This window comes from Strix uralensis, chromosome 5 (genome assembly GCF_047716275.1).
Source record: "Strix uralensis isolate ZFMK-TIS-50842 chromosome 5, bStrUra1, whole genome shotgun sequence".
NCBI lineage: Eukaryota > Metazoa > Chordata > Aves > Strigiformes > Strigidae > Strix > Strix uralensis.
Window position 1 is genome coordinate 2,771,231 of NC_133976.1, and position 270,071 is coordinate 3,041,301.

The window sequence follows — 270,071 nt, forward strand, 5'->3', positions numbered from 1 at the left end:
AACAGCTTCCTGGGGCTGGTGCTGCAAGGTGTGGAATCCAGGCTGCCCTCTGTGGAAAGTGCAGGGATCTCTGGGGTGATATATGCAGCCATAATCCAATGTACAGTGCCTAGTAGCCAAGAAACAAATAAAGAATAATAAAGTATCCCAGCTACTCTAAAACCGATCTCGCGGAAGCGGTGGTGGCCTGTGGACAGCACACGTCACACGGAGCCATCTTGGACACCAACTAGAAACCCAGCCTCCCTCCTGCAATGAATATGATGAGTTGAACTCACCTTTTTCTTTTGCTCAGAAAAAGAAGAATAATTCATCATTATTCATTGATCAGGTTGTTAACCTTGATGACTCAGGAAACAGAATCACAGAATCATCTCAGTTGGAAAAGACCTTGAAGATCCTCCAGTCCAACCATGAACCTCACCCTGACCGTTCCCAACTCCACCAGATCCCTCAGCGCTGGGTCAACCCGACTCTTCAACCCCTCCAGGGATGGGGACTCCCCCCCTGCCCTGGGCAGCCCATTCCAACGCCCAACAACCCCTTCTGCAAAGAAATACTTCCTAAGAGCCAGTCTGACCCTGCCCTGGCGCAGCTTGAGACCATTCCCTCTTGGCCTGCCGCTGGTTCCTTGGCTCAAGAGACTCATCCCCCCTCTCTGCACCCTCCTTTCAGGGAGTTGCAGAGGACCATGAGGTCTCCCCTCAGCCTCCTCTTCTCCACACTAAACCCCCCCAGTTCCCTCAGCCGCTCCCCATCACACCTGTGCTCCACACCCTGCACCAGCTCCGTTGCCCTTCTCTGGACACGCTCGAGTCATTCAATGGCCTTTTTGGAGTCAGGGGCCCAAAACTGAACCCACTCATCGAGGGGCGGCCTCACCAGTGCCAAGCACAGGGGCAAGATCCCTTCCCTGTCCCTGCTGGCCACGCTATTGCTGATACAAGCCAGGATGCCATTGGCCTTCTCGGCCACCTGGGCACACTGCTGGCTCATTATCAATCACCCCCCAGGTCCCTCTCTGACTGGCAGCTCTCCAGCCACTCCTCCCCAAGGCTGGAGCGCTGCTGGGGGTTGTTGCGGCCCAAGTGCAGCACCCGGCATTTGGCCTTGTGGAAACTCCTCCAGTTGGCCTTGGCCAAACCATGCAGATAGGACTCTCCCAGCGATATCAGCTGGTAATGACGGCTGCTAGCTGATGCCTGCAAGTAGTAGTGCCTGCAAGTTGAGGCCTGTAACAATTAGTAATAAGAGAAGCATTTCATTATACCTTATATGGTCATGTTGTACCTAATTGTGTATACCTGGAAGTCTCAAAGGGGGGAAATGTTGAGAAATTTTTTTACCAAACAATGATTAACTTTGTATTTAACAAGGCCAGAGAAGATATCCTAACCTTGAGAATAGATACATCCTGGCAGAAATGCTCAAATGAGGCGGATGAGAAAGAACAGCTTGGCCAGACAACAGATTTGGGAAACATCCAATGAGAAGAAATTGTCCTCAGAAAACTCGTGACCATAAAAAAGTAAAAAGGAGTAGGGGGCTAACTTCCCAAACGACCACTGACGACCACCCGAGACCCTCACGCATGTGTAGTGTAGTTTTGCAACACCAGCATTACGTAAATGTAGCAGGTAGGCGGGAAGGCGGAGACTTCTTGGAAAATGTATGAATATTTCACGTCTTTAAGGTATATAAAGGATGAAGTTTTGTTTTAGTGTCTGCACGTTAGGTGGAGTGGTCCCCCGAGCATCCAGCGCTGCAATAAAGAATGCCTGCTTTCTAAAACTTAGTCTTAGTCTTAGAGGGTTCTTTTGAGGCCGGATTTATGGTAACAATAACCATTGCCAATAGGGTGCTACTATGTGGCAAAATTCAGGCACGCTCTTGTCTTGAACTAATGAGAAAAAAACACTGGCTGTGAAAAGTGAAACAATGATTGAAGCATCGATTCTGAGATGAGCCGTGCTCCTTTTGCTTCTGCAGGAGGTGAGTTGGGACTGAAAGGGCAGGTGTTCTGCCCTTTATAGAACCAGGCCTTCAAATATGTTTGCAAAGCTTATTTAGAGGAATTTGACGGCTTAGCTTAATTTGCCCTCCAGTTACAACAGGTACTGAAGCTTGTGCCAACAGCACCAACAGAAGCAGAATTTGGCACACCAGAACTGTACAAAAGATACATTATTTACTCATGAAATCTCATCTTACAGCAGAATGCACTGTGGACTGTTACATCCAACAGGAAAGAGTAATTTCCAGATTTTGAGAACTTGCAGACTTTGCTATAATGGTCATTGCTGATAAGGAGGAACCCAGGTACTATCAAAGCCCTTCCATGCTGAACATTTCTAAGGAACAGATGACCATCAAGGGATAACCAGGGAAAATCATACGGCACAACACACACACCGTGGCAGTGACCGAGCAAGATGATCCTCTGCAGAATAAAAACTCACAGCAGGTGTGCAATGAGCCTTTATATGTCACCTCACCTATCAAGTGTTTTCACAGCATTTTTTAAGTCTTGAGACGAGAGTCTGAAATTTAATAGTAACTGGTTCCTGAGCTCGTTAGGATTTATTTGTTTGTGAATGTCTATTGATGCTGTCCTTCATTACTCTTTGGCTATACTTTATAGCGAACAATTTGAATATTAAGTGGTAGAAGAAATATTTCTACCACAAAGGAGTATGTCCAGTCAAGGACAAACAAGATTGGACAACAGCACTGCTTTTTAACAATAGATACAGCATTTAGCATTTGGCCATAAAACCATGCAGGGTATGTGGAAAAGCACACAGCACCACGAGAAGGAAATGTTTTTAACCTAAGAAGTTGCTGCCTGTTTTTCAGATACATAATGAAATACCTGAAGTTTACCGGTTTGAGATGGATTTTCTGCTTACACAAGTCAGAAACGGGTTCAGATCAAACAAGAATCATCAGCAGTTAATAGTTTCGCATTGATCGCTACATTTTTATTTGTCATTCTGCTCTTGCGTTATCTTTTTCCTCGGTAGAAATGTAATCTCTAGTAACCACTGAAGAGAACTGATACAGAACACCAGTGTCCTGCTGCTTTGGCACTGAATGACCTTGGGCATGTCACTTCATCATCTGTATCTTTGAAGAGTTTTATGCTGGCTGGAGTGGGATGCCGGTATTCGAGGTAACGCACATTATTACAAGCGCCTGGCTTAGCTGCACAGAACTCCTGTAGACTGATTAAGACCCCTGAGTAGTAACAAATTATTCAATGCTGAGCTCTGTTTTGATGTTTTGATTACTGCCCCTGCCTGCACTAGTTTAAACTAGGGTCTGGTTTTTCTATGCCACATGGCAGTCAGCTCCTTGTACCCCGCTGACAGACACTACTCTTAAAATAAGCATATTGTTTATGTGAACATATAAATTGTTTGAGGTTATACACAGAACAACTGCTTTTTCTATTTGCAAATTGCTTGTGAGAGTTGTGAGTTAGACATGAGTTTATTTGCCAGTCGTTAATGAATTACTTTTGGACTGCAAATTTGTTATAGTCTTTTCTAACATTAATTTCTAATCCTTTTTTCATCTAGCAATGTCCTTGAAAGAGCTCTCAAATAGGTTTGACAGTCCGCAGAGAAAAGCTTCTGACATATAGATAGCTCTGGCCTGCAGCAAACAGTCTTTCATTCCCACCTATTATAGGGGAGCCATAAATTCTGGGGTACCTCAGTCCTGCTCTTTCTACAGTGAGTGAACCTTACAGACACATCAAAACGACCCAAAGCAATTCTGAGATATAATTCTGCCCATTTGTTCTTTTTCCCGCCCCTGAAATCTATGCATATGTTACAGTGTTCTGTAATTTCAAGTCATACAAAACAATCATAAAAACCCCTGGTAGAAAATAGCTGTTGTTAAAACCTTAACTCCTAAATATAAATCTTTCTGAGAGTATTTTCTCAGAACTCTCCCAACAGAGGACAAATATATTAGAAGAGCTGCTTCTGATTTGGAGATGGGCATTTCCACAACAGTTACGTCACTAACTGAATAAATACAATTTGACTCCCTAAAAACATTCCCAGTGCAGAAAAAAAGAAAATTCAATACCCTCAGTTGGTTGGTGCTCACACCGTATCAAGACAGATAGAGGCACAGTCCAGTTATTCCCTTAAAAACATACAGTAACCAGGGTGTCAGATTCATAATAGTGCCCCCTCATAGAAACTTGTTTAACATCTATAAAAACAGGCATAAACATCATGTCACGTACCTCAAGAGAACGGCTCCTATGTCCTTGATATATTTTCAAGCAATTTTTATTTGGTAGTAAAGTGGCTGTCAGCCAATGCTTCAGCAATATCTTAAGCCCCAAGGAAGGCAGATACTGCTGAAATGTTGGCTGATATACACTTTACATCCAAATAAAAATTGCTTGAAAATATATCAAGGACATGTGAGCGGTTCTGTTGATGAAACCAACATGATGTTTGCATCGATTTGGAGAAATGAAACGAGTCAGATGACACAGACTGCAATGATCCGTTGTGATCATTGTGTAAACACTTTGGGACAAATTTCCTGTAAAGGGAGTGGAAGGCATCAGTGTCACTTCGGTACAAATAGGCTCTCCTTCCTTGAGGCAAGCAGATGAACGGGCTTGGAAGGTGGAAAAAGATAAAAGTTTCCCAAATATCATGGTTATTAGTATGTTTCCAGTGTCAAGAAGTCCCAGAAGACTGGGGCTTCATTGGGCAAAACAAGCAAAGAGGCCAGATGGTAGAAGACAAAACAATGTATATTCATATAGTCCAGTTTTGTAAAGATACTTCTCACCTCATACTTATGTTAGAGAAATTCAAAGATGTGTCTGACACCACTGGCATCCAGAACGCAGTATTTTTTCTGGTATTATACACTAGAGAACACCATTTTCTGCTTTCAGATGTCTTCCCAGCACACGCCTCTGCAATTCTGGCCATCAAGCCAGGCGATGGGATCTACAGGGGGGATTTTCCTCACAGAACAGCCGGATCCAGATGCAGTTTATACTGTCGGCTGAAAAGAACATGTATCATGCGTTATTAACGTTATTCATCTCTTGAAAAGAAAATTACATGCCCAAAGGGGCTATGTTAATGGTAATTTTATGCTGCTATGATATGGAAAATGGGATGAGGCAGCCGCTCAGGCCCACAGCTCCAGCAGAAGCCTGGGGCCCTCACCCCATACGGCGCCATTACCGCGGCCTCGCTGAGGGAGGGCAGGAGCCTTAGCCCCAGCGGGACACGCAGGGCTGAAGTTGGGGGGGGATCCCGAAAGTCCCCTCAGAGCGGAGCCGAGTCCCGGGAGAGCCCCAAGGGCCCATGAGGGACGATACTTCCTGTCCTCAGAGCGGCCCCGCAGCCCGCGCACCGCCCGTGGGGAAAGGGGGGAAGAACTAAATTACCCAGCGGGCACCGCGCGGGCGCGCAGCTCCCGCCCCCGCCTCCTGGCGCTAAGCATGCTGGGACTTGGAGTCTCACCCCTCCCGAAGTTTAAACCCCAAAAAGTTTCCGCACCCTTTCCGGGTACTTCGCCGCCCGGTCGCGGGGGTGCGCGGTTTCCATGGCGACGCCCCCGCAGCCAATAAGGAGCTGGGTTCTACGCGCGGGGGGCGGGCTAGGGCGAGCGGCCGGCCAATGAGGGGCGGTGTTGTTGCGGGGCGCGCTGGCAGCGGGGACGGGGAGTCTCCTTGGGGCTGTCCCTGGCCGCGGCCTGGTGGCGCCGGGCGAAGATGGGCGGCGGCGGGAGCAGCAACCGGCGCGTCACCTTCGAGACGGACGAGAATGAGAACATCACGGTGGTGAAGGGCGTGCGGGTGAGAGCGGGGCTCCCCGGGGACTCCCCGGGACCCTCCGGGACGCTCGGGGCCTGGCTGGCCCCGGGCTCGGCCCGCCCCAGTCCCTCTCTCATTTTTCTGTCTCAACGCTGCTGGTTCCTGGCCCTGACCCTGCAGCTCCGTCCCCTCACGGTTGCTCTCCTCCGTTTCCGTCCCCTCTCCCGCAGTGACCGGGTGTTTTAGAGTGGACCGGCGAGCGCCGTGGAGCCCCGGTGCAGCGTGGAGGCGGCTGTCCTGGCAAGAAGCACGCCGTGAATAGGAAGCTGCCTCGGGGAGCCTTGCTCGCGGTCTGGTTCCCAGAGCCGGGTGGCACAAGAGTTGTAGAGGAGATGTGTAACCAGCAGAGCTTGTTTTGTCTTTCGCTGACCTCTACATAGGAGAGCTCCGCCTTTTCCCGTATCCAGCTCTCGGCCATGTGCTATATCCGGCTTCCCCAGTACTTGCAGAAGCATTCCCTTTTTTTTTTCCTATTCGTGGCATGTTATCGCCTATAATATACCAGAAGATAGTTTGTGACACAAGACACTTTGAGAAATCTTGCAGCTTAGAAGCGTTTCAATGGAAGACACTGTAGTTCATATCAGGAAGGATAATAAGTTGTCTTTTATTACTGCTCATAAGGAGGAGTGTTGCGCAGTGAACCATGGTAGTAACTGCTGCCTATTTCAGCATACGAATATTTTTCAGTTCTGGTCGTTTAATGCTCTCAGGCAAATAGGTGCGAGTAATGTAGATGTTTGCAGCGGAGTTCGTCTGCTCTGAACTGTGCTTAAATACTGGGAAGGACTGTTGGAATTTTTCTAAAGTATCCTGGATCTTGAAATACTGGGAGTAAAAACTGAAGGATGTCATGAGTAATAGCAAAATGTAGCTTCATTAAATAATAACTGTGTGAACTTAAATTGAGAGTTTTAAGGATTGGGTTAAGAAATCCTTTGCTGAAGAAATTTTAACTTGTATATTAGATGGAACTAGATGATGTTTAAGGTCTCTTCCAAGCCATTTTAGATTACAGATTTTAGCAAAGCCTTTGTAACACAGGTTTCTGCCAGTGAGACATATCGTGCTGTAGGTTTACTAAAGGATTTGCTAATTAAAATTAATTTTCATGGGCAGTCAAAACAGTAGTTTGATAGAGTTGGTGTTTGAGGAAACCAATAGGAAGTTATAAGTTGGAAAAGAAAAGCTTTCATGTTATTACTTGTTTACCATCTGTTATTTTTTTCTGTGGGCCTCAATAGATCTGAAACTGGATGTTACTCTTATTCTGTTTGATTCTGCAGAATTTGTGACAGTATTTTTAGGGGGGTGTGTGTGTCAACGTTAGAATGAACTTAGTGGTTGACAGCACTTGCTGTGACCACTTGAGTTGCACAAGTATTCTGAAGGCTTTATCAGGATTAAGTTCGTCCTGGGCCAAGTGCTCTGCACCTGCACTGACTGTCATCCAAATAACTGAGAAACGCAAAAAAGCAGATTAATTAACAAGCAATGTGTCAAAGGGTGTCGTTTCCTCTACCCTTTCCTGTATCCTATATTTTGTCATATCTGTTTCTTCTGTTCAATGAGAGTCAAAATAATCTTGTTCAGTCTGATTGTTTGCACCCAGACATGAGTGCTCACCCCACAAATAAGGGGAAATAGAGTTTATTTTGCCTTGTGGATAGAATTTTAGTGGCTGTCATATCTTATTTTGGGGCTCTATGGTCTTTTTTAAAAGTTTTACCTCATTTTTTGGGGAAAGAGATGGGTACTGGGGATAAAGGAGGAGATACAGTCTGACTCTGGATTGGGGGTTATATTTTTCAGCTCTCTGACAGTGTCATTGATCGTATGAAGGAACCTTCCTCGCCCAGTGGAAGACCACAGTCTCAGCACCGACCGGCATCTGGTGCAGGTATGCCTGTGTTTTTCTGTTTTTTGATGTGAGGAAGCAAATCAAATATGCCTTTCAGAGCATTGTACTGAGCTCATTACCATTTCACAGAGATGATTTTTTTGACATTAACTTTTTTTCTCATCTCCTTTTGAAGAAGGAAGTAGTTTGTAGGCTTTTAGAGGAGTTCAATTACTCCTTGTTTTCTTCTGGCTGACGTTAAAGTTTAAAACACAACTGTTTATTAGACTTGGTTTTCTACGGTACTATCCACTGTTAACGATATTTTAAAAAAAACCCCACAAACCAGAAAAAGCAAGTATCTATTCCAAATATGTATTGAGTTCTGAAGTGAAAATCCTTGCATACTTAATCAACAGTGAATTTTAGTATAGTGAGCTTCTATTGAAACATACTTAAGCAAACATTAAAAGAATAATACCCTATTTTCCTATCATGGAATAGTGGAAATAAGTCACAGTTTATACAGATCGATGGCTCATAATGATGGCTTTCTTAAGTTTTTATCTTTCGTTATTGAGGCCTGTTCAGATGCATCAAACAGGCTTTGTGCCAGGCAGCCTGTAGTCTAATTTAAAATATTTCAGCACAGTGAACACAGCGTAGCTACTGAAGGAGTGAAAATGAATGGCAGAGGTTGGAGCATGTGATTTGTGTTTGTCGACTATGTGAAACCTGTCAGGTTCAAGTAAGGCTCCTTATCAATGCTCCAGAAATGTTAATGATATCAGTATTCCCTAAGGGCCTTTTCCTTTCATACTTACAAAAGAACCCCACCAAAACTCAACACATTGATTAAAAACAAGACCTGTAGCAGTAGTGGGCCTTGCAGCAAGACCTGAATGAACAGAATGCAGCATCTTTTATCTGAAGCATAGAAAGTTGGTTTCCTGTTGCTGAATTGAAGGTGTCTGTGCTGTAGGTGTCTATATCCCAGCTGGGCTCCCTCTATAGTCAGCAGAAAGAAAAAGACATTTTGGGTGACAATTCATCTGGTTTATTTGAGAATTCTACTTTAGGAGGAGATGAGTTGCCCTCTAGGAGCAGCAGATGTAAGCGTCTAACCGTATCGAGCAAATCCAACACGGGGTGTTTTACAAATATGGGGGCACTCAAATGGTGCTGTTTTAGAGGTTTGTTTTTCTACGTTATAAATAGGAAGACTGGAGCATAATGAAGGCAAGGAAGATACCAGTGTTAAAAATAACTTAAACTGTCACCTGGCTTGTGAAATGTGGTTTGCCCAGTAAAATTGCTTAGAATTTAAGTAAGGTTTGAATGGAGTAGGGCTGTGGTTTCACGCATAGACTCCCAGATTGTCCATCTTTTTTTTTCCCAAATAGTAGCCTTCTCATTATGTATGTGTATTTTACTGTGGTGAAGAAATTATTCTAGGTAAAGCATTTATATGAAATAATACTTGAGCATCCTACCTCCTTTCACAGTGCTGTTTGTTCCTTAAACCTGATTTAGGGAAGTAGTCTTGTGAATAAGCATCTGTGATTTTTGGGATGTGGTGACCAGACATGAAGTCTGTAATACCTCAGTAATTCTTTGCTAATTCATGGTATGTACATATCTTGATCCTTTATTTTCTTTCTCTTTGTGTGTTGGAAGTAGTGCTTTTTTACTTATTTTTTTTTTTTTTTTAATTTATTGAAAGGCTTAATGAATCGCTTGGCCGTTACAAACTTGGAAAATGTTGTGCGTATTTTTGCTTTAAGAACTAGTGATTTAGGTGAAGTGCTTGTATTTGCCTCAGAAAGTATAATCGTTGTTATACCTCAGTTGCTAAAATGATTTGTATTTAAGAGGATTAAATTATACTTAAGTACATGTTGCTGCACCATCCGTTCCTCTTTCATTGAATGTTTTTTGACGAAGAATTACAAACCATTGAATTTCTTTGATGCTGTAAGAACAGGCAACCTACTTGTTTATTTTGTAGCTACATCTACACTTGTCAGAGTTGGCATTTGTCTGCTAGGGTGTCATTACGGGAAGGGCAGTCGCTTCAGAGCTGGTGCTCTGATCGCTTCATGTTCAACTACTCTGTGTTACTGGCTGTGGGGGCTGGATCCCAAATCTGGGAATCTTCCTTCTGTGGTGCAGCAGTGCTGGGGCTTGGTTTCTAGGGAAAACCTCTTGCATGGATAATAAGAGACCTTTCTCCAGGCAGCTTCTCCTGTCCTGTTTATGAATCTGGTGATAATGACTTGTTTTTCTGACAGAGTGGATCACTTGCTGCTTCTGAAGAGAGGGTGGTGTTTGGAGGCTGGCCCTGGCTTTTGGATTACCAGCTGGGCAACTTTCAAACTTGACAGTTTGTTAGCCTGCTTTTATATCTTTATACATTCTAGACAAATCACACTTTCCTACAAAAATAAAAAAGATGTCTAGAGGGAGAAACATTAGAGCTATTGAAAACAGCCCTTTCTTTAAGTCAAGTCTTTGATAGCTTTTGGTGGAGGAATAATGGATTAGATTACATGAAAGAATGTGTATCATGTTGCTTGCCAATATATGATGAATTTATTGACTTCAGTTTGGGGTTGGAAAATGAAATTACATACACTTACAATGAAATCTGACATCTAAATACTACATCTTAAAGCATTCTAGCTTGCTTGGATCATTTTCTGGCTTCTGAGTAATATTAAATGCACTAAAATATTTAACAAGTGTAAAATCTTTAAAGTATGTCTGTAATTCCTAAAGCAATATTGATGAAAAGTAATTTGGTCAGACGAGTACTTTTTTTTTTCTTCTGTGTATTATACCTAAAGCTTTAGTCATAACAGACAAAGGGAATGGTTTAATTCATTTTAGCTTAGTGGATATTTGAAAAGCTAATAGTCTATTATGGAGAAAACAGAAGAACAAATGCTTAAATTATCAAGGCTCTCTGCATCTCAGACAGCCATTTTTTTTCCCTTTGCAGAAACAGATTACACTGAAGACACAGAGGAAGTTTTTTATTTATTTAACTGTATTGTTACTATGCTGTCATCATGAAAACAAATCAGTAAAGGACCCATGTCATGAAGTACAGTGTATTGTGTAGCTGTGTAATAAAGTGAGCACTGCTAATGCCTCCTCAGAAATTGGGTTAGACCTTGCATGTTTCCAGTGGAGAAAAAAATATTTCTTCTCTTTGTTCATTTGTGTGGAATGATGCCTTTTGACGTGTACTCTGTTGTGTTGGTGTCTGTGTCTTTTGGTGGAGTTTCAGTGGCCCAGGGTATCTTGGCTGAGTTGGAAACATATAAGGAAGTATTGTTGAGATGCACAGGAATGAGTTTTTGAAGAGTTAGGTTCTAGTTAGAGATGCAGCTAGGATTTAACTGAACTTCAGGAGAGCAAACTTCAGCTTGTGAAGAGAGCTAGTTGGTAGGATCCCATAGGAGACAGCTCTGAGGGATAAGCTCAGGAAAGCTGTGAGGTCCTTAAGGACAACCTTTTCCTACTGCAACAACGGTCCATTCAAGTACTCAAGAAAATTAATAGATATATTGGGTGGCTGGTCTGGTTAAACAGGGAGCTCATGATAGAGCTTCAGTGTCAAAATGAGGCCAGCAGGAGGTGGAAGACTACAAAATGAGTGGGTTTGTGGATGAGAGGAGGGCAGTAGGTGTCCTTTACCTCAGCTTCACCAAGGTGTTTAACACTCTCCAAGTATTCTCGTATCCAAGTTAGGTTGTTGCAGTAACCCAACTGAATGACAAGTTGGGTTAAAAAAACTGGTTGGATGGTCAGGGTCAGAGGGTTGTGGTTAATGGGTCATACTCTACCTGGAGGCTGGTATCAAGAGAATACCATCAAGAGAAGTGTGGCCAGCAGGTTGAGGGAGGGGATTATCATGCTCTGCTCTTGGGAGACCCCCCTGCAGTGCTGGGTCCAGCTCTGGGGGCACCAACATCAGAAGGACACGGACCTGCTCGAGCGGGGCCAGAGGAGGCCACGAAGATACTCGGGGGGCTGGAGCACCCCCCTGTGAGGACAGGCTGAGAGAGTTGGGGGGTTCAGCTGGAGAAGAGAAGGCTCCGGGGAGACCTTAGACCGGCCTCCCAGGACTGAAAGGGGCTACAGGAAAGGGGGGAGGGACTCTTGATCGGGGGGGTAGGGATAGGATGAGGAGGAACAGGTTTAAACTAAGAGAGGGGAGATTTAGATTAGATCTAAAGGAGAAATTGTTCCCTGTGAGGGTGGTGAGGCCCTGGCACAGGTTGCCCAGAGAAGCTGTGGCTGCTCCCTCCCTGGAAGGGTTCAAGGCCAGGTTGGACGGGGCTTTGGGCAACCTGGGCTAGTGGAAGGTGTCCCTGCCTGTGGCAGGGGGGTTGGAACTGAATGATCTTTAAGGTCCCTTCCAATCGAAACCATCCTGTGTTTCTATGATCATGAGAGGTTCTGCAGGAGTTTGTCCTGTTTAACACCTTTATCAATGTCCTGGAGGAGGAGGTGGAGTACAGGCTCTTCAGTGCAGATGACCACAAATTGGGGGGATGCTGTCTACATTTTTGAGGTGGGGGCTGCTATCCAGAGGGACCTAGGCTGACTGGAGGAATGACCCAACAGGAACCTCATGAAATTCAACAAGGACAAGTGCAGAGTCCTGCAGCAGGAAAGGAGCAATGTCTTCCCACAGTGCAGGCTGGGGAGTAACTGCTGAAAAGGAGCTGGAACTAGTTCAGCAAAAGCCGGGGGTGGTGTGCCTTCCCTTGAGGAGAGGCTGGGGAAACTTGACTTTTTCAAAGTTGGGCAGAGAAGGTTTTGAGGAAGCCAACCTGAATGATTCTGTTTTCCTGTGATTTGGCGGTAGGGTGTGAAAATAAGTTTGCTAAGTGCAACAGGGCATTTTGAATCCTTATAACGTGAGAAGGGACCATTGTGACCACCTGGCCTGGTCTCTTGCAATGTGCAGCCCGAGAGAACATGAGAACTTCTGTACCAGTCATAGCCCTTGCTCCTTGTCTGGCTTTTAGGAAGATTGTTTTACAAAAAAATTTATTTTATTTGAAGAAACGCAGCATGTGCGGATGGTACTAGTAATTATGGATAGTCAGATGCTGCACGAAAAGAAGTAAAACTGGAATACTTCACAATAAATGTTGTGGGAGGCTTTGCGTTGTAGCTTGTATATTTGAACTGGTTTGTATTTTCAGTGTTTATGAGTATGTGGAGTTTGGCTAAATTTATGCCAGTTAAGCAAGAATCCTCTGCAAATAATTCCTATTAATTCTGTGCCCTGTAGTGTATTAATTGTTTTTGTCTACCTCTGTTGCAACAACACTTTTTCTCTGTGTAAACTGAAAGATGAAGTAAACTGACATTTCCGTGATGTTATTTTGTAGATTTCCTCTTACTTTTAGAAAAGGAAAAAAATCAGAGTTTTAGCAATTCCTGGGTTGATTCCCTGCTTCACTTTGCTGTGAGACACCTACAAATCTCAGGCAGTTTCTTTCAGCTGCTGACATGGATTTGCAACCTTTCTGCCTGTAGCAGCAACCAGGAGGGCTTGGTCTCTCCATTTGGCAGTGTCTGTTTGCCCTCCTCTAGGTACAGCTCTGGGTACTCTTTAGAAGGAGGTTTTAAACTTAAATGGTACTGAAAGCCTCTGTGAAGTAAATGAAGTAGGAATCCCCAGTCAACAAAGTGGTGAGTGGACCACTGGTAGCCTGGAATGCCCTGATTTGTGTCTTATAGAATAATGCTGGGTTTGTTTTTTAATAGTATATTTGTGGTTTTGTTTTGCTTTCTCTCTGACCTCTGGGAGGAAAAAAAAAGTTTTTCAAAGGGAAGCAGAGATATTTGTGAGGAATACTGATGACTTGTGATAGGCTTTTGGTCTGAAAATCTTGGAAGCCTCTAATGTAGCTGTCACGGCAAGAATACATTCCAAAGAATATTTGGCAGTTTTGTTGAGTAGAGTTCATCCTACTGCTCTTGATGAAGGAAGTAGATACATGGTGTAATACATTGACTTGTAGAGGAAGGGCAGCTTCATCAGAAGCTTCTGACACCCAGGCAGTAGCTTGCTCGGGTATGTATTTTTTGATGCGTGATCTAAATTTCAGCAAGCCGTCTTGGGTGTTCTTGCATACGTGATGCTGCAGTGCTCACTCCTGCTTTCATGTGGCTTGCTGTATTGCCACTTAGTTGTCACTGAGTTTCTCGGAGGTAACTTTATTTTCAGTGATGTATATTGATATTCTTTGGGTTAAAGGTTCACTATTGATGGAAGTATTTTATTATCAAAAGGTGAAATGTCTTGTAACTCACTAGACTGCTTAAGATGCCAAACTTTTAATGCTGTCACTGTAACAGCAAATCTTTAGTTGTGCCTGACATTCATGTCACTGGATTGCAGGAGTATAGGGAAGCTAGAATTACGCCTCGAAGATGAAGCAAGTAGTGCATAAATTAAAGTTTTTACTGTCTGTGTGACATGCAAGGTGTTCTGTGAACGCTTTCAGGTGGCTGGGTATGTCCTTGTAAAATGGTACCGAAATTAGAAGGAAAAAGTAGCAAATAATGCAACCTGTACATCTGTTTGTTTTTTTTTTTCTTATAGTTCACAGCAATTTGGAGTTCAGGGCTGTGGAAGGGATTAGTTCACTCCGTGTCCTCAAAGTACAGTATTAACCTCATGAAAAAGATGGTGTGTAATTAATGGAGGGTTGGGTAGACATGATGAGAATATTAGTAAGCAGAAAGCCCTAATTTAATTATTTAAGAGACTTGGATTGTTGAATATGGAAAAGGTACATAATTGTATAAGGGGAACATTTAGAACCTTACGAATGCTCATCTCACTTATGAACAGAAATTTTTTAAGCTGTGAATGAAGAAGCCTGGATGTGCCTGGGGTGCTATCTTGTACTATATTCCCAATGTTTGTCCAATTCAAAAGTAGTATTTTGATTCTTCACTGAAATACTGTCTTTATGTGATCAAGACTGTGCCTTTGGGCTGCCCACTTTAATTATATTTTGCGCTCTGATACATCCTGTGGAACGCAGAGATTTTAAACAGCTGTCCAAAGGTAGAACAAGAAGGAATGGCTAAAGGTGTTGGAAATTCTCATGTACATGTCATGTATTTAAGCTCATAGTCTGATGTTACAACTAACCTCATCTAACGGTCTCACGTCAGATCATCTGTCCCTGTAATAAATTGGTGTCCAGTGATTTGAACCATCTAGAAAAAACCCTACGAGAAGAGTTTTGTACCGGCTTCTCTCCCGTTGTTGAACCTTGTGTATTCAGAGAAGGGAAGCAGGAGCACACACAGGAACAATACTGTCCCTTTTCCTTTTTGATGATGACCATCTTTTGGAACAGCTTTGCAGATTGCATCGAACTTAAGTTTTTCTTTCCGGAATCAGCTGTTTAAGCTGTCAAAGTGCTAGTACTGGTGGAAGGGAGTAAACCCCATCCTGCAGTTAATGGAGCTGGAAGGCACAGGTGTGGCTCAAGCAGTCTGGACTATATCTTCAGGAGGAGAGTGTTGTGAGGTGAAACAATCCTGAAGCTTTTGTAGGCTAGAATTATTTTTTTTCACCTAATACTGAAATAATATTTTACGTTGTTCAAGGTAGGGTTAACCTTTTTTTTTTGTCTCCTAAACAAAAGAGAACTTTTACAGGTGAATTAGTAACAACAATTTAAAACAGCCAGCCTCCTGAAGTACCTTTTTTACATGTCAGCATAGTAGTGGACTGTGTGAAATACATACACTTAAATATGCTCCAAGAAATGACATTTGTGTTAATGTTAACGCAGAGTTTGACATTATATAAATTTGTTTTAAGTTTGATTGTGCAGTTGGAAGGGCAGGCCAAATGTAGAGGAGGTCTCTCCCTCTCTCCTTCTGTTTTTTTCTTTCACTGTAGTGAAATGATCATGTTCAAGTTTGTATGAAAGAAGTGGTCCATGTGTGGGAGGCATTTAAGGCTAGAATTGCAGTAATTGATTCCCATCCCCCCTCTCTCCTTCTGCTCCCGCTATGGCTTTATTTGTAATTATTCAGTGTTGTAAAGGGAACTAAAGAAACAAATTCTGAGGCTTGCAAGGGTTCTGCAAATGGAGGAATTAGGTTTTTGAGAGCTTGTGGGATTGAGTTGTGTGGGTTTTCCTTCTTTTATTTTTCCCCTACATGAGGGTCAGGGAGCAAGCCAATACATCCTATGAATATTGTCAAAAACTAGGGGGACGTTTGGTTGATTGATTTATTTAGGGATTCTTGTTTTACAACTGCCAGAGAACTTTTGATATTCCAAATGAAATTTAAAGAAAAGAGGACTCTGTGTCAGGTCCTGTCCTACTCCTATGGATAAGTAACTAATCTCAGGCCGAGGTAGATTCATTGCGATGACAAGTCAGCTTCTTTTATAGTTTTTTTTTTTTTTTTTCTTTTACAGATGGTTTTCTGTGTGTGTGGCTTTTTGCAGATAGTCGGAATTTATCTTTCAATGGGCATTCATTTAGAAGTGTCATTTTTGTTTCTATATGTTCTTAGAAACAGGTAATTCTTATGTACCACATACTGTGTGCTTTTTGGTCTCTAGTGGATTTGTTGAAATTAAATTTCATGCTATTCTGCTTAAGGCTGCATGTGCTCTATTAGGGTTTACTGAGTGCAGACATTTGCTCTAAAAATCTTTTGGAGTAGTTGTGTGGTACATATATAAAGCAATTTTTGTCATAGCTGGTATAGCCGGCATATCCAAAGTATTTGCTAGTATTTTTTAGAAATGGCTTGTGAGTTAAAAATTAGTCACCTGCTTTTTGATGTGAAAGCACAAGATTGTGCATGCTAAAACATAATCTTCCAGTACTTAGCAGAAAATCATGTTGAAAAACAACTGTTAGTGGCTGACATGTGATTCTTGTATTAATTTCTAGTGCTGCAATAAGCTTAATTAAGAAAGCTAGGGAAACTGTCACTAAAAACACAGAGCAAAAATTTAACCTGGGAAGAAGAGACTGTGCACAGTTCATGGAGCGCTTTGCAAAACACCATGAGTAATGAGTTTTAAGGACTAAATGTTTCTGCGTTTATGCATGGGATTGGTGCCATTGCCTTTTACTAGTTCCCAGTACTTAATTGTTTGTAGTTAAATCTTGGTAAAGTTTTAGACCTTGGGGCATAGACAGTCAGAGCCTAGTCTTAGGCAGAACTTATTCTGAAAATTCAGCCAGAGTTTACCAATTGTTTATGAGGCAGATTCCTGGAAAGACACTGTGGGGTGCTTTGATGGGTTTTTCTGGGTTTTGGTGGGTTTTTTTCATGTTAGAATTAAATAAAAATCTATCTGGTAACATGCTCCCCCCCCCCCCCCCCCCCCCCCCCCCCCCTTTTTTTTTTCCCTTTTAGTTTTTTCTTCAGTTTAGTTACATTATCCATTAGAAATCAGAATGACACAGAAGAAGATTGTTTGGGACAGATTTGTTGTGGTCCGTATTAGAAATCTCCCATGTATGTTCTCACAGAAATCAGAGTTCATATGTGCTCCAGTTCTTGGTTCATATTGAGAGTTAAATGTGCTGAAGATTGCCAGTGGTAGTCATTGAACTATTTAATATTTCCTCTGAAATTTCAGCCTTTGTCTTCTCTAGTCCGTGCTGTGTCTGGGCACCAGAATAAAATCCAGCTATTTTTCTTTTGTCCTTCAGAGGCCTTCCTGGGATTATAGGTCAAAAAGTGCAGATATCTGTCTAAGGTAAAAGAGTATCTAATTTAGAGGATTGCTGGAACAAAAGTCATTTGAAGCAGTTTGAATGATTTTGTTACCTTAAAGAATAAAATCAAAAATATTGATAACTTTAATGAAATAAAACCAATGACTAAATTGAAACTGTTTGCTTTCACCAGTATTAGTCTTGGTAGCACTATGCAAGGAAATTGTCCTTCTGCTATATAGCATCCTCTCTGGTTTTATCGTAAACTATATTCTTATCCAAATTATCCCTCCACTAACTACAACAGTCAATAAAATGAAAAGGGACTGCTGTAAGGGGAAAACGTATTAAAATATTTCTAAACCAAGACTCCAATGAACTGGTAAGAGATAGCTGTGCAGGACAAGGAGACCTCCAAGTACTAAAACCTTGTGGTTTTAATAGTAAATGCTAGTTTTCTTCCCACTGCAATTTATTTACAGGTTAGAGAATCTTCAGTGTGATAGTAAAGAATACTTGAAATGTGTGGTTTATCCCATTAAGATGAAAAGTTTTGTTTTATTCTTTCATCTTCAGGCTGCAGCAAAGTGTTACTAAAACCCTCCCTCACTTGTCAGATCAGGCAGGTTAAGTATGTTGTATATACTTAACAAGGCTGCTGCTGCTTGAAAGCTTTGTACTAGTTTTTTAGTTAAACAGGAGGTAACCTCTTAGAGACTGTTTTTCTTCTACCTCAAGGGAATGCAGTTTCAGCTACTGCTACAATCTTTTTTCCCAGACTGGTCTGTATGTGTACTGAACTCCTTGATTTTCAGTGACCATGTTGAGATAGATTACTCAAGTTTTGGGGAACACCAGACTGAAAATTGCAGTTTTTGGATATTACTACCTGTTTTTTGAAATCTAAATTTAAAAAACGGAGAAAGGACATTCTTTCTTCCCTTTGCTTACAAGGTTTGTTGTGTACCTCTGACAATGCCTCCTGAAGCCAGTTTATCTAATTCTCATTTTTAGCTTCATTAACCATGTTTGATTTCACCTAATGTTAATAGTCTGAAAAATAAGCATCTAATCTAAGCTAGTCATCTGGGCTAGGGGGGAGATACGGTGGTTCTTCCCATCCTGTGAAAGGCTTCTCTTTCTTATTGATCTCTGGTTGAGATGAATGGTTCATCCAAGATGCTAGACTTTCTTTTCCTTTCCCCCCGTTTTTTTTCCCCCTTTTTTTTTTTTTTTTTTTTTTTTTTTGTGAGAAGGAGACAGTTTATCATAAGAGAAAGGACTCGGTTATCCCTGATGTTATTTGGTGACACTTTTCAATGGGGGAGTTGTCAGAGTATTATGAAATTTAAGGAGAAAAAGTAGTATATGCAGAAATTGGTAGAAAGAGTTAATAAAGGCAATGATTATATAGAAGAGTGACTTCAGTGCTAATCAGAAACCTAAGGAAACTGTAACTTTTGGAGAAGGAGCACTGGGTGCATCACTTCATCAACTAAATTTCAACTGTGGACCAATCTTTGTTTCTGTGCCTGTCTATCTGTCAAAGAGATTGCTGAACATACTGACTCCTTTTAGTCTGCTCTGTCGTTTGCAGAGGAGAGAATGTTTTACTCAAAGAAAAAAGTGAGCCTCATATATTTCCGAATTAACTGGAAGCATCTTTGCTGACAGTCAGATTACTCTTTTTCCTTAGGATTTTCATATTTGACCTCCTGCCTGCTGGAACAGCCTTGTTCTTTTTCCCTAAACTTGTTATTAAATTCCTGAATTCACTTTCTAGTATTTGAGATGCTACTAGCTCTTGCATTTGCTCATTCATGCTGGGTTAACATGCTACTTGGGGACTACTCAAGGCAGTTTATTCCTAGAATGGAGTTGCATCTGCTTGGTTTTGGCAATACTGCTACTCACTACATTGTTCTGCAGTATCTTGTTTTTCTTGCTGCTAACAACTTACAAGACTAAAAAGCTATCAGTTGTGGAGATGGTGTAAGTATTATGTCAGTTTAGAGATCAGTCATTTGAAAAAGTTGTTTTTGTTAGCAGATCTCATTACCCGTTATTAAAAATGTCGGTGTTATTGTTGTTGTGAGCATTTTAAACGTTTTGGCAATTGTCCTTTCTTTTTACATAATTTCTGCATAATGAAAGTAGTCATAAACATCATCGTTTCATGTTGTTTACAACCAGTTTTCAGTTATTATTACAAGCAGTAATACAGTGCTAAATACTGGGCTGAAAATACTTCGGTTACCACATGTCAAAGTTGACAACACTGTAGCTGTCTGATGACAATTAAATAGGAAGTTTGGAGGAAGACTTGTTACAGTGCTTTGTAAGTCACCTCCACTTTCCTCAGCAGAAACATATCCTTGCCTCTGTGCAAGGAGTGCAGGTGCCCTCGATACTTCTGTGGTGCGTGTATTTGGAATGTGTACATTAGCTATTTCTAATCTGACTTCTTGTGTCCTACCATTAATATTACATGAAATAAGTGTTCTGTCACGTTGTTACTAAAGCTTCACTTTCAGATTATTCTCTAAGATAAACATGCTGCTATATGGGATGTAAGAAACTAGAAATACTATCCTTAAGACATAAGGAAATACTTACAGATTCTCCTGCACTTCCCTATTCTAAGTCAGTGCTTCTCATTTACAGGACCTTGTTACAAATGCTGTTTAAATTATTTTCCTTGTATCCTTCTCGAGTCAGCAGTGATGAGACTGAATGTGCTGTATTTTGCATCTGAGCTGAATAAACAAATTGTGGAATTACTGTTTTCTCTGCACTGATACAAAACATCCATGTATCAGCCTGTTGTTATAACTTGAATGAATGAACAGGAGATTAGATTTGAGCGCACCACAACAGCTGTTAAAGATCCACTTATTTATCACTGCCGGCTTCTTTGTACTTAATTTTAGGTGAAGTGATTGCTTTCAAACTTTGTGCAGTTTCAGTCCCCGTGTCATTGATAAATAAAATTATGACTTGATATGGAGATGGTTACACTTTTTTTTTTGCTGAATATTCAGCTTCTACTGGAAAATTTTTACTCCCTTTAAAATTTAGTGCTAAGTTGTTAGATTGCTTTAAATGTACAATATAGAAGTTTGGCATCTTGATTTATCTTCTCATGCAACTCGAACTGCTGAGAAACCTGGTTAATGGGATCAGCAGATGTATTGATGAGTGTTACCTTTGGGTGAAACACTTTTTTTCTTTTCTTTCATTAACCTTTACCTGGAAAGACACACTTTCACAGCTTGTTTTTTTTCACAGTATCATTGCATTATGGCCTCTTATATAATTTGTTTTTATCTTCTCTCTTTCCCAGAATAACTTTCAAAGTTATTAACAGGTTTTATCCAAACTAGTCAGAGAGGTAGATTTCTCAAGCATAATTAATTTATTTACATGTTTTCTGAAAACTTGCAAATGGATTGGTGGCAGTGGTACTACTGCAGTGTTTCCTGGTATAATTGTTGACCAGCGTTATACCTCATAGATTATCTTTGTACTGTTGAACTGATTTGCAAAGTGAAAATAACTACTGATGTATCCTGCAATGCAAGTTGCAACTTAATTTGACTATTAAAACTTCTGTTACAGGCCTAGAAATTTCCTCAAAAGGATGTATTCAGGATAGATGGGGGAAGCTTGTTACCGGGTGTGGATCTGCTGCAGAATGGTTTTTACAGAGGTCTCTCTTACCATTCCTCTTCATCATTATTGTCCATGTTTTTTTTTCCATCATTAATGTCTTTTCTTAGTTTAATTGTAGATTTGTCTTGCTGAATCCAGTATTGTTCCTCTTCCACCTTATCAGTGCTTTGAATTTTCTGCACTCATCATTCCATCCTCCTTCTTACTGGATTTCTTCACCAATCCCTTCCCTTTGAAAGGACTGATCTCCTCAGCCAGGAAGGGAATGGTACTTCTTGCTGTGTTGACCTGCACGTAACCCTGTTTGGAAAAAAAAATCAGAGCATTACTGGTGAGAAAGGAAACATGGTTTGATGATAGGGTTGAGCTTGGGGGAGCTAACACTATGTAGAGACCTGCAGCAAGAGCTTCTGTAGCAGTACCTGATCCATATAGAATCATTTAAGTTGGAAAAGACCCTTAAGATCATCGAGTCCAACTAGAAAAGCAGACCCAGGAGAAAGCGGGAGAGTCGCAAGGCTGCAGAAAAGCCTCAACGCTGGTGGGCCTGGGGGATTTGGGAGAGCTTGGGTCAGTATGAAAGGGAGCGATGCTTTGGGGCAATGCATGAAAATAAGCCAGAACAAGGTTTTGGAAGGCCCTGGAGCTGGTGGTTGTGCTGCTGTTCTTGAGATGCTTTCTGATCTTTGGCTGTCATGTGGATTTGAAATTTAGCAGCTGAAGTGGAGGAACTGGGTGCAGAAAGTCTTTGAGAACAGCAGTGGGATAGGACAAACAAGCAGTTGCTTCCCTCTTTAGTAAAATTCAAAAATAACTTCTTAAATTTGATGTGTCTCATGATAGCTTTAAGTATCAGTAGTTGCAAATTGGTGGGGGATACAGGTTTTGGTGTGCGGTGATACAGAATGGTCATTTGGAACCACAGTTTTACAGCATTACCTCCTGTGTGACCCTGCAGGAGGCTGGGAGATGCGGGAATTACGCCCTACGATAGGACGGGGGGCAAAACTCTCCTGCAATATGTTCTGCTACTGATGGGTCAATACAGGTGTGCAGCTGGGCAGTCACCATGCATGTAACTCTGGGCTAGTCATAAAATTCACCTTCCTTGTTTAAATACTACCATGACATGAGAGGAGGTAGGGTTATTGTGTATATAAGAGGGATAGAACCTAAATCCATAAGAAGCCAGGTTATCATTAATTTACTTGCTGATGGGAAGGAAGATACTGTTGGTTTTTAATTTCAGAAAGCAGGGAGAGAATTTTCATTGGCATTTGTGAGTATGCAGCTGGCTTTGGAAATAGTGTAAGCAGTAGTGAAGGGGTTGAATGTCAGAAGGCTGATGAAGCATCATCATCATGAAGCTGTATCCTCCAGCAAATACCAGTCTTTGGTTATCTTGATGTTTATTTGCCTTACTTGCTTTCTCCTGATTGATTGCTCAGATTGGTTTGCTGCGAAAGGATGGGCTCTATCATAGGGCATGATAAGATCATTTCAAGTTACCAAGGCCTGAGTATGAATGGAACACAAAATTTCAGTTTAGGTTGAAAACTTAGGTGAATAGAAATTTATATTTTACAAACATTTATTTGTAAAAAAGAAAAAAAAAAAAAGAACTGAGCTAAAACCTCAGCTACTTTGAGCTTTTCCCAGCAATGGAACAGTATGTGAAAATATCCTCAAGAGAGGGCTTTCTGATTCAGAGCGATGAGTGGCTTTGTGAATCTTCTTATTTCTGTCCAAAACGACTGCAATCCAGAGCTGTAATTGGGTAAAATTGACTTTTCAGTGCCACTGATAGTGTGCAATCACAGCTGGAGAATCCTCTTTAAAGATGATGGCAGTAGATGAACTGAACATCAAAATTTGCTATTTATGTAGCCTTGACAGTGCAGAGAGTCCCATTTGGGAGTGCTGGTCTGTGCAATAAGCAGTTAGTAATTCTTTGCAATTAGTGGAGACTTCTAAATGTAAAACTAAAGAGATGTTTTAGTTTATAAACCTTTTTACATAGCAGTTATGTGTAGAAATACATGATTATTGCACTGTCATCTATGGTGGTAGAAGATGTCCATGGAAATACGTGTGGTGAAAGAATTCAGAAATGATTTTGTCTGAGAAAATAAAAGGGATACCAGTAAATTTCCCCATACTGTCAGATAAAATAACTTTACAATGAACTTATGAACCATAAAGATCAGAAACGGGACAACTTAAATTGTCCTGAAAGAACACTACATGCTTAATCCTGTTGAAAGCAGAATCATAAAATCCTTCCAGTCATCGCTTACAATATGATTATTTTTTAAAATGTTGAATTACAGAATCCTGATGCTTTTATCCTTTGTATTCAGCAAGAACAGCCTTACAGGGTATGTGTAGTAGGAATTACTACACAGACAGCTGAAATAACAAGTCTCTCAACAGTTGTTTTCAGTCTAAGGTGTTCTCACAGTGATAGTCTTGTAAAGGTGTGTGATACTTCTGTTTGATATTTTTTTAATTATTATTTAAAATAAACAGGACCACAAAATGACTGATGGCTAAATAGCTGCTGAAATAAGTTATTTCATATATATGCACTTATATTACGGAGGTGGGTGAGAAGGATGGGTTATTAAGAAGGTTTGTGTGAAATGATTCACAACCTTGTAAGGGCATTGAGAACAACTTTAAAAGTTACAATAAAGCTTCGTGTAGTCGTGTAGCTGGCACAGCAGGAATTCCTAGAGAAAATAAGAGTTAGGCACGTTTTTATGTTAATTGGCTTCTTTAACTCAATCCACTTAGTGATGGTAAATGGCTTATTTTATTAGCTGTCACATGTTTTGAGATATATTGCCCATATTTCATGTTTCTTCTCATGCAGTGCTTCCCTGTATGTGTCACCTGTCATATGTAACTTCAGTCTCTAGGACAGGATGTTTCTTCTGTGCGTATTTTTTATAACGAATTCTAAGTTTCTGGAAGAAAATTCTTGACAGATTTTTGAGGATTCACTATACTGCATTAAAATTCTGTAACTTTTTTTCTGAATAATCAGGAAGTCTGATGGAAGAATCATGCAAATACATGATTTTAAATTTGCGGTGAGAACTTCCATTTTGCCACCGCGATTGTCGTAACTCCAGGACGTCTCTCCCTGCCCCCGTTCAGGGCTGACAGTCTGAGTTTAACATGAACGGGGGAGAGGTTGATGTGTTTCCTGGGCGATATGAAACCCCAGACTGAGTATTGTGTAAGGATTTTGTAGTGGAAGAGCTCACACTTTTATTGTTAAACCGTCGGTCGCCGGAAGGGCTGACTGGTGCAGAAGGATGGCCTTGTCCTGCACAGAGCTCTCCTCACGAGTCCTCCTTCTTGAATTCTACCGTTTTATTCTTCTATACTCCATTTCTCCTTTGTTTATTGGTTAAAAGATCTAAGTTTAGCCTTAGGATTTTGTATTTTTGAGTTTTCTGCCTTTCTGTGGATTGTATACATCCATTTCTGTTTACTTGATTTTTCTGTTAGCTCATTAGAATGTAACCTTGGACATACTAGGGAGTAATGAAAATTCTCTGCTTTTCTCATTTAGGTGCCATCTTAGAAATGAGTGATTCTTGTTAAATATAGCTGTTAAGCACGGGCAGATAGAACCCAATTCAAAGACTCACAGGGGAAAACCTTGTAATCCTGTTCTCCTGTTTTTTTGGTTTTTTTTTCCAGCCCCTCCTCATAAATTCATTGTTGGGATTTACTGCTAAAGTTACAATAATGAGATACTGAAAAGAGGATGTTCCAAATATAATATGAACTAACTTTGCTTTGTTACTTCTAGATCACGTACCAACTTGTTTCTAATTTGAATTAGTATAAATTGATTGATATCCACATTTACATTGTAAAATAGATAGTGTAATATATGCAAGAGCGCCTTTGGAAACTAAAATATTTAATATTTTTAAATTATGCACGCTTAATTGCATTGTTTTTGTATTTAATTATCCTATGAGCTTGTTTAAGTATTGCTGCACATTACCAATATTTAACAGTTAATACAAATTTCTGTCCTTGGAGGCGTGCTTTATGTTTGTACTGAATCCATGATTGTAGGAAGTGCCTGTAATTCTGAATTTAAATAGAAGAGTTGCTGTATGTGTTGGTAGTTAAATTTGTATGAGTCTGAAAGTAGAATATTATTCTTGAAGGATACCATTCTGAAGAATAAAGTTAAATTGAAAAACCCAATGTCCAATTTAAATGCTGACCATCCCCTGATCCATGGCTCATAATAAAGAAATTTGGGAAATGTGCAATAAGGTCACTCATGAAAGCGACTGTTCTGGCACACACAGATAGTTGTTTTGGATAGTTGGTTTGTACATTTACCAGTAAACTTCCTGAGGGTCTCTAAGCGATGCCTTTGTTATTGGGAGAGGCAGGGGGAGAAACAAATACTTGGGTCTTTAAAGTAAATAACTTATTTCTTGAGTTTTTTCTTTAGTGGTGGTGGAATGAAGGGGTGGTTCATTATTTTTTTTCCGTTGAGCACAAGGCTAATTTGGACTAGTTATAGGGTTAAGGACTGGGTACAACAGTGTTTGAAAACCAATAAATTTTTAAAAAATGTTGTATGCCGGGAATACTGATGTGCTAACAGTTACACCACTTCCTTGCTTCCTCCTGTATGCTGCTACTAGCAACTCCAGGCTCTTTCAAAAATAATAATTAAAGAAGGAAGAGTATATTTTTAATGGTGTCATTGACTTACCACCTAATTTAAGCACACTAAACATATTTGCTGCAGCTTTAATCATGCAGTTTGATTTCAGACCTAGAAGTCTTACTATTTTCTTTAGTGTGCAATGAATATTTATACGGTTTTCTTAAAAACTTACGGTTTTAGGAGTCTAGGATAAGAGTTTCTTGACAGTGTTACTGATATCCAAAGCAAACTAAAGTCCATAAATCTACCAGCAAATTTTATGCTCATAAGTTACCTGATTGACAGCTTTGATGAGCTGAAGCTTCTACACATGCCCAGACAGCACACAGCATGGGGAGGTGTAGATGGACTGTCTCGCATTGATTTGCCAGTGCACTTTAACCTGGACCTCACATAACCTATTTCAGGGGTGAGACAAATTTTGTTTCCATGGTTAGCTGCTTGAGACAACTTTGAGAATGTCAGGAAAGGTAACAATATTTTCTTGTTGTTTAATTGAATAAGAAATAAAGTACATACACTTTTTTTTTCCTCTCCCCTCCTGGTCTAGTGGAAATTATTGTATGCTACTTGGGCACTTGTCATTTATATTGTTGGCCTCTTCTTCTAAATTAAGAGTGATAGCTTTGATATTTTGTCTTCACTCTTCCGTTCAACTTAAATGACTACTATCGATATTTATGTTTTTTGTGTGATGTATGGAGTTTAGCCATGGACCAAACTGGAGTGTTTATTAAGCAGAAAGAATAAATTGAGTGTTTGCATATTGTAATATTTGCATATTATGCATCTTAAGTTGGAACGTGAGTGGGAGAAGTGTTCTAATTGTTGAAGATCCATAATGTGTTTATAAGCTCACAGCTTGATGTTGTGAAGGTACCAGGTTGCTGACGTATGCTTTGTGATTCAATATTTATGACTGTTAATGCGCACTTAGGAATTTTCCTTGTGACATCTTCATTAACTTTAATGTCTCCAAAGCTGCGGCTGCCCTGTCAGCTACCGAGAGAGATGATGGGTTTGAAGACAGCCCTTAGGTACGTTGTCCCAAGTGAGCTGGTTAATGTTCGTACTTAATGTGCCCAGGGACATCAGAACTGCCTTGTTGGATCAGATCGATGATGGGTTGAATGCCCTGATGCTTTGTTGTCAATACCAAATGCTGCAGTGGTGAATGCAAGAAATTCTGCAGTGAGTAATTGTGAACTAGTTTTTCCAGCAAAAAAGAAGGTGTCTTGTTTCTGGCAGTGGTTGGCACATACCTTGAAGCTGTGTTCTCCAACTCCACTTTATGTACTACGTAGCCTGTTTGTGTTCTTTAGTCTTCCCCCCCTTCCCGCCTTGATTTTACATGTTTTTCACTTCAGCAAAAAGACTTGACAATATATTACCCACTGTGCATTTCAAATATTGCAAAAATAAAAATTTTTTAAATGCTGCCATATCAGTTTTGTTGTGAGCCTTTTTAACGATGTGTGATGGAAGAATGAATAGGAGCCTAGAGCTGCCTTTTTTACGTTATTATATTCTGTAACATGTCTCTTCTCTGTGTTGAGCCATTGCAGGTTTTCTTTCCATTATTTCTATGTGCTTTCCCAAAGGAAGGGTTGTGTGGCAGTGCCATGCGTTCGTCAGTTGCTTTCTGATAACTTCTGATTTATTAATTGATTTCAGCCAAATCTAACGAAGGCAGGGCTGGAAGACTCAAGGCCCTGATGTTTTACAGGTTTTGATAAATCAAGTGCTGCATAGAAAAGAGACAGTAAGACAAATGCCTTTATGGGTAGAAGGTCTTCAGCTGCCTGGGCTGTTTTGGCAAAGGTTTACCACTCCACGCGTATGCTACAGCTGGCAGATTGGCACATGTTCTTCAAAAGCAACGACAGCCTGTGCTGTGTATTGTCAAGCCAAGCTAGGAGACAGGAGAAAGAGTTGAATCACAGAATCAACTAGGTTGGAAAGGACCTTGAAGATCATCTAGTCCAACCATTAACCTAACACTGCCAGTTCCCATCTACACCATATCTCTCAGCGCTATGTCAACCCTACTCTTAAACACTTCCAGGGATGGGGACTCTACCACCTCCCTGGGCAATCCATTCCAAAAGTTTGAAGTTTGGGACTGGAGAGGTGCTCAAGGAGGACAGTGTGGCAGGGACAAGAGAGATAGGCTTGACTTAACGTGAGGGGGCAGGGAATTGTGCAACATCTGTGAGAAACCAGTGTATGTTAGTGCTTCTGACCCAAAAAAACTCAAACCATCCCTAAACCTCTCACTTATTCTATGCTTTGCTTCAAAGACTAAATTTTCTAATGTTTCCCCTTTGCCTTAAAAGAAAGAAAATGTTAACATAAACTATTGGACAAAATGGTTTGGAGAACTTTTCAAAGTGATTATTGTGTTAAGCCCATAAATTTTGGTGGAACTGAAATAAATTTCAGCAAAGCTTATCATTGGCTTTAACTGTTGTGTGGAAAGACTGATAAAACACTGTGCTTAAGGAAGTGTGGAAGTGCATCATCTTACATCTATTTTTCATATTGTTTCTATATTCTACATTTACGTTGGACCTTTTCTTCCCCTTCTACCTTTTTTACTCTCATGCCCAGCTGGCCATTAAACAGATTTTTTTTTTGTGTGTGTGATACTTGGGACTGACATGTGATTATGATTGATTTAAAAACCAAACAAACTGTAAGATAAAATCGTGTTACGCTTTCCAGTGTGTGTGACTATTCATTTATCAAAACTGAATTTGTATACCATTGTGCTGCTCAGCTTGCTTGGCCTTTTAAAGTCTTCTAGTCTTACAAAGTCTTGATTAAAATGATTTTAGACTATTCATGTGCAGAGTTTAAAATCCCTGTTTAACTTTCTCGTTGCTAGTGCTTTCTGTCCTCTGTTTTGTCTTAGGCTGTTTCTAATCCATGACAGTAATTTACCACTCATTTTATAGTTACACTTTCATAACAGCCTGTACTGAGTGTCGATGTAAAAGATGAACCGAATTGCATATGTAGTTTCTTGTTTGCTGTCTTGTGGATGCATTCAGGCACTAATTTGAAGATTGCGTATTCTGGTTTTGTGTACTTTACCCCTGTGTTAGTCGTCTGGATTGCACCCAAGCCATGTACTTAATTTAAATTTCACTTGTCCTTCCTTGTGACTAGTTTATTTGAAAGCTGAAGTAGCCAGTGTGGCCCCAAATGCATTGCAGAGCTCCTTGGACAGAGGACTGGCAGCCTGAACTTGAGAGGAGAAGTCAAGGGACCTGGACTTGTTAGGCTTTGAAGAACCCTTCCAGCAAGGAAGTTCTTGAGAAGACAGAACCAGTTGAGTGATAAGACAAGAGGGAATGGCCTCAAGTTGCACCAGGGAAGGTTTAGACTGGATATTAGGAAGCATTTCTTTACAGAAGGGGTTGTTGGGCGTTGGAATGGGCTGCCCAGGGAGGTGGTGGAGTCCCCATCCCTGGAGGTGTTTAAGAGTCGGGTCGACATAGCGCTGAGAGATATGGTGTAGTTGGGAACTGTCAGTGTTAGGTTAAAGGTTGGACTAGATGATCTTCAAGGTCCTTTCCAACCAAGTTGATTCTGTGATTCATGGTGGTGCCTGGCAGGAAGACAATAAACACGAGGCATACATGGAAACAAGAGTGCTTTTGACCTTTAAGGAGAAGCTTTTTTGCCATCAGGTCAGTCAGGCATTGAAGCATGTTGCCCAGAAGAACTGTGCTGTTTCCATCCTTGGAGGTATTTTTTGTAAAAGCAAATTTTTATTTCTTTAAGGAAGATGATCACATGGCCTGGAGGACTTCTGTATGATTCTGTTGTGGCCTTTGAGAAGTTACTGTCTGAAGGATGTCCTGTTCACTGGACATTTTTTTTTTTTTTAATAGCAAAGCTGAATGAAAAGGAAAAGTAGAATTGGTTTGGTTTTTTGGGGTTTTTTTTGGTAAATCATTCTCTGAATATTATTTAGCTAAGTATTTTCTAAAAGATGTTTGATTGTATCAAACCTAAGTGTCTCTTCATTAATAACTTAATGCATCTGCCCTTTCAAGAGGATTTAGCTAACGTGCCTGATAATAAATGCTGTTTCCATTAATGATTTTTTTGAAAATGCAGGACTAATGGGCAGATTCCCAGCTCTGCAGGCTAGAGGCTATTTGATTAATTTGTCCATATTGTATTCCTGATTTCTCAGGCTAACCTTTTTGAGGCTGCAGGTGTCTGCTTTACCTAATGTGTGTTGTTTGCAGCTTTGGATGCCACCTTTGTGCTGTAATCTTAGTGTAATGCTGAACGCTTTTTCTGTGAAGCAACTGCTTAAGGGTGAGAGGAAAAAGGTACCGATTTAGATCTTGTGACTAGCAAGGGCAGAGCAGCTGGAGAAAAATATTACGAGTAGCTGAGTTGTACATACCCTGGTGCACCAACCTACAATAGACCTAGGAGATAAAATTGCTGATTCCTTCTCAAGCATTGTTGTCATCGTATGGAGCTCTTGGCTTTGGTCTGGTACTGCTAGTGGGTGGCCTTTGAAGTTCAAGATGAAGTGCATATTATATTTCTGAAACCTCAGTAACTGTTGGTAAGTGCGTAAGCTCTTCAGCACACTTAGCTCTTCTGTCCTCACCAGTTGTCCCTGTAATTATTCAAAGTATTTTAGACCCTGGGAAACATATCAGGTTGTATACTTATTAATTTGTTTTTGAAGCACAAGTGGAGTATTGGTGATAAGGGTTAAACAAATGGCTTTGCACACTCTGTTTGTTTTAATTGTTTGGGGTTTTTTTTAACAGCAGTCAGGTTAGTCTTTACCTGGATTACAGAAAACAGTATTGTATCTCTACAATTGGCTGCCAAAACCATTTTCGTAGGTTTTGTGGCCTTTGAAAAAGGTGGCAGAATAAGCCTCCTTCAGGTTTGCAAAAGAGTATTGGATGGATAGGAATGTCAGAGTGTCTTCCTTGTCTGGAAGAGGCTGAATGGAAAAGTGTTGAAACATGGCAATGAGGAGAATGCTCTTATGCCGCCAGAACTGCCAGCCTGCTCGTCTTTTGAAAACAAAACCCCTGCCTTGGTGAGAGGTACTCTCACAGTCTTTCATACCCTTTCACTCTGCACATCTGTCTGAAGGTATAAAATCAACTGGAATGACTTGGTAGAAAACTGGAGTCAATGTGCTGTAAGTTTTACTCTGCAAGTTGCCTCTCTTATGTTCATTGGGCATGATTGCAGGTTTTGGCCAGTACATCTGTAATGAATATAATTTATAGTGTCTTCAGATCTCATCTTTGGCTGTTTTGTCCTCTTTCTTCCATGCTCTTAGAGCTTTGTTTTAAATGTGAAAGAAGCTGAATTTATTTACTCTTTTTTTTTTTTTTTTTTTGGTGTGTGTGTAGGGGATGTAAACTGAACCAAATGTGTGTATTATTAGCCTGTGCTTGCAGTAAGTGCAAATGGTTTAAATGGTTTAAATAATATTAATTGGTTAACTTATTTGTGCTCTTTTTAAAGTTAGAATCTGTGCATAAAGGGGAAGAAATGTGTCATGCATTTGTGCTGTAGTACTGGACATAAATGACCATATCTTTCAAAATTCTCCAAAAGTTAGTGCACAAAGAAGGAGGTTAGGTTACTGCATACCAGAGGCCATCAAAATGGCAAAATGTCTTTGTCCGTTGACAGTCACTGCTTGGTCTGCTAAGATGCAGGCAAGGGCTCTGTGGTTTTTAGCCTGTAGTGGTATTCTGTGTCTGTCGTGTTGTTAAGTAGAGCAGTCTGGTCACTCTTTGAAGGGTTGTGCAACCTGCTGCTAGATCTGAGCATGGTAATGAGCCCATTGGTAATGCAGCTGGTGGTACTCCATTTCCATTATCCTGAAGAGAATACTGCTTATCAGACACCTATCAGCATCCACCCTTCACATGCTAAGAGGACAGAGAAGAGTTATTTCTGGCTGTAGCACTATGGCTTTTTGAGTACAGTTCCCATTACTGACCATCTATCTAAATTGTCTTGCGATGTGAGCTGTGCATTAGCACATTCAGACTTGGGAAATGGTGGAGCTGCATTCATTTTACGCTCTTGGAGGAGCATAAGAAAGCACTGGGATGCAAGTGTGACCTTTGTAAATGTACTTGCCTGAAAATCTTCCAAATTTGTCTGCTCTGGGATGCACTTACTGTGAAGTTGACACTGATTTCAGTATCCTGAAGAACGGCCGGGTGTGATGGTGGGAATGGCTACATAATTTCTGGCAACTGCTGTATGATGATTGTCTCTGGATCATGCTTATTTTAGCAGTCTTGCACCCAACAGCTTCTCATATTCTTCAGTAGTTTAATGTTTTTAATGCCTACAGTCTGAGCAGAAATTTCCATCAGAGAGAAATATTACTGCTTTTATCTAGAAACAGTTCCTTTTTTTTTTTTTTTTTTTCCTCTGGTCCTCTTTCTAATAAGTTAACTTTTTCTCTTCTTAAAATGCTTCTTCCCCTAAAACAAATCCCTCCTACTTGTAGAACTGCAATTTTTTACTGAAACATCATAAAGTTCCCATTTGGGAACTACCCAATTACATCTTGCAATAATTCTATTGAATGATCTATAGCTCCACTTTTATTCCCTATTAGTATTTGGCTGATCGATGGGTAACCTAATTGATTGTTAAGGTCAAATGTCTTTATTGGCTAATGCCTGAATCTTTTCTCATTACAACTTAAAAAACTGTTCTATGGTCTGTTAGAGTTTTGCACACCAGAACAAGAACTTTATGATGTAGATGCTGGTGAACAATATACTTACGCAATGTTTTGTGTGTTCTCGGGTCCAGCATTTAAAAGGACACGAGACACTGAGGTATCTGGGTTGAGCAGAGCTGCAGTAAGAAACAGTTGATCATGGGTTTTCAGGTTGTTCTGTGAATAAGGTAGCTGTGATGTGAAATAAATTCTTTGCTTTTATGACAGCTTAATCATTTCTAAGTGTACAAATGCAGAACCTTAACTGCTTTCATTCTGGCTTGTGATGCTTGCTGAGGTGTGGGGGAGATTAATGTGTGCTACAGTACAGAAACAGGATTCTTGTGATTGTCTGATACTTTGCTAAACTTTTCTCTCTTCTGGTGATACAGTTTGCTCTGAGTAACTGATCTTTGTTTGGAAATGTACAGGTGTGCTGTAACAATTCAGTATCTTCTCAAACGGAGATATCTTTGGTTGCCTCAGAGGAGAAAATAGCGGAGCAGTGTCGGTAGTCCCAATAAAATGGGGTTTTGCTTTTTCATCCAGAGTTTGTGATAGTAATCCGTTACAAGATTCATATTTACCTCTGAGTATTCAGGTATGTTAATATATTTTTAGGCTGGGGTCTCAATTGCCATTCACAAGTGTCCCCCTGCTTTTCCCCAACGCAATTCTGTTTTTGTCGTCTAAGCATTTGCTGCAGCTGACAGGATGGGTATCGATTCATTCTGCATTACTTAAGATGCTTATAACTGAATTAGTTGGCCAGGACTCCCATATAGTTGATGAAGCTGCTTCATTCATTCATAAAATTCACTATTTTAAAAGTCTACTTTAGGATGAGAAGAATTGCACATTGGACTCTAATAAAGGTAATGAGAACGTGGGCTAATGATGTTGGATAATATTGGCAGATAAAGCCAACTCCTGGAGGTGAGGTCACCGAGATACATGGTTCTTTGTTACTGATTCTTTTTTTGTGTGTGTGTCTATTTTTTAAAATCTGATTGCTGCCTAATGTAAAACAAATGACTGGTTCTACAAAGGGGGTACTGAAATTGGAGGCTGTCTTAGTTTTTTCTTATAATCACTAGGCACCCACTGAGTCACTTTAGCTTTATTTGTCAAAAAAGAGAGGAGGGAAAAAAAAAAGGAGGGTGTATCTGCTGAAATTAGATAGTAGCTTGGTGTTTAAAGCACTTTACTGGAGTGTATATATGATATGTGGACTCAAACTGAACAATTTTAGGAGGATCAAAATTCCACATGTTCCACTTCCTGGACAAATACTGTAACTGCCTACTGCTAGGAAAAAAGAGGCTTTCCCCCCTCTGCCCCAGTATCTCCACAGGTTTCTGACTGCTGCCAGTTGTTGACTGCTGTCTGTGTGCATAAACACTTAATAGAAATGCAACCTCTAAGGAGACTGCTTGTTGCCTCGCAATTGCTTCATGTCTTATGTTGCCTGAAAATGTAGTTCTCTGGTTTTTAGCTCCTTAAGCAACTGGTTTTGTTACTGCTTCTGAGGACAGATGAGGGGGTTGTATCACCTTCTTGCGTTTAACATGTATATTATGCTTAAGTGATAGGCTTTTTGGAGTGAGATTACATGTCTTTTAGCTCTGTGGTTCTGTAGAGTGGAGTTGGAGCCAGATGCTTCATATAAATAAGGGAATTACCTGTATGTGTGGACTGGAACAATAGAGTATTGTGGAGTTACGGAGGTACAGCTCAACTAGTGCAGGTACACCTTCATTCCAGACAAGCAGGTCTAGATTAATATTTATATTGGAATGGCCCTGGATATAATTATCTGATTTTTAATCTCTTTCTACAGCTGTACTTTATAGTTGTCTTTTCCTCCTGTAGGAAAACTTCCTCTTACTGACACAAATCAACATTATGCAAAGTTAACAGCTGGTATAACTTTTGGTTATACAGCTGAATCTGGTATAGCTTTTGGTTACCGAGCTACTACATTTTCCCAAATTGCTACCAAATTTCCCAAAAGCTCCCAAAAGCTACCCATTTCCCAAATGGAAAACATTACTTTGGATTTTTTGTTTAATTCCTGCTATGTATATGTCAAGTTAGATAAAGCTAGAACATACAAAACAGTTTCCAAATTTGGATTGTTTTTCTTGAGTGTTTTTTAGGGTGAAACAACCTTTTTAATATGGTTTCTTCTGGGAGTCTACTGAAACCTGTTTTATTGGCACAACTTCTATTAAAGGAAGTTACGATGAACTACTTACCTCCTTGGGTCAGATTTTTCAGAAGTATGTGGAGATAGTTAATGTTGAATGGTATCAGTGTAGTAACTTGTATGACTGAGCCCTTCAATATCAAAGAGAGTTGGGAATAGACTTGTTTTGTGTTTCAAAACCTTATTAAATGGATATTGGTAGTCTTATAGATGTCTTTCAGGAGAGTTTATTCATACAATTGAAGTTGCTTCCTTGCTTTTTCAACTCTTAACCAGATTTTCTACTACTTCATTGGACATCATATAAGTGAAGAAAATATTCTTTCCATGTCTGCTTCTTCAAACAAAATTGAGAGAATTTGAGGCAAAGTATTTTTCTGACAAAAGAAAGTGGACGTATGGATATCTAGGATGTCGTAAATGCTTTGTTGGGTAAAACATGCATCTGAAAAAACTTGATTCGATACACGGGAAGATGTTTCCCTTGCTTCCGTATGAACAGAAAGCAGCATTTTATGACTTTACTATTTAGGTTTTTACTTTATAAAGGCATATTTCTTAAGAAAAATGTATTTAATTTAACATAAACTGCATGTTTTTTAATTATCAAAAGATTCCACTAATTGGTAAGTTGTTTAATAAGAGTAATTTTTAAGGCTCTGTAGTGTTGTATGCTAAAATTGAAAGGTGGTTAAACCACAAGAAAGCACTCCAACTGCTTTATAGAAAAAATAAAATAAATAAAATAGAGCACTGTGTTATGCAGTTGTTTCTGTAATTAGGAATATATTGTGTTCTGTTAAGGTTTCATTCAATTTTCTTTTAATTGTAGCTAATGATGAAGAACTAAAGAAAAGAATAGCTGAGGAACTGGCATTAGAACGAGCCAGGAGAGACTCTGAAGCTCAGAAGAGAAGGTTGGTTTGTAATAACAATATTGAAAACAAACATACTTAATGCTTTTGTTACTGTTATTTATCTACTTACTATAAGAGCTGAATTTTGTACCCCAAGACAAAATGGTAAGTAAGATCTTTGGGTGATATAGCAAGTTTTGATATTAAATACATGTTAAAACAACAAATTAATTGGAATTTCCTTGTAAGAGCTGATATAAAATGTTGATCTAAATCCCTTTTGACCTCCTGAGCCTGACTCTTTTTTGCAGGCTTTTAAGCTCAGTCTTTGTTGATTTCTCTTGAGTCCAAATACTCACTTTGTGGTGTAGAGATAGAAATAGCTTGAGAGCAATCCAGAGGTGGATTACTTATAACCCCTCTGTTTGATCAAAAGGTAAATTTTAACAGCAGTAGAAATGGTAATTCTTGTTGTTCTGTGAATTCTAGATATTTCTGTGAGCTGCAGTAGTGCTTTGAAGATACAAAATACTGTATTAAAACAGTTTACTAGTAGAAAACCCTTTTGATACCCTTTTTGTATACTGAAAGTACTTTCTTATGCATGTTTTTTTTAGAGATTGTAGTTACTGTGAAGGACTGGGTACAGTCATACAGAATGCAGCGGCAGACTTTGGATGCAGCATTCTAAAAATATACTTTGCAGTGTTTAGCATGGTACTGTGGGATTATTAGCAATTAAAAAAATCCTGTTTGAAGTTGAAATAGAATTTGACTGTATGGTGAACTTGGTGGACTTGTGTGTTGATTCATACTTCCTTTCAGTGATTTTCTTAAATAGATAATATGACACACTGAATATAAATATTAACCTACACATTGTCCTTCTTTCTGAGAATGGGAAGAAAGGCTCATTATGATGGATTAAAAAAATTAGAATGTAATTAGTACTACTTAAACTGTCTGCATATATATCAATTGTTGCCCACACATCATTATATTATTATTTAATTGAGTTAGGTTGATGGAGTATATAATTAGGTAGGACTATATAAATGTCCCAGAAAAAAAAAACAGGCTTTTTTTTGGAATCAGCAATAAAGGAAATCAATATGTTACAGTGAAGTCTCTCCTCTTTTGAGCTGGGCTTTGACAGGAAAACTTGCATTACATTTGAGCTTAATGTTGACTGCTCGAGTTCAGCTAAATGTGATTACAATATGGAAATGTTTGTTTTGTAACTTCAGTATTTTTGTCATTTGACACTTTTCAGTAACTTCCGTTAAGTATTCCATAATTCAGTTTTCATGGGTTGTGCACTGGTCTGTGAAAGGTAGGGAGCAGATTGGTTTGTCATATACCTGATTTCATATTTTGTCAGGAATAATGCTGGCAGTCTTCCCTTTATTTGACTAAGGATTAGTGGGGAAGATGTTACATATTAAAAGGATCCTGTAAAATCTTTTTGTTGTCTTAAAATTAGGTTGAAGAATCTGTGCTTTTGAAATGTAAACTATCAAATAAAAATAAAAAAATAACATTACAAATATCAAGTCTTGTTAGCAGCTTTAATCCTCTTCTAGTTTTGATTTTTGTTTAGCAATAAGGATTTTTTATTATACTTTTTGCAATTATATGTACAATTATAAAATGTATTTTAACTAGAGTGTAGAGGCTCTTTTCATGTTGGATGAAAACTTTAAAAGATGCAGATGCTTACTTAGCTATTACTTAAGGTCTTTATGGGCTGAATTCTGGTTGAGGGCTGTGTTTTAAAAACCTTGAAGAAGTGCTATAGCAGATGTGGAGCTTTTCTCTGGATCACGTTCTTCTGCGAATGAAGTGAACATTGCTCTGTTGATCGCTTCAACAGTAGATTTATGCTGTTCAGGTTCAGCACACCTACCCCCCTTGTTTTATTCTAGTTGAGAAGGCAATCTCTCCACAGTGCAGGGGTACGAGAAATGTTTGCGCAATGTTCTTTTTCAAGTCAGAATCCATACTTTCAGGTGGAAAAAATGCAGTTTTCTGTACAAGCTCCTGCGCCAGTCTTCTGGACACTCCTGCACTTATAGAATTGGTATAATTTTTCATCATTACTGGACTTCAATTTTCAAGCAAGCATGTACTTAAGAGCTAGATGGGTGTTGTTTAGATATTTTTGTCTTGCATATCTGTCTAGTACACAGTGTTCTAGGTAATATAAACATGAAAAGGAAAAGATTACTCTTAGCTGTAGTTATTTGTAATAAACGTTCAAACACATTGATGCAGTGTTGGAAAACAGAACAAACCCCAAATTCCCAGCTATACTATGCTTAAAAGGTCTAACGGAAGGAAACTGTTAACAGAGAACATTTTATAGTATCCATATGTCAATAACTGCACAGGAAAAAATACAGTGTAATGCAGGTTTCATAATGTATATGGAGGGATGCAGTGTACAAATGCACTGGCAGTGTCCAAGGCCAATTGGACTGAAGCGTGATGGTGCCTCACGTCTCTGAATAGCCGCAGGCAGAGCGGTGATCACCGGCTCTCTCAGTGCCACTGTCAGGCTCTTTGAGAGAGAAATGAGTGTAATGAGGCCTGACCCCCTCAACATAACATTTTCAACTTTTATCTAGGAAAAACAAGTCTACGCTCTTTTTTTTTTTTTTTTTTTTTTGGAGAGGTATGGTAGGGGCATAAGCCCGCCATTAGTGAATTTAACTGGTAACCTGGTATTAAAAACTACTTGACCTTGCACTTCTGATCTATTAACCATTTACTTTGATAACCCACTACTTCTCTTTGTTGACAGTCTTTTAAAACACATGCTGATGGTATGCGACACGAAATTAAAGTTCTTCTATTTCTGCATTCACTTTAGGAGATTTTTTTTACCATAGATGGTGTATTTTGCATGTGTACATTTTCATTCCTTTCTCAAAAACATTGTTTTTTTCCAATCTTGAAGTGAAACAACATTTAAACGTATAAATATCTGAAACTTGCAACTGTTGTGTCTGATTCCAACTGTGTAATAGCTAATTTCAGTACTGTTTCTGTGTGCAGTGTATGACCACATTTTGATCAGATTGTGAGAGTATTTTACTCATTTCAGACTGTGAAGGAGATCTTAATTTTAACTTGCTATATAATTATGCACACATACATACACAGTACAGATGGACAACTCTTACTATATAAAGTGAAGATCTGTGCTTATTTCTGGGCTTAAAGCTAAAGGCTGACTCTTCAAATTGTATTTTAATGCTGTCAGTGCACTCACAATACACAGATTACACAGCTCTTGTTTAATGGGACTTTGAATAGTTATAGATAAAGTAGTGATTTAGACTCAGCCTTAGAACATGGGTCCAAAATGGTATGCCCGCTCGTCTCTCATCTTTTCAGTATTCTTCTTCACATATGTTCATCTGTTTTTTCTTTTTTTTTTTTTTTTTGGTGTGTGTGTGATTGAATATTACGAACCTATATGTTTCTTTCCTGAGAATATGAATCTTGCCTAAACTTCTGGCTATATGAGAGTAGGATGAAAACCAGGTGGCTCCTTGGGAACTTAAATTTCCCCACAAATAATGATGAACCTTTACAGGGTTTTCATCCCCCAGAATTTGAAAGTCCGTACAGAGGTTGTGGAAACATGGTAGGTTCATCCAAAGGTTGATAGCTACCATCGTGAGAATATGTGTGGCTTCTAGTCCGTTGATGGAAATCTGAACTTCACCAATGGCTGAATTCCCCCATGTTTGACTGTCCCAGGTCAGGACACTGCCTCATCTCACTTTCTGTTTTTGCTGTCCAGCTAATGGACAAACAGTCCTGGAAGTGTTTTAATAAAGCTGCCTTTTGACTGGTTGTCCACTGGGAATATACCTACTTATTCGGATGGACTGGATGAATGCAGTCACTGTGGATAGAAGTCCTCTTCTTCCTTTCCATCCTCTTAGGAGGAAGCAATGTTTATTCTCTCAGGAATGAGCCGAGCTGTACATGAAGGAAGGATATCTACTTTTCTTGTGTCTTATATTTTCTCATGTATCTGCTGGCTAGTGATGGACACGGGTTATACGAGTACGTTGGACCTTTAATCTGACTGGTGTAGGTATTGTTATACTCTCCAATCAGTTGTGGAAAAGAAGAACGTGTTAACTCCGTCTTGTGTTTTCTTAATAAAATCATGACCACAAACCCCACTGAAGAGCTAAAGGTGATTCTACTTCATTCCTTCTTTTACTCAGCCCAACTGTTGTTTCTCACTTCAGTTTTTGAACATTTGAAATGTTTCATCTTAAAAATATTTTCATTTAGAAAAGTTAAGTTGGTTATTACTTGATTGCAACAGAATTTGCAGTGACTGCATCAGTAGATATGACCAGTTAATGTGTCAGAGCTACAGTCTCATGGTAATACTCAAGGTAATGTACAGGGTGTAAGACTGTCAGTATAATAGCAATTATAGCAATAATACTATTATTGTTACAGTTGGTAATACTAGAGAGCTGCTTTATTTTCTGAACAGAAGTAAGAGGAAAGAGTAATGTGCCCTTTCCTCCTGGAGAAAATACAGCTTTAGTATTCCTGTAGTCTGTTCTCTGTTTCATGTCTGTACCTACCAGTACCTCCCAAAAATATTCTTTATTCTTGTAGTGTTACAGAGAGACTCCACTCATTATAAGGTTTTATATTTACTAAAAATGGAGTGTAAGTTTCTTGAACCATTAAGGTACAAAGCTCACACATATCATTACTTTCAGCATCTTTGAAAGGCTTTCTGGGTGTGATTTTCGTTACTGTCTTTGGTCCCTTCAGACCCACTGAAGAAGCAGACTTTTGCCCCCAGTGAATTACGTGCCAGAACTGCTGTTCCACAACTCTGGAAGAAAAGACTTCTAAAAATGAGACAATAGCACAAAACCTTGAGTTTGATGGTAGTGACAGGTAATAAATTATAATTGTTGACGTAGTTTCTTTTTTCACAAAGTTCTTAACTTATTTTGCAGTGTCATAATAGAAAGACATGCAGAGTTTGTGAAACTGGTTATTTGACGTGACATGAAATGATACAAAATATGGCAATGAAACTTCTGAATCCTTTAGCTGTTTGGATTTCCTCCTGAGGTATAGTCTTACAAATGTAGATCATTATCCTGCGTCTTGTCACAGTGTTGAACTCTTTTATTTTAATAATTTAGTGGATGTTGGTGGTGGGAGAGTCTGAAATAGCTGTTCCTGTTGAAGTAATTGGAAGCATTTCTTCCAGTGGCACAGAGGTGGCCCGCACCGTACCAGATGGTGCCATGGCTCATGAACTTCAGCAACGAGAAGTTGCTTCTGGTCAGCAAGATGTATCTGCTCCATCGAGGTGTGCAGAGAAATCTGCACAACTCAGTGGACCAGGAGGTATGTTCTGGGACAATACGACAGCAGTAAACTAGCGCTGGGGATCACAAAATGCACTTTTGGAATAAAGAGAAGTGGTATGAGGCTAAAGGGGTTTATTGCCAAGAAATAAACTTTTATCATTTATGAGATTTTTCCAGTTTTAACTGTGGTGTCTCGATGTCTGACTTGCTCTAGTTTGCCTCTTACTCCCAGAACATGGTACTGGAACTGTTGTACTGGGTGTCTGAATCTAAATACGTGGTAATAACTTCACTTTTGCCTTTCCTCTGCTTATTCAGCAAATATTTAGCATCTTTCCTAATTTCCCAGGAAGTTAATGAGTAAAAATTTTTTAAGGTGTTATCTCTGGAGAACAGGCATGGGGAAATTAGGTGATTGTCCCTCTCCTCCCATCTTTAATTTCTAAATGGAATTGAGCTTTGTCTAGTACATACACTAACTTTGTTAGAGTCCACAATACTGTACTGATGTTGCTTGATAAATCTTTGTGTTTCTAAAGAATTTGCATTATGAAAGGCATCCACAGAAGAAAAGATATTTTGAAAAAGGAAAAGTGCACAACAACTTCTATCATCAGCATAATGATAAAATTTTAGCTACTGTCAACCTCATCAGACTGCTGGATTCCTCCACTAAAATATATACAAAATAATACTTAAGGAGGAAATGAAGGATGTGATTTCCCATAGAAATTGAACGTTCATGAATGATTACTTACCTTTTTTTTTCCCCTTGAAAATCAGGGAAATTTCAGTCTTATTTATTTTGCTAATCATTTAGCTTAGGCTAATTACATTTGTGAGTTTTCAGTCTCTTTTGCTTGGCAAGTGTTTCCTAGCTTCCACTTTCTTATATAATTTGGCACATGGCAAATAGTAATTATATGTAGAATGAGGTGGCTTTTCAAAATGCTGTGGATGACAGTCCCTTCAATATTGCAGAAAGTTTATTTTGTTCCAGTCTTCAATATACATGTGCATGTAATTTTGTTAGTATGTCACATATACGTCCCTGTGCGGTTTGCTGATGTTTGACTGTCCCAAGAGACCCAGGTGATTTTTTTTTCCCTGTGCTTAGTTGCACTTGGATTCTCCTATATCGTATCTCCTGTGATTCCAGCGTTTGTTTCTTAGAGGAAAAGTACTACTGTAAGTAGGAGTTTTAAGGCAGGGAAAGGCTTAAAAGTAGTCTTTTGTTTGGTTTGGTGGCCCTTCAGTAACTCTGTTGATACGTTTGCTCTAAAATTGTTTAAGTCATGACAGAGGTAAAAAATTATCAGGACTAGTACTGAGCATTGTGCAACTGTTGCTCAAAATCTTACTAAAAAGTGTCTGACGTATGTAGAAGTTACATAGCGTATCTTAAATCTTTTTTTAAATGTCTGTTTAGAAAGACCCAACTCTTCAAGATGACTTCTGTTTTAATTAAGATCATGGACATGGGTTAACCTGATTTGAGGAACACACTTGAACTTCTCCAGGTGACTTCATCTGAAGCTGAATGGGACACATTCCCATTGTGAAGCGAATTGAAAGGGTGGTAAATGTCAGTGGGTGGGAAATGGTGGGTAGCTGGAGATGAATGATTGTAACCAGCAGCTTCAGGAGACAGCTACTGCCTGCAGCTTCAGGAGTGTTTTGGTGTCTCTTAACTATCTTGTACTATAAGTACAAGCCTGCACTTTCTTGTGTAGTTTTATTCAGTCCTTGTCCAGCTTTCTGAGCCTTCTAGTGGTTGCCTATTGGGATGCCCGTTATCACTTCCCTGTATTGGCTTCTGCTTATTTTCTGGTATGGCCACCAAAAAGCCAATTAGCAGAACAAGAAAGACATGGACCTGTTAGAGCAGGTCCAGAGGAGGGCCACAAAAATTGTCGGAGGGCTGGAACACCTCACTTACAAGGACAGGCTGAGAGAGTTGGGGTGGTTCAACCTGGAGAAGAGAAGGCTCCGAGGAGACCTTAGAGCGGCCTTTCAGTATATAACGGGGGCTTATAAGAAACACTGAGACTTTTTACCACAGCCTGTAGAGACAGGGGCAACAGTTTTAAACTGAAAGAGCGTAGGTTTAGATTGGATATAAGGAAGAACTTCTTCCTTAGAATTTCTGTGAAGGTGGTGAGACACTGGGACACGTTGCCCAGAGAAGCTGTGGCTGCCTCCTCCCTGGAAGGGTTCAAGGCCAGGTTGGACGGGGCTTTGGGCAACCTGGGCTAGTAGAAGGTGTCCCTGCCTGTGGCAGGGGGATTGAGGCTAGATGGTCTTTAAGTTCCCTTCCAACCCAAACCATCCTGTGATTCTATGATGGCTTTTGATAACTTTTAGGTTTTGCTGTGTTTTCCCCATCTAGTCTCCTATGACAACTTTGGTAAGTTTTATCTTGAAAGCCATATGAAAAATGCTTTTCTTGAGTAATACAGATGATAAATTTTCAAACATTCCCTGGTAATGAATTGCTGGAGTCTGTTCTACTTGGCTAACTGGGCTCCATATGGTGTGGTATTTTATCTGTCATTAGCTGGATAACTTATTGCAACCTCTGTATTTCTCATCTCATCCTCATCTGTTTGAAGAAAATCTTTCTAAACTCTGAATCTCCTTTTAAAAATATGTACACACTAGTGCACAAAGGTGGCTCGTAGTGGTAGCTCATTAGACCGTAGCCATTAGCTTCTTTATTTATTTTTTTTGTTGTTGTTGTACTTGGGGGAGGGTCCCTATGTAACTGCAGTTCACTTTACGGTTTAATTGATACTCTGATGCATTTGAGTGCTTCCCCCTGACCTTGTTTTGTCAAGTCTTGGCATCACATTGCATATATGACAAGCTCTTAGTAAACTTCTTGGAGTAGACAGCTTTTGCAGAAGAGAACAACAAATTCACCGGTGAAAATGTAAAGTGAAAGAAGAACGAAGAACAATATTAGAGAAGAACCCTTTGGGAAACTACACACCAAAAATGCTATATTAAAATCAATACTGGGGCTTGACCTTTTTGTGCTACTGTATATTTTAAAGCTTACTATTGATTTCTTTTTTAATAACATGTTTATTCTAGTTTACTGGCATAGGTCTAGAGAACATAAGGAAAAAATAAAATGATTTATTTACAAAATTCATTCTGTGTTTTACTGATGTAAATTTATGAAGAGCATGTTAATGTGTTTCCAGTTCATATGGGTAGTGCATTAAATGTGGTGAAAACTTTTTTGAAGTAGATTTATTTTCTTCCTAAATTGTTATGTTTTCTGAGGTAATAAGCTATGTTGAATTGGGAGACTGGCTTTTTCTTGCAGTATTCTTCTCATGGGGGACAAAAAGCTACTTTGTTTGAAAATAGTTGTAATCTAGTCTTCTGCCAACAGGGACCTCTTGATAATGTTTAGATTATGTGTGAAAACAGTGAGGAAAATTGCATCTTCTCTACTGCTGACAGTAGGATAGAAAGCTGGAAATACTTTGAAGCAGAAAAAGTGTTTATACTCGTTCTGAATTCTGATAGGTCAAGAATAAGAGTTTAATATCTTCTGGCATGAGTGACCATATTGTTTTTAAAAATCAGCTAAATATTACCCAGTTGATAACCACATTTAGGAGTGCAAGAATTGGTACAAGAGACTTGCCCCAAAGCTTGCCTCCTCTGGTCGTGCTTTTTCTGACAAGGTTTCCATGAAGTAAGTATTGCAGAGAGCGATTCAGTGAATGTTTAAAAATATAATTTTAAAGGGAAATTTCTTCATTACTGTTGTCATTCCTGGGTGGAAAAAAAAGTTACATGCTCTGGAGTGAGAATGTATACTTTTGAAGTAAAGCTCTGTTGTCAGTACCGCCACATTTATGTAGCTGCCCTGGTTTTGGCTGGGATAGAGTTATTTATCTTCCTAGTAGCTGGTACAGGGCTGTGTTTTGGATTTAGTGTGAGAATAATGTTGATAACACACTGATGTTTTAGTTGCTGCTAAGTAGCACTTAGTGTAAGTTAAGGATTTTTCAGTTTCCCATGCTTTGCTAGCCAGCGAGTGCACAAGAAACTGGGAGGAGCATGGCCAGGACAGCTGACCTGAACTAGCCAAAGGGCTAGTCCATACCTTAGGATGACATACTCAGGGAAAAAAACTGGGGAGAGTTGGGCAGAGGCGGATCGCTGCTCAGGCATCGATCAGCGGGTCCTGAGCATTGTGCTTCGCTTGTCTTCTCTTGGGTTTTATTTCTCTCTTTTTTTTTTTTTTTTGTTATATTCCTTTTCACTACTATTACTATGTTTATATTTTATTATTGTTACTCTTTTTCTCATATTTTGTCTTAGTTATTAAACTGTTCTTATCTCAACCCACGAGCTTTAATTTTCTTTTTTTTTTTCCGATTCTCCTCCCCGTCCCACTGGGAGGGAGAAGGAATGAGCGAGTGGCTGCGTGGTGCTTAGCTGCTGGCTGGGGTTAAACCATGACAGCAGCCTATGGATAATGATTCTACCTTTGTTTGTACACCTTTATACAGTATGACTTGTCTTCCACTAATGCTGAGAAGCTTAACCTTTTTGTAGTATGACATTCAGCGTATCAGAAAAAAAAACCTGGCTATTGATTTGAGAGAGCAAAACTTAGATATTTTATAGTGATAAACAGCACTTTGGAAGATAAGTCATAAATTGCATATAAAGTGGAAAGAAAGGCTAATGTGACATCTGATAAGGGCCTCCCATCTCTGAATGTGACATGTATGTGTGCATGACTCTCGCCTTCCATATCTGAGGATGTATAGTTGGTAGGGAGAGGACTTAAAACAGCAATTGGATAAGATTGCAGAGAAGACTTTTCTGGAGTGTAAAATCAGATAATCCCAGGCAGTGATGAGGGCTGTTATTATATGAAAATATAAAAAAACTCATTTCCTTTGAGTGTCCAGAAGGCCACATCAGCCTCAGGGGTGGGGAGCATGCACAGAGACAGCAGCAAGTTTTGGCATCGCTTCCACAGGTTGAGTTCCTCCTGTTTCCCCTTCCTAGTCATGCCGTCTCAACCATTTTTCTTCCTCTCACAGCTTTGTCTGATCCCACAGCAAAAGATTTAGAAGTGAATTTATTCTTCAACAGCTATAATATTACTGAAGTCTGGAGGATTATGGGATAACACTGCTCTGTCACAGGAAAAGAGGGAATGAGGAGGGTCAGACTGGGTCAAGACTGTCCCTCTGCAGGCAAGGAAAGAAGCCAAGATTAAGTGTGAAGACATTTTGGGTTTAAGCAGAGACTTAGCTATAAAACAAGTACTGTGATCAGGTGAGCTGTTCTAACTGATGCCTCTTTGGACAGCCATTTGTTGAAAACATAATTCTGTGATGGGAGCGTAAGTCACCTTCTGAATGGAGTTGCATGGTACCCTTTTTAAAACCATGAAAGGTTAGCGCACGATCTTACTTGTGAAATGCCAAGGAAGCATAAAAATGTTTGCAGCCACGCTGCTTATGAGGCTGAGGATTTGGATATATCAAGCTATCTTTACTTTCCTTATTGGTTTCTGGGAAGAAAAAACAGTATTTGGCAATGGTAGAGTTACTCTCCAAGACTTCTGTTACTGGTCTGACTCTCCATTAATACCATTATGTCTAGTTCTCAGTATATACGGAGATGAATCTTGGTGACAGGAAGTGGAAATTGGAGAAAGCAGTGCTATAATTCACTCCTACCTTTATAAACCCCAATTTTCAAAGGATTATTTTTCACTTCGATTTTAAAACTTGGCATCTCAACTGACAACTTGTATACCAAGCGTCATCTTGATAAGTTTATTTCTAGGAGAGATGGCAAAATGACTTGAAGCCAGTGAGTTTATTTGGAAAGAGCATCAGCAAAAATAAATACTGCTTCATAGTTTTATATTCAAGTAAGGAGGAGGGAAACTATTGCCCCCTGGCAATTTTAAACCTCTGCTTTCAAACCCCAGAGCTCTTTCATTTTGAAAAGTAGCAAATGAGTAGACATGGCAGAGAAACACTTAAAAATTATAGTAATAATACAAAATTCTGTATCTATCTCTTCATTTTAACAGATAATTAATGTTGTAATTTTATGACTGCCTTTGCAGATCCTAAGAGGAGTGATAGTAAGTTTGAAAGTAATTTCAAGTGGCATTATGTGGATATCAGGAAAAGTCTTAGCTAAATACATATACAGATTCTGTAAAACAGTTTTACTGTTCTGACTTAGGTTCTCTGCATGCCTCTGGCATAAAGATAGAAATTTGTTCATCTATTCTGTCTTGATATAATAGTGATCTATATGCCCATATTTTTAAAAAGTGGCTTTATGAATTATAATTACAAAATCCCCTCAAACAACCTTCCCTTCCTCCTACTCACCCTCCCTCCTCTCAACACCCACCACCACCCCCCTCCAAAAAATAAAAAACCCAAACAAAAACCAAACCCCAGAACCCAAGTATCTTAATAAAATCAACTCCACCATCTTCTGTAGGGTATGAGCAGCCATCAGACTGACAAGAGTCAGTGTCCATACTACAATGTGTATTAACAAGCTGTCTGTGTAAGTACTGTTGATAAATTGAAGCGCTCTATGTAATTACAAGTTTTATATTAGTGTCTTTGATCTTTTGTTGAAGGACTGGCACATAAAATAACATGGCTATTAGCAAAGATTTTTCAATTGACAGATGTTATGCTGAGGCTGGAAGGCAGGTGGAAAAGGGAAATGAATACGTTCAACTCAATGTTATTGGACTCATTGGTGATTTGAGAAATACAGCATTTGAAGTAGGGGGAATTGAGAGAGTGGAAAGAAATGGTTAAGTGGGACAAGGTGGAACATAGTCTTAACCAAAATAATTTGTATTAAGTTCAGTGTTTTCATGGGTTGGATAACAGACTTCAGCCTAAAGAAAGACTAAAAGCAAAGCACTTGATACCTTCCCCTCCTTGTTATTGCTACTGGACATGTCTGAAACTAATCTAAGAATTATAAGACAATTTGGGACTGACCAAAGACAAGCATGTAATGGGATGTATTGGAAGGAGGAGTTAACATTGTAGGAAAAGCGTATTTGCTGCTTAGGGATCAATTTTGGAATCACTATCACTTTTGTGTCTTCAGTAATATTTACAATGAATGAAGTGCTAATTTATATACATGTGTGGCCAGCATTAAGGAGGAACAGGTCACCATGAGGAAGCAGTGGATATGGAATAAGGTAGTGGAGTTCTTGTTAAATTTAATAATAAGAAGTGCAAGCATAGGAAAGTAACAGTATTATAGTATAAGACCGTAGGAAAATCTCACTCACACTACTGTGTAGAGTTTGAAGGCAGATAGGCCAAAAACCCCCACATGAAGCAGATACTGTTGATATTTGTTTTGATTCTATTAATATTCAATTTCCAGAGATGCTGTTAGCTCTCATCAGAAGACAAAAAAACCTTCCCAACCCATATCCTGAGTGTGTAACTTGGCCTCTCTCTTTTCCTCTTCCACCTTCTCATTTATTTTAACTTCACTTGGAGCTGTTGGAGCTTGCCTGGCTTCTATGTTATAGATGTGGTAAACCAGCTGGGGTGATTTCTGCGGTACTGGCAAGTGCCTGGTTGCACTTTGCTTATGCAGTAAGGAGGGGAAGCCAGTCACTAGGCCTGGACTACATCAGCTTAGATTTGGAGAGCTCTTTTGCAGCCTGCTGGTGTGTAGGACAAGTTGGGTTACTCAGAAGCGTTTGATGGGACAGGGATTTGCAAGCGTTATTGGTACCTTTGATGTCTTCTCTCTTCCTGTGTGCACCATAATCAGGAAAGCTCTTGATCATTTGTAGGGAATTTGTCAAAGAATTTTGACTGTGCATGTTGTGGTCTATAAAGTGGATAGCAATTTGGATCCATGTAGTCACATTTGAATGGTTTTGGACTAAGCACTCACAAAGTGATCGCAAATCTGGGTTTGATGACCTGCATGTTCCTTTTCTGACTTTATATTCCCACGGTTTTAAAGCTTTAGGATTTTTGGTTTGCCTTGCTTCTTTTCTGTTAGAATCATAGAATCATTTAAGTTGGAAAAGACCTTTAAGATCGAGTTCAGCTGTAAACCTAACACTGCCAAGTCCACCACTAAACCATGTCCCCAAGTGCCACATCTACCCATCTTTTAAATGGTGACTCCACCACTTCCCTGGGCAGCCTGTTCCAATGCTTGACAACCCTCTCGGGGAAGAAATTTTTCCTAATAATACCCAATCTAAATCTCCCCTGGTGCAACTTGAGGCTGTTTCCTCTCGTCCTATCACCTGTTAATTGGGAGAAGAGACTGACCCCCCCCTCTCTGCACTCTCCTTTCAGGGAGTTGTAGAGGGCCATGAGGTCCCTCAGCCTCCTCTTCTCCACACTAAACCCCCCCAGTTCCCTCAGCCGCTCCCCATCACACCTGTGCTCCAGACCCTTCACCAGCTCCGTTGCCCTTCTCTGGACACGCTCGAGTCATTCAATGGCCTTTTTGGAGTGAGGGGCCCAAAACTGAACACAGTCATAGAGTGCCCAGTACAGGGGGACGATCACTGCCCCAGTCCTGCTGGCCACGCTCTGGCTGATACAAGCCAGGATGCCGTTGGCCTTCTTGGCCACCTGGGTACACTGCCGGCTCCTGTTCAGCTGGCTGTTGACCAATACCCCCAGGTCTTTTTCTGCTGGGCAGCTCTCCAGCCACTCCTCTCCAAGCCCGCAGCGTTGTGTGGGGCTGTTGTGACCCAAGTGCAGGACCTGGCACGGAGCCTTGTTGAACCTCACACAGTTGGCCTCGGCCCCTTGATCTGCCCTGTCCAGATCCCTCCATGGAGCCTTCCTACCCTCAAGCTGATCAACACTCCCGCCCAACTTGGTGTTGTCTTCAGACTTACTGAGGGTGCACTCAATCCCCCTGTCCAGATCACTGATGAAGATACTAAACAGAACTGGCCCCAGTACTGAGCCCTGGGAAACACCACTTGTGACTGGTCAACAACTGGATTTAGCTTCATTCACCACAACTCTTTGGGCCCTGCCATGCAGCCAGTTTTTTACCCAGTGAAGAGTGCGCCCATCCAGGTCACGTGCAGCCGCTTTCTCTGGGAGAATGCTGGGGGAAACGGTCCTTTTGCGAGTCCTAATTCTCTTATATTTAATGGATGACTTGTTTGGTATGTAGATGTCTCTAAAACCACTTAGGTAGAACATAAGTTCAGGAAAGTTATATTCCAGTCTTAAATTTAATTTTCTGCTTTCCCATAGATTATTTTTAGTTTGTTTTGGGTTCTCCCTCCTGCACCCCCGCACAGGGCAGTGCATCATTTAAAATACAGCTCACATACAATTTTGCCAAAAGAGCAAAATTAATTAGAGAATAAAAATTTTCATTTTGCTTATGTGGGACATGTGGGCAATAGGAGTGCAAAAAAGTTGAAGGCAAAATTTGTCCTTTTTATACCATGACTTTACGGTGCAGAAAAATGGTATTTTCTGTTAACATTTGCGTAATCTGAAACAGAGTTTAGAAATTTTAGGACAAGATTTTTAAGGAATGTAGTTGCTACTAACATTAGGAGTAGACCCCTTCGCCTGTAGCATGCTAAGTCTTATCTGAATAGAGAATCATTTTTTTTAATGTGTAAACAGTGCTAGGAAGTCACTTCAATTTAGAAGAACTTTTTTGTGTTGTGATTCTGAGACTTCTGTGAAGAAGACATTGCCTTTCAGAGAATTGTTTCTATATCTCAGTCCATAACTATGTTTTGAAGAGACAGACAAACTTTGGATAATTTGTCTGACTTTGCAATCAGGTGAATAATCAGTTACTAGAAATTGAGTAGGAGAAATATCCATTTCCCACTTCTCAGACCTCAGTTCTGGTTAAAGTTGTTTTCCTGACGTCTCTTGCACCTTTTCAAATCCCTTGTCAGCTACAGTGATTTTCAGGCACAGTTTTCTATGGCACATTCAACATGCACTCATTAAATATTGAAATTTAGTACTCAGAAACGTTATTCATTCATTAATACTGCATCATGGCCTAAACTGCATTGTTCAAAACATTTTTGGATGTTATGCAAGTCTGTCAGAATGCATTACAAACTTGCTGGTGTCAAACTGAGCAAAAAAACTGATGAGTGGTTTCCACTGTAAACACATTTTACTCTTATTTTTAGTCAATGTAAGCTTTTTGAGTCGAGGGGGTATCATATAGAACTGGAACTGTTCAGACATCATGAAAGCTGAAGGAAGCTGGGTAAAATTAAAATTAATAAAAAGAAACCCTGTCATTGTAAGAAAGCATACAGATAATTTTTTTTTTATCCCAAAATGTTTTGGTTTAATGTCTTCTTACATGGAGTTCATATTTAAGGATTATTTCTAACTTTAAAGACTAATACCTCTTTAGATTTTTGTACATTTTATAGAGGAGAGGATGATGTTCCTAATAGTGAACTTGGAAACAGGGAGTATTTTGATTTTTTTTTTGGGTGGTTGGAGGTAATGAAAAATGACCCAGTTCACGCTTTGGACTTGAATGAGTTTATCTTGGATCACCACAGATCCATCAGATTGTGTAGCTTCGAGACTGTAATAAAGATACAACAACTGGCAAGTAATCACTTTCCTGAAAAGTAACAAAAAGAAAATGTTTAATCTTTGATAGTGTAATAAGTTTTCAATATCCAGAAATAAGGGCTGAAAATGATATATCGCTGTATTTGCTTTTAATATAGTATTGTTTACCAATTTTAGATTTTGTGTGGATTCTTGATTAATTTAGAATAAAGTGTGTAGTGGCCATCAAAACACAAAACTTAGGGTTTGTTTTTTTTTTTTACATTTCTCAGTGTGTTGCTGTAATCTGTGAATTAAAAGGTGCTTTTTCCTTAATGATCATCTTGAACATCTGCAGGTGTTTTTAAAGAATGACAGAAATGGATATTTTGAAGTAAACAATAGAGTGAATTCTTCTGGACTGAGAATTAAATTATTCATCTTGTTATTGTGGCTAACACGGTTCATGCTGTGCAAGATTACAGTACCATGTCATGAGTTCACATGGGAAAATTAACAATTTTCTGCTCTTGAACTCATTTAAAAAGTGGATCTGAATAGGATGGAATTGTTTGCAGAGTGCAGCAAAGTTTTACCATACTTTTTTTGGGAATGTATTTTTGTATTTCTTTAAAAGAGATACAGAAACCAGAGCGCTTGTCCCATCAGAGATGCTTTCTTTTTCTTTCTTATTTTGTTGGACCCAATATAGTTTTCAGTTATTACTTTCAAGTCATTACTTAATTGAGGAATTATTTTTGTTGTTATTATTTGGTTTTGTATTATTTTTATGTTATTTAATACTAGTTTCATTTGAATAGCAATAATTACTTTAAACTGATATATACATAGAATACAAGTTTCTGAAAGTCTGAAGAACTTTCTATCTATGTTTTTAAATACAGATGTATTCAATTTATTTATTAATATGCTTTGGTTTAGGAAAATCCACTTTTCCTCTGCTGACAACTGCAGTAAATGGCCAAGATGAACGAAGCAATTGAGATTATTGTTATTATTTGTTTTTTTCATCGTGCTTGTGATGCTCGACCATAATTGAGACTGTTGTGTGCTAGTTTGGTGCTCTCTCCTTTTGCCTGTTTGTTTGGTGACAATGTACGGTACAGCATCACTACCGTGGTATTTAAGCTGTTCTTCATTCAAGTCGGGGCTAAACCGGTACTACTAGCTTGGGGAAATGCCATAATTGAATTAATTTGGGCTCTTCCATAGCTGCAGAGAAAGAGGTTTTCCTCCCAGAGATGTGAGTAAGCGTTTCATGCTCTGTAACATTGGGTGTGTTCACATGTAGATTCTCTTTTACTTAATCTTGTGTGTGGTGTGTTCATAGCTAGTTCAAAAGCTGTATAATAACAAATGCTACATAGAATCTCACATTCGCTGCTTTTATAGAAAAAAGATATGAATAAAAAAGAGGAATGCAGAAGCAAAAAGGTTATTCTGCTGAAATCAGGTGTTTCTCCTTTGGCTTTGGTCTGAAGATCTGCTTCAGGAGATGGTTGGGACAGATGTTGTGTTCACATGTATAACTTGGATTTTTGTCTCTGCCCCTCCTGCCCACCCCTCAAAGAATCTAGATGTAAGAACTAATTGGCTTATATATATGAGAGGATCTTTCAGAATTCTCGTCATCCGTCTGCTGGTGTGAGATTGCTCCTTGACAATAATGTAGTAGGTTTTGGGTTCAGTTTTAACAGAATCTGATTGAGGTGGAGTATACTGCAAACATTATTTCAATTAAAGTGACTTCAGGAATAAAATGGTTCAAAATTTGTCATATAGTGGAACCTAAATATGATAATATGATAACAAAAATATCCAAATCCTTATTATGCCTCTGTTTGTTCTGAGATCCATAAATCTTTGGTGGTTAGTGTATCAGGATTTACGTAGCCTCTTGCAGTTTCCTCCAGGAGTTTTTTTTTCCTCTGTGACAACAATGCTCAGTCATACTTCTGGTTGGTTTGGGGGTTTTTTTAGGAAAATCCAAACTTCATGTATTTAGCTCTCCTTCCTGTGTTCAATGGTTTTAACGTCGCAATAGCGTTCTGCTCTGAGTGGCTCCAAGGGGCTGCTGTCTCCAAGGAGATGGGAATTACTTGAATCTAGGAATTTTATCTAGAGGGGATCTGGATTCAAGTTTTTCATTCAAATAGGTAAGCTTCATAACTGTTACAGTATTCATTTACAAAGGAAATGGAATAATTTTTTTCTCCTCTAGCTAAGCTCTTAAGTCCACTCTTTAAAGGCAATAAAGGCCTCAGGCAGAGCATTTTTATTTTCCATTTTGAGATAAGCAGGATGTTTGCAGTGCTGTGAGGGCTATCGGTACAAAGGTGTGTCCAGTTTTAGCCAGTGCAACTTCTTTTCTGACAAAAGCTTTTTTCCACACTATGTTTTAATGCTCAAATATTGTCTATATTTAGAATATCTATATTCAGGAGATGACCCAGTTTACCACTTGGAAAGCATGCTTTTATTAAAACATATATAACAAATGAATCTTTGCATCTTAGCACAAAAAACCTCAGGAAGTTTTCTAGGTGTTCACTGATAAGGTTTTCAGTATTAATATTCACAAGTTTGGGTTGTACTGAAAAGAGATTTCCAGAACAAGGATGGGAGCTGATAAGACTGTGTTGTTTTGAAGTATCGTAGTTACAAGAAGCGTGTCCAGTAGGTTAATTATGTCAGTCATTGACTGCAAGGATGTTCTCTTGCCTCCAAGGTAAAACTTGGTTGAAGTAGCACTGAACAAGCTAAAAATTGAACTTTGTGTGTACTGAAGTTTTCTAAGGAAAATTTCAGGAATGTATGCACACATCTTCCTGTCTTCATTCTATAAACTTTGTGTTCACATAAATAGCAAAATTAAAGGTATTGTTTGTTGGTTTTGTTATTGCTTTACTTAATGTAAATACTTAATTACCTTTAGTTATCTATCAGCAGGTAGATCTGTGAATAGATGGAGAAGTCTGTCTATTTAGATATGAATACCAGAATATAGTGTTAAAATCAACAGCAAAAGGAAGACTGGAGTAAGTGTGGACCCACTGCTAAATTGAGCGGGGACCCTGGTGACAAAGGAAATAGAGAAGGTGGAGATACTCTAAAGCCACCTTCACCTTTTCTTCCTCTGTCTTTACTGTTAAGGCCAGCTTTCAGGAATCCTGGGACCCACGGACCAGAGGGAGGTCTGGAGCACAGACCCATGGTGAAGGAGGATCAGGTTAGGAACACTTAAACTGAGCACGGAGAAGTTCTGTGGGGACTGACGAGTTGCACCCACAAGTGCTGGGGGAACTGGCTGATGTCATTGTGAGGCTACTCTCAATTATCTTTGAAAGGCCATGGTGATCTTACAAGGTTCCTGAAGACTGCGAGAAAGGAAATCTCACATTTTCAAGAAGGGCAAGCAGGGAGATCTGGGGATTAGGACAGGAGACAACAGACACAAACTGAAACACGTGAAATTCTGTCTAAACACAAGAAAGCACTGTGAAGGTGGTCAGACACTGGGTCAAGTTGCCCTAAGAGGTGGTAAAGTCTGTGTCTGTGGGGTAATTAAAATCCAACTGGACACGGTCCTGGGCAACTTGCTCTAGCTGACCCTGCTTGAGCAGGGAGTTTGAACCAGGTGATTGCACCAGGGCCCTTCCAGCCTAAATGATTACGTGATTCTGTGAGAGCTGTGGACTGCACTTTCCAGTTAATAAAGAGACAATCATCAAGCGTTTATGGGATGGCTGAAAGAAGTTATGATGTAGAATTTGAGTGCTAGAAGCTTTAGGGGTAATAAGCGACTTAATCATTGGCTGTTTGTTTACTAAATTGCAAAAAGTACAAGTGCATCAATTTTCTTCATAGCGTCAACTCAGAGTGTTGAAGTCCTAAAAGACAGTGCTGTAGAAAGGCAGGAGTTGTTGCTTTTTGTGTATGATTGTGTGCTATAAAACAGTTGAGAGCGTGAAATACTGTGAAGTGTTAATCCAAACTTTAGTACATAGAGGTTCTTGTTAATGCTTTATCTGTATTTTCAAATAGCACTATAGAAAAGTGATAGCATTGCATCCTGCATTTCATTAAATCAGCTACTGTAACTAAATAGCTGTACACTTCTTGAAACAGTATTTCATAATTATCTAGAAGTATTCTATTCAAACTATCAACTGTGTAGAAAAATGTATAGCCAGCAGCCTTCTCTGCTGTTTCAGCACCTTTTTTTTAAAACACTTTGTTTCTTTCCTTCTGTATAAATGATCAGTGTAACACATAATGTCTTTTGTCTGTTAACTAGAGTTTTGTGCTTAAACGTGAGAACCATTATATTGAGCCTTTATATTTGTTGTAATTAAAAATGTCATTTTAAGTGGTCTGTTTATGTGGAATTCTTGGAATAGTGGACTGTACTGACAAGTTGCGCTGTTTAACTCCTTATAAATTGCAAATGTGCATCTAGCTATTTTTTTACTTTTGGCTAGATAATAATATAATTTATTACTGTAGATTTAGCTGATGTTTGCCTTTATTCAGCAGCACTACACGCTGAATACCAGTAAAATGAATTTGTAATGTCAAGGAAGAAAACTACTGTAAGTTGATGCAAGCAAGTGCTTGAGATCAGCACGTATCTGCCTTGTGTTTGTTTCATTAAGCTCCTACAAGCCACCCAATTATGCAACTCAAATAAATGAAAATTACTTCAAAATCCTACTTATTTTGTTAAAACTCTGGTGAATTTAAATCAGTTGAGATGGGTATTTAGGACTTTTTTTGTGAATAAAAGTTGCCCTAAATGCAAAAGTTTAGTGGGTGTTTCAGGAAGTTAATTAGTTATATTTTATTCTGTAGGTATGATGAGATACATTCCTGATCCCAGGAAGGAGGATTAGAGTAAATAGGAAAGACTTTAAATTTTTGCTTTAAGGTACTGCTATGGGCAAGGCAGTCTTGGATGAAGAACATAAACCAAGTACCTTTTTGGCCTAAATTGTATAAAATATGATCATGAAAGAGTATAAATTTTTTTCATGGTAGAGTGCCATGCAAGGAAGAAAAAAAAAAAAATATCAGTGAAATGTTTGCTGTACAGCTTTCTTTGACTGAAGTGGCCTGAATGTCTTGATCTAGAAGTTTAATAAAACTACTCCTTAAACACACTGGCAAAGCTGGATACACAATTGCCAAGCCTTTGAGCTTATAGAATCATGTGTTAGTTTGGGTTGGAAGGGGCCTTAAAAACCATCTAGTCCAACCCCCCTGCCCTGGGCAGGGACACCTTCCACTAGCCCACGTTGCCCAAAGCCCTGTCCAGCCTTGAACCCTTCCAGGGAGGGGGCAGCCACAGCTTCTCTGGGCTTATAGACCCAGTAATGCAGGGAACTACTTTGGCTTGAGGCTAGCCTCTAATGAGGGAGCAAGCTTTTGCTTCTGGAGATGAGCACATAAATTGCAGAATTGCTTTGTGACATCAGCAAGTATGTCTTGATGAAAGGAGGCATCTAGTCAAGCCAATTGAAATGAAGAGCTGATAAACTCATCATGTAGAGGAGAGGAGGAGGAATGTAGGGGAGAGTTGGAAATTCAAAGACAAAATCAAAGAACTGAAAAGACAAAGCTGTGAAAACTCCCTAGTATTTCAGAGCCAAACATGAAGAAAAGTCATGTAGGAGAGAGCTCCAGTTGTTGCTGGTTGAATAGCTGTCTTCAGAAAGGATTGCAGCTGATCCAAAGGTCCACAAGATGGATATGCAGACATATGGACCAGCAAAGAAAGCTTTATGCCAAAAGTCGTGGAGCCAAAGGAAGCCAAGAAGCCAATTGCTAAAAGTCAAGTGGAAGTTTTCATTTTCTTTACTCCAGTATGTTTAAAAATAGATGTGTTTTTGTTGGTTTGTTTTTTCACTTACCAAGGAAGGATGTTTTTGGGGGAGTAGAAGGCAATCCAGACAGCTCTGGGACTATTGAAGTAAAGTGAGTGGCAAATCTTGATGAGAAGATCTGTTACTGACATAGAAGGGAATGGAAAACAAGAGACAGAATACACATTTACTAAAGGGAAGTAGCAGCAGCGAATAAATAATTTGATTTCCCCGCATAACAATATAGCTGCTTTAAAACATCAAAACACAGTAGGCCTGATCTTTCAATGGCTGCTAAAATATTTGGCATCTTTAGAAAATTACTGGTTAAACTGGAGAAGGTGGAGATTTATTGTGAATGACAAATGGAGTCTGGAAGGTGGTTAGTAATGGGATTTCTCAGAAAGCAGCCTTAAAACTGATTTTAATATTTTTATTTCTGAAAGATGTATGTGGTACAAGATTTAGTGATACTGTTGCAAAAGAAAGGTTAAGATGTCACATGTGAGGAAATAAATGACTGACTCCTACGAACTGATAGGTGGTATGAAAGTGCAACGTACTTCTGCTAACAAACTAACAAAAATTTTGGGGAATAAAAAAACCTGGGAAGTATTAGTTAATCACCAAAGTGAAATCCTCTGGAAAGGGGGCACGTAGTTCTGCAGCAGCTGCAGGGAAGAGCTGATGAGTTGATCAGGGAAACAGCATCTCTTAGAAAAGCCTGAAAAAGTGGATTTTGTTTGCATGAAAAACTTAAGATGAACCAGCAGACAAGGCTGTTACCTTAAAATGATCTTTGTCCCTGAAGTGAATGTGTTTAATAGGGCAAGTATCATTTGAGTTTGGAGATTACAAGAACCTTCCTAAATCTCCAGCAGGTGAACTTCTGCCATGGCCTTGCAGGTGGAACAGGGACAGTGGTAAGGTTTGGGAGTTTTTTTGAGAGGGGGGTTGTGGTGGTGGCGGTGGTTTAGGGGTGGGGTTATTTTTTTGTATTGGTGGTTGTTTTGGATTAAGTTGATCAATTTATGCAAGGAATTACTGCTTAGCTGCAAAACCGTTAACTACCTGCTGACCCAGTAAATGCTTACAATTTTGTGTTTGTGTATTTATGCTGATTTTTATGCCAGTATAAGTGCATTTTTTAAGACATCAAGAAATCCCACTTTAAAGAAGAGCAGCTGTCTGTAAGTAAGAAAAGTGAATTTGGATGAACTGTTATGAACAACAGAGATAAAGTCTTTCCATTTTTGATGTAAATATTTCACATCATTATTGATGTCAGTGAGCAAGCTCGTATTAACTATTGCTTTTCATCTTCATATATTAGGAAAGAACACATCACTTGTCTGTTTAGTAATATCATTTTACACGTGGAGTGTGGCAAAAGGAGGTGTGCCGATAGTAATTTGTTAAAAATATAGAATGCATTGTTACTAAAGGTGTGGGCTGGAAGTCAGGGACTTTTCCTGCACTCCTATGAGTTACTCCGTTGTAATGGAAGCTCCTTGCAGGATGAGTTTGGCAACAACAGTGAGATGCGATTGCCAACAAAGGATGGCCCAGAATCCTTTTTCAGGGATTTTTATCACATGGTGTACTTGGAAGCCAGTAATTTATAGGATCAGGTGTAGGGTAATACAACTTTGGTGAGGACTGTATAGGTGCCAGTTTTGGGTGTCCTATCCCAATCCTTTGTGCTCTTGCTGTGGTAGGATACAGCTGATCATGTCCAAGAAGATATTCAGAACTGGAATGGCTACAAGATAGTACTGAGATACCTGAACTAATTTTAAATGGGCTGGTTAAAGTCGAAATAGCAAGTCTTGCCCTGACTTTTCTGCTTGTGGGAAACCAGCATTATATAGCCGGCCCTTCTGTCACTGGTGTGGCCGTACCCACAGCTGTGTTATTGTCTGCTAATTCTGTGGGATGTCAGAGCTTCTGATGAGAAGCTTTTTAACGGCTCACCGTAGAGTGAGGAGTCAGATGACTTGGGAATGTAGACGAGATTCTGGGTCATGGTCTCATAGCAAGTTTGCAGCAAAGGACATGTGGAGTTTTGGCAAAAGTAGAAAAGAACATCCTGTCCCTCTGTAGTGTACTTAGCAGGGAAGCTGAATGTAACAGCAGTCAGGTTAAGCCATCAAAGGGTTTATCTTGACATTAGGAGCCCATTATTTTTAAGTGTTAGGAAAACTGTCTTTCTTCTTTTTGCAAGAGAGGTTGAGAGGAGATCTCACGAAGGTTTGTAATTCCAGGGGCAAGAAGAAGAAGACTTGAGAAGACTTAACTGAGTTTGAGTCAAATACGGGAATAATTTGTCAAGAAGTAGATGTAAACATCTAAGTGTTGGGGTTTTTTTTATTTTTGGAGAGTTTGTAATGTGGAAACCTCTGGCAGCTTTTTTCAGATACTGTCTGATTTCATATCCTTTAATTACTCTGCTAGGTCCAGTATGCATAAAGAAGAGACATTTTTAGGGGAAAACCACTTGTGGGAAGTAAAATCCAGAAAGGATGAGGAAGGAGCTTACTTCAGTCTCAGGAAATGCTAAACGCTTTCACTGCTGTCTCTCACAAGAAAAAGCTGCTGAGACTTCTATTTTGACACTTTTTTTTTCTTTTTAGACAAAACATGATTTCTCCACTGGAAAAGACAACCAGAGTGTTTTGACTGAACCATTGATTGTGTGAAGGATTTGTTATATCAATGCTGTTGGAATAATTTGGGGGACCTTGGGAAATCACTTAATGGAATTTGGTCCATGTCTGCATAATCTGACTTTTTTGCTGGAGTAATTGAAGATGCTGCTTAATAAACTTTTTATAAAGATTCCCAGTTGGTTGCTGCGTTTCAGAGGGTTGTGTCTGAGCACAGAAGTAATACATCTTGTAATTGTCTTTTTTCCTCCCCACCTCACTTAAATATTTTCCCTGGGGAAGAATCTAATGTACTGTAATGCTACTACCTTTTACAAAGTGACCCTACTCATTATGATTTGTTCGCTGAAGCTCCCTTGACAACATCTAAATGCACTGAGAATACTTAAGCTTCCTCTCCATCACTCTTTCAAAAATCTATTTGAAAACTGGTGTTTCATACTGCCATTACTATTCTGAGTTCCCTAATGCTGACTCTGTGTTCAGTGTCACAACATGCATGCAACAGATAAGTTTTATTAACTAAACAATTTATATCTGTGTATTTCCATGAAAATTAGATACGGTGTGCTTCTATCAAGTACTGTAGCGAAGATTTCAAATATATTTATGGTTTGTGACACATAAACGTTGAGTATTTTCTGGGACTGGAGTTGCCTTTATTAACACCGTTGCAACAAGTTCAATAGGTTTTTCATCTCGTCCTCTCAGATTGCTGGGAAAGGTTTATTATGGTTGTTTGATGTTTTTGCAGCTTGGAAAATCGATGCAGTATTTGGGTTTATGGTGTGTCCAGAGTTAGGAAAGCACTATTCCATTGCGGAAAAGAGTAGAGCTTTTAGCTGGAAATTGGGTGCCCACCGGCTGGTAGGGAGGAGGATTTTCCTGGAAAAAAGGCTTCTTAAAACCAGAACAAAACTAACCAACCAACAGAGCTGCATGCATATTCTTGTTACTTAAATATATTTTCATAAAGCTCTTGAAATAGTTGTATTTTATATGATTTAATGAATAGTGATAGTAAGGCTTGTAGCTTTTGTGTGTTCTGATTTTGACACTTCAATCTGGAATAAACTTCTGAAATGTTTAGCTAATATTTGTATTTAGGTGTGTCTTAAGAAGCCAATAATAATGCATTGCAGTGGCTGCTTTTAAGGTGGCTGTGCCTATGTCCTTTTAAACTACTTTTGGAAAATATACCCTCAATCTCAATTTCCCTCCACCTTCTGTAGATTGAAACAAGAACAAATGTATGTACGTGATGAGTTTGGCAAAATTCTGGAGCGAGAAAGGATTTCTTCAAATGAACATTTGACTCGAGCCATTCTTCGAGAGAGAGCTGCGACAGAAGAGGAGCGTCAAAAGGCACGGCGTTTTGTAAGTTCAGAAACTTTTGTAGAAGTCTCAGATTTTTTGAGCAACCATGTCTTCAGGCTTGTTTCAAACTATTGGTAGAAGAGGAAAGATTTCTTCTTGTTACTTGTTCTTTCTTTATGACAAGTTAATAGTATGTAATTTTATTTGATTTCTTTTTTTGTCAAATATCCCCATCTTAAATATAGCTGATTAGAAGGAGCCTAACCTTTGTGAAGGCTGCAAATACAATATGTCTTCTTGTGTGTGTAGATAAAATTAGATGTCTCTTTTTCAGGGGGTGGAAGAATAATATGATAGTCTAGGTCTATTTAATAAATTCGGTTATTCTGTGTTAAGAAATTACAGAATACAAGAGAACTTTCTAGAAAAATAATCACTTCATATTTCAAGGAAGTCCGTAATTTTTCTGGGCTAGAAATCTGGCTAACAATAAAAATTGAAAACGTATCGTTTTTGAAGTCTCGTATGTGCTAGAAAACAATAACAAGAAGTCTTAACTTTTGATGATTGTCTCAAACCTTGGAACCAGCTTAGTGAAAAATCCTATATCAAAGAATCATATTTCTTTAGAATGATGTATAAAAACTTCCTGACAAGGAAATTGTAAAATATGGCTGGCTGTTTTCCTCTGAAAACTGACACTATATATTTCAGTCCATTTCAAATGTCTGGCAGATTTATAACTTCTTATATATAGTGGTTGCTTGCTATATTGAGTCTGCATTGACTCTTCTTTGTAACAATAATCATTATTCTCTGAGGTATGAATATGCCTTTTTTTGTTTTAATTAAAATACTTGAATATAAATAGTAAACAAATCGATATTTTCAAGAAAAAGGTTTAAAATACTTACATGAGCATTCCTGTGAAAACAAATGAGATTATGTCAGCAACTATATAAATATTTGTTTGGCCCTTTGTATCTGAAATAAAATCAAAGCTTTCTGAGGTTTATTGGTTGATAGCATAGTAAACCAATCACTTCAATAAGCAATAGCTTTATCTGTGCTGTGTAAGTAAAGATCTATTGCCCATGTTATTTTTCCAAATTGCAATTTAAAACCAAACCAAATTTCACCTAAGTACACCTGAGTATTAATATCTTTTGCAGACATTTCCCAGTACTATTTCACCTCTATGGTAATGTTATTATTGAAGAATAATTACAGTATGGTATACAAATTTTAATATCTAGTCATTTTAAAATATGGGAACAAAGGAAAATGGACAAGAATTGTGACTAAGGTACAGCCTTAAATCCTTGGATTCTTAATATTGTGCAGGAGAGATAAGGGTTTTGTGGCCACAACCTAATGAGGAGCTCAAGATTTATAATGGGGAATATTATTTGCATAATTACCAGGAGTTTTGCATCTTTCACTTTACTACTGTAGTTAGCACTGTGCTTTTGAGAAGCACATGATGCCTTTCTCATCAGTCCAGTGCCTGGGAGATTTCTTACTACGCATATCAAACTGGTTTATTTAGCCTTTATGTCAACTTTATTGTTAATTTTTACTTACTCTAGGATATTTAAGTTAGCACTGCCTATGTGAAGCAATTGAGAATTGCTGTTAACTAATTTTGAAATATATCATCCCCGTGAGCGGTGTTCCGAGGTGTGTGGTGTAGCTGCATGTTGGGTTGGAAGAAGAACATACAAAAAACCTCCATCTCCAACAGGGGAGGTTCAGACTGGACATTAGGAAAAAATTTTTCACAGAAAGAGTGGTCAGACAGTGGAATAGGCTGCCCAGGGAGGACATGGAGTCACCATCCTGGATGTGTTTAAGGGTCGTTTGGATGAGCTGTTGGGGGATGTGGTGTAGGGGAGAACTTTGTAGGGTAGGGCTGATGGTTGGACTCGATGATCCCAAGGGTCTTTTCCAACCTGAATGATTCTATGATTCTATGAAATGGTGCTAATGAAGTGAAGGGAACACCTTAAAATCCTACAAGCAGTCCCCCATGTGGAGGACAGCATGACTTGCTGCTTTTCCGTGGTGACAGCATCGCCGTGTGGCATTTTAGAGCCAACTATCTGTTTTGCTGATTAAGGATACTAATTAAACTCAGACACAAGAGTGAAAAGAGTAGGTGTATTTTACTGGGGATAACTAAATGATGTAACAGAGTAATACAGAAAACATGCAGTAAGAAAAGGCAGAATAGTGCACTTAAACAAATAGGAAAATACAGGGTAATGCATCAAATCATTACTACATGAGAGAGAGAACAGTGATTAAGGAAGATCCATCCCCACTTGCACCCGTTCCCATCACCCAGCCCCGCAGGCGCTGGGCAGCCCCGGTTACAGCGAGGATTTGTTGAGCCTTTCCCGGGGAGTGGGAAGTCCCACGCGGTGTGTCCACGCGTAGCTGAGGCAGCCAGAGTCGCTGCAAGAGGGTCCAGGTTTATATAGTATTGAATAAATATGTCCACCTGACTGTGGTGCGGTGAACATCTGGCTTCACTCTCCAGTTAGATTCCCCCAGAGCTTGGCCAAGGCTCAAGGAGGAAGCCAAGGGAGTTTCCCTGCTTATCCAATTTTGACCACGTTCTTTTCAGAACAAGGCCACACGTCTGGTCCCAAGGCTGGACAGCTGGCTCCATGGCCTTGTTAACTTGCCCTTACACAAAGAAGGATAAAAATATATTCAGGATAAACATGTTTTCATTACATTCATCTTCAGTAATGAGTATATGTTATCTAAGTTACATCTTTCATTAATGAGCACACATATTTTGCTAATGATCACATGCTAAGTTAGCAGCTTCAGCTCGGGGCCTGTTCTTCAGGCCTCAGTACTTCAGCGCTTTAGCACTTTTTACAGCAGCATGGCTGGTTTGTTATAACCCAGCACAATACCTACTAGCACAATGGTTATCAGTTATAAACTATACAGGATTCATCTATAGGTCAACTCCAGCTTGGGCCTGTTGTCAAAACCGTAGCACTTCACTACCAAAAATGTGCTTTTGTGGAAGCGCAGGCATGTCAGGGCATAGATTTTGCACATCAGAAGAGAAGCAAGATATCTGAGCTCTGCTAGCGACTTACGTATCCTGGTAGTCATCTTGGTTTTGATCATCTCACTGTTTTGATCTGTGAAATTTTAAAATATCTTGTGGTCCTTCGGTGAAAATTGCTGTGCATATTTGCTATTACTACTTCAAATTTGTTATTTCCACTCTAGTTAGTTCATTCTTTGAAGTAAGATAACAATTAGCAAGTAAGTTTTGTGAGTTTGTTTCCTTAAAAGGGGTCTAAATTAAAACTTTGACTATTCTCACCTTACTTGCAAGTTTTAAGTTGCCTCCTTTATTTTCCTGTAACGAGTCAGTTTTTATTCCCTTGGCTTCATTGCTTATGCTAGCTGTTTATTTGTTTCCTGTATCCAAGCTGAATTTATAAAATCTGTGACACTGGGACGTATACTGATGTGTAGTTCCATGTTCTAGTAAACTGCTATGGTAGGTTTATATTTTTTGTAGCCCAGATTTGATCTGCCAGGTTGGTTTTGGAGAAGAAAGGGTGTTTCTGAAATGTCAGTAGCATTATCTACAAAATTAAGAACTTGGCTGCTGCAAAATTGTTTACGTAGTGCACAGGAAAAGAAATTATGGTTAGAAAGGAAGAATTTTAATTTGTATTTTTTCTTTATAGAGGCTGCTAGTTCAGTTTAATAAATAGACATAAAATTGTTAGACTGAGGTAATATTTCCCATTCTTAAATAATTTTAACACCAGCTGCTACTTATAGATTCAGAAAGAAAAAATTTTTAAGTGTTCGCACCCCAGAAGTTAGCATTAACTCTTCATATAAATGGAAAAGGTGAATAAAATGAAGCTAAACCGAATAGCTAAATGAGCAAAAGCTTTGCAGGTGAGAACAACTGCAGAAAGATGTCATTTGTCTCTTTAAGTGAAAGCATTCCACTTCTCAAAAAAAGAAACCTAAAAGAAGTCATCAGAGCTTGGACAGCAAGGTAAGGTAAAGAAGGAGGGTATCCTTAAAAATATCTAAAAATATTTTTAAGTGAGCAGAATGAGGATTGTGGCACTTGTTAGGCTAAATCTTAAAAAAACACACCCACCCACCCCACCCCCCCCACCCCTCCCCAAACCTCATAAATTATGACAAAAAGCAATTTAAAGAAGAATTAACAAAAGGTATAAAATGTAACACTCGCACACAGACACACATGCCTGTATGCACACTCACACCCCCTCACCGTGGAATGAGGATCCTCCCAAAGACTGCAGCCTCAGGAGCAGGTCGGGGAGTACGAGCAGCGTGCAGAAGAGGTGAGGCCGTAGCAGCAAAACACCGTGAATTAATTTTTCTCTCTTCAGAGTGGAGGAACTTTTGAAAGTTCCCATGCCAAAACTTTTCTTTGCAGAGGTCTCCTCAAACAAGGTCTCTGATCTGAAGTTTCAGTAGAAAACATTTAAGGGGAATCGACAGTTTTACCAATAACAGCTCTTCAAGCCTGGGTGATATTCATAAAATCTCTGAAAGAAACTCGGAGATGATAGATGAGCTGATGATAGCTGAACTACTTATGTGCTGTGTAAGCTGTTAGGGAAAGCTCCCTCAGTACGAGTGGACTGGAAAGTGGCTGATGGGATGTCAGGTTCTTCAGAAGCAATTTTGGGGGAGATCCAGAGGTTTACACACCAGTAATTCTGATGCTTATACCAACCAAGGTAGAAATAACAATTCAGAGTGGAATTTCCAGACCCTGACCAAGACCCTAGAAATTCCTTGTGGAGTCAATGTGAAGGTTTGATCTGCTGTTGATGCTTAATTCAGCAGAAGTGAATCCAGCTGCTGTTGATTCCCTTAGTAATGCCTTCAGATGTCGCTGACTTGGAGGAATATTTCAGACATAGTCTAACTTTCCTTATCCTGCAGCATTTGGGTCTAGTCTTTAAAAAGCAATTTCAGTGAGACTCAGTGTGCTGAAGAGCTGGTGAGGTCTTGCATCTCCTCTGGGTTCTCGCCCATCTCTGGTTGTGTGATCCTGCTGTCTCCATTGCAGTGGGGCTCATATTTGATGCTGAAACAAACTGACCTGGGAAAAGTTTTTTTTTTTTCTTCTTTTTCTCTCTCCTGTCTGGCAAGTGATCTTAACTAACTTATTTTGAAGGGTCAGATGTACATCAGTGTTAGGTCTAAGGGATGCTTTGCTGATGAAGCATTTCTTTACCTCTTTTCCTACCCGTTTCCAGCTCTGCACTGCAGTTCACCTCCTTTTCTGTTGTGCCAGTGCAAACGATGTGGGCTGAAGCAAATGCATTGCAAATCCATCCTGCAGGCCTTTTTTAAATGCAGACATGCCCACAATCTGCTTTATAGCTTGTGTACAAAAATAGCTCAGTTGAAGGAATTGCAAACTGTCTGTGGAGGGCAAGTTGTTGGGGGAAGAAAATGAAAACTTCTTGAACTGGCCTTGCCACCAAAGAGAGTGGTTTTGTACCTTTAGCTCTACTTAGAGGGTTTTGAGACATGATATTTGCAAAGTATCTCTGAGTGTTTTCACCAAAGGACAAAGTACGCTGTGTGCTTGAAGTCGTACTTGAGAACTGCTGTAGCAGTGCAGCTGATAAATATTTCTTTCTTCTGTGCCCTTAGCATGTATATGACATCTTTTCTGCCCATTCTTCTTGAAGGAGGACTTTGTGATAAATTAAGTCTTTTATTTCAGTTTAGTCATAACGAATTTTGGTATTGGTGTGGTCATCTTTAGCAAAGACTGGTGGAGTTGAAGGCCCCATGCTTGTGAACACTCCAAGAATATTTGTGTTATGTTTTACTCACATAGGCAGCAGACCTCTCCTCCGTTGCAGTATTTGTTATTGGAGATCTTTGCTGCACATCTGAAAATCGTGGATAGTTGAGTTGGGCATAGCCTTGTTGAGTGGCTTTAAATGTGGTAGCTTTGCCATAAATAGCTTATTGATGTTCTATCATTTGAGTCATTATATGAGTCAGGGTGAGACGAAGAGAATATGGAGCAAAAAAAATCAATAGTTATCCAAAGTGCAGAGGACCTGTTGTATTTCCATCTCCTTATAATGACCTGGAGTTTACTGTTAACGTATTTGCTTCACTGTCTGGACTGAAACGAGCTGTCATTAAGACCCTGTGTGTTAGAAAATGGTTTTATTGAGCTGCCAGTGACATTAAAGTCTCATTTCCCTTTGAAGAGGCACAGAAATACTGTTCTGTTCATTTGCTGTAACTATAACATTAAAATTTGATCATTGCTATCATTAGAAATCTGTATCCATACTAATATAATTACATACACTTCCCCATGTATTGTTCCAGGCTTTCACTGAAGTACCTGTTAGAGAATAAAATCTGTTGTTGCTGAGATATTTTTTTGTTTTGTAAATTATTTTCTACACAAGTAGGTCTATTAATAAATTCTGTGTTCAGAAAAAAATCAATTGGGTGGAAGTATCCTTATATTAAAAAGCACTTTTTGCACCTTAGGTGAATGTGGTAGTCAGATTATTGGCTATTTTTTCCTAGCAAAATCTTATTTGAGATGTATAATTCTTCTTTTGCTTTTCTGAGCACTGAAATCAATAGACAAAATACATTCCTCGATACATTAGAGCTGAAGCGTGTTGAGTTATGTTAGGAGTGAATTTGACCTATTGTCATAATTGAATACATAGTGTTAAAATGGAGCATTTCACTCTTTGGTGTCTGAACAGTTTAGATGTTTTCCCTATCATCCTTGGGTGGCTGGTCCGAGGCACTACGTACGTGTGCTATGCAATGACCTTTGCTGTAGTGTTGCATTTATTTTTCCTGTCCTCAATTCATTAGCTTTGTCAAGATGAGGTCTCCTGTTTTCCATAAGCAGATTATATTCTGACCCTTCCTGCTCTTTCCAAACAGTCCCGTGTTAACCATATTTTAAGGATGACTTCACTAGAAAATACCAGGGGGAAGAATTACTAAATGAGTTAAGGCATTAGTTCTCAAGAGAAAAGAAGTCTGTTTACAAACCTGCAGTATTTATTACATACCTCATTTAGCTCATTCATCATTTTAATAGAAAAATGAATCTTTTTAGATGATTCTGAAATAATTTGAGGTAAACTACATAGCCTGAGGCAAAACATGATTGCTTACTGTAGGGAGGACCAAGCTCTTTCTGAAAAGTACAGTTACGATTGGTGACTATAATTCACAATTTATGATAGTAAAAATATTAAAGGCTCATATTTGAAAATTAGACGTAAGGTTTGGAAACCACGTGGTACAAAATTAAATCTAGTGGCAGTTGTTTTGTCTCTTGTTCTTCAGTTTTATAATTTCAAAAGTAGAAATTTTTCTTGAAATCTCTTTGAAAGTCGAGATTTTTGGAGGTTTACTCATAAGATTTTGTTTAGGTTTACGTACATGGTTCTTTTCTGCCATGCGCTGCTGATCTTATGGTTTAGAAATAGCAGGTTTGGGGCAGCAAATAGTCTTTTTGCGTTAGTACTCTTGTGATATGAGCAAAAGTAATCTGATTTTGGTTGTTCCTGTTGTAGAAGACAGGATAAAAACAAGAATGGATGAAGAAGTTATTTTGAATATAGAGGATGTGATCTATCTTTTCTTGTTTGGTTTTGTTTTGGGGGAGAGGAGTTTGGTTGCTCTTTAGAGAAGCAAGCCAGGATGCAATGAGGAAGTCATTTACATTTTGAAAATATTAAACTCCATTGCACTGTACGTGCTCATCTTTGTTTGAATAAACATAGTATCACGGATACGGCTTATGTCTCTCCTGGCAGACATTTCTTCTCTCACTGACTCTTTCTCCCTCTCTTTCTGGCATTTCTACTGCAGCAGTAAGGTGTTTGGGATAGGAATATGGCTTTCTGTCTTTTCTGGGATGTTAAATAGATGATGTGAAACTCTACTGTATGAAAAAAAGCTGTTGCTATGCAAATAGGGATTCATAATGTTTTTTTCCAGCAATGCAAGAAACGGGACTTCCTACCAGATATTTGCAAATCATGGATGGTTTTCTTATCTGGACAAATATCTGTGTCTTAAAGAAATGGTAAAGAACCATTTGCATGTCTAAAATGAATAAGAGTGAACAATTTCCCCCTCCCCTTGATACAGTTAAACACTAAAAATAATTTAAAATAGCCTATGGGTGATACTCTGTGCTGTAGGCTGTAATCCCAGTACAGTCTCTGTCATGTGAACTGTTAAGCAAATGTTTTATTTCATCTCTGAAATTGTATTACTGTGAACTAGTAATAGAAACTGTGCCTGTGAACTGGAATAAGAAGTTGCTTGCCTGTATCTCTTTCCATTGTAAAGAGTTGCTTGCCTGTATCCCTTTACAACATCCATTCTGACATTTAAAATATTTTTCAATGGAACGATACAAATAATTTTCTCCTTCCTTCAGTTTTTCACTTGGCAACATGTTATAGACACTTTTCCAAAAAAATTTTTATATGGAGTTGTTAATTAGGTTTTTTTTTTCCTCTATGTCAACGTTTGACAGATAGGAAAAACACAGTAAAAATAGAAGATTTTGAAGGCAAGTAAGGTACATAGATTGAGCGTTTTTCTCTTGAAAATTTCTTTTTGAATGGTGAGAGGAATGAATTTTGATAGTCAAACAGCATTTAAAAGCATACTCTTTTTTTAATTCTTATATAGCAAACCCCAAGATTTTTGACAGAAGCAGAATTAATCACTGTATTATCTCAGCATCCAGATGAAGATCTAGTGCTTTACAAAGCCTGCTGCTCCATCAATTTGTTCTTTTGGTTGAATTCAAATTGAGTTCATTTTTATAGATTCACTGCATAATACTCTCCTCTCTCCTCCCTCATTCATTAACCAATTTGTTCTTGCTACTCCCTTTTTATTGAATGGCTAACAAAATTGCCATGCTATCTTTTCAAATGAATATCATCATTCCTTGTCATGCATGGGCAAAAAGTAAGCATATTAATCCTTTTTACATATACCTTCCCTTCTTCCAGAGGGAAGTCCTGTTTCTGCCCTCAAGATACCGTGAAAAGAATGTTTTAAATAACGTTCTCTTGAAACTTGGAGCGCAATGCTTGTATATACATATTCCTGTCCAGACTCCTTTTGATTATTTCTAGGCCTTCAGAGCATGTACACCTGCCCCATATAACACAACAAAAGCCAAATCAAGGAGCTGTCAAGACTTGTCCTTCTACACGACGTGGTAGAAATTCATGCAGCGGATTAAAACATGTTCATTTGACAGAAGTCTTGAAACATGATCCAGACAGTCTCCTCCATTTCAACAAAACCATTTGCTGTGTCTTGAGATTCTCTTTCTGACTTTAATGTTTGTTACTCTCAGGTTAGGTTAATTTTGGCAAGGCAAATATTCCCTTGTCTCACCTTTAGAGCACTCTAGTTATCTTCCTTCCTTTGGTTTGAATTAGAAGACTTATAAGAAGAAAGGTTGTCTGAGGGACAGAGGGGATGGAATTTAAGAGCAATTTGTTTTACTAATGACCACCTGAATAATTAATGAAAATCCTTATTTTGTGATATCTGTAGCTTATCTGAGGACTCTTCACTGTGTAACGTGGGTGCTTTGTTTAGGAACACCGGGTGAAAGAAGGGGACCAAGCCATTGAAAGAGGACAGCTTGGCCACCTGTATATAAAATAAAATCACTATACTGATTAGTGGTCTTGGTGTTGCTGTTTTATAATACTTATTCTGTGTACTGTTGTAGTATTTACTATAATCAGGGCTCTGCCTATTCTGTTGCAAGTAAGTTCCGAGTCAAGGGCCCTTTCATTTGAAGTATCGACGTGGAAAAAAAACAATGAGGATTTGTTGTGAGTAGCAGTAAGATGACAAAGTGGTACATGTAATGTTCCTTATGGCTTAATTTGATAGTTTTATTTTATAGACATCCCTTTTATTTTTGTGTAAATCCCCTTAATTTTGTATACCCCCCTGTTTATTGAGAGCAGTTGGGAATCTGGATAATGAGATTTGTTGTCAGAGCTTGTTTGGGAGTGAGTGGGTTATGTGCTTCTTACATCTCAGAAATCCTGGAATAATGGAAAATTTCCTCCCTCTGGGAGATAGGTTGTCTTTCTGTTTTCCAGGCAGTTTTGTGGTGGCAGTATCTCTTGGGAATGGGAGGAGGGGAGGGTTAAGGAGGAGAGGAAGAAATCTCTAATGTCCTTGTAACTAAGCAGATGAATAGACGACGACCCACGACCTTTTATATTTACAACTATGCCCAACATTGCGTTTTCAACTTGATGGTAATTAAGGGTGAGACACTAGTAGGTAAATAGTTAATTACATGCACGTTGCCTCATTTAGGGGGAGCTGACTCTCCTGGCGTTCTTGGGGAACTCCAGGTTTAGTGGTGGATGTTCATTTTCATCTTTGATCTACTACTTGAAGCTGTTTTGCTTTCAGGAGTCCCATTGCCCCCTGATTATACATCGCTTTCCCATTTAGAAAATTCTCTTCTTGGCTATAAGACAAAAGCCTTTTTTTTTTCTTCTTCTTCATTGAGCGCTTATTTTGTAGTACCCTTAATTAGGGAAGGACCCTGTACCAATTTCCTCTACCTTGAGTGCTATAAGGCATGGAAGTGACCTTCTAGTACCACCGAGGCAATGTTAACAAAGTATTTTTCCTTATGCATTTCTGAAAGCTTAAGTCTGGTGCTGTGTTTGTATGAGGGAGAGAGAGAAAATATACTTTAGGAAAGCTCTGTTAAATATCTTCAAACAAACAGAAAAGCACTTTGACTTTAATGTTGGTAAGGCCAAAGTGAGTGAAAGAACTGTCTACATAATCAGCATTTGCAACAATGATGTCATACTCTTCTTAAACCAAAACACAAATGTAAGTGATGCCTGAGACATTTTTTATTGGTTTTGTTTTCTAATCCTTTTTCTGCCCTTAGTGCACTTTGGCATATTCTTCATTTATTAGTATAAAATAGGGTGACTTGTGTTTCTACTGTGAGTTATTGAAGTCATGGAACTTCAGTGTCTCCACAGGAGAACTAAATGATGACTCTGAAATACTGTTGCATGCCTTTTTCCACCCCCACCCCCCACCTCCAGTTGAAGTGTAGTTTGTAAGATTGAAAAGTTCTTTTGCCCTCCTTGTACGTCAGTACTCAGTCTTAGTTACCACGTTTAGTTAGCAAAGAGCCTACAAAGACCTAATGGACAGTGTAACAGTCATCTTCAGGAAGAAATGAGTGGACCTTCACCAAAGATAACAGTTCTTTAGAATTTGTGTATCACAAGTTAGGATGAAATGTGGTCAAAAAGTGCTGTCTTATACAATTAGTATTAGTGTTCTCATAATCATTGCCATAGACTCACTTCCTTAGAGTCACAAGGTATGCTCTGTGGTTTAAGGTCCTTGAAGTAGGCTAATACTTATCCTGTTAGAGTTGATGATAATCTGAATTCTAGAAAAGCCACACCGACAGGGAATGGTATTTTGGGAAAAAAGGAGAGGTGAGAAATTTAAAAAAAATCCGGAATTTTAAATTTCCATGTCTTTTCATATCAGGGTCCCACTAGATGTCTGGAATATTTTGAGATGCTGAAGTGCTGTAGCAATAGGTGCCAATGTATCTAAAGCAGGTGTATACAAATCCAATTAAAAAGGATATTTCAGAGAGAGAGTGAGGAGAGAAAATGAAATGTCATGGCTAAGTGTGTGGGTTTTGGGTTTTTTTTTTTTTTATATAGATGTTAAGTAATTTTTTGGTCCACTCATGTATTTCTTGCATGATATATTTTGTGGTAAGTGTGCCAGTATGTGCATGAAGGAAAAAATAGTCTCCCTCATTTTTTTAAAGGAAGGAAGAGTTTAAAGTGTAAGGGTTAATAGATTGGAAATGTTAATATACCGTTTTATTTCCGTAATAAAAATTATTCTCTTGATAGTACAATCCTCTGAAGGCCGAGGGCTGTTTAATTCTGCTGTTCCCAATGGCACAGTATGTCATCTCTGTCCTGCAAAGTGCACTGGAGTGTGTAGCTGGGAAGAGAAAGGAAGAGCAACAGATGTCATCTACCTGGACTTGTGCAAAGCATTTGACACTGTCCCATACGACATTCTTGTCTCTAAATTGGAGAGACATGGATTTGACGGATGGAGCACTCGGGGGAAAAAGGAATTGGCTGGATGGTCGCACTCAAAGAGTTGTGGTCAACGGCTCCATGTCCAACTGGAGAGCAGTGACGAGTGGCGTCCTCAGGGGTCTATGTTGGGACCAGTGCTGTTGAACATCTTTGTTGGGGACATGGACACTGGGCTTGAGGCACCCTCAGCAAGTTCACCAACGACACCGAGCTGTGTGGTGCAGTGACACGCTGGAGGGAAGGGATCCATCTGGAGGGATCTGGACAGGCTGGAGAGGTGGGACATGCAAACCTCATGGAGTTTAACAAGGCCAAGGGCAAGGTCCTGCCCATGGGTTGGGGCAATCCCAAGTACAAATCCAGGCTGGGCAAGGAGGGGATAGAGAGCAGCCACAAGGAGAAGGACTTGGGGGGGTTGGTGGGTGGAAAACTGAACATGAGCCAGCAACATGCGCTCACAGCCCAGAAAGCCACCTGTGTGCTGGGCTGCACCCAGAGCAGTGTGGGCAGCAGGGTGAGGGGGGGGGATTCTCCCCTTCTGCTCCGCTCTTGGGAGACCCCCCTGCAGTGCTGGGTCCAGCTCTGGGGGCACCAACAGCAGAAGGACACAGACCTGCTCAAGCGGGGCCAGAGGAGGCCACGAAGATGCTCGGGGGGCTGGAGCACCCCCCTGTGAGGACAGGCTGAGAGAGTTGGGGGGTTCAGCTGGAGAAGAGAAGGCTCCAGGGAGACCTTAGTGTGGCCTCCCAGGACTGAAAGGGGCTACAGGAAAGGGGGGAGGGACTCGTCATCAGTGGTAGGGATAGGACGAGGGGGAACGGGTTTAAACTGAAAGAGGGGAGATTTAGACGGGATATGAGGAAGAAATTGTTCCCTGTGAGGGTGGTGAGGCCCTGGCACAGGTTGCCCAGAGAAGCTGTGGCTGCCCCCTCCCTGGAAGGGTTCAAGGCCAGGTTGGACGGGGCTTTGGGCAACCTGGGCTAGTGGAAGGTGTCCCTGCCCATGGCAGGGGGGTTGGACTAGATGGGCTTTAAGGTCCCTTCCAACTATGATTCGACAGAGTTCAGTCTTGTTTCAAGAAATACAGTGATGATGAGAGCCTTTGTATGTGCAATTGTGTGTGTGTGTGTGTGTTTAGTCTCTTTCTCTCAGGTTGTGTATTTGGGGAATCTGACATATGGGTGGATGTGTTGCTCCCAATGAAAAAAATAATCAAACTTTGATTTATACAAATATTGTAGAGAATTGAATACAAGCCATTTTCTTTTCAGGAAGTACCTTCCACTTCAAAATATGCTGGTTTCAACATGTAGCCTGCAAAACTTTTTTTTTCTTTATAATGAATTTTGAAAGCAGAAGCTGGCTTCAGGTGTCAAGTCTGCTGTTTAAAAAATTTCATAGGAAGGATATGGGAAAAGTTTGTCAACATTTATTTTTGGGAAGCCATGGCAAAAGATGATAATACTTGCTTGTCGCATTACTTCTTGATTAATATGGCCGATACTGAAGATGTAGGTGTGAGCTTGGAAGATCTACCAGTCTGTTAGCATGCTAAGATACTGCATTGTCTTTTTTTTAATAGATGGTTGAATTCAAATCACGTTTGTAAATAAATAAATAAATAAAAATTCATTACTTCTCGTTTTCCTAATTATCATGCAGATAAACAGTGGGGATCGTGACATTAGGATAAGTAAGTGGCTTATGATTTTTTGCCTTGGAGAAAGAAACTCTTGCTGTTCTCCCTTTCCCCCCCTTGGGCTATGCAGCAGTAATAGATGAGCAAATCCAGAGTACTTTATGATAGATAGTTAATGGTGCTGTGCCTGAGCCAACAGGCTTGTTTCAGCAGCAGCTGTCACAATTCATAGTCATTAGCATACCTTTAATGGTGGCATTTCAAAATAATTTCTAGTAGGGCATTTAGCATACATAAAGGAGAAAAGCCATGATATTGAAGAAGGAGTTTTAGGTGCAGGTGAATGTTTTTGGCCAAGTGTAATGTTGGAGTGTTTACACATGAAGGGTGTAGGAGTGAACTGAAAAGTATTAAAGTAATTTTGGAGGTAAATACAGGTTGAGTCTCAAAGTCCATCTGTGACCATGTGTCTTGTCTTTAAGCTTGTGAATAACCCAACAAGGAGACTTCTACACCTTTGTACTGGGTGATTTTGGTGTTCAGAGCCAGAAATACTGCTCTGAAATCTTCTCAGCAACAGTGAGAGCAGAGTCATTTCTAGCACGTAGGACAACTGCAGGGCTACCCAATATTCAAGTCATGACAGCAAACTCACAGCGATGGCTTAATGTATGTGCTATTTTGATGCAAGAGAAGAAATACTTCTGTAGAATATCTATCAGATTTTCTTTTAATGATTTTGAAGGTAGGCAAGAGAGATGCTGGAAGGAAGGATAATGAGTGGGTGTTGTTTCTGCCTTAGTAATGGAGAATCTTTTAAGAAGTACTCGGATAAGTAGGTCAGTTGGATCTTTGTTTAACGTTGTAAAAGCTCATGTAATATTTTAATTTTCCTTCTCAATTCTGTCTGCCTGTTTGAAGCATGAGGGGGAAAAAAAAAAACCCTAGTTATTTCTTTTGTAAGTAATGATGTTGGAAGAAGATACTGAGCTTGAGAAAAGCTGCAAGAGAGCTATTGTAGAATAGAGAAATAGTGCCAATTGTTTTCTCTTGCTGTTTGGTATGTCTTAAAAATTCACTTTAAATTTTTATATGAATAGATTTGACCTTAAGTAAAAGAAGAGGGTACTAAGGCAAGCATTCATTTGTTTTAAACAGATTGTCTTGCTAGCTACATTGTTTTCCAGTGCTGCCAGTTTTATTCCCATATTCCTGTTTGTTTTGGAGGCTTATGGAAAAACTAGGCTGTCTTTTCTAAAAGAGTAACTTTATCTTTCTGCAGTAGACCAGTAGAAAACTGGTGTTCAGGATCCATCAAGTATAAATGGAGTTAAGTAATTTGTAGCAAGAAAAGAGGGTGACCACATAATTGCTTTGAGTCAGTATGGCAAGGGTGTGTGTTTGCCTTAAAGTGAGAGTGAGGACACAACCCTTGAAGGATCTTTCAAAATCTGTCAAATGTTCGACATCGTTATTTTACTGGTTTTTGTTGTTCAGGGTTTTTTTTATGGTCAATCCTGGTATTTTAGAGGAGCAGATCTATGTAGCCTTGAAGAGTAAGAAATGTTTCACTGGAAGATGAGTATGAAGTACCCTGGTAAGACTGAAATCTGTGGTGATACAGATTGAGAGTGTGCTAGTGCTGATCAACATTTCCATGAATGTTGTATTGGACAAAGCAGATTCTGAAAAAAACTTCAGTGCCTTTTATGAACAGTGACTAAATAGTTGTTAGAGTGGATATTACGAATTTCTGTCTCGTCATTATTGCCCAGTTTGAAAATGTGCCATATGATAACTTTTGACTACTTGAATTCTGCAGAACTAGTGTACAGTATATTTGTGTGTGCACAACGGCACATCTGGGTGCCCCAACAAGTAAATCTGTCAGTCTGTTAGGAGTATTAGGATTGCAAAATCTCCTAGAGGTGGATAGTGTTATTTTTGGAGAGAGGAAAAAAAAAAAAATATTCATAGGCATCGTGATAAATTAGACTCTAGTGATTTTTAGTTGGGTACCCGGATCCAATGAACTCATTTGATTGTGTTGATTTCTGTACTCTAAACTTGCTTTGTATGGATGTGTTACGAAGCATTATCTTACCTGAAAGCACTATAAATTAGGGGTTTTTTTAATTCAGCATTTCATTTGGGTTGGTATGTTTCATTTTAGAGGTCTGTAGCATCCGTTGGACATGGAATATAACAGAAAACGCTGTGTATAATTACCTATTCAGATGATGCTGACAGTCTGGTGCCCGAGAAAGTGTAAAGGTGATAAATATGTCAGATTTAAAGACTGAATAAACAGAGTTCAGAGCTGAAGTTGAACAGATAAGAAATACCAGGTAAAATAACTTCTGAAATCATGATTTTGCTATGTTACTGTTGTTTTGATGCAGCTTACTTAGCTGTGATTTTCTCTGTTTTAAAAACCAAATCTTTTTCCTTCTCCTCGTCATCCTTCCAAAGTCCCATGAAAGGTAAGATGTTTACGTTCATCTAAGATTTCAGATACTGGGGAGAGTGATATAACTATTGTTCCATGTGGACTACTGGAGAAACCCAGGGTGTTCATCTTGTCATGCCTTCTGTAAGCTTTACAGTTGTTTTGAAGACAAAAAATAGTTTTGACAGTTGGGAATTCTGAGTCAATCCGTATTTTGTATAGGATCATGTTTGAGTTGTAAATATTATTTTTTTTTTTAAAAAAAAGTGGGTATTTCTTTCCCAAATCCTGTTCTTAAGTAGTTTTCTTAGACATCTGTTTCTATCTAAACTCCCAGTACCCCAGTTCTTTCCCCATCTTCTGCTCCTTTCCACCACTATCAACCCCTGTAGCTCCCGCCTGCCTTAAATCACCCCATTCTTCATTTATGCCCTTCTTTTTGTTTTCTTTTTCTCCTACTTTTCAACTCTTTTTCTCTCCCTTTTTTCTCTCTTCTATTGGAGCTAGAAGGAGAAAATGCCCTGAAATGGATGTGATGGTCACCACTCTCCTAGCAGATATCAGATTCCTTGGAAGCTACATGAATGCTCAACCTTTTTAGCAGAACAAAAAGAATTTTTTTTTTTTATTGTTAGTGGAGGGTTTTCTCTCTTATTTTCATGTGGAGGAAATGAGTTTGGCTTAGGCCCTCAGAAAAGTTGGAGGTGAAGTGTGTAGCATCTTTAACTCTTTTCTTTCTCTTGCTTCTGACGCTGTAGCTTGAGGCTCTGTGGAGTGGAAAATGAATGGAAAGTAATTTTGTTTTGTGGAGAGGATGACACAAGGCTTTTGTACAGATGGCAGAACAGTAAGGAGACAACTACTTCTTTTCCTGATAGCTTTCAGTGCAAGTATTGATCATTAAAGTGGAGGAAAAAGACAGGGGTTCATTCACAGTTATTCACAAAATAAGCCTCACTGTCAGTTCAGGTTTACTTTCAAGCGTGTGATGGTTAATTATGCAGAGGATGAACAAATCTAAATAGGGAAATCTCCAGTCTACACTGCCTTAAAAGCTTAGTATTTAGATTTTCTACTTTGTAGTGGTCTTGCTGTAAACTTTTATCCAAAGTATAGCTGCACAGTCATTTGCAAGTAGAGATACATCATCTCTGCCTACATTTTCAGCTAGTTACAGGTATAATTATCTGTGCCAGAAATTTTCATCCTGGGATCTCTTTATAATTGAAGAGATACAGGTGCTTTTAGGATGTGATTCGGACCTGTTTCAGATGTCAACTTCATGATGAAATGGATTATCTTGTAGAAGTGTCCATTTCTCTGGTGCTGTAGCTGAAATGTGGTTGTCTGATTGTGTAGACATCTTACTCAGTTAAGGTGATTTGCACCCAAAACATATACATATTTTAATGGAACCCACATCCATGCCACACCAACTATGCTGATAATAAATGAGAAAATGAGTCATAATGAAAACTATTCCCACGATGCATGTTTTGTTATGAGGGGTCCTCCTTGTCCTTATTTTTTTTTTTTTAGAAAACTTTGCCTAATGCAAAGTTAGAGAGAGTTGGGGTTGTGCAGTCCAAAGAGAAGGCTCTGGGAAGACCTTATTGGGGCCTTTCAATATATTAAAGGGGGCTTATAAGAAAGATGGAGGAAGACTTCTCAGCAGGGCATGTAGTGACAGGACAAGGAGCAATTTTTAAACTGAAAGAGGATAAATTTAGATTGGACAGAAGAAAGAAATTTTATATCAAGAGGGTGGTGGGACACTGGCACAGGTTGCCCAGAGAAGCTGTGGATGCCCCATCACTGGAAGGGTTCAAGGCCAGGTTGGACGGGGCTTTGGGCAACCTGGGCTAGTGGAAGGTGTCCCTGCCCATGGCAGGGAGTTTGGACTAGATGATTTTCAAAGTCCTTTCCAACCCAAACCATTCTGTGACTCAGTATCAGAATGTATTTATTCTTTGTAATCATTCATGAAGAATTGGTGGGAGTTAGTGGTTTTATACTGGCTTCCTTTTTCCTTTGATGTATAGTACATTCTGTGGTTCTGCTTTTTTAAGGTTTTAACCATTTGGTGTTAAAATCCCTTTGGTCCCATGGGTAATCACAGATTTCTACTTATTCACGCATTCCCCGAGATTGGAGCATGTTCCACGAGATTATGGAGTGAATGATTATGGCCACAGGGGGAAATGAAACTCGATCTTAGTTCATCTTCCCACAGTGGTGATTCTGATGTTACAGCATCAGCCTGTATGCAGATTTTGATACAAGGACTTCCCTAAATTTCTGGAGGAACTTACAACAGTCCTGTGATTTACATGAATTTCATGCAGTTCAACAGTGTGTTCTTGGCAGGATACTATGATAGCATTTTAAGAAAATAATAAATAGGTGGTATAAGTAATTCCTTTAAGTTAGAGTTTATATAGAACAATTTTTAAAATTGTTGCATCTGTCATAATTGTAAGTGGGTAGAGTACATGGCTGAGTGTGGAGCTGACAACAAAAAAAAGTCAGAAATGGTGCTACTCGTGAGAAGAAAAAAAGCTATTTTATACTCCATTAAACTGTTACATATCATAAATAATTTATGCTCAACTTGCTCTGTTCTGTAGCAAAGATGATAAACTAGTCATTTTAGGAGCATTTTAATGAATATAATAGTTTTCCTGACTTTCTCTGTAACAGAAACCCAGTTCCTCCACTATTCCCCTGGTCATATGTATGTAACTGGGTTAAATTGTAAGAATACATTTAAAAGTGAGTCATTGAGTCTTGCTCTATGAATTCTACAGGTATGTAGGAATGGGTCAAAAATATTCTTGTTTTGTTCATTTTACTTATTATAGTAAGTTTATATTGGTTATTTCGGTCATGACCAAAAGTGCGTAAGCATGTCATGTAATATTATGAGGATGTCTGTATTCCTAGACTGGAATATTTGTAATTTTTCCAGTTTATACTAAACTTCTAGATAACACATACATTTCCTCAGTATGCATTTTCTTAAACTTCCAGAGAAATTTTTAGACTAATGAGTGTTTTGTGTTCTTAAATATGTCCTTTGCTTTGTCAAGGAGAATTTCTTTTTCATTAATTAAAAAAAAAAAACCCACAACAAAATAGCATTGTAAAAATTGAAATTGCTTTGAGATTTAAAAAAAAATATTTGGACTACAACATTTTTTAAATGTGGAATTTTAAAGTTGAATCAGATTTTCAGAATTGTAGATAACTAGCTCTATATTCAGACTTTTATGTGTATGTCAGTGTTTAGTGCTTCTGAGCACGTTACTTGTGTATTTCACTGAAATAGGAGACACGTTCTGAAAATCTAAATAGCTGAAATTGTACTTCACTTAGAGTTGCCTCATTTGCTTTTGATAATGAAAGTATAAAATGTGATATTCCTAACAGGTAACAGTCTATTCAGATGAGTGATTCAGTAGAAGAGCCTAGGACTCATATTTCACTTTCAGTAACGTGCTGGATTTAAGCATGAATCCAGAGAGTGCTGTTAGTAGAAATTACAGTTTGGGTTCAAGTTTTGATAGTGCGAGTTTGTCCTTAAACTTCTAATTGAAATACCGTAATCTTTTTCTTTATTTTTCTATGATGAACGGAAATATTTTCAGAAAGAGTCTTCTTTCTGACAATGAATTTTTCTTGTTTATACTCCTACACAAAATACAATGCCCGATGCTTCAGTGACGCTGCTGAGAGAACAATTGATGGTTCTGTTTAATACCATTTTAGTGTATTTACTGTTGAATTTAAAATGATGGCATAGATTTGTGTGTGTGTGTGTTCTTCAGAATATTTTCTGAACAGGATTAGTGGCTCTTAGTAATATAAGTACCTCCTTAAACTTGTTTTGCAATAAAAGAACAATAAAATAGTTTTGGTCTCTTTGAGAGAGAATGGGTGTGTAATTATCTCTTAAATTTCTTTTTGTTATTACCTGCTCCTTTACAACATTTTAAACTTTGCAGATTGGATAAAATATTGCAGAAAGTAGTTTATAGAGAATTAAATTCATGGTACTCTGCCAGGAGATTAGTTTGACTAGGAACTGTCCTCTGACAAATTAGTGATCGTTCCCTTTATGTAGTACATTGCAGAAACAGCAACCGCCATATTAAATCTTAATCAATAACAATGTTTCACTAATTACAGGAGCGAGTTTATATATTGGATAAATTGCTGTTTGTAAATGTTGTATTATATTAACTAAAACAGCTAATTACCAGCAGCAGAATAAACATAAGGTTTGCTAAAAGCTTCCATCCGTAGCTTGGAGCAGTCACTGCTGCCTAATATTTCAGTCAATGTGGAAAATAAGGTAATGACATTATAAATACATTTATAATGCAGGACAATTTCTTCTAAAATGCATGTAAGTATTATTGCTTTACTATGAAATATGATTTATTTAATGCATTTCAGCCCTCATAATATTAAGATATAATTGAGATGGGGGAAAAAAAATTGCATGCAGTCAGAGTCTGCATGAAAGTGAATCATGGTCTAGATTGCTTGTAATTTTAAAGGCACTTAGGGGAATTGTGAAATTTATATAATGCAGTCTTTGGTTTAAAAAATGTGAAGAAAAAATCATCCAGTCTTTCAAGTTTTATTTGACTTCAAATATTTTTTTGTATGCTAAAGAAAGTCTTGCTCAGAATGAATAAACAGAAATGCTGAAATTTTACACCCATGTCACGATTAAGAAATGGATCCAGATCTGTTGAGAGATGGACATTTGTAGTGAATATTCAGTAAAACAGCAGACAGTAGTGTGTAATCTGGATAAAGCCACTAATACAGCCATATGAAGGGAATGAATGATAACACAAATGGTGCTGGTGATCCTAGATGGGAATCGATGAAAAGTTGCTGGGAATTGTGACGATTATTGCTTTTAAAAGACCAAAAATCACAGGTCTTGGCTTTATGGTTTAATTACCTGCTAAACAATTGTTAGTGATTTCACCAAATCACAAAGCTCCCAAACAAGTAACACCAGTAACCACAGCTATGCCTGAGCAATTCCAATTTTCTTGATAATGGCCACTGAACTGTGTTTAGCCTAACGTAAACTGTCAGCGTGAAAGAAACTGGTAGTGTACGTGATCTTCAAGCACGTATTTTGGTCAAAAGATGTAATACAGAATTCTTAGTAACTCATACCTTTGTGGCAAGGTTCACTGTATCTCAGCAGATGATAAAACTAGTGCATGTAAAGTGAAGCTTTATTTTTTATGGTATGTAATAATTAAACTTCTCTTGAAGAAATGACATCATGCTTTTAAGACATCTATAATTTCTTGTGTCAAATATATTAATAATCCCATAGAATATAAATCATATACCTCTGCAAATAATTTCAGTTGGCAGCCAGAACATCACAGGGCTGAAGCTGAAACGGAAAGTCAATAGACGTCTCTTCCCTGTCGTTTACTGCCTGGACAGACTCTGGTCTCTTTTGCGAGCATCTTTGTCTAGATCCAGTAATATTAGTGGAGAAAGTTAAAGGCTTCAGCAGCTCCTCGTCATTTCCCCTTGCTAGAGGTGAGCGTCCCTCACCAACTGGCCTAGTAGCAATTCATGCGAACGCTTTCCTAATTTGCTTTGGGCAAAATCTATTTGCTGAAATAGTTTAAATGAATGGTGTGAGCTAAACCGATTCCCTCGCTGCTAGATTCACATGAACAACTCGGTAGGCACGTCAGTGGGATCAGTAACCTTTTCAGTGGGAGCAGCTGCACCTGGAAGATGATGCTGAGTCTCATTTGACCCAAATTAATTTAAATCTCTTTGAATGATTAGTTACTTTGTTAGCAGTACAGGCTGGAAAATTCTATGAGCCTTCTAATATTAACTCCATATTACTGGATGTAATCACTTTTTTAATAAAGGAGAACTTTGAGGCTGGCAAACCACATTGGTATTATTTTGTTTGATTAATTAAAAAGCATGGTAAGGATGAATAATAAATATAAAGAATTGGTAGCTTGACTGAAGCGCCACGACTCCCTTGCCTCTGTGTACTTCCTGTACGCTGTTGCCAAGAGATTTTGTGAGGATTGATTAAAATAGTTTGAAATGAGGCACTGACTATAGAAGTTCAAAGTAATTGGTATAAGTACTTTTATTAATAAAGAGAGCTTCCATAGAATGAATTCTATCTTGGGGGCTCTCAAAGGGCTTTTACAAGTTAAATATATAATTAAGTATATTAGCTCACACTATTCACAGAAATATTGTTTTTTCTGTGGTAGAACACAGTAGCAATTTATGGTGTGAAGATCTGCTATGTGAAATTTTGCTGTTAAATGAGAAAAATCGCAGTACTAGTATTGTTGAAATTCCGTGTACCAAGATGACTTAGTACTAGACAGAACAGAAAGAAGACCAGTGTAAGCTCAGCCTAAAATGAATCGGCAGCATGACTTTAGACAGGCGAGGCAAGTATTGCTTTCAGAATGGAGGACATTGAATTAACATCTATTATGGTCTGCAATTTTGTGTAGAGCTTTAATGACTTCTAGTCAGGGACTTAACTATATCTAGAAGTAGTAATTACAAGCTTATTGCTTTTTAACATAATGCTGCACTGGGCAGCCATATTTTTCTGTTATGTCTGATCCGGTCTAACATTTGATATTTATTTGGGACCAGCTTTGTGTAGAAGCACTATACTGAGCAGAGTCATTGTGTAGCCACAAAATTCTTAACTTTGAGTTAGTGGAAACAGCCAGAGCAGCACATGATGGTGGATGAAGTGGGAACTGGGGCTGCTTCTGCCAGTGAGCTGAGGTTGCATCAGAGGAACTGAAAAGTGAAGTCCCCTCAAATGCTTTGTTCTGGCTTGAAATATTCCAAAAATGTAGGGTTGATATGCAAATAGGTAATATGGTGCAGAAGCCCACAAATATGCATGGGTTTTTTTTTTTTGGTCTGTGGCATAAATAATTTTTTTTAAAAAAAAAAAGGATTATCTTTAGTAATTTTATACAAGCATGTTTTTTTGTTGGGGAAAAAGAAAAAAACAAGGAATAGAATAGAGTGATTTGGTTCTTTTTCTGTAAGTCCCTCTTTGTTCTCATGTGTCAGTGGCTTTTCCCTCTTTTGTCTGTCCTGGGGATGCCAGATTCTTTGGTAAAAACCAGAAGTGGTGGCCCCTGCCCATCTCCCAGCCTTACTAGGACCTGTCAGTCATGCCTTATGAGGCCTTGGACTCAGTGATATGCTTCATGATCTACCTCACGATGCCTGTCTGCCTGCTGGCCAATCAGGCTGCTGTAATAGAAGTGACTTCACAGCTGATGTCACCTTTACCGCTTCCTCTCCTTCCTCCTCCCCACATGCTGCTGTAGCGCTTGACAGGGACAGTTCAGATATGGCAGCAGGAGGTTTCTTTCCCTTTCTTGGTGAGCAGCAAATGCTATAGGAGAAATGCAGTTGGCTGATGTGAAGGCTATTTTTCCTGGAAACCTCCACCTAACGAGTAAAGGTCTATTTAAAAGAAAATTGAAGACACTTTGTATTTCTACACCAAAACAATTTTCTTGGAAATTATTTCTAATCTTAAAGCTTTTTTTCTGTAGCTTAAAGATTTTTGTGCACTTCAAACGTTCAGCTGGTGGTTGTCGTGACTCCATGCATAGTAGGAAATGGGCTTCTTTTCTCACACCACCTACTTGCTCAGTAGGAGTCTTGTTTTGCAATGTATGAATGTGGTTTCACGTGGTGTGCCTTAGTATATGAGTGTCTATATTTGAGCTTCTCACTTTGTCATCATTGATGCAATACCTAAGTACACTGACTGGGGGAAAATACAGATTTCTCTTTACTGAGTGAATTATGTTGCGCTGGATGAAATCAGTTGCTAAAAACAGGAGGTAGTTCTTACGCTGCATACCCAAGTGCTAGGTTGTTACTACAGATAAGTTGTTACTAGAGATAAGCCTGGGGGTGGCACGCCAGTGTTTGAGGGACGGTATGCTAGCGAGGTCCTTCAGTTTGCTGTCTCAGTGGAGGTAGGGGATGGAGAGCCATGTGACAGCAAAGACACAAGGCTTATCGATGTGTTAGAAACCATGGAAGTACCTGAGAATGGTCACGTAAAAAATAGAGCTTCTCCCCCCAAAATGGTGGTGCGATCAACAGCCCGACTGAGGTGCATCTACACCAATGCACGGAGCATGGGCAACAAAGAGGAGGAGCTGGAAGTCATTGTGCAGCAGGAAAACTATGATATAGTTGCCATCACGGAAACGTGGTGGGAGAACTCGAACAACTGGAATGCTGCAATGGATGGCTATAAACTCTTCAGAAGGGACAGGCGAGGAAGGAGAGGTGGTGGGATAGCCCTGTATGTGAGGAGAGTCTTGGTTGTCTAGAGCTTAATGATGGTGAAGATAGGGTTGAGTGTTTATGGGTAAGAATCAGGGAAGGCCAACAGAGCAGATATCGTGGTGGGAGTCTGTTATAGACCACGCAACCCAGATGAAGAGGCAGACAAAATATTCTATAAGCAGCTGGGAGAAGTCTCACAATCCCTAGCCCTTGTTCCAGTCGGGGACTTCAATTTACCATATTTCTGCTGGAAATGCAGTACAACAGAGAGGAAACAGTGTAGGAGGTTCCTGGATTGTGTGGAAGATAACTTCCTGACACAGCTGGTGAGTGAGACAACTAGGGAAGGCGCCCCGCTGGACCTGTTGTTTGTGAACAGAGAAGGACTTGTGGGTGATGTGATGGTCAGAGGTCATCTTGGGCATAACGATCGTGAAATGATAGCATTTGATTCTTGGAGAAGTAAGGAGGGGAGTCAACAGAACTGCCACCTTGGACTTCTGGAGGGCAGACTTTGGCCTGTTTAGGGGCCTGGTTGACAGAGTCCCTTGGGAGGCAGTCCTGAAGGGCAAAAAAAGTCCAGGAAGGCTGGACATTCATCAAGAAGGAAATGGAAGGGTGCAGGAGCAGACTGTCCCCATGTGCCAAAAGACCAGCCAGCAGGGAAGAAGACCGGCCTGGCTGAACAGAGAGCTTTGGCTGGAACTCAGGTGAAAAAGGAGAGTTTATGACCTTTGGAAGAATGGGCAGGCCACTCAGGAAGACTACAGGGATATTGTGAGGTTATGCAGTGGGAAATTAGAAGTGCCAAAGCCCAACTAGAAATTAACCTGGCTACTGCTGCAAAAGACAAGAAAAAATGTTTCTATAAATACATGAGCAACAGAAGGAGGGCTAAAGAGAATCTCCATCTTTTATTGGATGCAGGCGGAAACAGTGACAAAGGATGAGGAAGAGGTTGAGGAACTTAATGCTGTCTTTGCCTCAATCTTTCACAGTAAGACCAGTTGTTCTGTGGGTACCCAGCCCCCTGAGCTGGAAGACAGGAACAGGGAACAGAATGAAGCCCCCATAATCCAAGGGGAAATCATTAGCGACATGCTACACCACTTATACACCCAAGTGTGTGGGGTCGGTTGGGATCCACCTGAGGGTACTGAGGGAGCTGGTGGAAGTGCTCACCAAGCCACCATTTATCAGCAGTCCTGACTAACTGGGGAGGTCCCAGTTGAGGTTAGCAAATGTGACACCTATCTACAGGAAGGGCCAGAAGGAGGATCTGGGAAACTACAGGCCTGTCAGTCTGACCTTGGTGCCCAGGAAGGTTATGGAGCAGATCATCTTGAGTGCCATCATGTAGTGCATAAAGGACAACCAGGTGATCGGGCCCAATCAGCATGGGTTTATGAAAGGCAGGTTCTGCTTGACTAATCTGATCTCCTTCTGTGACAAGGTGACCTCCTTAGTGGGTGAGGAAAAGGCTGTGGATGTTGTCTGCCTAGACTTTAGTAAATCCTTTGACATTGTTTCCCACAGCGTTTTCCTGGGGAAACTGGTTGCTCATGACCTGGATGGGTGGACTCTTCGCTGGGTGAAAAGCTGGCTTGATGGCTGGGCCCAAAGAGTGGTGGTGAACAGAGTTAAATCCAGTTGGTGACCAGTCACAAGTCTTTCCGAGGGCTCAGACTGAGAGGGAGTGTTGATCAGCTTGAGGGTAGGAAGGTTCCATGGAGGGATCTGGACAGGCCAGATCGAGGGGCCAAGACCAACCGTGTGAGGTTCAACAAGGCTCCGTGCCAGGTCCTGCACTTGGGTCACAACAGCCCCACACAACGCTGCAGGCTTGGGGAGGAGTGGCTGGAGAGCTGCCTGGTGGGAAAGGACCTGGGGGTGTTGGTCGTCAGCCGGCTGAACAGGAGCCGGCAGTGTGCCCAGGTGGCCAAGAAGGCCAACGGCATCCTGGCTTATATCAGCCAGAGTGTGGCAGCAGGACTGGGGCAGTGATTGTCCCCCTGTACTGGGCACTGGTGAGGCTGCACCTCGAATATTGGGTTCTGTTTTGGGCCCCTCACTACAAGAAAGACATTGAGATGCTGGAGCGTGTCCAGAGAAGGGCAATGGAGCTGGTGAAGGGCTGAGAGAACAAGTCTTATGAGGGGAGCAGCTGAGGGAACTGGGGGGGTTTAGTCTGGAGAAGAGGAGGCTGAGGGGAGACCTCATGGCCCTCTGCAACTCCCTGAAAGGAGGTTGTAGGGAGGTGGGGGTCGGCCTCTTCTTCCAGGTAACAAGTTACAGGATGAGAGGAAACAGTCTCAAGCTGCACCAGGGCAGGGTTAGATTGGATATTTGGAAAAATTTCTTCCGTAAAAGGGTTGTCAAGCATTGGAACAGGCTGCCCAGGTGAGTCACCATCCCTGGAGGCGTTTAAAAGATGTGTAGATATGGTGTTTAGGGATATGGTTTAGTGGTGGATTTGGCAGTGTGAGGTTTACAGTTGGACTCAATAATCTTAAAGGTCTTTTCCATTGTAAACAATTCTATGATTCTATAATTTACTATATTACGCTGAGTCTTGTATCTGAAATCCTGTTGAAAGTAGCACTTACAGAAGTGCATATTTCATCAAATAATGGCCTTCAGAAAGATCTACTTCCAAATTGGTAATATAGTAAAATAAATGGCCATTGATATAGAAAGATGAAAAAACGGTGGTTTTATCAATGTTTTCTATCACTTAGCTTTTACAATAAATATTTTTGAACATTGCTTTTTCATTTATTAGAAGGTCTTTTTTTCCTGAGATGCTGACACCTGTATGCTGAACACTGCTAAAGTAATGGAAGTAAAAGGAATTGGGAGTACAAAAAGTACAAATTAGTACCCAAATTATTGATTCTAATGGCAGATATGAAAAAAATCCCTGTTTCTCCTTCCCACACCCACAGTCCCTAGCAGTGTAGTGAGCAAAATTTCATTTGCTTAAATAATGACATTTCTCATAGTTTAGTTTAGACCTCAGGCTTAGTGCTAGGTGAGAATAAATGTGAGTTCTTGGGGTAATGCTGAAAGTACTAAGTATGAGATACAGATTTGAAATATGTGCTAATGTGCGTGTGTATATTTGTGTGTGTTGGGGGAGTGTTTTTGCATGTGTATAATTTTTTCCAGTTGATATCTCTGCAAAATAGAAAAGATTCAAATGCTGAAAATAGATAAAATTAGTGATTTTTATCTTGTTATATTGCTAGAAGCAATATCCAAATATCCAGGTCTAGCTTCAAAGAGGGGGAAAAAAGTATAGTTTTCTAGAGAGAAGGTTAGTGAGAAATACATAGGACATCTGTAGAAATGCATAAGTTTGACCTGTCGTTTTGAAAAGTAAAGACTCTGTTTTCTACCTTTCCCTTGTCATAATCTCATGTTTTTCTTTTTTTTTTCCCCTGAGTTCCTATATAATTCCCATCAGTTTGGAATCCCCCATGTGGCAATTCCCTGCAGTGCAGCAACCTCACTGCTTTAATTTTCAGAATTCATCATTAATATATTTTGTCAGAAATGGCAATGAGAAGGGATTGAGGGGTTATAAAGAGACAGGCTTTACTCTGAGAGAAAAAGATTTCAGAAAGCAAATAGAGGATGTTTTGTTTTTTCCCTATTAGTAGTTGGTTTTTATTTATTTTTCTGCTTAGGGAGGGAAATTATTTTAAAGCTGGAGGGTGTGATAATATGCAAAATATAAACACCCTATATTTAGGTATCATAAATATTTACAAATGGAGGTATTTTAGCAATTCTTTGTTGTTTGAAATAGTTTTTTTTCCTTTGGAAATTCAGGTTGAGTGTGAAAAAACAGTGAAAGTGACTTAGACTAATAATATCTTGTATTTCAAAAGAAAAGAGTATTTTTTTAACAATAAAAAGTAATTTTGGCTACCACTATGGACAACTAAGTCACGTACATGACATTCAGCTTAGCAATTTCAGTCCTGCACTACTAGCTCTGTAGAATCACTTGTTTCCCCAGCATAGGTATTTTATTTTTGTTTTTTAACACACCCGTGAAGAACTCTACCTGTCTGCAGGTTTATTTTGTGAGTCTGGAGGGTTTTTTTGGTCACAGTGCTTCTCATACAGTACTTAGAAATGTGCAGAATTACCTGGAACTGACTCTTTTCAGGCTTATTCACTCAGTGGTTGGGGGTGATGTTTTTTACACAGAACTTCTGTAATTTTATTTTTAGTTTTCAGCATTACATGTAATGGCAATTTAATTTTAAAAGGTAGTTTTGATTCAATCAGCTGTTTTCACATCTTGTTTATTAGCTCAGCAAAATGAATATTAAGGGCTGCAGTTAAAAATTTTCTTTGAGGAAACTAGCCTGTAGCCTTAAACTGGTGAGTGCAGATGATAGCTCAGATAGCAAGTAATTTTGGACAATAAGCTTCAGCAAACTGAGCCTGCCTTCCATAATCACGTCTCCTGTATTTAATTTCCGTTTATGTGACCTTCAGTTATCATTTGGGTGTAATCCATATAACAGTTGTCCATGTGGTAGATAATAATTTAACACTAACTTCTGTAATTTGGAATAAAAAGAGATAAAATACCATGTTCTGGATGTATTGGACTTCTCACAGCCTGTCTTAAACCAGGTCTGCAATAGTTTCATGTACAGAAATGGCAAATGGAGGTGAGAGCTAGGAAGATTTCATCAATATTTGTTTTCATTTGGAGAGCACTCAGAAGTGCTCAGAGGGTTTCTTAAGCAAGTGGCAATCTTCTGCTGGATGGAAAGCTAGTCTTGCCCTCCCGAATGTAGGTGTCTTGGCACGGTCAGTAAAAACTCTTCATTAAATTGTATTGGTAAAGCTACTTGTTAGTTCCCTCATGCAGGTGGTGCCCTGAACTTCTCCCGCCGTCACTGAGTTACCATAACGTTGAGCAGATGACAGAGATGCTTCTCCTCTTTAGAAATGGTGTGGGTTTTAACGGGTACCAGATTTATGCCTGCAAAAGGTAATTAAAAAGCCCCTGCAGCAGAGAACCGTTGTGAAATGTCATTTTGTCTGGAAACCACCAAATTACTGTCTCATGCCTGCAACATACACATGAGAATTTTCTGATGTTACAGATGAAGAAAAGCCATGTTATGTGTAAGTAAACTCTGTGCCACAGTTTGGCCTAAAGTCATAATGTATTTTGTTCTCCCTTTGGTTGTTTTGGGCTCTTGGTATACAAAGGTGAATTTTTTTGATAGTGGAGCTAAAGGAAGAACATATATTGGGAACCTACCAAACTAATAATTGGATCAAATGCTACTGTTCTGCGGTCGGATATGGTTTGTTGACTAAGTTTGTTTTAGTTGATTTGTTAACTTCTGCTTCTAAGTATGAGCTCATTTGTGGCGTTTTCTGCTACAGAAGAAAGGTGTTCTAGAATGAGGCAATAGTGGTGAGTTCCAGACAAAGATGTAAGCTTCCATAAATATTTTAAACCAAACCTGATAGACTTATAAAAGCAAAAAAATCTTGAGCTCCTCTTGAAGATACTGATTTTTACCAGCCCTGAGTACAGATTATTTCTCATAGTGCTTGTGTTACACTTGTGATTTGGGGTTTCTGTTATACTTACAGGACTCAACCCAGATGCTTACATTGCATTTTGGTGTGGGTGGAGAAACAGCTGGGGATTTAACTGCCTTGGCTTCCTGACTGCGGAGAGGGAATAATTTTTAAAGAGGGATACTTTTCCAGTGATGGCTACTGAAGCAGATAACCCCAACTTGCCAATTAATTTGTTTCTCAATAGTTAAGCCACGAACTTTAAGTTCAGGGTATTTAGCACAGCTTGATGCATGCAGCCTGCTCCTAAGTGTTACCGGAGCAAATTGAAGAACTGAGAATTCTGCAAAGACTTTGCAACATCATTTAAACAGGGCTTTTTTTATATGTGCAGATATTAAGATTGAAATCATTATCTGCAGTTCACCTGTAGCACATGCGAGTCTTAAAACTTTCCTGTTAGAGAAGAACCTGATAAATTGTTCTTCTGCAGAAACTGGTGGTTTGGCAACTAACAGTCGCTGTACCCAGACCTGTGCTGGTATCTCCAGTGGGTGAATAGTTAACAAAGCAGTATACACAGTGCAGTCCTGACAGCTTCAGATACACCAGAAATTAATAAAATGTGAGTGGTAGGACTGCCAACTGTAAGTAGTTAATAGTTATTCAGAAAGAAAAGCAAAAATGTTCTTGTGGAATTACAGAAGAGCTGAGGTTGGATGGGACCTCTGGAGGTCATCTAGTCCAACTCCCTTGCTAAAAGCAGGCTCAGCTAGAGCAAGTTGCTTTCTTTTGTCAAAATTTATTTTTAGGTACACTTCTAAGAAGATTAAAACAGCCAAAAGCTTAGTTCAGAATAAAACCCCCAAACTATATTTTGGATTATGATATTTTCAGTATCGTATGATGGAGATCTTAACATAATCATCACTAAAATACTACTTGGAGCACAGACAACTGGGTAAAAATGGTTTCTGAAAACACAAACTCTATAAGGTACCCCAAGGTCAGATTATCAACATATTTTAATTTTAATGTATGTCACAGTACCTCGGTTGTATATAAGAGTGAGCGTTGCTTTGCATTCATGACATCCTTTTATAGCAGCCTGTCAAATACTCTATTAAAATAGTCACATGTCGTTTTGTCTTTCTAGAAATAGAGACTGAAATATAGAAGAAGGAATTTAAGTTCACCCTGCAGTACTAATAGGTGGAGAAAAAAAAATATGCCCTTCTAATTTTTAACTTTACAATATAAGAGTTCATGCCTTTGTTTCTAGTCTGATTTACTTGTTTAATCACAGTTGCGTTTGAGTCAGCTACAGAATGACATACTAGGTACAACCAATATTTTAATGTGCATTCTTTTCACTATGGTTTTCATATATGTAGTGATTAAAAGTAATTTTGGGAAGCTGGAGCTTGCATTTGAGAAAAGGTTCTGAGATGGGGGAAGAGGGCTGTAGAAAATTGTAATTTTCATTTATTTTTCACCCTCTGACTCTCCTAAACACATTTAATCCATGGAGTGCTCTGCCCTGCTTTCATCTATTATAAATGATTTTCATTTGAGCATGTCATTTTGCTTTTTCTGTTACAGTGAAGATCAAAGTGACACAGGTTCACCACAAGTGTTCAGCAGCTCTTTCAGTCCTGGACCTTAAAGTAATAGGATTAAGTTAATTTGTTCCTGTCTTAGATCTCTCTCAAGGCACGTGGCACTTGGATGGTTGGTTATTATTGCAAGCTGAGCACTTTGCTTTTTTTTGGGGGGTTGTTGTTATTTATAAATAACAATATACTAGACAGTTCTAAAAAATATTTGTAATTTGTTTAAAGCATAAAAAAAATCTATGCTAACAAGACTCCCTCAAAACTGTTAAACGAGGAGTGTTCGTAACTCAGTTCTTCAACATGATTGTCTGTCTTCATGAAACATTTAAGGAGCGTTGGGTCCACCACCAGTGATTTCAGAAAGGAGGATACCTGCACAACTTTGCCTCTTAAGCCATAGGCCTGAAGCAATGTTTGAGGGCTCCTGTTTCCAAATGTAGGCAACAGTTGCATGTAGATTATTTGTCCTGTGGGTTTATAAATAGATCAGCGTTTGGGGAAGAAAGTAGTAGGGCAGATTAGAGTCAGGTTTTATGATAATGAGTCTTATTGATTCACTGCTGTGATATGTTATTGCAAAGGGTGCTTGCATTAAGCCATGAGTACTAGTAGTGGGAATAGTTTAAAAATAAATGGGTAGATAGCCTCACTCTCCACTGTGTTCCTGATATGATATTGTTAATAAGCAGATATTTTTTTTAAATTTACTATTTAGAACACTGGGTAAGGTTGTAGACATAATTTCTCTTTTAAATCTAAATTTCCTTGCCATTATGCTTTTATGACTGTATAAACCTTAGTGATAAGATAATACAAATTATTAACCTATTCCATTTAACTTAGTCTCTTAGATGTTTTTATTCCTTTTTATTCATTTTTTTTAATACCAAGGCAATCTTTGAATTGCTTACAAGAGTAATTACGAATTTCTGAATATTTCATATCTTTTTTCCTAGCTCTGAAAATATTAGAAATAATTTTACTTCAGACATCATGAGGAAAATAGCAGCATGATTGTATCTTTCACTTCTTCATGCTGTGGGTGCATCTTAATTTAGGAAAATCCATCAATATCTTACAAAAAGTAAGATATTTCCACCAGAAAATGAGAGAACTCCCAAGAGGCCCCCGCTCCAATTGCAATTCAGAAGTGTACTTTGATAAATTGACTTCTCAAACCATAGTTTAGTATTTTGTTACCAATTTCCTTTGACAGTGTCCAGCCTCATCTAGTGCTGCTAGCCAGCCTCAGACCCTCAGCTGAAACTTTTCTGCTGGCACTATCATCATCTCTGCTTGATTTGTTCCTTTTTGGTAGTTTTCCTTGATGGTATATCGTAAATCTCATTTTTAGAGCTTGTATAGACTGAGAAAGTTTTTCTCATCCCCTGGATGCCATCCCTGAGGGGGTCAGTTGCTGGTGAAAACGTAGAAGAGATCTTCTTCTGGTCCTCCTCCTTACCTTGCCCAGTTTGCAAGCTGCATTACCGTTCACAATTTATTTAATTTTTTAAAAGGATGTCCTGCTTCTTTCCATTTGCCATGCTAATGTTCAAAGATGAGTGTTTAGCCAAGCCAAGTCAGATATGGTGAAGCCTCTTGTATCAGTGTCCCAGATCCCACCATGCTGCAGAGCTGCACAACTTCGTGCTCCTTCTTGCATGATACTTGGTCTGCTGGTAAGGCAGGACTTCGCTTTTATCCCAATGGAAAAGGAGAGAAAATAATCTTCCTCATCTCTAGCATGAGTTTCGGTTCCCCCAGCAGTGATGGCCAGCAGTAGCTGGATGCTGGCCCCAGTTCTTTCTCTGACTTGCTTTGGGAGGAATGTGCCTTCTACCTCCTCACCCACCCTCCCACCTACAGCATGAAATTTTTAGATCTTTTGTAGCCTTCAGGGGGAGGATTGTATCAGCCCTCCACTTTCTGTTGCAAGATCCTTCTGTTTTTTCTCATCTTGCCCTTAATAAATACTTCCATATTTCTTGCTTTTCTGTGTCTTCATAATTTATCACAGTTTTGATCGGAGAATAACATCTGAGGAGGTTCCAGTAGCCTGGAGCAGATTAGCTGTGACTGTGGTTTTACCTCAGCCATCCCTGGTACTCAGCCTTGGATGAATGGCTTTTTGCCTGTGAACCTGAAAATATTTGTCAAAATTATTCCTTCTGTAAATATTAGACAGAAAAGCTAAGTTATATGCAGGGAATGTGATGATAAAAGCTATTGCTCTCCTGTAGCTCAAACCCTGAACGTGCCTGTGCTTCCACTCCCTGATCTGTTAGGTTGTACTATTTCTGTGTGCATTATCCTTCTGAGCCTGTAACTAGTAGGGTAGATCTTTGTTTATGTGTCTTCTGATTTTATTTTTTGTTGTGCAAAAAATGCATTTAAAATAGATCTGTTGCCACTTTTCAGTAGTTTGGAAATGCTTGTGTTAATGCTTTGAAATTTTTTTGGGAGCTGAACAAAGAGAAGATTAGTCAAATATTCAGTGTCTTTGATACTCCCTGTTATATTAAAAACAAACAAAAAAAAGCCCAGAGAAGTGTCTTGGTCCCACTAAATTCGCTGGTAGATTTGTAGTTTTCACAAAAATGCTCATCCTGTTGAAAATTTTGTCCCCTGTTAGTTACATACACCATTCCCTCCCTACCAGTGCTCTTTCTGTATTTTGATTTACATACAATTCTGGTATCATTTGGAAGCATTATACATGGATAAGAATGGAAGAAGTTTTAGGCTTCAAAAAGAAACTGCTTTTTAACGAAGTGCCAATTAAAAATTTTCACATAGTATTTTGTAGAAACCCTTTATTTTTCTCTTAATCCTTTTTGAGAATGAACACGTAAGATCTCTGTATGTTGTAATTTTTGAGATCAAGGTGCGAGAAGGGATTTTATATATAAGCTTATATAAAAATGTATAAATACACATATATATGCACACACCTATACAAATTTATATTTAGTAATATACTTGGGCTGTGGGGAGATAAAAACCTGTTTGCCTAAAACAGGTGTATTTGCTTTCCAGCTGTAGCTTTTGATGTAGTTAAAAAGTCCAAATCCCTGCCTGCATTTCTTACATCACTTAGGCATAGCTACACTATGAGCTCTACTTTAATTTGGGCATTCTGGATGTGAAATACTTCCAACATTCCCTGAAAATGTGCTTACTTGCTACTAGAATATTTATTTTGGTGCAAAAATGTATTGTCTAGAATATTTCTCTAGTTCTTAGAGTAAGATAGCCTTTGGCAGCAGTGAAACTCCTAAAGGCTAAAGGGTGGGACCTGCGTGCATAGGAAACTCCAGAATTTGGAGTGAGCAGCCACTTTTGAGGGTGGGGTGTTTCTTTTTGTTGGGGGGTTTCTTCCGTTTTTTGGGGGTTTTTTGAGTCCTTTATTCAGGTGCCTGGTGCCACGGCATGCTGAGCTGTTTGGGAGTCAGTGTGAGGGAGGAGGAGGAATGGTGACCACAAGTGCAGAAGGACTAGACTAGCAGTAGAAGTACCTGAAGCTAGGATGGACCTGCAGCTTAAGTGGAAAAAAAAAATGGTAAGAAGTAAATCCAGGGGTCTTCTGTCTGGATTGAATAGACAGATTCTGATCTGATAGTTACTCTCTTTATTTTATCTCAATTTTTGCTCTTTTTTAAATGCTTTTGTTTTTTAAGTCTTGATTGATGAAGCAGCTCCATTTATATGGGCTATGGACCATGTGTGTTTCAGTCTTTTTTTTACAGATTAAAAAAAAAAACCGAACAGGTTTGTCTTAAAAATAGATTTTTCTACCATTTTTTCTACTTTACAGCTTAAATTTCAGGGAAAACTGCTTTGCCCTTTTTTATTGACTCCAGTTAAGTAAGAGAAGATATGAGGCTATTTCCCCATCGTTAAAAAAAATACTGCTGGCTGTGTGTTACAGATTAAGGTTTCATAACAGCAAACAAGACTCTCTTTAATTTTAGTTTGTAGGAGCTGAATTTATGCATCTGTGGTGATATTCTGCATAACATAGATTCAGGCCTCCATCTCTCCTTTGGAGTGTGTCTGAGCTGGGCTCAGCCCGTATGTCACCAGCGGTAATAACACTTGGGCTTCTACCGCAGTTACCTTGTCAATATTTCAGTGCCCAAATACATTTTAACTTCTGCATGTAAATATATTACTTCCTCCACCTATAAATTGAGGCTGTGAAAGTAGAATGTGGCAGATGTCTAATAGTGCTCAATAGCATAAAGAAAGAAGTGAGTAATAGTCATTGCTGGAGACTGCCTGTTGAATTTGGGAAGGTAGATTAGAGCTGTTAAAGCTGGCGTGTGGTTAGGGGAATGGGGGAACCCGAGTTTTACAGGACTTTAGACATTTTACTAACAGGCAGTTAGGACACCAGTATTATGTCCCCTTTGAAAACAGGTTTTCCTTAGCTCCTTGTTGAAGTACTGAGTCAGTACTAACTTAAATTAAACCATACCTGTTGCCGCAGTGGTCAACGTGGACTTTGCTGTGTTGTCTCACTCAATAACTAACTGAACGTCACCATTAAGTCATTGCAATTTAGCAGGATCATACTACATGGTGATAAACGTGCCAGAAGATGTCTGAGAGTATTTTCTCACCTACAAATAATTTTAATGTAATTTTGAGCAGTCAGGGATTGCCCACACAGTGAGATCTGTTACAAGAAAAATGTTATTTCTGTTGGCAATTCAGTTCTTTAGCCTGTCCATTCCTGAGCATGTGTATCAGTGTTAAATAAAGGTAGAATATCAGGTAAGTTTGAATAGCTGTGTTACCTTGCAGATAGATGTGATATCTTGCAGATAGTAGCAGAATAATTAAATGTAATTAATATATCTATGAGTATATATATAATATATGTATTATTTCCCATTTTCTGCAGGCAATAATGTTTTTCTTCTTTTGAAATTTCCTTTTGAAATCTCTTAACCTACATTGTATGTGTTACTCCTCTAGACCCAAAATTATAAAAAACGAGGATCTCTTTAGAGTGGCTTTAGATGCTTGCACTTATGAATGAAGAAGATTTAAAGAAATTATTTGAAGAAGAGCACGTAGAAAGTCAATTATTATTTCTTTTCTGCTGTTTGTTTCTGAAATCTGGCTTACCTTATAATTCACAAGAGAGTATGAAGGGGGGGAAAGTGTATAAAACAAGAGTTCTGCCTTTTCCTGACATTTTCAGTCAATCTGCCTTGATCTTGTCATTGTGACTTCTGTATTTATCTGACACCAGACCAAGGTACTTGGAAGACAAAGGAAAATCCTTCAGTCCCTAGAGCAGATTTTCTTCTCGTTTTGTTGCAGAGCCTTCTCTTGCTTAATAACCTGAAACCTCAACAGGGTGTCGTGTACTTTGTACTATGAGGGATGAATAAACATTTTATTAGATCTTTTTTGCCTATTTATGATCCGTCGTGTTTTGTTCTGCAATAATTTTTTTTTTTTCTTCATCTTTAAGGACAGAGAAAACTTGTTACTTTTCTACCATTTCTGAATTAATCTCATTTTAACAATTCTTTGCTATTCTCAATTTCATGCAAATACCAGTGACATTACTTCTGCAAGTAGTTGGTATGTGTCTCCACGTTTAGAAAATTAAGCACTAATTCTCACTGTGGGCTGGAACAGTCTGTATTGCATGACAAATAAGATTTAAGCATGCAGTAAAAAAACCCACTTCACAAATTCAGAGAAGAGCTTTGCTTTCTAGCACTCAAAATGTTGGGCAGTACACAAAAGATTGTGTAAAATTGACGTGTTTTAGCAACTCCCAAAATGTAAGAGTTTGGGGGTTTTTTTGACGTTCTTAAAGAAGTACTTGGCAGCTTATATATTCCTAAAGGATTCTATTGACTGGGATGAAACCACTTTTCTATAAAGCAGTTTTAAGTCCTTGCTTTCACTTGCAGAGTTTCTCACCCACAACATAAAATGGTCATGTTAAAATAATAGTATTCCTATATAAAATATATGGACTGGAGATTCTCCAAGCATGGTACAAATAGCCCTCAGACTCATTGCAAACATCACTCCCTAAAAAAGAGAAAGAAAAGGAGAGAAATCGTTTTGGAGGCTGCACAACCAGTGGAACTGAGGGCACAGCTGATGCTCCTGTGCCTCGGGACCGCGCTTACTCCATTTTAGGGTCACGTTGCTTGAGATGCAGTAAGGGCATGATGTTGAGCTTCACTGGTAGGGAATGCCCTTGAGCCAGAAGCTGTTTGCATTGAAGCCCTAATTCTCTTCTGCTTAAAACGGTAAACAAACAAAAAGTAGGGAATATCAGGATACTCCTGATGACTGGTAACATTTACATCTTGGTATAATAACAGCCAGCACAAGTTTAGCTTATTTGTTACTGTGCCTTCTACCACTCACGCTCTCTAAGAATGGAAAAATTCCTGAAATATGGCTTATTGGATGTTAATTGTTGTCTGTGGTCTTTTTCTTACCTTCTTATCTCTTGAATATATATTACATTAAATCTCGCAGGTGTTCTTCTTTCCGCTAATTGTCCATATTGCATTTGTGCAGCACTGAACACAGCTGAATCCTAATCCCCGTCTAAGATTGAGCTGCTCTATTTGTGATACAGTAATAAGCAATAAGAAAAACCAACACGGTAATTAATAGCTTCTTTAGTGATGGATCATAGTGGGACATTCTCATCCATTTCTACCCAGCCCTTGCAGTGGTAAGATTTAATTTTCAAGTGATTGACTTCTTACTATTTAGATTGAAATTACAGCCCTAATTTCTACTCGCCCTTGATAGTTATTTAAGCAGCTGCAGTGTCAAAGCTTATAGCTGTGCCAATTTTGCCATTTTTATGTTTGTTTGGGAAAGTGAAGAGAAGGAGAGGAGAAGCAGAAATGGGAAGAAAGAGGTTAGAGGAGCCATCAGTATTGGTTTGCTTTGGTAAACTCAGGGCATGGATTCACTGCCCTTGTCTTCAGTGTGCTTCTCAGCACTTTTTCTCTTCTTCAGGCTGGAAAATTGTGCTTTTTGCTGCATGGATTTCTCTGTCTTAAGAACAATAAGGCTAATGGTAGGAAATTCGCTGAGCAGAGAAACTCCACAGTCTGTCTTTCTGCACAAGTCATTTGAACCAGTTTGGCATTCTGGTTTCTGTCTCAGCAGTATTTAAATTTACTTGCTAGCTATCTTTTTTTCCCCTGCTGATTACATATTTTGCTTTGTTTTATACCTTGAGTTTCATTTAACATTGGTTCCTTACACTGTTTAGCTGTTACCAACACACAAATGAGAGGCAGTTCTTCAAGAAGACCTCTTGGAGCTTTCTGTATGGATCTGTGTAATCCCTATGTAAATTGTCATCTTGATTGGGAAAGGAAAAAAGTTGGCAAGGCTTATTTTGGGCTTTTTTTTTTTTCTGTGTTGGTTATGTAAATACAACATCACAGCAGCTGATTGGAAGTGGTTGAAATTTTTGACTCAAATAATGGTTTTTCCAATATACCACAAGAAACAGAGTAGTTCTTAGGAGGCACTTTGTAACGTACAGGTGAAACAAAAAGGTCAGGGAGTTTCCTCCTAATGTCTTAGAATTCATGTGTGACAGACTTCAGTATTTTAAATTGTTGTCAGAATGATGAGGTTTACAGTCCTTAAAGGAATCCAGAGTTTCCGCTACCTTATAGGTATAACTGTGGATGTTTTCTAAGTTAATACAAACATCTAAACTTTTTTGGATTTTACTAAGTGATTGGCTTCATTGATAACTTTTGGCAATGAGTTCTGCAGGTTAATTATGCATTTAATTGGTTTCAAATTTGTTGCTTTTCAATTTCACTGTTCGCTGAATATCTCCTCGGTCTTGTATTATGAGAAGGAGTAAATAAGAGAGCCTGGCTCACCTTCTCTGAACATTTAATTATTTTGTATACCTCTATCACCTACCCTCTACGTACACAAAGCACTTCTGATGGTTTTGGTCTTTATATATCTCCAGCTTCTTTCTTCTCTGAAACTTTTGGCTGTAGTGATCAGAGCTCTAGGAGGATCTGGGACTTTAGTTTATGTCAAATAATGCAATCTTGGCATGGTGTTGTCTTCTCTTTCCCCTTTTATTCATAAATTTCTTTCTGTATTTATTTGGCTATTGTTATGCACAGGACAAGGTTTTATTGGCTTGCCTGCAGGACTAGAAAAGTCTTTCTCTGGGGCTTTACAATCAGAATAAAAATGTTTCATGCGGCTGATGCAGACTTTTGCTTCCAAGTTGTATCATTTTCCATTTGTCCTCATTGTCCAACCTGTCTTCAGGTTGCGTGGTCTTTGTAACTTAACAGCTTCTTGTGATGTTCTCCATGGTCTTCGTGGATTAAGATGATTTCCAGTTGCTGTTGTCCCAACATATCCCTTTTTCTAGATGACTGCTGAAGTCACCTCAGTTGTAAACTGCCTGAAACATGGGACATTGACCACGTAATCTTCTCCAGTTTGATCTTTTTTGGCTATTTCTATCCAGTAATTTTTATTAAAGCTTTGAGCATTTAATTGGATTTTATGATTTGCTTTACATTTTCCTTTGTGCAAGATATTATTGAATTATTTTTGAATATCCCATTAGTCAACTGCTTTATTCTTTCCTAGTGTGAGAAAAAATTGTAGTAAAATGTAGAACCATGTTTTTGTAACAGCCAGTCAGTGCCCTGCTATGTTAATCACTCTAAATGTTCTGTCAACAAATTTACATGACAAGGATGTCAGAATAAGGAATAGAAATATTAGCATCAGACCCTCTCTTAAATATATTTCCTGCCTCCAATTACTAATTGACATTTATAAGTTTGGGCTTTTTTCAGTTGCTCAGTCCCAAATTACTAGCACACTCAGACACATACCATCTGAACTGGTCGGGGCTTTTAAAAAAAAAAATCTTTTAAATTATATTCATTTGTTTTTCCAGCATGGTCTTTACAAAAAAATCAAATGTTTATCCCCATGATGCTCTTGCATTGACTCTGCTTTTTCCATCAATTTTATGTATTTTTATATATTTTCTGTGCTTAGAGTATTATTTATTTCTGTTCGAATAATGCAAACACCAGCAGAGCTTGAAGTATAATTATGTTAAACACTGCACAGATGTGTAGTGAGTTCGAGGCTCTGCCCTAGAGACTCTGCAATCAAATGAGAAGAGAAATAAAAGTGCAGTGAATGGAAGTTGGACATGGAAATTCAATGACACGTGTTATAGGATTATATAAAAGGAAGATGCTCACCAATAATCAATATACAAATCAATCCCGGCTCCTTTCAGAGGTACTCTACTCAAGGCAGTAATTCTCTTGTGGGTTTATTTCAGAATAAGTTGCTGAAGCTTTAAAGAAAATGCTGAAAGACCAGCATTGTAATTCGGTAATTAAAATACAAAGAGCATTAAATCTTGCTGTATCCCCACACACGCTTCCTGCCCTTTCCCCCTGCTTTCCCAAGGCTTTGCTTTCTAGCTTTGCTAGAGTAATTTAAACAGGTGCAGTAACTTTTCTTATCATATAGGATTTTCACGGTTAAATACTTTAGAGATATGATGAAAAGAACTATGTTACTGTCCTATTATTTGCTTGAATCAAGTTTTCGAAATGCTGCAAAGGACGAAACGAAAGAGCTGAAAAGCAATAACTTATTAATTGGGATAAATTTTGTCTATCTTTAATATATATGGCATACCAATTAGCTATAAATATTTTCTTTACCATATTTCTTGATGGGAGAAGGTCTTTTGTGAAAGCTGTAGCATTCCCAAGACTGACCAAAATGATATTCCCTTGATAATGCTGAGGTAGAATACCTAAATATTTCACTGTGAAGTCATATGCCCCATTTAAAAAACCAGCTTGTTTCTGAGTTACAACTTCTGGTTTAAATTATCTACTAATTGCAGTTCTTTTATTATCAAGCTGATTAGAAAAATCTCTCTGTTTTGGAGTAATGGTAAACAGTATGGCTGCATTATTTGAGACAGAGTCAATGAGTTTTGATGGTTTGTTTATTATAAAGAGTTCAATTTTACAAGATCTAATTTCAAAAAAAATACAGAAAATCTATTGTCTTAAAGTTATTTTTAAGTAGTGCCTTCTTGAACATCCAAAAATGAAGGCGCTGTTTATATTGTATCTTTCAAATTGAGAAACACCTGATGTAGTTACAAGTGATTCAATTTTGTGTCTTAAACAGAAATCAATAACTTGAATAGCTGAGAAGAAATAAGTGTACTCTTATTTTGTATTCAAAAGTGAATTTACCTACTTGGGCATCATCATTTTTTGCCATTAGTGGAAATTGGTAGCCAGGAGAATGGACTGAGCAGCCAGTTCCAATGATGCAACTTCTGTTGAAAGAAAATGATATTAATTCATGTATAGTTATGATGATTCGATACAAGAAGTAGGATATTCACAGATGGAAAATAACATTGGAGAACGTGCTGTCCCTGAAGCTGCTAGACCTTGATACAGTAAGTTTTCTATGTGATTTCAGAGGAGATTGACTTTGAAGTGGGCTTCAATGAGATACTGAGTTTTCATTGCTTATATTAGTGCAGCATCTATAAGAATTATTTCACTGTTTACTTTCAGTCTACTGAGTCTTCAGTTTGCAAGGCAAAAGAAATAAGTTGTAGCTTTTAAAAATATGATAATATCATATCAAAGTGTTGACAAATGATGCTGGATTCCTGAAGTAAGAATAAAGATTCCTAGAATGAAAGCTTAGAAGATTTAAAACTTTTCTCTGGTCTGAATATTTAGGTATTAGACAACTTCCATGCAAGTTTCTTTTTTTTGGACTTCAGAGGTGAACTGGAGTGAGAACACCTCTGGAAGGCTGGTCGTTCCATATGTTTTCCTTTGTTTTACACCATGTATTGTTTTAAAGTATATCAAATATTGGCTCACAGTGCTTACTAATATCTTTTCCTTACCCTTCTGTTGTTCATTTCATCCAGAAATTTCAAAGTATTCCTGTAAAATTATTATTAGATCAATTCTGAGCACAGTAAAAAAGGGCAAACATTTATGACTTACTACAATAGCAGTATAGCAACAAAGATGGAGGTAGAACATAGTCCTAAATCTCTTTACTGACTGTTGTTTTCCCTGAATTTTACAGGATAATAGTTCTTTTGCTCCATTTTTTTTATATAGAGAAATCCGCTTTGGCTCATACGGAGCAGTCTATGCTTCTTTAGGATTAGTGGAAAACTGTACGTATTTGACACATGACTGAAACATCAGAAGCTGTCAGAAATGGTTACAGACATTATTTGAATTGCTACAAATACCTGGCAGCAGTACAGATAGTCTTTAAAATGTTTGATCTTTTTGGACTGTGTTAGTTAAATGAAAAACATGTATATGTATATAAAGTTTCAGAAATAGTCATGCCTTTCTTTTATTCCTGTTGACATACATATATGTAATACAGATTTGTTTAGCGTCTCTTTTTTATTTTGGCCTATGATTGGATGGAAACATGAGGCATTTGTGCATATTGCTAATGAATATAATAGTCATGAATGTATTTTAATTTTTATTTTCAAGAAAATAAAATCTTCAGAATCCATTGATACCAAACTGAACAAACCAGATAATTCACTGGATGAGGAGCAGAGTTTGGGGATAAGTAGAGCTTTTCTTTAATAGTCTTGTTGCTCACAGAATCACAGAGTCACAGAATCATCTAGGTTGGAAAGGACCTTGAAGATCATCTAGTCCAACCTTTAACCTAGCATTGGCAGTTTCCAACTATACCATATCCCTCAGCTCTATGTCGACCCTACTCTTAAACACCTCCAGGGATGGGGACTCCACCACCTCCCTGGACAGCCCATTCCAATGCCTAACAACCCCTTCTGTAAAGAAATGCTTCCTAATATCTAGTCTAAACCTTCCCCGGCACAACTTGAGGCCATTCCCTCTTGTCTTATCACTCATTACTTGGTTAAAGAGGCTCATCCCCAGCTCTCTGCAACCTCCTTTCAGGGAGTTGTAGAGGGCAATGAGTTCTCCCCCTCATTTTGAAGTAGCTTGGTACAATGTCATCTTTCTGCCCCTTGTTTTAGGGATAGGATCATAAAATAAATCAGGCTGGAAGGAACCCAGAGTCCTCTCAAGTGATTAGTGACTCAGTACTTACTGTGCTTCTCTGGCTTGAACCCTGTCTCTATACACAGAGTCTGGGAGACCTTGCTGATGAAGAAGGCACGGTAGAGGTTGTTCAGTCTCCATGCTTGGAGGTTTTCAAAACCCAACTGGATACAGCCTTGACGTACTAGAAATGGCCTCTTAGTTGACCCTATTTTGAATAGGAACTACATGGCTTCCTGAGGTCCCTTTGAGTACCTCAGCTATATGTGTCTACTCTCCCTAAATTATCCACCACCTTCAGCAAGCGTCCCACATTTTCCTTTTCAGCTTTTTACTTCTACCATAGTAATAGAAGCTCTTCTTGTTGGGACAAGAAGATCAATGAACTGTCTTGGTGGAGAACAATGTTCCTTTGGATTTCGGTTGCATATTCCTGTGGTTTACATTAGAAATTGGAATCCGTAACTCTCTTGTTTGACACAGGGTACATTTGGTTTTTTCTCCTTTGGTCTATAACTAGATTTATTAAATGAAGCTTCATGTCACATGATCTGTATAGACTAGATCCGAACTTGTTCGTAAATTCAATTTTTTAATTTTCTTCATTAGCCTCATCTTCTTTATCTGCACTACTCATTCTTTCAGGACTTCATTATTTTTAGAAAATATACTGTAGCACATTTACTGGTAATTACAAAAGCTTGTTTTAATTACAGTTGTCAAAGGATATGTTTTATGATGCATTATTGTTGCTGTTTCTAATTCATAAATATTCCCTACCTTTACAAGTGGAAATTAACATAGTTTTTTTAAGTCATGTGTCTGGATCATTTTTTGTGGTTAGGAATGATTTTGTGACTAGTGATGGCTTCAAAAAGAAATTCTTGGGGGGTGAAGGGAGAAGCATATGTTTCTAAGAATAGCCATAAGTTACTCCTATTGCCCATTCAGAATGATGTGTATATTTAGATGTTGAAATACATGTTAAAATTTAAACCTGTTGCAATCCAACATATATTAAATGTGGAAATTGACAATCATTTTTATTGGGTCGTGGTTTTGCTGATAATGTATCCAAATAACGAACCTTTTTCATCTGATATTATCAACATTCAAACGTGAATGCATGGGACTGTATGTGACGGGTGAATGTAGTCCACTGAAAAAGGGTTTCTGGGCAGAGCAATATAGTGGACATCAAATGCTGAATAACTGTTTTACAGTGTGACAGTCGTAGTCTGTACCTGAGTGACGTCTGTGTCAGTGAGCTCGTGAATTCGCACCCTGCTTTAACCTACAGATATCCAGCAAACCTCAAGTTGCAAAACAAGTGGAAAAATCTCCAACAACATAATGGTGAAAGATCATTTTTTGAGATCTGCTTTTTCGTAGTACTGGTGCATCACATTCATCCTGACCTGCCAGCAGTTCTCCTGCGAGATGATGGTGCTTCTGGAGCTGCTGAAGGCCAGCTCTCTGCCGCCACTTTCTTTTGCCTGTTAATCCATTATCCTTCAAAGTACACGAGCCCTCCTGAAGGCCTGTAGATCTTTCATGTGACCTTTCTCATGAGAAAAGCCCTCATTGCTGTAGTTAGCATTTCATTTGGCAAATCCCCTTGGTCCTGTAAACCCGTTGTGGCCGGGTGCTCTTTCCACCCCCAGACCCAACACCTGGGCTCACTCACAGCCCTGAATATGGATTCAGAGACCTGGTCCTTTGGTTGCCCATTTACCCTTTGTTCATGATGGGTTCATGAGGAAATGACCATGGAGCAGCTTGACAAGACCAAGGCAGAGCACTTTCAGATGCCTGACGATGATTTATAAATTTAATGTAAAACTGGACTCTTATTTTGAAGCAGGTTATTCTTCTCTGCCAGAAAAATACAGACTGAAGCCATCTCAGCGGTGTTCTGCTGTAAACTCGGTGGATGTTAATGTATTTGGAGCTTGAAGTCTGCACTGAGGGGCAGCTGTAGACCTGGGACTGCCGAGTGCTTCAAGAGCTGATTTTGAAATCTGCCTACAGATTTCTCCTAAACTACCTGATAATGGTTTATCCCCTGCAGCTTATTAAAGAATAGCAATTATAGACTGCACACACCTCGAACCTTGCCATATCCAGCTAACTGGATTCCTTTATTTTTTAAAGAAGTATTAAACATACATTTTCAGTCAGCTGCGTATTTGTTCTGTTCTACCTCACAAAGGACAAAATGAATGTGTATCTGTTGTATCCAACATGAGAAGTGTTTGGCTTCATCACGGGGCTGCCCTGCAAGTGTCCCTGTAGCCGCGTACGAGGCGATGCACGGGAATTCTTTTGTAGACTTCCATTTCCCAGGTGATGGAAGCTCATACCAGTGCTGTGCTAAATCCAGGCACTACTTGTGAAAATGAAACACAAGTTGGCCTTTAAATCTTGGTCCAGCTTCCTAGTGATTCTGAAGTATTTAATATTAGTGATCTATTTTTGGATTTTACTTTTGGGTAGTCTTGGGAAGATGGGCTGCCTCTCAAAGGTGACCTTCTGAATTTGTTTTCTAAATAACACCCAGGCAAACGCTTTGTTTATTAGAGTTACTTTGTGAAGAAGCAATGAACCCGTTCCAATATCTCATTTACAACTAAAGTGCAGCATTCAGCTAATTGAATACATGGCTACTGTTAATTATTTTGTTACGGCTAATTGATATTCACTGGGATCATGTTGCTGCGGCCCCATAAATATAATATTACCTTACAGGTTTTTATTTCTGCAGTGGATTCTCTTCTGTTAGCATATTTATATTGTCTCTTGTATAAATGAATAATTTTTTCTACTATTTTTTTTTTTTCAACTTTGCTGCGTCTGCGTTACTGTACAAATGCCAGGGATGGTAACTGTGTGAAAGAAACTTTTTTTTCTCAGTTTCTTACTGGCCTACCAAGTCTTCCAGTTACTTTCACAATATAGGGAACCAAACCTTTGGATAAATGTATTATTTAGTATTCTTATCATCTAATATTTCTACTTTATCAGTGATATGAAAGTTTTGATAGGATCAGGGCAATAAGCAGCGTGACTATAATTTGCTTCTTGGCCCCCATATCCTTAGTGCAGTAAAATCCAGATCACTAATTATCTTGGGAGGCAGGGAACCAAACCCCAAAATCAACCCAAAAAACTAACTTTCCAGGGCAAAAACTTGCATTCAGATGAATATCCTTGAAACAAATGTTATTTGCATTCCCCTGCTCATATTGTCTTTCATGTATATAAATTTAGTGATCAGATACCATTAAACAAAACCATTTTGCTTTTTTGAATGGCATTTGATCAGCAAGAAAGACACAGATGAAAAGAATTTCAACTCAGCTGGACTTGGAGGAGAGGATGGGTTTCATCTCCTCCATCATTACTGTGCCCTTGACTTGTTGTGTTTTTACACCCTGAAAATTTCTGCTCTTGTGAATCATCAGTAATGGGGCAGGTGAATTAAGTCGTGATGCTCTTGCATGGGTTTTATTATATCTTACTGACTTTCCAAAGTCAGTTTTGCTGCTTGGTTTCAGGTCATCGATAGACTCGTGTGAAACACTATTGAATTGTAAGAACTAAAACTTAACTGAGTTCTCATAAGCGTTATGGAACATTAATTTTACGTGTTCTTTGTCACTTGCCTATTTAACTCCACTTGCACAGAAAGAATGTTCTTGAGTTTGCAAATATTTCAGGGGTTGTGAGGTGGTTTGACATAAAATATTCGTGTACGGGTAACTATGATAATGCATTGAAATATTGTATTAAGATATTTGGGAGAGGATGGTTTTGGGGAGGCACAACCTGCAATGAATTTTCAGCTGTTTCTGTAACCAGCAGGTCTGGGAGGTCGTACAGGGGTTACCTAGAAAACGCAAAACCATGATCAATACGAAGCATATTAGTTAGGCTGTAGACTATTTAGTGTAATCAGCTTTGGAAAAACCTGTAATTAGTGAATAAAGGCCGATTTAAGTGGTGGTGGACAGGGCTGTAGCATGTGCTCTGTGGCACTATACTGAAGATGGGGTGATTGGCAGAGGGGAAGGTTTGGTTCATCCAAGTAGAATTAAAATTTGGCTGTTGCTATTTGGATGAGTAGGGTTATTTTTGGTGAAGTTGCATTAAAAAAAACCCAACAACTTTCAGGTAGTTTTCTGCATTTTTCTAGATTACAGATATGCCTGACATGCATGCATTTTTTTGCATTCTTTTTATTCAACATTATATAGTAAATTTAATTTGACTTTTTGATTTTTTTTTTTTACATGCTTCAGGATATGGAAAAAAAGGTAAGTAGTTAAGTAAGGAACAACCAAAAATCCAAAGGATTTTTTTTGAATTCTTTGACTATTTGCAAAAAAAACCCCAAAACTAATCTTGACAAAGAGAATTAAGTCCTGTATCTATACAAGTATAGCACAGTATGTGGTATAAGTTTTCTGACACGCTTCTAAGAGTGTGACCTGGAGATACCATCTTTAGAAGTAAGAGTACAACAGTTTACCATTTTACATGATGCTGCTAAAATAGGAACTTTTTGCAGCTGGCTTTGTAGTATGGGTGAAAATAATGTTAGAGGTAAATGACTAATGTTGAATAGGCAATTGTGGTAATGACCACTGATAGTTAATTATTAGTCACTAACGATATTATTAAAACATTATGAGCCTGGAGTGAATTTGTGCTGATAATTTAGGCATTAAATTCTCCATAGCTTGTTAAAAATCACTTGTCTAGTATTTACTCTGGAGGATTTACAGCTTTGTATGTATTCTGTGTGAATGTGTGCCCTTTTAATGTATTCTATAATTCTTAATGAGGCCCCTTAATACTAGATATTGGTACATACTACAGATGAAAAGCCAAAAACATATCAACTTGCTCAGTAGTGCTGGAAGCAGTGTCTCTTAAATGAACACACAAGTCATATTAGTCATCAAAAGATGTTAAAAATTATTCTGTATTATTTTAAGATACTGGACATGGGAGTGATCCTACAGCAAAGGGTTTCAGCTTACTTAGTTGAATACTTCAGCTGATGTAGGAGTTTCCAGAGGAATGATTACTAATTAAAGGGGACAGCAGAGTTTTAGATGTACTTTTTAGATCTGCTTTTGCAAATATGTAAGCATTTGGTTCTTTCCAAATGTTCATGTGTTTAGAATTAGGCATGTGCTAAATGCATTCCTGAACTGGGGTTTTAAAGAAAAAACAGCTACTTCAAATAAATTCTTTTTACCACTGCCTACAAATATGTGGATGTAAGTTCAGCTTTTCTCATGTCAATATGTCCACTTAGTAACAGTTAACAAAGAAAGTTAAATATTCAGGTTCTGCGTATATTTTTTCGGTAGGTTGAGCAAGTTACCCTAAGTTCAGAAGTGATCTGCAAAGTTAATTTAATCAAAAAAAAAAAAAAAAAAAAAATCTCAGCGTGGTATGCTTGGTTCCATCTTCGTGACATTTCCAAATACATTTGGACAAACTGTGGCACAGCTGTTGAGGAGGGAAGGAAAAAACCCAGTACAATAGACAATCTCTTTACATTTTCAATGCAGCAATCATCATCTTTATTAATACACTCTTTGGCAAAAACTAATAGACTGCAGTTCTCAATCGTTGTATATTCCTTACTGGTACAATTCAGAGTAGATGTTTTGCTTTGCAAGTGAGGCTCTTTCTTGATCCAGTTTTATCTTTCTACTTCTTTTTTTAGGCCAAGCAGCTGGAGGAGAAGGACAGAGAACTGAAGAAGCATGATGCCTACTACAAAGAGCAGCTGGCTCGACTGGAAGAAAGGGTAAGCCTTCTTTCCCTTCTAATGAAGACTTTTCTGTTGGTTTCTGCTACTGACTTCCTGGTTATGTTTTACTGTTAAACAAGTTGACTTTTCTAAGGAGATAAAGATTAAAACTGTGGCCAGAGGGTTTTTTGGTATTAACTACTACTGTTTCTGGCTTAATATTGACAAGATGGAGGCTTTAATGTTGAGAATATTGTTTTCTTTACTAAGTTCTCACATTTGCAGTGAGATTTCGTCTGTCACAGGAATTACATACAGAGAAATAATCTGAACGAGGTTACTTTTATACCAGCACTGATGAAGAGCCGGTGTAAATGAATGAGTATCACCAAATAGTCTTAAAACTGCATGTGAAGTGTGCAGATATACACTGAATTTCTGCTTTCGTTGCGGTCCACAGTTGCTTTCGCTGGGTGGAGTTGGTGGTTCCTCCAAAAGCCACCAGTTTGTGGAGAGTTTAATGTTAATTGCAAGTTGTTTATGCCATGTTCAAAAAGCACTTCTGTGTCTTTTTTCACAGTAGACTTGAAACTAAACTGTTCAGAACAGTTTGGTATGCTGTGTGACATGCTTGCAATGTTTTACCATATTGCTGTTAACATTCTTTTTCTTTAGAGGGTATTATTTTATAGGGTGTTAATTTCAAATAATTACTGCTGTCATAATTTTCTAGATCCCAGGTTGGTTGTAACCTTCAGTCTGAATACATTTGCCTTCTTTCCCCCCCTGCCTTCTTCCTGAGCCTACCTATTGTTGATTAATTTGGATTTGTTTTAGTTAGTTTTGAAAACAGCATTAACAAGATATATATTCATTTATGCAGCTTAGCAGGATAGAAGAAAACCCCTTGTTTTTATGGATCAGGAAGAAGAGCATGTTGCATGAATTATCAGTGTGTATAATTGGTCTTAATTAATATTTTAAATAGAGGGCATATCAGATACTGTCTCAGTGTTTTGTCCTGCCTTTTTGAAGATGACATTAATGAAGTCATGTTCTTAGCAATGAAAAATAGTTTGAAAGGATGAGGGTAAATTAGTTTAATGATTGTAAAACTGCATTATTTAAACAGTTAAAAATTAAGATCCTTCACAAAAACCCCCCACAGAATACCTTTCTTGTTCTCAAGTAACTGGCTGGTGTTAGAGGAAAAATTGTCTGCAGTATCTCATCCAAGCTGGCTTCCTATGGGGTGGTTGTACCTCTGCTCTTAGTTATCGGCCTTCAATTTTATCATTATGTTGCAAGTAGTACTGGAGTAATTCGTAGCAAAGGATGTGTGATAGACCATGATTCTTTGTTTGAAAGCTTTTGCTTTACCTTTTTAAGGTGCTATGCAGTAAATAAGATTTTATTCTTAGTGTTGCTAGGTCGTTGATACAGTGCCTTCACTTTCTACTGTTAATTGAGGCTTCCAATGTGGAATTGCCCTTTAACAGGCATGTGAATGTATCACTTTTGTGTACAAATGAGATGATGAACTATAAATAAGTGTATCTGAGTACTACCGAAGCGTTGTCCACCAAGTGATGTGACATAGGTGATCTCGGCCATCTCTCGCTTCCTCTTCTTGGACTTGGAAGTCTCCAGGGCTACAGTGGGCAGTTCTGAATTGACTGTTTTATGCTATGGGTGATGTTTGCTCTGTCTTCAGAGTGGAGCTCTTGTGATACTAAGGCTTGTCTTTTCATTCTGGCTTTTTATTTGTAAGCTAAGGAACCTTTGCTTTGCCAATTTGCCATCCAGGTTGTTTTCAAAGTACGTGTGCATATCTCTTCTACACAAAAAAGAGTTGTTGGAGCTCTGAAAGGAGGTGAACTTTGTACTCCACATCTGGCTTTGAACTTTTTCAGAGATGTGGAGATTACAGAATGAAAACCTGCTAAAGCAGAGAGGTCATGTCTCCTGCAATCCCAGCTTCACTGAGGCTGGTGCCTGCAGCCGTTATTAAGGTCATTTGTGAGATTCTGTATTGGTGGGTTTTGAGCAATGGGATGGAGATAGAGCTTTAAGAAAAAAGGAAGGTCTGGAAAGACCTAATGTTCTGGAAATTACAGAGCACAATAATAGGCTGCTTATTTGTTCCTAAACTTGTCCTGATTTCAGTGAAAGGTACACAGGGTATGGGCTGTTCAGCAGCGAAAAGATCAGGATGGGAGGTAAGGTGGGAGCGGAGTAAGCGGAGCTCAGAGATGTAATGTCAGGATGAAGAAATGTGCCATATGAGTCTGTCACCTGTGACAAAGAATGCTAATTACATTCTCAGATCATTCTTACATCAAATAAGCACACTTTAAAAATACTTCAGTTATGCGTATGTGGTATTTCAGTCTGTTGCATCATTGAGTGTCAGAGCTCATCTGTATGATTAATTGGCTTTTTGATTACTTAGCTTTTTCAATTAGAAGCTTCGTATTTGTGTTCTTCAGTGCTGCTGAAAAAACAATGCAGACATTGATAATAAAGGGAGACGACAACAGAACAGATTAGTGTCAGCACGGTGTGCTCCTTATGGAGAAAATTATTATACATATTCAGTGCCAGATGAAGTCTGTCAATTATAAAATATTTCAGCGACTGAGTGAAGATGCTCAACCTTTTCAGGGGATTAATACAGGACAAAATAACTGTGCACCAGTGACAGCTGTGATACTAAAACATAAACAATTCTATTCTCCAGGGCACTATCTGTTCATAAATTTGGTTTATGTGCTAAAAACCTTTTGATACTTTCCAAAAACCCAGCGATTCCCCTAACAGCTGCCAGTGTTTCTAGGTCAAAGATAGCACATAAGCTATGAGTTATGACATGCTCCACAGCAGCAAAGCAAAATGAGATAGTTTAACAAAGGAGTTAAAGAATAACCTTCTCATACTGTATATCTGACTAGGATGTTAAGCTGTTATTTAGGAGTTTGCACACTAAGCTTTGAGAAAAATTTGTCAGTGTTTCTCGTCGTCTGCTTACAGGCTAATGGTGCTTCTTGGCTACAGCAAAAAAACCCCAAGAGATCACAGCATCCAGATCATTGACATATGTGTACTCTACATTGTCTTCATTATTTACTATAATAAGGTGGCGTTAGTGGTATTTTAAACCATTTGATTTTTTATTTTAAAATAGCAGAGGAAGAAAAAGGCGAACTAACATCTTGGGCATATTGAGCTTCTTGCTACCTGGAAGAACAATCCTACGGCCTCTTTCTCTCGCACTGCCTCCCGTGTGTATCCCCACACGCAATCTCACACTTCTGGCCTGTTGTATCCATCATTGTTCTGTTCAGCTCCTCCACGTCCATCATCCTTCCGTGGTGCCACCGGTTTCAATGTCAATGCCAAGCCCCAGTGCCTATAGACTTCATAAATGTCTTTCATCTCTGATGTCGCTGTGATGTGGAGGTTCCAGTCAACGGCAACAGTTGCATTCGTCTGCAGAGCAGCTGACACCCTGTCGTTCCTTCACCCAGTTGCTTTTGCTTTAGGATATTTTTGCTATGGAGGAAACATGACTAGAGCCTCTCCTGCTTCTGCTTCTAGTTTTGGCACCGTACAGACAGACACAGCGAGGTGTGTCTGCATGCTTCTGTCGCTTTGAGGATGATGCAACTCTCCCTAGTTCAAATTTTCTACAGCAAATCCGACTATTTTCATGTTACACTGCTTTATAATACTATTATGCATCTTTACGAGAATCATGCCCCTACTCACAGAAGCAGAAGGAAATTAATTTTAATACACTGCTGTATGACACAACTACTTAGTTTATCAGTGTGAATGAGCAAGATATGTATCCCCATATTAATCAGGATATTTCTCACTTGAGCTAAGTTTCCATGCTTGTGAGTTTCCTAGAAATACTTTCAGTATTGAGTAGTATGCATGTGAATATGCATACCGGGTAAGGTAATAAAATTATTCTGTTAGCATTTGGATGTTTCAGCATTATGTTACATATGCTACAGATTTAGCCGTCAACAAGTTACTGCCCTGATATTTCTTTGTTGTCAATTCTATAATTTCTGTGCATATCCTTGCTGACTTCAGTGGCCTTTGTGCGGGGAGACTCCTGCACCACACAGGGCTTACTGCCAGATCAGAGCCTGAGAACATAGACATAAGTTCCGGAAATTTGATCCTCTTATCTGCATCCATTTTTTCTTGACTTAAAATTTTGAGGAAGGATTTGCAAATCATAGGTTTGGCACTTAATTTGGGGATTCTACTTACCATGTAGGCTGTCAAGGAGCATTAACCTTAAGGTAAAATGAGCACACAGAGCACAAAGCTGTGAGCTGATGGCACATACTATACCAGGTGTTAAATAGTATTATCCATCCTGCTTGCTACAGTAAATAGGATTTCGCTATTATGATGTGTCAGGATTTTCAGAGAAATCAAATTTACTAGACACTAAACTGCCATCCTCACTGCTGAGCAGCTTTATTTTGGGATCTTGTGTTCATACTAATCCTGTTGGTAGGAAATGCTTATACCAATTGTGTGGGGAAATTATAATTTAATGATCTCTTCCTTTTTTCTATTCAAGGCTTAGGATGGACCAACATGCTTTGCAGCGATGGCCCCAGTGCTCAGACAAGGAGATGATATACAGTTCAGCTTCACAGCCAAGTATTGGCTTTTTGTAGGTGTTTATAATGAACATAAGTGCTAAGATGCAAACAATGCGAGTTGCGCATTTGTTCAGATGCTTCAGAGCCTTGTTTACCTTTTCAAATCTCAACAACTAAATAATCAGAATCTGTTTGCTGTGTTTTTTGTAAACTGTAGTTTGCAAGATGTAGATAACAGAGGGGGACTATTATAAAGCAGTATAACTACAAACATATTTATTCCCTGCAACGTATTCTAGCAGTTTAAAGATTTTTGTTTCTATTTAAGATATCAGTCTGTTTACTTCCTTTGATCTTGCGTGACTGTATCAGCAGGAATTTCGTAACCAGCGGATGATTCTCCTCTCACCTCTTATGTTCAGAAGTTTGTATTTGCTAGAGCAAACATGTTTACTCTCCACACATTTGTACTGCATTCTTTCATGTCGTTCAAAACCAAATAGCAGTGATGTAGGTACAGTGTTTTAAGACTTGAGGCTGAATCCAGCAAAGTAGGAAATGATTTTGGCTGATGTTACTGTGTACTGAGCACTTAGGGGAGATGCAGAAAGCTCAGCAAACCTTTTGTCGATGTTTCCATGAAGAAATGGAATTAGGTCTAGCACAGAGCTGACAGACTTGCTAAGTTGTACTTGTCGGTTAAGTGCAATGTGTGCTTGCTTTGTTGGACACATGAAATACCAGTAGGTTCTTCCAAACTGTCCATTGCAATACAAAATACCACTCAAATAGATTTTTGTTCTAAACATAATGTATGGCAACAGAAATAATCACTGTGTTCCAAATTTGCTTTATATTTTGCATCTTCCTTACCATGGATGAGTAAAGCAACCTTTTGGTAGCAGCTTTAATGTATACTGCCAACATCTTTTTTGAGAACATGGTCTATAAAGGAATCTCTTGTAACTTCCCCAACTTTCAGAGTTTTTCCAGTTTGCCGCTATGGAGATGCTTCATAGTCATAGAATCATAGAATACCAGGTTGGAAGGGAGGTGAAGGATCATCTAGTTCCAACCACGGGCAGGGACACCTTCCACTAGCCCAGGTTGCCCAAAGCCCTGTCCAACCTGGCCTTGAACCCTTCCAGGGAGGGGGTATCCACAACCTCTCTGGACGACCTGTGCCAGGGCCTCACCACCCTCACAGGGAAGAATTTCTTCTGTAATTATTACTTCACAATAATTTTGAATTCTAACCAGTCATTATAGCAGCAGTCTCTAAATATCCATAGTTTGAAAGAAAACAGTTCCATCAATCCTAGGCCCTTCTTTTTCTATGAGATGTTAGTGTTTTTTTCTTGTTTCTATCTGGCTGGCTGGCTATTTCTCTCTCTCTCCCTCCCTATATCAAGAATGAATATATATATACACACACACACATATATACACACACACTCCCAGTGTATATCAGTACATTAACTCTATTTCCAAACACTTTTCAGATAGAAGCAATAAAATATATTATGGCTTCTATTTGACGAATTCTACTGTATATCACATCATATCATTGTTAATGAATAGTGTTATTTCTGTGAAGTTATTGGTGTCTTTTCTTCTTCAAATGGATATTCAGCTGCAACAGCGGGTTCTTGCAGTTTTCCCCAAATCAGTGCAGCAAGAGACCTGAGTATAAAATCAAGATACATTAATTTCTCTTTTTGTACTTGGGCTAGGAGACTTTTCTATGTCTGAGCTCATAGGCTGCACCAATGAGATAAAAGTAGGAGTTCATCAGAGTTTCCCAGTGCTTTGTGTTTCCATACTGCTCATGAAAACCACCCTTTTTAGTACTGACCAGAGCGTAATGTTTTTGTCAGTTTAGCATAATAAAGCTGTCAACCCAACCTGTGATCTTGCTTCATGTTGCCAATATTAGAAAATTCCTCTCTTCAAATTTCATTATATTTTGGGGATAGAGCTTTTGTTGAACGCTTCTTGCCTGGCAGGTTGAGATTAGGAAACTTGCTACCAATTACAATATCTGAAACCTCAACCTGATTGACAAAGACAGACTGAGCCGTAGCCTTCTGACTGGAGTGCTGCATTAATGCACTACCTCCCTATCTTCCTGAGCCACAATCATTATTCTGAACAACTGTTTTTAAGCCTTGATTTTATTTTTTTATGCTCATTATCTTTTATTTACCATTTATGAATAAGTAGCTGTTTGTTATTAAATACACACCTCACCCATATATTTTTTTTTTTCCCCCTAAGCCCATGAAAAATGCATGGTGTTTTCTTCTGAGACATTTTTCCAATAAAAATACTTGTTTCAGTCTCATCTTTCACTATCACATATCCAATCAATAGCAATGCTGAAATGCTGCTTAATAACAAAATAAGGAGTTGTTTCGTGCTGAATGCTAGGTATTGGTGTTTCTCTAAATGTTTATAGATTATTTTTCCATTCTGTATGTGTGTCTTTATATAAATGGAGACCAAAAAAAGTGCAATAACTAATATTCCAGACTTTTTTCCTCTGTGCAGTAAGACGCCTGATAACTTTTAACATGTAAGCACAAGTTTCGTAGAGATTGTTTGCAATCCTTTTTTTTTTTTTATTTACCCAGTATGTGCAAAACCATGGGTTTGGATGGTTTTTGATTTTTGGTAGCTTTAGTTTGGGGCAAAAGATGAATAATTCCATGGTTTTGTTTTGTAAGCATTTCCAGAAGACCTAGGGATAATGGTATACTGGATGCAAACTAATAACTTAGAGTCCTGCCACAGTGATGTGTTTATGTGATATTTCAATATGCTGTGCTTTTTGTAATGCAGTTATGGTTTTTTTCCCCTTTATTTTATCTTCATTAGTATCCCTCTCTAACCCATCATCATTCTTACAACTTTCTTTTCCTGAGTAGCCTCTGGTTTACTACATTTTCCTTGCACCACTGGCCAGAACTGACTGATATTTTTCCTCCACTCTTCCTGCTGTATTTCATTATGGTTTTTGGCCTACATGGCTATTTTAAACTCATCCTAAGTCTCTTTCTTTGCCTGTGGGATGCCTCAGTGTCATTTCACACAGTATTTCAGCACTGACATTTCCTCAGGTACGGGGGAAGGCGTTTTTTTGGGGTGTGGTTGCACTCTGCATTATGCAGGGCTGCGCTCAGAGAGGTGGGATAGACTTTGATTGGAGGTGAGGATGCTCAAAACCTCTAAAATTCAAACTCTTCGAGATTTTGGTAGTTAATAGGGGATTTACAGACCCAAGAAACAGGGAAATAATATTTTTCAGGAATTGGCTATTTATATAGTGCTTTGTGTTTATCCAACTATCATGTAGCTTTGAAAAGATGATTTCTTTCAAAAAAAACATTTCTGTTCCTGCAGCTTTTAAGTCCTCGCTGCTTGAATTGTATTTTTTTTTTCTTAACTTTTCCACAGTTATACAATTATCACCACTCTGGATCTCAGCATTTACTGACCTCCTACTGTACTTTAAGAATAGGAATTTATTTACGGTCCCATGATAACTGGTCATCACTAATCATTATTTTTCTCTGAGTGTGTTTCAGTTTGCGTTAAAGTCACTTGAATCTTGGTGCTTGTGAAGTTTGAACACATACATGTGCTCTTTCTATGAATAAAAAATACTGATGAGGTTGAACTGTGATGGGAGTAGGAACATATGGGGCAATACTGAAAAAAGGAAGCAGTCGAAAAGCAGCATGTTGGGCAGCTCCTTCGCTCTCCCTCTTCTTTATTGCTGTATCTGAAATCATGTTGTCAGGAGAGCTGGATAGCTTATTTCCTCTGCCATGGCTTGCCTTGTCTGATGGAAGGACTGGAAATCACAGCGAGCGGGCTGTGACTGCGTGTGCGGCGTGGGAGCACGCGCGTCTGTCCCGTGGGACGGCTGTCCCGCAAAAGCACGCGCCGGATCCTAATTAGCCTAAGCAGGTTGTTCATCCAGCACCGCTCCCTTTTATGAATACAAATTAGTGGATGCATGGAGTTAAACATAAACATGTCAGTACTGCCTAAGTCACCCTTAGTGATTGTGTCTGCTTCTGTTTTCGTTTATAGTTTCGGCTGCGCTTTTCCCCTTCCTCTTCTTGAGCAGCAAAGCAGAGTGCCATGAAAGAGAATTTTTCTAATAGTCAAAATGGAATAAACTGAAGAAATTTGTCATTTGAAAGTTAAAAGGCAGTGTTTATCGCATTTCATAGGATATAGCAAAATGTTTTAACATATGGGTAGTTAATGAATAGCAGCTTTCATTTCACTCAGGTCTGTTCCCTCCTCCCACCCTCTTTCCTTTACAGAAGTTGAAGTTTGGGAACAAATACTGTACTAAGTTAACACTATACTGAAACAACACTCAGTGAGATAGTTTGCTTGGATTTCTTTGTTAAGGTAACATATTTAGAAAATACTGCAACTCTGGACTGAACCACCTGAGAATTAAAATACTGAATTTTTATGATAGAGATTTTACTGGCTGCATGATATTTGGAATAATTCCACAGGAATAATCCTTTAGTCTCTTGCAGTTTCCTGGGAATCTGATATAAATACTCTCCTTAAATGTATTTATCTTTTGAATATATTCATACTTTTTTTGAATTGCCGAGTAACTTTACTGATCATTGGATGTAAAAAAGTGGAATACAGGCCAGTCCCTCTTACCACTTGTTTTCTGTTCTCTTCAGTGCAATTGCACTGAAAACCAAGAAGTACCTAATTTAAGTATAATGTCCATTTAAACAACTATCAATGACATTATGTGCATTAAAACATTCTCTGAGTGCTCTTTCTCTTTAAAATGATGATGCCAAGTTGGGCGGGAGTGTTGATCAGCTTGAGGGTAGGAAGGCTCTATGGAGGGATCTGGACAGGCCGGATCAAGGGGCCGAGGCCAACTGTGTGAGGTTCAACAAGGCTCCGTGCCAGGTCCTGCACTTGGGTCACAGCAACCCCACACAATGCTGCGGGCTTGGGGAGGAGTGACTGGAGAGCTGCCTGGTGGGAAAGGACCTGGGGGTGCTGGTCAACAGCCGGCTGAACACGAGCTGGCAGTGTGCCCAGGTGGCCAAGAAAGCCAACGGCATCCTGGCTTGTATCAGCCAGAGCGTGGCCAGCAGGACGAGGGCAGATCCCCCTGTACTGGGCACTGGTGAGGCTGCACCTCGAATATTGGGTTCTGTTTTGGGCCCCTCACTACAAGAAAGACATTGAGATGCTGGAGCGTGTCCAGAGAAGGGCAATGGAGCTGGTGAAGGGTTGAGAGAACAAGTCTTATGAGGGGAGCAGCTGAGGGAACTGGGGGGGTTTATCCTGGAGAAAAGAGGTTCAGGGGAGACCTCATGGCCCTCTGCAACTCCCTGAAAGGAGGTTGTAGAGAGGTGGGGGTCAGTCTCTTCTCCCAGGTAACAAGTTACAGGATGAGAGGAAACAGCCTCAAGTTGCACCAGGGGAGGTTTAGATTGGGTATTAGGAAAAATTTCTTCCCTAAAAGGGTTGTCAAGCATTGGAACAGGCTACTCAGGGAAGTGACGGAGTCACCATCCCTGGAGGTATTTAAAGACCTGTAGATGTGGTGCTTGGGGACACCGGGTTAGTGGTGGATTTGGCAGTGTGAGGTTAACAGTTGGATTCAATGATCGTAAAGGTCTTTTGCAACCTAAATGATTCTACAAAAACAGTCCCTTCTCTACCTAAGTTGTAGTTAGTAATTTTTCTCATTATAAAGCAATAATGATCATGTGAAATGTTGCCATGCTTTTTTGGTAAATAGTCTTGTAAACCTAAAGGCTGAAATAGCCTTCCCCAAGCACGTACCGGCTTCATTTTCACTGCTGTCAGTCTGAGTGATATTTTAATTTTTTCTGCCCCTAAAAATACTTCAGTCCCATAACCGATAGATAAATGAGAGAATCCTCAGGAAATGCTGCAGAATGTTTCTATTTGCCAGCACAAGAAATGCAGAAGCTAATAAATGTCCTTTTACATCGAGAGGAGGCGTATAATGAGTAAATGATGGGAAAAGGAATTTGGGAAATAAATGATCAATCCAATCTAAGTCGACAAACAATTTCTTAATAACTTGGCCTTTGCTGGGAGAGGGGGCTCTGTTCAGCCCAGAGGAGCTGCTGAAATGCGGCGCTAGAGACGGGCCACGTACGTCTGGCAGCTGATGGATTTTGTGAGGCTGTTTTAGGTTCACCAAACAATAAGCTGCGATTCAGACCCAGCCTATTTCATGTGAGGTTTTCATGGTTCACCATTTGTGTACGTGGGCATATAGGGAAAAGGGACAGCGGATTTAATCCTTGTTTCTGTAGGTTAAGCACAGAGAATGCTGGTTTTTGGAAAAACTTTGCATTCACACCATGCTTGAGGAAATCAGTGCTCTGTATTGTGTCCTGGCGTAGGTATGTCATCTTTTTCATCTCATTTTATTGTGCTTTTCATGTGCAAGAGGTCAAGTCATTCCCACGAGCAGTTGTGTCTAGTGGCGATATTCTTAACACCGGGGAGAGTCCAGCCACCATAAGAGTTGAACCAAAATCTAAGGATGTGACCACATTTTAAGCCCACTGCAGACAGGGGAAGAGAGATGTACCACATTTTTTTTATATCATTGATTGTGGCACGTATCTCAGCTTTGGCCAGGCTTTGCCACAAGAGTGAAAGGTTAAGTAAAGTTTTTTTCTGTATTAAGAATTCAATACAGAAATGCAAAATTCTGTATTTTTCTGTATTCAGTGAAGCTTCTCAGAAACTAAAATATTAGTTTTAAAGGTGGGAGAAGAAACTTAAATTCAAGACGACCAGGAGGAGAGTTTGTAGGACGAAAACTGGGGAAAACAAGAGAGGAGAAAGAAAATCAGAATAATGGACTTTGTGATAAACCTAGTGACAACTTCTTTTCAGCCAAGTTTTTGCTTTGAAGAGAGCAAAACCAATTTGTCTTGGGCATTACCCAGATTCCTTTAAAATCCCTGACTCCCCCTTCCTTCAAAAGGGATGAAATAGATGGCAATGAGTTTCTGTATTTGTGAGATCTTTCCTGGAAAAATAATGTGTCATTTTTACAGTAATGCTTCCAAGGTGAGAGTTTCTTCTCTCTTGTATTCTCTTTTAACTGTTTTTCAGCCTGTTTATGGGTTCTGTGTCTTGGAACCCCCTCGGTATGAAATAGGTCTGGCTCAGCTGCCGAGGAGCTCGTTGTTGCTCGTGTCGTTTTTAATTGGGATATCGACACAGCTTAGCACAAGTGGTAGTGAGCCATCAGTAGCTGGGAGAGGGGACAGAAATAATAATGCCAGGCTGGTGGTGTGTTCAGCTCTCTTTAAGCGTGTCAGAGAGAATTGAAAGTTCCCCCATCTTATGCCTTTCTAACTGAAAAGCATTATACCTGAAAGCTGAGACTTTTCAATATATTTCTATTCACATGCATATTTCTATGCCTCAAAAGGCCTTTCCTTTTAAAATATGGAAAGATAATCATGTGTTTGAAATGAGTAGATACTCTCCTGCCACTTTTGAAATCTTTATTTTTTCCCCATGTCAGAAAGTTTAACCGTTTGCATTACTGTGGGCCATAATCACGTAGGAATATGTATTTATGCACACTAAGACACAAAAACATAACTGCAGTAATTAGGAAGCAAATTCAAATGAACCATAGCAGAGGAGTTCAAACATATGTCTAATTCTCAGAAAAGAATTATATATTTTTTTGAATGTCTTACCTTAATAACATTTCAATGTTTTCCATATCTGGTACTAGTGTAATCCAGTTAAAGATTTTTTTTTTTCCCTGCAACACAATTTATTGCTTGTTTGCCTATATATTTATCAAACATAAAGCCCAAAGAAGATAGTCCTTGCTCCCAATAGACTGTGACAATAACACAGAATATTTTTTTGGTGTTTGATACCATATGTATTTTTAAAAGCATTGCAGATAATTGTTGCTGCATGCCAGCTCAGATGTCGTGTTTGTGCCAAGCTTGCTACTGATTTCAGTAGTTAATCCTCATGAGCCTACAGTTTTCAAAAGTAGAAGCATAGTAGTGCTTCGCAGTGGTTAACATGATATAAACTATAATTACTGCTTCCTACAGGTATAAATACTTGCATTTTGACCCATGTTATAGAAAGTGTCTCTATTTTTTTAGTAAATGGCAATTTTGCCTTTGAGTAACGAGTCAACGTTTGAGCAGAAAATCTGTTTGATAATCCTTCTTCTGTTTCATACTTTGGAAAATGCACCATTTTTCATTGCCTCGGTTTCTCCAAGCAAGGGAAGAACAATGTAATCATCAAAATATCATACTGAGCGTGATTTCTCAGATAAACTCAGCAGAAGAAATCACACAATTTACTGTCTAGAGAAGCGAGTTAAAATAGGCAATCTTTTGTGTTAACCATTTTATTCAGCAAAATGTCTACAAATGTGGAGGCATGATTTTGAGCTACTGTCTACTCATTTCTTGCTTAAATTGTCTAACAGGCTTTTAAAGTGTGCCTCATAGTTGCATTTCGGAACAGATCTCATTTTTTAAGATAGCAAATTTTCATATCAGGTGGTTATAGTGTTGCACATGTATTGCTGTTTAGTGCATTGAAACAGCAAAATGCAAGTTAAGAAAGTATGTATTAAAGACTGTTCTAGATTGTAGTGAATGATCTCTCAATGCATTATTTTTCAGCAAACCCTACTTTGTGGGATTTACAGTAGAGTTAGGTGCTGGGTGTGTGCATGGCTTTTGTGATTACAATAGTAATACAGAGATTTCTACTCCTTTTCTTATCCTCACCTCCCACTGGGTTTCGGTTGCTCAAGCTTTGTATTCAGCAGGTAACGTTGGAAGCAAACACAACATGCCAAAACAATCTTTTTTAGAAACTATGTATTGCTCAATAAAGCATAAGGAGAAAAGAAAAGGGTGTTTTGGTGTAAGAGAAGAACCGCAGTCTTAAATCAGGACTCCAGGAGCCCCTTTTTCTGGGGGTGCCATTCCTACCCTACGTGTCTGGCTCTCAGGGCTCTGTCTGTCCTTACCCAAGACACCTTGATACAGTTTCTTGTAGCTGAAGCTGTTCAATTTAGGCTGTGTATAGGAAAAGCTGTTCATGTCTTCGCTGTCTTGTCCCCTTCAATACCCATGAATAGCTACGCTATTTTTTTTGACTTAACGCTGCCAAATAATGTATTGCCAGCGTAACACGCCCCTTGAAATGAATACCGACCATACTGTATTCATTGCACATTTCAAACAGCTTTCATGATCTTCCTTCCTTCTTAAGAATTTACTGCTGCTACTGTCACTTAATTTTTTGAAACTTTCTTTAATTATGTGTTTAAAATAATGTGCAGAATGCTGAAGACTCGAGAATCTCTTGTGGCGGAGCAGGCAATAGTATTTCAGCAGGCTTTCAACTGAGCAGAACAAAATATTGCCGTGTATAGGCAAGATGAATTATTGGATAACAGTGGAGGTGGGACTTACTTTTCTTCGAAAACATGAAGAAGGGTGGGGTTTTTTTTTAGAATGCTTTTCAAAAGCAGAAAATGACCCTTTTAAATTCAGAAAACTTCAATTAATTTTTTTTTCCTTGAATTGTTGCCATGAACTGACAAGAGATTTCAGATACTTGTGAAATTGAAAGAACTTCATAAAAACCTGAAAAATCCTTACAAGACCTGAGCTTTCATATTGGAAAATCAAGTGTAAAATGCTATGTGTGTTTGTACCATACAATGCGTGGAATATTTTTAAGTGGGAGTTTTACCAGTAGCTAACAGAACAAGGATTTATTGACAGTGTTCGAGGGGACATATGATGTCTTTTTATTTGACTAGTTAATGTAATTAAAAACAGTTTTTCAGACACATGGACCTATTTTCATGTGGCTCTGAGTTTACTGGTGGTATTTTACTTCTCTTCTTGTCCAGGCTTTAAGAAACAGTATGAAAGTGGAGGAGATAGAATAAATAGAAAGCTTCAGCATGCAGGTACCATAAATACGATTCCTGGTGGCATGATCCATAGGACACATTTAATGCAAATGAGGAATCACCCTTTGAGGGGTTCAAGACTGAGCTGGACAAGTTCCTGAGCAGCTTGGTCTAGTTGGACCTGATTTAAGGCTTGAAATAGGTGACCTCTGAAGGTGCCTCCTAAATTATTCTATAAATTGGCACTATAAAACGAAGCTTATTTGATTCAGAGAATTTATTTTACTACTTGTTACATCTGGAGAATGAATAAATAATTACAGTAATACATGCAGCATTGCAAAGAGCGACTGTAGTATTCAATAAACTTAGTGATGTAGATCCTACAAGGTATTTCCAAATCTTATAATAGCAAAATGGATGTTTTTTCCGAAGTGGGTTTAAGACAGCTGACCAAATCAAAGATATGGGAGCTTTTGTTGAATAGCTTTTGTACTGTGGAGGGAAAAAGAGGAGAGAAATTATTGACTATATCATGTGTGTTCTGAGTGCTCCCATACATTATGTAGATCTAATGTGTTATGCAGAATAAAATGCAAAAATCAAAACTTGCAAGTACTTCCATATGTTTGTCAGGCAACTGTGTTAATCGATACAGAGGTATAATTTAGCTAGCTAGACCTGTTGCTGTAAGGAATGAAGGAGAATTATAAATGATTGTGGTTGGGTTTATGGTATTTTGAGAAGAACTCCTATGTGTAACTCTTCTCTCAGTTGTTATGTATTACTTTGCCATTATATTGGCATAATACAAGTGTATAACAGAGTATTTGCCGCAGAGAAGTTGGTCTAAATTACGCTGCCTTTGTATTCCTCCTTGGTGAGGTTCTATGGCACTGATACTTTTTCTCTAGTGTAGCTTAAAGTGGCAACATCTAGTCTGCAATAAATATCTGGGTTCCCTCAGTAGTTGCTGGTGCAGCTACATGCTGCTGAAAGGTGATCAAACCATCCCATCAATTTGGCGAGAGAGTGATTTGCCATCACATTGCTCTTGTGTTTTGTTGTTGATTTTTGAGGAAGTGTACTACAAGTATCTATCTATAGGTAGCTGAGATTAGCTGTGATGAATCCCAACCTAAGAGACAAATCCCAGCACTGGAGGAGGGATTAACAGACCTGCTTCATAATAACAGCAGTGACCTACATGGACAAATTTTGAGTTCCCAGTGTTTGTCAAAATAAACAGACATGGTGTGAGGCAACTGTATGTAACGCAGAGTCCAATCTCAAGAAACAACTGAAAACCTGTTCAGAATAATGAGGAAGAGGTGTCTGTGAAAGACTGTGGATGTCTGGAGAAATACAGTTGTACATGTGATCACTTAAAATGGAAAGGCAAAATAAAGACAACGGTGGGAGAATATACATATGTAGGACAGAACGTACACTAAATACCTGCAGGATTGTTGAAAGGCAGAATAACGGCTCCAGCCTGAAAGATGCACTGAGCACGGCGGGAGGGAGAATTGAAATGGATTGTAGGAATAAACAGAGCCTGTGAAGAATGCAGGAAAAACAAGCCCAGTAAATAGTGGGAATCATCTTTAGAGGTCACAAAACATAGTTATAAATTATGAATGTTTTTAGAGGTCTGCATTTGGATTATTTGGCCTAGCGTATCATCCAACTGTAGGAATTTTGTGGCGTGTTGCCTTATTACTTGAGAGCAGGCATGTTTCTAACTTCCAAAGCAATGTATTTGGTGCTAATGATTACACTGTGGCATGCTGAGACACTTAATCGGTTTCTTTTTCATAGGCCCTGGATTTTTTTATATAGCAGGTTTTTCAGTGAGAAGGCCACCTGCCTTAGTTTTGGCTGCATTTCTTTCAGAAAACTGTTTCCGAACAGAATGGGTCTGCTGGGATACGTGTTGTAAGAGCATTGAAAAATTCTTACATTAGTTTGATTTAAACATGCTCAGAACTCGTTTTGTTTCTTGCTTCACTAAATATAAGCATAGTTCTCAATCTAGACTGAGTGTAAAAAGTACTTTTCTTGGATTCAGGTACTTATCAGTCATCCAAACAACTACATACATTTTTCACCAAGCATTTTTTTATATCCTTAGCTTTCTTGTTGTACCAATCCTGATGTTTCCTCACTGCTCGCATGTGGTGTTCAAAGCAGCTGCAAAAGACCATCCTTGAAGTACTTTAGTCACTTCATAATCACCAAAACCTGTTATTGATAGGTAGTTTTTTACAGTTTTGCATAGCTTTTGTTGTACAGCATTGGCTGTCAGTCAATATTTTGTGATTGAAAGACTTTCTGCCTTGATATCTTGTAGGTGGTATGACATGGATCATGAACTTTGCACGGTGAAAGGATGGTCTCTCCATATTCACCTCCTCTTGACTGACTTTCTGATCCTGACATCATCAAAATCTTTTCACCTGACAGTGATGTAAACTGCCAGATACCAACATTTAGAATATTTGTGCCAGCAATATCCAAAAAAAGTCTGTTGGTCTGACCAAATGCAAATATTAAAGTGGTCCTGAATAATAAGCTCATCCTACTTGGATACTGCAGCTCGGAATTCCACAATACAAGGACTTTGGTAGTATCAATCAAACTTGTTCTTGAGTCTCAGTGTAGTATCAGCATTTGCTGTGCTGAGACGAGTACCTGAGAAAAGTTACCACAACCTGATATCAGTTCAGAAAAACAAAGACAAAACTTTTTAAAGCTGTGATATAGAGACAGGAACAAGCTTGTGAGGTGACACTGTTGCCAGGGCTGTTGGCTTGAGAGAAACAGAGTATTTTAGAATTTCTTTCAAGAACTTTATTCTTGATCTCTTGAGGGTTGGCTCATAAGTGTTATTTGTGGCAGCATTGTGCTTTTCAAAAAATGGTAATCTTGTACTCATTATGCCCTTAGGCAACCAATGTCAGTGAGCAGTCATAGTGGTAGATCTAATAAACAAAGCTAAACCCAGCTACTTTCCATTTATTTGAAAGAAGATATAGCTAATCTGTGATTCTTTATGTTGGGCTTCTGCCACAAGATGAATTTCACATACAGCTGCAGAGCAGATTGCACATCTACACGCCAAAATAGATTTTCATTCTGATATCAGATATATCTCTGACTGGAAGTATACATATTCATGGAATTATTCGGACTGGAAGGGGCCTTGGGAGGTCCAATCTCCTGCTCAAAGCAGGATCAACACTGAGGCAGATGAGGTTGTTGAGGGCTTTGTCCACTCAGATCTTTGACAACCTCCAAGGCTGGAGATACCACAATCTCTTCGGACCCCTGTCCCCCTGCTTAAGTATCCTTGGAGGGAAATATTTTTCCCTTGTATCTATTTGGAACCTCTCTTGTTTTGATTTACAACCACTGTCTCTTGTTCTCCCACTGCACGTCAGTAAAGACCCTGTCTTCATCTTGCTGATAGAAGCTTAGGGCTTTTAAAGCTGCTCTTAGGTCCCCCCACATCTTCCTCTTTCTGGGCTAAACAAGTCATGTTCCCTTGGCTTCTCCCTTGTAGGGCATGTGCCCCCACTTTGCTGTCACTGTGAACTTGGTGAGCATGTGCTCCATCTCCGTCTCATTGATAAAGATGTTCAACAGGGATGGCTGTAGTATAGACCCCTGAGGAACTCTGCATGTAGCTGGCTCCAAGTAGAGCCTGATGGTCCAGCCAGATTTTCACCCATAATTCACAGAAGCAATTTTCTCTTATTCTTTCGACCACTTGAATGGGATATCTGTCTGCCTCTGAAAACTGACCAAAATGAGTTTGAAACAGGTGGTGTTTAAAATGATTTTCCCAGATCATTCTTCTGACTGCAGAGGATGAGCAACATGATCTTAAAATTACGGCTGCTGTAGTCCATAGAAGAGCTGCCTTGAACTCAGCGCTGCCTCTATTACAAGTTTGCAAAAACAGCTTCGTGGGTAACCTCAGACTGTCCTCCCTTGAGTCTCTGACACCACTGGGCTTTGTAGAAGTTATTCATGCAGCAGGCGAGGTGCAACTATGCATGAATGTAATAGAAGAGGAGGCTGAGGGGAAACCTCATCACCCTCTACAACTCCCTGAAAGGAGGGTGCAGAGAACTGGGGATGAGTCTCTTTAACCAAGTAATATGCGATAGAACAAGAGGGAATGGCCTCAAGTTGCGCCAGGGCAGGGTCAGACTGGCTCTTAGGAAGCATTTCTTTCTAGAACGGGTTGTTGGGCATTGGAATGGGCTGCCCGGGGAGGTGGTGGAGTCCCCATCCCTGGAGGGGTTGAAGAGTTGGGTTGACCCAGCGCTGAGGGATCTGGTGGAGTTGGGAACTGTTAATGTTGGGTTGATGGTTGGACTGGAGGATCTTCAAGGTCTTTTCCAACCTAGACAATTCTGTGATTCTGTGATTCTGTAATCTGACTTTGTGCTGCTCTAGCAAAAATATGTATTTTTAAAATGTTATATATGTAATGTACAGCTGTGTATATCAAAATAAAATACTGGAGCATCCTTGTAACCCACAGACAGCTGTTCAAGATTCGTGCTGATCCTAGTTTGCTTGTGAGCTGATGTAGTTCCCTGTGGTGTGTGGCTTTTGCTATGCGTAAGTGGCCTGTTGGACCGGTATTTAAAAATTAATTCCATAAAGGCAACAAAAAACGGGATTTTTAAATGCTGTATGAACGTGCTCTTCCTAGTGCTGCAGTCTGTACCCGATGCCATCGAGAGAAGGGATTTCTCAACTTATATTTTTTGGGCATCACCCGTGGCAGCAGCAATACCCAAAGACAGCATTTGGCAACTTGCTGTGTTCATATGCCATTTTGGGGGGGAAAGTCAGCTTTGGAACGTGGAACAATAATACCCCTCGGTACCTTAGGGAGAATGTAATTTAAAATGTATAACAGTAAAAGGGGTGAGACCGAGAAAGAAAGTTGTAAAGAGGAATCATTTAGATGAGGCATCTTGTCATCAGTAGGAGACGTAAATATAGTTGTGCATTTACACGTGCATCTCCTAAGATTGAGAACATTTGTATTAAAGACTGTACTACAATTACATGCAGATTAGATGCTTGGCTGAATAGCTGTAAGAACTTTGAATAGATTTGTCCTTTTCACAAAGGTTTTCATTTTCTTTGGCAGCTCTGAGTGTTAACAAATTAGAGATCAATGTTCTACTAGGGCAGAAAAGTGAAGTGAAGCATATCTTGGGAGAAACTTTAGAGACATTAATAGTTGCAGTTAAAGGTATTAGTTAGTGGTGCCTGAAAAACACAATTGGAAATTCAAAAGAAAAGGTCAGAGAATGTGCTGTTTTCCCCATTTTCTGCTGATAACTGAGTTAAGTACTTTGCCCCACTTGCTGCACACTGAATGTATATTTTTTGACAAACACTTTGTGAAATCAAACAAATGATGTTGGGAAGTGAATTGTCTTCTTGCAGAACATTTGCCAAGATACAGCATCTGTTTTTTCTTTGTTTCCTTTGTTTGAGTGGGTCGTAGTACTGTCTCTTTCCCTGGCGTCTTCAGCACGGTTTTGGATACTTGTTTGCTTTTTTTTACCCCGCTGTAGGAACAGGTATGGGTGTCCAATGTCCTCCCTTCGGTCCCGGATAGTTCAGACATCTATCCGAGAGCAGGGCACTCTGGTCCAGAGCCAGTTTCTTTCAGGACATAAGGGAGAGATGAGGTTTTATAAAGACTTGGTAGCAAAGAGCAGAAGAGAAGGAATTGCACTTGAATTTGAGCCACCAGAGGAAATATGTTGTTCTAGGCAAACTCCACCAAAATCCTGAAAACTGGTCTTAGCCTTACCTTTCTTACCATCCAGATGTCCTCTGTAGGCGTAGTCCAGGATTCCAGATCATTATTTCAACTTTTTTTGAGTTCTGGGGCTTCTCTTGCAGTTTGTCTTCTCCCTCCATGCCTTGGAGCTACTTTTCCCACTTCTTGCACATAAAGTTCTCTGCTGGGAAGTCACATCCCCTCATCTGTTTGTGCATCTTTAGTCTCTGACTATTTCGGAGTTGTCTTGAACAGACTCGTTATGTGGCCGAAGTCTCTCATCGAGGGATCTGTTGGGTGCTTCTCTGAAGGTCACTTTTATGCTGCAGTTCAGAACTGGAAAACTGGTTTGCTTTGGGCAGCAACTGTTCTTTTATGGAAAGATGCTCCATTTGAATAGATTTTCATAAAAGCTGAATGCCTTTTTATTTTCAGCCCTATGACAGGTACAGAGGACTTTCTGGTCCATCCAGTGGATTCTGATGAAGGCACAACAATACCAAAGGCAGTCAGTCCCCTCATTCAAAAAGGAGCTCATAATAGCACGTAGGAACCCCAACGAGAGCAGAAGTCATAAGCATCATGTAGGTTCCCTGAATGCAGAGTTGGATATCCTTTGTTTCATCTCTGGAGTCAAAAAAAATGCAACAGTTGTCTGAATGGCACAGCTGGACCAAATGAGAGAAGTCATAACTTGTACAAAAAATAACTTACCTAAAAATCAAGCAAAGGCCTGATCTGATGACATTTCAGAAGAAATTACTTCATTCATATATCATTTTAATAGCATTTGAGGTAGAATAAAGATGCAGTATTACTTGGGAATCTATATGACGTTATATTCTTGGTTTTCCATAGCTTATTAAAATCAATTCAGAGACAAATTGAGGTTTTTAATTCAAATAAAGATGCCATAAAAATGGTCATATATTTATACAGCTGTAATTTAATATAATTTGGAAGAGGGATGTATGCACACTACAGTAGGTAGTCTTGCTCTCTTTTTGTTATTTCCCCTTCCGTAATTCCTCCTCTTTTTGCTCACTGGTTGATTTTAGTGGCAGCTGCACAAATCAAATATGACTGAATATTTTAAGGCTATTTCTTCTAACAGTTCATCTTGCCTTTTTCTTTGTAATCCACATGGTCTACTTCAGAGTTTGCATAACAGTGGGGCATGATCTGGTGATCATACAGCTTTCATGGTCCCCCCTGGTCCCCAAAACACCTTTCTGTGGGGGTTTTCTTTGCACAAGTGCTCTAATAGGTCTCTTTGGACAGCGGTGGCTGTGCCAGACATCTTGTCCCTACTTTGCAGCACCGGAACAGAAGGGGGACTGTGGCAGTCTTGAGGTCGGATTCAAGTCTGTGAAGCAACTCTGTAGGCTTAAGTGCTCTTCCTTCCTTCTGGCTTTGGAAATATTCTTTTAAGGCCATAGAGATCTCAGGCTACATGTCAACAGAATGAATAAAACAAAATGCTTCATATTATCCGCAAATGGGTTTGTAAAAGATACTGAGATGAAATGGCCAGAAGTTCAATTAAAGGATAAAAGAAAGCTTAACTTCAGCAGAAATGGATTAAAAAGAGGCAAAGAAAACTTTCCAATTTTCCGTTCAGGGAACATGATAATCTTTGCCTGCCGATGCTTTGAGTCCTTCCGTGGGGGAGGATGACAAGGAAAAAGAAGTCTTTAAATTAAAAATTCTCCCCTGATTCTCAAAGGTGCCAAACAGCCCAAGCTCTTCGTTCCTTTGGTGGGTGGAGCAGGTGCTGAGCTGCTCTGAAGTCAAGCTGTGCTCATTTTTGTCTTTCACAGCACTAACTTGAAGCAAAGGCCAGATTTGTCTCTTTTGTATGGAAGTCACACGTCTTTTTCTTTGTCAAATAAACTGTTAACTACATAACTATTAAATTAAATTAAAAAAAAAACTTAAATAGGTTGCGTGAATGTTACTCTCATATTGAATCTGTTCAGGGCTTTAAGAGCCAAGGGGCTTAAAAGAAACATTTCAATGCCAAAAAGAAGTCATGGTACGTCTGCAGTAAAAACAGTTTCAGCACATTTGTAATAAAATAGTGCATATAGGTGATGTATCTTTAGTGAAATTAAATGAGGGCTCTCAAGTTCTTCTGGTTCTTTTGATAACCTTTTATCAGCTTGGATGACACAAGATCTTTCAGAACTTTATCTGGCTGAAAAATCTGAAGATTTTCAGCAGAGAGTAAAACATGCACTTCTGCTTTGAGGTTCCACATGCAGACAAAACAGCTGACCTTCTGAGGTTATGCAGGAATTTATTTTCTTACACAGACCTTTGAAATCAGAGCTGTCTAGCAAAATAATTCTTCTCCTATTCCTCCACAATATGTTCTTTAAGAAGCTTCTGCTCTTACTTTTGTTCAGGGAAGATTATTTTAGGGGCAAACATGATGAAAATACTTTTGCCAGTGGTCAGATCTCATTTTTCTCTACCTGAATTATAGCATTATTTGTACTTGCTATGGCTCTGTGTATTTATCAGGGGAAATTGGATAGATTTAAAATTAAAATTCCTCTTTTCTTTAGCTTCTCTTCCACAATGCCAGCTTACGCTTCTCTCTGTTCCCTTCTTTGAAGGTAGCTCTTAAAAAGGCACTTCTTCCTCAAGAACAACTAATCCTGATCTTTCTTTTCAAAGAAGGGTATGAAGTTGAAAGCCATAGAAAATACTACTTGTCACTCAATTTGGTTACAAACTATGTGTTATCTTTGGGCCATGAAACACCTAAGTAAGTAACTTAACATGTAGCAGTCCTATTTGGGTCAATTAGATTAAAATCACACATGAAAGTAGTCCCTTGACTAAAAATTACTATGAGGTTTTTCAACAGAACTCCTCTGAATGGCTTACTGCCTGTATGGTAACTAATACAACATTAGTAAAAAGTGTTGAATAGGTAATTTTGGAACTGTGTTTTAAGAAATTTCTTTAAGGAAGCTAAAATTGGGCAGAGTTTGGGTTCTGGTTTTTGCCATTCCTGGGAAAATGTGCCTAAGCTTGTCTTACTCCAGTTCAGCAGGGCAATTGATGTTCCTACAAAAGCATCAGTTCATGCATATATTAAAACAGGAGTTTTCCTCCTCTGACTCAGATTTTGCTTATCTTACCAAAACCTTCTGCTGTACAGATCCAGGTGGGTAAGTAGAGAAGAACACAGCGTTTCCTACAGTGTATTGATCTGCTTGATGCTGCTGCCCAAGTGCTAGTGCAGGTTGAGGATTACTTGCTCCTTGAGGAGTGTCACTCTTGGACTGTCAAAATACATGTTGGCCAGTCCAAAGCCCAGACGGCTAGAAGAACAGCCACGTACAACATACTGTGCCAGTGCCATGAAAGGGACAGGAGACTTTAGCTGAGGACATCAGAGGCACAGCTGAAAGAGAGGGACTGTCTACCGAAAGTTGAAGAGGCTTTGAGAAGGCAGGAGTCGGTTAGTGGGAGAGTCTCCTCTTTTGGAGACACAGTTAAGCGTAGACTGGTGGAATAATAAGGTGTCTGGATTGAGGAATCTGTAAGAGAGCTTAGCCAGCAGAAGTCAATCCTACCTACTGCTTTATTAGTTCAGGTAGAGCAAGCCTATATTTAAGATCTTAGGCATCATAATTTTCCAGGTGATGCAAGCTCAAATTTTACATCATGGCATTTCTAGCATTTGGTGGATTTCTTTTTTCTCTTCCCCCAGCTTGCTCTTCACCAATTTATTTTTTTTTTTCAAGCTTTCTCTGCTGAAAAAATAACCAAATGCTAAACTCAAATACTTGCAAGTTGGAAAATGTCAGCGTAGAAGGCAGTGGGCTTCTTCAGATGACGTGGACCTCTAACATATCTCCATACCTGCTCTAGCAAGTGCTGAGGTTCCCCCATATGACCCTACTTACTCAGTGTGCATGGCATCCATTATTTATTTCACAGCATTGAAACTTTGAAATATTACTAGTTTCTAATAGGCCTTTCTATGTTAGCATTCTCATAATATTCAAGACGTGAAAATAAATTCCCTAATTCCTGTCGAAGGTAATTAAGGCTGAAGTTCTTTATGCATGGAAAAAGTATGGTAATGATCACAAGTACCTTTTGTACTCAGTAAGAGGTAGGTAAGGCGTGATGTCTTGGAATCCTTCGCTTTTTCTGGCATTTTGTATGTTGGAAATAGGACTCTGACTTTTCGGTTACGGCTGTTCAGCTGTTCAGATCTGGCACGGCTGGCTTCATCCCTGCTGACAGTCATGGTGCAGTTTCGGGTATAATCCTAGGACTAGATTTTAGTCATGTATGTGCTGGAGGACGACCCAGCATCAGTGTCTGCCTGTTCTGCTCTTTATCCTACACGTATGCTGATAATACTTGCCAGAGTCCTGAGCTGGATGCGTGTTCGGTCTGGTCCAGTACATCAATTTTTATTGTGAAAGTGGGCAGTGTTTCTTCAGTCAAGCAGGCAGCAAATGAGGAGTATGCACACAAGTGGGTTAATTTCTCCCAACTTCAGCAGCTTCAAAGTTAAATCACCTATTTTGAGTTAGTTATTCAGGCTCCCGTTGAGTCGGCGGCTATAGAGTAGTTCGTGTCATTCTGAACACTCTGTGAGGCGGGTGGGATCTGCTAGCCAGCAACCTCTGTGATTCTGGAGCACACCTCAGTGATCAGTTTAGACTAGATACTTGACTTTGAAGAAGCTAAGATTTAGTCATCAAGAACAAAATCTCCTGCTTTATTTTGATATTGAAGTCAAGCAACATGCCCACATCGTGCAAGAACTCCATAACAGATACAGAAATAGCATCGTCTACATAATCTGGGATGATGATTAATTGCCATAACCCTGACACTTCTGTTCCCTCTTGGAAGTTCCCAGCGTCTTTCGTAACGCTCTTCCTGCACTTTCATACTTCTTGCAACAACGGAGACTGTAAAGGTCTACAGAAAACCATCTTTTTGTTATACAGCAACAGAGAAGACTTTAAAGAGGGGAAGATGCTTTGTAACTCTGTAAGTGAAGACTGTTTCATAATGCATGTGCCCAAGGGACCTAAATCAAAGAGACAAGGGAACTTGGTTGTAGTATTTGCTGCCATTTTAGTGGCTTATTTAGTTAAAAGAATCCTAGGAGTGTATATGCAGTATACATATCTGGAATATAATAAACATAGCTGAGCATTGTGTGTTCATGCACACGGTGCTTGATACAGAATGGTAGGTGGTATTGCATTTCTGGTCCCTTCTGTCCCTCCTCTCCATCTGTGCTCACTTGGGGGAGAAAACAGCTGCATTTGGAGTATCTGCTGGAAATTGTGAAGATCTACGGGCCTGATCCAGAGCTACTCTCTGATAGTTTGCACTGCTGCTAACCTGAGAATTGGACCATAGCTTTTTTCCCTCCACTTTGAGTTGAACAGTACATGAAAATGCAAACTATATATACAACATAAATACATATATATGTATTTGTTTGGAGACTGAGGAAATTATTGATGTTGACAGTGCTATGTTATAGCACCGTTTTTTTCTGTATTTAGAGAAATGACCACTGCAGTCTTTATCTTGAGGATTAGGGAGGACTTCTAAAATGAACTTCATCTCTGGATTATAGAGAGTATTATCTCTAAAGAGAACCTGAGTGAATTTCAAAGGAGGATCTGATCCAGGAAACACGGCACACTTTATCTAAGATAACAAATGATTTCTTGATAACTTGAGTCTACTGTAGGATTAAAACTTCTTGGCATATATAGCAGCTCAGTTGATCACTTGAACTGCAATTAAAAAGTAGAACAAGTACACTCAGAATATTGTTTTTGTGTCAGAAATGCTCCTTCATGCTTGAAAATGATAAAAAATTGCAATCGATCCTTACAACTGTTGTGTTCATCTTTATTGATCAGGCAAAAGAAAGATAAATCGCAGCCCAAATAAGATTATAGTAAATGTTAGCATCGTAGGGGACTGTAGGATGATAGAGAGCTATTTGTCATCTCAAATGGTGACCTGTCCGCACTCGCACCGGAGTCAGTCTGCTGTCTAATCGCATACCTATTGATTTCATCTACGTCCGAGGAACCTGGATGTGACTGTCATTGGGCAGCAGAGATTGCCAAATGCAAGGGGGTCACTGGTGTGAGGAGGATTTCATTTTCATTTTCTTACTGGCCAACGATGATTTATGAAAAAATAAATGACCCCAAGTCACGTGCGTGGAAACCTTGATTCCAGTACAAATGAATTATTAGGTCTGAATCTCAGAAGCAAGAGTGCAGTAGACCACCGTGCTCTTTGTGATCTGTGCGTGACCTTTGACTGCAGGGGATGTTACACAATTTGTTACAATTTGTGGTAAAATATTAGACTTGCAATACAATTTTACCCATGTCTGGAGTTGGTATGCTTTTTTCAGTGATTTCTGTACATTTCAAGATTATAATTTACAAGGAAGAACCTTGTAAAATGAGATCCTCAAATGGAAAGGAAAAATGTTTTTTCTTTTTATTTTTGTAGATACCACAGCCTTTTTTTGGAGTTTCCATCAAGGGTTTTGCTGTAGTGGGCTATCTTTCCTGTATTCCTCATAACATAATTTGGCACAGATAAATGTTGCTTAGGACAGGTTTACTAACCCACTGATCGAGGAGACTGTGTCATCTTTGACTTTTACAAAAGAGCAATCTCTCCAGTTACAGGGTGTTTTAATTTTTTTTTTCCTTAACAGTGTTTTAGGCATATTGTTCTTTTCATACATCAATGTCTTAGATAAATAAAACTGCTTATTTTGCCCAAAATAAAACCGGAATGACGCTTTCCATGGGCTGCATTGTGCCATCCATGTATGTTAAATGTTTTAAAGATGCAAAATCAATGTTGTGGCATGAGTAACTTTAAACCGTGGTATAAGTAGATAGATTGTTAAAATAAGGATTCAAAATGTTTTTTATGTAATCATGCAGTGTGTGATTGGAAGAGTTTTGTTGCCATGTTAACATGACTCCCTGGGATGCCAGATGACTCAAGAGCTGCAAAGCTACGGAAGAGTTCTTGCAAGTGCCAACAAAACCTTTATACATCTCCACGACCTGTTTGCCCCACCATTCAGAGAAAAATGGTTTTAGAGAACTTTTGAACTGCTTCAACTTTTCTTTATTCCTCCAACTGTGAAGCCAGGTGCCTTAGTTATTACATCTTAAGTCCAACTGTGCTAAGGCTATAAAAACCTCTTTAAAAATACCAAGTATATATTATCTAGACATGAAGCATCACAACATTATAGTGATTTGTCTTTGAATATCCTACATCCCACTGAGAAACTTTGCCATTTTTAAGTATAGAAAAGTTCTATTGCTTGATGATTCAATCTTGTCTTGCCTGCATTTTGGAAATTAATGATTTGGTGGAACTGAGTGAAAGGCATTCCTGGGTTTAGGGGAGAGGAAAATATGTTCTGAAGCTGTGTTATTTTAAAAATTAAAATTAGCAACTGATTGAAGCGACCTGAAAGTTTGGAATATTAAAATAACTCGCTGCAAGAGGCTTTATCGAGGCAAAGAGCAAAAAAGAAAGTCAAGCCATAGTTAATTTATTGTGCAACTTTGAAGTTGGACTCGAGTATCACCTGCAAACTAGATGGGGATATATGTGCAAGTAACAGAAACAGGGACGTGCAAAGAAGTAAGGATTCCGTATTTTGATTTTTTTTTTTTTTTCCCCTAATGGAGACACTTTAAAGGCTTCAACAGCAGCTAGTGCTAAATATGTGACTTCTATGCTGTGTCTCTTTACAGTTTCTTCCCTGAGAGCCATCTCTTTTGCAAAACCTTCCAGAACCAAGAGGACACACTCGTTTGAAAAAAGCTAACCAAACAAAATGTCATCTCTGAAACTTTGTTGAATACCTGATTTGAGGGTTAGATTTGGTTTGGGGTTTTTTTTGAGCAACTTATATGGATAAAATATCCAAATTAGTATTATTTACTAGATATTAGCATGCATATAAATGATATTATATGAAATTTGTATTTTTTTAATTTTAAAAATTTTTTTTCAACTTTCCAGAGTGCCCAGTTCTACAAAGTTACCACGGAGCAATACCAAAAAGCTGCTGATGAAGTGTCAACTCGATTCAAGTAAGTCTTTTCTGCTATTGTTTTTGAGCCTGGCAGCTAGCTGTGTTCTTATCCACATTAAAATGCACAATAATTCCCCTTCCCCCTGTCATTCCCTATCAGTCTGTGCTGGTTATTGAAATGAGAGAATTTTGAAGAATTTGGAAGCCGGTGCATAGTAACCATAAGCTGCATAGAAATTGGATGCGTGGTTAGTAATGTACTAATTAATTTATATTTGATAAGATGCATGAAATATTCTAAAAATATATTCCTTAACATTTTTTCTCTAACGGAGCACCAAAAATGTAGTTCCAACTTTGCATTACAATAGTATTCATCCTGTGCTTGCGTGATGTGAAAGGATTTAAATTAGCAACTTCACTTTGCCCTTAACTGTGAAGGTCAAATTAAATAATTTTTATTAGTCCTGAGGATGGTTAAATGAAGATCTAGTAATTGATGGATCAAAGTGACTCTGACCCTTAGCCTTGGACTCTTCCCTTTCTGCTGGTTCATCCATTAAGCAGAAGGTTCCATTTATCATTTTAGTAAGGATACAGAGAGAACTTTTTACAACCTTTTAGTCTAGGCAGTAACCAAGCAATGCTGTATAAAGTGAATTATTCTGTGATGATTTTTAGATTTATGGAGGGATTTTCTTTTGGGTTTTGATGAGCAAGAAGAGAAAAGGCCTTTTTGAGCTGCTGATAATGATATAAATAAAGTTCTTAGCTATAAGATAAAAATCATTTTATCTCTTAAAATCATTAATTGTTAAATATTCTCTAGTGTATATATAAAGTGTTTGTACTGGTCGATGGTGCAGAGTATGTTGAGGACTGAATTAATCTGTCCCTTAAACAAGAGGGACAAAGTGACTCAAGGTCTGGTATAAGCATAATTTGAAGGGTTTCCCATTATGTATGGGAAGTCTTTTATGTTATTATTCATTTGTCAATTTTTCATCTGTGATAAGGTTCCCATCAAGGGAGTATCTTTCCTTTGTCTGTTTCAGTGGGGTATTTTCAGGTTTTTAAATCGAATTATTGCCTAATCTGACTTTGATTATTACAGAACAAGATTTTGTTGTGATTTGAAGTACGGGTTGATAGCTCTAGGTGGTTATTGTGACCAGAGGTGGCAAACGGCTTTGGGTTTGCTTTTCCCACCCCTAATATAGAAATTATTTCCTAAGCAAATCTCATGCTTTTGGGTTCCTTTTTGCACAAATGGAGCTGGTAGACACAGCAGGGGCCAGTCCTTAGCATCAGGCAATATTTAAGAATTTTAAGAAAACCCTTTTGAAGGATGTTTCAGTCTATCTGCATAAACCAGATTATTTACTGAAGAGGGATTTGGAGAGGGAATCAGAGATTCCTAACACTTGGTGAGACTGGTCTTTGCTTAATTTTCTAGAGACTAAAGGTATAAATAGAAGTCACCTCTTTGACTAGTCTTTGCTGTAATGCCATTACTGAAATTGCTGTGCTATTTTTGCACTTCAGGCCACATTTCCTGAAAAATTATTTGAAGTTTTTTTGATCAGTGGATCCATTTTTGGTCCACTGCCTTAAAAAAACCAAAAGGAAAACATTATGAAAAGAAAAAGGTACCTGAAGTATGTGCATAAATTGTGGTAGATTTGATAAAGTGCATGGAAATATCACTATTACTTTATAATTTAAAAGTTTTCCTTATATAAAATTCTTTTAAATGCCATGTCTTTCTATTGAAGGTTTAAATTCAGCAGATGTTATTTTATCACTGCCTTTTGTATGTAACTTGATGGATAAATTATGAATGATTTAGTGAAACCTAAAGATGATGCTCTTTTGGTGTCACCAGGCACTTCTCATGTTCAGTTTAATTGCATGTGAGGATTGAGGACAGAGTTTCAAGCAATGGTGTTTAAAGAGCTTGTTTAATTGGCTGTAAAAGAAGAATTAAATAAGCTTGAGCTGCTAAATTTTGTTAATGCATAAACCGATGTGCTGCATGTCAGTGTGATTTCAGGTTCTAAGTGCAAGATTAATAGATCTAATTGTGGTATTATTATGAAATAGTCTCACTTTATTTTAAACATGTCTAGAATTAGTTACTAAGTTTTATTGAGACAACTTGCATGTCTTCAACTTTTTAAGCCACATCTCTTTCAAGAGCAGAGAGAAGTGGATAATTCTTGGATTTTACTTTTTCTTCCTCCCTTTAGTCCCCGAAATTACATCAGCTGTGGCTTCATCGGTCTTTAGGGATAATCCGTCCCATTAAAAAGGAGAAAAACCAAATATCCCACATAGACTTGTATCAGGGAACTGGCAGGTCTTCTGTATTTTGTCTGCAGTCCTTATTGATGCCTACTTATTACCTTCTCCAGCGCTGCCTAGATTAGACTGATATTCCAAATGTTCATGATAAATGCTTTATCTCTGTGACGTCCTGATTCACATTGATCAAATTTTGAATTATCAAATGGTTCATCTCTTTAAGACACTAATTCACATTGATCAAATTCTAAATGACCAGGTTCAGTCAGTTCCTGCAGTACACAAATTACATTAAAACAACATTACTAGAGCATGCTGCCTTTTCTAATGTAGGAGTTATGTTACCCGCAGTTACATTATAACCAGAATTATTATATTATGAAGATGTCTCTGTTATAATGAGAAGTTTACACAAGAAGAAAAGAATGCAATATTACAGGAAAAGCCAGGCTTTGGGCAAAGATTTGAACTTTAACTAATCAAATTGTACGTTTGTATTGTGGGTTTCTTCCCTTAATTTGAAGGGCTGGTAGCGGGAAATTTGGCAGCTGCGGTGGTGACATTTTATTCCCCCGTGGTGTCTAGAGCCAAGTAACATCTTGATTATTCATTTAGGAACAGAGGAAGCGGATAGGGCAAATTCTGCCTAAAATAAATGTTTTTACTTTATCGTCTGTGAGTTTTAATTCCTTGTGGTAGATAATAGACTTCATAGCTGTGCGCTAGTGCTTTTTCCAAAATGTTTTCCCATTCCTCTCCTGCTGTGCCGCTCTTTCGTAGACAACACGGAGTTGCTTCTTTCTGCTGGTTTCTTGGCAAAAACATAATCCCCAGCTGGCCAGACTGATAGAAAATCCAGGTCCTCTTTGGGGATCGACTGTTCGTTTTGGTAGTGTTCGGGCAAAAGCAAGGGTGAGGTTTTCCCTGGTATCTCAATGTGTCACTTCAGTGTCATTTCCAAACTCCCGTGTCTGCAACAAACCCAAATTCTGGCTCTTGTGCCTCACGGCTCAGGGTTTATATGTGTTTGTGTGTTGATAGGCTCCTGGATGAAATGATCCAGCGCTAACAGTTTTAATCATGGAGGATCCTTTGCATTATCTGGAAGCTTGGGTGATTATTCCGAGTTACAGATTTTGATGGCTTTATTCCCTTACTGTGAGACTTTTGATCATGAACTTTGCCATCGGGATGAACGCCTCTCGGGAACTGGAGGAGCTCGTTTGATTAAATGCAGAAAGGTTTCGGATTTGCTCAGGCTGCTTCACACGGTACAATCTTCACACATTTGAGACGTTTTAGAAACAGTTTTACAAACCAAATCAATAAGTTTCATGTGATCCTTGATCATTTCCATTGCTCTGATTGCCAATGGAAGCGAGGGCTCCGTGATAGCCAGGCAGCAGGCTATTACAACCTTAAAAATATGTTCAGCAGGGGAGTTGATTCAGGATAGAGTGAATGGGAATAAATGACAAAACATCAATATGATGTCTTTCTTTAATTGGCGACTGCTGTATCATGAAGCTTAGTTTATTAATGTTTACTGACAATAAAATTTAAAGCACAGTTATGCTTGATGCTTATCTGTAAATACATAGAAACTTTCAGAGTACTTCCTTTAAGTTGTGTTTTAGCTAATATTCTTTTGAACTGGGAAGTGAAGCTGAGAAAGTTTGTAATAAAACCACCCTAAGTGAATAACAGTGACACTTCAATCTTTGGATACAGTTGTCTCAAAAAGCAGTGATGCCAATTTTCTGGACATTGAAAAAAATAAAGCGGTGTAGAGAGAAAATAAGCTTTTTTTAATGACAGCATTGGACTGAGACCAGGGAAGTGGGGGTTTATTTCACTGCTCTCGTTACCCACCTATGTTGGGCACATATGGTGACTTTTAAGGGACTCTTCTGCACTATCTATAAATTAGGAATGTTGATAATTCCTTAATACAAATACCTTCAGCAACTCTCATGTTGTACTCACATACTACTGTAACAGAAATCCATGCTGGAGATACCCAAGCAAATAGTTTCTGCTTGTGCAGATCCACTGGTGAGAAACTTTCAGTCTTCTAGCAGTTCCTTTTGCTGCCTTAATTAGCATTAGTTGTTTTTAAAAACTAAAGTTAAAAGTACAGATTATAAATTATTTGTGAGATACTACATAGTGTTTTCCCAGTAACAGAAAATAGAAAGCTATTTAGAAATCCTTGGACAGAGCCTGCAGGCTTGCCGCCTTCTAGTTGAGTTGCCTTTGCTCAGCCACAGATGATGGATTCTAAATAGAAACATCCTGAATTAATCTTTTCTCTTACAAATATAGCACGTGTATGTAGTGCTTTGTCATGAAACAATCGTTTCAGTATTGTTTGCCCTGATGACACTGTTGCTGGTAGTATTCTTGAATTCTTTTTTCACCTGTTACAGCTAGGGACACTGGTCCCAAGTTACCCCCGACACCCGCAGATGAGCGTAAGGGCGATGTGTTTGTAAGTTATGCTAGAAGGAGTACGTAGTGATAAATACCATCAAATCAGCTTAAACCATGGAGTTTTTCTTAGCGGCAGAGGTGTTCAAATAGTCTTATTTCTCTCTACTCTTCCACTCCATCCCTTTTTTGTTCCCCAAGGCTGCTTTCGCTGTGTAGCTGCACGAACAGTTGTGCTGACACCGTGCAGAGGGTGGCACAGCAGTGAGAGCTGCTCACGTTGAATTTAGCAGTGCTGTTGTCTGATATCTGACAGCATTATACTTAACGAGCAAAGCGTAAATGGTGTTTTGCAGAGTGGATGTGGTCTCGTCACTCCTCTTAAGGTTAAACCAGCCCTGATTCAGAACGCGTAGAGCTGCTTCAGGTAGGAAGAGAAATTGATAAAGAGACCATGAATCTTTTCAATCTCTGTTATTTATCTTGTACATCCAAAATCCTGTTCCTTTTGAATGCAAAAGGAATAGAACAGAATCTGTTTTCCTTCCTCACTCTTTCAGCCAGTACTTGGTCCTGATAGACTTACCTGGGGGCTGCTGTAACAGAGCTCATCAAGCAACATGTCTGACTTTCTGCTGCTACTCTGTATACGGGATTTTGTTTTGACACAGCGTTCCCTCGGCTGGCGAAACCCTTTAGACCATGCCTGCCTCATGCGTGCCTTTGAATTGAAGTGAAGAAGCAAGAATTACATATTTCTGTCTTTCGGATAGAGCTGCCTATTGCTTCAGCAGCTTGGCTTGATGAAAGGACTTTGGTGGTCAGTAGCGACCCGTCTCAGTTGCTCTGCAACCTAACAACATATGTAAGAGGATATCCTTTGAACAGCTTCAGAATATCAAAATTCCGTAAACCCTTTATTCTGTACATTCACCTATGAAATTATGATCACTCCATAAATGACAACTTTAGGTTTCCCTACAGCAACATAGATGTTTAACTTTCTTCCTTTGATCAATACAGTCCATTAGGAATGAGAGTACTCAACAGAGCTGGATGAAATATTAATTATGCACTTTTTAGCAAGATGCAGATTCATTCTGAACGAAGTGGGAGCAGGGGATTCTGGCATAATATCTGTGTGTTTTTCTGTCAAGCCCAGAATCATGAGTCTGTTTGCATGGGGATGTGTGTTTTCATTGAAATATTTGAGCTGTAATGTGAACATTAAATGTGCTTATTTGGTCAGGAGATAGGTTTGAAGCACTGAATGTGCTTTTTGAGAGTTATATTAAATTTTAAAATCCATTATTCAAAATTTAGATAGCACGTTAATTAAGAGGGCCAAGCCAATTCTTTCCGTGTTTGCCATAATCCTTTTTTTTTTTTCCTTTTGTTTCCTTTCTAGAAATCATGGGTACATTCATTAAAGCTTCCCTCAGGCTATCACCAATTTTTCACACAGTTAGATACTTTACGGTCTGGAATGGAGAAAGCAATCTTAAAATTAATCTTAGTAAAACACAGTCATGCCTAAGAATTTTTTATTTGATATGAATTAATACTTGAAATATTTTCTGGAAGGTAGGATGGGTATAGTGGGATAGTTATTGTAGGATATTGTTACAGTAGGATAACTGTGTGGGCAAACATGCCTCTGTGAGAACGTCCCTTTCCTCTTCAGGTGAGTCTGGTTGATGTGTTCAAAGGGGAAAGTACGTGCTCGTGTTTCAGCACACCTCAGGTTTTCTATATTTGCTTACATGGAAACGTTAAGTAATTTTATAGACTTCCTTATGAAAGCAAGTGAGTGAAATTCTTCCTTCACGCATCAGTGGCCAACAGTTAAATTGGCGTGTTCCCTAGTTTTGTGTGCTGGTAATCAACCAAGTCCCCTGAAAATTGATGGATGCACTCATTAAGGACAGTTCTTGCTGCTGGCTGCAGTTTCCTGAGCCGCTCACGACCAACGAGGACCGACTCTTGCCGGCGTCGTTGGCATGTAACACTCTGCAGTGGTACATCTGGCTTTGTGCTCCCTTTCAAGGACTAAAGCCTCTTGTTTTAATACGTTAAGCATCCTTTGTTGGGATTTTGTATAAACACGAGTAAATGATTTTCCAATTACAGTATTAAACCAAGGAAGGCTAAAACCCACAGAGTCTTCTTTTTACTGTTAATTTGTTGTGTATGTTGTAATCTTCTGTTGCTGCGATTTACAAATACCTTTTCTAAGGATGTTTTCTATGAGTCCAAGCCATCTGTAGGATCAAAGCCCACAAATGTCACAGCCCCCACTTTGGAGCACACAGCAGCAAACCTCTCTTTTCTGGATGGGAGCACATTTTGCAGAGTTGATGGTAGGGGTTTTTTTAAGAAGCATACACCTGTTTCTGGTTACAGGGTGAAGAATGAATTGCCAATTACCTCTAGATGTTAGAACATGACACTTCATATTGCAGGAGCTTGTGCTATCTGTTTAGTTAAGGCCCCCAACTACGTAACCATCCGTTCCGAAATCATGGCGTGGAAAGACAGCAATCCTTGATCATCGCTAATATTTGTGTGTGTGCAAGCTGCAGGAAGGGAGGTCAGTGCCACCGACCTTTGTTTTCCCATCAGAGCTCTTGAACAAGATGAAGTGATCAAAGCAGGATGCCAGTACATCAGCACTATCTCATTACTTTGCAAGCTGCATGCACAGATGCTGCTGTTGCTGCATCAGGCGTCACTGATTTACATTCATAACACCTCCATTACAGCTCATTTGCTGCTACTTGTAATTAACCAGCTCTTCCCCTTTTTTTTTCCCCCTTCTTTCCAGTAGTGTTGGGCTAAATCAGGGAAGAAAACAGACTGCAGTCACCCTGCTTAGATTCCATCTAAGTGAAATCACAGTTGTAAAGCCAAAGTATACATTAAAGGTTTTGGGAAATGATATCAAATCATATGCTTTGTTGCAAAGTGCTGTCATACTCAGCAAATAAGGTTTGTAAAAATAGTATTAAGATGTCTTATAAAGTAGTTATCTATCTTGTTGCCTCCTAGTTCGTATGAGATTAGTTCAAAAGTAAAACTTTCTCTTTAATTGCTGGTAGTAAAAATTATTACAGGACTTGAAGATTGTGGCATTTGGCGGGTGTATTGCACCTACCTTACTCTGTAGCTAAAAGGTAAAAATGGTATAAAAAATATTTTACTTATTTTTTTCTACTATGGGAAATAGGTAAGACGTTAGGCATGTGGAGAACAGGTATGCTCTAATAGCTCCTTCTCAGAGCAGAGCTGCACTTTTAATTGCAGTTTATCTTCTGGTATTTCTTTTATCTTTCTGTTTACTTAGGACAAACCTAAATTGAGATGAATCTCAGTCACATTTGGACCTTGGTTAGCTGTCAGGGTTTCAGCACGATGTGTCTGTCAGGCCTGGAGTGTTCAAAAAGCATCTCTGTATCTTCCAACACTCACCCAGCAACCTGTTGCTGTTTCATTTACATTTTTAAAGTCCTCATCCTCAAAACATCCAAACAGCAGAAGGTACTGCTGGTACCAGAACCAAATTGCAGTTATTTTATGCTGGTCCTCACATGTTTGTGTCTCAGAACATCACAGTTATTGGCAGTGCAGAGCTGCAGCTGGCAACATCTGGAGGAGTGGCTGCTGCAGTTGTTGGCATCTGGGAGGGTGGTACCTGGGAGGTGGCACTGGATTATCATGTCGTGGGTGTCACTCCTCTGTTTTGATAAAGGAGGAAGTTAATTTCTTTGCTGTCATTCTGTGCTGCTAGCAGGCTCAAACAAATAAATAAAATTGTGCCGGGTTGCGCTTGATTAACTCTAATTTTTTGTTGAATAGAGCAAAATTGTGCAGCAGGCAGTTGGCAACACATATGCTACATGGATGTTGGATCATGGAGAAGCTTTTGTAGGTCTGCCGAGGATTTATACTTTTTTATTTATTAGAATGCCTAACAAATTGCCTGCCTAATGTAAATTTAGCTTTAATTAGTCCATCTACATGCTACTGTAATAAAAATAATGAAAGGACCTGTATAGATGTGACATAAGTGCCTATAGTTATCGCTTAAGGTTAGGGGACTTGACTGAGGTCAGCAGGGTAATATGTGCCAAATCTGAATCCAGAATTAAGTGGTTAATGATTACCATTTTTTATGCAAACTTTATAGGTGGTTCTTCCTAATACAGTATGTATTTTTTAGTGACCTGATTGGTTTGGGTCTCATTTACAGGTAAGAGATCATAACAGTCCCCAAACTTTTATTTTCCTCCTTCACTAGAATCAAGCAGTGATATTTTGACTTTCTTTGTTGATTATGCACTTCCAGCATAAGATAATTTTTGTTTTTAAAAATACAATTTTGTCTGTTAAGCAGTTCCATTCTCTAGGAGTTGACCAGGGCACCAGAATGTACGTTTTCATAGAGTTTTGAACAGAGGAGCAACATGAATCCTGCTCTCACGAGCATGACTACTTCTTTCTACCCCCAAAATTACATAGCTTATCGATTATTCTCCTTTGATCAGAGAAAAATTGACATTTTGATAACTGAATTGTAGACGGTGGTTGCCTTTTGTGAATAGGACCATTTTGAAATTGTTTCCTAGAAGACACAAGTCTTGAAAAAAATTTCTTTCTCTTTTTAGCTTGAAATTTCCAGCCATGTCATCCCTAAACACAACTGTGTAAGTCAATTGATCAGAAGGTAACTCTGCAGCTACTCACAGACCAACTGGTGGGACTGTACACCCACTTTGCACAGAGTGTTACACCTGCCTTGTTGTAGGAGACTGAAGCTCTGATCCATAGACTGCAAAATCCTAATTGTAACAGGGCTCTGCTTCTAATGGCTTGTAGGAAATGAGCCTGTTGCCTTTAGACATTTAATAGCGTGTTGCTGTGCCATGTTAGCCATGGAGCTGAGGGGTAGCCGTGGTAGTTGGAAGTACTCGGGTCCAACAAGATAGCAGAAAATTTTCCCTAGCAGAAAATTCAAGTTTTATTTATTTCTCTTGAAATGCTATGCTGTTATTTATTGCATGTCCTTTACAGGAAATTTTTTCCTGATGTTCTGCCTGTATTTTCTTTAAATTTTGTCTCAGTATTCCTCAATGCAAAATGCTAAATTATTTTCTGAATGTGCTTTTTGATTCTTTCAGTGGTTATCACTGCATTTTTAAAGCATAAGTCCTGACATCTGTAGGAGAAAAGGCATATATTGGTCATGAAATGTCGTAACCAATTTTTTAAGGCTTTTGCAGTATCTGATAAGTGCATTTTCATATTTTCTTGAACATGAGCTTCATTCTTAAGCAAATCAACACTCTTCTCGTGCTGTTTTTGAAGATATTTCCTAAATATTTTTGGCTTGCTTTGGCATTTGAAAACATTTGGGCTTGTATAGATGTGACTTGATGTTGTGTTCCATGCTGCACACTTAGACACATGAAAAGCACGCTGCCTTTTAACCCTGAAAGAACATAAGAAGATACAAAGCTGTGCAGTAGAAGTTTTTCCCCATTGCTGTTTATAGAGCAGTTATGTGTTAGTGGGTTTTGTCGATTCAAGTGTGATGTGCCTCTGTAAAGGATCTATAACTGAAATTGGAAAACTTGTCAATGTTTAAAAAAAAAAATCATAAAGATGCACTCTCTCTCACTGTCCTCTGCCTTTCCATTTATCTCCCTGCAGTATAAAATCAAAGTATAGTCCTGAAACATTTAAAGCACACGTTTAAGCCTGGGGAAAGGAACTGAACAAAATAGATAAAACTAATAGGTGTATCTTTAAGGAGACCACTCGAGTGCCATATCTGTGGCTATAAACTTTATAAAGATGGACTCTCCTGTCAAGGGTGTGTTAAGACGGATAATATTCCGTAGCAAATGCTGCACTGTGCCGTATGCATTACTGGAAGCAAAAGAAGAGCAGGATCGAAAGGTTTTGCGAGACAGGCTTTATAGATCCGTGGGTAATAGACTACCTCTCTGTCTACACTGCTTTACTGTTAGTGAAATCTTGCTCTTGCATGGGCTGATGAAATGCAGTCTCTTTTCTTCCATCACATATATTCTTTTTCCTTTGCCTTGACTAGACACAGTATTTGGGCCAAAAAATTGTTAAAGCCCTCTCAATAAAAAGATGAAGTCAACGTGGTCAATGTAGATTTTAAAAACAAGTTCTTCATAAATAAATGACTCCAGCTCTTCTCTACTAAATATTGCGGCTCCTTTAGGTAGAGAAATTGCAGAGACTCTTCTGGACAGTCTACAAAAGAGGTTTTGGTGGCTTAAAGAGACTTGATTAAGGATGAAGCTAATCTATGTAGTGGCTCTATCCCAAGTTCTCTCTATTTTAAACCCGGAGATTTGTTACTCCTGTCTGGTTGCGTAACATGAGGCTGCATGGAGCAGAAGTTGTCTTCAAGTGCCTCAGTACCTGGTAAACAGGCAGATAAAGTCATTGCTGCTTTTTGGATCCTTGCAGTGGAGATGTGTGAAGGTCAAACTCCACCACCCCCCTCTTGTTCTGGGTATGCATTGTAAACTAATTGTTTTCAGATAATACCCAAATTAATACAGATCAGGTGCTGCCCCTTCTCCTCCATAAGAGGATGTGGGTACTACTGGAATAAGTTTGTTAATTCTGGCAGATTTTGAGTTCAGTGCTTGAGTATAAAAATCCTTAGTCACGTAGATCTCTGCTAAGTGGAATTACTGAAATACTGATTATTTGTACTTCTTACTGTAGTTTCTTGAACGTGACATACATTTTCCCGGAGTCTCTATTTTGTGTGTGAAAATCCTTACCGTAGAACAACGTACATTTCTCAAGCTGGAGCCACTGTAAAGCGTAATCATTTTATCGTACATTGAAAGAAATGAGAAAAGCAGTTATTTCTTTAAAACTTTCCTTGCCGCTTAACATGGGTCCCAGTTTCAAGCCATTTAGGAGATCCATTAAGCCACTGGGTTGCTCCTGTGCATGCATTAGTAACAGACGTCGTGTAATATGGAACAGGCTTGCTATATCATGGACACATTTATGAAGATTGATAACAGGCAGGGTTCAGTGTTAACTTTTATTGTCAAATAGGCTGCAGGAGAAACTGCCTAGTATTGCTTTTGCTTTGATTTATGAAAAGGTTGCTGCATGAAAAAGGCATAACATAAAATAGCTCTGCTGGCAGTAGCATTATAAAATAGGGCCGTAAGTAGACCAAACAATAACTAACTATAATTACGTTCGTTATTGTCTCTCTCAGCTCTCTGTACCTTTGGTAGGGTGCTTGCACTCGCTACCACGTCAGCTTTAAAGTGGACTCACCTTTCCCACAAAGTGGGATGAGCATGATAAAATCCTGCCGTTTTATATAGGCAGTACCCCCAAAGGAGACCTTTTTTGTTTGTGCCATGAAATGAAAGAGGTCATTTAAATTTTATCTACTTGCAGAAGTAATACTAGGAAGAGAAGGAGGAAAGGTCTTTAGAAAAAAAATGCTGTTTCTGTTACAATTTCCATCACTGAGGTATTTTGTCCTAAATTATTACTGTTCTCCGGTAAGGGTTATTTCAGACTGTGTTATATTTAGACCCCTTAAAAACAAAACCAAAAATCCCAGCATGATGGCAAAGATCACCAGTTTTCATCTGCAGATGGCAAGAATTATTATTTTCTTTCTCTTAGCCTAGTACCATCCTTCGTAATGAGATGTGCCGCAGCAGGAGCAGGTTGAATTCTGCAGTTAGCAGCAATTAGCAGTAAAACTTCAGTGAGAACCAGTTGAAATCAAGGAGCATGACCTAACTGGGAAAGATTTTAGTGGTTGATCTAAAGTTTGTCAAACTTGAGATACTTTAACTTAAAAGCGTTCCACTACCAAACTACCTGAAGACCTTTGCAAAAAAAAAAAAAAGGAACTTAAAACTCATGTGATAAGACATCAGAATTACTTTCTTGGATCAGGCTGAAGTTCCATTAAATAACCCATTGTCTAATTAATGCTGCCAGCACACAGCAGATGTGTGAGAAGAGACCTTTGTAAGATCTTTGTGAGTTGGCAATGACGTTTCCCTGCAATACCCTCTACCTTCTGCTTTCCAGGTACCACCATGTCTCGTAACAGCCTCAGGGAAACATCCGCCAGTAGGCAGTGAAAAATTATGAAGTGAAAAATAATTTGAAAATAATGAAAAAACATGAATGTTGTGCTTTACAACTCATCTCTCCAAGTTTAGTTCATGATTTGTTCATGGTGGGAGGTGCATTTTCCCTGATAGGATGCTAAAAAGGATGTTGAGGGCATTAAGTTTTAATATTTCTATAACACGTTGGACAAGCACATTAAAATTAAGATATATTATAGCAAGGTCCAGTACCCACTTATTATCGGCATGTTCGCAGGGTGATTATTACTCTTTGTGTGTGTTTGCTAACATGTTATTGTTGCTACAGCCCAGCTGATTATATTTTATGAAAAGGGTGTCTCACCACAACCCAGCACAAGACCTGGGGAAGTGCATATAGCCTTTGGAGCTTATCAGAGTGAATCCAAGCCCTTTTTGTTAAATAACTTCATGGCCAAATGAAAAATTGGCATTTATTCTACTATCTCTTAAGACTGCAACCTTCAGTTCCCTCAAGTAATCATCACCCACGGGAGCAGTGATGCTTGAAGTGTTTAACTGTTGATTGCTTTTTCTGTATGATACTGCTACTCATAATATCTCTTATTTTTGTGGTCAGGCCTCTTATGGCTGAAGAAAATAGTTAAAACATATATTGCTCTAGAGAGTAATATTTGGATAATAATGTGCCACTAGTTAGTGTCTTGTGGTGCTTCGCATTGAGTGTTGTAGTTTGACCTTTGCTATAGATGAGAAACGTGTCTCCTTATCAAAACACATTATATAGCACCTATATAAAGGGAAAGCTGTTTTTTAGTGTAGTAGTGTAAGGTGCTGTGAAGATTTTTATTACCACAATTTTGGGATGATCATGTTACTCGTGCGTTTACAAAGCCTGAAGTGAGTTGTATAGCTCTTGGGAAATAAGTGGCAGTAATAAATCTACAACATGGTGTGCTGTCGTGTATTTGGTTTATGCTGCTCATTTGGGTTTTTGGGCTTTGTTTAGATCTGTCTATATTTTTGTGTGTGTGTGCGCTTTACTCACACAGTGATGTAACACTGCTGTAGAAAATTTAATGTAGGGACAGGAATAAACTTAAAATGGAAAAAATATTCAGTGGATAAAATCGTAATTTTTTTTTTTTTTTTTTGGCCACCTTCATGTAGAAACAGGTTTCAAACTATTCATAGAATCACAGAGTGGTTTGGGTTGGAAGGGACCTTAAAGACCATCTAGTCCAACCCCTCTGCCATGGGCAGGGACACCTTCCACTAGCCCAGGTTGCCCAAAGCCCCGTCCAACCTGGCCTTGAACCCTTCCAGGGAGGGGGCAGCCACAGCTTCTCTGGGCAACCTGTGCCAGGGCCTCACCACCCTCACAGGGAAGAATCTCTTCTTTACATCTAATCTAAATCTCCCCACTTTCAGTTTAAAACTATTACCCCTCATCCTATCCCTAAACTCCCTGATAAAGAGTCCCTTCACATCTTTCTTGTAGGTTCCCTTTAAGTACTGTTGCAAAATTATTTTTTCCCTGTAAAATTTAGGAATATTATACTGTATTTTTGCATAGTATGTAACGCTAGTTAATACACTCCAGTAGTCCTGGAACAGCAATGGTTGCAAACCACTGGCATCAGCCACTTGTATGAGAAATGTTGGCCAAAGCATCAATTAAATGTCCCAAAGACTAGATCTACCTTATTGCGAGGTGTAACTAGATCTGGAGAGCACTAATTCCCTCGCTCCTTGCCGCAGCCTAAACCTTCCTAGTTCCAAAAAGCCCCCCAAAAGTCCTAATAGTAAGAAATGGCACCACCTGGTGTTGTTTGCCGTGGTGATCTTTGACTTGTCTGCTCATGAACAGCTGAGCGAGTGGAATCTTGCCAGTCTTCATTAAATAATTTTTTGGGCGGAGTGATGAGACAGAGCTGAAGTGATGCCACATGCAAACTCTAAAAATAATTTGTGATCTGAATTTACATTATGAGGCTTGAAATGCAAGTGTTGAAATGCAAGTGTTGATATGCTGATCACGTATACATGAAAGTGGGGGGTTTTGCTCAATTCAAACTGAGCAGATTTGACTCTTGTGGTGGGGTTTGGTTTTTGTTCTGCAAAGTAGTTGGACAGACTTAAGGTATGTCCAAGATGATCGTTCTTCCTCTCTTCACTTGCCAAAGATAGGAACTGGTTTTGATCAGTGCAAGACCAAGAAGTTCTTTTTACAGTGTTTATAGCATATAGGTACGTTACATGGATACAATATATTTCATGTAGATAAAACTGCTCCTTCCAGAGTTTCTTCTGATTAAAGATTGTAGTTACTACGCTATCTTTTCCACACTGTAAAGGCATGCATGCCCCTGTTAGAAGTCTAAAATTTACGTCATTATCATCCATGTGCTTGTTTATTTTAGTATCTAAATTTGGGTAATTCCAACATGTGATTCCTTTTGCAGCTGCAAGGACCAGCTGTGTGTGAGGTACATTTGTATAATAATATGTTGGTGTACTTTGTATTTTAAGGGGTTTTTTGTTCTCTTTTTTTGGGGAGGGCAATTTTATAAATGAATAGTGGTTCGGAATAATAAAAGTCAATTCATACCCATTTAAATAAAAGTATTCAATTTAATTTTGTCTTTCAGGGTTGATGGGAGTCTTGTATTTATTTGATGACTCGCTCATCAAGCTATTTGGTGTATAAGCAGTCCCAGCGGGTCAGGTCAGAGGTCCCCCTAGCTTCTTGGGGAAGGGCTAGGAGTGGGTATTGAAGGAACGCTGTAAAAATAGGGGAAGTATGCAGTGATACCATTTTACCTTCAAACAGGTAGTGGAGTGGGACTTTCCTGAGCCAAACATAGTATTTTTGCTTATAATCTGTTGATGGACTTCTCTTACTTTACTGTATAATTATCTTTTGGACCCAAATGTGCTTATGATAACCGCAGTGCGTACCAGCTTTTCATTATATGTTGTTTAGGAAAGGCTTGAATTATTTTTTTCATTGTAAATCTACTGCTAGAAAACCTCACTGTCTGTTTCTCTTCCATACACCATTGATGGTTTCACTGATCCATCTCATGTTCACTCACAACTGCTTTTCTCTAGTCTGAAGAGATCTAGTCCTCATGTAATGTCCTAAGAGTCTGAGGACTTACCTTGCCAACTAGTTCATCGGTCTCATTAGGATTCACAACCAGGAAATCTTTTTCTGATCCTCATCCTAATTCCTTCCTGTTGTAAGTCCCAGCCCAAGAAGGGGTTTAAGAATGTGCATAACTTTGCACATGCAAATGCGGAATTACTCACTTCTTGAAGTTCTGCTCGTATTTATGTGCTTTGCCAGATTTGAGATCGTAAATTCTGTCTGTTAATCTTAGAGATGCTCTTTCCTCCCTGTATGCAATAAATAAGTTGTTGCAATACAAGGAATGGTTTCCACTTTGCTTATGCTAAAAGCTGAACAGATATCCTACCAACATACCAGGTGTTTTACCAGGTGGGAAACATTCACTAGGTAAAGGAAAAAAAAAAACAACCAAAAACCCAACAAATGCATCTATAAAGGTCAATAGTACTATCTGCCAGTCTTCGTTGTTAAACCAGGTTTTTGTCAACATATTGAACTTGACTTAGTACTCTCTAGACATAATTAAATGTCTGTCTTCAAGCAGTGTGTGTGTGTGTGTGAATATGCTGGAATGTCTTTCCTCCTCTTCTCATCTCCGTCCCTAAATTTCAAAGGTCAGAATGTTTGAAATAGATTTTTATTTGCTTTTAAGAAGGCTGGGTGAGAGATGAAATAAATGAGAGGATGACAAACATTTGCCTGTGGTTTGTTAGTGCTGGGATTTTAGGGGAAAGAATCTAAAAATAACATGGGCAATATTAACACTGGAGCTGATCACCAGTAGCATAAAAGATACATATATCAGCAGGTGGAGTAAGTTGTATTCTGACTTCTGCAAAAGTCATTTATTTTGTATTACTACACACATTGAGCATTCTCCATTGTAGAGCAGAAATGACTGTGGTTCTCTTCCGCCATTTCATCGTAGATTCGTTAGGCAAACTTTCTTTTACACCTTTTGGAAAAGTCACACTATGTAGTCAAGTGTAAATAAAAGCAAGAATCAACTCTACAGTACTTGATCTTTTGCTGGCAGCACTTCCCACACGGTAATTTTGAGGGCTCTGTGTGGGCACAGTTTGATTATGGACTGCTTCGTAACATCAGTTGTAGATATTCAGAAATCAGATCTGTGGTATTACTTCCAAATGATTTTTAGAAGAACATAACCATTTGGTTTGTGCTTTACATGTTTCATAATGCACTTTCAAGTCATCACCTACTTAATGTGCGAAGACAATTTTTAAAAATAATTTAATATCAAGAGTAAATTAATTTAAAAACTAAAAATAATGATGCAGCAGTAAGGACCTTCATTACCATATGCCCTTTTGTCTTTTCTCCCTGTTATCTATTCTGCAACTATTTTCTATACTGTAAACAAGTCCTGCAAATTCACTCAGCAGAGATGCTGTTGGAAGTGGCGCTTTTTGGATGAGGTAGTTTTAAAAACAGAATAACCCCCTCACCACCACCTTTTTGTGTCATGATGGAAAATACCACTGTCTTGCTGCTGCTTCAGGCTTGTCGCTTACGCTTCATCTTTGAGCTGACCTTCTCTCTAGGTCTTCTCAGCTAGGCTTACGTTTCGCTCTTGCTGACTCTTTATGCAAAATACCTCAAACATGGCCTTTCTTGTCCATCTGCTCAGCTAAATCCATCACTATTCAGCCTACTAGTTGCTGCAATGGTTTTTTTTTTATTTTTTTATTTTTTTTGCCCCCCGGCCATGAGAAGTGAAATGTGGTCCTGATGATGTCTGTTGAAAGCAGTACTGCAGATAATTTCCTACCTCATATTCACATCAACTCCTTCCATCCTGCCACTGGCTTCCCCTTCACGTGCATCACGCGCAAGTCACGTGTCGTCGCTTTTCAAGCCCTGTATGTCCCATTTCTCCTTCGCTGCTATTTCCAATTCCCTATATACTTTCTGAACCACTCATGATGCCACCTTCCATCCCTCACTCATCCAGTTTTCGAACAAGCACTGAGTTTCGCTGTTTCTCAGGAGGAATTTCTGCTAGATGTAGACAACGTTAATTGATTAACTTCCCACAAATCCCTCTAAAAATCCTCTCGGTTGCTCATGAGGCCCTTGAAAACAATTAGGCTGGTGCTATACTTAGCAGGCTGCCTATTGCAAGGGTACAGATTGCCTCAGTTTCCTTTTGTTTCACCCTCTGTTTGCATCAATTGGACGTTTCTTTGTGTGTATTACAAGCACATTGAGAAAAGAAACATCCTTTTTTTTAAAAAAAAAAATCTTTGCATGCTACCTAGTGCAGTTGGGGTCTGGTCACAGCATGTTTTCTCTCCTACATGAGTAGAAATAAATAAAACAGATCAGGACATCGTCTCCAGCACTGTCCTGTGCTGGGACATCGGGTGTAGTTGGTAGCATGTTCATTTACAGGGTTTTGTTTTGGAGCTAATGCTTCCCTGGACAACACCGGGCATGACCAGGGGAACAGCACATGCTGGGGACTGTCCCCAGTTTGTGGTTTGGATGTGGATGTGCTGAGCTGCTTATTTGGAGGGGAAGGCAAGATTTTACGCTTAAGAGATACACGTTGTGCTGTACCATGCTGATTGGCCTCAGACCCAGAGGATCATCTCTGGTCTGTTTTATTTAGTAGCGTAGAGGTAGCTTTAGATGCCAAGGGTTATACAAATAAAAACAGATGCTTTTGATAGGTGTCAGCATTTTAATGAAAAATAAAATTAAGCCCTGGATACTTCTGGCCACCTAATGGCACTATTTTTTGTAATGCGTGCTGGTTTTCTGTTGCTATTTTTTTCCCCCATATTTTATGACAATTGCCTGAAGTCCTGATCTGGTGGGATTATGCCAGATACCTGCACAGTTGGAAACTCATCAGCGATTCAGATTCCTTCAGTCAGAATGTCAGTTTTATCACAAAACTTGTAAAGCTTACTGTGGTGATTTCAAATTTCCTCTTTAGTAGACATTTTGTTTGAATGCCATGAAGGGGTTCCTTTCTGGGTGCCCCCAGGAGTACAATAAGCTATGCTCTTTGAGAGAAGCTAGATGAGTACAAAGTTACCTTCATTAAATTTTCTCTTCATGCTTTAGCATAGAATATTTCTTTTTCAAACTCTCTCTCATTTTCTTTTGTGTCTTCATCCTATTACCTTTATGAGATTGCGGTGCATCAGCTTGATGGAAAAGGTGGGTGCATGGCTCCCTCAGAGGTTTATTCCAGCACACAGAAATATTCTGCTAGCATGTGAGGTACTTGAGGAGCAGCTGGAAAAGCAAAAGCAGATCAGGTAATTGTAAACTTAATAAAAACGCATCGTTACTAGTGTGCCAGCGCAGCACAGATCAGACTGCTGTTCATACTGACTTCTGCTCAGAAAAGCATTTTAGATTTCATAGAATCATGGAATGGTTTGGGCTGGAGGGGACCTTAAAGACCATCTAATCCCAGTCCCCCTGCCCCGGGCAGGGACACCTTCCACCAGTCCAGGTTGCCCAAAGCCCCGTCCAACCTGGCCTTGAACCCTTCCAGGGAGGGGGCAGCCACAGCTTCTCTGGGCAACCTGTGCCAGGGCCTCACCCCCCTCACAGGGAACAATTTCATCCTTAGATCTCATCTAAATCTCCTCTCTTTCAGTTTAAACATTACCCCTCATCCTATCACTACAATCCCTTGTAAAAGTTCATGTGTGTTGATTCTGTAAAGTAGTTACTGAGTTGCACTGAATGGAGATGGAGATCTGTCAGGGTTCCCTGGCAGTCTTGGGTCACTATTATGGTATGTATTTTTCTTTCTATTTAGTTGTGAAATTTCTAAATTAGTAAGTAAGTAAATAAATAAATAAATAAAATGGTGGGACACTTTCCCTAACACATGTCCCAAAATACAGATCTCTCAGGACATGGGATAGTTCAGGGAAGGGACCTCCTGGTCGAAGAAGGGTCAGCTCTGGGACCAGACCAGGTTGCTTTATCCATTCAGGTATTTAAAACCTCCACATTTTCACTATAGATTCTACATAAGTGCTGGGTTTGCGCTGTTTACCTTTTCTTACAAGCTTTTTCTTTAGTCAAGCTCCACAGACCCTTAGATGACCCTTATTTATAGAAACTTTAGAGAAGTTCTCTGTTCTGGAAATACTTCATTTCCCTTTTGAGGAGTTTCCTTGCTGTTGGCTGTTTCTGACCATCCATCTGAGAGTCCTGTCATCCATCACCAAACAGAAATCAATCCCAAACCCTTCGGTGGGGTTACCATAATGCACGGTGCAACCTTCTTTCCTGAACGGGAGATCCTGCAGCACGTGGTTTATGGCCATCTATTGTTAGACAGTAATCTCATTTAGCATTTTCCCAAAAGTGCAAATAGTGCATTAGGGCAGCGTAACAAGCACAGCAGATCAATATGGAGATGGTGCTCTCCTTCAACAGATTAATCCAAGAAAATGGACTTTGTTGACTTGAAGGAAGTGGCCCTGTTCGCATTGACCTGCATTAGGTCTGCAGTGCCTGGAAGGACAGGCAATGGGCTGAGAGTACGTGTTGAAAAATCACCAGTGAAAAGTCATAGTATGAAAACAAGTAACTGTGGGGCAGGAGACGACATGTCTTACGGGCTCTGATATGGTTGGCAATGTAAAGAGTCCATTGAAGCATTCAAATAAGGAATAATACATGGACTTTGAATGGTCATTAATAGCATGGCTCAGGGAAAAAAAAACAATCAAAAAGCTCCTTAATGTGGGTTAGAGTACCTTGCTGAAATGGCTTTAAATACATCTACAGAATTTATGTAGCAAATGTACAGCAGCTCATTTCCTTCACTCTTCACCTTTATATAAGACACACTCTATGAAGTCATTTTAAAATCAGTTGTGAATAAAGGCACAGCTAGGTTTACTGTGTGTATTTTCTGTTAACTTATAGTCTATTGTATTGGTTTATCAATCCAGACCAGGATTTCAGGCGTTTAAAATGAGCTCTGGTTTAGTTGGACCTCAGTCGTCACCGCTGTCAGTCTTATGTCTACAAAGAGCATTCGTGGTGCTTCCTCTTGTCCTCCATCCCGATACAGTCCTTGCCATGATCAGCCAGTGTGCAGCAGTTTATGGTCATACATTTTGATGCCTAACATGCTTTTGAAATGCTTGCTGATATCAGCAGAGGGGGGATTAAGGGAAAATCCTCATCCGTAAGAGTCTACAGAAGTTTGAACTTTCAGATCATAAAGTGTGTAAGCACCTGGGACTGCATTTAAATTCTGTTTTAGGCATTTCACAGATGTATGGTAATGAATGAAAAAAGTAGGAGGGATGTTTTATATAGGTACATACTGTAAAATCAAGGTGACTTAACATTCCTTTTTTTTTTTTTTTTTTTTTGTACTACATCTTCAGTGATTGCCAAGAAGTCAATTCCCCAAAGGAACAGCATTGTGCTTCGCGTTTCACTTTCTTACTGTAGTAAAATAGAGATCTGACTTGGCCAATCAGCAAAATAAGAATGAACACAATATTCATCTGAGGATACTGTGGCTGATGAGTCTTATTTTTTTTACAACCTGACTGAACTAAAAATAATGTGGTCTGGTGTGGATGTTAGAAGAGCCACTGTCAGGCTTTCCTGGTAGGGTACATGGGTTAACAGTTCACACACATAAAGCAAATGGGTGTTTTCAAGGCACGTGAACTGTAAATGGTTTTCTAAATTTTTATGTGGTTTTTTTCTACCATTAAAATATTTCATCTTTGGTGTGAAAGGAGTTTAACTGTGATTTGATTGCCTCTTGTAGAAATGAGTACCTTAAAAAGTATTTTTAAAGTACGTGTCCAGTTACCTTAAAATGTCAATGGACATTTCATCTCTGAAACACTTCGCCAACACCCTTACTTTTGAAACAGGAAAGTACTGTATTCCCATTTTAATTCTGTGGCACTCTCAGCGTACGTAACATTTTGTAAATTAATGCAAATGAGAAGATTTTTGTCCAAACAAGACTGGATTTTACAGGACAGACTAAAGAAGCTTCCCTTCCTTTGGCTTCCGTTGAAGGCAAAAAGTCTATCGCATCAGCCAAAAAGATGGCAACAGTGATGAATCCACACAGTAAAGAAAATAGACAAAATTCCTAAATAACTTGCACATCTGGCGCGAGGATTAGAATTGAGGTGATGGGAAGGAGGATGCACCAAAAATAGAGGCTATCATCAGATCAGCGAAAGTAGGTTGTGTAATTTGCTGATGGTAGCAGGGTTTTTATGTTCTCGAGGTCAGCCCAATGGGTGATTTCACTTTTATGCAGTAGCAATATTTAATGAGGATTGTGTGGTCATAGGGCTATACAGCCATGAAGCTTCCCTGTGGTTCTGTGGCTGTTTTTCTAACGTAGGTGAGATCGGACATGCTTCGTCACTGCTGGGATCTTCAGTTAAAGATGTGTACTCATGCGAAGTTGGATGTTCATTTTCTCCACCAGCTGGAACTCCACCTGAGTACTGGATCAGGAGGACACTTGTGGTCCCAATAGCCAAATTTCTGCAGCTCACGTTGATGTTTGCATCTGATGTTACCCACTTTATAACCCAACTAGCTCTAGAAACAGCCTTTCTTTATAAAGTGTTTTCCTTCACTGCTATTATTTAGTTTACTAATTTAAACGATAAAAAAAAAAAAAAAAAAAAGTTGTATCTTTCCTAAAGTCTTTTTGAGAAGGAAACCAAGTTCTTTTCTCTTTCCCCAGGCGATATGAGTCTCATCCAATCTGTGCTGATCTGCAGGATAAAATTCTACAATGTTATCGGCAACACGCTCAGGAGACCCTCAGCTGCTCTGCCCTGGCTAGCCAGTACCTGCGTTGTGTCAATCATGCCAAACAGGTGAGTTAGAAATATTGCCACTGAAATAATGATGGAATGAAGAAGAGAGGAAGGCTATGGCATTGTCCAATTAGTGCTTACATGCTAAAGCAGTACAGTTCACAGAATCACAGAATTGTCTAGGTTGGAGAAGACCTTGAAGATCATCCAGTCCAACTATTAACCTAACACTGACAGTTCCCAACTCCACCATATCCCTCAGCGCTATGTCAACTCTACTCTTAAACACCTTCAGGGATGGGGACTCCACCACCTCCCTGGGCAGCCCATTCCAACGCCCAACAACCCCTTCTGGAAAGAAATGCTTCCTAATATCTAGTCTAACCCTTCCCTGGTGCAACTTGAGGCCATTCCCTCTTGTTCTATCGCTTATTACTTGGTTAAAGATACTCATCCCCAGTTCTCTGCACCCTCCTTTCAGGGAGTTGTAGAGGGCCATGAGGTCTCCCCTCAGCCTCCTCTTCTCCAGACTAAACCCCCCCAGTTCCCTCAGCCGCTCCCCATCAGACCTGTGCTCCAGACCCTGCACCAGCTCCGTTGCCCTTCTCTGGACACGCTCGAGTCATTCAATGGCCTTTTTGGAGTGAAGGGCCCAAAACTGAACCCACTCATCGAGGGGCGGCCTCACCAGTGCCGAGCACAGGGATAAGATCCCTTCCCTGTTCCTGCTGCCCACGCTAGTGCTGATACAAGCCAGGATGCCATTGGCCTTCTTGGCCACCTGGGCACACTGCTGGCTCCTGTTCAGCCGGCTAGCAATCAACATCCCCAGGTCCCTCTCTGACTGGCAGCTTTCCAGTTCCCGGCATGTCTGTTCTGACAAGGTCTGTGGAGTCCACTTTCAATTTATTTAAATGTTAGGGTTTCCATCTCTGCCCTTGGGAAGCTATTGTTTAGTGTAGTAGTTGTCGCTGTTGGCAGATGTTTCCTGGTATCTGCAGTTTTAGCAGTAAAACAAGGGCATTAAACTATATGGTGCTATTTGTCATAAATATGACAAATGAATGGATGTCTCAAACTAGATTGCTCACCACTTGGAAGTCTTGATTTCTTTTATGTACTCTGAGAGTCTAATACTGCCCTTTACCTGGTCTTGCCCTGCTCTCATCCAGTTTTCTAGGGTATGGGTTGTTACTGTAGGTTAAAACCTTTATGTTTTATTAGTGCAGCATAAGGGAGAATGATAGTAATACGTACATCTTTCAGTTAAAAGAAGCTGAAATTTCTAAATATTATTCATCTTCCAAATATAGAGATGCATATGTTGACCTCAGTTGTGTTCTTAAAAAAGCCAGTTGGAAATGTGCTTATAGACCATGTACGTGGTGTATATAAAAAGTGCCTAAATAAGTCTGATGATCTTTATTTCTGCTAAAATCTATCAGTTAATATTTGAACATGTGAAAACGTGTGCTCTAAAGTGTTAACAGAGACCCAGCAAGCACGTCTAGTATTTGATGATGATAATCATTTTCACTCAAGTTAATTCTGCCTGTACAGACAAGTAGTAAGACTTTGACTATAATCGTTCTTGGTGACCTTTTTGCTGCCACCCCAGTGCAGCCTTGCTCTGGTATTACTGAAGATCTTGCTGGCCTTAACACTGCTCCTGGTCTAATGCTCTGTAGGACATGGTAGGAGGCAACGGTTGCGTGGCAGTGCCAAAGCATTTCCTCAGTCTGCAGTGCTTAATACGTTTGTGCAGTGCTAATACTGATAATTCTTTGTTGCTATAGCTAGTACGCTCCTTTTTGCACAGGATTGGCCATGCTGGAAGACAGTTCAGGTAACAGTTGTAGCGTGGTCGTTCTCTGAACACTGCAGGACAAGGACAATTTATCTGGCAGTCCGGGCAGCTCTAAAATCACTTTATGATATTAAAAATTGTTATTAGCAGTGGAAACTTTAAAGAGGATCCATGTGATGAAAAATAAAAGCCAGTGAGATCACCCTGTCCCTTTCAAAATCATCTCCTTCGATATATCTTTGCTGATGTGTCTTCTTGCCCACTTGTTAATGCACCAAGCTCCTAAGCTCCTTCATTTCCTTAAAAACTCTACAGTCTACCAGATCTCCCTGCTCATGAAAATGTTCCCTGATGTCCTAGCCTGAGGCTTTCTTTCCTAAAGCTACTGACACTTTATTAATTTTATAAAGATGGTTGAGCCGTGCTCAGACACCCAAGCATGAGAAGGGCAACCAGCTTTGTCCAGGTGCCTTCTTTGGGCACAGAAGCTGCTGTGGCTCCAGCTAGAAAATTTTGCTCATCTCCTTCTTCCCTAAGCTGTACGCTTCCCCATGACCTTTTGAACTGGATTTTTTTTTTCTTTAAATTGAACTGCATTTTTTTTCATTAATTCCTACTATGACAAACAATTATTGGTATCTATCTTTATTTTTTCTAAGTTTTCCTTTAGTGTGATTTCTGTATGCCAGAATCCAGTCTGAAGTTACTGGATCATGCGTGGTTTTGAGACATTTTAGAAAAAAGGCCAGTGAATAATATTAGTGGGCTAGATTTTAACCATGGCTTGCATCACTTGGAACACTAATCTACTGGATTTGTAATTTTGTATTATTTTTTAAAGTAACTAAAAAATTTAGATTAATTACTTATACATGTTTAAGCTATAAGTAAAGTTTGTATCTGATAGGAATTTCTTCAGAAGACTGTGATGAAGATGAATTAATTCATGTTCAGAAGGTGCAGGAAAAGGAAATTGCATAAATATGAGCATTAGGTTTAAACACCCTTTTAAATACCTTCTTTGTTGAAGATCTTCAGCCAAGCCTGTCAAGTAGTTAAAAGTGTTTCCTAAATGTTTCTTACTCTCTTTCACACATGCTTCAAGATGAGAATTCAGAGAGGTTTCTCTCTTACGATAACAGAGACAGAGAAGCCTTTTATGATGGAAATATTTGCAAGCAGGAACAATTGTTTTTCATAATGAACATCAGTCCTCTATAGCTCATCCTCCATGTGTTGCAGCTGTAATGGTAATTATTTTATTTGCTGATTGCCCAGAAGTCCAGACAAACAGTGACTTCGAAATAATTGCTAAACGCTGTTACAAAATATTTCAAAATTACCTACTATATGTGCTTGGTTGGAAGACAGAGAAGTGGGATAAATAGCAGATTCAGAAATGAAAAAGTTAACTGACACTGGCTACAAGAAACAAACAAAGAAGAAAATTTGCTAGAGGGAATAGACCAAGATATTGAAAACCAAATAAGTTAACTAATCCGATTTCCTGGCAGTGAGTCTGGGCACTTGTGCTCAGGCTGAGCACACTCTGTGCTTTTCATAAATTGAATTTATTGACTCCTCTTTCTTTCCTATCTTGCTTATAATTATCTCACCCTCTCTTCTGTATGCTCCTTATTTCTCATCCTGTCTGTAATCTCATGTCTCTATCTGTCCTTTTCTCCCCTTGTTAGAAAAGCCCAGAGAGTTGTTAATTCAGAGGAGTTTGACACATTGTTGTATCTTCACTTTAAATCTTTTCCCAAAGTCATGAGAAGCTAGTGAAATAAATTAAACTCTATTATTAATGTTTGTGTTTTATTATAATAGTAACAGAGAGAAAAACTTACTTAATGGAGCCATTAAGGGGAAGATATTAGGATTGTCTATGGTGTGTATTTGTGCTCCCACTGATGAAGTACCTCCAGCCAGACCAGTCACTGCACGAATATGGACCATCCAGTGGCATTTTAATCACTTACCCTAGTCTGCTGTCCACTGATATGAACAAGGTGACTGTTAAAATACCCTTTATAATTTCTCTTTTTTTTTCTTTTTTTCTTTCCCCTGGGCTACAGTGAGTCCTAATTCTTATATGGAAACACAACTAGTCTACCATTTAATGAAGTCTGTGCAATAGTTACCTATTAGACCACTGAATTTCAGAGGGATGCAAGTCCCTGCAGGCAGGTGAGATTTGAAAATACTTTAGGGCATGATACCAACAGCTGCTGGTGCCTGACAGCCTGCCTACAAAATGTTATCCTTGAGCCTCTTCAGTCTTGTTGTAACTATTATTTGAATTTTTAGGATAGAGGGGTCCCTAATCGTGCATCCTTGTCAGAATAGAACCATTATTTTAGCCTCATCCTCCATTATTTTTCCTAGATGCTATCTTACAATCTAGTAAAAAAATATGTAAAAATAGTGTAGCTGGAAATGCTGAACTACAACACAATAAAGAGGCATTGTCTTTTATGGCCACCATTTAACGCTACCTCGACTGAAGGAAGTTTATTATGGAAGAGTCGGACCAGGTTTCCTTCACACCTACATTGGTGTAATGAAAAAAACACAAGAAAAAAAAAATTAAATACATGAAGTAAATTTGTAGGTGATGTTAAATGGCAAGGGTCAGTAAAGAACATTAAAAAAGACCCAAAATGTAGACAAAACCAAAGCAAGCCCTGGGACACTCTCAATTGTCTGAAGATGAAATTTTGTGGGCAGAAATATGCATGTGATGAACAAATACCTGTGATTTCTTTCCTTAGGATACTAAATAAATTAAGTAACACAGTTTTTCTCAGATCTTTTGGGATTTTCCTGCGTTAACTTATGCAGTGTTAAATTTATGTAAAGTTAATATTCAGCCCAGTGATGGCTTCGAGCAAGTTTCTGTAATACCACTGCAAAAAAAGTCTTCCAGGTAAAGCAGCCTTCATCAGTTTTACAGAAATCTCCATGGGGATGCTGTCAAACTGAGATTGGAGATTTTGTTAACTAATAAAAGTTTCTCTTATTTTTGTTTGTAGTAGCACCTAGGGAGCATAAAACCAACTCCTTTTATTTTGTCAGCGTGTACTTCTCTACCACGGATTCTGGAGAATATTTGCGATCCCGAGGACTTTTACCATCTTGTCATGTGCACACTCCCCTGCTCCTTGGTTACACCCCTTAATCCTTGCAGAAACACTGCTCGGTCGAGTTGAATGGTTCACCAGGTTATCTTTAGAAATATTGTGAGAATTGGGTTGAAGACATATGTGACAACAGGTTTTTCATTCCCTTTATTTTTAATTTTCCCAAACCCTAGCTTCTGTGACTCTGACGATGCAGTCCAAACTCTCAAGACAATGTGCCCTGTCTGGCCAGATACAGCTGCTCAGATACTTGAATCAGCTGTTTGTAGGTCTCCTGTAAGATTTCAGGGTTTACACTTGGGCTTGCTCCTGACATAGGTCCTAAAAAATTATCAAATCCCTTGCTACCATTTCTTACAAGGAAACTTATAATTACTGTCTTCCCCATTTCATGGATTTTGTAGGCCTTGGTCAATGTTATAGTCCTCCCGTGAACGTAGATGGCCTCCAGCATGCTTCTGCTGCCTGTTAGTGTCCTGTTGGATCCCACTTTCTGTTCTCTGTACTGACTAGACAAGTAGTATCCATAGGTGTGCTCGTTTCTGCAGAGCCCTTATTTCTAGATCATGGCAGTAGGAAGTTCTTAGTAGAGCCCTATATACTGTCCTTGCAAGTCTGCATTTTCATGGTAGAGGCCAGGGCCTCTCTGAAGAGTCAAGACCTTGATGCAGGGCTCTCTGGAGTGGCAGAAGAAATAACTCTTGGACTGCTTCACATATCTATACTTTTAGCTCTTGGTGGCCTGACTGAGCACAGGAGATGATTAATGAAGCACACGGGCAGTGCAACATGTTCAGTCTATCGAGATTTTGGTTATGACTCAGAACTCAGGAAGGAGGTAGGTAGGGGAGGTACTTAGTGTTGTATGACTTCAGGATCTATTTCCTTGAGTATGTAATTGCTAGGAGTGGGATTTATCTTATTGTAAGGTCAGACTTTTTAATTTACTTAATAGCTGTAGCACTAGAGCCGTGATAGCATTAGGATGGATGAAAAGGAATCATTACTGCAACTCTTCAGGCCTCCAAACGGCTGGCTTGTTGAGTCCTTAAATAGCTCCATTCTGCTTCTGTGACTTGTCTCTGTGGTAATGTGTATGTTGACAACGTTTCTTTTTCTATGTTTTTATTTTTAAAATTGCAAATTCTATGAAGAAATTGTAGCCAAACTTCAGGGGGTCTCTGGAATAACTTTGACTTACTCAAATATGTGTTTCTCCCTCTCTCTTCCCCCCGCCCCGACTGTTTTCTTAGCAGAGCATGCTTGGGAGAGGAGGATAAAGGCATTGTCCAAATCAAGCACAAGACCATCAACTCTAATTTCAGCAGAAGAGCATTTTTTCCCAAGAATGATATGACAGCCCATTTACAGGGCAGACCAATAAAAAGAAGAACTGGAAGAGCCATTTCAAGAGCAGCAGCCATCACGGCTCAATCAGTGTGACCATTTGAAAAGCCAAGACCTGTATCTTATTACATCAGAAATCGTACATCCGAAGATACTGCTCGGTCTTAGTAAAATCCACTTATTGGTGATTGAAGGAAGGAAAAGAAAAGAACCTTTCACTGACCTTAGAAAGGGGAAATATCCTTCAAATGCTGCTATTTCATTGTAGAATCTCCTCAAAAACTTCTCGCTGTCAAAGGCACGGGTATGTAACACCTGGTGTGCTGGGACGTGGCGGTGCTTTGTGAGCAGGTCAGCTGCTGCTCCTCACTGTACAGCCTGTATTCGCTGCTCGTATTAAAGTTTTCCTTACAATGTATAATGACGTAAATTGTGCTTTAACTTATTTCACAAATTATGTAACTTAATGAAGTCTCTCTCCAGGCCTTCTGCTGGAATGATGTTAATGATCCAACACTTAAGATGTAACACGGCCTTTATTTACGTGAAACGATTCTGTTATGCTCCTCACTCCTATCAAGTACTGACGAATATGCCTCGCTCTGTACCAACAATAAATATATTTTATGCACAAGATTGATGTTTCAGTCTGTCTCTCTTTCCTCTTCTCAGAGGCGGATGGTGTTCCCTCTGCTGCGTCAATCATGTTTTTCCAGCAGATGTTATTGCTGAAGCTTTAAAGCATAGACTTTTATGCATAACCAACCTTGGTTTCAGGAACGGTACTTACATATAACTGTTTTCCATCACAGCAACCTAAAAAGATCCCACGTGGTAGTGTGCTGTGATTCATGCACCACCAGAGTTTCCTTTCTTGGAAAGTACTTGTGAATGAAAGGGCATACAGTGCCCAAAACTGCAAACCATCTTTATGCAAGTACCCGCTTTCATTTAATTGTTTTTGTTCCGATAACGGCTGCGGCATTCATCTTACCAAGCAATCTTAGGGAAGATTTTTTACCCAATAGTAATAGTAACAGTGTCAACGGAGCAGTGTCTCTAGAGCCTTCTGCTATTTATTTACCTGTTGTGTTGCTCTAATTGGCTGCGTTTGAACTGCATCCTACTGTACAACTGTGAGTACACCTGCAGGTCTCATTTATATTCAAAATATTGCCAGTGACTCTCCTATTCTAATTATCAAGATGCTTTGTGAGTACTGTTTAATTAAGGACTTTTTTTTTAATGCTACACAAAGAAGCTGGGCTTTTTTACATGTGAAGCAACTGCAGTATCAGTAGGAGAGGAAGATCCTGGAGTTCAGTGTCAGGTGCCAGGTAAACTGCTTGAGAGAAATAATAGGGACATAAGCGACATGTTTACATGGTGACTTGCTGTAGTGTTTACAAATCAGCTAACTCACAAATTCTCCTTTATAATGTTCTCTTTTGTAACAGAGAGCCAAGAAGTTGGCAGATCCATCCTTGCCAGACTTAGAATTGGCAGTAAAATGCAGCATAGAGGAAAAGCAGACGTTTTTAAGGCCAGATGATTCTGTAAAATCAGGAGAAGAGCTGTGTCGGGAAGGAAGGTCTCTGTTATTGCCAAATGTTTATTGGTTTCCCATCCTGACAGCCTTGAGCAGTGGAAGTCAGTCTTGCTTGCTTTGTTCCAACTGTGTTTCAGGCTTCATTTGAGATGTTGTGTTCTTTAAACATCTTCTGTATCGTAAGTAGTGGCATCTCTAGCATGTGTTGCTTGAGCTTAGGGGATGCTGATTGTGGCAAACGGTGTAGACTATAACACGTTGTGGATAACTTTTCCCTTTAAAGTAGGGCAGCAGTTCTGAATGTTTCTGGAGTGAGCTTCAGTTTGCCTCCTCTTCTGCCTTTGCCACCCCTCCTCCTGCATTGCCTGCATCCTGGTCCTTTCCTCAGTCTTCGGCTTCCTCCTCCCCACTCACCGGTGTGGACGCCAAGCAGGACACTGTTCTTTTGAAAACAGAGTCGAGAGGTGATGTTGGACATTTCTGCTCAAGGAAGCAGTAAGTCTGCCTAAGATAGAGAGATTTGCCATCTTTTGTTTTGAAACCGGACTAATATTTTTTTAAAACATAATTAAAAAAGCAAGGTTCATAGGATCTGAAGAAGCATGAGCAAGAGGAGTGTGTGTCTGCAGCTTACTGCTTACGGTACCGGCGGGAAGGAGAAAAAATGCTGGGTCTAGTCTGTTCTGGGCAACGTTCTTCCAGCTAAGACATACCTTGTAGCTACATTTCAAGACTGAAAATCTTTGAAGTTTCCCGTTTTTCTCTTTTCAGAATGGAAGACCTGTGGGGAGGTCTCCCTCCTCCTCGACAAGAACCAGATCTCTCTAAGATTGCTCACTGCCAAACTGAGAATTTGAACTCAGCTTCAAGGATCCTGATCTCAGAAGGGATGATAGGGGTGATATTCTCTAGGGATGATAGATGAAGGCATGACACTGTCTGCCCATGGTAGAGAATCATTTCAGATGTTCTTGTTGGTCATTCACAAGCTCTGATCAGCTGTAACCAAAGGGCAATTTTACCTAGGGTTTTAAATGGAAAAGCAGTATTGTAACAGCTAAATCAAAGCTTCTCATTGTTCTTTGCTCAGTGGCTGTGGAACAAATCACAAGTCTTTCAATGGTGTCAAAATAATCACTGCTATCTTACTCTCATGTAATTTAGCAGTGTTAGACTCTTTCAAATACTAGACTTCCTCAGGAGTCGTGTGTGTCTGAGACAGATCACATAACCTTGCAGAGCTGGGTTTTTTCACCTGTTTTTTCGCCTGTTAGGGTATCCCTGCATTACAGTTTTAAGCAGATACTGGGAATTAGCTTTAATACAGAGATGGCTATGGGTTGGGATATATTTTACAGCTCAGATGACTGCTGCTTTGTTCTCTTTTAGATCTTGTGCTCTTTTTTGAGAGAATCCAAAGAGGGGAATGGAGTTTCAGGTGGACTCCGTCTGACGGAGTTACATGTCATATCTGAAGCTGAAGAAGCGATAGGAGGGGGAGCCTTTCCATTTTTTTCTCGTTTTCCTTTCTAAAATAACAAATTCTAGACAATAGTCTTCTCTGCAAACTATTGCAAGGTCTTCCCCTCAGCTGTGAACACTGATCAGGTTTGGGCAAGGCAAACTGATTATTTCTAGTGTTTTCTATATATGTATCTTTTTACTCTGTGAGCACCTGGAGATCCCCAACCAAAACACGCCGTTCATCGCAGTAGATACCGCTGGGACAGAGCGAGGCAGCCTTGCTTCCCAGCCATCAGGGACAGAGAAAGTGGAGGGGTGCCAAGTCATTTGCCCGGTGTGCCACATCTCACCTGCAAGACCCAGAAATCATCTGTGTTTGTCCCACGCCAGTTGATAGCACATTGCAGGTCCATAGGAAATCTTATTTGATCAGGAGGTGGGTGTTGCCACTTAAAATCAGATAAGGATTTAGATTTGGGTGTCTTCTCGCTTGCAGGCAAACGGCTGCAGAAGTGAATTTTGTGAGCTGGTCAGTTCATAATTTGCAAAGGCTTGTGTTGAGCTGACACTGTGTTTCAGATGTTGGTTGAAGACACAAGAGATGAGACTGGCAGGAGAGAGCAATAGAGGGCATGTTCAAGGTGGGCTTCCATGAGAGTCCTTTCTGTGTTCAGGCTCTAACATCTCTTCATGCAAAACCCTCTGTGGGTCATGATCAGCATTAATGAAACCATTTGTGTTCATGCTTTAACAACAGGTTGCCCAGAGAAGCTGTGGCTGCCCCCTCCCTGGAAGGGTTCAAGGCCAGGTTGGACGGGGCTTTGAGCAACCTGGGCTAATGGAAGGTGTCCCTGCCCGTGGCAGGGGGGTTGGGACTAGATGGTCTTTAAGTTCCCTTCCAACCCAAACCATTCTGTGATTCTGTAACAGAGATTCTCCCCTGAAGAGCTAGGGGCTGTTTTCGGGGCTGAGCACCCCACCGTCACATTGAAGTGCAGGAGAGCAGTGAGTGACTACCAGACCCTGGCTCTTGAGAGCCCAAGGCCAGATTCAAGTAGAGGTCTGGAAAATGGAAAGGGAGGTGAGGTATGTTGACAGTGATGTTCACGTTGGGTTTTGCTGGGTGAACACCCTGCTGTTTTCAACTCTGTGTCGGAGAGGAATGTCTGTCATCTCAAGTCACCTTCCTGTTTGCTCTCAGCTACTGTTCCCATCAGAGGAAGCAGTATCAATAGGGCCTGGAGGCAACTGCATCTCCAGTTTGATCATCAGCGTGGTGGGGATCCCACAGCACTGTCCTGAGGATATTCCCACCAGCGAGACCGAAGGTACTGTGCCCTTCCATAGTCTGCCTGGCAGCAAAACGGTCACTGCAATATAAACTTATGTTCACCAGTCAAGGAACTAGATCAGCATCTACCCCTCCCTGAGGAAGAGGGGGACATCCTGAACATGGTGTGAGGAGGACCGTGGTGTGGAGACAACCTGAGTCTTCAAGTCATTGCAAAAGAGCCAGGCGGGTTCCCGGAGAGCATGGGGCACTGAGCCAGGGCTCCTCTGCAAGAATGTCAGCTCCACGTGAACAAAGACACTCGGTAATTAGAGAGGTAATTAGTTTGGTAATTACTAAGGTAATTAGTTTGATTCTCTCTCAAGCCAGTAACTGCTGGGAAGAGAACACTCATCCATGGTGCTGGAGGGAGCACCTTGAATTGCAGTGCTGCAGCAACCCCCCCACCAGCTTAACTCTTCTCCCTCCTGTATGGGAAGCAACATCTGACTGCTAAGACTGGGATGATTTGGAGGAAAAATAACCCTTTAAAGGTCTGCTTGTCAGAGGTCTCGTGCCCCAAAACTTTTAAGCCACCTTCCAATGACATCCAAAAGTGCTTGTGCCATAGTCAGGGCAGGACCTAAGCAGCAGAGAGCCCAGCAGTGATGGGGTATTTATTACAAAGATTTTACACACTGTGAAGACTGCTGGGGACACCTTTGGGCTAAGCCTTTTCAAGTGTCCCCATGGCATTGCTGCTCTTGGGAGATGAGGGTTGTGCCACCGCTCCTTATATTAGGTGCTGGACATCCCTTCACCCATGGGCTGCCTTGCTGGTCTAGTGGAGACATTTCTACCAGCTTGGGGTGCAAGTCAGCAACCGGAGGTGAGGTTTTTTTCTGTTCAGCTGTCATAGGAAGCCACAGTTATTTTCTGACCACCCTACACAGGAAAACCATCCCTCCTTCCTTTGCAAGTCCCACGGGTGGACGGGGGCAGAGCAGCTGTCCCTGTTATCCCAAAGTGGGGGTTGACTGCCCAGGTCAAACTGCAAGTGCTCACATGGGAGGTGGTGTTGGAGCTGCAAGAAGCGCATCAAATTCCCAAGCAAACTGCGAGCTAAGCAGGTTCTTCTTCATGTTCATCTGTTGCTTATATAGAAATAGGAGGGCTGGAAGGGACTTGGCAAATGCTGGACTCCACTTTACTATTCCGTAGAACCTGATATCAAGAAATTCCCCTGTTCCTTAAACCAGGTTATCTCCTTGCAAAGCTGTTCAGACATTTATTTGATTGTGGTATAAGGGTTTAGTTCTACAAAGGGTTTTGTGGCTGAGGTATAGTGGGGGCAAGGAGATGAGGTGCTGAAGACCCGTTAATGGGCAAGAACCATTTTAGCTAGACTGCACATGAGAATTTACTGGATCTCTCCCCTGTTTCTTGTGTCAGATACTGAGGATCTTTTTCCCCTCTCAGTTTTAATATTATTAACACTTGGGCTGTTTTGAAAAGGTCAAAGTCAGCTCAAATGTCTTCTAATCTGACTCTTCTTAAAAACAAGCAAGCAAGAAATCTATATTTCACTGTAGCTGCCTTTAAATAGCAGAGCCTGATGTTTTATAAAGGAGGTATTTGCAGAGGTGAGTGAGGTCTGACTGATAGCAAGCGAGTACTTACACGTAGGGAGAAGTCTCGTGATCTCTTTGTTTTTGCTTAAGGTTCCTGCTCGTGGAATCAGGTGAACAAATGAAAATCTCTACTTTTGCCTGAAAAGAATTAGCTTTGCAGGGAGAAGTCTGTGACCAGGATCCAAATACAGCTTCAGGAGCGCAGAAGAGGCAAGAGGAACAGAGCACGCACCTATTTGTGGTTTTACACCTTAGAAGCTGATCCTGTTGCTGTTATTAGGACTAGTGTGAAGTGCTGGGGAAATGCTGAGCGTGGGACATATGAGCTGAGGCCGGAGCAGATAGATGGGAACACACTGACTTAGCAGGCAAATCCTTCTTTCTTTAGCACCAAATAGGAAGGAAATCTCCCCGCTCCTGTTCTTTAGTCCCAATTTGCTGTCTTGGAGGAGCAGCAAGGGAGTGCCGCAGCAAACGTGTGCCTGGGTTATTTGTTCTTGCAGGTTTGGGGGAAAGCTGCGGAAGAGAGGAGGCGGGGGAGAGGCAGGGTGTCAACAGCAAGAGAATATTAAATAGCCTCCAGTAAAACAAGACGTGGTTGTGAATCCACTTCAAGCTCTCAAGAACGGGTAATGTGCGGCTGCTGGTAATGTTACGGTAAGCAGTGCGCGTTCTGGGACTGCCTATCGACCCGAGCGCTGCCTTTGTGGCACGGAGTCTAGCAAAATCATTCACTCAATGCACCGTGTGTTTTCCTTGAATGGAGAGTGCACCCATTAGGGAGCCTGTAAAACAGCGTCATTATGAATCACTATCAAGTCTCGCCTTGTTGTGTGTGTTGGTTTTTTTTTTCCTTTAAATGGAAGCTTTTTAGTCTGACGTCGTGGCACTTTTAGGGGTTTAGAACGAAGCTGGTTGCTGCTGCTGCTGCTGCTGTAGCTTGGTCTGCTGTTACCAAGAAACCAAATAGCATAATAAACCCATATGTATCAAACCTTGGTGACTCAGGGTTCCCCGGAGAGGCAGTGCTTTGTGCTCTATTGCACCTCCTGCTACCTGGGGTCAGCCTTTTGGGGCTAATGGTCTTTCATGTCTTCTTCCTTGTGCCATCCAGCTAGGTTGGAGGTTCCTACAGGTCCAAGGGGACCCCATGCACAAGCTGAGATGGTGGGTCTCAAGGCATGAAATCCAGAAGATGGTCTCACTCGCCTTGCTTCCCCAGGAGACCATGAGTTGAACCAACCAGTTGAACCATTTTGGTCCATGCAAAGGGTGCCAAGTGCTCCATGGGGGTCACTGAGGCATCAGGCTATGTGGTTTCTATTTTGAGTATTGCATTCAGATTCTTCATGCCCCTATTTCCCCACCCTGGTGGAAATAACTGTGTTAGGCTGGAAAATGCTCTGTAGGCACCGGAGGAGAGAATGTGTGGACATGCAATTTTTAATCTACCCACCGGGAATGGGCACTCTGTGTGTGTCTGTCCTCCTTTTTTTGAGTTTTTGCTTTGGACAAGCTGAACTAAGGTATTGTGTTTGATCTGTCCAGGAGGCACGAGGTGTGTGGTCACTGTTGCCTCCCTGGGACACCTGTGGTTCATTGGAAAGCTGAAATGTCTCAGCAACTCTGCCCCTGAGCAGTGCCCGAGTAACCACTTTCCCCACCTTGATGTAAAAATATCAAAAAATAAAAATATCTGTTTTCATTGCTGTCCCAAGTGCCCTGTGAGATGATGTGCTACTCGCTTTGTTTCCTTGGATCTCAGCCTGTAGTAATGCAGTGCACCTACTCAGGACTACGAGGTGCTGAGGGCAGGCAATGGGGTCCCCCAATGAGACCCCAAAGTTGCCTGTGGAAAGTTCATGTCCATCAAGCAGAGCCAATCTTTTATTAAAAGATTATTGTTTAATGTGGTTGGGTTGGGGTGGTTTTTTGCCTTTTTTTAAAATTATTTTTGAGGGTGATGTACAAGGTGGAAAGCTTTAACATCGCACAAGTTGAAAACAATCAATAGAAATGCCAAACTGGTATTCTGCCCCTGGAGGTATCTTCAGCACCTCCATGCTCTTCTTCTGAATTTCACCCCTTGACTCTGCCTCCAGTTTGTAGGCAATCCCTTCCCCCAGACAGAAGTTACTCACCACTTGATTTACGGGATTACAGAGACATTCATTTTGCTGAGGTCCATCTCAGCAGTCTCCGGGGAGGCTCATTTCCTCCCCGCTGCAGGAGAGGAGGGGGAAGGAGAGGGCTCTGGACTCTGAGGCAGGCTCTAAGTGGGCTCCTTCATTTTTAAATTGGGTTTCTGCTCAGAGGTAAATCATTTCAGCTCTGATTCTCCTTAAAAGTGGTGATTAATCCTCTGCACATACAGTAGGCGCATGTACAAAAAATACCAACATGGCACCAGGCATTTTTTCCCCCAGTAATGAGAGCTATTCATAACCCAGCATCCTTTAAAGATTCCAGTTACTGTGCAGAAGACAGCATTGTTCATAAAAACAATTCGAAGGTGTTTTGTTCCCCAGTTTCTGGTGGGAAGAAAGTCTTCAGAGAAAAGTAATTGTTGGCTTAAAACTTCAGCCTGCATTCAGCAACAATCCATCACCTCCATGTGTGTTTTGAAGCTCGGGTTACTCAATATTCAGGCTGGGAATACTCAGTAGGAAAGAACAGACTAGGGGCAGCATGAAATATCGCCAGTGAAATTTTCTCTAACCTGCTTTCATTTCATGCCCTTCTCTTTGCTGAGGGACTCAGTGGAGGGAAAAGGGGAAAAAAAAAACACCTCTTTTTTATGTTCCTGTCCTAGGAAACGCAGTAGGAATGTGCTGAGGTGGGGACCTGCAGTCTGGCTCCCCAATGCTCCCCCCATGCCGGGATGCTAAAATGTCCCTCATCCCTGCAAAGTGTTTGTGATTCTGCCACAAGTACCAAAATGGCCTCGATGTTACTGCAGGAAGCATCAGAGGAGCAGTTTTTGAGGGGAAAGAGTCCTTCATTCCCAGCCTTCTGGGAAAATATAATTTTTGTGCTCTACCTTTAGGGCCACTGCTAAGGGACAACCCTGACACACTTGGGAGATAGAGCCAAGTACCTAATTACAAGCTCTGCTGGTCTCAGCTGCTCTGTCCAAGGGCTCTCCCAGCCCTGTGTCCTGGTTTCCCAGGACCTTTTAGTTTGTACAAAGGTTTCTGAAGTAATTTGCAAAAACTGGGTTTGCCACTGCAGTGAATGCACTGCAGAGAACGGTGTCTTCATGGGAAGAGGGATGTGGACAGGAGGAGGAGGAGGTCACATCCTAGAATTCTGTCCCTAAACTTGACTTCTTTTTGTTGTTGTTGTTCTGTAACTTAAAAACCCACTATAAACTATGATGTTTTGCCACCTTGCAACTCGCCATGCTTTTGCTATGTCAAAGAAGGAGTGTGCAGGACCAGGAGGGAGGGCTCTGCAGCACCTTGCAGGTAGGAGCTGGCAGTGGTGCAGGCAGCCACTGTGGCTCTTCCTGTGCTGACCCACAGAACCTTACCCTTTGTTTCTCTGGTGCTCAGACTGGAGGAGACCTGCAATGCTTCTGGTCTGATCCTTTACCCAAGACTGGGCCTCATCTTGGCAATGTTGGGTATCTATGAGCTTCTAGCCCAAGGGAGTCTGGCTTGCTTTCTTTCTCTTGTTGATGGAAAAGGGTGTTTTATCCTGAGCATGCTTCAGCCCACCTATTGGATTTATATGAACTGCTTCTGAATGTGTTCCCCTTCCCGTTGATCTTGGAGGGAGCCTGGATGATCTTCTTTCATGCAGGGAGCTGAGGTTAAGTGAATCCCACCCAATGGCAAAAGCTATTTCAGAAGAAGCAGTAACACAGTCCTGGGAGGGCCAGAAGGGGCCTCAGCAGCCTTCAAAGAAAGTTGTCCTGTGCTGAACTATTCCTGAAAGAACGAGGTCATCATCCTGTTCGCAGATGGTGGAGATTGAGCAGCAGACCCACTCTCAGTACAGTACTCTCTGTCCCAGAAGGTGATTTTATAACTTTTTTTTTTTTTTTCTTTAAACCATTCCTGATCAGCCTCTTTTCTCTTGGCTGTTCCTGCTATGGGTTATGAAAGTGCAGATCATTTTCCATCCTGGAGCTAAGCCTCCCAGACCCTAAAGCCCACAGGTAGCACAGTCATCCCCTTCTTACAGGAGCAGAGATCCTGACACAGCCAGGCCCAGATCCTCAGAAATGCTTCAGGTGCCTCTGTGCCACTGAAATCGATGGACGTTTGATGCCTCATTACCTTTGTGGATGGGGATCAAACCAATTCCTGATGCAATTAATTGACATCTTGCTATTTGTGCTTCCACAGCAGCAGCGCAAGAAGCAAGAGCACAAGCCAGGCATCCCAATCCATAGCCCGTTGCGCAGACAGCATGATGATCTTCCTCCTGGTAATGAAATTAAAGAAAAGCTCTTTATTGTTCTGACGTAAGTATGTATTTAGTAACAGGTCTGCAGCTCTTGCATTACTCAGTGGGGCTGGTTTTTGCCCTTGTACACACTTGAGTTTTGCTATAATAGACAGGGCAGAGCTGGGTGGTGAAGGAGAAGAGGTTTGGCAAAGGGCAAAGACCTTGCAGACAGTGTTTTGCTGCTGGAAAACCTCACTGGAGTTTGATGCATGGCTGGTGGCCAAGGGCTGAAAAATAAACTGTCTGCGCTCCCCGTACCAAGTCAGGTGTTACCCCCATGAAAGCTTCTTTGGACATCTCAGTCCAGGGGCAATTAAGGTCTGGATGTGATGTCTGGCTAATCCTGTACTGTGTTTAAACCTGGTTCCAATCTCTCATTCATTGAGGGCTGTCTTCAGTGGTTTCCTCCACCTGACCTTTGCAGGGAGCTGCTGGAGGTGTGGAGGCTCGTCACGGGGTTACAACAGGATAGAACAAGGTTGGGAAACAGGGGCTGGAGTCTTCGTGCTTTCTCTCTGTGTCATCTTTCTGATGGGTGTGTTGTTTTATCAAGGCCATAAAAAATGGCTGTTTAGGGACAAAAAAGACCATCAGATCCCATCTGGGTCATGCCACACGCTCCCAGCAGGGACCATGGTCCCCAGACTAGGAAGTCGGAGCAGAGAGATTTCCAGCCCAAACCCTGAGCACACTCACCTCTGTTAAATAGACCTAGTCTGTAGTTTCAGATGACCATCAGCATCCTTGGCAAGCATAAATAGAAACGTGATTGACAGCGGCTTTGTCCCCATGTCTAGGAAATCTCCCATTAAAATAGACTCGGAAAGAATCCAACTGAAAGTAAAATGCTAAAGAAGGAAACAAAAAAGATTGCTAGTACTTAATATAAATTTACGTCAGAAAGGCCATTTCAGGCTCCAGCATCTCAGAGACGTGCCTTCATTTGGGACCGACTTCAGTTTCATGTTAATTTGCTGTAGTTACAGCTACCTAAGTGGATGTGCAATGCCAAGCCTTTCATTTCTTGATGATAATTTTTTAAAGCTATTATTGATCCATTTGGTTTGAAAGCTTGCTGCAGCTTGAGGAAGCTGGGGAGATGTCTGCTCTGCAGCACAGACAGGATATAAGTGGTTTTTAAAACCATTTTGACCTTTTCTAGCCACGGTAAGTGTGAGGATAACACGGGCAAATCTCATGCCATTTTGGATCTGAAGCTTCACGTTATCTGAAAGTTGAGGACGGCTGGTTTGTTCCTGGAGTTGCAGCTGCTGGGAACGCACATGTATGGGCATGCACATGCGTACCCACCTCTCCTTAAATTCTACATCTTTCTTGTTTGCCATTTTCCATCCCATAGAGGAAAGACAAACAAGGTCCTAAGTAAGGGAAAAGGCATATTTATTTTTACACAGAGAAAGTCTGAAATCTGTTTTAGTGCATCCTTACCTGTTTTTTCTGAGCTCAGGATATGGAGAGACACGAAGATAAATGTTTTGTTGTCTGGAAGAGAAGTATTCAAACTCCTTCAAAGTGTGTGTTTGACAGGCTGAAGGGAGAGTTGGAGGAAGAAGCAGCATTGACTCAAGGGCTTCCAGCTATAGGTGTTAAGAGGGTGTGGTACAACCATAAAATAAAGTTATCCTGATGTTTTCTTTTCCTGAATTTGTCTACAAGTCTCTGACATCTCTCAAAAGCCTGGTGTGAGCGCAGCAGCTGACAGACGATGGCACCTTGGGTTACTGAGCAATCTTCCCTCAAAACAAACAGGTTTATGGTAACTATTGCAAGCATAAACACCACATAAGACTGTTTCTCCTGGATAAAGAAGTCCTCTGGTTCTTCTGCCACATTAGCAGAAGGGCCAGGTTTGATGTGTCTCAAAGCAGGAAAGTTTCCGACTGTGGGATGATGGAGCAGGAATGGTCAGTGGCTGGACAATGGCCTGTCATCTTCATCTCACTCACACCTTATGGTGGAAAAAGAGGTGAGAGAAAGGGAGAATTTGGTGGGCTCTTATGTATTTTGCAGTAGCAGCTTCTATTGCCATCTCCAAAGAAGGTCCTCTCACCAGAGCCAGGAAGGGATTGGTGAGGGCTGTAACCAGCTCTTTACCTCGCTGGTCTGTCAAGGTGAACAGACCCTCTGTAGCTCCCAAGGTCAGGAGAAGATGCCCCTTTGAGGGAGAATTCTGGACTCTGCTGTGTGCAGCACTGCCTGCATTTATTCAGCCAGGCTTGGCTAAAACCAAATCCCACCTCCCCACCCCATGCAACAGGCAGACTTCAGAAATCTTCATGTTCAGTGTGACAAGGGAAAGAAGGTGAGGTAGAAGCCATGCAAGCTGAAGGGTTGTATTGCCAGAAGAACTGGCCTGAAGCTCCTCAACAACAGGAGGTGTGAGGTCCTGATCCCTTCTCCTCCTGCCATGTGTGGTAATTGGAGCTGTAGCCACCTCTGCAAGCATCCCAGGGACCGAATCCACAGCTTCCCCACGAGTCCCACCTCTGATCCACAGCTGCTGGGACACAGACAGCCCAGCAGAGACACCTGGGCATGGCAACCCACCCCTTTTCCTCCTTTCTTTGTTTCAAATGCAGAAATGAGAAGCTTGACCCATTTAGTAAGACCTGAATCACTGCTTTGTCCCCGGTATCCCATTCTGCAGATCAATCGAAATGCAGACAGAGTCATCCCGTTGCTCTGCTTTGCTTCTTCCTCTCCAGGCAGCTCGGGCACTTCACTCTTCTCTCTGCTGGTAGATGCTGACAGTGATGGGACCCCATCTCTGCAGCCCCTGGGAATTGCATAGACCCATGTATGGGTCCACATACGTCCGTGCTGTCCCGGAGGAGGCTGCCAGCTCCTCTTTTCTTGCCAGCCGATCAGGGATTGGCATCATAGACTGCTGCAACCCGAGCCAAATAATTGATCAATAATCTGTGGCATAAAGCTGGCCTGTAAATCTGAGTTATAGGGTGGATCACAGCGCAGAGTGATTGAATGGGTTGTCACTTGGGGCATTCTAACAGTTTATGTCTGGTAGTATCTTGTAGAATAAAAATAAAATCTGACATAACATCCTGAATTATCATCTGATAGAGAACAGGACTCTTGGCTGGATGCAGTCTGGTATGCAGTGATGTCCATGTTATTACTATTGGCCATAATTAGCTCCCTTGTTGGCAGTCTCAGGAAAGAGTCTGAGCACTGAATTTGCTTTTGGATACTCGACTACTCTTTTGCCTTAAGCAAGAGGATCAAGACATGCAGCCGAGGATGTTTCCAGTACAGGCAGAAAATTACCTTTTGGTGCTGTTAATTCAAAACATCTCACCAGGATTAAACAGCAACAACAAAAGTTTTGCTCAGCTCTTTGTAATGGGAAGGAAGGAACAAAGCAGCATTTCTTACACCCCCACAAATTGTTTATTGGATTAGATTGATGCTTTTGGGAACAACCTGTTTGCATATGAGCTAAGCTCTAGTCTTGCTAAACATCTTCATTAATTAACTCCATCTGGCTTGCCTGCTTTTAGATATAAAAGATATATTGCTTTGATCATTTGCTGTTTACATATTTCTTGCAGTCTGGTAAAACACAACAGCAAACACACAATAAATACTGTGCAGAACAAAACAAACAAAAAACCTGAAACATGTTGAAAAGACTGCTGAACACCTACCAAACGTGAATCCTAATCAAGTGTGAGCTCAGTTTCCCTTGAGGACTACTGAGTACCAGTCTAAAACCATGTGCATGGTTTAAGGTGAGTTTTACCACCTCCAAGCATTTCTCCAGCACCTCCAAGAGACAATGGTGTTGCCCCCAGACTCCTTTCCTTGCAGACCCAATCTTGCAAAGATTTATATCAGCTTGTTGAAGTGGTGAAGGAGACGGAGACTGCGAACATAGGATCTGGATGCCAGGTCCATCCTTCCTTCACCACCTTCCTGGGAGACAGAAGAAGGGGACATGTACTGCTCCCTCTGAACAAACTTTGGGTTTTGTTTTTTTTTCTGTGCCCAGGCTGGTGTTGGCTTGAGTGTGGGCAGAAGAGACCAGCTGTCCTCAGAAGGGCACCATGATAGGCAGATGCATGAGGACAGCTGAAACAGATGTGCATGGTGCAATGCTAAGCAGGATAATTTATCTGGATATTTTAACTGTACTGCTTGCCTTGCCTTCACCCCTGCTCTGGCTGACCTGAGCCGGTAGGTTGCCTGGTTGTGTGTCTCCAGGAGCAGATACCCCATGATGGGTAACTCCAGAGTAAATGAACAAAGGGAGTTTTCTTCTGACGTTTTATCAGTTGGCAGCACCTCTGGCTGACACCCTTTCACCTCCTGTCTCTCTGGATGCCTTTGCAGGCTTTTCAGAGGCTGCCCAGCCTTCCCACTTAGTGCCAGGGCTGACGCAGGGATCAGCTTGCAATTCCCCATGGCTGAGGCGTGCAGAGCCTGATCCTGTCCTGCTTGCAGAGCTCTGAGGGCCAGGACCACCCCTTCTCTGCTGCTCCTGCCCCATGCCCTTCCCAAGGGCTGGTCCTCTCCTGGCGCTCTGTGGCCACCCCATAACGTGAGCATCCCCGGCCAGCTGGGATGCAGGGGAAGGGGTTTCCATGGTGACAAGCAGTGCATTGAAAATCTCTCAGCACTCTCTTTTCCCCCAGTCTGGCCAGCTTGGATGGCAGGAGGAGATACGAGAGCCAGGATATCCCCCCAGTCTCCCCACACATATGCCCCATCATCCATCACTGTGTGGGCTGCCAGATAGTTGTCCCCCACAGAGATGTCCCGTGTCACCCCACTTCCCTGGAAAACATTACACCAAAATCCCCTGCGTGCCTGCTTGCTGCTTTGCTTTCCAAGCGTCAGCTTGCTCCCCCCAGGCTGCTCTTGCTCCTGCTTGTGGACACAACCCTCTTGGCTCACTTGTCCTCCACCCCACAGCCATGGGCAGCATGCACATGGGCCCTCATGCTTTCCCTCCGTTCTTCTCTCCCCGTTGCACCTTCTTATGTCTTTGTGTGTTGTGCACGTCCTGCAGGCAAAGAGCTCACAGGGGCTTTCTGAGTTTGGCAGTTGACAAAGGTGCAACAAGGCTGCTGTCTGAGGCAGGTACAAGGCTGCGTGTTGTACCACCCGGTCCCTTCGGTCCAGCAGGGTATTTGGTGACATGGAGGATGTTGGCCAACCACAGAGCTGGCATCACACTGAGCTCTTCTGTAAGGGACTGTGTCAGCGGTTTTGTCTCATCATTGCTGTTGCACCGTTACCATCTCCTGAGCCGTGGGGTGGTGTAAGACTGTTGGACTCTGTCAGCTGCCTGTTTCGACACTGCACCACTGCCTAAACTGGGCCTCAACATCCCGTTGCTGTGAAGAAGTACGCCCTGAATAGGACAAAAATATCCCCAAAGAAACCACAGTGTCTGCCTGCAGCTGGAACAACGACATCTTTTGTAACATCTACCAAACTGTGCTTGTTTGCAGGGCGTGGGGAAGAGTCGGGATGAGGAGGCCATGTGGAGGCTGAAGGCATTGCTGGCCTAATCCACCCCACCCCCAGTACAATCACTGTGAACACCTGGGCATGCACGCATGGAGGAACATGGGGCGGTGAATAGGATAATGAGCTCTGTGGAAATGGGCGGACTGATTGTGGGGACTGGGATGATAAAAGGACAGTGTACTCTTCTCTCGGGGGATCCCCCATCACCTGCAGGGACCCCTCATCACCTGCACCGAGACCAAACCAATGGGATGCTGCTGGATTCGTGGTAGTGGTAACTCAGCTTGCTGCATCTCTTCCATTTGCTTGCTTAGCTGTTCTGACCTTTTCTGCTTCCCTCTGTCCTATCCCTATTACATCTTTTCACGGGAGTAAAGTTTGAAAGGTTGTACGGTATTTGACCTTGTTTGTGTCGTAATCTCACTCTTGGGATCATATCAAAACTTCCCCCAACATTGGATCAGGACATCTTCCCACTGTGATTTTCCCTTTCTCCAGCCTCTGTGTGTCCACATCCTGTGCGAGCCATCACAGCAGCCCTCTGCCCTCCCGTTGATGAAGGGACCTCCTCTTTCTTCCCAACACTACAAAGAGACTGTAAATGGTACGTAAAAACACATCAAGCGCTGAAGTTTGGCATGCAGGGGGGGCAGGTGAGGAGGATTTGTAATAGCTCTTCCAAAACTGTCCTGAGGGTGAGCAAGGCTTTGCCCTCAGCCAGGAGCTGTGCAGCCACCAGTTGATCTCCGGTCAGAGCAGTAGGATGGCACTCAAGGGGCCACACTCTTGTCAGCTGCTAGAGCTCATGGTGCAAAGCCTTAGTGTCTGCTTTCCATACAGAAGGCAGCGTTCCTCCTTCAACCCTCTCTGCCCTCTTCTCCGTTTGTTATAAATGCAGTTGGATGGCTTCCACCCTTGGTGGTGCCCTGGCGTGAGGTGAACTCTACAGGTGGCATTTCAAAGGAGAGGTTGCAGAAGAGCCCAGGGCTGTTCGGCTGTTTCATTGTCTTAAGCAACATGGGACAGAGGTCATTCACCGGCCCTGAGACATAGCAGGGCATAGTTGTGTTCCCATGCTTAAATTTTCTTGTTCTCCAAAACAGGGTGACCAAACCCAGTCTATGTTCTGGGAAGGGTCTTTTGGCCTATGTAGACCTCCAAGGTCTGGCCAGTGTCTGGGAGACTGCTCATTGTGGTCTGACTGTGAGAGATAGCCCGCCAGTAGCTTAAAAGTATGCGTAATTGTGTGCTGGAGTTTGATCCTGTGCCCTGACCTTGTCTAGTTTGCTATAATAGATGTAGCTTTGTATGTCTGCTCCTGTCAGGGTGGCGGTGGGTTGCAGTCGTGAATGACAATAGGGTTTGGATTGACCTAAGGACACATCTGTTCACAGCTGCTGGGCTCTCCCCAGCAGTGAATCCTCATGTGTGCTCTTATTAAAAAAGCAAACATTTATTCTAGTCATTTCCTAAGTATTCTGGAGGGGTGAAAAGGATTTAAGACTTAAAGATATATATTAAACGTGGTATTGGGTTCTCCTATAATGAAGGTGTGGAGCAAGGGAAGTCTGGGGTTATGGGGATCAGGACTGAGATTTTGAGGTGGGGTGAGCAGCATGGGGTGGTCAGGGAGAGTTTTGAGGTAGCAGAACCTGATAGTTGGCATGCACTGGTTTTCATCTCCTTCCTAATTGGCTCTGTGTGGGTGGAAAGGGAATATCAGCAGATGAGCCTAGGCATGGTGGGGGGGAGATGTTGCTTTGGGTGCATGTTTGTGTGAGAATGATATGGAATCAAATCACCATTTTTACATATTTCAACACTTCCTGCAATTTCGAACAGTCTGGTAAAATAACAAAATAGTCTTTTCTTTGCATCCAGAGCTGTTGGGCATTAACTTGTAATGCTTAGGACGCAGGTGCATTTTCTGTGGAGGAGGAGGCGCTGTCAGTTTAGGCTGGACACGGAGACCTCTTGGCCTGGGAGGCTGGTAAGGGAGAAGCTTCAGGAGCCATCGCAGAAAAGGCTTTGGACTTTTTGGATTAGGATTCTGTGTGCTTCCAGACAGATCCAGAAGGGATGCCACATCCTTTCCCACCCTGGGGCAGGATGAACTCCACCTCACCCTTTCCTGACAGATGTTTGGCCAGTGCACAAACTGTAATTTTGCCCACTGAAGGGGAATTATTTGTGATCACTGAAGCATCTCTGGTCATGCCTTTGTGGTTAGCACCACATGGACTGGCACAAAACATGCTTCCTGTGTCCAAGAGTTTACAGTCCTACCAGTATCCTTGATGAGTCCATCTTACAAACCTTCTGTTTTCATGTCAGCATTAGTTGAAAAATTCTGCACAAAGCCCCCACATCTTGCCATGAATTGGACATAAAGGGGAATTGCTTGAATTGGTCTCAGCACAGACGGATGACCTCCCATCAGGACATGGGTCTCTGTGGTCTTGGAGAAGAAATCCAGAAGAAGAGCTGCAGCCCCTGATGGAGACTCTGCTTCTGTCCTCTCCCCTTTTTAGGAAAAGGGCACAATTTATCCCTTCCATTTGCAGGGGAAAAGAAATGCAACTGCTCCATGGTCACGAACAGGCATCATCAGGAAGAGACGCACAGCTTGTTGCCTTGATCCCAAACCAGCTTTCGTTCTCCTCTCCCCCAGTGCCCTGAACACGCCCAGCCACCCTTACCAACCTGCACCGTGGAGATGACAAATTTCCCCTTCCTCACAGCCTGGAGAGGGTGTTAATTAGCTAATATTTGCACAGCACTTTGAACCTGTAACCTGTTGTAGAAGTGCTAAGTATTAATCAATGGGTCTCAGAGCACCCTGGGTGGATAGAGAGCTGAGGGAGGGAGATATAGCCCCTCCTCCTATTTCTATTTGCAGATGCTCTCCCTGACACCTGCCATCCTGCTAAAAGAAATGACTGATGATGCTGTCTTTGATGCCACTTGGTTTCTACTGGTCCAGGACCTTGCAGTTACAAGTTAAAGGTGAATCAATGGTGGGTTCCCCACCCAGCAGCAGAGGAGAAGGAGGGGGAGGGCTTGAAATAACCTAGTCCCGACTGCAATATGTGCTGTCCACTGCAAACAGAGTAATGTCTTCAAATTGCTCTGAGTTGTACAAGCTGCAGACGGTGGCAGCAGGGAGCCAGTGCTCCCCATAATGTGTCTCCTGGTCCTTGTAGGGAACATGGGAGTGCCCATGGGGCTACCTTCAAGTTTTTTTCCTTTTGATGGTTCTCACAGGCATTTGAAGGGCTCCTGCTCCAGCTCTTCTGTGCCCCATGAGCTTGGGAAATGACCTGAAAGTGCTGCAGGATTAGAAATGAGTTTGTGGTTTTAAATCTGAGTTTAACTCTGAGCTCCTCCTGGTCTCCTCGTGTGACTCTGATGAGCTTCAGGGATGGATGCTCAGGAGCCTGTTTCTTACGGATTTCAGTAACAACTAAACTGGGAGCTGGAGGCTGGTACAGGTGCCTTTCTCTCCAGCATCACCCAAATCCAAATGTGCACTTCTGCATTATTCCAGGCAAAGACAGGTTGAAGCCATGATGAAGTATGAGCACTTTAAAAGTACCCACCAGGGTCTGCAGACAGCCTGAAACAAGTACTCTTCGAGAGGTCCAATGCCTTCTGCAAGGTGGGAAAGTCTCACTAGAGGACTCACACATCACTGCATAGGGGGGTGTTTTGTAGGGTTAAGTACCTCTTCCTTAAATCTATTTTTTATAAATTTATTCCTTGTACTAAGGCTCTTCAAAATGCTTAGAGCTGTCTGATAGCCATGGTCTTAATAAACTGGTGCAACAGTTGTTTCTTAGGATGGATTATTTCTGAATTTGCAGCAAGAAGAGGCTGGATAAGCCTGGATGAACTAGCAGACTGTAAAACATCCTCGTGTTTCAGACAGCTAAGCTGGGGAGAAGACACCCACCTCCCTCTGTGCTGAAGAAGTGCCCAGTATCAGGTAAAACTGAACAACCAGCCTCTGTCAAATCCAGCCAATGCTTAATTTGTATGCTCAAAAAATCACCGAACGATGCTAATCACTGAACAGAATGACTCGAAAAAGAATCAATGTTAAACAAAGGTTAATAAACCTAAGACTGTCACCTTAATAGTCACACATGCACTTCAGCGCCGTTCACCTCCTTAATAAAGCAGTGACACAGAGAGATGGACAGAAGGTCCCTGAGAGTCTCTTCCATAGCCCATCAGAGCTAGAAAGAAAACAAAGATATAAGGTTACCTGTGGGCTTATTACCTGCTCTCCATCCCCATCTATAAAGGAACATTTGGAGGCTGGGGGTGCCTGACTAATCATGGCCCCAGAAATGCTCTATTTCCTTCTCCAGTGTAACCAGCTTTGCCAGAACTGGATCCCAGGGAACATGCTGGGACTAGAGCCCACGTAGCAGCTGTGAGCAGAGCTTGTGTCAGGCAGATTTTGGTGTAACCTTTTGCTGTTTTATCTTTTCTGTAGCATCGTTTCCACTTTTTTTTCAGTCAAATGCTCAGCTGTTTGGTTCAGTAGTCTAACCCCAATTTGGTCTTCCTCCTTGAAGCTCAGCCATGGGGTAGTACTTATCCCTTCAGTCTCCCTTCCTTAAAGTGGGGCTAAATCCTTTCTTTTAAGGTGTCTTGGCAGAATTTGTGTGTCCCAATGATTACGCTGAAGGCAGCTGGGAAGTATTTGCCTCTTAGGGAAGGGAGAGGGACCTCGTGTCCTGTTACACGTACATCCCAGTTTGTATTAATCCAGCTGCTGCCATTGATACAAATGCTGCCAGTGTTTGGACTCAAATGGACGTGTGTTTGAGTGTGATAGATGCGTTGATTTTTTCTTTCTTTCTGGAGTTCAAACACTTTGCATTGATTTGTGTCTTCGTTTGTATATTGTATGAGAGGCTCAGACTGCAGGCAGCTCTGCCTGTCATTCATCAAAACCTCCAAGTGCTTTGTCTTCATTTCGATTTGGCTACTCCTTTGCGGGCTTGTGGCCGGGCTTCTGCCAGACGGTGGTGGGTCTAAATCTGCTGCTGGGAAACTTCACCACAGGCTCACAAAACAGGGACAAAACCATGACATTAAGACAAACCCTCTGCTTACTGTGCTGACTGCTGAGCACAGCTCATCGTCTGGGGGTCCAGAAGCGCTCGTCTCCCATGGAGGATGGTGGTTGAGCTCCCTTGGGTTTGTGGATGGTGCAATGCATCTGTGTTCGGATGAGCCCTTTGCATCCTAAACATGGAGAGATTTATCTCTTCCCTCTTAAGTTCTCTGTGTTGCTGCAGCTCGTGATCCCTGTTTGTCTCTGTCTCCATTAAACATGGAATAAATCAGGGTGAGCGTTGGTGTTTGTCCCAAAGGTACCTCTAATAACATCCTGGAAGTACCAGCTACTGGGGTGGGAACTTGTTTGGGCAAACAATGTCATCCTCAGTTCCCTTGCTGATACCTGTTTTTTGATGAATACAGCAGTTCTCTTCCATGAGACTGGTTTTGTTTTTTTCTCTCTTCACAAGGAAACTGGATAGGGACAACCTGGAGCACTTGGTGCTCATTGGATGTGGGTTTCTTTCTGTCCCAGCAACTTTCTGGGTTAGGTGGGTATTGCAATCTAACAAAATACCCTCTTGCTCCAGAAACTGAAGATGTTATCAGTTCTCCCTTCTTAGGTAGAAGGTGCACAGTGTCCATCACATGTCCCACGACTTCTGCAGACCCTTTGCTCGGCTTAGGACATCCATACTCAACACTGCCCATATGTGAGCTAGGGACACAGTTGCCTTCTGCATCCATTGCACATAAAAGAGGCTTCATACTCAGCCCTGACACATTTCTCAACAGCTCCCAGGAGTAATAGAAGAAGAGGTGCCTGGTACAGGAATGCCATAGGACAAGGTCCCCTGGGTAGTCCCTGCAGCAGCCATGACAGCTCCCAGAGCAGTCTAGCAGGAGCAGGAGCCTTGATCCCACCCCAGGCCAATGATGCTGCATTGAAAAATTGTATTGAGAACCAAAGATTGATGCAGCTGCATCAGAGAGTGTGTGTCCCTGTGCTTGGACGTCTCTCCACCACATAGCACCAGTCTTTATCACACACAGTAAGTGCTGTTCAAATGCCATCACTCATCTGTGAACAAAAGTCTGCAGACCTCTTGCTGGTGCTATTCACTCTGGATCCAGCCAAGAGTGGTTTGTACGGAGACACTAATTAATTGCTCCCAGTGTTGGTGGCCATGACAGAAGAGCCAGGAGCACAGTTAACCAGGAAAGATGGTTCTCCTTCCTCCACCGTGATGCACCGAGGCTCTGTGTGATCTGTGCTAATGTAGCAGTGTTGCTCTGGAGACAGAAAACACTTGCTGTAAAAGCCTGTAATATGAAAAGGATCTCCAATGAAAAATACCTCAAAAATACCCTGTTTGGAGGCACTAATATAAATCTTCCCCAGTCAGGCTAATATGACACCTCTTCCTTGGTCACAAGGCAGTCCAAGCCTTGGACTTGAAAGCACCTACCTAGAGATAGTGTGGCTTTATGTAACATCAGCAACACCAATTTCCAGGAAAACAAATTACATGGGGCAGTGAGGTGATGGAGGACCCTCTGGGGCTGAAGCTGGCAACATCTTGGGGCCAGCTGTCTTGGTTCATGCTCTGCTAATGCTTGGAAGGTGTCTGCAGGATGGGCGTTGTGAGCTGGGGACACACGTGTGTCCACGCTGGCAAGGCCGTAACCAGCCTGAGCTAAAGTTCAGATCTGTGACTGAAGTCCGAGGCTCTAGAGTTGAGTTACTGAAGGGAGAATCAATCCTCCCATTGTAATGATAATTTTGAGCTGTCCCTTTCCCCCCTACTGCCTAGGAAGTCTTATTATGAGTATTGATTATGCTTTATTTATTAAGTAACAGTGATGGGAAAAGAAAAAGACAAGAAAAAGCCCCTACTGCAAGAAACTTGCTGGCAAAGCACCCAGGGGTCTGCCCTGACCTCGGTGTGCTCTGAGTCACAACCTTTGGGGAGACACTGGTGATGGTGGGAGATGAAGGGTCCCAGCCTGGGTGTACCGCACATTGCCTCTGTTCAGGGTGTGGTTTTTATTTTCTTTGCTTGAAATTCTGTTTTTTGTTGAGTTCTGCTGGTTTTGGTTTTGTTTGGTTTTGGGTTTTTTTTAAGGTGAAATACTTTTGATGGTTGAGGGTTTTCCAGATTAAAATAGTTCCTTTTTTTTTTTTTTTTAATTTCAAGGGATGTGTTTGAAGCTTTAGAGGGGTTGAGAGTTACATAACAGCATTTAATTTTGTTTTTACAGCAAGGGGCTAAGCTCTTTAAAGCCTTCGTTGTCTTAAAAGACATATCTTCAAGCATCCTTGCCTGATTTCTCATGCCGCCCATCCCCAGGGTAACACTGGCTTTTAAGCCCCAGCAGCATGATGTAGCAGCTGGCATTTGCAACCTTGACCATGCTGTGTCCTGGGGCTTGCTCACTTGCAGGCAACCCCCTTTCCTCACCCCACAGATTAGGGACCTGAGCTTGCTCAGACCTGCGTTCACAGGTGCACCAATCGGCCCCGTGTAGCTTAGCAACAGTCAAATCCTTGTTTGCCAACATTTATGCTCCACGGAGGAGATGGGGATGGCTCAGCATCCTACTGACTCCAGTGAAGCTTCAGCAAGTGCGTGGGTGCTGACCTGCCCTGGCTGTGGATGCTCCCCTGGAAATTCTGTGTTTTGCTGGATGGATTGCAGCCAGCAGAGCAAATTCCAGTCTTTCCATCCCAAGTGATGCAATTCTGGGGACAAAGAGTCTAAGCAAGCTGGTAGCCACAGGCAAGGGTGCAGGTGGATGCTTGTCGTGCAGTAGATGCAGGGAAATGCCAGGTTCAGCTTCCTGGGATACCAGGGAGGGTTTTTCCAGTACAAGGAGAGAAAAAAAATAATCCCAGAACCCTGGGGGAAAACAAGATCTGACCTATTTTTATCTCATGAGCTGACTACAGATGAATACTTGACTCCCCAGAGAAAAGCAAAGTCTTCAGGCTGAATGTAACATGTCACGTGAGGAAGGATGTGGTTTTCCACCCTGAAGTGTAAAACTTGCGTATCCCTCTCTGTCTGCGTGCGGCTGACCTGGTGGTTGCAAGGATGTAAAGATGTTTATCTTTGAAATGCAGACCCAGGGCCAAACTGAGAGGACATGGACTGGCTTAGCTCGGCTTTAAAGTGTCCTGAATATCTGGGTGGGCAAGCTCAGCACATAGTGCCTGTATGCGGCATTGGGCAGCGAGCTAATGGCCATAAATGAATATAAAATGAGAATGCTTTCATAACGTAACACAGTGATGGCACAGAATAAGAAAGTAGAAAGCTACTGTTAAAAGCATGTAGTTCATCTGGAGTAACATCAGGGTAATCAATGCTCATGCATCAGGGTCTCATCTAACCACAGGGGCCAGGAGGAAATTGTCCTTTCAGGCCATGCATTGCAGCCCTGGTTGATTTTTTTTCTTAGCCTTTTGAAACACCATCAGCCCCAGCCTTGTCTGGGCAAGTGCTGCAGGTGGAGGGGTTGGTGCTCAGCTCCCTAACTTCCTTGGTGTTGATGCAGATCCACTGAGCCTTCCGTGAGGACCTGATCAAGTCCATCCTCATCAGTGTGTCTTGGGATCCTGATAGGATCAGAGCTGTAGGATCAGAGCAGATCTCTTATTCTGGGAGCAAACTCATCCTCTCACCAGCTGGAAGGGGATCCCATTATAAGCCTTGAACTTACATCTTTCCAGCCCCAGTTTAGCCAACATTCCTCCTCCTGACCCTGAGGACAACTCAGGTGATGGCAGGTTCCCCTGTGTGGCCTACGAGCAAGCGGGTGCTGTTTGGCGATGGGTGAGCGAGCACTGCTGATGCCGTATTTCCCATTATCACATCAATACGTCGCATTATCAATTTCACTCACAGTGCCGTGGCAGCGGCCGTGATCATCCCTCATGGCTCTGCCTACCCTCGGACCAGGGCTTGCTTTTGCCTTGCAAAAGGCTGCCTTTGGCTTTGCCGGGACCTGACATGCTAAAGTTTTCCCTGGGTTTCTTTTACCCAGGTAGGATGGGAAAAATTAGCAAAAATGGTGCGGAGGCCAGAGTTTATTTCCACCACTGCCCTGCAGCTCAGCCTCTCCTCCACCTCTCCCATGCACCTGTAAGTCCACCCTGGTGTCTGCTGCACTCCTACATCTACAGCCCTTCACTGCTGCTGGGTATTTTCAGCAACAGGGATTTGAGCAAGTGGCTCGATCAGAGTTTTATTTAGCCACAGGCTTAAATTTTTGAGAGCTGTTTTGTCCTCACAAGGACTGTACTCTGACCTCTAATGATCCTCCTAATGATATGGGAGAAAAGGAAGGATGATGAGCTGCTGGGGCTTAGGCCATGTTTTAGAGATTTTTGGGATTCCTGAGGCAGAAGAGGATGAGTGGGAAGGAATGTGGATTTCCTTTGTTTTCTACTTTATCTATTTATTAAGCCTTTTTTTTCTTTAAAAGCAGACAAACAGATGAGAGGTACCAGCGTGCATCTCAAGTACTGAAGTGCTCTATGCCAGGAAATGACAAAGATATTTATTACTTGCCTGAGTACCCAAGTTTTTCAAGCACACAGAGATTTCCTGGGCACGTATCAAAGCAAAATAACACAAAGGAGTAGCAAGAAGTGCAAAGACGAAGAGGGGAGGCAGGGAGAAGGGTATGAATTTCTTTCATGCCTTTAATCTGGGTCTCACAAGGGTTCTTTGGTCAACCAGAAATTACCCTGTGTGGCTTCAATGTGCACCTTCCTTTAAAAACCAGGTCCCCTAGTCAAGATGACACACTTTTTGGGAGGATTTTCTGACACAGCAGGCCTCTCTTGCAACCACTCCAGTTGGCCGTCCACATTAATGCGCCTCTCACCACTGTTGGATGGACACAACAAAATCCAGCCTACTGCAGCCCTCTGGGATTGTGCTTTGATACCAGAGCAGGAGTTTGAAATAAACAGGCACAGATAAAACATATGTACAAACACAGCTCTCAAGAGGCTGCTTTTGTAACCATCATTTGGGATGGGAGGACCACAGCTTTCATTTCATCTAGGTTTTTGGGGTGCACCTTAATATTGTTCTTTCTGTTGTTCTGTAAGACACAGCTAAAGGTCCAAGGACATTTCTTTAATTACTTTATTCCACTGTGGGTGAGGTATTTACTGTTAATTCTTTATCCCATTTGTGCCTCATTATGCTCGGATTAACTCTTTGGTGGGTCATTAGGAAATCACACAGCAAAACAAGCGAGCTGGAATGGGAGGGATTCTGACTGTGAGCATTTCTTGGCTAAATTCTGGAGTCAGGAGATGAAGTCTTTGAATGCTCTTTTATTGGCAGCACTTCATAATGTGTATTGCAGTTTGGCAGGTATAAACACTAGGATTTGTAATCACTGGATATATAAAAGCTATATCTCATATATTATTAACATATTTAACCTTTTTTTTTTTTTTTTTTTCCCCTCTTTTTTCTTCACATACCACTTTTCCAAGCCTGAGATTCCCATGAATGGAGAGAAAGGTTGGAATTTGGGCTGGCAAAATCAACAGGTCAAGTTGCAATAGCCTAGGTGGCTAGTGGAGATTAGGTCTTCTAGGAACCACCTGTAGCCTGCACCTAAAAATGACTGTGGGTGACAAAATATTACTGTTATAGGTGTTTCCTCTGTGTTTGCTATCTGGTGTCTTATATCCATCTGGTGGCTTCAGTCACCATAATGCTTTTGTGCTCTTTCTTCAGATTTGGAAAGCTAATAGTTCAACTGATAACTGAAGTTGCTCAAGGAAGATACCTGGTGTTCTTTGTCCACCACCATTTTAATTTAATTAATTATTTTAGGAAATTAGATCTGATTATCTTGGAGCATGTAGCAAATATTTGCAAGTTCTTTTTCATTAGACCAAAACCAAAGTCTTTAATCGCCTTCTTTTTTATGTTTTTTTTCTTATTTATAAATGGAATATCGGACTGTGACCATGAGCAAGATGAAAAGCAGAGCATGGGAAGACAGGACCGGAAATAACTAATTGCCTTCCAGTTAAAGTATTCAGCAGGAATGTGCCCAGCAATGGATAAATGGCTATTCTTGAGTGAATACGGCTTTGGATGCTGAACACAATGATATGAAAGTTCCTGCTGAAAGTTTCATCAAACCTTCCTGTGAAAACTGTTTATTTTGAAATATTGGCATTTTGCAACGAATAACAATGTCACTGAAAAAGTCCTGTTGGAATATTTGCAATGAAGTCCCCTGAGCTTGTGTATTAATCCAGGTAGCATGTTCATTTTTATCAGGTTTATTCTTCCCTAGAGGCTGAGCCAAAGAGCTTCCAATTTACCCAGGTCATTAGTGATTTATATGATAATTGGATCTAAGTTGATTTTAACTATTTGCTTTAAATCTCTGGGGATTTGTATTCTTAGACATTTTAATGCCATTGGAAATTTCACTGATTAAGCAAAGCCAAGTATATGTACTTAATTAGTCCTGAAACCAATTAGTCCTTTGTCGGTCAAATTAATCTTGTATCTGGACCTTTAAATGAGTTCTAATAACTTGGGCATTGACCTTTGTGGGCTTGGGAGTGGAGTCAGACCACTACCTACATCCAGCCTAGAGGAGAGCACATCCACCCAGGCTGGGAGTGTGATCAGCTTTGTCCTCCCTGGTTTTCTGCCACTAAATGGCCTGAAATACGCTTGTGGGTGGTCATCTCAATGGAAAGGTAGATACGGAGCTGAGGATGAAGCAACTGGCATGCCTTGGTTTCTTGAAGGCAGGAAGGCAATAATCACAGTAAACTACAACATAGGGTCTTCCTGCCCTAATGGCAATGCCCAAGAGGGTCGTTCTAGTGCTAGGACAGACTGACAGGATCCATAGGTTGCCTGTGGTAGTCTGACTGAAGCCTGGATGTAGTAAATGTGATGTCTTTTTCATGCGTAATGCAAGTTAATACCTTTTTCCAGTTTTCTACATTAGGTTTTGCGTGAATATCCCTCCCATCCCTGCAGGACCTCATAGGATGGTGATGATTCACAGTGACAACCCTTCCTTTCTGCTGGAGGTGAATGGTGTCTTTGACTGCAGGACCCAGAAGGACCCTGGCATGGTGATCATCACACATGCACTAATAATACACTGAATTTTCCTGAATTTGGTGGGATCCATTTTTGCCCACAACAGCATTTTAATGTAACACCCAAACTATCAGAGAAGGTGGTCTGTGGACCTGCAGGCTGTGTCTCTAGATTGGGTTTAACAGTCTGAAGCTTGAGAACTGCCAAAATTTTGGTTCTTTTCTTTGTACTTTTGGATTGAGAGGTTTTTTCCCTTCCTAGTTTTCCATTTCAAATTTCATTGCCATTTGGTATATTTTAACTTGTTCATGGTGATATCTGTATTGCTTGAGTTTAAGGTGGGCTTCCTAGTGTTTCTTCTGGGCCTTTAAGGTGTGCTGAGAGCAAACCTAGTAACTGTGACTCTGCTTTGTATAATTTTGATAAAGATGCCAGAACAGAGTCTCAACATTTTTCTTCAATCCTTCTTGCCTTCTCTCACAGTACTTTGCAATCCTGTCCTGATACATGTTTTCACCCTTTCTTACCCTTGAGGGTTGTTGTCCCTATTCTCATGGAAGTCCTCGAGCTGATCATTGCAGAAAGCTACAGCGGTGGAACCCCCAGGAGTTACTTGTGAAGCCCCCATGACAGCAGAGGCGTGTCCTGCTCTGGCTGGGAGACATTTAGGTTGACTTTCTTGCCACTTGAATGAGGCTGCAGGTATTTACGAGATAATTTGCAAACTCTGTTCATTGATAATATGCTGAAAAATTGATCTCCACCTCTGTGAAGATGAGAAACATTGCAGGGAGTAGGACTAGTAAATCTCTGTAGGTAGTGGGCTTGGAACTGGTATCTGGGGTGATACTATTTGTGTCTTGCTGGAGGGTCCGCACAGACCTCTTGGGTGGAGGTTTCACACCAGTGTATTTCCTGATGCTCACTGTCACAAATCCAGCCCAGAATGGCATCATTTTTGAATTGGACAGTTCAGCATTGGCATGGCTCTAAGGACCAGAAATGTTGCCATCCAGCCCTGCTCCAGCATGAGTCAACTGTATGAGTTTCCCATCACACAGCTATGACAGCTTTTTCTTCTAAAGGTATTGAATCCCTCCCCTTTCCCCCAATTTAATGGATTATTTAACTTGTCCCTGGGCCAGGAGACACAATTAGTAGTACTGGAAACATTGACTGTACTGGTAAAGCAATACCTTGACTTTCTTTAAGAGAGGGTTCCTGCAGAGACTGGGACAAGGGGGGGAATCCAGGTCTCTGGGACAGCCAAAACCTGGAGATGATGTGGGACTTGGTACCTCTTTAGAAATTGACTAAATTTCCTTATATAATCCTCTGATGAGAGGAGAGGAAAGGGAACAGGGAAAGAAGGAGACCAGCTGGAGGGTGGGAGGTGGACAGAAGATGGGCAGAGGTGGTGGCAGGAGCAATAGATGGAGGGACATCAGTAAGACCAATGTCCCCAGAGATGAAGAGGAAGGCACAGATGTGGGGTCTGGATTTAAGCTAGGAGGAGGAGGATGATGTGCTGAGGAGAGCTGTGGTGTGATGATGAAGAAGGTATGGCAGTAAAACTGCACAGTTTCTCCTGTTTCCTCCTAGTGCCCGGCCATCTGAGATTCTGGAAAGTCCAGAATTCGATTTTAGACTCAAGCTCAGCAATACAGGCTCCAGCCAAATTGCATCCTCCACCCTTTGATCCTCCAACTGCTACAAGCACTTCCAGTGGATATCCACTGCAGCAGGGTATGACCCCACAAACTCAGGAATAGACAAAGTCATTTTGCTGAGGGTCAGGGAGGAAGTCTGCAACGAAGCCAAGAATAGAGCCCCACTCCGTTCAGCTCCCAGTCGCGTGCCACCTCCTTTCTCCTATTCTTCCTCCTGGCGAGCAGCAAGACAAATAGCCGGACACATCAAATCTGCTGAGATCAGGAGCTGAGTCAAAGGTCAGTGCTTGGGCACAAAGATGCTTCTATTTGCAAGGCACTAATCTGGGCTGCTGCTGACCATAAAAGTTAGTTTCCCCATACTAATGAGGTCCAGGGCAGGAGGTCATGGTGGCACCATGATTAGCTGCTTTGGGGAAAAGAGACTTAGAGAGATGGGAGCATGCAAGGATGAACAGGCGGAGATTGGGTGAGTCACAACTCTATCGAGGGGGCAGAACATCCCACTGCCATCCACACCAAGAGAAGCCATGGGTGGCTCAAGTCTCTCTTCTAACTGGTGTAACCTTGCACCACCTGAGCAATGCGGGTTTCACAATGGCCGTGCACCTCCACAACCTGAGCTTTCATCCCTGTAGGTCTCTACACCACGATTCCCATCGTTTTCAGGAGAGGGCTTGCAGGGCTTTGCCATGTTGCAGCCTCATGGAGCAACACTGTGGTCTAATTGTCCTTGCTGGTCCAGCGCTACCATCCACCCTCTCCCTTCCTCAGTAACTGAGGGGTCTTTGTCTTTGAGAAGATGCGCAGAATTGTCCTTCTGACCAGGGAAAGTTTTTAGTGGGTCCCCTGCAGTTAATATAACCATTTTGGGAAGATGAAGGGGACAGCAGCCTGCTGTAGATCCACCAGAGGGAAAGGTAGGGAGGCAGACAGGGGAAGGAAGCGGAACAACTCTGTTGGCTTTGAAGTTTAGCTCAGATTCTCTCTCTCTGTAGCATCTCTTTAGTTAGGCCAGGCACTGGTGAAGCACTGCTTGCTGGCCTTCACACTGCTTTTTCATCATCTTTGTGTGCTAATTCCATAAAGAGCTTCGTGGGGGTCCTTGGAGGCCAGATTTACAGGCCTGTGCTGAGGGGCTGCCTGCAGCAGCGAGGCTTTTTGAGCCCCTCAGCACCATGTGGAGCCCTTTATTCACCATGCAGAGAATAACCTGGAGCTCCAAATCATGCCCTCAGACTTTAGCATTTGTTGCCTGCATAAGCTTAGCTGGATTTTAACCACTGAAGGGCTTTAAAACAGATATGTATTAATGAATAGCTCTCTTTATTCCTCCCCTGATCACCATTCCCACTGTGCAGGACAGGAGAACAGGGCCCCTGCCCTCCTTTCATTCCTGCAGCCTCATCTCCCTTCCCAACCTAATCCCACATCCTTCTGTATCGGTTGTTGCCTCATCCTGCATGGGGCTGAAAAACCAATGTTAGAGGACAGAGTTTGACAGGTACTGTCTGGTCAGAAGTTTCTGTAACTAAATGGTGACACCTCGCCCCTTAGCACAAGCCTTTTGCAGGGTTGACACCAGCAGAGAAACAGCTCAGCTTGTTCACAGCCACGGCGATGGAGGAGCGTGGACCAGTTGGCCATAGAGCCAGCTGCAGTGTCCACAGCAGCTACAGGTGGAAGGTGTGTTGGATGTACACTCACAGACCGTGCCTGTTGTTGGTCAGTGTGCAAGGAGCCAAATTATGAAAGGCAGGCTGCGAATCCGCTACCCAGCGCGCAGCCTCTTGTCCTCCGTCCAGCTGGAGAGGAGCCGTCTCCAGAGAACCTGGGTTTAATTCACTCCCGAGTCTGGATGTATCATCTGCTCCCGCATGCTGGTTGCCATTACAAGGCTTCTTCTAGGATGTCTGAGAGCTGTTGTTTATTATACATAGGAAACTATAAGATGAAATCTATAGCTGCAGCTTCAGTGAAGGATAATTCACAAGGGCTTGCCTGGCGGAGCTGGGAGCTAATGCTGTTAAAATGTGACTCTTCCTGCAAAAAGCAACCCTTTAATGACTCTCAAATGCAGCTTATACAACAACCACACCACTTACATCCTCTCCAAAGATCCGGACTCTGCTAAATGGATTAACTGCTTAGTGAACTCTCCCAATGTGGTGGCCAAGCTCCGACCTTATAATGGACCAATTAAAAGGTCATCGTTACTTATGGTTGCAGCTTCCTTACAAGAGAGCTTCCACACTCCCATCTGGCACTGCAGGCCACTGAAGGCAAATATTGACATTTTAATGTGTTAATAATGGAGCAATAAATTAATCTTTTGGATTCCTCTCTTTGTTTTCTGGAAGGCACTGAAGAGTTAATATGAGAGATGCTTGTAAAGCTGGGAAGCACAGGCAGCAATAAAACCTTGTTGTTAAGGCTTTATCACTAACGCAACTCTTTCCATGGGGGAGATGCCTCGTCACCTGGTCTGGCACTGAGCAGCGCCAGGCTGGATTCACACCAGGCATCTCCTGCACCCACCAAGCTGGTGCCACCCTTTGACTTGCCAGCTAGAAAAGAAGTTTCACATGGTTCCCAAGCAGCACAAAGCAAACAAACCGCCATCAAGCATTACTCACAGAGATTATTACACCCCGGTCTTGACCCTTCTCTCAATGGGAAAGTTCCCAAGTCCTTGCATGTGTGGTTAATGTCTAATCCATGGTTAGATCTTGATGTCTACTGGCAGGAGAGCCCAAGGCATTCTGCTGTGTTACAGTTCCTTATACCAAGTCACCCAGATGGCTGATTTCAGGGACGCCTGTTTTCCTCCAGGCTCTTTAAAGAAACTCTACTGAGGCTGAGAGATGAAACCTTTCCCATCTTTGGAGGACTTTCCCATCCTCTTTTTTCATTTTATTTCTTTGGCAAGCAGCGGGGGGGTTAATTCCTAGTAGAAACATTGCAATCCTTCTGCTGTCACCTGCCTGTCCGGTCCCTAACCTTGAATGATGCACCCTGGCATCCCAAGGGGCTGCCTCTGATTGATTGATCCCTATCTAAGTTGGCGGATGAGGGAGGATATTTACTACGCAGCGGAGAGCCCTTCAGAAAGATGTTTTATTAAGGCTGCTCACAAAACAGGAAATGCAATAAAGCACCAAGAGACAAATGAAGAGAGGTAAATATACCATCCTGCCTATCGGGCCAGCCTAACAGCTATAATATACCGGCCTGCACACTCACATAGGTCACTCTTTGGCCATCACCTGACGAAAGGAATAGCTTCTGTTTTCCAGCTGATGTATTGACCCAATAAAAGGTATTATTACATTGCCTATCACTGCTGACTACAGGAGAGCGTTTTGAAGAGAGTGATGGCTCCCTTTGGAGAGTCACAGAGCAGGAATGAGCGTGTATGGATGTGAGCATGTCAGCGAGAGAGATTCCTCCGTCTGGAGGGAGCACGGCTCTCCAAAGATGTTTGACTGGGTTGCTTTTACTGCAGTGTAACAGGAACAGCTCCTCCTTTCTGGGGTAGATTTTGGAAAAAGGGGAATGAAGCTTTTTGCCTTTTTAACTGAGGTGCAGTCTGTTAACAGCAGAACAAGTTTAGATCCCAAGGACGGATGTTCACTGCTCCTGAGTGTTGCTTCAGCGAGGCAGCTCTGAGTCTGTTTTTATCAGCAAATTTGCTCCTGCAGATGATGCGGGGTGAGCCACTGGGTCAGAAACGTGCTTGTTGCCAACCACAGGCATGCATGTGTGCACGCTCACACACACACGCGCACGCATGCTCCTGCTCACCTTTCCCCACCAGTATACGCTTCTTCCATAGCAATGAGGAAGTGGGGGATTTAAGAGCTTTCAAGACTGCTCCTGGGTTTTGCTGTTTGTTTGATCCCATGGCTCTGTATGTGAGATGTATGAGCAGCCCAGACCCCTGCACAGCTCCTCTCCCTCCCCTCGGGTACTCTGAGCACAAGGCTAAAGCCTCAGTGGCCCCGTCTTTCCCTTCCCCCTGGTCCCGCAACTCTCAGTGTAGCAGCCTGGCATTTATGGGCTGGAAAGTGATTTCACCTCCTAGTCAGGATATAAAGTGGTGGTTAAGACCTTTTCTCAAGTGATGGAGGAGATGGCAATGTTGTGGGTGGATGTGCCACCCACACTGTCCCAGCTGCAGGGCCCAGGGCTCTGGGGCTTGGGGCAGTGGGTGCTTCCCCCCGTGGTTTCTGCATTGCTGGTCTATAGGTTCACTGCTGTACAGGGACCCAAGCGTGCCAAATGGCTCGCTGCCACACAGCGTCGCTCCTGGAGTTCATTACCTGGAATTATGCATAACAAGGTCCTGGTTGATGTAAGAGCACAGACATATGTCTGCTCTTGACAGCATAATCCTTCCCACCTCCTCTCCTGCCATAGGGCCCATGCAACCCACTCCAAGGCATGACCTAAGGGGATTAGCTGGACGTGGCTTTGTTCCCTCCACTGGAGGTGTATGGATTACACGGAGGGGCACGTGGCTGATTAGTCGGTGCTGATTATCTCATTCACAAAAATGTTCCTTTTGAAACTTCAAATGGTGCTTCTGAGCTTTGTGATGCAAGGAAGAGTCACAGGGAGACAGAGAGGGATGCTAAGCAATTCAATTCAGAGCTTTTGTGGCCAAATGCACTGGAAATGCTGTGGTAATTATAAAGCCTTGCTGCACATTTCCAGCGCTTTGTGCCTGCAAGGCTTGAAAACATCCCTCCCTCCGCCTCCCCTTTTATTATGGTTTATTTTTTGTAAGGGTTTATATTATATATATATTTTATATACATGCAGACACATGCACACTGAAAGGAGCTAATAGCAGTTTTAAATTCCAAATGGATTTTCCCTTCCCATAAATCATGGAGTAAATTTGCTATAACAGCCCGAAACAACCTCCCCCTCCCCACCCCATCACATTGCTGGCTGGAGGGAGAAACAGGCCAGGGTGTATGGCTCACACTGATCAGCCAGGACTCTACTGTCAGCCACTGTGCCCCAAAAACATTTGTAGCAGAGGTCAGAGCTGGTTCAGCAGCAGCCTGAGGTAATTCCAGTCGAGATGCTGGCCATAACCTAGAGCTAAAATAAAGAAGAAAAGGAGAGGACCTGGCAGGGAGGGAGTGTTAATGGAAGAGTTTCCACTGTTTGAGTTCTGGATGAAGGCTCCTGGTCGTCTCTAGTTACGTCTAACACGTCTTTGTGTTCCTGGATATAAAATCAAGTGCCAAGCGTGTGTTACAAATGCATAGCCTGTGCTTGGGGCCCGATGCCCTCTCAACATTTGCGATCATGCTGAGTGCTCTGTTTTCCTCCTCCCCCCCTCTTTTTTTCACTCTTATCCATTCTCACCTCATGCTGTCTGTCCAGCTCTGTCCCTCCATTTTCCATGGGGGATGGGAAGAGGCAGAGCAGCACCCGCTCACTCAGTGCTGGTCCAGTGGTACCAGGACTGGGGCACAAGACAAGACAGAGAAGAGCCATCCCCTGCCAACCTCCTCATCCTGTGGTGAAACCAACCTCTCGCTTCTCACATTCTCCATCCAGGGTCCTCTCTGCCTGGGGGTTCTCCAGCACTTCCTTCTTAGGATGTGACTCACAATGAGCTATTAGAGACTTCTTGGGTTTTGCTGAATTAGGTCTCTAACTCTCCCCTCCATGCATCAGATGTGGAAGGATGGAAAGTAGCTGTAGCATCAGGATATTCAAGTTTTTGCATCACGCTCATTTCTGACCATGTTAGGGTGTGTTTTATGTCTTAAGGACACATGACGGGTGCTGTTATATCTAAGCTAATTTTCTGGGGTCTTTGGAGGCACAGGTTCATGCATGTTTGCCAGATGGACTGAAGACTGCTGAGCAATGCAACCATGATAGTTTTGACGCTGTGGACCATCAAAAGGGAGTCTCCCATTGTTCAAGTAGTCAGTGGCTTTCCACAACAGCAAAAAGACCTGAGGTCTATTTCCATGCCCACAGCCTCATGAGTATTCATGAGGGCAGCTGGGCTCTTCTGAAAAGCTATGGATTATCAGCTAGAAATGAAGGATTCATATTCTACACCCAGACCCCTGGAACAATTTGGTCTTGAAGGTTTTCTCTCTGTTTTGCTTTTCTCCTCATCTCTTTGTTCTGAGCCGGTTCATGTGGTTTTGTTCTTTGCTCACTGGTCTGACTTTCTTATCTGTGCACAACTTTCTCTGACCTGGGCCAGCTGGCGCAGGGCCCACAGCCCCAGCAGCAAGCAGTCAGAGCAGCTGGATGCCAAGAAGAAAACTGCTGCCGTGTCACTCCGAGCCAGCACAGTTTGCAGATGTTGGGGAAATGTGGGCAGGGAGCACTGAGAGGAGCCTTGCACTTTGCTTGGTTCATCCTCTGCCACCTCTCCTCCCTGCAAAATCCTCCCTTGCCCAAATTCTGCTGCAGAAGAGAGGGAAAAGACGGTATGAAAGGCAGAACTGTGAAACAGTAAAACTACAAGAACAGGCTGAAATGAATTTGGCAGTTCAACGGGTACAACTGAGAAGCTACCAGGACATCTTGGAAATTGCTGCCAGTAACTCCATGGTTATTCTGCAGAAAAAGCAAGATATTGATCAGCTCAGGACTGGCACCAGGAGTGTCTGTAGGAAAGGTACTGAACTAGGGATTTTTCCCAGTGAGGAAGCACTGTGGAAATGACAGGGAAGAGTTGGGAGGAAAAGCTTGGCTGGAAATGAGTCACAGGTCAGTTATACTTGGGAGGGAAGGTTTGTCAAGTACCCCATCAAATGTCCCAACATAAGGGAAGGTGTTGGGCATCAGGAACTCAGAGCTTCCTCTGTTCACCTCTGGCCCATGTAGCCAGAAGTGAGAGCCATGCTTTTGTGTAGACACTGCCCTGCTAAATAGGCTATTGGGTGGGTGGAGCAGGAGGGACTTGGGAAACTGTAGGTCAACTTTTGGTTTAGCCACAGTTTTCTTATGTCACTTCAAACAAGGAATGTAGGGATGGGGACTAGAATTGATGTAGAAAACTCGTAGATACTATTTTGATGGCCTCATGGAGTAGAAATTGGTAGAAACCAAAATGAAGTGCACCACTGAGCTGCAGGGTGCTGGAGCACCCTCATGGAGAAATGGGATGACCATGCCACTAATTCCAGCCTGTCTTTTCAGCTCTGGGTTTACTGGAGGGCCACCTGCAATATCTTCTGGCATGAAATGAGCAGTGCTGGCCACAGATGAAAGAAGCTTTGTGGTAGGGCTTGGTGCTACAGGAAGACCCCAAGCTTTGCTGTCCAAGCCATTCAGTGATGGCCACATTAGCAGCTCTCTGCTCTCAGGCCACACAGAGACAACACACCATCACGGTGCTCCTGGAGAAGACATCTTTCTGACAGTGTAAGGTCCCAACAGCACTTGGTTATTAAAGAGCCCATGCTACTTTCAAAAGGTACCTTTATGCTTTAATCTTGGCATCCTTTCATTTTCAGGTTTTGTGTGGTTTTGTTTTTTTGTTTTTTTGTTTTTTTTTTTTCTTAGAGGAAACCCCCCCCACCCCATCTCTAAAGTATCCCTTGGATCTGGCATTTTTGCTTTGCTCTTAAACTTCTGCCATTGTACCTCCAAGAAAGCCATTTCAATAATGACATATTAGTGCCCGTAAGCACTCTAAAGTGTTTTAAAACCCAGCCCTAAGTGCTTGATTTACCTTAAGGCACCCCATGCATGCCCCCGACAGATTAGAGATTCTTGTCTTTCCCTACTAGTTCCCCAACAATTAAAATTGTCCTGTACTTTTTGCCCATAATGCCCAGCATGATTAAAAAGCTTTTTTTTTTTTTTTTTTTTTTTGGTAGTGGCTTGATGATTTATAGACAATGAGATTTTTATCAGTAGAGTACCACATTAAGAAAATGCTTGTTAATTATCTGCTGGTTAATATGATAATTTAGCAAAAAAACAACACCTATTAAGAGCTTCTCATTAGGTGAAATGCTTCTCATTTTTAACACACAAAGTGTCCAAGTTAATGAGGTTCACCTTCGATTTGTAGCTTGCTCAGAGATTAAAAGCTGCCTCCATCTATAACTCTTCACATCGCTCCATTTGTAAAAGCTGACACAAGCCAAGCTTGAATACCTGACTGCTGCACTGTCTCTTCAAAGACGAGACGACAAAACCCTGTCTCCCTTCATGAAAGCCTTTCCAGCCCAACGCACCACTCCGTCAGTCCCCTGCTGTTTCTATTTTTGTGGAGCTGGCGCTACTGAGGTGGAAGTTAGACAGGACCAGACGCAAACCAGATGCCCACAGTGTTAGGGACAATTTGAGGACTACTCTGCCAGCTCTGTGTCACCGAGACCAACCTCTGATCTCACTGACATCAGTGCAAACCTGACTAAGTCCACTGCAACTGGTAGAATTCATCACTTCCAGAAAAATCAGACTTTGGCTACATGGATAGGAATGCCTTCCTTTCATTCTCCATTTGAGGAAGAACTATTGGGGGGAGGGGTTAAATCTGGTATAATGCAACAGCTTGGGGCAGTTTTACCTTAGGGACTGTGGTGGGGAGGGGATTATTTAGAAGGAGGGGTCTTGCATTCTGGAAAAATGGCTCCTTCATGAGATGGCTCCCATGAGTGTCATATTTGCAAGTCTCAAGCCCTACAGAACATGTCCAGGTGCCTCTTCATCCTTTTCTCCTCTTTCTGGGCACTCTCTCCTAAATAAGCCTGTGTAGCTGTGCTGATGCTTTTTTTCCTGCAGGACCACATAGTTTTCACGGAGAGCCTGACCTTTACAGGTGGGGGTAGGAGGCAGCTACTACTCTTCAAGAGTCATTTTGCAATTCTGAGGTACATCTTATCCACTTTATCCAGATGGATACCCCAGTAAATACTCTCAAATTCTACCACTGTTTCTTCCTTTCTTGTTTTGGAGTGGATAGCAAGTTCCATCTGCATACTAAAAGCAAATACCATCCAGCATGATGAACACACTGTGAAGAAACATTAGAAAGTTTTAGGGAAAATATTTGCGACCAGACTCTTCTTCCCCACATTAAGATTTCCTGTTGCTGTGTTTTTTTTTCCCCTCACCATTTCTTCCAAACTTTGCCACCCACAATGACTATTCAGGCTGACTTTGCATAAACCAAGTGATGAAAAGAAATTCCTTCATCTTCCCCTTTTACACCCTTCCTTTTCATCCTTCAGCTATTCAGCTCTTGCCTCTATCCGAACAGATCAGCCAGTTTAATTTCATAGTGGCCCGTGGATTAAAGATTGTATCAAGCCTGTGAAATGACTGTGATAATCAGATTGCGAGGGCCCACATTTATCTCACTTGGCAAGTAGCAGCTTAGATAAGCTCCATGCTGAAGAGAAGGGCTCTTTTTGTTGGTTTGTTTTTTTTTTTTTTTTTTTTTTTTTTCTATCAGTCTTGCAAACTCATCCTGAAATCCGAGATGCAAGTTGGGTCCTCTCTGTCTTACAACACGTCACTAGTAATAAAGGCTCAGCAGCCCCAATGAAGAACTTCTTGACAGCTCTGTAAAATATACTGTCTTCAAATTATGCCTTTGGGGACCCGTCTCCCACCTCGCTGCTGTCAAGAGGCTGGTGAACGTGTAGCTGCCTGGATATGAGTCAACAATTTGAGCGGGCAACTGGAAGGAGTAAAATCCAGTGCATGCTGTATTTGATTAATGCCAAGGCGATGAGAAGGAAAAGAAAGAAGAACTTCCTTTTGTCACTGCTGTTAACAAATCTGTCTCTGAATACAGACAGCAGCTGCACCATGCAGGAAGAGGGCACTTTATGCATTGCCCTTTTTTAGGACAGATCACTTTAAACACTTTAGTCACGCTGCTTTAATCATCTTCTGCAAAGCCTGAGTAATCACAGTCTTCTCACGCAACCCTTGTAAGCAAGCCCCTCTAGGCTGCACGGTCATGTAAATAAATAATTACATCAAAAATTCTACATTAAAAGGACATTAAGGCTACAAAGACGAGCTCTCAAAAGTTGGGAAAGGGCAGGATGTTGGTCGCCGGTGCCCACGTGGGTACATGCATTAGGATAAAGGCTCTAATTGCACAATGGTAGGGGACAGGAGGCTATCATCTAGGCTGCCTCTCATGAGATGCTCCCATGGCCTGGCAGATCACCTCTCTCATACATCTGGCTGGTTACACGCTTGGTACTTATTTCTTTGGCATTACATTATACTGAACATACTAATGAATGCAATTAAACAGTTTTAGACAAGGTCTGTGAAGTTCTTCAGAGAGAGAGCAGGAAACATGGTTTACAGTCATCCCACCTGCAAAGTAGAACAGATTTGGCAAGAATTCATAAAGCTCTGGCATTTTTGAAGTAGGACAATAGATGGAGATATTCATGCCTTACAGACAAGATGTGGACAAGACAATTTACTGCTCTGTTGCAAGAGGGCATACTTACAGTCAGGCACCTCCTGAGAAGAGGCAGCAGAGCCCCTGGAGATGAGTGTCTGCCCATGGCTGGTGAGCCTTTCCAAGGGAAATCCTTGGATTACTTCTCTGTTAAAGGCACAGCACAGGGGGGTGACCTTGAGCAACCTCATCTAAATTTAAAGCTAGATCTAACTTTGGAGTTGACCTTGCTTTGAGTGGGGAGCTGGACCAGAGACCTTCAGAGGTCCCTTCCAGCTCAAGTTATTCTGTGATTCTGTACTGTACTGTGTTGTCACGTAAAACTTTAAGGTTTACCAAATCTCCAGTTTCCTTGACTTATTAAGGGAATTAAAACTCTCATAAAGATCCCATTTTCTTAAATGGGTTCTGTCCCCTCTGCTGTAGAAGGCTGTGGTTTGCAGCAGGGGTGCACTGCACAGCAGTGGCACCAGGTGGAAGCGATGAAGAGGTTGAGATACTGAAGGGGAGAAAAGCCGATGCTGAGATTATTCAGGGAAATGTAGACTCGGTTTGAAATTTTGTCCCAAAATGTTTTCCTGATGGAAAAGCATGATTGAGCAGGAAGACTTATGATGATCAGGGTGGAGTTTCAAGTGACAAATAGCTAAATTTGGACACTCATTTGAAGATGGGAAAACCCAGAAGTTCAAAGCTGTGTGATTGTCCCATTAGTCTGCCTCTTACCTTGTGAATATTACCTTATGAATATTTATCTTTTGCTAAAACAAACAACTTCAGGAACAACTTTGGAACAACTTCAGGACAGCTTGATTCTGCTCGATTCAGAGCAGGGACTAAAGCTTGGCCTAAGCTTATTCCAGAAATACAACCTAACCACGACTCTACTTTTTGCCCCCTCGTCCATGGCAGAAGATCTCAGATTCATTGAAATATTCTAAAATTGAAATCTGGATTATTCATTTGTCCTCATTCAAAAGAGAATTTTTGTTTTGTGGCCAGCCCTATTTCAGCCCTGACTCTACCACAAAAGTCCCTTCATCTCGCACACACAGAAAGTAATTGAGACTAAAATCTTTGTTGACCATTCATTGAAACCAAGCAGTCTACTTTGTAAAAATGTTGAATAGTTAAAATTGCAACTAAAATGAATGGCACCTTAGAGATCTAACAAAGAAAGCTCTAAAAAAGACTAACCTTTTGAAAAAACAGGTCACAGCAAGTTCAAATCAAACAGTCATAATGGATATATGTTTTTTATCTCTGTGTCTCAGCTCCTAGCATTTACTGTGAGGATCATACTACAGATTCATCTTATGAGAGTGTTTTGAAAGTAAATTCATTCATACTAGTGAAACTTCTGGCATGGGGGATCAGCAGAGAAAAGAATTTAAAATTTATAATACTGCCTTTTGAGAAGGCTCATATACTGTGCAGAAAAATAAGGGATGGAGTTATCTACTGAATGACAGGGAGAAACCTGGTGCCTGACTCAATAAGCATGTTGTATCCCGTGAGCCAAGTTCTAGAGACAAAACCCATGCAACCATGTAATTAAGATTATAATATAATGAGTATATATAAAAGGAGTTGAATTAAAGTATGTACACTGGCAATTTTGGCATTTGCTAGCATTGATTTTAAAACTCCAGTGTTCTTTTTTCTCATGGTTATAAATAACTTCCTCTTTTTTTCTTTTCTCCTTTTTTTTTTTTTTTTTTTTTAAGGAAAAAGGCTACATTTCCATGAATTCTTCCTCCTTGCCCTCTCTGTTGTTTTTCACTAGGATTCATCTCTCAGATTCATCCTGCAGAGCTCCTTTGCTCGTGCTAACCCTGATGGGATGAAGTGTGCTCTGTGTTGATTAGCATGTGAAGAGTATAAAAGTTCATTTATGTCTGCTGACAGTGGAAAAAGTGTGAGATGGGAGCACCAGGCTACGCCTGTGCTGGCAAACTAACATGGGCCAAGGCTTGGTCTGGGAGCACCAACATGTGGCCATCCAAGCTGTGAGCATGATGTTTGGTGAGGTTTTGGTCCAAGCCTACTAGTACAGTCCTAAAATGATGCCTTGTCGTGGTTTGGGTTGCAACAAATGTCCATACCATTTCAAATACTCTCAACCAACATCTGCTTGTGTCAAGGACTTCTATCTCAGTCCTTTTTTGTTCTTTACTCTTGCTGGTGAAAGAGCTGGAAGGAATGTCCTATAAGGAGTGGCTAAGGACTTTGGGTTTGTCTAGTTTGGAGAAAAGGAGGCTGAGGGGTGACCTCGTGGCTCTCTACAGGTTCCTGAGAGGGGAAGTTGGAGAGGAAGGTGTTGATCTCTTCTCCCTGTGATCCAGTAATAGGACATAAGTGAATGGTTCAAAGCTGCACCAGGGAGGTTTAGACTGGACATTAGGAAGCATTTCGTTACCAAGAGTTGGTCAAACACTGGAGGAAGAGGCTTCCTAGAGAGGTGGTCCATGCCCCAAGCCTGCCAGTGTTTAAGAGGCATTTGGACAATGCCCTTAATAACATGCTTTAATTTTTGGTCACCCGTGAAGGGTCAGGCAGTCAGACTAGATGATTGTTTTAGGTCCCTTCCAACTGAAATCTTCTTCCTCTCCTCTCCTCTCCTCTCCTCTCCTCTCCTCTCCTCTCCTCTCCTCTCCTCTCCTCTCCTCTCCTCTCCTCTCCTCTCCTCTCCTCTCCCTCTCCCTCTCCCTCTCCCTCTCCCTCTCCCTCTCCCTCTCCCTCTCCCTCTCCCTCTCCCTCTCCCTCTCCCTCTCCCTCTCCCTCTCCCTCTCCCTCTCCCTCTCCCTCTCCCGTCATTGCCTGGGAAGCCAAAAGGGGCCCTGATGAGTTCGTGGGGAAAATTTTCCTTGCTCCAAGTTCTTGTCCTAAATAAAAGTGGACTGTTGCAAGGAAAAAAGGGGACTGTTGCAAGGAAAGTCCCAAGCTGCTCTCACTGTGGTGGGCTAGCAAATCTTGAAGTGTCCCTGGTTTTCCCAGCTGCTTTCCTGGATGGGTGAGGGGGAGCATGGTCAGTGAAAACAAACAGCTCCGGGGATATAGTCACCATGTACTAACAAGCCTTTCTTGAGTAACTGGAAAGCTGAAGTTTTTTGTTTTTTTTTTTTTTTTAACTTGACAATTACATGACCCCTAAAGGAGCAGGAAAAGCAATTCCCCAGACATCAGAATGACTCCATCTCTCTTTTTGCATGTCAAATCCCTATTCCAAAGCAGGGAAGAGGCAGTGCTGCTACCCCCAGAAAGCTTCAAGGATCTTTTTTAGTGGTTTATTCGATGCATTTTGACTTGGAATGAGTTGCATTCATTTCTTATTGAAACCCGAGTTTCCTCCCCTCCTCCCTGCTTCCACCTCCTCTGGCAAATAATAACACAAATAACTAACTAACCAGCCTGCAGCAGACAGCCAGCTTGGGAAGCATCAGCTGGGCCAATTAAACTTTGGCAAAGTAATAAAGATCAGAAAACAGGGTGTGAGCAGCCCGAGTTGCCTGACAGCTTTAAGTAGCAGCTGAGAATGATGCTTGGCATCAGGAGAAAGTGAAGAAAATGAGTCTCCTAACTACCTTAATGGTCATTAGCTGAGCCTGCTGTTGCCCTCACCTGCTTCTCCTGTTGACCTTCTGGGGACACCTGACCCTGAGACATTATATTACATCACTGTACAATGATGGTAAATGTTGATTCTGTCAGTTAAGTCTAGATCTTACTCCTTTGTGTTACTAATTCAACATTATTTAAAATGTGCTTAGCTTGGAGACTGCTCACTTCACACTTAGCCACATTAAATTTCATATTCTAATTCTGTGTCTATTCACCTCCTCTATTAAGATTGGCCTGTGAAATGGTTACATTCTTCTGACTCCTGACCACTCCCCTGATTTCATTATCTCCAGCAAATTCAATGGTCTCCTATGTCTGAATCATTAATAAAAACCAGAATACCAGCCCAAATTAAGATCCCTGTGAGATCCGATTCTTTTCCAGCTCTGCAGAACATACATGATTCCAAATGACTTTGGTACAAGACCAGATACAAAAAAATGAAAAGGAAAAAAAAAATACAGTCGTGCCTATATGACTTCCTTTCTATATAGATGGACAACACTGCACGGAAGCCTCTTCCCTTGCTGGCCAAAGAAATGCTCTTGTCATCACAAGATTTTTGTAGCCATGGAGGTTTGTTTCAACTGTGAGCTTTTATCTAACAATGACATATAGTTTTGGCCACAACTGTTCACGGTGTCGGACTGGTATCAGGTGTTATGGTTTCTGTTTATGGGTCCCAAATGAGGTCAGAGGTATTGTTTTAACCCCTATAAATCCAGACTGAGTGATCATCCCAGTGACACTGCTGATCCCACCTCATTTGATGAGAAGTTGTCAGGCCAGTGCCTTGCTTTAAATTGACCAAATTTTGCCAAAGCTTGGGCTAAATGTGTGACATGCTGATGCCATCTTGTCATGTATCTGCAAGGTGTCTGCATGGCAGGTCAGTGACTAGGAAAGTGGTGGCACATATTCTGGGTGGAAAACACTATTCTCTGCAATGACCTTCAAATAAGAGTAATTTTCTCTTGTGCAACTACCACCAAAGGACTTGAGTGCCATTGTTGGTAATCTGGCAGAGTATTAACCTGTATGACTTTGACAAACCAGAGTGATTCAGGAAAGATCAGCGAGAGGGTCAAGGAGCAGACGTGCAGTTTCACTAGGCAATGACAGGAAGGAGCACATCCTGAGAGACTAAAGATCTCTGAAGTGTGTAAAAACCAGAGAGTGAGAGAAAACTATGTTGTGCAGTAAACTGGATTATGACTAGGAGAGAATGGTACTTCAGGCTAAATATCAGAGCTATCAGTTCCTCATGATCAGGGTGCAGGACAGTCTCCAAGAAAAATGATAGACACTCCAGCACTTGGAGTATTTAAATTTATTATTAACGGGACAGTCCCACCATGCTGTAGCGATCCTGCCTCTGGTTGGAGACCACAGTGGTATTCTCAGCCCTGAAACTAATTTCCAGTGTGATTTTGGAAAGTCAGCTCACCTCCCTATGCCCCTTGTTCCTTTTACACATTGTCTTGACTATTTGAATTTTAAGCTCTACAGAGCAGAGATTATCTACTTAATCGTGTTGTGTCTGGCATAAGAAGTCCTTGATTTTTGGCACTACTGAAATAAAAACTGTATTTTTAAAGATGCTCTGTGGAGCAGGCCTGCCACAGGGAGACAGACTGCCTGAGAGGAGAGTTGATTTTATGAATACAATATAAAGTTTGCCCCTGGGATCCTTCTGTCTGTTGTTGCTAATGATCAGTGATTTTCCTGTTCATCCGGTATCGAAAGCAACAGGGAAAAGCAGTGAATGGCCCAGCTGCATTATGAATGAGATGAACACGCAACTTGGATTGAGATGGGTTGCCCCATGTCACTAAGATGTCACCCTCTCTGCTCGCCCACCCCGGGAAGTCGGATCGGTCACTGCTCCCACGGCAGCCGTCCCTTCTTACTAATTGGCTCTGTAGATGTCGTAGCTGATTGCTGGCTTGAATACGGAATGTGCAGACCCTGGGTCCTCCTCTGATGGCAGACCCTCCGGGAGAGGTGGTGAAGCAGGGCTGGAAGAAAGGCTGCCCATCATCAGAAGGAGCAAAGGCAGCCTCGCAGTTTGGTCTGACTGCAGGAAAAGGCGTGTTTGTGGAGGTTTGAAGCTTCATTATTGATCAGCACCTAAAAGGATCTAAGAAACAAAGGCTTCCTCCTCTTTAAAGTTCACTTGCAGAAAATTGTATCACTTGTTCCTTGGGAGTCTGCTTCCTAGGGAAAGTTTGATGTGCTGCATTTTCCCACTTTGCACAGACCATATGAGGGTGGGAACAACACTTTGTAGCGTGGAGGAGGAAGCACTTGAAAAGGAGAAAGATTTCTCTCTTCAGACCCTTTCTCCACCTGAATTGAGAGGGAGGGCTGGGGCTGGTCTGAAAGTGAGAGATTATTTCTGTCTAATCAACTCCACTGAGCATCTGCCACAGAAATCCTCCACGGTGGTGAAAGCTTCCTTCATGGAAACTCCCTAGGGCTAAGTCACTTGGCCAACTTGCATTTAGTTTCTCTGATGGTAAACCATCATTCTTTTGCCAAGTTGCTATCAAATTCTGCATTCGATGTAGACGTAAGTTTGCAAAAACAAATGCTGCAATGGAAAGAGTACACCTTGATTTTCAATCTGTTACAGTGTGAGTTTTTGGAAGCCAAGCTAGCTTTTCTCCAAACAGGAGGTCCCCATAGCATGAGTGTGGCTACTCAAAGGACAAACAGGCATGTGATTAGAGTTGGATGGAAGGTAACAAAACTGTGGAGATAGCAGGCACCAAAATCAAGGAGCAGGGAAAGGGCAGAAGTTGGCATCAGGCACCACGTCAAGGCAGAGTCTGGAAAGCAGCAGGCACAGCTGAATCCCTAAGGAACAGAAGAAGGCTGGATCAGTAAGCAAGGGATATGGAATGGGGTGGTTTCAGAGCAAGGATTCAAGATACAGGACAGGGCTTCAAAGCTGTCTCCTACATCACAGAGATGTTTTTCACAAGCACCTGCTTGGTGGCTGGCTGCTGAGTATAAATCTGGTGGGGTCTGGCTTGGGTTTAGTGGGCAAGAGGCAGCTGTCTGCCTGCAAAAGGACTTGCCCCATATTTCAGTTTCTCATTATATTATTTAAGCACCAGCCAAGTAGCCAGTGTGATATGAGACAGATCCTGCCCTAGAAAGCTTTCATTACAGTTGTTTCTCTGCCATGCACCATAGCTGCTCACAGCTTGGCAGAGATGAAATTCCCAACCTTTCTACCCCAAAAGCTCTGCAGTTTGAGCTATAGGAAGGCTTGTTTGCTGATCGCTATACAGGCTGTGATAAAGTTGTATCGTTACACAGTTTGGATTCCATCTCCTAGTGGGGTTTTAGTGTGTATTTTTCGGAGCTGGTTTGTTACAGTGCTGTGGTCATTTCATTTTTAGAAGTTGTTGATAATTTTTCATAATTCACTGTGCCTCTGCTGAGCCTCTCTCTAAGATTTCTGTGTGGTTTAAGAGAGGATTTTTCTCCATAACAACCCCTTGTCCCCTTCTGTCACTGATCCTGGGGTTTCCCTCAATGGATTTAATAAAAATGCTCTTCAGGCTTTTTATCAACTGAGAAAAATGAGCCTGCCTGCCTTGCTGCGGCTCTGCAAACTTTCCAGCTGATTTCGTGACACTGCGACCAATTCTGTTCTAACGCCCTGTGATGTTGGAAGCGCAGCTTTGAATTTGCTGCATGCTGAGAGCAAACAGGGGATGGAGAGAAAGTTCCCATGTAGATCCTCGTAATTGCACCGAGGACGCACAAATAAAATGCAAGCGTGGCATTGCGACAAGCTGGCTGGAGCAGATGGAGTCCCCGCCGGCTTCTGCTGGACTGAGCTGAAACTGCTCCAATGTGCACTGCGTGCCCTATACCGATGACTTCTGATGGATTTTTCCTTTAGCCCAGATAATAGGTCCATAATTCTGTGTCTGAGCTCAGCTCGAGGGAACAGCACAGGGTGAGCTGTGGAGTTGCTGTTTTTTCCCCTAAATGGATCATGTTCCAGAATTTGCCCTTGTGGTGCACAGGTTTCCTCATAGCTGTATTTTCTGGTTTGGCAGGTTTTAGAAGGGGATTTGATGATATGGTTTTACTAACTGAAGCCCAGTTGATGGTTTGGTCCCAGAAAGAATACTGGAGAAGCTGGTTCCTTCGTAGACCTTGTCCATTGTCTTGAGGAAATGCCCCTTGGGTAGACAGAGGTGCTCAGTCGCACGACTGCTAGCAGCCATGGTCTTTTGGGTGAGGTGGCTTCCTGGAGAGGGGATGGTTGGTGTGCCCACCTTACCCCCACCTAGACTCTTACAAGATTTCAGTTCTCCGTCAGTGTCCCTAGCTGAACTAAACTGGTTTTGCATCCAGTATGTTGTCTCTGCCATAGTGTGTCCACCAGGATGGTGATGCCTGCCCCGTTTGCCACCAGGGCTCTGCAGAATCTCAGGTAAGTTATCAATACTAACAAACCCGGTGGTCCTTGCATTGGGATTGGCACGAAGGGAAGATCTCAGGACTGATTTGGGAAACTTAACTATAGCTGCAGCAGTCTTGCATGCTCGTAGGCTGGTTGCCAGGGGAGGAACATGAAACACCCACTGAACAGCAGGTTACACTGAGACGAGGAATGGGAGTGCTGGTGGAGCAAGGATTGCAAGACTTGGTCGAGATCCAAACCCATTTCCTCTTACCAGGTCTCCAGTCCCGTGCAGCTCCAGCTGTGACAGTGACATGCAGTCGTGTCCACCGAATCCTCTCCACTAATGACAGCCGCTCAGTGGTGCGTCTCACCCCGAGCTGAACTGAGTTAACAATCTGTTCCCAGTGAGCCAAGATGTGTCTGCTTATTTACCAGACTTCAAGCCTCTGGCAAGCTGCCTGCTCAACATGTAGATGGGAGCTATATTAACTCCATCATTGCCATCAACAGGGTGCACAAATAGTGCTAGGAAATGCCCTTAGTCCTCCTGTCACACTCTATGGCTCTTCCTAAATGCCTGAGGTTTGTTCTGGAGGGTTAAGAAGTACGTTGTGGCTGTGGACTGGGGACAGCAAATTTTGTTTGTCCAGGATTTTCTCAAATGAAGGCCATATCCACATTACGATTTCCAAGAACGACTTAGATATCAACTGCAGTACACAGCAGGCTTCCCCATGGTCATGGGCAGCTCAGAGCATGTGTTGTGTAGAAGCACCACATCTAGATTCCCCATAGTTGAAGAAGGGAGGGGTAGGTTTCATGTCTCGGTGTGTGTGTTAAGGGGTTTCTCAGACAGCCTGCTCACCTCGCTACATAGACAGTAGGAGGTGATGATCTGACAGCCTTGGATAGCAGGAAATCAGAATCACTCTTGAACTGAAACACCATGGTACAGCCCTAAATGAAACCCGCACACAAGCGTAGGTGGCTTAAATATAGTCTGACATGACCATCACCTGGTTGCCTGGCCCCGTGGCTGAGTGGTCTCCACAACCAGGTGGTTGTGTGCAGACCTATGAAGGCAATGAATGGCAGGACCTCTGCACCTCCCAGATCAAAGGAACAAAGTTACTTCATACTTTAGTTGTTCCACCTTCCAAAGTGACTCCATATCCCAATCCCTCCTCATTCATAATTTCCTTTCTCTAAACTAGTTCTTCTACAATGCAAAGAAAATTTATTATTATATCTGAATTTCAGGCTGGATCTCTTTGATTCTGTCTCCTTGAATTTATGATATCTTCTGCCTGTCCTGAGTTGCAATTTATGCAGGCTTTCTCCCTATACCTCCTTATCCTCCACTCTCTCCCGGTTACCTGTGTCCCACCTATGACTGAAGGATTTAGCCTAAGGGCTTCCCCTAAAGATAATGGTGAAGGAGTCATGTTTTAGCTAAAACTAAACAAGGACTTTTACAACAGCGTGCCTTGTTTTCTTTCCTTAAACTGCACCCACCTTCTAAGCAAATCAGTGTGGGCAACACTGGCAAGGTAGCACTGGCCCCAAGGGCCGTGGAAATCCCACCCATTCCAGAAGAAATGATCTAGCAGGACCATGCAATGGATATATCTCAGTAAACCAGACCAAGCTCTTTGGTCATGAGACCAGGTGGCCCATCACACATCTCAGCACAGATCTCATCTACATACCGAAACTGTGTTCTCCCGCAAAACAGGATGGCTCCATCCAAACAGTCTGCTGGAGACATCCTTTGGCATGAACTTTCCTCCAAAACGAGCCTGGGTGTTGTCCTCACACAAAGGGCATCTTTTATTCTCTTGCAACTTGAGTCTAGCATCTAAGCTTGAGGCCTCTGAAAGTACTGGACCAGCTGTGAAGGGCAGAGTCTTGAACTTCATCCCTGTGCTGTTTGGATGGGAAGATTAGCCAGGATTTGAATTGCCTGATCATGCTTTTCTCCTGGGAAAGTCACTCAGGCAAATGCTCACTGCTGTCCCTTTTTTACAGCAGCAGTGAGCTGAACTGCTTGCGAACAGCACTTTTCCTGCCCCTCTGAGCTGGGAACTCAGGAGCAGTGGCAGCAGGGTGTTAAACCACTTGCAAATAGCAATTCCTCCCCGGGAGCCCAAGCCTGGGACAAGCACTGAGTGAAACTGTAATTAATGCAGTTCCACATCACTTGACTTCATGCTCTGCAACAGCATGTTGCAAACACTAATTCTTCTCCGCAGCAGGGAGTTACTTATTTGGAGATACTTCATATGTCTTTGTGTATATACATACATATGTATTTTAGTTATATGTATTCTATATACTTTTTAATATATAAATATATTTTTTATATATATGATTTCTTCTGCTCTTCAAGGCTATGAACCAATGTATGAGTGTCTGTCTTGCAGTTTCTGGCCGTATGAAGGTTTTGGTAGAAGTTTGTAAGATTTTATCTTTTCCTTTTAAGGCTACGCAGACAATGTCTTTTGTAGATGCTTTAGCACTTCCCTGGTCAAAAGTGAATATAGCAATCCTAATGTAAAAGTAAAGCCAAAAGTGGATCTTCTTTGATGGCTCATCCCTGACAAATCAAAAGAATTGTACCTGGCACTCCCATTCTGTGCAAATCTTTCCTCATTTTTCTGTCTGTTTCTAAGAAAAAAAGTGTATTATTATGTAAAACCCACTTGAGACTAACAGCAGACCCTCCCAGTGGTCTGGCTGATTACTTTCCAGAGGGGAGCAGTGTTTTGTATGTGTGTATCTACCAGATGAAGATGGTTACAGCCCTCCTTCATTATAGGATCAAACCTGCTCTTCTCTGGCACGAGCTTCTTATTCCTCTGAGCGTGCTGAATTTGTCTTTCATCTCATCTGTGCTTTCAAGAACTAAGACTAATGCTGTTCTTAGGCTTATGAAGCTCTGTCCATACAGCAAAGCACTATCTGAAAGAGCGTGGATTTGCTGTATGACATACGAATGATACCTATGCACATGCCTAAGACAATGACTGAAATGCACCACTGAAGTGTATTCATCCACAGAGGCAGAGCTCAGGGTAGGAAATGAAGAAATGCCCCATTAAAGCTGCAATATGAATTTGGGCAGTAGAATATGTAGTGATTGCTTGATTTAGAGTCTGTCCAGCCTGGTACCCATACTTTTGCCATCCCCTTTAGTGATCATAGTATCACAGAATCATTTAGGTTGGAAAAGACTGTAAAATTATTGAGTCCAACCATCAACCTAACACTGCCAAGTCCACCACTAAACCATGTCCCAAAGCGCCACATCTACACATCTGCTAAACACCTCCAGGGATGGTGACTCCACCACTTTCCTGGGCAGTCTGTTCCAATGCTTAACCACCCTCTCAGGGAAGAAATTTTTCATCATATCCAATCTAAACCTCCCCTGGTGCAACTTGAGGCCATTTACTCTTGTCCTATCGCTTGTTACTTTGGAGATGAGACCAACACCCACCTCGCTACAACCTCCTTTCAGGTAGTTGTAGAGAGTGATAAGGTCTCCCTTGAACCTCTTTTTCTCTAGGCTAAACCCCCCCAGTTCCCTCAACCTCACTTCATAAGACTTGTGCTCTAGACCCTTCACCAGCTTTGTTGCCCTTCTCTGGACACGCTCCAGCACCTTAATATCCTTCTTGTAGTGAGGGGCCCAAAACTGAACACAGTGCTGAAGGATGTTCAGCTGAAGGATGACTGTGTAGCAAATGGATGGGGCAATGCCTGATATCATCTGGATGCTGGTCCTAGACTGACAAGTCTACGGAGTTGAGTGTCAGCAGGACCTTTGGCTTCACCCTGTACTAGATGGATACAGGCCAGCTCCCATAACCTGGTGGTCACTGGGACATTGTTGTGCTGAGCTGGTATGACTTACTTTATACAGCTCATATGATAATGGAGCCACAAAGGGTTTGTGTCTGGCCCGCTGGGGAGAGGGGTTTTGGGTCTCAGGTCTGTCTGCCTCCATCTGTATCCTTGGAGGCTGAGCGCTACCTGTGGAAAGACAATGCAAAGAAAGGAGAGGGGGATGCTTCTTATAATGGAAGCTCTTCTCCCCTCCCCCTGGAAGAGCAACTATTTCCAGTAAGTGAGCAGGAAGACTAGCCCCTGCCACTAGAGAGTATTTAGAAGTAATTGAATCACTGGATTAGCTAATGCAGCATCCATTAGGAGTCCATACCATTCCCAGAGGACTCCACAGCCATAAAGGAGTGCAAGGAAGCCCTGAGTATTTTGTGAATGTACATAAACCTCCTGCTTCCAGGCTATAACTTGCTTCCTGGGTGACATCATGAAGGTGCTGTTGGCCCTCCTCCATTTCCCTTAGCACAAGGTCTGAGGTTGTCCAGATGGCCCTGAAAGGTAAAGAGAAGCCAAAGCAGTTGCTCACTCCAGCTACAGCTGATGTGGGGGTAGGGGAAATGACAGCAGAGCTCCCAACTTGGCTCCTTTCTGGGTTGAGAAGAGCAGTTGGAGTGTGCAGAAGCACTTGGGCATATCTGGGCTGGGGAGGCTTGCGCAGGGAAAAGCAGCCGGCACCAGACTTGGCCCGGGGCATGGCGCGCCTGGCAGATGGCAGGAAGGAGTGGGTGTGCAATGTGATGAAAGATTTAAACACAGAAGGCCAAGTCCTCAGCCAGGGGAAATGTGCCTTGCCGAGGAATCCACTGACAGCTATTTCCATTTGGTGGCCGAAACTTGTGCTAGCCACACTGTTATTTCAGCTGAATTCTGGCACTAAATCCGTGGTGGGGATTTTCTGTGTTTTGAGCTGGTTCTCTTCCTTAAGGAGCAGCACCACCCTACAGATGCTACAAGCTTAGTCCATGCTTTGAGTTCTGTTGGAGGAAAAAGGAGGAGCCAGCTTGGGTGATGGAGCAGAGATTTGAGTGCTGTAGGTGGGTCTGAGGCTTCACCTTCTTCCAGATGGGTCTGCTTTAAACAGTTCAGATTTCATGCCAAGACCATGCTTTCCAAAAAGAGAAGTGCAAGTCCAGCTATGTGAGAGGCTTAAATCTGAGCAAAACAATACATGAAACTGCTAATCCTAATTGACTTACATAAACAGCTCTATCCTTTCTTCCACTTTTAAGTGTCCTTGTTTTAACAAGTGAAATAGCTAAAAGTTTGCATGACCGAGTCTTTTCCAAACTGAGAGCTGGTGAGCCATTTCTCTGTCGCTCTCTCTCCCATGGTGACCAGTTCACACATGCAGCGATGGGTTGCCTTGTGTTGCTGTGGGAAGGGGAGGCCCTATGGCAATCTAAATATAGATGCACATAAGGAAACAAATGCTACCCTTGTAAATTTTGCCATCAGCAGCTGTAGTGGGACATACTATTGCTTAGCAGGAGATTAGTTTTGTAGGCTCTGTGTGTCTAAAGGGAGAATCATCTATTGTTTGCCATTTAAGATTTATTGCATCTCCATTTAGACTGAATAATTTATCCTGAATGAGCCCTGAAACCCTTTGCCAGTTAAAGGGAGAACAACACTCCCCAGAAAAAAGCTTCACCCTAATAGGAAAAAATCAGCAGGCAACAGACAGAGTAGAGGGGGTAGGTGATGGGTGGCGGCTGGTTGCACTGTTGGAGACCTCAATGGTTATGTATCTTTTGTCATTACTTTATAATGATGAACTCTATCGTTAGAAGCCATTCATTACCGCTTAGCCTGTGTGATCTGATGCTGATTTGATAGGATCCAATTTAGCATTTCACTCTGGGCTTCATTCCATAGCCATTTGGGTTTGGATGTAAAAGGCAGTTTGATGCTGCCTTGATAGTGTTTTAAACTGCTGTAAAAAATGCTGGCGTGGCAGTTCAATAGTCATCTGACTAGGGGCAACATCACGGGCTTGCATGTTGAGGCAGATGCTTTTCTTTGTCCTAAAACTCAGGCTCAAAATGGGTGAGGGTTAGCTTGTGCCTACTTTTGGATCATTTACATGGTGAAATTCTTGGGCAGGCAGTGCAAGGAAGAGGGTGACCCTGCACTGGCCCCTGGGGCTCACCCAAATGGTGGAAACTTCAGAGGCAAAACAGCAGGAGACTCTTCTCCACCACTGAGATGTGTGCATGAGCATGGCTTCTAGTTTCATCCCAGTTTAAGATAAGAGAAGTAGTCTGAAATTTCCTATATTTTTTAGAAAATAAAATTACAGGCTCAAGACCCATCTCAATTACCTCCTACTTCTTGGTGACTCTTGAGATCAAACTGTTTCCACTGCTGGATTTTGAATAGAGCAAGACTTGCCCTAAAACCCATCATCAAACTGTTTTCGTTTTTTTCCTTTTTTTTCCCCCCTTTGATATCTGACTTTCATGTTGCTTTTGAATGTTCTGATTCTTGAATCAACTGCTGCAAAGCACTCCTGTTTCCATCCAAGTGGAAGTGAGGATAGGAAAGATTCTCCTATGAACTCAGAGTCATCAGACACATGGACCCAACATTTGAGATCAGCTTTTCTCTAGATGACCACTTGAACATCCTCTGGGTTACCTTAGTCCAAAAGCAGTGTCTAGAGATGACAGAGCTTTCTAAATAAAGGGTTCTTCCCAGGACACTCACCCAGTTTAATCAATTTTCACCTCTTCAAAGGACACTTAATTTCATTAAGGCAATGCCATCAGTCTCCTCCAGATTTTCTAGGCTGATGTGAACCAGAGTTAGATATTTGAACACAGCCTACCTTGAAGCTACCTACCCACCACATGAGCCATCTCACTGAAGAGGTGCAGCCAATGATGGAGAGAAGAATGGATCTTGAATGGATACGTTGGGGAATGGATCATTTTATCATTGCCTGTTTCCGTATACTTTCTAGGTATCTGCATCTGCCCATCATTAGAAGCAAGCTAGTGGACTGGAGGGGGGACCTTTGGACTGACTTTCTGCAGCCAGGTTTATTTTGTGTTATTATAAGGGATAACATGAGGAGCTGTGGATGAGAAAGGGCTCAGAAGATGACAGCACAAGGTCTGAGTGTGCCATAGGTGCCTGTAGCACTTTGACTAAGTTATGGTACAAAATTTTCAAAGAATTCAGATTTTCAGAAGTGCCTGGCCCTTGAGAACTCCCAGATTTTCTTATGTCAACAGTTTACCTAGGAAACCTGGTAACACAAATTTAATCTGTAGTCAAGCACAAGAGAGCATGGTGGGAGGAACATGGCCCACGTAGTCTGATGCTCTGCAGGCACAAAGGGGATACTCCAGATACATGGAGATGATGTCAACTGGAAGTTCATTTGGGAGGTGAGTTTTTGCTAGTTTTTGTTCCCACTTGAGCATAGTTTTTGTATGAAACAGTGAGAACATGATTATGACACATAACACACCAAATGTGGAAGGCCATTTTAACAAGTACACTGTGGATGAGCTCATGGGCAAGAACTGCCAGACTCCAGCCATACCCTATCTTCAAAATGGCACATGACTTCTGTACCCAAATATTGCCTGCTTTATTTAATTTATAAATGTTTTGGGCATGCACAGCACCATGACTATAGAGTCTTCATCAAAGCTGAAAGCAGTACAGTTGCTTGCAGTACAATGAAAAACCTGTGTGAAGGCTCAGACTCCAGTTGGGGATAAAAAAGCATTGTGTTGGGGATGGAAAGAATGCTTGTGGTCTCTTGGAGGCCAAATCATAGCTATTTTGGTGTCAGAATGGCAGCTTGTTGGAGTGCTTCAGAGTTGTCACATCACCGCTGCATCTTGGGGAAACAGAGCATTTTAAAGGGCTGTGTAAGACAGCTATTTGTGGACAGCGATGGCTGTCACCAGTGAAGACTGTTTTGCAAGCAAAGCTGTTAGGGACCAAAATCAAACCCTGCAGTGTTGAGGGAGAGCACTGAAGATTATTTGGAATTTTACCTATCAATTTTACTGAGTGTTAGTTTAACCATTTGAGAAAAGCCTTCTCCCTCATCATCCAAACTATCTCCCAGCTTCTGCAGACTCTGAGTCCCTGGGAACATCAATGCAGGTGTGAGCCAAAGCAGTGCATCCGCTGCTGAAATTTGCTGAGGAGAGATTTGTCCAGCAAAACAGTCCTGTTCCAGCCCAGGCATATAACTGGATGGGCAAAAATGGGGAAGAAAAGATTCTTTTTGTTTGTTCGGCAGGGGATTTCTGTTTAATCAGCAGTTGTTTTCAAAACCAAACACTGGCTGCCATGAGCCAAGGTCCAGGAACATAAATATCTGGGCCCTCTTCCAGGGCTGTGGCTGAGCTCCAAACTGTTCGTGAGAAGGGAGGAGGTGGGAAAGTGGCTCCCGACGCTTTGCAGTTGGCAGGACTGCTGTTTGCAGCAGTACGGTGACAGTATCGTCTTCTCTGGCCCATGGTGTAGGATTGGAACAGGCTGCCCAGGGAAGTGGTGGAGTCACCATCCCTGGAGGTATTTAAAAGCCATTTAGCTGTGGTGCTTGGGGACATGGTTTAGTGGTGAACTTTGCAGTGTGAGGTTTATGGTTGGGCTCAATGATCATAAAGGTCTTTTCCAACCTAAATGACTCTATGATTCTATGATTGGAGTTGCTTTGTAAAGAACTTCAGTTATTCCTGTGTGATGGAGCCCTTACACTGACCACCCAAAAGCACACCACACTGTCTTACATCCCAAAGGGAGGGCCAAATGCAAAGACTCCAGAGAGTTTTGAATGAGTCCCTACATAAAGCCAGAAATAGTTTCTGATGGCTGTAGTTTTCCTGATAAAAATGGGTGCTCCTGCAGGCTGGGCACTTTAGGAAATCTAATCTCCTAATTTAAGTGCTTAGTCATGAGCCTTAGAGCTTTTTCCATAGAAGGTTTCTGGATTTGTTTTTTTGATTTCTGCTGCTGTTAATAGTTTTTGGGGAAAAAAAGAAAAGAAAAGCAAAAAGGAAAAGGAAAAAAGAAAAAAGAGAAAAGAAAAAAGATGAAAAAAGAGAAAACACAAAAAAGAAAAAAAAAAACAAAACAGAAGAGGGTTCTTTGAAAGTGCACATTTTTCATCAGAAATAATTTTCAACAAAGTGTGAGTTTTCCTTAAAAACTGAGAAATACCCTATTTTCAAGTGTCTGTTTGTTTAACAAAACCTCAACATATTTTACAGGAGTGACAGATAAACAAATAAAATTGATTTACAGCCAGCTCAGGAGCTGGATTCTTTAGGAAATCTAGCCGTAAGCGAGTGGTCAGGTTAAAAAAAACCTAGAGTGCAGCCACGATTGACATGTATACTTTCTGAGCTGCTGATGAATTTTGTAACCAAAGACTCTTTCTCCACTCACAGTTTTTCAGCTTCTGTCATGCTTTACATGCTCACGTAACAGCAGAAATGAAGTGACTCCACTGAAGTATTGTAAAGTCTCTGTATTTGGATATCTTCAGGGACTTACTCCATTCCACATCAAATCCTAATGTCTTTTCTCCTCTCTGTGCTTATTCCAATAGTCCAGGCATCATCTTTCTTGCTCCTTCCATCTAGGCTTAGCACAAGCAACTTGAGCATCCATTGCTTTTGGAGGACTGGTACACTGTTGTTTCCTTTTCTAGGTATTTTCATAGGAAAAAGCATACTTTTCCCCCACTGTTTATGCTCTGTTGTTGGTCTTGTTGCTGTCTGCTGTCTCATACAGTGCTTCTGTACCTTTACTCTGTGCAGATGTTGCTGGTCTTCTCTGCATTATAATAACAATTTGAGGACCCCGCTGAAATCAAAGGCCAGCTGAGATGGAAACTGCTGGAGACCCCAGTGAGAGACATCTCTACCTCGGACTATGTAAAGACTAGAAGAGGTTACAGTGAAGAAGTGAGTTGCTTGGGATGATGCATAAGAGCTGAATGAAGCTGCGAGAGAACTGACCTCCCATAGTATTCCTTGAACTGTGTATATGATGCTCTCTCTGCCTTTATCTCTGGAAAATACATGACACTGCTGGCATGGAAGGTCCTACCCATCTAAACTGGTATCATATTTTTGTCTTTGCAAAATTCTAGCTGTAAAAAGTCCATCACAGTCAAGTTGACAAAACAACAGCACAAGCACTGAAGCACATAGAGCAGGTAGGACAGAATAAAAATTACCATCAGCAGCAAGAAGACTCATCATCCAGGAGGTGGTTGGGTTTTCTTTCTCCTTCTATCCATGGAAAACTTGATACAGCTTCAGCATCTGATGCTCTAAGTGTGTGTGGATTTCTGGGGTTTGTTTGCTTTTTCTATTGTTGTTTGTAATTTCTCTGACTTGAAAAATGTCAAGTTTCCATCAGTTTAGAAAGGAGGAGACTTGATGTAGCGGATTCAGATTTGGATGCCATGGTAGCCATTGTCCCATGAGACTGGAAAATATGACTGTAAGAGATGTAGGTTGACAAGTATGCTTTAAATCTTACTGTATCTTTTTCTTATTAATAAATAAATAAACCAAAATCTTGAGAGTAACATTGATGAGAGAAGGTAGCTTAATAATACAAAGATGTAAGTTTATTCTTTGTAGCATAGAGGCAAGGTTGCCGGGTAGTGAGTGAGGGCATCTCAAGCCTACCCCAACCACTGATATTTTGGGTGACTTTGGGTGAATCTCTGTCCTTTTCTTCCTTTTCTGTTTAGACCATTCATTCTGCAAAACTGGGGAAGCATATTTCTGTCTGGTGTGCACCTTGGCTGAAAACCAGCTTCATGCTGGAAGTTCAGATTTTCCCCATTCCTTCTCCAACCCCTAATCCTAGTCCCAGTGGCTGCACTGGCCACAACACGGCAGTGATGAGACCTGAGAGGTCCTTTGGTATCAACCCTAAAGGTGCAGGACTGGGGTGTTTTTTTATCCCAGCTGCAGAAAGGCAACTGAAGCATCAGATGTGTTGGCTTGCTTCTCCCAGTCCAGTTTCCTGCAGATCTTAGCCTGGCTAATGACAATGCAGCAAGCATGCATATATTTTGGGGAAAAAATTTCTAGTGGCTTACCCAAGGTTACTCAGACAATCAGTAGCAGAGGCAGTGATGAAACTAAAGCTCAGATAGACTCTTTTATGACGTGCTCATCTCTTACACACTTTGGAGCTGCATTTGTTCAGCCAGGCTGAGATTGCAAATAGGTGAGGAAGAAGGCGAGGAACCAGCATAGATAATGCCAGCTGGGCAAACAGCCGTGTTGAAAACTATTTGTAGGGCAAATATAAGTGGGAGAAAGAGGGAAGTTGCACTTGTGTATTCTCTGTTTTCCCCACCTTCATTTCTTTGCTTCTCAGCTAGAAGGAGAGAATCGAAGCCAGAGAAATTTGCTTTGGATCAACTGACAGTTTATTTAAATTAAAATAAAAAATCTGTTCTTTTTTTTTTTTTTTTTTTTCCCTCCAGATGAATATTAAAAGGTGGCATAACTGACAATCCAGCCCACTACAACTTCGCCTCCTGTTTGGAGCTAAAATGGAACAAATTTAAGTCGTTTCTTACTGTGGGCATAAAAGGGACTGTGGGCCTCTAATCACTGCCTGTGGGTTTGACTCAGCCATCCATAAACTGCAATATCCACTCATTTATTCCTTTTCATTCAATTGCTTCCAAATTGCTTCAAACAAGCTCCATGGCTGCTGGGGAAGGAGAAACTCTGCCTGCTTCTCATTAGAGTGGACAGGAGTGAGGAGGAGAGAAACAAGAGCTCTGTGCTGTCTGGCTGCATCCTTCCTTCCCTCACTTCACTCTGCAGAGCGAGGGTGATTGAGGACACTTCCATCCAGCATGCAAAGCCAGTGATAACCCACTGTTTGCTGCTCTGGGCCTTGCACAACCCATTAAACACATTGCTGAGCACGTCTGAGTGTTGTGTGAGGTGTAAAGCTGCTTTCTGTGCCTTTGGACGAGGAGTAGAGCAGAAGCAGGGTACTGCTACTCTGGGACAAAGCTCTCTGGGTTTGGCTGGAAGGTGTGAGTAGTTGCAATGCGAGGGATGGAGGCAAGTTCCTATATAAAGGCAGGAAATCACAGCACAGTTTATGCATTTTCCTAATTTGTATGCACACACAAAACACAGTAGGGCTGGGTTCCTGCCAGAAGTGGTTGCAACAGCAATCCAAGTTTTTTTTTTTCCCCAAGGTTACCTGAGCATTTTGGGGTTGCAGCTGCTACCAAAAGGGTGCATCTACCTTGTCAGCTTAGCTCCCTGGGTAGCTCCTACTCCCCATTCCCCACACTGCTCACTCTACTTGTCTGTCCACTCACTTACTTACTGTTTCATATCTGTTGCGTGCAAATTCCCTTGTACCTTTGAGACAAAGCCTGAACAATTTTGGGGGGATAACTTTTACATTTCAGGCATTTTGGAGAATAAAATCCACCAAAATATAATTATTACATCTTAGGGTCATGGACAAGCCATGGGTCTGGTGCCCTGTGGTGTGGACATGGCCAATCCACCATAAAGGAGCTAGCCATGAGACGGTGCACATGGGCCTTTCCCTATTGCTGGCCAGAAAAAATCTGAACTTACGCAGCTGTTTTTTCACCATCCTAGATGTGACAAGCTATGCACTATCACTGTCTTCTCTAATCCCTCTCCACATCAGCTGACAAGGAGAAACATCTTGAGATGTTTTCTGAGTTGCAGGCTGGTGCTCTGGACACAGACCCCCAGAAACAGGGCTCCCCCACTGGACATCTTTGCTGGCTCTCCTTTCCCAGTCTTCACTTTGCTAAGAGCAGGCAGCAGAACCGGGGTGTAAAAGGGCTTCTTCACGCTCCTGCTCGATCACTGGGCTAAGCATGGACCCACTAAAGAGGGGAACGGTAGCTGCATGCAGGGAGGCTTTGCAAAGCAACCCCCTCATTTTCTCCAGCACTCGCAGGGCTCCAGTGAGCAAAGCAGCTAGAGCAGAAAATACTGCATTGCACCAAAGGCACAGAGACAGGGAGAGAGAGAGAGAAATCCCACAGTCTGACAGGCAAAGGCTGTGACTGTCCCACTCCTGACAGGCTGCTGTGCGATGCGGTGGAGGAAGGCGGAAAGCATGCACGATGCTCAGAAAAGCACTGCTCCGGCCCTGTGAGTGTTTATTGTGGTGCATTTTGTGATGAGCCACCCTGAAAGCTTCTGTCTCAGCTCAGGCAACTTTGGCATCTGCAGACAGGGAAGGAAACATTTCCAGCTTGCTGCCTGGAAATAAAAACTGCGATATTGGCTCAGCAGAGGGAAAGGGTCAGCAGAGACAATGACAGCCCATTTTCTACAAGCAGTTTCTCTGCTGAGCTTTCCCATTTCTGTCCCCTTGGCTCTACCATGGCCATGAGACCCCTTTTCTCTCCTCCCTTGCCACCCTGCAATGAGCTGGGTCAGTCGCGGCCCCTCCATTCACCACTGCAGAAAGCCTCTTTAGACAGGGATAACAGTAGCTAACCCAAAGCAGGGGCGCTGAGGTAGGGGCAAACACTAGCAGCTGAGGCTGCTCACCATCAGCCTTACCCAGCATCCTCAGACTAGGTCTGGTGCTACGTTCACATCATCCCTACTGAAGTCGGGGTGAGCTTCTTCTGGCACAGTGATAGCTGAATGCTGGAGGAGGAAGAGAGCAGGCTGCCGCCCATCTTAATGGGTATGAACCCAGTCTCTAGAACTGACCCTAGGAAAGCTGCAAAGCCAGATCATAGCTAGGAGTGCTTCCTAGCTGCAAGCATAGCTTGGGGGAAAAAAAAAAAAAAAAAAAAGGAATGCAAAAGTATAATGCTCTTATATTATCAGTGATCAAGATGATAACTGAGAGCTACAGCTTAGCTGTTTTTTCAAAATAAGCCATGCAGCCAATGATTCCATCTCCCAGCCTGGTCTCCTGGCACTGTGTCCCTTATGCTGGTGCATGAACAAACATGAGGCTCCCCCTTCTCACACCAGTCACTTCTACACGAGGTCTCAGCAGTACCTAGGAAGATCTACCGTTCCCCAGGAAAGGCTGCTGTGATCTTGCTCTTTCATAGTTGGCAGAGTGGGGCAAGGAATCCTACTTCCATTTCACACATGTGGAAAATCAGCAAGGGCACATTGGTGCCCATAGAAATGAAGGTCATGTATTAAGTCAGTCAGATCTTCTGTCTAGTCCAGGGCAGCTGGCCATTCCCTCTCTGCTAGAAGACCATCCTGGTCTTATTAAAATCAATTACCACTGTCACTGGGAGGCAAATCAGGTCTCATATGCAGACTGGTGATTCAAATTGCAGATGGTTAAATTTGGGGCTGCATCTTTTCCTCCTCTTGACCCCATGGGTTACAGTGGAGGTGAGTCACTGAATAGCCCTTGGCTGGTGGTGCTCCATCATTGTGGTACAAAAGCAAGGCACCTAAAGCTGGCTAGCTGAACATGACCCCTTGTCTGGCACACATGCTTAATAATCCTTACACACTAAGGGTAGGCAATAAGGCTTGTCTCAAAAGTAATTTGAATGTCCAGGCACTCTCCAACTAAGAAATGGAGGCAAGAAGGAAGGTTGAAGATAGAAAAAGACAAACAAACAGAAAAAAAAAAAATCATGAATTTAAGCTGTGAGAGGCAATAATATCTCCTGCAGAGACAGTAAACAGAGATGAGCTGTTTCCAACGAGTACCCAGTAACAGATCCTTGAATCAGTGACAGCACAGAGTAAGGAGGAGGAGGGAGGCAGGAGTATAAAATGTGTCTTATTAACAGAGAAAATTAAGCGAATCTTTCTTCTTATCTTCTTCATTGTCATTGTTCATCTGAAAATCAAAATCACATAATATTGTGTATCTCAGGAAAGACAAATCACAGTGCCAGCAGAAAATAGGGTGGGGAGAGCATTCAGAACCTCCTGTGGATGGATTCCTGAGGTAAGCAGCAAAGGCTCAATCCTGCACGCGTATGGGATGGCATTAAATCCATGGTACTCTGGATGGGTGCTTCGTGCGTGTACAACTGGTGGGCCTTAGTCAAAGTGCTCAGCACCCCAAGAGAGGAAGGAGTAGAGAGAGTAGTGTAATGTGGAGCGGTCACAACATACCAGGAAACCGTATCATCTGGTGGCTGCCCGTTGACTTCGGAGAAATGCTGGAGGAGCCCAAAGGGCAGGAGAGCTGCCCAGTTAGACCTCTAAGACCATGATGCAGGAGACCATTTTTGCTCTGTGCAAACTCTTTTGAGACACTCTCAGTTATTCTTTGCACTTTTCTCCCACTTGCCCTTTGCAAACCAGGGAGCTAATCCTATCCCTCTTTGGGTAGGGATCAGAGACATTTGTCCATAATCCACTTCAAAACCTCCAGTTGAAGTGCAGTGGACAAACCTTGAAAAGGGTCAGGCCTTATAGATAATGGTACATATGGAAGAATTGAGTGTAAACTGGAGTATGGAGACTGGAAATCAACTTCTAAGCAAATTTGGAGGACTTAATATTTAAGTGGCCTGTAGGAAAATTTGACATCCAGAAGGTTAGGTTTGTGCTTCCTGTAGCTCCATCCCCTTTAAGGTACATCAAATTGGCCCTGTGAGAAGGAAACACTCAAAAATCTCTAGTTACTTTCTCTAGAACATTTTTGTCCAGAAAAGGTGAAAGCCAGAAGATGGGACACATTATATTGTCCTGCCTAGCAGAGTAATAAAGTCCCACTACTCCTCCTCCGAATGGAGACTTCATGTTGTGATCAGTAGTGGACTTCTCTTTCAGCGCTGTTGATACCTCTCTATTGATCATCATATCATCTCGCTACCGCTATTCTACATTATTTCTAGAGTGGGATTTTCTGAGATGTCATGGCTTAGGACTCACTCTTCATAAGACATGAGTCCAACTTCACTTTTTAGGGTCTTATGGTGAGATGATGCAGATATTGCACCAGAGCTAATCTGCCTTCTTTCCCTTTCTAGTCAATGGAGAAGGAAAAGCTTTTCCAGAGTTCAGGTTGACTGATCTGTTTACCATCTGTAAGTTGCACTTGTGGTTATTTGTCTTAAGGGAGCACCAGGTGAACAGTTTGGATGTGGCTGGTGGGATGGAAACTCACCCTTAGCATCTATGGGTGGAATCACAGCAACAAATAAGGGGCTGTTCTAATCGTGACTTTACACTTGCTCAGCTACTGAGGAGGTAGATGCTGTGTGGGGAAACTCTCGGTTGCTTGTCCGAGGGCAGACAATAATAATGGGTTAATATGGAGATGCTCTCATGTGTGCATGTGGTTAATTGTGAATGTCTGCCTGGAGCCTCGAGGTTCAAACCTTGCTGTTAGCAGAAGGCATGGGTCAGCAGTGCAGCGATGTCCTTGCTCTTTCATGCAGACCCCAGAGATTTGTGCTTCCAGTGTAGGAAGCTCCAGGTTCAAATCTCTCCATCAGCCAGACAAGGAGCAATTATATTTGAAAGGCAAGTGTCAGGTACCAGTAGCTTCCTCACATTTTCTGCCGCCTTCCCTCATGGCCCATTAATATCTATACTATGTTATCCATCTTCCCAAACTTACCCGGGCTGGCACCTTGCTTGTCTGTGTCAGTGCTTCTGGATAAATCAGCCAGAGGTGTCCAACCTTTCCAGCCTGAGGGCTGAGCACACTTTTTCACAAAGGCCACAGGGTCATCGTTGATACTGTAACTAAGCCAAGGCTCCACCAGCTGAGCTCCAGCCCTTCCCTCCCTGAGGTCTGTGAGCCCCGCTGGGAGAGGTGACAGCCAAAGCTGCCCCCCTCCTCGTCATGTCACGGCGGGCTACCTGCAGAGGCATGGCTCAGGAGTCCTCCCAGGACATATGAATACAGGCTCTCCTTTCCCCCTGTCTCAGCGTGGGATGCTGAGGTTCAAATCTAGGCTCTGGCACCTGCAGTGCTCATAAATCAGATCAATACCATTAAGGGTGTGAGCAGAAATGACTTGCATAGCTCGCTCTCTGCTCTCAGCTCCTCCACGGCCACCTCTCCTTCCTGAGTTGTTTAGAGCAGCTGAGCTGGGGGAGAGAGTTTGGAGTCAGATGTGAGAAGTAAAACGCCTGCCAGCATCGGCAGCGCTGTTCACTGAAGCTGAGCATGTCTGAGCATCCGTCAGCATCTGAGCAGCGTATCTGACGCACCGTGCACCGCGCGGGTGGACCCTGCACTGCATATTCAGTGGGTTGGTCTGTGTGTACCTGAGGATCGGTAGTGAGAGGTTTCTAGATGCCGAGAAGTTCTCTCCGTGTCTGCTGAACTGCTCTGGACTTGGCCGCCGTGCATCTACAGGCGTGGTGTTGCTGTTCTCACTCCTGTTTACAACCGCTCTGTGGGAGTTCGCCCTGCTTTCCTGCAGGAATTAGTTGCCTTGGTAGTGAGTAAAGGAAACTCAAAATTTTTTAAAGAAAGATGAATGTGAATGTGTGATGCAGTTACCATAAACCAGCCTTTAACCAACTCCCACTCAAATACATTCATTGAACAGGCACTGTTCTCAGCTCCTTTTTTGCACCTTTCTCCCTACCCCCAATTCACCACCACCCCTTAAATCCCACGCTTGCAGTTTTCCACGCAGCCAGAGGACAGATGTGTTTATTTGCATGGTGCCAGGCTGTGAATCCTGGCTTTCTTGCTGACTTTTTGAAGCACTGGGCAAGTTATTTGCCCAACACCCTGTATGTCAAGTACTGCTCCTGTAAAACAAGCAGGGGATGATGCTGGGAAAATAAATATGGCACTGGCTGGCTGTACATAAAAATAGTGGTGATGGTGGGGAAATTTAAGCACCATGCTGTGTGCTTGTTTTGCTAAGGACTTGCAACGAACTGTGCTTATTTCATTCAGATTCTGTGAAGCTTTGTTGGAAATCATCCTGGGGCTATCATCATCCATCCTGGCCTTTAGGAAGGCATCAAGTTACTCTGGTTTATACCAGCTGAGGAAATACTCCCCTGTTAAAACAGATTTTCTCTCTTTCATGAGCTACCCAGAACTAGGACAACATAGGGTATCCCCATCCTATGGACAGAGACTACTATTATCTAGAGTCTTTGCACATCATTTGAGAGCTATAATTGCTATCACTGGTCCCCTCTGCTCTGCAGAGGAAACCTGGCTCTCATGTTTCTCTCCCGGCATGATATAAAATGAAGGGAGAAGAGGTGGAGGGTGCAAGAAGGATTGGCTTTAGGACCTCAAATAGCCTTGAAAACTGGGCAAGAAAAAAATCGGAGCTAGGCCTGCAAGGGGAAGGAGGGAGATGGCTGCTGCTGCCTTCTATCACCCCGATGCCTCTTGATGTTATTTAGGAGGCAACCAAGGTAAAGCCTCTGATGCATATGAACGTTCTTGCATATATACATGCTCCCCCTGGCCTTGTTTCTGACCACTGCTATAAACACGATTTTCTCCCTGTTTCTCCCTCCCATTCATCTGAAAAGAGCAGTATGAGCCAGACCTAAATCAAGTCTCTCTCTGGGTGCTTAAGGGGACGGGGGTGCTTTCTCAGCAGGATGGGGATGGAAGGGATGCTCTCCTGAGGGCTCCTCCTGGCCTCATCAGCAACACCACAGGCATTGCTCACAGGTTTTGGAGGGGGATATTGCATAGTTAGGGCAGATCCCTTTTTCTTGCTGTCACCATTAATTTTTATAACCTCTCTGGAACTGCAGGAGCTGATCTGGGAGTAAAAGAATAACAGAAGAGCAGCTGCCTCCATCTTAAGAGGGAAGGGCAGATATTGCTCCATCACAAGCTTGATTTTTCAAGTAGGGATAATTTTGAAAATCTGCTAAATGACCTCAGTTGAAAATAAGCCTTAAATACCCAACCTTCCTTCCAAAAAAGCACCCACAACCTCCGGAAGGTTCTTTTTACCCAGATGTTTCAGTGACATGGTTTTTGGCATAGTCCCACAAGCAGCTCTCCTGGCCCACTTTGTGGATGTGAGAAGGAGTTGGACAGTGAGGCAGAGGTTTCTCAAGCTGGAATTCTTGCAGCAGGAAAAGAGATTTTGAGAAATTGACCTGTAAGAAAGATGCACAAACCAAGAGACACCACAGGGGTAGGCAAGGGGATCCGTGGATCTGGGATGCTGGTCTCGAGTAGAGGAAAGCCCTGGAAAGCTGTAATCTTGAAACCTTTCATTGCAAGGAAATGCTTTGCATGAAAATATAACTCTGCCTTGTGCTCCAAAAGCATCCTCAACATTTGTGCATGCCCAGAATTTCTTCAAGAGAGTATAAAAAAGTCATCCCAAAGCAAGGTGCTTCTCTAGGGTGTCTACAGACAATAACACATCTTCTGGGCACCAGATACCAAGAAAGAGGTGGCTGGTGCTGCCGAAAAGCTGCACTCATGGGACAGTCCCCTTTGGGGAACTAGGCCCATCTGTGGAGTAGCCATCATTTGGGATGGTGCCATTAGAGATCATAAATAAAATGGGACATGTGGACCTCTAGGGAAATAAGCCCTGGTTCCGAGCACAATGCAAAGAGACAGCCGCTTTCCTTTTATTTATAACAATGCTGCGTGCCCATCTGACCCCTGCTCACACGTGCATACACATGCTGATGCATGTACGCTGTTTCAGGGCAGATTTTTACCTCAAGCAATGGGAAATGTACAGCAAGTTCAAAGCAGCAAGAACCAAATGTGGTTTTTTTCTTGAGAAATCACTAACCTCAAGCCATTTCAGACCTTATAATATATATGGAGAGATGTGGATCCATCCTTTTGCTCCAAAACTGGAGGTGTAGGTACTATATCCAAGTATCTTTTGTAAGCAAAAGAGAATAACCCTCCTGACTTGGGTATTTCCTCTAAGCAATTCCTTCAGAGAACCCAGGAAATCTGTTTTGCAGTCTACCAAAATCTGCAGGCAGCACAAGAGCAAATTCATCTCCTTTTATGTTTTCTCACAATGAAATGTAGACTTTCATTCCCAGCACTGCCGAGAGTTGTTGCAGCAACATCACAGTCTGTCTGTCTGTCTGTCTTAATCATTGCAGTCCCATTATTTCACATTCTCTTTCTGCTCTGCTTTTTTTTGTGCCTTTAACATTTCAGTATTGATATTTCCCTTCCACTTTTACATGGGATGATACTATAGCTGATAACTGCCACCTTAACCAAGCTCACGGTCAATAGCAATAGATCCAACAGGCTCCAGCTGTCAGTCTCTCTGCTGCCTGCTCTATTTCATTTTCCATATTTTTCATCCCCCATGGAAGATTTTGTTCCTCCCTCCTCCCAAGCCCCAGCCTAAGCAGAACTGGCAGCATTTCTTTTTGCACTTCACTATAGCAGTTACTAGATGACCACCAAAATGCTGGTATAAACTGTTCCCTTGTGTCAGTGCCCCACCATCGAAAGAGGTGAGGTCCAAAGTGAAATTCATCTCATCACCACACTGAGCTTGTCCCCCTGTGCTCCCTCCATGCACCACTGGGAGCCTTTCAGACATGAATCGTCTCATCCTAAAGGAGAAATCCATGCTTGGGCAGATGAACTTCACGTTGTGAGTGCTTACTTCTGTCCTTTAGTTGTGAAGGTAGTCAGGGAGGATTTGGTCAGGTAGAAATGCCTCCATGGTTGATCCTTGAGCATAGGTGGATAGACCTCAGGCTGCTTTCAGTGCCAGGCGGGAATACATCTTTCTGTCAGGAAACTGCTCAGGGTAAGCTATGAGTTGTAAGCAACTGCTTACTGCTGGTGTCTACCTTAGGTATCAGCCCTAGCTCTTTACACTGGCTGTCTGTAGAGCCATGGTCAGAAAGCTCTGGTGTAGATGCCAGGTCGGTTACAGCATCTAAATTAGGCACTTCAACAACCCTGCAACTCCCTGTGAGACTGTACTCTGAAGAAGAACAGCGGTATTGGTAACCACATCTCTTGCCTGCCATTGCCAAGGACAATATCGAAACAGAACAGCTGGAAAATGGAACTGCAAAGACCTGGATGAAGGGTGTCTACCTGGTCACTGCAGAACATCCTGGTCTCATTTGTCTCTCCTCTTCATTGGAGGCTCTTCATGAGTGCGTTTCTCATGAGCCCACACAGATGGTCATTGGTGACAGCAAATACCTGTTTGTAGTCATGGGGGGTGTAGTGCCCAGGAGTTTGGGGGTTGCATGGACAGGCAGAGTGGCTTGGAGTCTGCCTGAGACCATGTACAGAATAAGTTCAAGAAGACACTTGGAAGGATTTATTTGGGCAAAGTACCCACTTAAGGAGCCAAATAAATACTTTTAAACATAAAAGTGCTGCAACCCAAGGACTCAGGAGCATAAACTTTGCCTCTATCACCAAATAAATAAGTAAATAAATAATCCTTTCCTTCTGTTTGGACTGGAGCTGTTTGTGAGAAAGCAAAAGAAAAACAGAGCACAGACATGTAACTCATCTCAGCAAATGTAGGCCGTCTAAAGTTTGGGTGTCCAGGCTGAGAAAACCTTAGGTCTCCCTCCGGAAAAGAAGAGTTTCATTCCAGCCTAGGGTTAGCATCTGGTATGAAACATGTCCTGGAGATGTCGCTTTCTTTCCATCCCCTAGCTGAGAAATCAATTGAAGTTTTTATTTGAATAAAACTGCAGGTTTCTGAGTATAAAATCTTTTCAGTCTTTTTCTGGGAGCTCTCTGTAAAGGTGGTCTTAAAGCCATGGCTGATTCAGAGTCCTGTGATAACCTCTGGTGTCAGGCAATATAAACCAGCTTAGATATCAGTCTAACCCCTGAGGACCTGCCCAGAACCCAAGGAGGGTTCCCACAGCCCATGTGCCTCAGGCTGTTGGGACACCGAGAGCAGTTAGATTAAAACTTGATATTCCTTTCAGTGCAGTTATGCTGGGGGGGAAAAGCATCACAGAGGCTGAAGAGGCAGCATGCAGAAAAGCTTGATGAAAGAAAGTCTCAGGGCTCCTCGCTGAGAGAGGGTTTGCGCTCAGAGCAAGGGAACCCTCTCCTGTAGTTTGATTACTTTGTAATCAGTAAAATAGGTTGAAGGAAATGTGTTTCTTTAGCTAAGAAAAGAGAAGCCAAGTGGAGGTAGAATAATAGTCTTCCAGAAGACTAAAGCTATTTGAAAAAGTGATGAGCAATTCTTCTAGTCTACTGGGAGAAAAATAAGAAGAAATTAGCTTAATTTTCAGCAAAGAAGATTTAGTTTGGGGAGACTAAAAGTCATGTTCACAACAAAACGCTAAAACAGCTTAACAAGGGAGGCTGTAAAATCTTCTCCATTAGGGGTTTTTGCAAATACTTTGGATAAACTTCTGTTGAGTATGATCTAGTTGTCTCTGATTCAGCTTTGGTCCAAGGGACTCAACTGTATTTCTGTGATTCTTTGGCTCGATATAATCCTTTCAGACAAAGATGATTACCTTAAAAAAAATACTGATTCCACAGTTAATTTCTCTTCTTAGTATGAGCCTTGGGGTTTTTGGCTAGCTGCTTGCAAGGTGTAACAGTAAAATGCTTCATTCTCCCTGAGCGGGATTTATCATCTCTGCACATCCAGACTGCAGGTTGACTTTAGGCTGAACCCCTCCCCGTCTAGGGCTATACTCCAATTCTATCTATATCTCTCTATATGTTACCTCCTATGGGCAAACTCAGGGTTATTCTCTGCACTTCTCTTTACCAGAGCTCTCTGAGTTGCTCTCCAAAGGCACTACCAGTCTCTGCTGGGAAAGGCTTTCAGATTTAGAAGGAATTCAGTCTGCTTTAATGTGCCCTTAAGTGCAAATAGTATCCAAAGGGTAAAACTGGACTAGTCCTGCATGGGCTGATTTGATGGAAAAAGGTTCTGGAGTCTGCTACCAACCTTGTGGCTTCCACTTCCATAATCATGTGTCTTTTTAATGACTTGGCTAGGGACGCTGCCTGCGAGGAAGCCTTGGGAATTCTTCCCTTTTTGAAAGGCCAGGTTAGGAAGATAAAGATATTCAATGATCAGTATATGCTAATGCTAAGCTATCATGTTACTGACAGTTGTCAGGTTACTTCCCTTTAGACTGGCTGTATCTGGTGTTTCTGTACAGTGTATTATAGGCTAATTAATGCTGTTAATGATAATGGTTCTACTGCAAGAAGCCTGGAGTATTATCTCTATCTATCTTCTTGTCACCTTCCTTTTATCAAACCATTAAAGGAAAGCAGGCTATCTAATGGGGCTATCAGCCCCCAGCACACTAATTCACTTACATCCATATGGAAATAGAAAGCACTCTCCAGATGTAGGATGGATTCTTACACTAATTGTGGAGACTATGCATTGGTCTTCTGGCTTTCATTGTAAGCCTTTCCCTTGCACTTTGAGGCATGATCCAACTCTCCTCAAAGTTGGAGGGCAATTTATCATCTGCAATGCACATCTTCGGCAGTTCAGATTTCAATCTGTCATCTTTAATATCAGTTGGAGACACACATATTGTACATTCTTCTAAACCACAAATCAGCAAAGCTGCTCCTTCTTTTTTCAATCTACCGCGAAGCAATTATAGTGGTTGGAGACCATTCATATTACTGGCACTGCAAAGAAGAGGGTAAGTGATATTTCATTTGGGGAAACTAATATTCAGTTGAGATGTTCTTTCCAGGTCAGTCACTACCCCCAGTTGAGAGAGCAGGAAATTCTCGACATTGGCTTCTTGACAAAAGGAAAAGGGGTCCTTTGTGTTTCTGCGATGGTGGAAAGAGCCACAGACACTTTTCCCAGGGGAGAAATGATCACAGCAACAGAAATCCATTGGACAGATAAAAGCAAACTATCCTTATGCTCAAAAGCAGCATAAATAGAAGCTGGGGAGGTCTGAGGCACATGCTGCAGAAAGAGCCCCTTTCTGATATGTGTCTCTTCTCTGACAAAACAGCTTAATATTTTTCTTAAATGCAGGGTTGAAAGCTGGCTTTGTACAGGAAATGTTTAAATAGAAAGAGTTTGAAGAAGATGTAGGGATAATCTTCAGGGATCAGACATTATAGCAAGAAACTTTGGAGGACATAGGTAGAATCCAGCCATTAATCTTACCATTGCCAATTCTAAGTGCAAAAAGAAAACAGTTCAGGATTTGAAAAGCGGTGACATCTGGGGTCCTTCTACAGCCCTCTGGATTCATACCCTTGAGGGCTCACGTGTCCCAGCTTTGCTCCTGAGCGACAACAGCATGGAGTTTGCTTTTTAACATACAATCCTTCCACTGGTTCAAGACACCGCTAGACATTGTGAGGCTGGCAGTAAAATCACAAACGCTGGCACAGGAAGAGACTAGTGTCTTCCACCAGTTCTCTGAAAACTGTGAGCTTGTTATTTTTTTTTTTTTTTCATACTTTTACACCTGGGGAGCTGTGATTCCTGTGGATTCCCTTCTGTCTCCCATGCAGGCGAGAGCCAAGTCTCATCTGTATGCAACATAGAGGACTTGCTTTATGCGACAGCAGTGAAAGACAGATGCACAACCCTGGTTCTCATCAGCTGAGGACAGGGAGTCAGGAACAGCAAAGTGCTGTGAGATGTGAATCAACAGTATAAAATAAAATAAAAAAAAATCCAATTAAAGTTAGTCATTGGGAAGACATGCAGTGCACCGAGGCACTGTCTTTGAATGTCGTTTCCCCAGTTATATACTGAGGATAGTTCCAACCCATCTTGTGGAGGAGCTATAAAAGTCCCAAAGCTTTCCCATGGCACTGTGCAGGGACCGCAAAGTTACAGGAAATTAAGAAGATGCTTCTCCTTTGGCAGCATGACTTCTCGACTTGCCTTTTCCCCATACCACCAGACTCAGCAGCAAGAAAAGCAGCTTACTCTTTTGCCTTGAGACATCAGTTTCATAGGAAATTCATGATGGTTTTTTCCCCTCAGCCAGCTATCAGCTTGTGCATCATGGAAAAAAGGGAATTTCCCAAAGAATCACTTAGACCTGATCAAGCAAATAACATCAAAACTCATCCGAAGATGAATGGACCAAGAAAAGCACGCAGACAGTGTGTTCCTGCTGTCTAAAATACCCAGCTTACAATGGTGACCCAATCTGAACCCTTCCCCTCTCACAAAGCTCCCAACCACTGATTATTTTTGGAAAATTCTGACCAGGACGTAACTGTGGTGATGCCCATCACATCCCAAAGTAATGCTCCTCTTCAAGTAACAAAGCCCTGTTGAAATGTTGCGTCTTACCTAAAGTCCTGATATGTGCTGCAACTCAGAGACAGAAGAAAAAATATGCTAAAAACCTAAAGATAGCCTGAAAAACTTGAATTGAGAGCTCAAGTTTTCCAAATCTTGGCTATGTCTGGCTATGATTCAAGTCTAGTGCAAACAGCCTGGATGACAAAGAGGAGGACATGGCTGGTAAGTGACTCTGCAGACCTGAAGCTGTGGGTCTGATTCAGACGCCAGTTGCTCCATTAGTTACCCTGGATATGCACAGACGTAAACGTGCTCGTATCTAGCCCTGTGGTTGAAAAGCTGCGATGCTGGTGTCCTACATACACTGAGGATGTGAGAAATTGTTCTCATTAGTGAGCGGTTGTAAGACTATAGAAATAAAAAATATAAATCTGCACAGAACTTCCTACCCCTGAGGCTCTGAAAGTACCAGACAAATGGTTCAGTTTCCTTCTAGATCTAGTTTTGGACGGCTGTAAATTGTCTTGAGTAATGTTTAATCTTCATTTCAGTCAAAACACCCCTGATCTGGCCACGAGTTTTGATGCAATCTGATTGAAGTGTGCCCATGAAATGATATGAAACATAAACACTAGGGATGGCAAAAATCATCTGAACATGCCTAGTCATCTATTTACATCTGAAAACATCCCTGGAGATAATGTCTTATTTTGTTCCACAAATGAGGAATAATGAGAAAGAAAGCATTGGCCAATGGCTGCCATTTTTGCAAACACCATCCGCGGTCTCAACATTTGTTCCCATTTATTTCACAGAAGTATTTTTTTTTCCAGACCTCACACGACAGATCACTCTGTTAACTCAGTCTCTGCTTTTTTTCTTGCTGGCATTCTTGTTACAGCTCTGAAATGCAACAGGTTTTTCCTGTGGGTGAAATGGCCTGGTCCAAAGGCTGTTGAAAACAACAGAAGCCTGTGATTTGAGATCTCCAACAGACTTTGAGGTCACGCTGGTAGGAAAAGGATTGATGTCAGTACTCAACATTTAATTAATATTTATTATAATAAGTCATAGTGTCAGGTTATGATTACAGCTCCTTGCTGGATTATTGCATATACCCAGATGTGTTCCTAGATAATCCATGCAATCTTCTCTCAATGCCTGCTACATGCTTGTCACCCTGTTCTCTCTTCCAGCTACCTGCTAATTTGTTTTCCCTGCTGACTACGTTGCACATTTTGGGATGTTCTTGCATTGTAGGCAAGAGACATTATTGCAACATGAGCTGGTCTTCCATTAGCTTTCTTGGTAGCATCATTGTTCTGGGCCTGGATGCAAGGAACTGAAAGGGGCCCTGTGTCCTGTGAACCAGGAGTGCTTGTCACTCCTTTTTTCCATCTTTATAAACATTTTATCCATTAGACCCTATAAAATCTTATGTCTCTGCTTTTAATAGCTGTGATGTTTTAAGCTGGTACCAGTTTACTCCTGGACAAGTTAGGAAGTGTCATGATGTCCAAGCAAGTACACAAAGAAACCTTGATAGTGACTTATGGCATATCCCTTGCTCACAATACCATCCAACAGGACACTGTACCCCTTAGCTCTCTCTGATAAGGTGGATACGTAGGATATGCATGAGAAAAGTCTAGCACAATGGTATTGTAAACTTGATGTATCTACCTAAAACCCTGCACACAAGACATAAAAATTAATAATAATTGCATATTTGTGCAGTGTTCTACAAATCCAGAGAAACATCTTTTCTGTATCAAAGATCTTTAGATCAAAATCTTGAGGCTTCTCAGAAGCACCCCTGTAGTCTTTAGGAACTGGAGAAATGGGGAAAGGCATGATGTAGGACCAGAGGGGAGCAGAGGGCATCACAGAAATTACTTGGTAAAAGAACAAGGAACGAAGGATTTGAGGAGAGGTGAGCTCAGAGGAAGAACAGAAAAGTAGAAGAATCCTCTTGACTAAAAACACAAAGCTGTGTTTTTTACATATTTTGAAACATATTTTCAAGTGAAACAAAATGAAAAAAGTTTATTTCATGGGCTTATTGTTTTGTCTTTATGAACATGCTGGGTCTGATTCTCATTCGTACAAAGGTCTCGCTACATCATTCACCCTGAACAAAGTGTTTTTAGTGTATTCACCTTCTCTTGAAGTACCCCCAAAAAGGCTTTTGTGTAAGAATCGAGTCAATTTCTCCAGTTTCCCCACATTTTAAATTTCCTTTCACTCTCAAAAACCTCTCCAAGTTAACTCATTGCGAAAAAAAGAAAAAGAACTATTTTAATGGAAAAAAATAAGAAAAAGAACTATTTTAATGGAACATTAAATTATGATTTAAACCCATAAGAGCCAGAAAATGCAGAGTTAAAGCTCCCAAAGCCCAGTGTTATATTCTCAAGTAATGAAAGGCCCTATGTCCTAGCATAATGATTTGGAGAAGGGGTCAAAATTACAGTGGTCCAGGGAGCTTTAACTCTTCAGCCTTGAATTACAACCTGATCCTTCAGCTAATGCACTTCTCCCTCATTTTCCAACACATTTTAAGCATTGTAAAGAGAAAATGATCCCAATCTCTAATATTCTAAATATATTTTATGTGCTAAATACTACTCTATTTAATGCCACACAGTTTGCTAATATCATAAATTAGGTTTAATGGTCCAATTTGTGAAAAAATATCCCAGAAAAACACTTTCAGTGGGCCTTCTCCATTCATCTGAAACTGATATAAACAGGTATATGAAGAAAGGGAGAGGGAGACAGATTTTAATGGAGGCGATGGAAGGTCATTCTTGAACCATGTCTGGCTGCTTCCAGAAGGCTAGAGAAATTAGATTTTAAAAGGAAAAAGAGATGGGTGGGGAGAGACTGAGCATAAACTGGGAGCAGGAACAACAGACCACATGCCTGTGGGTATTTCAGTCTGTAAAATGTTTAAGGTGTCCTGTAGGGTGACATGAGGTCCTTCCTCCTATCATCTGATGCACATTTTTTCCTTTCTTCTTCTAAGATGAGACTCCATCAGACTAGACTCTCCTTAGGCTTTCACTTCTGCCATTTCCCAGGGTCCCATCAATCCTCAGGAAGCTCCAGTGATTCCCCACAGATGTTGTGGGATGCTGTCAACTGGTGCCAGAATGCTGTGGGATTAGGTGAGATGCAGAAACCAGCAGCACTGGTTGGTCATCAGGGCTGTTCAGTATTTATATGAAGGACATTCATGTAAGTCATAGGGGGATTGAGCTGCTGGATGAAATCCTTGCTCTGGAGAAGACAGTGGAGGTTCTGCCAGTCACTTTAGTGGGACCCACGGCTGTATGCACATACACACTCATACATGCACCATCCTTTTCCTACATCTATTCCAAAATCTGTAACTGATCCCATGTAGCCTGAGACCCATTATGTCTTTGCTGCCTTCATCTTTTCCTCCATCCATGAAATAGAGCAAATGCTATTCCCCCAACCTCCCTGATGTGCTTTAAGATCCATCCCAACCCCAAACTGCTGGTGCTGCGTGCAGAGAGGTCCTGACTCATGGGGGTTCTGGAGGTTGCAGGTGATGGATCCCATTGAGCTGAATTCCTGAGGGACACTAAAATCATGAAGTTTCCTTTTACCCCCAGTATCACCTGTAACGAGATCCCTGTTCATGTGCATTTCATTGCAAAGACAAATAAAATGTGCAAGCAATGGTTTTCCACTGAGGTTCCTGAACTGGTGACCCCATGCCATTGGTGGCATTGCTGTGTTACTTGGCACATTCTGGTGCATGACTGCAGCAATTGCTGTGATGAGCTGCTCGTGACCCTGATGCTTTAGGTGCTGGACTGACACAAGGGATGTCTAGCTTCTTGGTGGACATAGAGCTTGTCCTCTGTGTTGTACAATGGGAAGTGCAGGAGCTGAAGGAAACAGATGTCTCATGTCTGGCAGATGAAGGCAATGATGACATTGCTGGGGACATTGCTGACTGTGGTGGGTCCTCCCACTGCAGGACCAGTAGAACAACCCGTGGAAAAACATAAGCTGAAGAGGTGCTGGGTGTGGGGAAAGCCACACTACTCTTCCACAAATCACAGCTGTTCTGGGCCTCAGTTTTCTCATTAAGGTAAAGGAGGATGAAAATATCATTTATCTTCCTGTCTCTGGGAGTGATGCTGCAATTAAACAGCCCTACATGGGGGGAGTGAAGTTCTCTGGCTTTTATTTTAATGGGAGGGACTCCACCAGTACAAGAATGGTGATAATACAGACATGGTTTAGTGGTGGACTTGGTAGCATTAGGTTAATGTTTGGACTTGATGATCTTAAGGGTCTTTTCCAACCTAAATGATTCTATGATTTTATGATTCTCTATCTGTTTTGGGAAGGCCCTTCTAAGGGAAGCACTGGTATTACCTGTTCAGGGATAAACAGCTTTGGAGTGGTGTTGGCCAGAGACACCAGAAAGGCACAGCAAGAACCTGCAGGTTTCCTAGGGCATGGAGGGAAAAAGTACAGTACAAATGCAAAGAGCAGAAGGACACGGGGCAGTATCACAGTGTAAGCAGAGTGCTGCCTCCCAAATAAAAGCTTTTCCTCTCCATCTTGACCCACAAAACAGGTGTGATTTATTGATTTAGGCCAGTCTACATCTATCCAGCAAAAAATCCCAGAATGGACTATACATACATACAGTCTTTGGAATTGCTGGAAGCCTTTTGACCTATCAATATCCGTGAAATCAGAATTAACCTATCTGGACTGCTCATTTAAAACCTCTGACCAATCCCATGCAGCACTATAATAGTCGTATTGACCTTCGGCCAAGCACAATCTTACATGCTGCTTCTGCATCCCACTGTGACACTTGTTGACTGGCCCCATGATGTGAAAATATCCGTGTGCCTGCCTCTCTCCCCTGTAAGAAAAGAGCTTGAATTACAGTACTGAGAAGGCAATGATCTTCATGAATTAATCCACCAACACATCACACAAATTTAGCCGTGTCCATAAAATTGGATTTCCTGATAGCTGGGGGGATTTGCACTGCGCTCAGCCCTGACTCAGGTATTACAGGCATTCAGCTGTGCAAACAGCAGAGATGACTGCACGGAGCTGCCTGCAGAAAAAGCTCAAAGGAGCCTTGAGTGCTGTGTACGTTCAGCACTGGTTAGTGACACTGGCCAGGCTTGCAGCAAGGGAAAGGGCCACGAACCAAAAGTACAGCGAAAAATGTGTTGGAGAGAAGTTTGCATCTTCCTGACTTGTTTTGACTCCCAAAAGAACAGTAAGAGGGTTAACACCCCTCTCCACTTCCTTATGATATTAAAAAATAGTCTGAGAAGGTCTTTTTCAGCTGGTTTCCCCCCCACTGCCCCTGTCTGGTTTTTACCTTAGAAATAGTAAAACATGAAGAAGCAGAAATGTGAAGATGAGGGGGAGTCTTTGTGCACTGGAGGGTTTCTTGCCCTTCATCAGAGACAGTACTAAGTCAGTAACAAAACTCCTTCCTCTTACCTTGTTCTTGAGCATTGAAGCTGAAGTGGAGATAAAAATGAAACAAATGCCAACTGGAAGATGAATTGTAATTCCCATTCCCTTCTCAGTTATTCACTGTCCATCTCTTTTGACATTCTGGCCCTTCTAGCCACAGACTTGTCAGGTGGCTTTCTTTTTTTTTTTTTTTTTTTAAAATAGTGGAAGTACTTCCCGAGAGCAGTGTTTCTATAGTGCTATCCATCTTACCAGCACTTTACAGCCATTAAACTAATTGAGCTTCTAAATAAGGCCATGAGGTGGGGAAGCTGCCTCTGTTTGTACAGACAGGCAAAGGGAGGTGTGTGGGGAGGAGGAGGAATTTACCACCCCTGAACATACAGGTGGGATTCAGCCAGCTACGATATAGGTGCCTCTGCAAGAGCTGGTGGCTGAAGTCCCTTGGCAGTCTACAGAAGAATTTATCTTCCCCTAAAGCAGGTATCTAGGTTTGACTTGTAAAATGGCTCAAATTTAGACAGAGTTAGGAGAGATGAATACAACTTCAAGTGGTTTGTACAGGGCTGCAGAGCAAGTTGCCGTTGGAGACAATAGTGGGCTGTAGCAAGCCAGGAGCATGGGCATTGCAAAGGTAGTTTCTCCTATTTCCTTGCAAATCTTGCTCAGTTTGTGTCTTAGAGCCAGAAATGAGATCCTGATAATGCAATGTAACTACTTTAAAGAAGGGATGGCTGAGAGTGGATGCAGTAGACGTTTGTAAAACCATAAATGCCACTGAGGAATGAAGAGACAAAGTTCTTTCACCATCTCTTCTGCTACAGTAACAAGGAGGCATCAATTCTGCCAGGCAGACAACACTTTGCAAAAAGCAAGCTGAAAACAAACACAAGAACATCCTTCAGATGGCGAGTTGTTCTGCCGGCTGCCTTCTCATGGCAGACATTTACACAGGTTCAAAAAAACTATTGGACAAATGTAGGAGTCTGGGCCGCGCTGGGAGAAAGTTAGTGCAGACAGAAGAATGCAAGGACGAAGACAAGGCCAGCAAAATAAGGCTGGCAAAAATACACAAGACAGCAGATAAGTGAGAAACACCTGTGGTCAGCAAAAGCACACAAGTCTGAGCAAAACAGAGTATGAGATAAGGGAGTTTTGGCAAGTTTTGGGCTTTACGTGCTAATTGCAATTAACCAATGCAAGTGCTTGTAGAGGCACGTGAACAGTGCGTGTAGATGACCTGTAGCCTATTAGAAGATAGATGAGTGCGTGTACGGAACTTAGTAGAGTATAAATGTAACCAGAAAATGAATAGAAAAAACCCTAAAACAATAATATATAATAAAAAGATGGACGACCTGATCATCACATTGGTGTTGCGTCGTTTCTGTTCCCGCACGGAGAAATAAGGACCCCGGCTAATGGTGACTCCGACAGACAAATTCCTGAAAGAAAAAGAAAAATTCTGAATGCCTTCTAAATATAAAGGTCTCTTTCTCAGGCATCTGCAGTAGGGTCCTTGCTGGATATGACATTGTCATGGTAATTCTGGGGTTTAGGCAATGGCAAATGCTGGGTAGTATCTCCATCCATCCATCCATCCATCCATCCATCCATCCATCCATCCATCCATCCATCCGTTCTGGTGCTTTCAGATCCCATCTGAGGCTGGTGACCAGTTCTCAAATCCACTATGAGACACTCCAACGGTACCATGGGACACTTCTGAGCTGCATGTCTCCAACACAAAGGCTCCCTGCAGTAGATGCTCTGTTGGCTAGCAGAGTGGGAAATGGTTGGTTTTCACATTCCTAATCCTGCAGGGATGGGTCAACCTCACAGGCAGGTTGTGGGCATGCCTGTCTGAGGGAAGACTGCAAAAACCACTTCCCCAAATGCACCTCATATACGACTAAATAAAGCTGCAATGGTCTGGCAGCTTTTTCAGCCACTAAACTTGCTTGTTATTTAGGCTTAATAGCAGAGGCAGAGCTGGGTATCAAACTACAGAGAATGGATTTGGGCTCAGTCCCATCCACGAACCACTGAGTGTGACGATCTGCTGGTGAGCCAAGCCCTTAGACTTAAATGTGCTAGCCGGAGAGACCTGTCGTGAAAGGAGAGAAGAGAGAGCAGTATGGGAGCCACCTCTGCCATCCAGATGCAGACTGAGCACCCCTGAAAATGCCTCATTGATGCAGAAGCAGGGATATGCTAGGATTTCTCTTTTGAATATACTAGAATCTCTCTTTCGCTGTTGCAGACTGTACATTAGCAAACATAAATCACACCCTGCCAAACTTCAACCAAACACTCTCTTTATTTCTCAGTGCAGTTTTATGCAGTGTCAGGCACCGATTTGCCAAATGGATTAATGCTGTTTCAGCATCTACCCTGCACTAACAGCTTCTCCTGTGTCCTTATTCACACTCCCCCATCATGATGCTGGCAGCTCTTGAGCTTGGTTGCTGCATTTTGCTGTCACATCCCTGCAGCTCCTGCAAAGCCACAGAACGAAGCAGCAGTGCAACATGGACCTTGGGCACGTGTGTTTGCTCTGCTATCTCTCCTCGCCTCTTTGCGGCCTCTTGCAAGAGGGCAACCTGCGTTGTGTGACTAAGATGGGAGGAGAGAGAAGAAAGATGCAGCCCCAAAGTGCTCCTGGTTTGTTTTTCTGGGTTTGTTTTGGTTGGTTGGTTTGTTTTTTATCGGAAATATTTCTAAAGACCCTGTTCCTTGGGTAATTACTCCACACCCTCTTGATTCCTACTGCAGATTCCCTTTGTTCCTTCCTGGAACAAAGTAGGTACCTGGGTATCAAAGAGGACTAGAGAAGTCCAGCAACACTCTAAGGAGATGAAATTGTGCCTTTTATGCTCCATTTCCACGGGAGCAAATGCCCAGAGGGTTCTTTTTTTTTTTTTTTCTTTGAGTTCACATCAGGTGGTGCCTTTTGCAGAAGGTCTCAGTCTCACCCCTTGGCCCAGAACCATTCCTTCTGCCATCATCAGACACATCCCAGGACAGGAGACAGTAGGAGTGGTGGGCTGTGGTTGCAGCTCATGATGACACCACAAATGGGTCTCACCCATTGTGAGAGCAGAGCAGGGAACTGGTTCATTCCAGGCTTCCCTTTGAAGTGATATCTGGGGGGAAACTGCAGCTTTTGCAAAGCTGAAACTGTCAGAGATAATTTTTACTTTTAATCTTGTCCACATTTCAGTTCGTACCATCACATTAAGCACTGTCAGGATGAGGGCTGCCATTGTGCCCTGGGGAAATATCTCCTGGGGCTGCTGGGAGGGAAGGATGCTTTACACCTCCCTTCTCCAAGCTCAGCCCTTGGCTCCACGACACAGCCAGTGGCACGGTGACCCCCCATCTGCCCAAGCTGCTGGGGACACAGCAGGAGCTGTCTGACTACAAAGTGCCATCCCTGATCAGAGCTGCAGAATATGCTCTTAACCATGCACACCTCCAGTTATTTCAGGCTTTGAAGGAAAAGACCAAGGCTCTGACCTGACTAAAGAGCTGGAGCATTACATGAAATAAATAACAATAATAGCAGAGTTATTCTGGTGTGACATGTGCCCTTTTGTATCTGATTAATGCTTACGCAGGACACGCAGCCTGGGGAAGCTGCGTGTGAGGTTGCACACCCCTCCCTGTGCTCCTGGAGCAGACAATCCACTCCAGCATCCCTCTCACGGTTACCATGATACTGTTATTGTTGCTTGCTTCTTCCCTCTCTGTCCCCATTGACTTTAGGCAGATTAGAGTAGAGGGATGATGGATGGCTGGATTAGATGCTGCGTACCTACTTCAGGTTTATAAAGCAGTATTTTTCTGTCCTATTTGGATGCATCTCTCCCATTGTGAGCACAAAGCAGAGAATAACAGGGAACTATTGTTGCAGGGCAGCGACTCTGGTTTACACGTACATGCAGCATGAATCCATTCATGGCGTTTTAAAAAAAAAAAAAAAAAAAAGTAAGCTGACAAATATAAGCAATTACAGCAAGCCAGCTGCAAGGTGAAATGGAATAACTGTGTGCTTCACCATTCAAGGTTCAGTGAAGGTCCCAGGCAGCGAAAAAGGAAAGAATGCTGTTGGCCTTTAAGGAGAGCTACCTCTTCTCTGCTCAGAGGCTGAGTCCCACATAATCCAATTTCACATCCTGCCTTTAAAATGTTATTGGATCTTCCTGGAATTGGCAAACGTTGAAACTCCCAAAGGGGGAACAGCATGAACTAGCCCAGGTCTCCAATCCCCAGGTAATCTCCAATACCCCAGGTATTTACAGGGCTGGAGTAACGCAGGTGAGCCCTTGAGCAAAGCTTGCAATTAAAACTGTCCTCTCCAGGGCTGGATTTGATATTGAGGGGCTATATTGTGCTGCTGAGTTTCAAACAGCTTTTAGTTTCAGCATGGAGATCTTCAGGAATCATTTGCTGTCTATATGTCCCCCAATGGCTGGAAGAGCCCATATGGACACTGTCCAGTGCAACTCTTCTTCCTGCATGGTCTCCTTGTTTGCACACTGTGGGAGAACTGCACCCACGGGAGTGTGATAAACATTATGGCAGTGTTTGGGTTTGCAAGGTTGTGTGTGGGATAATGGGGAAACTTTTGCTGCAGCTGGAACAGCAGCACTAGCTGAAAGCAGCCAAGCCCCAAGGTCTGGTTGGGATGTCCAGGTGGCCTCCATAGGTGTAGCAACGACGCTCTCGCTCCCTAGCACAGTTGCTCCACTGACCTTCTCTGCCTTCCTCCTGTTTCTCCAGTCACCACTGGAGAGGACATGCCCTTGGGGCAAAAACCATGTGGATGCTTAAGGGCACAAGGTGGTGGAGTCCTGACGTGATGCTGATGGTGGGTTCCTAGACTGGGTGGTTCACTCAAGTATCCAAGGGGTGCTGAGGTGGATCTGGGCCTCCCTTTCCTCTATTTGACTTAATGTTGGTAACAGCGACTGCAAATTGCATTCAGGAATCCTCCTCCACACCACTAAGGCCTTCAGGGAGTCTCACATTGCCCTCGGGGGCAATGTTACTTCCAGGGCATGACCTGGGTGATACGCAGAAAGCTGGAAGATCATTTATACAGTGCAAATAATCAAGGGCTATGTTTAACCACAGAGCAGTGATTTCTACTATCCGTGCATGTGTTGAGGATAGCACTGCTACAGAAGGAGAAGGAGGGTTGGGTAACACACCAGAGTCATGTCTTACCACTGTCCTCCTGCTCCGGCGTGGGAGCTGAGCTGGTGATCACACTCCACGTTGGAGCTGGGTCTGATGTCATCCTGGGACACAGAGCCCAGGGGGAAAACACAGAATAGAAAGAAGTCATTAATTGGCACATATGATTCTATGTTTTGGGGGACCAATTTGGCACATGAGGTATCAGGTGTGCTGGAGCTTTAGAAAACTCTTGGTTGGGGTTGAAGCTACAGGCAAGCAGCTGTGCCTTGCAGCTCGCTGCGCCGTGATGTGCCCACCCTTTGGTCCAGCGTGAGTTACAGCACCTATAAACTGCTTATTTTATTGCAGAGGCTAATGAGCTCTGGGCCCTCTAGGTAGAGCCTTGTAATTACACGGCTTCTTGGGATGCTGATTTAGGGGTTGCACAGAGTCTCTCCTCTCACCAGCCACTGCCTTCGTGCCTTAATGCTGATGAAGGCTGAACAAACCACCCAGGTGGGCTGTCAGTACCAGCAGATCTTACCAATGTTTCCCCTCCACCCAAAAATAAAAAATCACAAGTGACCAGAAAGACCTATCTGAACCACCAGAGACGTGCTAGGAACCTGTTGGAGTGGCTGGTCCTTCCAGCACTGTTGTCACAGCAAAGAGAGGAGAGGGGATGAATATTTTTGAATTCGCAGCTGTTCTAGCAGCAGGATTTTGGTGGGGAGCGTTTATTTGGAAATCCTACAGTGACTTCTTTTACAAATATAGGCCCAGGATTTTCAGGGGAGGAGCTGTATTCAGAAAGATCTGGCACACCCTAAATAATAATCATTATTATTAGTGTAATTATATTAATTACTGTAATTACAAGAAGGGCAAGACACTACAGGAATCACAGATGAGTAGGGTGCTATACAGATGCCAAGCATTACCAGGTTTTCCCTTCCTCTCTGCAGTCTAAAGGCAGCTGCGTTGCTTGCAAAGCAGGAGGAAACAGCTCCAGAAACACACACACACACACACACGCACGCATGCACACGCACACGCTTCTTCTGTACGTGTGTGTCAAGATCAGAGTGTCAGGTAGAAAATGCTGCCAGAGCCTGGTAGGCAAAATTGACAAGGGAATCTAGTGTTATCTGGAACTGCTCTCTCCAGAGAGGCTGAAAATCTTTGATAGGTTCACTCCAGGGGAAATAACTTCGGAGGATAAGAGGCATTGATGTGCGCTGAGCAAAAGGCAACCCGTGTGCATGCCGGAGCGGCAGCGGGTTGGAGCTGACATACATTCTTTTCTTTCTCTCTCTCTTTTTTCCACTGCTCCCTTTCCCTGTTTTTTTTTTTTTCCTTTTTTTGAAATTTTTTTTTTATTATTATTTTTCAAAGCAGCCCCGGCTCTCGCAGTGATGGTGAATGTTATAAAGAATCGAGTCGCGCCGGTGTCTCCACGGAGTGGGGGAAGCAAGGAGCAGGAGACGGAGGGAAGAAGGGAGGGGGAATGTCAACAGGCAAATCTGAAAAGCAAACCTGGGGAACGACTGTGTATCTAGTATGTGTGTGTGTGTGTGTGCTGGTGGAGCCTCCAATGGAGCAGAGGGAATATTTTCAGAAATTTTCCCATGTTTGGGAAGGAGGAAAAGGTGGAGCCTCTTTTTGTCAGGAAAATCTGCAGCAATATTCTAGCCCTTTTTGTAATTCAGTGGTCTGTCCTTGCACCTCCGGGAGTCAGATGCTGTTCCTGGCACGGCACAGCCCACACCACCCTGGGAGGGTTTGCAGCCTCTCTTATGCTGTCCAACTTCTCCTCTGCTGCAAAACCCAAACCCAAGTGAGCACAGCTCCTCTGCCATTCCACAGCCCCAAATTCTGGTCCCCAATTCTGGCACAGTGCATTAAAGCCAGGGTTTGGAACAGGTCTGTTCCCAGGTCAGATAAATTCGCTGTGGCCAGGGGCTTGTGCTGGTTTGAGGTCGGTGGGAAGCACACTGCTGAGATGTGGTTCTTCCCTGGATGCTTTTATTCTGTTACACCATAACAGCTGTTTAGGGAAGCTGGCAGTTGTTTGTGGGTTATTTTGAGTGGGACTTTTCTCAGCTAACTGCAGCTTGCTGAGAGGTAGGCGGTTATGTCTGAGCTCCTTTATCGCCGCGACTTTGCTTTACGGTCGGGAAAGAGAGATGGTTCCTTCTAGAGCACAATTCATCTCTCCCAGCTGGGCTGAATTGCACCCGAGAAGTTCTTCTTTCTCTCCATCGACTATAAAAGGCGTCTAGACAACTCGCTCAGATTTATGCATCCGAACTGGTGACACATAAAGTTAGACGGATGAAACCCGGCCAGGCATCATTCTCTCCCTTTCACAGTGTGAGAGTTTTTTTATCCTGCTCCAGTTTTTTTGCTCCTGTTGGGTGGGAAGGGCTGGAGAAAATGGTGTTATGGGGATGCAAACACCATGGGGAAATTGCAAACCTTTTGGATGGAGAGGTGTGTAGGTACAGCATGGTCTCTAAACTCAGCTATAGACATCCAAAGAAGCTCTGTGAAATGACTGGAAACTTTTCCTTTTTGCATGAACCCACACAACCAGACAAACAAAACAAATAGGAGAAAAACAAAGCAACACTTGAATGTTACCTTTATTTTCAAACTCTTTTGTAACACCGTGACATAAGCAACTCCAGGAGGGGGTTATTAATACCTTTTCATGGTCCTTGATTAAAAAAGGTTGAGAAAGTCTCTGGCAGCCTGTCATGGAGAAGCTGCGGGTGCAGAGATGGAATCGCTGTGTTCATCTCCGGATCGGAGCTGCTGCAAAACGTTGGGAACTGCTCTTTGTTTGTGGACTTTTAGGCAATAACTGATCACCTCATGGGAATGTATCCCACTGTTGCCAGTAGATCAAGGTTGGTGCAGATGGGTGCTGGGCCATGGTGAGCAGCACCAAGCCCCTTTGGGGGTGGTGATACCTCCCTACTGTAATGGTGAGAATGCTGCTTGGGGACTATTCCCTGGGATGTAGCTTGGTGATGGCTGTGCTTGTGTATTTTCAAGCTAACCAGGGTCATGCTTGCTCTGTGAGCAGGTAGGAGATGCCAAATGCTGTTTGGATAACTTCTTCAGAAAATAGCCCTCCTTTCTCTGCATCATTTCTGAACCACTGCCCCTAATAGAGTGCGCTGAGAGGTGGGATGAGGGCAGAGCCTTTTGTGGGAATGCAATGAACTCAAAGAATGCGCAATCATTACAGCCTCTCCTCACACTGGCCAACACCCTAATTCCTCTCAGCTGCAGACATTGCACCCCCCACTGCCTTGTCTCCTCTCTCTCAGTAGACCTGCCCTGAAAGAAGAGACAGCCTTGTTTAAATCCCTGCTTTGAATACAATTAACATCCTCCATGGATGCCCACATAGGATCTTTTTCTAAGCAAGGTGAGCAGACTTACCTAGCTGGGCATGTATGAGTGCAAGGAGAGAGAATGGTCTTTCTTTGTCAAGCTCTCCTTTTCTTAAAGGTATTCAGAGATGAAAGGGAAGACTTCGGTGTGATCAATGTACACCAAGCTTGTTGTGGTTATTTCCAGTTCTTGGTGAGTCTGAGAAGAATAAGTGTTGGTGAAATCCACCCCGAACAATTGTTCTTTGCTCTTCATTGTATTTATTTCAGCCACGGAGCTCAAAAAAGTCATTTTTTCCTGTGATCAATCCTGACAGCATATCTGAAAATCCATCTGGAGAATACTCAAAGCAGGTGGGAATTGCTCTTGTCGAAGAGGATTCTGCAGACGTACACCACCATCGTGGATAGCATGGCCAGCCTCAGAACACCCAGCCCCGAGGGACAAAGGTCCAGTCAGAGCAGAAACCTATGACCTGTCTGAAATAATGAATAGGTCATGACTGTCAAAAGTCTGGAACAAGCTATAGGGGTGGGTGGACATAACAGGAGATGGCATGCAGTAACCTGTACCAAGGCAAAACCTCCTCTCTGGAGAGACTGGAAGAGCACAATCGAATGTGTTTGCATAGTGTCATTAATGTATTATCTGGCATTCATGAATATGCATCAGTGAGTTATTAGCTTCACTACACCACCAGCTTGGCACAGGCAAGCAGCAGCACATGCAGGGAATGGAAAAGAGCACAAGATAGAGGGAAGCACAGACTTCCCTTGAGTGCAGATCCCCTCAGATGAGAGACGGCGGGGTGATTCATCCTGGTCATCTTTACCTGCCAGGGGAGATAAGAGAGAGTCACCCAGGGAAGAGAAGACCCAGTTGTCATGGGGACTCTGGTGTAGTACAAGGCAGGTACTTTGATTCACAACACGCTAAAATACAGGAAAAGACCATTTCCAGGTCCAAGGGGCTCTGCTTTTTTAGTTCCCTGTTTTCTTGCAGGTACCAATTCCCAGGTAGACTAAGGGGGCTGTAGCTTCATCTCTACCATGTGTTTCCAAGTCTATGCAGCATCCTCAGCTGGCTAAATCAGTCCCCCTGTGCTGTTTGTGTGTAAGTCCAGTTCTGCCAGAGATTTCCTGGTTTTAACAACCCTAGAAGGCTGAAAAAGGCACATCATTGATATTGTTTGTCTTATTGCAGTAAATTTTACATGTGCCCAGAAGAATTGCCATTCCATCCTTCTGGGAGTTGTGCAAACATGACTGCCCTCCCTGCTTTCCAGCAGTTCATACTCCAAATACACAAAGCCTGTAATTTGATCTGCAGAGAGACTGCAATGGAAGATGTGGCAGGAATTGCTCTTCCAGTTGACATAAACCAGTCTTTTAACCACAAAGCCATCTATCTTTTCTGTGCTTCTTCCAGTCTCCTAGGATCTAGCATGATTACTCAGAGTCAGTGTGGCTGATTTATCCCCATGAAGCTCTCATAAGGATAATGACCACTATATTTAAGGCCAACCGAATGACTGCAGAGAAGCTCTGCTAAATATCCCATCAACATTTTTCTGTCCTCGGTAAGTACAGTAAGCATCTTCACTGGGATTATAAAGGGAATTATGAGGTTTAACAACTGGTATGAGTATCCAGAATAGCTGCCTGTTGTTTGAAATTACCACAGATTTCAGTTCTAGTGTAGCTTTGACTTTACTGGAGCAGGATCCCCTGTTCCTCTAAGTCACTCTCTTACTGTTCATGAGATTTCCACAGGTCAGAAACCTTATCACAAGAATCTGCTAATTTGAGCAATCTGTCAGCAGCATCTCTTCAGGGATGGTGGTCTCCTTGTGTCAGAGCAGTGGAGCTCCCCAGCAGGAGATAAAGGCATTTGCTGCGTGGCTGAGTGGTAGTATTATCCCTGCCAGCATGTGCAGGCATGTCTCTATTTCCTCAGAATGGCTAAATTGCTGGGATGTGAGTTTGTTGCTCTGGCATATGAGGAGCTGGGATGTGAGTCTGCTGCTCCGAGGTATGAAGAGTTCAGGCCGACCTGTGGGTTCCAGGTAATACAGTTCTTTTTGACAAAGTGCCTTCAGCCTCAGAATTTGCAGGGAAGTCATCTTATAGTCATGAAGCATGACTGGTTCAAGAGCCAGCTGAGAGGTCATGTTGCTGTCCCAGGAGATATCTTCCAGGTTCAGAAAAAAAAAAAAAAATAAAAAAAAAACAAAACAAAACAACAACAACAAAAAAAAAAAACCAAAAAAACAAAAAACCCTGCCTTGCCTTTGAAAACCATCAAAACCTCAAATATCTTCCTGGATTGACTTCTTGAAATAGTGTGGGTTGAGTTATGTGAACCATTTCCTTCCAGCTATTGCAGAAAGAGGCAGGCTGGAGCTGGAAATGCCTTTCCCAATATCCCCCAGCAAACTTGTAGCTTCTGACTTCCTCTGCTACCAAGAACACTGGAGGTCCTGGATTCTAGTTTCATGTTCAGGAGACCACATTTCTTCTGTGGTGGAGGGAAAGCAGGCTACATGCAGGCAAACTTTTAGCCTGATATCAGCTTCCACCTGAAAGATGTGGGATTTGCCTCAGAAAAATAGTCGGGCAAGAGTTATTTAGAAGCAAACAATTCCCAGTGAAGGACTGTGTTGGCCTTACAAACTGTGCAAGTGAACTTGTGGGCTCCTTCCCTCCCTCAGTGGAATTAGCTCCACACAATGTTTTGCAGTCTATTTCTTGTGGTCTGCATTTATACATATTTTAGTACATAAACATACATTTAATGTCTCCTTTGACATTATTTCCTTCCCATATTTGAAATTCCGCATCATCCTAGGGCAATGACTGGATGAAAAATAATTGAAACCATTAAGATCAGCCTTTCTTTCAAAGAAAAAAAAGAAGTCATTGCTGGAATGTGTCTTTTTTGAATTACACGGTCCCTGGGATGCCTTCGCCACTGGTGTGTTTTAATGCTGTAGCAAAATTACAACCCATTGAGGTTTTGCAATGAGTTGTAATATTACATTTCTGACCACGTGAGGCCACAGAGACCTAGCAACACTTGACTTGCTGGCTTCAGCTCCAAGCACGGACTTACATCCACAGGCTGCTTTTGGACATCAATTATGCCCCTACATTTCCCTTAGAATTGCAATTGGATCTGGGACTCTTTCTCTCTGGTTTTCATCTTACCCAAGTGTAGCAATTATATCCCCTTGCTGTTCCTGATTTAACATGAAAAAGGTAGCTTCAAGTTAGCACTGGATAGAGTGAGGGTTGAGTACTGATACCGAATAAATTTTGGCTAAGTTAGGTGATTCGTCTTCGCTTTTTAAATAATTTTATGAATCATCTGTCCAGGTCCGCATGAAATTTAATATGTTCATGTCAATATTTTCTATGGGTGGAACTGGTGTGATTAAAGATGAGATTTTAAAAAATAAATTAATAGTCCAGGTTGATCTCAGATGTGCACATTCCCAAACATTGTAATTTTGAGTTATCTCTGCTGGGGAGGTGAATTCACCTGTACTGGCATAGACTACATTTATACTGGGGTAAATATGACATTTTTAGGGAGAGTTAACGTTGTGTGCAGGCGTGGCTTTCCTCTCCTTCCTCACTTTCTCCCTGAAAAATAGTGGTAAAATAGGATTGCAAAACTAAAGATGCTGAGCTAGGCGCTGGCTAGCAGTTTGGGTAAGCCCATACATGCGATACTACAGAAATCCTGGCCGTGGCACTGCTAGCAACTCTGAGATCTCTCCTCCAGACCCATCCCTTGGGCAATGCTTTGGAAAGGAGTGTGTGTTCCCATTGACATGCATTTCTAGGACTCCTACCAGTTTTTTGTCCACAGTGAGAGACATGGTGGTCATTTCCCACCAAATCCTTTACCTCCAACTGTGCCAAAAATTCCACACTCAACCACGTAAATGACCTCTTCCCTACAGCTCACTCCCAGTGCCTCAGTTCAGTTTAATTACAGATGCTTCTGCTCCTTGTGAGCATAGATTCTAATTAGATGTAAGTGGCAAAGAAAGAAAGTGAAAGAGCCGATGTGAGCTGCTGCTTGAGAAATATAGCCTGGAATAAAATAAATTGGGGTCATCACCTGACTACACTTCTTTAATGCTGGTTGTTGATTAGCTTGTGTTTACCTGAGTGGCTACAGCTCCTGCCTTCATGGGAGGTTTGCAGCTCCTCATCAATGACAGGGAGCAACAAGAGCCAGACAGAGGGCATCTCCTGATGTATTTATCAATTCACAGTTTTTAATTGTCTGGAGGAGCTTCAAGACTCTTGGTATTGGGAGAAATATCGATGATTATAGCATGCTCCCATATTATTACAACCCTATGGGGGAAACTGAGGCATAGCCAGAGTGAAGCAGTACTAAGAGCAGAGCCTTAATCAAGCTAATATGTGCTTTGGGTATTGTGCATTGACCCCAGAATGGTGGAGAGATAGTTTTGCTGCTCAGCTCAATGTAATTCCTTCATACGATAGGGTAATGCAGAAATATCTTTTCCTTCTTGCAGTCACACAACCTGGTGAACATTTCAGAATTGTGTCCCGTCACATTTTTGCAGAATCTGCCCATGAACTTGCTTCCCCCTGAATATTGCTGCTGCTGTACTAGAATAAAACACAAGGCTATGTTTAGGCTCCTTTGGCAGGTCGCTTCAGAAGACCGTGGCTGCAGAATGGCATATGAGTAAAAATCATCCTTGGTGACCCAAGCAGGATATCTTTGTTCTCTTCACTTGCATGGACAGTAAGCAAAGAGAAGCTCCTTTTCTCTGAGTCCATAATCTGAGGTATGGCATTGCAGGATGTGCTTCGATGACACGCTTTGGTTCCCTCCAGCAAAGCAGAAACCAACTGTACTGTTACACTGCTTGAAAGCAAGGCTGTGGAAACCCTTACTAAGAACAGTGGAAATGCAAGAAGTTTGTGATGGCTTGGGGCCAAGCTAGAACGTTACAGGCTGAATGAGTAGACAGCTGGATGGGTAAATGGCTGTTTGAATGGCTGGACTTGGAGGGCAGTCGTGAAGGGGTTGCATTCTGCCTGGAGGCTGGTTACCAGCAGAGTCCCAGGGATCCACCTTGTTTAACATCTTTATCAATGAGTTGAAGGAGGTAGAGTCCACCAAGTCACGGGGAGAGAGGAGCTGTACCTACACCACAGAGTGAGCCCTGGTGCAGAAAGTCCTCAGCTGGCTCTGTCTGAGCTGGCATGTCTTCCAGCAGATTCAGATAAACTTAGGTTAGAAGGGATCTCCGGAGGTTTCTAGTCCAACCCCTATTCAAAGCAGGGACAACTCTAAAGTTAGATCAGGTTGCTCAGGACCTTGTCCAGTCAAGTGTTGAAAAATTCCAGTGATGGACATTCAATAACCTTTGAGCACCTGTCCCACGTTCAGTCACTGTGAAGATTTTTTTCCTTACACACAACTGGATATTTCCTTGTCGTATTTGTGGCCCTTGTGTCTTGTTCATTCACTGTGGATCCATGAAAAGTGACTGGCTCTGTTTTCCCTGCAACCCCGCTTTGGGTTGGGGGAGGCAGCAATTGGATGTGTCATTTGTCTTCTCTTCTTAGGGCAGCAGAAATGCAGCTCTGGCTCTGCTGGTATGTTGTGTGCTCCAGTCCTCTGCAATTTTTGTAGCCCTCCATTAGACTTGCTCCATTTATTTGAGATTTCTATTGTACTGGGGGATTCAAAGGTGGGCCCAGTGCTCCAGATGTTGTCTCAGAGTGCTCAGTAGAGGTAATAACCACTTTTCTCGACCAGCTGGCAATGTTCTTGCTAATACAGCCCGGAATGTTCTTAGACTTCAACAGCTGAAGAGCAACAGCTAATATAAGTTCAACTTGCTGTCCATCAAAAGCCAGATCTTTTTTCTGTGGATCCCCCAGACAGCCACTTCCCAGCATGTCATGGTACAAAAGGTTGTCCCAAATGCAGAATTTTGCATTTGTCATTGTTGAACTTCATGAGGTTCCTGTAGGCCCGTTCCTCTAGCCTGACAAGGTCCCTCTAAATGACAACCTTGTCCTTCACTTTGCGCCACCAATTTGGTGTCACCTGCAGACTTGCTAAGTTGCTTTCTGTCCTGTTGCCGAGGCCACTGGTGGACACAGTATTGACCCCTGAGGAACGCTGTATGTAACTAGCCACCAATTAATCTTAATCATTGAGCCAAAAGGCTCAGTCAGTTTTTCAGCCACTTTCAGGTAGTTCATCCATCCCTTCCATATCTCCCCTGTTTCTATATGGAAAGGCTTTAGAAAAGCCCATTAAAGACCTTACTAAAGCATGAAAAAAACCACGCCAGTTGTTCACAGAACCAGTGTTGACTGTTGACACAGAAAGCAATCAGGTTAGTCAGGCATGGCTTGCCCTTGGTAAATCTGTGCTAAATGTTCCCAACCACCTCCTTGCCTGGAGAAAAGGCCTCCTACTGTAGTCAGCCTGGAGCTGCTCAAGGTCTAGAACTGATCATGGGCAGTGCATCGCCACCAGAAGATGTGAGGCTGTGCAAGAAAGAACCAATGCAGCTGTAACGGAGCTCTTCCATTCAGGACTTCTCTGTGGTGTAGGTGTGACTCAAGAGACACCTGCGGCAGAGCTGGTGTTTGAACCCACTTCTCCAAGCCTTGATTCAACAGGCACCATTGGGCAATGATCATGACTTTCACCGAAGTCAACCATCCTCCAGGGAGATGAGAGTCTGCCTGAGAAGAATGGCTTGCAAGAGGAAAGCTTTGAAGAGAGACAGAGAATGAGCCCAGCTAACAAAGAATTAATTGCTACTAGCACAAAAAAACCCCAAACAAACTAAAAAAGTCTGTTGATTCCTGTAGCTGAGGTTTGTGTACTGCTGTAAGCTCGAGATAAGAATCATTGTTGCATGCAGCCATGGACGTTGTGTGGGTTTCTATCTATGCAATAGTCATAAGTTTAAAAAATTTATTGATTTTATAATTAAGGAACTCTGCAATACATAAAGTTAAAAGCCATGCAAACATATACACAGAGACCACATAAAGATAAACAAACATTTAGATTTAACACAACATAAGTGCAATAATCACCCATAAATGTAGTAATCACCAACTGTTTAATATAGATCAGTAGCAAACAAAAGAATAGATGGAATGGAAATTATTATTTGTACTAGAGGAGCTGCAGAGGCCACAGCCAAGATCACATCTCTGTTATGCCAGGCAGCACCCACATACATAATGAGAGACAGCCCTTAATGCAAACAGCTCCAAAACTAAGTCCAAACTCCAGAAGAGAAGTAGTGGAAGTAGAAATACGCTCCCATCTCAAGGTCAGCAGCCTGTCAGGGCAAAGCTGAGCCCTCCTAATGCTCAGATGCATCTCCACCACACGGCATATGAATGAGATTAAACTGGCAGTTGGTTTTACTTCAGGCATATAATAAAATTGTCAGGAAAAATAATGCAATGTATTCCTGAGCAGTTTTGGCAACTGTAGAAGTACTTTTTCAGCCTGTGATTGTGGGAGACATGAGTTCATGGACTGCCCAGGTGCAGGGACATCAGTGTGTGGGGAGAGACCCTCCATCTTCCCTTCAATGCTTTTCTGCTTTTTAGAAATCACAAAATGTTCACTGAGCAGGAACTGTGAACAAGGTGTCCCAGCAAGAAGCTCACAGGATTGTTTTTCTTCTGCTACATCAGTCACAGGGCAGGATTAATCTAATTTAACTGGAGATGTTTGTATTTAAGATACTCACCTCAGAGTCTTCTTTGATGATGAGCAAAAAAAAACCCCAAATAGTCCTTTTTAGCCTTTTGGGGAACATTCATTTTATCCAAGGTGTGACAGCCCCTGAGTGTTGGCTGAGGGATGGCTGCAGCAGGGTGCTGCCTGAGCTGGGTGCCAGGGTGTGGCAGGTGCATCCGCCCAATGAAAGCAGCTTCTTGGCTGCTGAGGTGCAGCAGCTCCTGGCTGCCTTTGTTCTCAGGTCCTCGCGGTAATTGGGGCCTTTGGTCAATGGGAGCCGCTATTGACTACAGGCCAGATTCGGCCTGGGTATAAATGGAGTCCCCTGGGGGAGCCATTTGGAAGATTGTCCCCTGGAGCAGCATGTTGTGGTTGAGGGTTCTCCCCTTGGGTCAGGACGCTGCCCAAGGAAACTAGGGTGCTTTGTTCTGTGTTTTGGGTTGCCGTTAAACCCTATAGAGTTTTTTGTTATGCGTTTTGGGTTGCGGTTAAACCCTAAAAAGTTGTTCTGTTCTCCTCTCACAGACATTCGAACCTGTAATTTATGGAGAGCTAGTTAACTGTGTTAATAATTAATTTTTTTATTTTTGGTGGTTGGTTGTTTATTTGAGAGCCTCCATAACAATTGGCGTAGTCGGCAGGATGTTGATAGAGGAGTTATAACACAAATATAGTTGTGCCCCTTCTCCCCCAGATATACAATAGGCGAAGGAGAGGTGATTTGATCCAGTGGAAGTTGCGAGAAAGATGGAAGCCAGAGGGTTCAGCAAATCAGTTGGAAACTCCCCCCCGAGCAGCCTCCTTGTAGAGAGTTTAAACCGCCCCGGGATAAATCGTGTTGATTTTATGATTCAGGAAGGAATCCTCTTTGGCGGAAGGCCTTGGCACCGGGCGTACCCCGGGCCATATTACGGGCAAGCTACTGGTAATATCTTGAAGTTGGTGTTGAAGGGCAGAACTCGAGAACAAAGGAAAAATATTAGGGTTTGACGTTTTGGCAGGTAAACAGTGGTATTTACCACACGGCAGTGTAGAGTTTTGGAGTTAGGGAGACGAAGTTCCCTGTGTCTCTCAATATCCACTGCCAACTGCTGCCAAACAGGGTATTTTTGAGGTGATTCATGATACTGAAAAAAGATTATAAATCGTAGACATTCCCCTTAGAATTCTCTGGTGTGGCCAGTCTGCAAACCAAACAAAAGGTGGCAATTAACAGTCGATTATGGGCGGCTGAGTGCCCATCCAGGCCTTTGTCAGCTGCAGGGCCTGGCTGGGCTGGGCCAGCCGCCAAGTCTGGGACCGGCTCCTTGTGGTGCCTTTGTCAGAAGCAGAGGTGGCTTTGCTCCACCGCGGGACGGTGCAGTTTACATTTGCGTGTCCTGGCCGGGGATATCGGCACTCGCCGACAATTGCTTGCTATGCACTGGCTCAAAAGCTCGCTAAAACCACGCCAGGAGAAGGGGTTAAGAGCTCTGTAAACCCGCCCGCCCTCACCCCCCCCCCCCCCCTTCCTGTGGCAGTCGGGCAGTGAGAAACTGCGAGGAAGCGAGGAAGCTATGTGCATTTAGATCATTATTGCCACACACTGCAGTGAGAAAAGGAAACACCCAAATCAATTTAATCAGGTAACAGGAGCCACTTTACTGCCGGGGTGGTCCAGGAGTGGGCACACAAGGCATCAAGTGGGTGTTTCATACACCATATTACCCTCAAGCTAATGGCATGGTTGAGCGAATTAATGGCTTGATCGAGAGACATGCCAATGTTTCACGACCTAACTGGGATATAATGTTGGCACAAGCAGTTTTTATTGTTAATAACCGCTGGGGACATTATAGGAACCCAAAAATATAAGCATTTTGTCCTACAGGAATATCAGGTGATGATGCTCCTATATTTGACAATCATAAGGGCCAGTTCCCCCCGAAAATATACGCAGGCCAACCTGTCATGGTGAAGTTGCCCTCAGCTGGCACTGTGCCTATGACCTTGGTAAAATCGAGTTTGATGACCTTGGCCTCAAGTTGCGCCAGGGAAGGTTTAGACTAGATATTAGGAAGTATTTCTTTACAGAACAGGTTGTTAGGCATTGGAATGGGCTGCCCAGGGAGGTGGTGGAGTCCCCATCCCTGGAGGTGTTCAAGAGGTGGGTTGACATGGCGCTTGGGGATATGGTGTAGTTGGGATCTGTCAGTGCTAGGTTAACTGTTGGACTAGATGACCTTCAGGGTCCTTTCCAACCTAGATGATTCTGTGATTCTGTGAAATCTAGGGGGTTTACATGCCTGGGAGGCCTTAGATAAAGGTGGAAAAACTCACCAAATCAGTGCCTGATGGATAATCCCTGACTTCTAACTTGATGCCTGGGTTCTGATCTGAGGCCTAGTTCTGGGTTTTTTTGTTAGGATCTTGGAGGAACAGATGACTTCAACATCCTGATTGGCAATGGTGATCCATATGGACAATCAAGACTTGGATGACAACGTGGTGGCGAATGAATCTTGTGAAATTGGCAGCATTCAGAAGAATGTGATTGAACGTGGTGCTATTGTGTTAATGTCACTTTAGGTCAAAAAATGAAGAAAGTGGCAATAGACTTGAGGCAATTGTTCCTATATTAAGCATTAATTGATTTATTGGATATGTTTGAATCTTCCTTGTTAGAAAGGTTGATCAGCTTCCTTCAATTTTGATCGTAATACATTGTATGGTTGGAGGGTTGTTTTTTTTTAAGATTTGATTGTATAATCATTTTGGGATGACAATCCACAACAAGTATGGAGACTCACCAGGACCGCACTGCCTTTTAACCTTGGAGGCAAGAGGTGACTGCACGACCACTCCAAGGAAACCAGCCGAATCATGACTGTAGTCATGGGGTGGATTGTGGCAGGTGCATCCGCCCCATGAAAGCAGCTTCTTGGCTGCTGAGGTGCAGCAGCTCCTGGCTGCCTTTGTTCTCAGGGCTCTGTGGTAATTGGGGCCTTTGGCCAATGAGAGCCGCTATTGACTACAGGTCAGATTCAGCCTGGGTATAAATGGAGTCCCCTGGGGGAGCCATTTGGAAGATTGTCCCCTGGAGCAGCATGTTGTGGTTGAGGGTTCTCCCCTTGGGTCAGGACGCTGCCCAAGAAAACTCCTCGAGGGGCCTTGGGTTGAGACGCTGCCCTGAGCAGGTCCTGGAGGTTGAGAGCCCTCACTTGTCAGGTGAGTGATAAAGCGTTTTGGGTTGCCCTTAAACCCTAGGGAGTGGTGCTTTGTTATGTGTTTTGGGCTGCTGTTAAACCCTAAAAAGTTGTTCTGTTCTCCTCTCACAGACATTCGAACCTGTAATTTACAGAGAGCTAGTTAACTGTGTTAATAATTATTTTTTTTTATTTTTGGTGGTTGTTTGTTTATTTGAGAGCCTCCATAACACAGGGGTCATCATCTGTAGGTGTCCCAAGCATTCTCTCTTCCCAGCCACAGCAGGGATTTGGAGATCCCCCTTCCACCTGCAAGGGAAGCACCACAGGGGGCTGCGGGAGGGATGGGGAGTAGGACAGACTTGGTCTCAGTCACCATTTTCTTCCTTTGACCCTTCTTTCTGCTGCATGGTAGATTTTCTCTGCAAGATGCTGCATGTTGCATCTTTATCATGATCCTCTGATGAGCCTTTCATGGTTTCTCAAGCTCCTTGAAAATAATAGAGGTTAATTTATCACCTTAAATTACTGCAGGATCTTAAAGCCACAAGAAAAAACTATATTTTATTTCTCCTGTTGCTCACCCTCTCTACCCCTGCTCTAGAGAGGGCTGTGATCCCAGGACGTGCAGAATATATCGAGTTTCATGTTGTCTAATTCCCCCAACCATAGGTAGATTTTTCAGAAATAAAGACAACTCCTGTAGCTATTATAATGAAATGTTAAAAGCCCTTGATTAAAGAGCCACAAATCACTGAGAGACCTTTAAATTTCTATAATGTTTTATGGCCTGGCATATACCATTTGCAATCGTATGCTCATTTGGCTGAAGTTGTAAGAGACAGGTACCTTCAAATATTGGCCATCAGCTGTTGATCTCCTACGAGGTAAAGGATAATAGGGAACGAACAAAAGCAACACTTAAATCAGGCTAATAAAAATGTACTGGCAGGACAACCCCTGAGGATTAGATCGTGCGTCCTGGAGGAAATGGTATTTCTTTTGCTGTCCTGCCATAGCAAGTGTAGCATGGGGGAAGCTGTACAGATTAATATCTGTTTTTAGCTGTGTGGGTGAAGGCAGGGCTGTAGTATCTGCAGGGCTGATGATGCTGCCCACAGGCTTGTGCGGTCCAGACTTGCTGCCCTAGAGAAGATCCTCATTGAATTCACCCTGCAGCGATGCAGCAGTGAGCTCCTGTACCAAAGTGCTTCCAGTCTCAGCAAGCACAGCAGACCTTGGGCTGGAGCAGAGCACGGATGCGGAGCATCCAGGGTAGGTCCATATTCAATGAGGAGCACACCTGAGGTACCCCATGGCCGTGGCTCTTTCACCTAAGGCCCAGCTGATGCTGTTGAACATCTCCTGTTGATTTAGCCTGCCATGAGCCTATTCCTGATGCTCTGGGATGCAGGTGGGAGATGGGCAAACAAACAAACATCCTCTCCGGCCATGAAGACTGACACATCCAGGATGTGGTCCTGCTATGTGCAATGCAGCATATCTCGCCTGCACAAGAACACTGGGTCAGGGACATGCCAGGAAAATGCTTGCAAAATATAATTCTGTTTTGGAAACCCTAAAAAACCTCATGCCTGGACTATCAGAGCATGAAACACTGCTCTTTGCACCAGTCGAATGGATGAAGCAGGGCTTACCTCTTCTGCTGATCCTGTGCTGCAGGTGGATTTAATACAATGTCTCAAAATGTGGCAAGGAATTTAATTATTTGGAAATGATGTGAAGGAAGGGAGGGTCAAACCTACTGGATAATTTATTCATTACTAATATTTCCAGCGGCTGTAATTGAGGTGCTCTTTTAATTGTCCAAGCCACTCCAAAAAGCAGCTTTTCTAATAATGGCTTCGAAAGCAACTGTCATTCAGCTGTGTAAACCTCCATCAAAGTTGGCTTTTGACTGGCTGATGGTATCACCCACTGCCTTGACTTTATTTTAGCTTATTAAAATTGATCCTAAATAAACCTGATATGCCCCAAATTATTTTCCTTAAATTAATTTGAATGCAATTTGTTCTCAGCTAGATTCGCTGCCATGTTGAATCTTGCAATGCAAACACAAGTTTGTTGGGTCACTCTAATTAATTTGATTTTCTATCTCAGCCCTCCTACCCATCACCAGCACTAAATGGAATTATTTAGAAATAACAGAGATAATGCTGGCAAAAATAATATGCCGTGACAAGACCAAGCCTTGCTTCTTTAGGAGAAAAAAAAATAATACACAACATGTTGAGGTGGTTTATTTTTGATTAAATGCTTCTGCTTTGCCTCGGCATTTATCTTTCGGAGACAGCTCCAGATCAGACAAAATGCATCACTCCATTAACATTATCTCTCTGTACATTTGAGCGGGGCTCCCCAGATAATAAAGGGTTACAACATGCATGGCCGGATTACACCTCCAGTGGCTTTTATTTCTTCAGTGGGGATTTGCACAAAAGGTGTTAGGAGGTGGAAAGGGAGGGGGGAGGGATGCTGCTGCCAAGTTGCTTGGGTGAGAAGTCAAATGGCTTCAAAGAGACGGAGTGGAGCTATTTAATTCAAAGGCCGGAATGGAGACATCGTGCCAGGAGCTGTACAAAATGACCCGGGTTTAAAGAGATAATGTTGGGTCGTTTTATCCAAAGGCCTTGACTGAAGTGCTGAGCAATTTCGCAACACGAGATAGCCCCTGCATCTGGAGAGCTTTGTCTGGGGGGAAAGAGAAATGGGAATGGAGTAGGTGTCGCAGATGATCCAAAACACGGGAGGAATTTCAGATGAACAGACTCCTGAAAGGAGCACATGATAGCTTGGGAGA

General features: G+C 41.5%; 1 protein-coding gene across 2 annotated transcripts; it reads left to right on the plus strand.

The window, feature by feature from the left end:
- Positions 1-5,679: 5,679 nt before the first annotated feature.
- CHCHD3 (coiled-coil-helix-coiled-coil-helix domain containing 3) lies at positions 5,680-169,542 on the plus strand. 2 transcript variants are annotated; one of them, XM_074869682.1, is made up of 8 exons: positions 5,680-5,851; positions 7,682-7,769; positions 35,625-35,709; positions 61,394-61,538; positions 111,222-111,305; positions 139,765-139,835; positions 162,534-162,669; positions 168,813-169,542. In XM_074869682.1, exons 1-8 carry the CDS (start codon positions 5,768-5,770, stop codon positions 168,837-168,839), a joined length of 720 nt encoding a protein of 239 aa, XP_074725783.1. In that variant the 5' UTR covers positions 5,680-5,767; the 3' UTR covers positions 168,840-169,542. The 2 variants fall into 2 exon arrangements, with proteins under 2 accessions (XP_074725783.1, XP_074725784.1); XM_074869683.1 differs by having other exon boundaries at positions 168,816-169,542.
- Positions 169,543-270,071: the final 100,529 nt, after the last annotated feature.

Bases quoted from the DNA above. Each gene is read 5' to 3' on its own strand.
- CHCHD3 (XM_074869682.1), top strand. From the start codon at position 5,768: ATGGGCGGCGGCGGGAGCAGCAACCGGCGCGTCACCTTCGAGACGGAC. The intron at 7,770-35,624 runs GTATGCCTGTGT...TTTTAATTGTAG, and splicing joins CCGACCGGCATCTGGTGCAG to CTAATGATGAAGAACTAAAG. The intron at 111,306-139,764 runs GTAAGCCTTCTT...TCAACTTTCCAG, and splicing joins TGGCTCGACTGGAAGAAAGG to AGTGCCCAGTTCTACAAAGT.